We start from the raw sequence: 244584 nt of genomic DNA on the forward strand, positions 1-244584 counted from the left end.
CAAACATTTTAAACAAAAGAATAAAATCCACAAGCAAACCAGGCCTTGAAGTTGCCAATTTTGCTGATGCAATTCTGTTTTTGACTTTTGACACATTTTCACAGGGGTGGGTGTTGGCAGGGGATGCACCTGCACTGTTTATTGGTCAAGTGATTTGTAGTGACAGGTCTTCTGACACATAGCCATGCCAACTCAATAAGCCCCAATCTGCCCCAATATTGTGAAACACGTCTCACTGAGCACTGCCTTAGGTGCAACATATCATATTCCTTTAAAGCTATTGATGTAACACATGTTTAGGTTCCTCTGTCGCCCTGTATAAAGTGATATAACTGTTATTTTGGAAAAAAAAATACTTAAAATGTTGAAAGAAGATATACCACCTTTCAGGTTTGGAGCTGCTAGTACTAAGTAGCAGTGTCCTCGAGGGTAAACTAGGCCAGCCATGCAGGTAATAGGACTTAAATATTTGATGTTAGTTCACTGTATTAATGAAAAGACAGTGATTTAGAGCAGCTGAAATAGAAAGCCAGTTTTAGTTACTGGCATGAAGGGATTCTGTGGGTAAAAACTAGAAAAGCTGAAGTAATATCATTCATAACCCAAAGAACATAATGGCCAACCATGATATGCAAACTTTTGTAGTGATTAAACATGACAATTAACTATTTCACAGCAGCAGTAACTCGTAGCTGGCAGCAATCAGTGGTATTTTCAACTCTTTACTGTGTTCATGCCAGTGCTTTGTTACTTCCTTCTATCCACAGCACTGCAGATTTCCTGATCCAGTTCATCAAGTGACAATCAAACTTTGTATGAGCTGGTTTTAAGTGAAAGATTAGTTGAAACCATGCAGAGCTGTAGGTTGTCAGAAGCAGGGTTAAGAAACACTGATTCAGACAGCTGCAAAGAGTGCCTTATTGGCCCTTTACAGGACAATTCTAGCTTGCTAACTCACTTTAAAAAGAAACAAGTTGTTTCATTTGTGCAAATTGCCTGTTACATGGCCACAGCCAATCATACTAGTCAGAAGTTGGACAGTAGAGTCTCTAGCATTCCTATGCTAATTAACCCTTAATGGCTTTGAGATTCAGTGAAAATGGATTGCTGAATGAAAAAAATCTCTTTGGGGGTTAACCCCCAATGGTGAAAACCCAGAATCACCCCTGGTTTTAACCCTTTCATTAGTACAGTCTCACCAGTGGAATTTGCCATGGCCGGTCTCTAGATAGTACCATCCCACCAATAGGATTCAAACACTACGTTAGAATGTTTGATTTATACACTGACAAAACTTCTGACTTAGTTCAAACAAATCATCAAATCTGTCATCTGATTAGTTTGATACAATCTATTTAAATTGACCCTGCCTTTAGTCTTAGTCTCTTGTCTGGCTATGCATGATGCACAAAGCCTGCGTTTATAGTCCAAGTGTATTTTGAAAGCACAATCCTGTGACATTCTGGTTTAAAACAAGCTTGCCTTCATTGTGCTGTTGATATTTTATACACTGCGGTTTGCCTCAGACCCACAGCATACAACAGGCCAGCCAAGGATTAACTCAGCTTAATTCAAGCAGCCACAAGAGCCATCAAACTTAGCACTGCAATGAGTAAGTAATGTTAATGCTGCCTCAGCAGTATTATTAACAGAAAATGACTCATATTCCCCACATACTCTCAGTAGAACATTTCTGTCATCATATCTAGAATGCAGTGATTCATATCAGTGTAAACAAGTATGGATGTTTCCTGAGGTCTGTCTCACAAAGCTTTTTTCAAAATTTCTGCGTGATTCAATTATTGAGATTGAATTGAGATTTAGAGTAGTTTGATGTGAAATGGTCCATTTGAGAGAAACCTAACATTTTATATTTCTGTACAATGGTGGCGATAGGAACCAGGGGTCATGATATCTACAACATAAATATAAGCATTTTATTTGCTATCCAAAATAGTGAACCAGTGACCAGTGAATGTTAATAATGGAAAAAGTGATAAATCTTACAGTATCATGTTTCCTGCATGTACATCCCTTTTGTGTTTTTTGAAAAGTATAACATTTTTACAAATAAGGCCAAATTTTTCATAAAACAATGTACATAGCTGTAATTATTTCATAATTGTAATAACATTCTGTGAGGTAGCTTTTATAAGCAATAAACACTTTGGATGTCTGGTTCCTATCATCCTACCATGGCTGTAAAAAAAATTCTAACTCAGTAAGCTTCTCTAGAACAGAGCATTCCATATCAAAACACCTCTCCAGGACACTATTTGCATCTTAACCACTTAATTATGCAGAAATTTAGAAATTTGGTGGTATTCCCCATTAATTTTAACTAAGCCTAATTGAACTCTGGATTTTCTCATGTCTCATGAGGGTGGATAATTTTTACCAGGCTACATCACCCTAACAACTTATGCTGCAGGCCTAACTTGCTCCAGGGCATGTTAAGCTCAGGATTCTGGATCATAAACAGCTCTTGGACCAATCAGCATAGGCTTCTGACCAATCAATGGAGATGGAGGTCACTTTTTTATCCTTCATGGCATTTGTGGGGTCAATAATGTGAAGAATATTGCTTTTTAGCAAAGAAGGCAAATCAAACTCCATATTGTTAATTTTCAAAATAGAAATCAATTATTACTCCAGTAAGACTTAATGCAGTGTCAGTGGAGACAGCATTGCTTTTTTACTGTTATAAATGCTTTCTTCATTTTTATGTAGACTTACTTTTCCTTTTTTCTTTTAAAAAGCCACTCCTCATGGCTGTTCATCATAAACATCAGACTTTAATGTCCACAAACAGATGGCCTGATCACAGCCTGAGTATCTAAACCTGAGTTAACCAGAGGGAAAGTTGTTAACCATCTTCGTAAAACGAGTTACTGTGGTTCCATTTGCTAGTTTTTTTTAGGAACCCTGTCTATGTTGAACTTGTTTCACAGGCCCCTGGTGAGCTTCCAGTGAATAAATGAATCGGAAGACATAAAGTGTCAGCAAGTCATTAAAATGTGTGCAAAAAACGCTAATAAAAAATGACCAGAGGATCCAAGATCTGATCTTGTGTAATGCTGATAACATTGGAGCCAATGCTGCGTCATGACATTCTAGAACTGCAGCTATGCGGGTGCTAAAGAACTCTGGCCGACTGCTGGAGAACTTTCTTTCAAAAGAGTTATACGGAACTCCGCTAGTGACATCCTGTATAAATAAAAATAATGCATGGCCATGACTTAGTAAGGTGTGGGAACAAGATAATTAAGTTGTGGCCACAACTTAGTAAGGCATAGGAACGATATCCTAATGCATGGCCACGACTTAGTAAGGTGTGGGAACAAGATCCTATTGCGTGGCTATGACTTAGTAAGGCATGATCTCATTCTTACGCCTTACTTAGTCATGGCCATGCATTAGGATATTGTTCCTGTGCCTTACTAAGTTGTGGCCACGACTTCATTATCTTGTTCCCGTGCCTTACTAAGTCATGGCCATGCATTATTTTTTATTTATACAGGATGTCACTAGCGGGCTCTGTATAACTTTGAACTCTTTTGAAAGAAAGTTCTCCAGCAGTCGGCCAGAGTGAGCTCTTTAGCACCCGCGTAGCTGCAGTTTTAGAATGTAATGATGCGGCATTGGCACCAATGTTATCAGCAGGGGAATCAGAAGGCTAAATTACAGAAAACACAAGATCAAATCTCATTATCTCATTCCCACACATTAGGATCTTGTTCCCACGCATTAATAAAGTGTTGCCACACATTATTTTTATTTAAATGGGGTGTCACCAGCAGGGCTCCGTAAAGTTATAAAAGTTACTCAATGTGATTTTAACAGTTTAATTTTACAGAGTATGACAGTAAAACATTCCTTTAAACGTTGTTTTAAATATTGCTGCTTTCGCAACAAAACCTTCGGGGAGCTGGCATTTTCATATTCTGTAAAAATATCAATAAAAAAATAACAAAAATGAAGATTTGTTCCAACAGCAGTGATACGAACAGCAAATGGATGTAATATTTCTGAATTGTAGTATGTATTCAGTGAAATGTTTTCGTTTTGGAGCCATGGTTGTAAGCTTGTTCCATTTCTTCCTGCTGCCAATAGCTTGAAATGAATGTTCTGCTGATTGTTGCTCATGTTTCTCAGAGTGAAAACGTCATACAGATTCTCTCAAATTGGAAAGGGGAAATAGACTTAGCAGACTTAGGAACTGAGATTCGCCGTATGTCTTTTCAATTCCTTGGTGACCACCACAAAGCATTCTGGGAGCGTCAGCGAGATCATAGGTAAATGCCCTCAAAACTTCTTCACGTAATAAAGTCTTCATATTATTCCTTGGAGAATGATGTGATCTATTATTCATTCAGCTGCATTCATTATCATCCCTGCTGCTGTTAGCTTGAGGAACAGCCCAGTGCAAAGAAATGGTGCTGGCACATCACCGTTTATTACAACAGCTCATCTCTTGAAAATGACAGGAGGCTGAAGATTTAAAGTCTGTGACGGTATATAGTAACAGAATGCTCAATCATGGGATATATTGTAAACGAGTTGCCCTATATAAAGATCATTCTCCTTGAATGAGATCTTGAAGTGCAGTGCCAGGGCACGGCTCAGAGGAAACATCTGCAACCACACTGTCCTCTGGAGAGGACCATCTACAGCACACTCACATCTCTTTCCACCTATGTCTGCATAATAACAGAATAACAATAGTGTAAAAACTGTTCAGCACTGTGCACACCCTTCAATTTTAACCATGTTTATTTTGCAGATAGGAATGTGTTTCTCAAATTGCTAGTTAGCATGTTGTAGATTTTCTGGTGATTGGAAAATTCAGTATAAAGTAGGCCTATATGTTCAACAAACTCTTGCTTCAGGAGGAAAATCTCTGTAGTTAACCTGATGTAGAAGTTGCATTAAAGAAATGGTTCCCAGAAAAATTTAATTCACATAATTTTCCAATCAATCGCCAAGACATGTTTCTTGTTCCTTTGTCTTTTGGAAAATAGAAGGATGTATTTCTATTTAAAAATATTTAAAAACTTAAAAAGAGACTACAGCAAACGTTTTGATTTTGCACCAGTCCATCTCAGATGAGCTTTAATCCAGAGAAGTCGGCGGCATTTCATGATGTTGTCCATATATATGGCTTCCACTTTGCGTAGTAGAGTCTTAACTTGCATTTGCAGATGCAGTAATGAACTATGTCTACTGACAAGGGTTTTTCAAAGTATTCTCAAGCCCATGAGGTTATATTCATCACATAAGCATGTTTGTTTTGGTTCAGTGCTGTCTGAGAGGTCGAAGGTCAAAGGCATTTAGTATTGTTTTTTAGCCTTGTACTATTTTCTCTGGACTTCCTGAAGCTTTTGATGATATTCTGCACAGCAGAGAGTGAAATACCTAAAATTCCTCTAAGCACTCATTAAGAAATGTTACTATTAAACCACTGATGCATATTTTGGCAGCTGTAAGCTTCAACCCATCCATGCTCATGAGGACTAGGTTTTTGTTGGATACTCCTTTTATACTCAAGCATAACTGCAACACCTGTTTACGATGTTTTTTGGAACATTTCTCAATGCTTCTAGTCTTTAACTGCCCTTGTCCCACTTTTTTGTGGAACGTGTTGCAGGCCTCAGTTTCAGAGTTTTTACACTGTTTTCATTTAAATACACGTCAAACTGAATTTACAAACCACTACTTTCCGTTTTTATTTGCATTTACATACCTACTGTCCAACTGGCAACTTTTTTGGAATTCTGTGTTGAGAAAACTAGTGCATTTCTCTGTATATAAATGATTTGGCATTTACAGATTACAAATTTGCCCAAAAGCTCCATAGGAACCCTTTCATAGTGGATGTGCTCAGGTGCACCCTCTAGTGTCTGACAAACCTGGAAGACATTACTGAGTGGAAATTCTCTTTAGAAGAAATTCTCTGGCCTAATAGCTCCAGTGCAAAGCTAAAGAAGTAAACTCTGGATACCAAGCATATTTTGGCCAACTGACTACATTTGAGGTAAGAGGAAAATTATGTAAATCACTAAATGAACGATTCCTTTAACCTCTTCTTTAAAAACAGAGATACTAACAGCTTGGTCTGGCCTCCACTTTGGGATTCAAATAGTAAATTAACAGTAGCATTGACACCATGATATTTAGTAACTATGTAGGTCATATAAGTCTGAACCAGCATTTTGCATTGTAACTGAACCTGAGGAAAGTACATACATTTTAAATGGATTCAACATATCTTTCCTGTCTTGATTGCCTTAGCTAACCATCTGGCAGAAGTTACCATTTATAGTTAAAGGGGAATTACAATGATCTTTCAACTTGATCTTTCTGTGTAGTTAAATGATTAAGTCAGTCAGATGCTCCATTCTACAGAAACTTACAGAGTCAGAATTATTCACAGTGGTAATGATAGGAACCAGACATCTGAAGCATTTAATGCCTCTAAAAGGCTACCCCACAGAAAGTTACTACACAAAATGAGTGTGAATATGTTGTCTGACATCTGTGCTTTATAATAGCTTCAAAATACGCTGACTGGTTATTTTGGATAGTAAATAAAATGGTTTGTGCTATGTAACCAGTTCCGAACTCCTTATGAAAAGTCCTTCAATAAAGGGTAAATTATGTATTTGTTTGGGATGAGGTTTTGCAACAACGTGTGTTGTACACAGTAACTGCTCTGACATTCAGTTGCTGTAGTTAATGGTGCATATGGCCTGTATTACCTGGACTTGTTTCCACCTCATTTACAAACAATAGTGAAAATGAAGGTAAGCAAAAATACAAATTAAGATAAGCCTTTTGTTGTGGTGCTTTTTATTTATTTATTTTGTTTCTTCTAAAAGCAGACCTTAGGTAAGCATGACAGTGCTAATACGGGCTGATTTATTGTGAGTCTCTGTAGGTCACTTGCTCTTGTTCTTCTTGTTGCTGCGGTAAAGGAGCCGACAGCTGCATCTTAATAAAAGTAATGAGAAATCCCTCTTGCTGACAAATCTATTAAAGTACCAATTTACTTTCCAGAACTGCTGCAGGTTATATTTATGATGCAAAAGTACACGGGAAAGAGGGGAGGGGGTGTTGGTGGGCTCTGATGACATAGTCATTAACGGGAAATGGGGCTGCATTTGCATTTTGAGTGTCTCTGTTTAAAGACGGGTTTCGGAAACTGTAAGGTTCACCATTACCACCTTTAGCGTAACAGAAAACCCCTTAATGACAGCATCTGGACTATAGTGCTAGTGAACTTTGATTAAGGTTATATTTAAAGCTATACAGTATTCCTCTTCAGGCCTAGTAAAGAATGTCAACATACATAGTATTACATTCATCGCAACATAACACATAACCACATGAACAAAGCAAAAAACATACAGCTCTTAAGTAAAAAAGAATAATTTCATCATAGTCCCGAATAGTGAATTTCTCCATCCTAAATGACAATAAAATTAGACTAATAGCCAAAACCATGCTGCCCTGTCACCTTAATCCTGCTGACAGTTTCTAATAAAAAATAAAGAACAAAGGATCCACGTGGCCATTAGCTCCCACTCCTAAGCTCTTAGATGTATTAACATGGTCTGAACATATTCATCCATAAATAAATAATGGTGAGGCGGCTTATGAGGGCATCTGGCTCCATGGCCCTGTATTAGCGCTTGAGGAGCAATGCATCATGATAAAAGGGATCTTTGCTTTTTCCATTGTAAATGCTGTGCAATAAACCATTCTGTGTGCATAACAGTAAAGAAAGAAGGGTAAAGGTTTGGCTTTGGAGCTGGAGAAAAAGACACTGAATGGAGGCTGTGTATTATTTGTTGTTTGGTACACTAAATCAATGTATGTGGTGTAATTACCTCATTTATCACATAAGACAAAGTAAAATACATTATCTGCGCCAAACGAGGCAATCAGAAGCCCACAATATTACCTCAATGCAATGCGCTGGTTGAAACTACAGACATAACTCAAAAGTGTGGGCAATACCGCACACAGCATTAACAATGCACAAGTTTAAAGAAATACTCCACCGTTTTTCGTCCTTCCTCAACCTGTCTCATCTGTATTGTACGTCTGACTAGCACAGACAGAGCTGGCCCTTCTAACAACTTTTTGGTTATCAAACCTTTAGATTTTCATCAGTTTCTTGTTTCTATTGTATTATTATGATGGTTCTGTTATTATTCTGTTATTACTATTATTATTCTGTGTTACAGAACCTGATGCCTGCACTTTGCAGAGACTTTCTAGACTTTATTACTCAGGAATGGTTTAACTTACAGACATTGTACATAAATCAGCAACAATCAGCAGAACATATCTTCTATAACTATAGCAGTTTCACTGAGTTGTAGGAAAGTAGTGACTAATCCAGTTCCAAAAATAACAAAAAATCCACTTCTTATCCTGATATTATATCACAGTGATTTAATCTCCATAAACATCACATGCGTTGTGTTTTTAAGGGAGTATAGCTATTGATCCAGACCACTATGATTTGTCAAGTTTTCAAAAAACACAAAAAGGATCCTCTGTTTACACCTTAAAATACACATCTTCTTCTTTTCATTACTGTACTTTATTTACAGTGTCTAAAAACGTCTTATTTGATTCAGTTGTGACTTTGGCCAGTGATATGTTGAAACTGCTGATGAGCAAGGGAGAGATTATGGTTTATTTGTTTGTTTGTTTGTTTGCTATTAGTAACTTAATTGCATTTGTGACATTAAAATAGATCTTTGAATTATTTTCGCTGCTTTATTTTTAAACCGTTTACAATGTGTAGGTGTGGGGTGCCTAGGCAGATGTGGGCCCTCGAATGAAGCCTGCTTAGGGCCCCCAGAAACCTAGAGCCAGCCTGGAGCAAAAAATACAATAATTTCAACATCTCATTGCACTTTCACTGAACAGAAAACCTGCTGACTCGTCAGATGAAACGTCAGATGTGCCAGATGTGCTACAGATGTGTCATATGAAGATCAGGTTAAAAACACTGGTGTACTTCTTTATAGGGCTCATACTGTCAAAATGTGTAAGTTTTTTTCTTTAAATATGACCAGAGGTGCCCAAACTTATGCCTAAAACATCTCACCAATGCACTTAAACTGCATCCAGGTCACAATTCAGGTCACACAGACAAGTCGGTGTGGTTTACAACAGAGTAAAACTTACTTTAAACTACAAAATTCACATAGCTAAAAACAGGGGCAGTTTTTATCCCAAAAAAACATTTGGGATAACTGCAATCACTACTTTTCTGAGGACAGTTTGGTATCAAGGTGACCAAAGATGGGGTTAAGGGTATTCAGAACACAGACACACTGTAGGGTAATGCAAGTAGAGAAGCTAGGCGAGTATACTCAGATAATCAACACAGTGTCCGATTACCAACGTGAGGGCCACATTTTCTGCACAAATGAGTCTCAGCCATATGTGTTTGGACCTGAATGTACACAAGAAGAAATGCTTCAGTTGTATGCTGTACCCACCTCTGACCTACCTCTTAGCACAAAGCTGAAGTTAGTTTCTTATTTGAATCTTCTGTTCCACTTTAAATGGTGCAGCAGTTACATTACTGCACTTTATTATTTTTTTAGCACCGTTAACCTGGCAGCTCCAGTTCTAAACTAAAAAAGCAAAACTTGGACACCAACCAGTCTTGGCTGATCAACTGCTTTTGGATTAAGAAGAAAATCATGTAAATTTGATTTCTTGCCAAAGTTTTTAAAGGTGCAGTAACAAAACCGGCATGAACAGAGTCATAAAAACATGAATTACCATTGTTTTTGTTACATAAAACCAAATGTTACAAGTGAACCATGGGGGGAAAAGAATCCAAGAAACAAATAGGTTATGGCCCTTTAAGGAAAACAGAAAAGGAAAAAAAATGTAGTCATTGCTGTAGACAGAGGAGGGCATGTTTACCATTGAGGCTGAGCATCTGCTATCTTGGCATTATATTAAAGCTGTTGTCAAAATAATTGACATGTATTGAAACCCAATCACACCTAATTGGCAGGTGTGCGAGCTTTCTGCGATTTGAGCAAAGGCTTCACAACTCTCTGTCAGGCCGGCAGACGTCTACTGTCATGCTAAATGAATGCACGTCGAGTCGGCCTCCTGCAACATCCCGCATCCGTAAAAGTGAGCCAAACTGGGTTATTACACAAGGCTGATCAAAAGCAGGTCCATCTCACGTACAGAAAGAGAGAGAGTGGGTAAGAGAGAGAGAGAGATATTTGACAGGATCATCACATCCCTCTCTCCGAGCTGTTGCTGACATTTGATCTTCAGCCAACGCCGGCCTGATCTAATGAGTGAGGCTAGTCCAGCGTGGAACACAGTCTGAGTGGCGGTAAAGCACACAGCTTCATTTGATTATTGATCAAAGAGCTGCTAATACACAGATGTAGAAAAACTGCTGCCGTCTACATGCACAGCAAAGACTTGAAACGTGCACTTAGAGAAGATATGGCTTCCAAAAAAAGTAGTATCTTCAAATAAGGAGAGATCGTCTGCCTTCGCCTCTTAAAACTGGAATACAGACTTTAAGGACTAGTGGAAATCGTTAAAACAGATAATGCTATTTAGATGCAGTGAACCATTGATTGAGTAACAGTATCTTGAAATAACCCATCGGAAAAGGTGCATGATAAACCTGTGGCATTCTGCCATCTCAGTTCTGCTTAATGGTTTGCGTGAACCGCATGAACCTGCAGATCTATATTAAAATCAAGCCAGGGGTTTGGATTGCTCAGATAGAGATCACGGTCAAACAGTGTGCCTTTGTTTCTGTGCCAGTTAATCTCTGTATTTGTTCCGACAGATAGGATCTGAGCAGGGAAAACAAAAGGAAATTATACCGATGCATCTCCACAACTACAGGATTTCACAAAATGAAATGAAGAACATTATTTCTCTTTGGTGTATATTATTGTCTTTTCAAGTGTGCCCTGTCTTGGATACTAGGAACGCTCTGGAGAAGGGCTTTAAGAAATGCAATGGTACCCCACAGTGGTGATGAGCACATCTAAGCTTGGGGTCCACCCAGTCCAGCAGGGAAAGCCAACATTCTACGCTCCCAGCAGGGGGTCTTGGTTGACTGCCTCTGTTGTCCAACAGTTTTCCGCCTGGGAGACCGCAGTGAGCTGAGAAGATCACCGGCATCAATCTCGGAGCTGTCAACCCGGCTAACCCCACCACAGCCGAGGGGAGAGAGGGATCCAGACCCTCTTTATCTGCAGATGTGCTTCGGCCGGTGGGTGTCTGTTGCCATTTTGCTCAGTGTGTCTTCCTGAGAGACTCCAACCAAGCCACCCTAGGGGAGAGAGGTCAACAGGCAGCCTATTGAGGGGTGGAAGAGTTTGCCTCTTGAAAAATACATGGTATTTTAAGAAGGTGCAGAGGTTCCTGGAGGACAAATCTGCATTTTCTTCTCTCTTTTAGTGAATTCTTGTATTTAAGAGTGGAAATCGCTGCAGTTATTTCCTCATAGATTCTTACCAAATGGTCAGGTCCATATGTTAAAACTTGCCATGTGTTATAAGCTGGCTTCTTGGACATGGATCAAGCCTAAACCATCCTAAATCTTTCACTAAATCACAGATTGCCACCAGGGTACCTACATGTCTTGTGCGTTTTATAAGTAATGTTGATGACACTGGTTCAATAGTGAAACACCTGCAAAGAAATTAGTTTTCTTGGGGTACTATTTTTACCTTACAACATCCTACATGTGCCATTCCACTATGACTACACTTTAAAACAACTTTTAGGCCAAAACCTTTTCGCAAAACTATTATAAAACAGTGTCTAGAGGAACAGGCAGTGTATTCATAAAGATGTCATGTAATACATTTCTGTGAGAGAGCTTTTAAAGGCATTCAACTCTTCAGACGTCAGGTTCCTATCACCACCAATGTAAAAAATTATGAAGTTGCACCATATAGGATTCTAATCTGTATAGTTCCTTAAGTCAGAAGGTGGGCATTCTGATTATTGGCCAGGGAAGTGTAGAGTAGTTAGCTAATGTTTAATTTTGTTTTTGTTGCTACATACATTTTGACTTTGAGTGGGGAAGCATGGTTTTGTTTTCTTTGGTGCTGTCCATAGCCTGGTTTTCCCAGTGGTACTAGACAACATAGCACAGCTTACATATAAATGCATAGATTTGTAACTATTTTAAATGCCAAGTTACAGACCCCACAATGCCCTAGACAAGAAAAATCAAGCAGAAATTTTGAGAAAACACCTTTAAATGCATGGTGTCTGCAGACATTCTCAAGTTAAAGTGTTTTTAATGCTGCTTCAAATGTGATTTAGGACCAGGGTCTCATTTATCAAGAATGTGTGTGCATAGTTTCATGTGTAAACATGCACATGCACATTTTTAAACACAATGTGATTCATCATTTTGTCTTGTGCTTGAGAATGTGCATGTATTTAGAACTGCTCCAGATCATGCCTAGGCAGAAACCCTTAGTGTAATCTCAGGTGAACCAATTATGAGACACAAATTCCCATTTAGCAGTTATGTTTGAATAATTGATGGAATGATTGATGACTGTTGTGCTTATACTCTGTGAAAATGCTTTGTCAACTTAAATTTACTTAATGTGTTAACAAGCGGCGGAACAAATACTGTTCAAAACAAATCCAATACTGCTGAAAACACGGCAAAGGATAAACAAAAGCAACGAGTATATTAATCCAAATCTCGAAAACTATTCCACTTTTTACAGTTTAGATGAGGTACAAGTGTGTGACAAAGATGACAGCTGATTAAAGCACACAGTAAATGTAAAAAATGTAAAATTATATAAAAGGCCATTCTGAATTCCTTCAGAGTGGATGGCTTTGTTTACAGCTGTCTAACCAACATGGCAGGGAAGAAGACATTCAGATCTGATTTAAAATGCATTCGCTTATTAATTTCACTTTAATTAAGCTCCATTTAGCTCGGAATCACAGCTGTGCCAATGTAGATAAGCAAAATCTTACTTTATATGGCACATGCAGAGCCTACATGTCTTTTAAACCTAGAGCTCTCATTTTGCCCCCCACGTCCACATGTTGGTGACATCACCAACGTGTAGTGTAAGCTAGGGATGCATCGATACCCTATAATATATTTCTTGCCACAGTGTTCTGTGTCTACAAGATATGAAATACGCTATCTGAAGGTAAGATCTGTTAATTATCAAACATGAGTTGCCTATAATCATTTCTAATAATTGCCTACTTTTTATAGTCGAGATGATGTTGGCTAGATTCCATATGACCCAAGTCTAGTTCCAAGCTGAATAGATTAGCACTAAGCTAAGCAGGTTAGCCTTTTATACAACACCTTTTGGCAGCCATTCATTGGATGAAAAGTAGGTTGTGCCTCCTCAATAATTTCTTTTGCCCCCTTTTCTACTTGATCCTGCTACCAGGTCTGCATCAATGATGTTTCCCCACTGACAACTACTTTTTTATTGTTGGCTTAGTTCTAATCTGGGTCTGGATTTTAATGATGGCTTGTCCACATATTCAGATGATGAAACAGCTGTAATAGCTTAGGCACCCTACGCAAATTTTTGCTGCCCTCAGATTTCAAGTGATTGTGTTACGTTTTGCTTGATTCATAAAGGTTAATTGCTGGATGGTGGTGTGATAGGACCAATGTGGTCTAGATCAACCAAAAGAAAAGAGCATAAAACATGCTCATCACACAGAGCCAAAGCTGCCTTATCAAAGCAGCCCCTCTGTCTTCACAAGGCTGTAAACAGACACTTGCACTGACTGATAATCTGCTGAAAAATGCAGCACGTTGGTAACCTTTCACAGGCTTCGCAACAAGCATATTAAGCTCAAAGTTCTTTCAGTCTTTCAGTCTCTCTCTCTTTCTCAACAGCTCTCGCGCGCTGAACAGTGGCCTCTCTAACTCTAGCCTTGGAAAGAAGAATCAATTACTATCGATTTTCTTACGAAGTTCCCTTGCACTCTCCGGGGCAGAGTCAAAGGAGGTGTGTGTGTATGTGTGTGTGTGTGTGTGTGTGGAGGAGGGGAAGGAGTGGGGACAAAAGGAGATAAATAAAAAAAAACACACAGGTGAATTACAAAAGTAACCCCCGCTTTACCATGGGTGAACAGCGAAATGAAAGAGTGTAAAAGAGGCAGAGAAGACACATATACACAAAAAATGGACAAAAATAGAGATACAAGGTTTTGTTCTGACGGTGACATTATACAGGGTTGGGATGTAATGGAATACAAGTATTGGGAACATGTTTTCAGAATATAGAATTTAAGTATCTGTATTCAGTTCAAGCCACACAAAAAAGGCAGTATTCAGAATACAGTTTTATTTTACAGTTTTAAGAGAATACTTTTAGAATACATACCCAATAAATAAATTAAAAAAAAAATTCAAAAGAAACACCATCAATGCTTGTTTATTAACTTTTCAGAATCAGTGCATGGCGTGTAGCAAACATGCTCGTTAGTCAAATTCTAAAAATATCCTCAATTAACAGCTTCTTTACAAACTCTAAAGTTCCTACTTAAGCCTGAGTAGACTGATAAATCTGTGTGAACAGTCATTAATCTCAGGGTTACTGAGCTCATTTGAGATCTAATTTATAATCTCCTCAGTAGTGGATATCTCTGTGAGTGAAAAGTTTAGCATCAGTGTTGTACTGATTGGAGATGAGCAGCAGTGAACGGAATAATTAGATTAAAAAAAACTAACAGCAAGAAACTGTTTTTTAAAAAAAGATTTAAAAGATTTTCCCATGTGCCTTAACAAAATATATTCTAAATGTATTCAGAACACATTATTTGTATGTATTGTAATAGAATACGTCACTGAATACATTTAGGACAGAGTATTGAGTTTTCAGCCATCACTATTTTTTCAAAGTATTTTGCCCAATCCTGTATATATATACATGAAATAAACAGTTCTCAGTGATTTTGACCGTGACATGATTGTTGTTACTAGATGGGCTTTTTCAAGTATTTCTATAACCTTCTATGCTGATCTCCTGGGATTTTCATGCACAGCAGTCTATAGTGTTTCTGGAGTGGTGCAATAAAGAACAGAAAGCTGTGGCTGCAGTGGAAACAGGCTCACAAAAACTGGACAGCTGAAGACTGGAAAAAGGTAGCTTCGTCTGATGAATCTTAATTTCTACTGAGGCACACGGATGGTAGGTTCAGAATTTGGCACTAACATTATGAATCCATGGACCCAACTTGTCTTGTGTCAACTGTCCAGGCTGGTGGAGGTGGTGCAATGGTATGGAGAAAGTTTTCTTGGCACACTTTGGGCCTGTTAATCCAATCAATCATCACTTACATGCCACAGCCTATTTAAGTATTGTAGTTGACCATGTGCATTCTTTCATGGCCACAATTTGTCCATCTTATAATGGCTACTTCCAGCATGATAATTAACCAAGTCACAAAGCAAAAGTCATCTCAAACTGGTTTCCTGAACACAAGACAATGAGCTCACTGTTCTTTAGTGGCCTTCCCAGTCCAGTAGAAAATAAAACACCTTTGGGATGTAGTGGAACAGGAGATTCGCAGCATGAAAATACAGCTGAAAAATCTGCAGGAATTGCATGATGCATCATGTCAACATGGACCAGAATATTAAAGGACTGTTTCCAACATCTTGTGGAATCCATGCCATGAAGGAAATTTCATGATGAATGGGAGAATAGCAATGGTCCAAAACATTGAAATTTAAGGACGTTTTTCCTTCTTCTGAAAAGTTTCCATTTTGGAGATATAAGGTCCGATAGACACTATATAAGTTATATGCTTCAAACACTTGGAGGCCCCACTCTGTAAGTTTGCATGGTCTACCGCTTCATGGTTGAGCTGCTGTTGCTTACAGTTGACCGGGGCAGAACTAACAAGGCAGAAATTTCACCAACTAACTATGTATGACAGTGCCACATTTCAAGTATGACCCATTCTACTGCCAGTGTATGTCTGTGAAAATCACTTGGCTATGTGCTTGATTTTCTACAATTTTCTGTTAGCAGTGTGTACGGCTCCTTCAGTAAAATTCAGAGTAAGACTTGAAATTGAAATATTGTGTGAAGGATTCACTGAAACACTGCAAAGCAAAGAATATGTGACACATATGTCTTACCAGCTTCAAATGCCCTTGTTTATGCAGAGCTGTCACAAGTAATACTTAAGCCTGCATGGAGAAGTGAAAACACAACGTAATATAGTTATTCCCATAGAGACACTAAGAAAATGAGCAGTACTGTAATGATAAAAATCATATAAAACAAATGTTTCAAAAGACCAGATGTTGAACTGTGCTGAAAACAAAAATACATTTGATTCTGGTGCAATTCTTCAAGAAAAAGACAGAATCAATGCTCTTTAAACACTCTAGATATATATACACATGTGGAAGGACAGGCATAAAACGACGTCCAGGTGCTTGTGGCCTCGAGAGGCTATCACACACCCACAGTGGCATGTTTATACAGGAGACCCAGAGGCACAGGACTGGTTAGAAGGCAGAACACACACATACAAACACACCCAAGAAGAAGAGCACTACACGAATAGATAGCAAGTGGCTGGTTAATAACAAAAAGCCCGAGCTGTAGCGTTTTCCAAGGCTCCTTACCATGTTTTTTTCCCACACAATTATGGAGACAATGTTATCTGCTTGTGTTGCTTTTCCCCCTCGCTAATGAGAGCCGCGCGCTGTCTTTCCCTCTTTTCCCGCAGTCCGAGCTCGAGGGCAACACACTCACGAGGGACGAACTCGGCTGATCAGTATTCTGCACGCTATTTTTATTTTTTTTTCATTGTTTCAGTGTTCTCGCGCCCTTGACTACAGGGCCGGAGTAACTGACGAAAATTTGCACCTCAAAGGTAAATAAGCATAATTTGATGGGTCTTGTTTATTTTCTAAGCCTTTATTCACATGAGATGGAAAACAATGAAGGGTATTTTACTGCTTTTGATTCTGAAAGTTACCCCCTCCCCAGACACAGATACACACATGTATAGCTGGGTATAAACACTGGTTTTGACCTTCTGAAAGCCTGAAAGCCAACAGCTAAGCCACTAAAGCCAGCTAAGACCATCATCTCCACTTTAATATGTTGGCTGAAACTAGACAAGAAGAACATATGCCGCACAGTAGACTGGTCTTCAGTTCTGGTCCTGCAGGGTTGTTGTCCAGCACAGTTTGATGATTTCCCTGGTCAAACATACCTACTAAACCTGGGGATTAGCATATGAGCTGGATCAGGTTGAACAATGTGCAGAACACCAACCCTCCAAGGCCAGATCATGCCGACCAGACATGGATAAACGTGAACAACCAAAACATCTAGTTGGTGTGCCATACCTATGTTTTATTTCAGAATCTACAACCCTATTTCCAAAAAAGTTTGGACGCTGTGAAAAATGTAAATAAAAACAAAATGCAATGACGTGCAAATAATTTAAACCCTATATTTCATTGAAAAAAGACAACATATCAAATGTTGAAACTGAGAAATTCTATTGTTTTTTGAAAAATATATGCCCATTTTGAATTTGATGCCAACAGCACGTACCAAAAAACAAACAGCAACAAAAGGCTGGTAAAGTTGTGCAATGCTAAAAAAACCGCCTGGTGGTTAATTGGCAAGAGGTCAGTAACATGCTTGGGTATTAAAAAGAGCATCCCAGAGAGGCTGAGTCTTTCAGAAGTAAAGATGAGGATGGGTTTGGACTGTTGTAATTCTCTTCAGGGAGCTCTGCTGCTCGTCTTTTGACTCATACTCGCTCTCACAACCACATTACACCTGTTCTCCATGATCTCCACTGGTTTTCTGTAAAGTACCGTGTTCACTTAAAAATTCTGCTCACTTACAAAGCTCTTAACAACTTCTCCTTCCTTACAAACCCACCCACACTCTCCGCTCATCTTCAGCTGATTTGCTAACGCTTCTTCCATCTAACCTTCGTAGTTTTGGTGATTTTCTAGATTTGCTCCTCGTCTCTGGAACTCTTATACCCACATGTACGGCAGTCGAATTCTTTTTCCATACTCAAATCAAATCTCCACCTCTTCCCTTCTTCCCCAATGTTCCTGAAACATGTAAGATCACCACCATGTTGAAATGTGGGATATATGCTAACCCCAACAGTGTTTCGATGCATTGCAGGGGAAAGGGTGTGTCTTGCACAATGCACTTTTGCATATATTAAAAATATGACACGCTTAGACATTTGCCCTGAAAGCACAAACATATACACAAGTACACGAAACTGCAACTGTGAACTTTGGGCAAGGGGAATCACCACCCACTACCTTTACACCAGACATGCCCAACTCCTGTCTTGGAGACCCACCTGTACTGCAGTTTTGTCTTTTCCTGCTCTAACATGTCCGTTTCAAGTACCCTCAAGTTCAGCTTAAACGACGCAGACCAAAGAAAAACTGGAAACAGTGTAGCTGGCGTACATGAGCTGGGAGACGCTAATTATGCAGAAAAAATGAAATTGGGGCAATGTCGTCTTTGTCTGGTCTGTGGAGAAGAGAGGAAGGTGGAGGAAGGACTTACCTCAGCCTGGGAGGTTCAGGGGAAGGAATTTTAAACAGGCAGCCTGAATTCAGTTTGTTTGTGTGTAAGATTGCTTTTATGTAGTGTACCCTTCTCAAAATCCAGCATAGAGCAACATAGCTGGTCACCGGTAAAACCACTGCTGGTATGGTGGTCAGCAGCAATGGAAGTTGATATGCTGATCGCCACCAAATACAGCATCCCAGATAACAAAGATAGCGGGCCACTGCAGACCCACTGGCTTTTTGTTCAGTGTTTGTTCAGGCAGCCCATTGGTGGTTAAGAAGAACATTAGACAAAATTTAATTTTCCATTCAGTCCAATTTACTCATTTTTTCTTCTTTCTTCTGTTCTCCTTCGTAAATTAGTTTTGTAAATGATTTTAACAGCAGTATTATAAATAAAGCCGGTTATACAACTGTAACAAATCTAGCATCAGTGTCAACATTTTCAACCAAACAATTTTACATTAGGCATAGCCATATTTTTTTTTTCCTCTCCATTGTTACTGATGTTTATCTTGGTTTATTTTTTCCAAAATAAAAGGCTGTGTGCATTTAAAAGCAATTTGAGGAGGAAAAAATAGTTAGACCTTGTATGAAGGCAATCACCTTGGTGGTCGCAGGGTGGCCAAGCAATCATAATGCTGATCACCAGCAAAACAAGTATATGTTGTGTTTTGGACGCTGGTATGCTGGTCAACCAGCCTGTGCATGCTGGGTCACTAGCTAAACCATAGATATACATACCTAGATGCCGCGTTGTCTGTTGTTCTCTATCTGAGGCGATACGTTCCATGTTGTGAACAAATTCACTTGTATTGAGAGATGATGAGTTCTCAGGATTAAATCAGCCACAACTTCCTTATTACTCAACAGATTTTCACCAAATGTCTTTTGTTATAATCCTCAGACATAGATTAATCTAGGTTGCACAGATCGCTCTTGGTAGCTTTTTTTTCTTTAACAACGGATCGTGCTAATTAGCTGTCCGGACCAGCAGAAAAATATTCAGTCTGCACCTGATGTTAAAAACTGACTTTAGCGCAAGCTAAACACAATCTCTCACACATCAGCAAATCCATCATTGTGTGGATCACTTCTAATCTTAATACACACAGAAATAAAAAAGATCCCCCAAAACACAGTAAGAAGAATGAAGCTAATGCTGGCTTCCTATTCGCCAGCTTCTTGTTCGAGTTTTCCCGGCCCACCTTAAATGGTGCAGCAGTTACTTTCTGGTGCCTGAAGCCGCACCATTTAAGGTGGAACAGGAAAATTCAAACAAGAAGCTGGCTGATGCACCATTTAAGGTGGAATGGGAAAAATCGAACAAGATGCTGGCTGATGCATCATTTAAGGTGGAATGGGAAAATTCAAACAAGAAGCTGGCAAATAACTTCAGGTTCATGTAAGAAGGTGCTAACGTTAATCTATTAAGAATATCTACACAGATTTAGGAATGCTATAACTTACCTAGCTACAAAGCATTAACCATCATCGTAAATAAATAACTAGTACATAAAGTTAAGATCCCATGAATAGACTATTAAATGAAATAAGCTTAATATAAAATCAGAGGAAAAACACTTGCATCAAGTCCTTTGTGCTTCACCAACTACACGGCCATATCTATACATTAACATCACACAAACAATACGCATCACACAAACATGAGCGTGGATCGCTGCGTTCCCTCCATTATATAATCCTATCCCACTTTTTGACTGCAGTATCCTTAAAATAATATAATTTTGGACAGCGATGTTGACCGCTCCAAAATGGCGGCGCCGCTGACGTACCTGGCTGGACACGGCATTTAGAAATGTATATTTATGAGCTAAACCAGCACCAGACCAGCACGGAATTTATGCTGGTCTATGCTGTCCTTTTCAGCAGGGTAAACAGCAGAAAAAGAAGAAAGAAAGAAAACATATTTTAATTTTGAAGATGCGGTGTGAAAGTGTGAATGTTTAGAACGAATTTCAAACGTTAACCACATCCTGCCGGGAAAAGCGTTATTAGGCAGTGCGGCCAATGCTACAGCAACCAGCGTAGCCATGTCATAAAAAAAAACACACATCCATGAAGAAATGAACAGATTACAGATGAAATTGGAGGGAGCAACTGCAGAAGAGGAAAAAACGTCTTCACGTTACTCTGTAAGTATGAAGGCCATCATATAAGAGTCATATCCGTCACACTGTTTCCCAGCAGGCTAACATTAGCACCACTTAGCCAAGAACAGCCGTTCCTTCCAGCCTGTGAACTCATATTAGAAATGCAAAATATGCAGGAATGCATTTGCACTCTCCACCACTAGGACACTTCTCGGCCATTAAAAAAGCTGCTAATGATAACTCCCAGACGTCTCACAAACACACACGAGCTGCTGTCAGAAATCTATAAAGGCGAGGGAAAGGAGCCGGCCCTTATATCTTTAAAAAAAGCGAAAGAAAGAGAGAGAATTTGAAATGCTGCTCATGGAGGTCCGCTGGCGGTCGGCCTGCGCCACTGCTGAGCTACGTGAAAACCGAGTGAAGTTTAAGCTAAAAACAGGCGATAAATATTCCAGTCGTCTCTTAAGGTTTAAGACGCCACAGAAGCAAAAGCCCTTGGAAAATGCTTGTAAAGTCGGCGTTGCAGTGCTATTTAGTAGCCAAATGAAAATTAAGCTTTCTGCTTGTTGTCAGCGCTTCAAATCGTGTTTCAGGAGGAATCTCTATTACTTCAACTTAGAGTTAATTTGTAACAAACGATTAAGGCCATCATTTAAAAAGCGAGCTGATTAAGGAGAGTTATTTTTAACACACAGCGCATTCTGACCCCTAAATACATTTTGTCACAAAGTCCCTTATTGTCCACTGTCAAGTTCGCATTTTACAGCGCAAAAATGTCAAGCGCCAGCCCTGTTATCGAGCAGAACCCGAGAAATCCGGTCAGCCAATCAGCGCGCAGTGTTCAGGTCAGACGACTGCATCTAACAGTCCACTGTGTGTCTAACGCAGATCCACTCTGGATTCAGCCGTGTGTACACAACTCCATACTGGACATAAAGCGCAATATTTGTTAAAGCCAACATTTCATAACTCACACAGCACACTATATAGGAGCAGTGAGTCATTTGAGGATTTTCCGAGGTCTGATCTTAAAGATGTTTAACATTGACCACTAATGGCCTGTTCTTGTTGCATTTTCAGCACTTTACATATTTGTTTTACGCTGAAGAATGTTAAACGTTGCACTTAAAAAAACTTGTATCTACTAAATGGCTTTAACTCAAACATATATGACCATTGGAGTTATCTGCTTACCAAAAAAAAAGAATAACTGTAAATTATCTGTATTTTGTTATTTCTTCTTAATCAAAACCCAGCTGCAGTTTGTTTGATATTACCTGAAATGCACAATAAAAAAGATTTATGAAAATTCATTAAAAATGGAGATGATGTCTGAGCCCCACATCAGTTTTTAGATAGACAGATAGATAACATGTTGACGAAGCAAACACTTTCATACTGTGAGGGGTCTGAAATAAAACGGGCAAGACGCGCCACCTAGTGGTCAACATTAGCTAATACAGTTTGCTTCTTATTCCAAGTGTGCGGTGGAAGTCACTGGTAAAGTAACACTTAACCATCCACTTTATTAGAAACATCTACCTTGTAATTCCACTCATAAGCTACTTTTTTACGTCTACCCAACAATTTGTTAATATACCCCCTACTCTATTCATCAGTGGCCAGTTTCTGACCACACATCTGCTGACTAGATATTATTAGGGTTATTCTGAACGTAGCAGTGACATTGAAATTGTAGTAACACAGTACTGTATGTGGCGCTAGTATAACAGGCACAGCAGAGTTGTATTTATTTTTTTTTTTAAGTCAGTGTCACAGCTAGGTTAAGAGTTGTCCACCACCCAAAAATATCCAACCAAGCACAGCTTTGTGGTCAGAAACTGACCACTGAAGAAGGGTTAGAAGGAGGCCAACACAAACTGTGCATGGCAACAGATGGGCTTTAGGGTCGACTGTGAAGTGAAAATATGTTAACGTTCATTTAAATAGGGCATATGGGAAATCAACAGAGCATGTCATCTGGGCAGGGGTTCCCAAACCTTTGCATACAACTATATCTGAGCATGTGTACACCCTGCAGAGCAAAATTAAGATGAAAAGCCAGTAAGTCTCCAGGCACAGACAAATCTGAGCTCAGACCTCTAATGCAGGTCTATCTTTTAATTACATCTCAACTTCTGTCTTACATTGGTGAACCAATGTCATGAATATAAATGGTTCTCTCAAAGAAATGCATTCTTTAAAAAAAATAAAATAAAAACAAGTTTATGAAAAGTGCATACACATTTAACAAAACGTACAAATAAATTAACAAAGCCATTGATGCAGTCTCATGCAACAAAACATTAACATGGTATGTTTCCAAATATTATAATATTTTGGTCAATATTTAAGACTACTGTACACGCTCTATTTGGAAAAGAAAAGCCCAAGTTACTCACAGCCAAATGAGCACCAGCTTAAGTAGTGTAAAGTACGTGAGGACGGTGCTTGGGGCTTTTTCCTGTGGTAAAATCATTCAAGTCCAGTGTGTAAACCAGGAGTAGGAACTTCATACAATAATATTCATAAGACTTAGAGCAATTAATGAATCTGTTCAAACCTAAGGCTTACAACCCTGTTATTTGCACTTGAGATATTTCAAATGTCCCATATACATACAATCTGAAATTTTCAAGACTTCTTGAAGTACAAAGGCCCAAAGCACTCTCCTGAAGTGGAACAACCACCACGTGTGGCTTTCTCGATATGCTGCCATATGCTGAATATTGGAAATAACTTATGACATGGGGCTTTGTAATTAGCACAACAAAAATAATGGTGTGGCTGACGAGACAAAATGACTGATGGAAGTCGTCATGACTTTTAGAGTGAAGGAATGAAGTTAGAATGCTCCTGCTCCTGTATTTAATGTGTGAGCATGACAAGAGAACAAGATCCCAACCAAAAGGTGAAGTCAACAGGACTTCAGGTTATAAACCTATGAAATAAAAAGTCCTTACGGAATAAAGGGAGAAAATTCCCTTTAAAAGCTTATGAGTCAAAAAGTACTGGAAAAGAACAAAAAGATACAGCATAGCCATTCGTCATGAGGCTTTTCAGGTATCCAATGGGCTAATATCTAATGCTCTTCCATTACAATCTTTTAAGAAACAAAAGAAAGCTACAACACAAGTGTGCAAAAAAAGCAACAAGAGGAAACAATCCATGCTTTCCACTGCTGACGTTCAGAAATACAGAAATATTGGCAACCAGACTTAATTTTTCTCAGCAACATTCGCTTGCATAGATACGTGCATGCATCAGTGTCATCATGCAATACTGCTTGCCGTAATTCTTCAAACTGTAGTTTCTGGGCGCACATAAAAATGGTCCCCTTGCAAAACAAAGCTACACACACAGTTAGACTATTCTCTTAATATTCAGGGAAGTGCACCAATAGTACCACTTGGTACATCATATTGGCATCAGGCCTTTGTGGCACAATAATACTCATATTAGGTATTCATTTTATTTTTTAGAGTGAGAGAAGGAACTAAATTTCCCATCAAAAGCATGAAACTAAAGTTGCAGACTAAAATCACAGTACCAAAGCTTTGACTTTTAGGGTACCAAGAAGAAAAGTAAAATGCAGGGGAGGCGTTTTAAAATGTGCATGCTGGCAACCTGAGAAAATTAGTCATCTAACTATTAGTCAGTCTTATTCTGCTTTGGCCAGCTCTGTTAATAAAGTAACTGGTACTGATAGGACTTTTCCAAAAGGGTAGGTGTCAGTACCTATTTTGGGGAAAAGAAAAGGAAGAAAAAAAAAGTACTGATAGATGAGGGTGAAATTTACAAGAACTTTCAAAGCTCTTGTGAAGACCACTTGACTTGTCAGTGGTTCTTTTGGAAAAACCTATATTTGCACTGCTTGTCTATGTATAGACAGCAGTTCTTTTTATGTGATCAAGCGCCCAATTCCCAAAAGCATCATAGTGGTACAATCACCTGATTCTCTGTACTCTCTTAGAATAATCTGTGTGCTACAATGCTTTTGGAAAAATCAAGTCCATCAGCACAGAATATGCTGAAAATCCTGCATTAATATAATATGGATGCGGCCCAAATTAAACTGATCTGTATAGACATGACTTGTTTTTATTTAAAAGAATCAGACTCGGCTGCCTGAGAGCAAATAAGTCTCAATTCTGTGGCAAGCCTATTAGGTATGGTGAGCATACTGACAGCACTATCCAAGGCAATATCATCTTTAAAAACATTTGCTCATCTTTAAAATGTCTTTAAATAAACCATCTGAATTAGACCAGCTATCAAGGCTTTGGGGGGTCTGGGGGGAGAAATAGGTCCCATAATTTGTTGGATGGCACAGCATTCTAAAAGATTATTTCATTATATATTTCGATTAAATGATTCTCTTTTCTATTGCATACATACAGTATTCATCTTTAATCCACTGGAGAAAAACGCTAAAGCATTTCAAAATGTTATACACCGAGTTCAACGTGTTCTATTTCTTGAATACAGAAGTAAATATTTTGTCCCATCTACAAAGATCTGAAAACTATTGCACTGATAATCCACAGATTAATATGGAGATACAAACTGACACAAAGGGGCTCAACCCTGGTTCAATGCACGCTAAGCTAAAGCTAATGAAAGCTGTTGCCATTGGATTTGGCAGGCATGGAAAGAAATGGAAAAAAAATGGTTCAAGTACAACTGTGCATTCTCATTACAAAAACAAAAATTCATGCAGAGTTATGCTGCTTTTACCTCTGTCTACAGATGGATAGCAAAGCGCACAGCTTCTCACACAGCATTTCACGATTAAAAAAAAAAAAAAAGATTTAGGATTGTCTAATTTCAATTCAAAAGAGCTCTCATTCACACAATTCAGCTGTTGGTCTACAGTTGGCAATGCTGCGTACACTAAGGGCAGTTATGCTACTGGAACACTTACTATTCCATAGTATAAAGGGAAAACTGACAGGGTACCTCAGCAGGTTCTGATAGGTGCCTAGGAGAACTTACACTGCTGACCTCTTGTATGATGGATGACAATGTAGGTTGGAATCCTATTCTCCCTGTTACAATGCCAGAGAAACATTGCCCTTTGAATAGCACCAAGTGGAGCAATTTAGTTGGGAGTACTCCAAGGAATATTAAGACCAAGCCAACTCCTCAAAAGAAAGCAAAACAGTAACAGAGTTAAAAACATACATTACATACAGTCTCTTGATGGTTGAGCATTGTTTGAAACAGAAAACAATATATACAAAGTGCTAAGTTAAAACATTCCTATTCAGAGTTGTGAACAGTAGTATATTCGTATACCACACCTTGCCAGAGGCAACGATTTTGGTTCCATGGCAGGATAGAAAGGCGCTTCAGATCATGTACATATTTTCTTTGAGAAAAGTATATCCTAAAGGTATATCCTATATCATTTATATATACTTTATATACTTATATATATATATATATATATATATATATATATATATATATATATATATATATTCATCTTAGGCACATCAAAAAATAGCTGCATTACAGAAAATAATGAAACTGCTATTCAAATATCATTGAGGCGTCTGTGTTGGGTGTGCAGAAGATTGCATGCTGGAAGAAAGCTTTCTAGAAGAGGGCAACTTTTCAAGAGGCCTCTTCCCATTGACAGGAGACTGAAGACTCATCTCAGAATTGGAAGACTTAGACTTGCCTACAGGTAACAGAGAACGTTTGACAGGGGTGGTGGCTTTAGACGACTCCTTGTCTTCACTGGCAGCCTTACTGGACAGCGAGGCGGGAGAGGCCTGCTGGGAGGCGTTCCCTTCACCCTCGTCCGTGCTCAGTTTAGTCTGGCTGCTGGACCTAGCTGTCCTCTCGCCCACTTTCTTAGAGAGGATGGTGGTCTTGCCCAGGTCGGCCGAGCGGCGGGTCTCCTTTTGTCTCAGGGCGCTCTTGAAGAAAGAGTGGCCCTTGTCCTCAGACTTGCTGCTGCGACGCAGGTCCCTAGAGGACACACTGGGGGAGCGCAGACTGGTGACTGACGAGCTGCTGCTGGAGCTCCTTACAGGCCTTCTCTCTATTCGGCCTCCCTCAGCACCCTTGGCCTGGGAACTCCGAGGCGCGGCGTTAACCCTAGGCTTGTCTGCAAGGGGGCTAGAATGAGGGGAGTCACGGCTTGAGCTCTTGTCTGTCGGCTTCTTCCTGCTGGAGGCGGAGCTTTTATCCGCCACTGAGGAATTTTTCTTTGCGGTCGGTGATGGGGAGGCTGAGGACTGCGGAGTGGAGGTCAGGCGCTGCTTTGCCTTGCCGGCTCCGGATGATGGTGAGGTCTCCTGAGCCTGAGAGGACTCCTTTTTCTTGGAGGGTGTTCCCAAAGAAACCCCTTTGGTGGTCTTAGTGGAGTCACTTTTCTCTTTCAAATTTGTTACTTTGGCACCCTTGCCTTGAGGGCTGGAAGACGCTTGAGAAGAAGGAGCTTTCTGTGCAGATGACGAAGTGCTCTGGCGTTTCTTAGAGGGCTTCTCTTGATCCCCCTTTGTCTTGGTCGAGCTCTTTTTAGTCCCAGACCCCTCCGCCTTGGTCACAGATGGTCCTGAGCTCTTGTGCCTCTGCTCTTTTGTAGGAGTGCCATGCAAGTTCTGGTCAACAGCAGAGATTTGGTTGTTGTTGTCTAGGGGCTCTCCTTTGGAGCTTTTCCTGTCAGCCGGCGTAGGAGCCCTGCAGTAGACCTCATCTACAATCCTTTTACCCCCACCATCATCGCTGCCATTGCCCTCCATCATGGCCAGTGGAGCCTTGTTGCCAGGGTGGCGCTCATGCCTGCTGTAGCTGCCAAAGCACGATGTGGACACCTTGTCGTCACTGGCCTCTCCGATCCTTTCCAGGGGTGGTGAGGAGCGGGAGTCTAAGGAGAAGCGGGAGGGCGAATTGGATCTCATCTGGAGCTTGGCAGACAGTGGCCAAGAGGGCTTTGTCCCATTTTCACTGAAGGCCAGTGGACTGGCTATGGAGGATCTGGAAGACAAGCTCTGACGTTGAATGCTCCTCACAAAGGGTCGGGTGGAGAATCCTCCTTAACGAAAAGGACAGAGATTTAAACTAATGCGCTGATACTAGACTGAATGGAAAGAGCAGCAGCATGCATTTTTGGCTTAACTGAACAAGGCGACAGATCCTGTGTTAGTGCTAGAGAGGGAAAGTAAAGAGAGTCATCAAGAGGCAACTGTTGAATGCCCAAGAACACACAAGATCAAGGTTGCATTTAGAGTTAGAAATGAAAAGATTTACAATTTTCATGCACATTTGACAGTTTCCACAGTGCTTCCACATACAATTTCACCAGTTTTTAAAAAATAAACCAGCATGGGACCAAAGGGACTTCAGCTTAATCACAGTTAACTGCTTAATTCCCTTTAAAACTGCACTTTGTAACTTTGGCAAATTTGGGGAATTAGCGACCTCTCTGGGGGAAACATGTAACAAAATAACATTTTGTAATGAGGGCTGTGCTGTAGTCCCCTTTCCAGAGCGGATCAGTCTGATGATTGCAGATTGGCTTTCTAGGGGTGGACACGAACTGCTCTTTTTCACAACTGAGGGGAAAAGTATAGACATGTTACCTGCTTCACCACAGATAACTGATAGCTAACTAACATTACTATCAACAGCTGAGTAGCACACGTCCATTAATTTCGTAAACCTCCATTCAGTCGGATATCTATTTTGGCAATGTGAGCCAAGTATATTTTATATAGGTTGTGTTTATGAAAGGAGACAGGTGGTAGAACAAACTCTAAAGCAAAACTTTGCAAAGTAATCAGCTAATATTAGTGAATTAGCGAGGTAATGTTAGCTATACAGCCAACAACTTCATTACTTTGGTAACAGTAAATGGGTAAAGTGTAACAGTAAATTCCACAACAGTGGCTGGTTACTGGCTGGCTGTTTCTGTGTGTGACGTCAATACGTAAAAGAGGTCTGACATGGTCTGAAAAACTTCCCCCAAATGCGACCTGACAGCTCACACTTTTGAATGAATATTCCAGGCTTTATAGGGAGACTCGCAGCAGTGCAACAACACTATATGAACACTATATTTTAGCAATTTTTTTTTCCTCTTGACTCAGTAATGCAAATTATTTCAATATTAACAAACACATCCTACATAGTGCAGCTTTAATATTTTTCCTGAATATCATCAACTACAAATATAATATTTACATTACTACTTGTAACCACAAAACAAACCACAGAAACATTGTGGAAAAAGTCTGACATGTGCAGAAATTACACAATATCTATGTAATATACAAGAAATAGAATAAGCAAACATGCAGATAAGAGCGCAAACATGCTCCTCACCGTCGTCTTCACTGCGATCTCCCGGGAACTCCACAGACTCAGCCAAAGAAGCCAGGGATGTGCGTCGGGAGGAGGCCCCTGAGGCCAAGCTGGGCGGCTTGCTGCCAGTGAGGCGGGTAACCCAGTGCTCACACAAAGAAGAACTGGTAGAGCCTGACCCAAACAAAGTAACAGGCAACCACAGTCAGAAGCAAAAAAGGCAGATACATTTGGTGAAACCATATACTTTGCACTAATTAGGAAATCATGACATTGCTCAGAAGGCAAAGGCCCAGAATTAAAGTCTATCACTATCATGTCATCAGCTGGAAAATATTTGTTTTTGTGCCACAGCCAGGCTAGAGAGTGTTACACTCAGATTAAGTGTTATCCCTGAGTTGGTTCGCCAAACAAGTCAGCTACACGTCAGAGCCACTCAGCTCATATGCTATTCGTCCAGCTCAGGAGAACAGAGTGAGGTGACTCACCCGCCACAGAGCTGTTGGCAGACCACGAGGGAATAGTTGTCCTCCTCTGGTAGAAGAGAATGTACGCTGTCTGCTGGCATACATCCTCATCAGGTATGGGCTGGACCTCACTGTCATCAAAGCAGTACCACTGTCCATCAATGGAGTTCTTACAGTATGCTGTGAGAGGAAGAAAAACAGAACCACACTCAGTTTTGGAAACCCTCCAGGCTGTTTATTCAGATGTGTCTAATAATGGTTAATGTGTCTAATAATGATAATGATATCATACTAACTGGCAATGTATGTGTCACTCTTTTTTTTAATGTATTAAGCACTGAGTGACTGGAATTACACTTTACAGGTCCATTAGTTAAGTGGTTGCACCATCTGCACACCGGAGTGCATGTTTAGACTTACAATCCAAAAGCCAGCACAGCAACCTCTGTCTCCCTGCATAATTTTACCTGTGTAGTGCCCTCCATGCATGTTGCCATGGTGATTGCATACAGCATAAAGGTCATAAAGATAGTCTTCCGGATTACGGCCAAGGCCGTAAGGTCGTCGCCAAGGGGACCAGTGAGAGGGGAGGCTCCAGCTGCTCTGGCTCCTCTTCACCATGTGAGGGGCCATGTCCATGCCAACCAGTGGGAACCGCACCATGTTCTGCATCTTCACCCTCCTGTCTCCTTCCTACAGAATAATAACATTGCTAATATTACTAGCAAAAATAAAGGTCTGCTAACACCACAAAATCATGCTAACCAATCCGCCAAATACCATTAGACATCAATCCTCTCTGAATGACTGAACAATTAAAGTGTGCAGGAAATTTTAAAAGTAACATTATAGAAAGCCTGTACCTGTCTGAACCTCTTGAGGTGCAGGATGAGAACATCAGGCAGGGTCCACAGGCTTAGCTTGATGCGGCCCTGCTGCAGCTGCTTGCAATGGGGACAGCGCCAGGCATCATCTGGGGCCAGCTGGAGCACCACACAGCACAGGAAGCAGCCATGAACAACTGAATGCACACGCTTCTCTATCAGCCTCAAGGGATGTGATTTGCAGTGCTTAGTCTCACTCTCAACTATGCCCTCGTTCCTCTTTAAGACCAAACAGCTTCAAACCACGCTACCAATGGCAACTGCCAGCTCGGGCTTACCACAGGGCATATTTATACTGCACGTGGCACAGATCCAGGCTTAAAGACATGCTTGGAGAACATAGCAATTTACAAAACAGCACGGACAGCAGAAATCTGGTTAACCCACCATTTAATGTCTGTTTGGGCAGATCTGGCCTTAAGGAAATGGAAGAAAAGGCATCAGTTTTTCTGCTTTCCCAGGAACAATGAAGGACGTTCAGGAGGTGTATTAGGCCTATTCGTTACCTGTTCCTCTTTGGTGTACAGCTGGAAGCACTGAGCGAGGGTACAGGCCTGGGGCTGATGGTGCTGCTCGCGGTGCAGGTACACGCTCTCAGCATCAGGGATGTACTCTTCCTCAGTGTGGCCAAACAGACTGTGGGGAAAGGCATAACACAACATCTTCGAACACTACAAACATATCAATAGCTCACAAGCATTTCCCTGCAAATGAGTTTATTTGGACTTCCAGTTATATTTTAAATAGCTTTCTTTTTAGACAAAAGGAACTTCATTCCATATTTTGCAGTTTTGGGATATAATTTATGAACCTATTCCTCCAAAGACTGCATTTCAGTACATATTAGAAGCATACAGTACATCAAAGAGCAGCAAGCTCAAATGATTGCTATTCAGGCTGCACTCACTAATCCTTAGTCTCTTTGTCCCACTCCACCACAATCTTGACATGAGGAGGGCCCCCTTGCCCGCAGGATTTGTACGCTCTGAAAAAGACAGATTAGCTTGAACAACTAAAATACAGCTCTTTTAAAATCCTGCCCAACTGTGTTGAATGTGTCCACTGTGAACAATAGAAAAATGCACAGAGAGAATTTCAACAAGTTTATGCATGTGCTCTAAATCAGTCTGACAGATGCATGCAGTGTTAGGTAGATAACTGAGAAAGCAGGGTCAGAAGGTAGGCTATAATTTGCTCAGACAAAGACCAACCTTTCCACAGTGGGGTGACACAGCGGATGTTCCTCCTGAGGCAACAAGTACGTGATGCCAACTACTCCAACCACTCGTAGACTGAAAGGTCCCACCTGAAATAAATCAGTCAGATTTAATCTAAGCATATGTCTTTAATAATGAAAACGCACAGAAAATATTCCAACACATGCTCACGCAAGTAAATCAAGGGCTGTATTTTACAGACTGCGGCCTACAGGCACCATGCACTGACCTGAATGTAAACCCCTTGTCTCAGCAGGTGATGCATCTTCTCCAGAATTGCCTTCTGAAGCACATCCCAGGTCACAGTGCGCTCCATATACAATACAAACGGAAGGCCAAACCTTAGACAAAGGAAAGAAGAATTCTGACTTTTCAATCGTATTTGATGTTTCTATACATATTCCCTCAAACAATATCACTGCCACATTTCTTCTGTTATTTTCCCTTTTCATTTTCATGCAAAATATCCATTGGAGACATCCCAGTCATATCCATCTCATACTTCAGAGGGCAATGAAACCTCCAAACAATAACATGGGAATAGCACAGATCAGTGACTTGTGACTGGACTGCAAAGTTTCGTGTTCGAGTAGTTACCTCCGTCCTTGGTGGCCAGTGCAGGCTCTATTACAGATCAGCAGGATCATCTTATCGGCTCCTGTATTTTTGTTGGGTGATGCTGGATTCACTGCTCCTTGCATGAAAGACGGTGTACGAGTGCTCTCATTGCCGTACTTCAAATTGTTCTGATTAAGGTTGGCAAGAAGGCTCCCTGCAAATTGTAACAGTGCTTTAATAACGCGGCTAGATATTTTCCAAGTCTTGGTCTGAACTGATGACTTGGTGAGTATTTTAGTGTCTTCTACGAAATTTGTACAGAGTTATGGTCATTAATTTCTTAAAGGAATTGGCTACACCTAGCTAGCCTGTTGTCTCTGTCTCCATTTCTCAGTGGTAGCTGAACAAGTGACTAAAGACATGCTTAGTTTCCACACTTGTCATTTAACAGCCAAACAAATGAACTTCTATTAGGCTATTTATTTGTTTAAACATTCTTTGCCATTGTAACATGGCAATCTTTTAAAGAAAAGGTGAAATCGCAGGGGAGAATGCATCTATATTCAGGCTTTAGCTAACTTTTTTTCATTATAACCTAATATTACATTCATCATTAAGTAACCACCATTTTCTCCTTGTTTATGATTAAATGTTTTATATAAAACAGTGATAAATAAGCCTCTAACATACATAATGAAAAGTGACCGTGTTCTACAATTCTATTGCAGTCTAAAGGGTTAATAAAAGACAAAGCTTCAGAACTCTAAATGACAAATCAAATATCAACATAAACAAATATTCAAGTTCTGGAATTATTCAGGCCAGCATTAGTTGGTTCACTTGCCAAACAGGGATATTTGTGTATCAATAATAATTCATCACAACCTTTCAAGGTATGAAGTGCAACTAAATCAAAATCTCAGAACTTTTCAATAAACAAATGCAAAACAGGAGGAAGAAATACCTCTTTTGGAGCGAATGTTTTCTAATCTGAAAGTCTCAGGTGTTTCAAATGCAAAAATCGAGTCGCTTTCTTGAATGATATCAAGATCGTCATCGTCGTCACAGAAGGAGCGATGGAAACCGTCATAATACATTTCCGTCAGGACAAACTACAGAAACAACAAAGGCGGAACTGGTCAGAAGTGCTTTACATATCGGCATGATAAGGAACAGTAAAGCAAGTTCTGATGGTGTTTAACAGCCACTAAACGCACTCACTAATACACAAGCAATTATTCTACCAGCAATAATATTCCCAGGACTACTGCGAAACATTCTCTCTGATTTTATTTGTGGCTTCAACTTACTTGCCCTCACCACTTCAAACACAAGGTACAATTTAGGCAGGAAGAGAACAGAAGTACTTTCTATTCTGGACACACTGAAAATAGATATTTAAAAAAATAAATAAATAACATAAATAACAAATAAATAAACAAACACTAGAGTGTAAAAAAATAAATAAATAAAAAATACACCAGGTTATCAGACCGTTCCTCTCTCTGCCATTATTATTTCTTACTGTCTCGTGTACTTGGATAAGCAGTGGGTATTTTACTGAGTATCAGATAATGATGCTCCACACTCTGCTGAGAATAAGACTCACAAAGCTCTCTTTCCTTTCTTTAAATTTTTATAAAGCATATAAGAATGAGAGCAGGTTGAGTGAATCTGGTTTAACTGTACCTACATTTAATGAAATGTAGACCATCTTCACTAATAGAATACAATTTATACTAGAAGACATCCAGTAGAATGCAAGCCAAAAGACTGCGCTCTAAAATATGACCTCAGAATTTCACTGTTGCATCCTGAGTGGTACAATAGTGACATTTCAAAATTAAAAAAACTGTCATTACCAATCAGCAAAAATAAGGGGAAAATAAACAAGATTCTTGTCAGAAGTAAGACCTCAGAATATTTCAGGGGAAATATAAAGGCTGTTTTGGAGCCAGGTTGTAAAGACTCCAGTGTGGCTCTTTTCTAGACAACTAGCAAGTTTTACCATCATCTGATGGATGTTCATTTCGGATTGTAAACTCTGCTGAACACTGAAGCTGCTTAGACATTAACATACTGTAAATACAAGGCAGAACACGTTATAATACTTAAAAGGATAGCAAATCTGTGATTATCTGCATATTTATGTTTCAGGGCTGCGTACGTTTTTACTGCAACAAACTGCAGTCTACCTTACATTGCATAATAATAAACGGTGAAATCAACTGGCCCTCATCCATTGTTCGGCATGACAGTGCAGCTAGGTGTACAGTAAGAGACAGTGTAAATTTACAATTGATCAGTTTTAGGTTCAACAAAGAGTATAGTCACTCTACACTCAAATTCAAATAATGAGACTGAAAAATGGCTCAAATTTCTTTCTTTGGTTCAACTGACATAGGTCTGTAGTGTACTTTACTCCTGACTACAGTAGTCTCTAAATGTTTCCTTAAAGCTACAGTATGTAAGTTTGGGGGTTTTGGACTGCTTTAAACTGTAAACCAGCTTCCAAAACAGAAAACACTTAACTCTCTTGCCAAAGCCATTGCTAGTTAATAGGTTTGGACTTGGCCTGACTACAAAATGAGAGTGTCAAAACTTAAAAGAATTGAAGCAGATACAGGATATATAAGCAGGGTTTTTGTTCACGGAAGTGTTTCACGAATATTCACTTAATTCAGTACAGTAGCTACAGGAATAGAGGCCTTTGACAAAATGCATCACCTGTCATTTTCCATTCCCTATCTGTACCCAGCTTAAACGCACAGGATAGTGCTGTTCAAAGGTTTCTAAAAGGGCACCTGGTCTGGTGGGATCTTGGTTTCTCGCGACACAGCTTCTCTCAGTCTGGAGACAGTGCTGTTGAGGGGCACAGCCACCCCGATCCTCATGCAGTGGGAGTACTTGCCCTGGTAGACCACTGTCACATACAGGGGCCTGAAGGACACAGAGCAACAGTCATTAAGAGCAGTCCTTATAGATGCCCTCTGGTAAAAATCAAGCTCTTACACTTGTTAGCATGTCCATGTAGTGTCACATCATGAGTGAAATAGGTAGTCAACACCATGGCTGAGTATTTCCACTATGAAATTGCAGTGCAACAGTGGCAGTCTCAAAAAGGCAGATTCAGACAGCCAGAGTATCATACTTCACAAACCTAAGGAACCCCTGACGGGGTGAAGCTTTACATATCATTAGCATAATAATATGCTAATAATATGTGCAATGAAGTGTATCAGAGTCAGGTGTAGCTAGCTACATGTCATTTTTTACAAGCTTATACCAAAAGGATGGAAGAGACATGTTTTCAGATGCAAAAAAAGGAGAAATTGTGAGCCTCATATGTTAACAAAAAAATCTGAGGAAAAAAAAGAGGAAAAAAAAAAAGTAGCCAGTAGCCATTTTCCAGGGGACTGTTTTGTAAATTTTACTAAAAAAAGTAAAATAAATAAAATTTTTGTATTTTTGTATGAGCCAACCGGTAAGTTTATTTTTCTTGTGTTTTATCCATTGACTGTGTACAACAAACCTACGGAGCTGAAGTCAGCTTCTTATTCGGAAGCTTCTTGTTCAAATTTTCCCATTCCGCCTTAAATGGTGCGGCAGTTACAGTAAAATTCTAACAAGAAGGCCTGAGGCTCTGAATGTAACTGCTGCACCATTTAAGGTGGAATGGGAAAATTTGAACAAGAAGTTGACGAATAAGAAGCTGACATTAGCCTTATAACAAATATGCAATGTGCTAGATAACGTTAGACAACGTTAGCCTTATAAGATACATGATGATTCATGTAAAATGCTGACAAGACACTTTATACTGCTTCAGGATGTTGACGAAGAAAGTTGTGGCAAATGTTACTCTAAAACTTTGTCAGATAGCTAAGCTTGCAGAATTAGATGATGACTATATTCATTAAGATGATTGACAAAAACTACTTTGGGGGTGTTCACAAAAAAAGTGTGTCATGATAAGGTTATCTAATTCAAGTACATATGGAACATGGAGAAAGCCCTGAAGGCAAACATCTGTTTGCATGTTCACAGATCAGCACATACTGAATGAAGACAAAGGTGTAGACTTCTGAACAACTTAAGGCATGAGGGTTTTTTTTTTTCTTGGAAAAACTTAAAAATATGTAATTCTGATTAACAGAGATATTTTTTAAGGGTTTTATTTATGTCTGGAGAGGGTCTTCAACACAGCCACGAGTTAAAGAGCTAATCTACAGCAACCATGACTAGGGTAGGGTATCTAAACTCTATACTTTTACTGTATAGACTGAATTTCTTCACCATACTATCAAACATTCTGCATTATTTAATACCAAATTTCAATACCTAAGTAGTCAGTCTTATCAGCATCAGTGAACTACTATGCAAGCTTTTTGCAAAATCTAGACCAGCGACTGGCTATCTAAATTATGTGCCATATATGTCAGTGCTTCTTAAATCCTATGCAGTGCTTCTTTGCTATCCAAAGTCAAAACTTTCTGCTATCCAAAAATTTCAACTTAAGACTTTTACAAAAATAGTTTTTTGTGAAACTAAATTCTTACTATAGATATAGAAAACAAACTGAACAAAAATCAGTCCTATCTGTGACAACATGGACACATTTCAAATGTTACATTTATCAATATCTTATCAAAATACACATTTATCAAAGTATGCACCAAAAGCCTCCCGCATATATACAGTAAGAGAAATCCACAGATCAAGTGCTGCTCTTCACTAATAGGACTCATACCACCCAACCAGCACAGCACTGGAACTGACAGACAGTACATAATCTTTTCATAAAATCCAGTCTACATTAACAAAAAGCAGTTTTATCATCTCTTATAATATCAGGAGGGGCAAGGGATTAAGTCATTGAGCACCTGAAGACCTGCTTGGCATACACAGCATAAACAAACAGGAGTGACAGAGAACAGCTCTAGAAAAATACACTCCTTCATAATACAGCTACAAATTCAGTAGATTTGTGTAATGATTCTGTCACACCTCTGAGCTCCCACAGCTCCTCTCCCCTCAGACCTCTCTTAAAGTAACTGAACATAAGCCCCACATTACCTCTCTCAGCCCACCAACACATGCCAGGAAAGACAGACTCTGTGAATACAAAAAGACCACTGTGGGAGGGAGTCTTAGAACTTCACACCCTATAAGCTAGATGCATGACTGAGAACTAATAATTAATATGAATGTCCTGTGTAATTTAAACAGGGGCCTGATGTCCGCTATACTAGCCATTCTTTTCATGTACTGATCATTTAGACTTATTGTATCATCCCTGATGTATGAGATGAGGGTTTGGGGAGTGTGCAGTAAATCATCTCTGTCATTCTGCTAATACATAGAATATGACATCTTTAATCATTAATGTGCGGTAATAAATTGAGGGTGCTTAAAAAAAGAATGTGCATTGAACAGAGTCTTCTCTCTGATCAGTCACTACAGTGGAAGCTTAAAATAGTGTCTCTATGCCTCTGGAGACATAAACTCACTAAAGCCAGTAGCACAAGAAGACAGCGACACTGCTCAGAACAGAAAGGAAAGGGGGCACCATTTAGCATCTTATTTGGACAGAAAAATACTATTTTTTTCCTCCATAAGACTCTCAAAAGATGTAATAAACCCAGGCTTCACTCACATCTACTTTGTTTTCAATAGGCGTGTTTAGCAAAAAACATGCTAATTTGCAAGTGGAGATTACAGTGATCCACCCAACATGTGCAGCACAAGACGATAAGACCTTAGGCTACAGATGAGCGGTTTATCGTGAAAGATACAGTCCTATGCTACAATTAAACAATGACTCATGTGTTTTCAACTAAAACCTGTTAGTCCACAGCACTTACAATCAAAACTGTCAACTGATCTGTTTACAGCATAACTGGTCTGTACACATCCTAACTCTTCTCAGAGCATGTAAGAGAGGAATTCTGCATTCTATGCCAACTCTGCACCAACCCAAGGTGTTAATCTGAGTCACACAACCAGTGCAGAAGAAATGAAAGGAAAACAAGGTTAGCTTTAAGACCTCCAGCCCATGCAGTGCTTTATTACACCACAGAACACAGTACAAAGCGAGCGCGCCTCAAGGGCAGGCCTTCTCATATTGCACACGAGTCTCCTGAAGAGCAATAAGTCCTAACTGCCCCGCATAACTATACAGGAACAACGTGAAGGTGCTTACTTACCGAGTGTGAGGCAACGGAATGGGGAGAGAGATGCAGAGGAAGGGATCAAAAGTGTTGCTCTGCTTTTGACAGTGAGGGCAGGTAAGCGAGGATCTGTATGTGAGAGAGAGAGAGAGAGAGAGAGAGAGAGAGAGAGAGAGAGAGAGAGAGAGAGATACTAAATACAGAAAAACTTAATTTTATGATGCATATCATGTATTGTGAAAACGTCCTAAAATATTGTCCACCCCTACAGGACAAGGAAACACTGCTATACCTGTACTGCGCCTGAAAAAGCTCTTGGACAAAGGAGCCAGCTGACAATGGGAGTGAGGGTCCCTCAAGTGCTCCATCATCTTCCTCTATGGGTGGCTATGGCAATGTGAACAGGAGAAAAGTCATACATTATTAAAATTAAAAATTCAAACTCACAACTTAAAGGAGAACTTTGACAGATTTGTTACAAATTCTGCATAATTAAATGGTTAAGGTGTAAACAAAGTCAGAGTGATTGGATGTCAAATGCCCCGTTATAGAGAAACTTACCAAGTCAGAATTGTTTACCACAGTGGTGATAGGAACCAAACATCCGAAGAGTCTAATGCCTCTAAAAGCTACAACGCATACAACTATTACATTAAATAGGTATAAAAATGTTGTAAAAATTGTTTTATGCTAGTTTTGGGCCTAATTTATTTTTAAATACACTCATGGTGGAAAGATACCTGCAAGCTAAAATAGTACCCAAAGACATTATATTTACCACTATTTCACCTTTATCAACATTACATATAAACACTCAGAAGACTCATGTAGGTTCACTGATCTTTTGGATAGTAAATTAAGTGGCTATACTTGGGTTGTACACATCGCAACCCCTGGTTCCTATCACAACAACTGTAAAGAAATCAGAGTTTGTAACTTTCTACACATCAAATCACTCTGGATGACTGTTTATTTGAAAACAATTATGCAGAAAGTCCCCCTTTAAAAGAATAACTCTGGTTGAAGTTTGTAATATTTCACACTGTGTTTAACTGCACCAAAAATATGTATTAAAATGTGCATCACAACATAAAATCTTTACCACCTCTGCAGTACACATACAGTGGGAACTAGCCATTAGCAATCATCAAACCAGGCATGTCACAAATCAGTCACTGCTGAAAACTTCTGAAGCACATTAGATATAAAGGTAAAGCTTTTTCATAAGTATCCTAGTTGTATGACACATTTGTTTCTGGAACCATTACCTATATCCAACAGTTCTTGGTTTTGAAATGATATTACCAATATGATCTGTTTTGCTACCAATTAGATGAAGAATGCTTTTAATAAACAGACAGATCAAGAAATGATTTTTTCCTCAGCACATCAGTGACATGCAATCAAGGCAGACAGGACTTTTAGAAGAAATGTCTCATTAAGGCCAGAAAAGTTCCTGGCACTCCAGCATGGCAGCCTAGTGTTTCCCTGGCACAAACAGCAGGGAAGCAGAGCATCTGCCTGGATGAATCATGCAGCCTGAGTGACCTCACACGAGTGTCTCTTAGGTGCCTGACCCCGATCAGGACATCACGGACAACTGAGCGCACGGGGCTGATAAATACACCAGTACTCTTGCAACAGCTAGCAGGACATGAATCAAACAAAGCAAAACCAGAACAAGTTATCTACGGTGAGGCCCTCTGTCCTGGGTGCACTCAGATTGATGGCAGATAAGAAGCTCTGTTTTATGGGTGTTGTTCCACAGCAGTCTAGACCTTAAATCAGCCTGACTTGCAGGCAGGCTCTTTTGCCAGCTACTCAGCTGATTGAGATCTCAATGTAAATTCAAATCCATGCCATTTTTACACAATACAAACAAAATGTCTTTGGTCCAACAGCGTTGAGGATGGCTGGTCTCCAAATCCAGGACAGTTAGCCACCTACCACCTATCTGATTTTTTAACTCGATCACTATGCATCATTGCAATTCTTCCTATTACATTATGTTAGACTAACACAATCAGCATTTGGCCTAAACAGTCCAGTACATTTCACCACCTCTAAAAGTAAAAGCAATACTGCAACACATCACTTTTCACAGAAGCCTGAGGTCACCTTTTCAGGCACCACAATTAAACGTAACAGCATACCTTTATAGAAGGCCTGCTATGGCCTACGGTATTAAGGTCTTCATGCACACGGTCCAGAAGCCAGAGAAGAAATTCTTGAGCATCGTGCTGAGCATTTCCCCTGTACTGCATAGCACGCTTTGACACTGCACTCTACAAATAAACAACAAAATACATCAAATGTAGCCATGCAGAACAACTCCACATATTTTGAACATAAGATTAAAAATATATTCCTTCATTATATTCAAAGCAAAGCATGGAAGATATTTGATCCAGCTGTGAACTTTTGTAGTTTGTTGTTTGCCAGTTTGTTGTCTCTTTTTAAAAGCAATTCAAGTTTTAACTGCACAGTAACAACACAGAGAAAACTGAACATTCTATAGCTGAAAACTTTGAAAACCCATGTGGAGATCAGAGACCACCTGCCTACTTTTCAGAGCTGAAATGCAGGCCACCTGTGAAGGTTTCTAGTCATCCAGGTCAATTAATCATCAAATAATAATAAGTCATGACCACTCAGCTTGTGGTGTCACCTTGACATATTCCTGTAGTATCCAACAGAGATGTGGACTCGAGTCATGTGACTTGGACTCAAGTCAGACTCAAGTGACAAATCTGATGACTTAAAACTTGACTCGACAAAATCGAGAAAGATTTGTGACTTGACTCTGACTTGAATGCTAACGTCTAGGACTTTGACTGGGACTTGAGCCTGATGACTTAGAAAAACTCGAGACCCAAAGTGGAAGAAATGTGGAGAGAGTCTGACTGCAGATGGGACTCTACACAGTCGCTTACTTTTCACGTGAATGGATTCGTTTCCTGCTGTAATTCTGATGTACAGTAACGTCGTCAAATGTCTATTACTGTGCTTATGCTCAGCTTATTTTATTTCAAAAGACAAGTGAAGCACTTAGAATTCAAGTTCACCTCTATAAGCTAGAAACAAGCGAAGCATCAACAGCATCAGTAAGCGCAGCTCAGCACTTAAACTCCAGTCTTACTGCAGAAACTTACCAGGTGAACTGACCATTTTCCTTAAAGTAGCAAAACAAAAGAAACACAGCTCTCTCTATTTGACTGATTTTAACAGCTTCTAACGTTAAAGCAAGCACAGCATTCACCGCAAGGCTGAATTTGACTTTTTATTCACCAGCTTCATATAGGAATTTGCCAATTTGGAACAGAAAATTCGCAAAAGGCAACTTCACTTTAGTCATTCATCGTCATTTTGCTGTTTTTTTCCAGTTCACTTTGTTCAGCTTGGTCATTTTTGTTTCTGTTCTCTATATCTATATTCAACCAGCAGCTGCTTTTAGATCGCTGAGCTAGTTTTAGTGCTAAGCTAGTTTTTATTTTAATCATGTGTTCCCAATATTGAAGATCTCAGAAAATTATCTTCAAATATAATTTAATTATTTTTGATAGTACTTTGAAGATTCTTTTCATGTGTAGTTGCACTACTCTTTGTGTACCATTAGGTCTGTCATGGTTATCCATGTAAAATGTACTTTGTGTTTTATTTGGAACAGTAAGTAAAAAACTTAATATACAGCCATACACTACTAACATGCTGTCATTAAAAGGCTGTATTACTGTTACCATCATTTTTGGTGTTCAGTGTTGAAATGACCCTAAATTAGCTGCAGAATGCAAACTAACTTGTTTAGGACTCATGACTTAAGACTTGCTTGTATTGACTTGAGACTTGACTCTGAACTCGAGTGTCAAAACCTGAGACTTACTAGCTGCAAGCCAACTTAGTGAGTTGTTCCCACCTCTGGTATTCAATCCTGGTTTTGGAGTTTCTTTCCAACACACTTGGCTCTAATATTCATATACTCTTAAAGGTCTTCATTAACTAGATCACGTGGGCAAGACTGGGGTTGAAACCAAACTCACCAAGGTGGGAGACCACCTATGGCCTATCGTTAGACCACAAGTCCTATCGCCTTGACTAACTTGTGAAAAGCAGATCGCTGACTTGCAGAACCTAACTGGGCAATACATACAATGCTGCCAACTCCTCGAAGCATACTTGCAAACAAGCATGGATCAGACTCACTTTGAACTCTCTGCTGTGCTGCGGGGTGTATTCAAATGTCCACAGGGCTCTAACTAGTCTAGACAGCTGCTCGGTCACTTCCCCCCGGCTCTGCGCGCCTTTCCTCTGCAGGTGAACCCCGTTCGTCTTGGGCTTCTCCTCCTCGGTCGTCGAGTCTCCCCTGAACTGCTCCAGTGCCAGGTACTCGGCGAAAAGGTCCGTGTTGCTCAGGCACTGCAGGATAGCGTTCATGAAACAGGTGTTGCCGTGATTCTTCAAGCCGGCCACGCCGGGTATTTTGTCCCGCGAGAGAAAGCCGCCGCAGTCGCTCTCGTCCGAGGTCACGGAGCCCTTGCCGTCGCTCTTGAACGACGTGAAGCCTCCGTCGTCCTTGTCGCCCTCCGCCGCATGTAGCTCCGAGCCGAAGTGGGAGAGGGTGGAGAGAGTCTTCAAGACTCTGCTCATAAAACTCCCCACCGAGCGCACGGAGCCTCTTCGGAAGAGCTTCTTGCTCAGGCCCGACTTCTTCTCCTTGCTCGATGATTTGCTCGACATGACGGCTTCTTTTGGGGCTTTTAGGGCATCCCCCAGCACGTCAAGGACAAGAAACGGTTGATGCCAGTTTATGGCACCAGACAACGCTAATCCTACACTTCAGCACTGCCTCCAGCAACTGTAAACAACCGTCAAACAAGGTCTAATAAATGTAACAAGTCTGACAGTGCCATGCTAACGTTACCTTTCAGTGCCAGTTAGCTGCCTAGCCTAGCCGTGCCGAGCCGTGGATGTGGCTGGCTGGCTATTCTGAAGCAAACAGCTTAGGAACTTGCTCCTCTTCAGGGTGACTAACATCAGTGACACAACATCTGAATATGTGAGAAGCCGCATTGTGGTACAAGCATATGCAAACAACCAAGCTAGCTAGGCGACCTCTGATTCTGATTTGCTCCAAACACAAAAAGCGGGTTGCAAGTTAAGCTAACCACCAGCCCGAAACGCTAGACCTGTATTCGCCAGCGAGCCCCATTTCTACATCTAAACAACGGCCTTCTGGCCCCAAAACATGTTTAGCGAGCTAAAATGATAACCCAGGTTACAAGCACAGCTCTTTTATAAGAAGCAGCTACCATGGTAGCATAACTAGTTAGCCAGCTAACTAAACTCAGACCTAGTTAACGTTCTCTGGTGGCCTAGGCCCAACTTGGCTTGCCCTCAGAAATTGTAGAATGAAGTTAATGAGCTCTCCAGCCAGCTGCCTTGTTAAATTAAACGCTTCCCAAATGAAGCCCGACTGAAGCAGCACTGTCCCGTGTGTCTGCACAGACATCCGCCGCGACAAGAGACAATACAGCCAAACAGGAGCGGGCTTAAACCGTCACTTCACATTTTAATACAGCGGACTGTAACGTTAAAGCATGCAGTATCGGACAGAAACGCGATGAAATACATGTTAATCAGAGAGCCTTGTCGGTCCAGTTATCCATCAGCGCTAGCTAGCCACTGCATGTATAATTGAACTGCAACTCCACCCCGGCGACCAACCAAGCGCCTCTTCCTAACGTCAGTTTCTGAATTAACGAGCCCAAAACCCTACAACCACAACCGGAGAAAAGAAGTGTGGCCGTGCTGAGTTAGTGTTTCTTTGCGAGACCAGCTGAGTGAGTCCCACCAGAGGTTGCTGGCTGGCCGTGAGCTAAACGCTAGCGTTAGCCACTAGCAGCAGCACTCAGCCAGTCAGGGGAGACCCATGTTGGCGATTTCCCACAGCCGCAAAGGTAGCCGCGCATCCGAACATAACCCCGCCATGTTTCTGCCGTTGTTTCAGCAGCCACACAAACCGGAGTTCACGTTTTAGACGTGTTGTGGCTTCCGAAAGAAACGTTTCGACCAAAATCCGAAAGAGGGTGAGTTTTTCGGGGCAGTTGTGCTCCGAGCGCTCCGTCTAAAATCACTGACACTGCAGGGCGTTGGGGCAGCTGACGTCACAGCGCAGCACATTCGAGCAGGTAGTAGAGTTTCTGAGGTCTAAGTGGAGGTCTCTCGATCGGTCTCTCTCTCTCTCTCTCCGTTATTATATTCATATATAAATACACAAACTGTGTATATACAGTTCACGTCGTCTGAGATTTTTGTCACTGGGCTGGTGATGTTTTTGTAGTTGCTCAGGAAAAGCAAGATGCAACATCATAACAAATACAAAATACAGTTTTGGTGGACCAAAATGTTAGGATAGCTACTGTTTATGAATTGTCTTGCTGCTGGCAACATTTTGTCTTTCACCGTCTGAACTGACACAGTTTTCGTTGTTTTGACCTTTGTTCTCCATAGATCCAGTCCATGAGATTAACATTCCAATGGAAAATACTAATTTGAACATTTTTTATGTCAAGAAATCAAATTTTGTCCTCCATTATAGTATTGATTTCTTTTTTTTTTAATCACATTGCTTTCATAACAACAACAAAAAAAGATTTTCCCACATCAGTAAGCATTTATTTATTTATTTGTTTGTTTGTTTGTTTGTTTATTGTTGGTGCCAAAAACACAGAGAAGTACAACCTCATCACTTTATGAAGCTGTGACGGAGGGATAGGAAAGTGAAAAGTGGACTATTTCAGGCTAAACTGGCTGCCACAATCCCTGTTATCAGAGTAAGTCCTTGAAACATCAGTGTTTGTACTGTAAGTTACATAATGTTTCTGTAAATATTGAAAAAAAGCTGTTTTTTTGGATATTTTATGTGATAGTGTGGACAGATGGCAAGAACAAAATACCAATGTTGAATAAAAGAAACAAATTTTGAATTTGGCTGCTCTGAAGGCTTAAATGACATCACTTACACATCATGTGGATTAAGGTGACACTATAGGGTCATACCAAAGAGCTCAGGGACATAAACTGTCGTAGGATGCCACCTTTCCTGCAGTGTTCTGCTAGATCTGCCCATGTCAACTGTAGGTGCTGTTAGTGTGAAATGGAAGTGTCTAGGAGCGAAAACAGCTCAGCCATGAAGCGGTAGAACACGCAAACTCACAGAGTGATGCCACTGAGAGGTTTGGTGTTGAATCACTCACTACAGAGTTCCAAACTCCCTCTGGAAGCAACATCAGCACAAGAACTGTGCGTTGGGAGCTTGCACACAAGCCTAAGATCAAAATGCACAGTGTCAAGCGTCAGCTGGAGTGGTGTAAAGCACGCTGCCCCTGAAGTAGTGGAAATGTGTTCTCTGGAGTGATGAATCATGCTTCACTATATGGCAGTCTGATGGACGAATCCGGGTCTGGCAGATGCCAAGAGAATGCTACCTATCATTGTGCATAGTAAAGTTTGATGGTGGAGGGATAATGGTCTGAGACTGTTTCTCAGGGTTTAGGTTAGGCCCTTAGTACCAATGAAGAGTAATGTTAATGCTACAACATACAAAGACATTTTAGACAATTATATGCTTCCAACTTTGTGACAACAGTTTGGAGAAGGCCCTTTTCTGTTCCAGCACGACTGTGCTCCTGTGCACATAGCAAGGCATAAACACATGGTTTAATGAGTTTGGTTTGGAGGAACTCCAGTGGCCTGCACAGAGCAAAGACCTCATCCCTACTGAACACCTTTGGGACGAACTGGAACATTGATTGTGAGCCAGATCTTCTCATCCAACATCAGTGCCTGACCTCACAAATGCTCTTTTAACTGAATGGACACGAAGTCCCACAGACGCACTCCAGAATGTTGCAGAAAGCCTTACCAGATGAGTGGAGACTGTTCAACAAGCTCATATGTGTGCAATATATAGGTGTCCACATACTTTTGGCCATATGGTGTATATATAATAGCAGATTTTCATTAGCTAATTTTTGACTCTTATTTATGACATCAGATGTTGTGGCACTGTTAGCATGTTATTAATTTAATGACTCTATCCAGCGCACTGAAATGAAACAACCACGTCTCTGAGGTAGAAGTGCAGAATCAGCTTTAATTTGATACATGTGCATGTTGAGTGGGTAAGAACTAGAGTGTTTTTATATGTAATCTTCTCATGTTAGGAGACCATAACTGGATAGCTGGCTGCTCAGTTGTTTCTCTGCCGTGTGTCATTGCGACATTATTTCACATACAAGAGTGCTAACAAAAGGTCTAGAATTGGTAGAAAATGAACATGTCAGTAAAGCAGGCTATCCAGAGGCTGAAACATGAGAATAAATCAACCTCACACCAAAACATTAGGTCTGTTAAAATTAACTGGTTGCAACCAAATCAATTTTTAAGAAGAAGAAGAATCAAGATTGTTCTCAAGAATTGCTTTAGCAAATAACAAATGCTCATGGACCATGGAGGACTGAAATGGTGGATGAGCAAAGAGTCTGTCTAATAATGAAGAGACACTCTTGAACAGAAAATACAAAATTAACACTACCCAGGATGTAGGCATAGATATGTTGAGGAGAAAACACCCAGCATGACGTCAGCAGGTTTACCACAAGATGCAAGTAACTGGTAAGCCTCAGGAAGAGAAGTCAGGTTACAGTTTTCTAAGAAGTTCATAAAGAGGCTTGCAGAGTTTTTCTATAATTGATGGGATGCAGATGAAGATTAACCTGCACTGTAGAACTCAATATCCAAAGCACACCATCTCATCTGTGAAAGCCCGGTAGGATGTATGGCTGCCAGTGGAACTGACTCACTTGTCTTTATGGATGGTTTGACTGCCGACAACAGCAGCAGGGAGAAATCTGAAGTGTACACAAGGACCTTAACAGCTCAGATCCAACTAAATGTCTCAAAACCTCCAAAAAACTTTTGGATCATCTTGCAGGAGGACAATGACCCAAAACTTACTACTGAGCATATATAGCGACTGGCTAAATCACCCAACCAGGGAGAAGTTTGAAGGCAAAAAGAGTCCAAAACAAAGAAGAACTGAAAACCACTGAATCCTGGCAATGCATCATCAGAGGTGATTTGGTGAGGTCTGTGGGCTACAAGCTTCAGACAGCCAACAGCTGCAAAGGATCCCATTTGGAAATCTAATATATGGCCTAATATATGCATGCATATCATTAAGGGTCAGGAATATATTTCAAAATATATGGTCATATATGTAGTGTACAGATATGTAAGGATCAAATATTGGACATATATGCATAAAACATGTACGGTATGTCTGATATATGTCTGATACAAACACCGAAAGATTTTTTAAAGCAAAAAATCAAAATGAAATGCAAAAAAACTAACATGCAGCTAGCATATATGAGTAACATATTCCATCCATATATAAATAATGTTTTCTATCATATGTTTGTAAACATACCTGTTACACAAATGTTTGTAACTGCTGAAATACAGCTGAAATATATATTTGAAAACAGCCAATTTCACATGACATATGTCACATATATGACAAAATCTAACCTGTATATGAGGGATGTTCATATATGCAAATATACATCATATATTGGAAATCAATATGTTGCTATATATCAGATTTTTGTATGATTTGCAACCAAATACGAAATATGGCAATTTCATTTACTGTTATGTTAATTTATTCAAGGCTGTGTTATCAGAACCCCACCGCAACCCAGAAGGATAAGCGGTTTAGATGATGTATGTATGTATGTATGTATGTATGTGTTATCAGAAAGGCTGTAGTTCTATCGTAGTTCACCAAATGCACTCTTAAAAATACAGGTGCTCACTTTTTTGAATGAGTTTAATACAGTATGTAAACATTGTTAAAGTTTCAAAAGGTACCTTTCACTCTCCAGTCCATTTAGTCCATATATAGAAACTAAGCTACAAAAACAGCCTGTTTTGATTTCACTGTTTTCATGACATCACAAAACCAGTGCATTTACATTTACCCACCTATTCAGGCTACAGCAGTTTAGCTCCGCCCATTCATACTGCAGTTATAAGGAGTGTTTCAAACCAGAAGGCATTTTGAATGAGGCGCAATACAGGGCAGCCAGTCAGAACAGAGTGCATTTACATCTATCAGTCTTAAAGGCACAGTAACAAAAAACAGCCTGTTTAATAAATAATGAATAATTCATAAAAATGTATCATGACTATTTTGCCTACACAAACCCACACAAATGTAACAAATGGACCCAGAGAAAAGACAAAATACAAGAAAAATATAGCACGTAGGCCCATTAAATGTCATTTTTTAAAAATATGGCATTTCTTTTTTTTTGCTGAGTGTAACATATTGAAAAACATACATGTTAACATGTTTTCACTTAGAAAATCAACAAAATGTATCATTTGACCAGGGGTGCTAAAACTTTTGCATACAACTGTATGAACTAAATGGTTGGTGAATGAGACCCATTGATTATAATCGAATGTTTAGTAAAATGTTCCAATTTCAGTGACCATGTTCTCATTACTGCAACACGGTAAGGTTGAAAGATAAATCCAAAAATACTGTTTTTCCCCACCTTTCACAATTTGTATACTGTTGTCGGACTAAGTATTTTAGAGCTAATTAGTTCAATATCATTCCTGTCGGACCAAAAACTCACATCTCCAAAAAATTAACTCTAAAAAAACCACTTTACTCTTAATGTAGGTTCATGTAAAGAGACTTTATTCCAAGCAATTTTGAAGCATTTCTATTGGTCCATTTGTCATTAAATCTTAGCACAATGTAAACAGCAGCTGCTGTTTTGAAATTATGTCAAAAAATTAAAGATGGTAAAACAGAGAGGTTTTTTTTCCAACAGTGAAGATATATTTTGCAACACACAGCATTGCAATTTTATCTCTACCAGAAGGCATTGAAAGCTATTGAGATTTTTCTTTTTTCTTGTGCCACAGAACATTTTATTGTTTTGGTTCTCATTGTTACAGTTTACAAGGAAAACACTGAAGTAAAGAGATTTAGTTAAAAGTAATACTAAGTCAATTTTTCTAATTAAAAAAAGCAAAAACATAATTAAATATCAGTAATAAGAAACACATATGTGGACACATTGTGGTAATGAAAATTAGGGTTGAACATGGAAAAAAAAAACTTTAAAATAGAAGAATGAACCAACTGATCTACTAAATTATATAAGTAATTTTTATCACCATGATGCTTATGAAACTCAAATCTTTATCCTCAAGTTTCAAAGTAGTTTCTTGAGAATGACCCATATCGATATAAATCCCCTCAAATGAAAGGTGACATCATGCAATTTGACCTCAAAGTCATGGTGTCATTTCAAATCCATTGTGTTGGATTATGCAGAGCAAAACAAAAAGTCGCTGTCCAATTACTTGTGGACTTCATCATACATTCATTTCAAAGCCAACTGCAGTGGCATACACATGAGAAAAAACTGGCAAAATCGAGTGTGGCTTGGCATCACAGACAACAGGATCAATTAGACAGCCAAGGTCACTCGCCCAGGCATAGTGTAATATGAGCAGAGGCAGTAGAGCTGTATTCCTGTGGGTTTCATTCCCTCTGCAACCCCCTCAAGTCTGCAGCATGGCACAAACTCTTCCCCCTTCTCCCAGTCTGTCACACACAAAAGCTGGCTTTCAAATAGTCACCAGCATGGTCAAATTAAAGCAGGGCCTAATGTGCATTAGTGTTTTGGGCTGAAATGCTAGTCTGGAGTTCCTAGCAAATTAAATTGGCAGCTTTTATGCAAATTGCCAAGAGCTCGCTGGAGGAACATAATGTTCCCCAAAGCCAGACTTGTGTACATGGAGAAATAAGGGTTCTTATATTAGAACTCCCTCCGTGATTTGTGCACATATAAATCATACAATGTATCCCAGACAAGATTAACTAACTGTCAAAATACTAATAAGTATTTATTCAACATATTATTGCATTAAATCTGCTTTCTTCAACTAAAGTACAGGTAACCCAGTGCTTAGAGACTTGAAATAAGAGACACTCAGTTATGAATGATAGAAGATGTTATATGGATACATATTTGGACACTATTTGTCCAAAACTAGATACCTGCTTATCTAAATTCAGGGCTACGAACAAGGAGTTCTCCCTGCTTTGCTGCAGTAATAGCCTCTACTCTTCTGTAAAAGCTTTACACTAGATTTCGGGACATTGTTGTGAGAACCTGATTGCATTTGGCCACAAAAGCATTAGTGAGGTAAGGCACTGATGGTACAGGATTACAAACTCCACTTCAACTCACCCCAAAGGTACTGGATGGAGCTCTTTCACTCTAGAGAACACAGTCCCACTGCTCTACAGCCCTCTAACCAATGCTAGGCATTTGGCATGGTGGCCTTAGGCTCATGCTCATGTCCCACTCTAATAACAGTGCTTTTCTGTGGAGATTGTACAAGCTGTGTGCCCAATTTCACACCTGTGTTAGCAATGGGTGCACCTTACAGTAGCTGAGTTCACTAATTAGACGAGGTGTCTGGATACTTTTGGAGAAGTATGCTTGAAATGTTTGAGTCTGCGTCATTCTCCTTTCATATTTGGTCAGGATGCTCAGTAGTTTTTTTTTTTCTTTTTTTGCACCATTGGATGTCACCAGCTGCCTTTTACATTATGTGAACATTCATGAAGAAGGATCAAGTTATCATTTTAGAGATATGAGGTTTTGTTTTGACAGAGTTGATATTCATTTTAATGAATATCAAGTTAGTAAGACATATTCCATTCCAGAATACTTGAAAAGCCCAATTAGGAAACAACAACTTAAAACACCTTAACAACCACCATGGCAATGGGTTAGCAACACCTTGGCAACCTCCTGAGTCTCAGCCATGACAGTGTTAAAATCTTTATACTAGCGTATTAGTTTACCAAACTTTATATTAGCATCTTTCAGAATGTATAGTATCTTTTTTATCAGGCATAGTAATCAATGCACATCAACACCTGCAAGAAAACAGCAGCAAGCAGGGAACATTATCAGTCACTACAGTCAAACAACTTTCCAGTTTTCCATCTTTCCTGCTTCACATGGGTCATTGTTTGTTGGAGTGTCACTGCTGTTACTGCAGGTTTGCTGGGCTCTTATTCATTTCACTGACTTTGGGGGAGCCCTTATCAGCATCCGGATCAGAAAGTGTGGTAGCAGCCAAGTAAGATATCACTTAGAAGGAATTTGTCATGGCAGTAGCTCCTGTTAAGACAGACATGATAACATGAAATAAATTAAATAGAGTAAAGAAAAAAGAGAAGATAGAAAAAGAAAAAAAGAATAAAATAAAAAAAAAACAGAATAAAATAGAAAATAGTGCATGTCTACCCTGATAGAAAGTATTAAAGTCAAATTAAATTAAAACAGTAAACAAAAGAAAGAAAAAAATAACATAATAAAATAAAATACAAAGCAGAGAATGTAGTGGAGATACCTACTCTGATATATAAAATTATGAAACAGAGTGTAACATAACAGATTAAAAATAACAGTAGGCCTATGAATAACTGGCCTGCTTGTGAAACCATGTATTGATAGAACAGAGACATTACGTTTCTTGTTATAACACCACGTATCATCCTCAGCTTTCTCCTCTGTAAGATCGGCAGCACTTGCACAAAGGCATAATCTGTGTCTCTCTCAGGCACCTGGCATTTGATCGGGCCAAGATGCTGTGGGGGTCTCTTGTTTGGGGAACTTCCTGTCAGAGTGCTGACTCGCTGTATCCCTGCCAAGCGCTCAGCTCTGGTGAATTCAGACAGAAACTCCTCATAGCCAATAGAATATTGAGGTCCTCGTAGAGTGCCTGGAGGGATTGGCTGGTTTGTTGCTATGGCCCAGAAGCCAAAAGTGCAGAAACTCATTGGAAGTGCGAGGGCATTCCCTCACTGCTGAATAGTGCAGGTACTTCTGCACGCAGCATGGGGAAGTACAAAGGGGACTGAGCGTGTCTGAGCTTGTGTAAGGCTTATGGGAGTGGAGCACCTGCAGGAGGTTCCCATATTCTTCATGAGTGCTGACTGTGTGGCTAACCAGACCGCAGGAACAATATTTACATTTTCTAGATTTTTTTGTACAAGTTGTCTTCTATAAAGGCACGTTTGGTCCCTCTGGTGCTATGGTCAGTCTTTGAGTAGTCATGGTAAACGAATTGTAGGTAAGGACTTTCATTGTCCTGATTGGAGGAGTATGGTTGAACATAGTTTAATGTTTTATAATGTTTTAACACAATTTCTGGTTATAACAATGTAATTAGAGTATAATAAAATTTCAAATTCTATACTTTTTAAATCCGCATTTGCTATCGTAAATACAATCCATATATGGACCATTCCAGTACCAAATTAGTTCAAACTGTAGTCCGACAGAATGAATAAATAAATAAATAAATACAATTAAGCATTAAGATCTTAGATATTTACAAGAATCATGATCTATTTCAGGGGTTCTTAACCTTTTTCACAGTGCGACCCTTTTTTGGAGTTAAAAATATTTAGTGATCCCTCTTTGCCCACCCAACCCCCTTCCCACCCCCCTCCAACCAACCTCCCCCCAATTAAAAGATTGTTTGATTTCTTTTAAAGTGAAGTTGAAAGATTTAAAATTATATATTTAAACAGAAGAAAATGATTCAAAAAAATTCTGTCCAATGTTTTCATGGAGAGTTTTAGTCCACAGGCGGAGCCTTATTTTAGCCACACCCCTGCATTTTACAGCATGAAGTGAAACTGCATCCCCGTCCCTCATGGCCACATCAGATCTCATTGTTTTGAAGTAAATGTGTCCCAAAGTCTGAAAATCAGTGTATAACATTAAAATTTGTCTCTATTGAAACACATATTATCTACAATGAAATAAACTTTTCTTGTGTTGTCATGAAACATATTGTGATTTTATGTGTGTACAACTGTTCAAGGCTGTGTTTGTTCGTCATGTTTCTCTTTTTGATAAAATAATCATGAACATAATGAACGTATAAGTTCACTCCAAGTGAAAGGATTTCAGTCTAAAGTCCAAGTCAGTCAAATACTGAAATGTATTTTGAGCTCTAAATTTAAACCAGTTCAGTACAAATGTATAATACTGACTGTGGACAATCAGGCAATATGAAAATGTGTTATTCTTATCATGTTAAATTACTTAACATTACACTTTCCTGATTATATGACAGGTATTGTCTGTGCCTCAGAACAACTGAATGCATCATTAAAAAATTAGACCATTTAACCATTTGCAAAATTCCCTTAGTCTCTATTGCTTTGTCCGACAAGCGTTCAGTTCAGGGTACCTGACACAATGGAAAAAACAGGGATTCTTTTAGCTATTAAAGCATCAGGCTTACAGGTTGAATGAGGAGGACTGACAAATCTGCCCCTTCACATGATCTAACACTGGGTCTAACTGGAGCAACTTATACACAAGCAAACTTTAGCAACAATAGAAATGATACCATCAGTTTGAGTGCATTAATCTTTACACAGAATGTTTTCATTAGAGCTAGGCCTTCAGCTTAGAACATAAATGTCAAAACTCAGTCAATAAAAATTGAAAATTAAACATCTGTAAAATAGTGCTAATTTCTGCTAGCGTCCCTATGTTATTCTGGTTGTATGTTAGCACCTAGCTAATGGCGAGTCACATGAATATTTTTGCCTGTTTTAGATTAAACATGGACATTTGAAGCTTTTTAAAGACATTCCATATGCTTTATTTGAAGCACGCAACAGGTATATAATAATATATTTTAATTGTATGTGCCGGCTTTAGAGTGACTCCTTCAGTAAAGTGTCCTTGCATAGATCAGCCACTGCTGTTTTCCATTTTTAAGAACTGATTGAATGGCTTGTACTCACAGTCAGTGATGTATCTAGGACTTTCAGAAGTCCTAGAGTGATTTTGTTTATCAAAACTGGTCTCTCCCAGTGGAAATCAAAACGTTTGTTGATTCCACTGTCAGTTCCTTATTAATTTAGAGGTTAATCTGAGGCCTTCTGTTCAGTTCTTGAAGGCCTAAACATTAGAAGAGCTTGCTTGGCTGCATCTCCAGATACTGCAGGAAAAATACTGATTGGATCATTTCAGTTTCAAGAATTTCACCATTTTGTTTCTACAATACTTAACAATAAAATGAGAATAGTACCACAGTACGTACAGAGTTTAAATCCATTAAATCATGATAATTCTATCAAAGAAAAAAATAACTAAAAACACATATGTATTTATTTAATTTAATCTAATTTAACATTAGGCCTTCTCTAAAGGCCAAGAAGCCCCTAAGAGTTCCCCTCTGAATGTTTTTGATCATTGAAATGAGTGCTGTACAATCCTGTTCAATCTGACTAATTTATCAAACTAACAGCCGACAGCTAAATAAAGCTAAGAAGCCAGGCTAACTTAATTAACCAACCGGTATCAGAGTCACTCTATAATGACATGTTTATTAGCAAATATAATAATCCAGACAAAGTTTATCTTAGAGCCACCAGTAAGAATGATAGTGGATAATAAATTAGTCTGTTTTAATATTGCTTTAAATTGGTCTACAAGCATATTTTGTCAGTTCTCAAACATGTACTCCACATGTGCTTCTAAATTTTCCTTTATACTACTGAACTTTTAGCACAGGTGCTAGCCTGAGCTGAAAGTTTGAAATAGATCGATAGAAAAACATCTTCAGCTTTAGAAACGAAATAAAACATCAGTGCCCTTCAGATGATTATGATAGCATGTGTAAGGCATTATATGTTTCTCAGTAACACCTTTCCACCCTTTTTTAGCCTGATAATTCAGAATAATTTACCGCTGCTCTTACTGCACGTTTTTCCATTGCTTGGCCCAGGAAGTAGCGTTTAGAGACAATGATCGGCAGAGAGGTGTGTAAATCATTATTTTGCAAACGGTCTCTCAGAGACAGCCTGGAAACAAAAACAATCAGTGTGTAGTAACTGCATAAGCTGCATAGTAACAAGTAGCTCATTGCATGCTATCTTATTTTATTAATTAATTTATGTATATATTAGCATTAGTATTAGCATATATACAGTGCCCTCCACAAATATTAGCCTGGTAAACAATAAGCAAAACAGGCTGAAAAACATTCTTTACTGGTTATACTTTTTATCTTTCACTCAAAATATTAACAAACATTTATTGAAAGTTACAATTCATCAGAAAGTCCAGAGAATGCTGCAATAATGTGCAACAAAACATTGTTGAGCTGCACAAATCAGGAAATGACTAAGAATATATCTAAACAGTTGAAATTGCTGATTTCCACTCCCACAGCAATAATTAATAAGTTCAAAGCAACTGGGGATGTTAAGAATCTGGTAGAAGAGGACGTATGTCTATAATAACCCCACACAGTCAGCAGATTTAATGATTCTGGGGCTCTAGGCAAAAGACAAGGCAAGTGAAATCATTTTTAATATAGTGGGTTCATCTAATATTCCTCAATTTGAGATTAATGTTAAAATATTACAATATTATGTATTATTTCAAGACATTTTCAACATGTTCTTCCAACAGTATTTTATTAAGTGAAATTATCACTTTATGTTGGTAGATCGTTTTGATTGTTTTAGAAATAATGCTTGAAACAAAATTTTCTGCCTATATATAGAGATAATTAGGTACAGAGTAGAATTAAAGTAATGACTAGAGAGATTACTTTTTCCTGAGAAGTGATAAGTAATGTAATCCCATTATTATCTTGTAATGGATTACTTCCCTACACTGGAACTCTCTATTCTAACATGAACACTAGCATTTACCCTCTCAACACCCAGAATGCAGGTATGGAGTTGTGTCATCACATACAACATGGATTAGTACATTTTAACCATGAATGGGGGCTTGGGCCAACATTTCCATCCTTAAAAATAATCACTACAGTCACAAATAACAGTTATATTCAAAATGTAGGTATTTTGGTATAGGTTATTTAACATCAACACATATATCTAATTTGTATTTTCATGGGGCCATTGGCTCATGAGGGCCTTAGGCAGCTGCCTACCTTTGCCTAGTGCAAAGACCACTCCTGCACACAATGAGCAGGTTAGTTTGAGTGGCCAAAGAATCTCCAAGGATCACAGATAAGGAACTGGAGACATTAGGTAGGTCTTGGGCTCAGAACGTCTCCCAAGCTACAATCCCAAGTCACCTTCATAACCACAAGTTGTTTGGGGGGTTGCCAGAAGAAAGATTCTGCTGTCAAGAACCAACAAACTCAAGGGCCTACAGTTTGCCAGATGTTGATGTGCAACCTAACAGTCTCAACCAGGAAGCTTAAATTGGGCCATGGTTGGATCTTCCAGCAGGACAATGATCCAAAGCACACCTCAAATCATCACAAACAATTTTCACTGAACACAGAACTAAGGTCTTGCCATGGCCACCCCAGTCGCCTGACCTAAACCCCACAGAAATCCTTAGGGATTGAGCCGAAGAGCCGAAGAGTCCACAGTGTGGACCTTGGAATCTGAAGGATTTGGAGAGATTCTGTATGGAGGAATGGTCTCAGATCTCTTTCCATGTGTTTTCCAGTCTCATTAAGCGTTATAGGAGAAAACTCAGAGCTGTTACCTTTGCTAAAGAAGGCTGCACAAAGTATTAAATAAAGGGGTGCCAACAATTGTGTCACACATAGATTTGGGAAAATTTTTTATTTCATGATTATAAGTTTTTCTTTTAATCTTTGTCTTTCAAATAAAAGTTTAATTTATAGTTTATATAGACTATAATTTTTCATATCCATGCTTTAACATAGCCCTGATGTTTTGCTGCAGCATTATATTAGGCAAGTTTAGGAAAAAAACTAAATATAGTGATACATATTGTGTATCGTGAACATGTCAAGTATCATGATGTGTACTTTAGTATTCTCTCTGCTTTAACTCGCTTAACTCACTTCCACTTTAACTCAGGAAACATGCATCATTAACTGGGGCCTCATTCACAAACTGTTTTTAAGACTAAATTTGTTCTTAAAATCCACCTACGCAGTTTTTACTAAGATTCTGAAATTCACTGATGTTTTCTTATTTGGGATTTGTTCTTAGGTAAGAACATAATCTGCACAAACTCAAGAAAACAAAGGTGCTGGAACTGATGACCCTGGTGTTAGGAGAACAATAGCCATTCAAATACATCACAGGCAAATTACAGCCTGTTGGTGTCTTTTTTTCACCAAAATAACAAAATGCCAGTCAGTTTGTCATTAAACAATTATAACATTAGTTATGAGCTCTCAGAGCTAGAATGTAAAAATCCCATTCCCTGCTACTTTCATAATTAAGAGGTATGAAAAAACAGCCCAAGCATGCCCTCTGCTGTTCAGACTGGATCAATGCACCACCTCGTCTTTGACAGAATTCTAGGCAAAATAGCTTTGGTAGGCATAATGGACTAATCCCTTCTGCTGCCTCCTCTTGCAAATGAACACTGAATATTAGGATAGGCTGCATTACATTAAATGGGCCATTTCTTGCTATAAAGCGGTATGAGCAGTTACGTAGGTCCCTAAAGCTACCAAAGAGTATGCACTTTATTTAAAGAGTATGAAATGTATTTAAAGGTGAATTCCACAAATGTTTACAATTGCCATATAATTCAATTACTAAACATTATTCAGAGTGGTTTGATGTGAAGTGTTTAATTGTAGAGAAACTTAACTACCGATATAATTACAGTTGTGGTGATAGGAACTGACTGACCAGAATGACCAGTGGCTTTTGAGGTTTTATGTGTAATGTTGATTATGGTAAAATATTGGTAAATCCGAAAAAATTGTTTTCTTTTTGCCTCACAACACCCTGCATGTACCACTCCACCATGCCTGGGGCAAAAACATCTCAAAACTATCATGAAACAATGTCTCGTTTTATTCTTGCCTGCGAAAGAATACAGGGTGATTAAAAAAAGATTCATCCGATTTCAAAAAGATTTATTTCACTTGTAAATCATTACAGAATAATGCAATAAATTGTAAATGGTTTAAGTGAGCATAAGGTTTATGTAATTTTACAAGCGCTCAATATGACGTCCTCCATTTGTACGGACAACATCAACGCCATAGTCAAACTCATCCCATACTCGATTGAGCGTGTTGGGTGTCACTGTACTCACGGCTCTTTCAGTGTGATTTCGGAGATCATCCAGTGTTGTGGAACCAGCGACGAATGCCATGAGCTGTTGGAGGTTCACTGCCGACGAAAATCATGTTGCACAGTTATGACAGATTCACTCTTATTGAAGTGGAGAACGCAAAATGTTTTCTGCTCAGGTATCGCCGTCTCCTCGCAGACTGAAGAGAGACATCTTCCAGTGACAGTCAGAAACTCTATGACCCGCTCTTTTAATTGGTATGTGATTGGTTCCTAGGCGTTTAAAAGTTGTAAAAATATGGCGGTTTGAAATCAGATGAATCTTTTTGAATCACCCTGTATTATAGGGGTGTGGGCCTCCTCCCAAACAGAACATCACCTAGGGCTCCCAAATGCTCAGAAATGGATCTGATTAAATGTCTGAAAGTAATCTTTTGCATTTCATTTAAAACTGTTTGAGTCACACTGAACAGTTCAAACTCAATGTTAAAACCATTTAGAAACACACAAACACAATGTTTGAATTCAACGTTTTATTTAAGTTGACGTGGTTCTAGCATTACCGTCATATACTTTTCCCCCCCAGTTGTTAACTTGCAATTACATATATAGTAATATACTATGTGTATACACAAATTTGAAGCATAAAAAAATACAAATACAAAAACATTTTATAGGATAGTAGTATAGGAACAGCAGTGACAAAGTGGAGCAGAAGGCATTTCAGTCTGCTTCTGCTCTTTTTTTTTTTTCTTTCAAATTTTAAATATGTTTTGCAGATTGCACGCTCAAATTAAAGAAAAAAAAAATTCTACATATGTATCTTAGACTGAGACGACAGTCCACAGCAGCCTCAGTAAAAACATACTTGTGCCCATAAAGTGTTAGCTCTGTATTCCTCCCCACAAAAACCAAAAAAGAAGAATAAAAAAGGGGCACCAACTGAAATGTTACTGTGGACTGAACTAGTGTCCTTCAGTGGAAGAGGTGGATCAGTGCGCACATGCTAGGACAGCCGCACCTGCTTTGCGTTCGGTAGACGGAAAGTGTTTTCTAAAAAAAAAAAAATAAATAAATAAATTACAGCGCTGCGATGCCCGACGCTGTCCAGCGTCTCCTCCGTTGGTCAGCGTGGCCTGGACGTCATGCAACGTGGAGGCACGTCTCACAAGACACTGACTCAGTGAGCAAGCAAACTCATCACTCCACTGGGAAGGATTTCAAAAAACCGCTCAGATCAGCTAAGACACAAGGGTTGACAGTAACTAGCTAGGTTATAAAGAGGATAATGTAAACATACAGGTATTCAAAACCAGCCAAACTACACGGTGGTGCCACATAGTCAAGGTAAGTAAACGTGAAAGGTTATTGTTTAGAAAAAACACTAGCCATGTAAACGTCGCCTTATTCAGGCAATATAGAGAGAGGGCCGGGTGGACCTCTGTAAGAGTTATAGCTTGTATTCCACTATTAAAAGCCCTTTGTGTGTGAAATAGAGACTTAGGGAAAAAATAGCATGCACTGATAATGTCTGAATAGTACGCTCTTTAGTTTATGTACAATGTCGAACAAGATATGCTTGTAGCCCGGCAAAGTGAATCGCTTTATTTTTTTTCTTGTTGTTATTTTCCCTGACTGCAATTCAAAATGAAATTTTTGACATTTTGTTGGTCATTAATTAAAGGCAACATTGTCAAAAAATATGCTTTATAAACAAACAATATGTATATTCCGTAAGAACATTCAACTACAAAAGAGTTGAATTGAAGCAAAATGATTGTGTATCTTATAGAAAAAAAGTTGTTGCAAATCATAAGCTTAGAGCTTTATATCTATTGGATTGCATACTGCTACAGTCTGAAGTCACCATACGCTCTGTAGTCATATGGTACATAGATTGTGTGTCTATCTACACTCGATAATAAACTGTGCGTGGGTGTGAATTAGGGGCGTATGGATACCATTTTGAAGCCGATTCCAATACCAAACACCTTAATAACAGTATCGGTTTATACATACTGATTCTTTAAATTGACCAAACTGCTCAAGTTAGTGTCTTTAGAACAATAGAACAATGAGCTCTCGAAATCTTTAGCACATACTGCAAAAATGATAATTATTGGTGCCTTGTCAGGCCAGAATTAACACCAGCCAGTGATATCGATGCACCCCTAGTGTGAATGTGCCTTATATACACTGACAGATAAACTTTTTTGTTTACTCAATCATTCAATAAACTTAAACTTAGAAAAAAAAAAAGTCAAGACTACCTAATAACAGTCACTGTCATATAACTAATAAAGCAATTTTATGACGGCAGAGCCATAAAGTAATATATAAAAAAAGGACCTGATTCAGTCATCTTAAACGAAAGGCTTGCCATGATTTTGCAGTTACAAAAAAGACTAACTTCTCTCAAATCTTAGTCCGTCACTAAAAATGTCAGAATTGTTTCCCTCTCTCCAAAAACTATATATATGAAAAACTGTTCCAGTTTAACTGCAAGTCATTTGGAATGAACCCAACGATGGAAGACAAAGTTCAGCACAGCCTTTCGAGATCTCTTTCTGTCACTGCAGCAAGAACACCACCTCAAAAATACAGAGAAAAAAAATGAAAAATAAAAAAAATATCAGTACTGTAACCTTGAGTCGATATGGATGTTTCTCTCCTCCCTGATACGAAAACTGACTAACACTATGCAGGCTGACGAGAAATTTGATCACCTCTAGTCCTACGTACATTCTAAAAATACAAGATCCTTGTTAGTTTGTTTGTTTAAGAAGCAAAAAACAAAAACAAAAACAAAACGCCTTCACTGGTAAACACCACTGGTCAACACCATTTATCAGACACCTTGGTAGCTTTTGTAAGTTGTCAAAAAGACCAAAAGAAAACAAAACAAAACCAAGTCTGTTCTACTCCCTTCTCGGTTATGGTTTTGACCACTGAGGTTCAACTTTGACATAATATACATATCTCGATATTAAAACTGCTCATTGGACCGCAAGTTTCATTATTAAAATATTTTCAGTAAGTCAACGAGACCCTGAGTTAACTGTGGGCCAGATATGAACGAGGCCCTTTTAGCTCAGCTTACAACTCACGACATGCATATTCGTGCCTTCCTTATGGCCAAATGAAATCACTTTCCTTCCATAAACATGAAACAAAAAAAAAAAAAGTCCAGTTTTGCTGCGCAGGCACAAACAAGTGTCATTTACCCCAAAATCAACAACGTCCATTCCAAATACGCCAAATTTCTCTCTCATTGTGATGTCACACATGTCATTTCACTTAAGCGCCGGCAGGACCAAGCCATCTAAACGCACAGCTGTTTCACATTCGAGAGCCTTGTTCTTGAAGGATCTGTTAAAACAAAAAAGCAGCAACTGTTAAGTGGGCAGCAGGGTGAAGCAAATGAATAAATAAATAATTGGAAAGAGCAGCTCATCAGTCATCTTGAGCATTAAATATTTATTTTTCTGATTAGAATGCCTTCGCACTATGCCGTGAAGAACTACCAACAAGCCTAACCTCTAATATTACTCTGCCTACAGCATTAAACGACAATGATATTAAACATTAATAATGCATTAAATGAGCCAAAACGCTGAATTGAATATGAGAGAGGAGCGATGTAAGGACATTTTCAGGAGAGAGATGTTCTTGCAATGTGCAAGCTGCTGATGGGGGTGGGGGTGGGGTCGTTAAATATTGAGGAGGTTTTCCATCATTAACTCATCCTTGTGTCAGATAACGAGAGGGAGAAGATTGGACAAGCTGAGGGTAATTCTAGTTTGACTGGGGCTAATGAGCATGAGCAAAAAGCAAAAGGCAAGCGTGAAACAAATGAGGAAAAATCTATAGAAACCTAAAGAGCTAATGCGCAAATGAGACCTCACCGTTTTACTGTGGCATTTTTAAAGGGTTAACATACATCACCATTAACCCTCTCCTTATCTTCTGGATGTAGCATGGAAGAATGAAAATGCACTATAGAATAAGCACACTATTCAAACTCAGGAACATCTGTATGGTTTGACAATAGATCTGAGGTCTCTGGGCATGGATTAACTATGCTAACATAGATCTTCAATGGCATCTCGTCATACACCGGTCTTTTAGTCTTAGGCCCTATTCGGATAGGATTAGTCTTACATGGGGAGGTGGGATAATGTCATTTCACCACCATTCCTCTGTGATTTTAGTCTCGTCACTTTTATCGTCAACCCCACATCAGTAAAGATTCTGGCTCCTTTTACCTTCAGTAAAACGAGCAATATAAACAACCCCCGTTATATTAATCCTGAGTAAATCGACATGTCAGTATAAACACTATCAAATTCTGTGGAAATGCATTCTCTGTAGCTAAAATCAAGCCAATATGTATGTTACTGTCCTACATCAGGTGCACTCAGAACAGAAATTACAGAAAATTTTATCGATTTTATTCGGTGATGTTGACTGGTGGTCTTGAATTCCCAAGCTAATGGCAATGCTAAAGACACTGCATTCACTTAAGACAGCAAGGTAAAATACTAGGGTAAACGAAACGGCTAAATGAAATGTTTAAACATGTTTTCTACTCTTTTCTTGAGTAAAGTGTGTAAATCGAGTAACCACTCCGATCGCTATCATTTATACTATGATTTCTGAATCGTGCTAATTAGTCATAAACATTACAGACATTCTGTGGTAAACTGGCAAAACCCCACATCCTCATGTAAAACTAATCCCTTCCAAATAGGCTTTTAGTTAGAATTAAGGAAAAGTGGCATTAGCTACCACAAACAATACCAAATATAGAAGTAATGTCTGCTTTCTGTGCTTGTACTCCCTGCTGTGTACAAAAGATGAAGCAGAGCGGTGCGCAGATGCTCACCTTGGCCTTTTCACTCGGCTCACTGCTCGTGCCATACGACTGATTATGCAGCTCCTTGGAAACAACGCAGAGGAACTCTGCCTGGTCTTCATTTCCATAGTTATATGATGAGCCGATACTGACCAGCTGGAAGGAGGAGCAGAAGAGGACAAATGAGCTCAGGACTTTCCACAACTAATTTTCATTTGTGAAGAGCAGAGTTAGAAAATGCTGGCCACTTAATTCATTAAGTGATTCTGGTGATGTACAGCACTTAAGGCACACAAGAGAGAGGCACTATGTGACTATGAATAAACAAAGCACTGATAAAGAAAAGAATCAGTGTGGATACATCTGTAGCTGAGTTCTAAAAAGATAAAATGTGCCAACAAGGCACTAAGAGTATGAATAAATCTTGTACAATCACTAGAATTATGTGGATCACAATGAACTGTTAACCAAATCTTGTACTGACCAACACATTTTTGTGCAAAATTACTTGAAGATCTGCACAGGACAATGCTTTACATTGGAATGTAACAAGCGAGAACATCTACAGATAAAAGGCATTATTTTCAGTCTACCCACAGGCAGGTGAAAGTGCACACACATCTCAGTGGTGATCCCAGAGGAAGAGCTTAATGCACAAAACAGCCCAGACATGCCCGCCCAACCTTTCCACTCCAAACAACCACTTCCTTTCTCTCTTGCTACCGTCCCTCTCATGCATTTCACACTTCCAGCAGAAATACCACACCCAAAGGAAAAAAGCAATATAGAAACTATGTTTTCCTGCCGGGGGAAGAGTTTAATCAAAGACACTTTTTAAAACGGCCTACAGAGCCTACAGAATGAACACAAATTACTCACAGGCTGCTATTTCAGTACATCTATCACAGTAACCAAGTCAACTGTTTTCGGAGAACCATTTGAGGGTCAACTGATACACACAACCATGCAGTTCACAAAAAAGTACAATTTACAGAAAAAACTTGCCTTCCAATTGCAGCTATTCTTGATTTCTTGCAATGCAAAATTTGGCAAATTCTTATGAACTATAACCAACCACCATTAGACAACAACTAATAATTAACCGGCAAGCCTTAAATCAAAGATGCCACCAATCAAAATATCAATCATAAAATAGTTAGCTCCAGTTCAGAAATCATACATTGTAATATACAAAATATAACACTTAGGAGCACAAACATAAACTCAGTAACGATGGCTCTGGAAAGCCGTCCACCATGTCTATAATTTGCACACCCATGGACAAAATAGTTGTTTGTCTTACTGCTTCATCCTCTCAAAAAGTAGTCTCGAATACCACTATTTTTGGCCAAGCCCTTAATTTTTTAGTAGTCCTGTCTAACAGAACTAACTGCCTATTGTGCCCTCATGGCCTATTTAAAAACATCCCTCAACTTGAATGATAAACCTGCTAATAAAAGAAATGAAAATAATTGGAAACGTGATGAAAAAGTAAGTTATTTTTTTTAACTGATTGGAGCATTAGCCCAACAATTGTTTATTTGACAGTTTATGATAAATCATTTACATCCCTACTTCATAATTCATCTACTTTTTGTATGCAAGCTTTTCTGGCTTTTTGTACACTGCATAGTCACTTAACAATACTGCGACTCCCTTTGACACATCAGCACCACCTATTAACTGAGCACAGTTAATTGGTTTTGCTTTGTGGTTCAAATGTGCATGCAGCACTCAGATCCTTTTATGTCAACATCACTCTTCAGCAGCTTAAAGCTCTTCCTTTCAAGTCAATCACAGGTTCTTTTCAACTTCAGACACTCACCTGTTCAAACTTCCAGCCATCAGACATGGTGGAGACCATCTGAGTTAGTTCCTCCTCTTGGCACTGCAAGACTCTGTAGACATGTTTCATGGGAAGCTGGGAAGAGATGAAAGAGATAAATTCAGCAAAGACATAAATTTACTAAACCATCTTCTAAATGGCCTCAATTCTTTGCATGCTGTTAGAACTCTATCAAATACAGTCCACTCTACAGACATTCCCCATTGTAAAGCTTTTCAATGAGAGCAACACAAAAAAATGACGTTTGCAGTCCAAAAACACTGCTTTGTTACTTATTAGAGGTCGTGTTGAATTCATGAGTGGTCAGGCCCTGAGAAACAGTTCCCTCCAGCACAAATGCATTACACATTCCATGCTACTCCTATAGGATGCTAAATTTAGTGGCCAGACTGCGCTAATCACTGACCTCAAAAGATGAATTTATCTTCTGAAGAAACCAGCTAAGGAACGTGATAAGAGTTTGGGGTTCTAACAGCCTTCGAAGAATCAATGGCGTGGTCAACCCACACTTTATACAATGACACTTAAGGGAAGAAATTGTTGGCTCTCACCAACAAGCAATTCAAGGTCAAATCATCCAGACTACTCACCTGAGCTGTTTTGCAGTCCCTCTCCCTGATTTTGTCTTTGACCAGTTTTATCAATGATGTAATGTTGTAGAACTCTGCCTCTTCGAGAACACCTGGCGGGCGATAACACAGTTAAGTAACAATGAACATTCACATTTGGATCATACCTGCTAGGAATAATGAAACTACTATGAGGTAACTTGCATATCCAAAGAACAAATACAAAAATTAGTGGCCAACCCTTTTTGGCATGTCCAGACATGACAGCATTGTTATCATACCTTCTTCTGCAAGGCCTCTGTTGAGCACCAGCTTTCCATGCCTCAGATAATTGAGTACTGGACCGAAGTAAGTTGGGTCTCGGTCTATCAAATAAGCACCTGTTTCATCCTAGTTGGGAGAAATTGAAAGCACAAATAAAAAGTCTGGCTGGTAAACATGTTTAACAATGCATTACAACTATGTCTCTCTCAACAGCACATCACTTGACTTAAGAAAAGCCATACAAATACTTGCTTAACAGATTTGCTTACTGTACAAACAAATCACTTCACCAAAATGGCACATATGCAAAAGAGCTGTCATCTGGGGTCAAAACACTTCTCTTAAGGAGCTTAGCATGATTAAACCTGCCGATTCAAACAGGAACTGCTGTTTACTGGAAATGAAAATTAAATTAACCTTTTAATCAACTGGAGCTGAACACCTGTTTATTTGTCGGTTTACGATAAATCATTTACATCCCTATTTCATAATGCATTACTTTTTGTATGCAACCATTGCTGTTTCTTTTTTTTAAGGAGCTTGAGACAGTCTTATCAGCGACAAAGTTTTTACCATGTTTACAAGCACCACTGAACCCTACTTAACATCATTTGCAGTAGCCAAAATATTCACTAAAAGCCAGTTCAGTCAGTTGTGCGTTTTTTTCTTTTTTTTTTTTTACAGAATTAGCCTTTATGGTGAGGTGAGCAATCAACAAAGTTGCAGCCAGTTAGAGGGTCTAATCTGTTTACCAATTTATGCATTTTTTCTAGACTTCAAATATTATTACACTTAAATTATGCTTATTGTACACTCTTAAGTTGAGTTAACTAATGTCAAAATAAAAAAAATCTACTGCTACTTGTCAAGCAGCAGCATGTCAGGCTACTTAGAACAGTACTGCTTTAAAGGGGAACACCACCGAGTGTTGGCTGAGATGTAAACAAAGTCATTCAGAGTGGTTTGGTGTGAGATGCTCTGTTCTAGAGAAATTTACAGAGTCAGAATTATTCACAGTGGTGGTGATAGGAACCAGATGTCCACCTCTAAAAGCTCCCTCACAGAAACTTATTACATGATATGGTTAGATATATACTGCCCGATGTCTGACATATTGTTTTATGAAGTTTTGTGATAAAGTTTTGGCTTAAAGTGTATCTTAATAAATTCATGGCTGAGGGGTACATGCAGGATTTTGTATGGCAAAACAGTCCCCAAAGAAGACAAACAATAGTCCCCTTACTTTTTCAGATGATTATGCCTATTCAACCATCAACGTTACAATAAAAACTGTGTAGGTTCACTGGTGGTTTCGGACAGTAAACAAAATGTCTCAATTTGTGTTGTACACATTGAGATCCCTGGTTCCCATCACCACCACTGTAAAGAAATCTGAGTCTATAAGTTTCACTACACATGAACCATGTCACATCAAACCACTCTGAACGACTTTGTTCACATCTCAGGGACTTAATTACTGAGAAATTTTAGAAAATGAGTGGAATCCCCCCCTTAAAAATAATGTATACAAAAACGGTTTCGAATAGGAAAAGATGACCAGTACACAGCTGTAGCTATGTTTAAGAGACGACAAACAAAAGGCAACAACGCAACGTCCTGATCACGCTCAAGAGTGACGAAACGTTCAGCACATGCCTCAGGAGACAAACTAACTAAACAACATCCTTAAACAGCCATGGGTAGGCTATACGAACAAATAATACTTCAAAACCACGAGAATTAGCCAACATTACCTGTAACAGATAGCTTTACATAAGTTAGCTAGCTAGCTTGCTAGCTAACGCGGAACTTTTTGAATGCCTAAACGGACCGCTAGAGTTGTAAACAGACTAAAACTGTATTTTAACGTTGTAGCTTTATGTCAATACGTTATTTAACAAGTTACTTTGGCATGTGATAATTCCATTGGCAATTAACGTTAGCTACATTTGTGTGTGTGTGTTTGTGAAGCTAACGTCTACAGTTAGCTGGCTATCTAGCTAACTAACCTAAGCTAGCTAACTGTCGGTTCTCATTCACTCCAACGATAACCGGTGCTAACTCACTCGCTCTTAAACACAGTCAGCAAGTGTTTTGTTACTAGCTTTTGTCTCAATAACTGGCTATCAGAAGACCATCAATAACCAAATAAACAGAGGATGATTTGTTTAGTCATCGTAATTTGACGTGTGAATTTACTAGCCTGTAACCATTTAGCCCGTCCGATACCCGATAACATTAGCTGCTGCCGCTAAAGTCAGCTAGCCTGCCCCGCGCTGCCGCTTTTCCTAGGAAATCGGTAGACATGTGAGTTTTTCAACTTAAACAGACTAACAGAGGACGAGCTAACCCCGTTTCGGTTAGCCATCATCTCTGGTTAAAATAATGAGCAAATAAATAATGACAAATAAAGGAAGCCCAGTCAGTCGAGTGAATCAGCTCCTGCATGCTAGCTAACGAGCTTGCTAGCTAGCTATCTCCACTTACCTTATCGGAGTCGAGGTCGGGGTCGGCCTGGCACAGTCGGTAAAGAAAAGACTTGGGGTCTCTGCACAGCGTTTGTCTCGTCGTGAGGAAGTACGTGCCGCCGACGTTGAGGCGAACCCACTTTGACGAGCCGCTTCCAGACGACTGCATTCTCTCTCCCGGAGACAGGGCGGGACACCTCCGACCAACAGAGCCGCTCGGGTCAGGGCTCTTCTCCGCCATCCCTCCTTCCTCTCTCCTCTCCAGCAGCCTGACTGAACGCAAAGCAGGAAACGATCAGCAGCACACCGCCTGTGGCCCACCCACCCGGAGCCGCCTTGCCTCAGCTCACTGACTGAAGCGAGTTAGTGAGCGGTGTGTGACAGGACGGGGGATGAACTGAAGATGTGGACCATCGCTGGAGAATTCGTAGACATTTGTAGCCTAATAGACTAAAGAGACTTTGCTTTTACAACTGATATATAACAATACACTCACTGAATACTTTATTCTTGTACACCTACCTTGTATTTACATTTACTGTCCATTTTATCAGCTCCACTTACCGTATAGGTGCACTTTGTAGTTTTACACTTACAGACTGTAGTACATCTGCTTGTTTTTAACCTGTTCATCAACAATCAGGACCCCCACAGGACCACCACAGAGCAGGTATTATTTGGGTGGCGGATCACTCTCAGCACTGCAGTGACACTGACGTGGTGGTGGTGTGCTAGTATGTGTTGTGCTGATATGAGTGGATCAGACACAGCAGTGCTGCTGGAGTTTTAAAACACCTCAGTGTCACTGCTAGACTGAGAATAGTCCACCAACCAGATATATCCATCCAACAGCGTCCTGTGACCAGTGATGAAAGACTAGAAGATGACCGACAACAAACTGCGCAGCAACATTTGAGACACTATCTAATAGAGTGGACACAGTGTTTAAAAACTCCAGCAGCACTGCAGTGTCTGATCCACTCATACCAGCACAACACACACTAACACAACAAAACACCAGTATCACTGCAATACTGACTTTATTAAAAGTCATGTTATTTTCGTTATGGAAATTTGTTATCATGATATTACCATGTTATTATCCGCTTATTACTGTAACGTTACCTGTTGTATCTCTAAAGTAAAGTGCCTTTTACCCTTTAATCCTTTACTGCATGTTGTTGCCATATGGCAACAATGATCATTTATTTTTTGTTGGACTGCAATAGTCATAACTGACAAAAGTTTTTTTTTCTTTTCTCTGGGGAAGCTGAAGGCTTTCTGAGTGGTATACTTTTATCTGATCAGATGCTTTCCTGCTGTAGTCTGTACTTTTTTCACTCACACATCACATGGTGAGATCCGACCTCTGAAGCTCTCAAAGTTTGTGTATCAATCAATATTCATACACAAAATGAAACCTAAAAAATGAAACACAATACATTGAAGGCTAACATTCTTTGGTCATGAATAAAATCAGATTGTTTTTTATAGGTTTTTCATAAAGTGATAACGTAATTGTTGCCATAAGGCAACAGCATGTGACAGTGGAACTGCAATCTGCGATGCAGACAATGACAGTAAATGAACTTTAATTAAACACATGGAACATAATTTTTAGACACTGATGAAACTGATTATTAATATAATAATTTTCATAGTTCTTTATTCTTAAAACATTTATGCTTTGACAATGAATGTACGTACAGCCCATGTCTGTGTATTGGGTTACTTCCACTGAAGTAACTGAATTACAGTTATGTTGTCAAATCTTTTTGTGAATTCTTTTCTTCTTTAGTATTTAATTAAATTGTTTTGCATGGAACTGAAACTCCTAATAAAGCTTATTTTTTAACCCCTTAAATGGCCAGAGCCCACCAGTGGGCCCAAAGTTTTATTACACACTTCTATAACCTAAGAAGAGCTCAAACAGTTTGCACTGAAGTCCCTGTAGTTACTGAATAATAGGTCTCGGATTTTAAGGGGTTAAAAAGCAAACTATTTTGTAAGTGTGAAGCACTAAACAAAAACACGTTACACAGCTGGGGTGCTCAATGAACGCTGCTAACGGACTGTAGTATCTCACAACTCCAGCCTTGAGGACCCCACTTTCTGCACAGTTTGCGATTTTTTTGTGCTGTAGCCCAACTCCACACACAATTATCAAGTCCATTTTGAGCTGAGCGTGTATTAGATTAAGCAGAACATAAAAATGTGCAGCATACAGGGCACTCACCCACTTTGGCCTACTTTTGCCTGTTTGTCTACACTAGTCTTTACTGTTATTATACTAGAACTCATTATAGCGCAGTCTTACAGCACACCACAGTGTTGTGACTGGAGGCCATCACAAGGTACGGTGCTATGGTGGTTTTCAGATGAATTTATTCCCTCGTTCCACAGTGGGATGACATAAAGGCGAGGAACACTCCATCAGCCCAGGCAAAGCCAGATATCAAACTGTTAGAAATGCTAATGCTGGCTGTCTACAATGAAGTGGATTGGCCATAAGGGGGACCTTTAGTGAGGTCCATATTACAGAAATGCGGCCTAATTTATACACTTTCAAAGATATTTACTATAAAAAGTGCTTTTGTGTTTTTCAGCACATTAATTTTTTACCTATGTTGTTTACATTCATATTTCATTTGTTCATTTTGGAAAAATGGAGGGGAATGTCCAGTTAATCAAATCAAATAAAATCCATTGAAATATTTTTTTTTTGTCCAAGTAAATGAAGTTACTTTATTTATCAGTAGAATTATACAGAACTCTTATTAAGATAGCAGTAGTATTTAGGCTTGAATAAAGTGACTACCCGCCAAATGCAGATTTACATGCTGATGTAGCCTATCGCCTTGTAAACACTCACGGTTATGTCTTATATTCTCAGTAAACTCTCACATTTATTTCAGAGCTGTAGCCTAAAGTGTGAAACATATGCATAGTGGGCAATAAGGCTATGGGCAAACCACAGCGGCTCTGAAGTCAGTGAAGAATCAGTTGTGTCACTTCCGACTGGGTAATTTTGGAATTTAAGCCTTACTTCATAATTAGAAATGAAAAAAACAAACCTTCAAAACTACCGAGGTCCAGGCCCCGATATCCTCATAGCTAATCATGGCCATGTTTGCCCTGTAGACATTTTACCTTTTAAAAATAGCACGGAGGAAATAATTAGCCTTTTGTCAGTTATGTAAATGTCTTGCCCCATGCCCCAAAATAAACACAGCACACTGCTCTCATCTTCTCTGTCATAGAAGTGTTGTTTTTAACCACAAGTCCTCTTAGGCCTATGTGGGTCACAGCACAAAACAGGTTTATTTTGCGCATTTGGTAACATGCAGACGTCCTGAAGAGGCTGAAATACAGCGTTATTAGTTTACAAAAGACATCTCACCAAGAGAGCTGTACAAAATGTGGGATTGCATGCAGGCCATGCCACAACATGCCTTCTGCCTCCAAGCCATGAATGTGAAAGACTGGAGTTGCCATGTTTCTGTATTTTGTGAGTCAACTAATTACAAAATCATTTGGTCTCATTTCAATGCTTTGTTAAACATACCTACGCCTCCATTACAAAAGTCGCTATTCACCCCAGAAGGGGAGGAATAAGCAATGATGATCGGATTTTTCAAAAGGAACACACTCGCCCTTTGGCAGGCTAGCGTCAGTGAGCTAATCAGCTATCTATGCCAAATGTTTGTTTATGAAAATTTTGAACAAAATGTACATACAATTTTATTAATAATGGCTTCGGCTGGTTATAAACTTGGTATAGAACAGTACTGTGGTGCGTTTACTTTTGTCATTAGCAAGGTATCCATTAGTATGCTAACTAGCCGCCTAGCCAAGTAAAGTGATGAAGTTGTATCAGCTGTCATGTATAAGAGATATAAGAGCCCAGCAAATCAAATGTTACCATTTAAAAACATTAAGCATTTCGTGTTTGAAAAGGGAAATGCATCTGGTTGCAGTGATTTCTGGGGAAGTTCTGCTGCTGAAGAAACAAAAGCAACGGAACGTCCCTTAAGATGTCATCAGGGATTCCCCTGAAGGGAATTAGCGAGGCTGAGTGGATGAGAGCTTGTTAAAACTGATTTGAAACGGGAGGATTTCTATAATTATAGGATTATTTCTTCGACAATGTACTACCCATAATGTCTATTTACTTATTTAGAAAATAAATCCACTGCACATTTGTGTCTTCTTCCTGCTAGAAAAACCAGCATAGACCAGCATGGCTGGTCACCAGCAAAACCAGGATTATGTTGTGTTCTGGATGCTGATATGCTGGCCAGCAGCAATGTAAGTTGACATGCTGATCACCACCAAAACCAGCATGTGTTTTGTTTTGATGCTGGTATACTGGTCAATCAGCATGACCAGGCTGGGGTGACCAGGTAAACCAGTACCAGACCAGCATAAATCCCCATTTTTAGTAGGGCTGTTAACCAACTGGAAAAAAAAAAATAATAATTTTTTCATAACACTGATACTTTAACTAGATCAATCTACAATAGTTCTCTTTGTCTTTTTGGTGATGGACTCTTGGAGATTCTCTCTTGTAGTGTGTTGTGTCCGGCCTGTACTGTGTGCATATTTTGTCACTCTAAATAAGAGCATTTAGTATATGAAGACATAGACATGTAAAATGATGTTTATAAAAGGCCCAAAACACTCGAATCCCAGATTACACTTACTGATAAAAACAGTTCCTTAGACTAAAATTTCTGTGGGGTCCCCAGGTTTAGTCACTTACAGGCCTTAACATCAACCTAAATTCAAAACGTTTTTACATTGTTAGTTCACATCCCTGCTCACATTAAGCATGATTCACTATACCGTACCATATAAAAGACAAACCTCTTGTCTTCCCATAATCTTAGATTGAAATGTAGTGACTTTTGTCCACCCCTAAAATGTCTTATGAGTTTAGTTGCATCACAGTGCACCAGCAGACAGAGAAAACTAATATGATTAATAATCAGTACTATCATGATTCTCCTCTCCTTTCCAACAGCCCCACCTATCATTGAGCAAAATGCTCAGCTAGCTGAGATACCCTCCCTGATTCTCCAAAATACATGGACAAAAGTATGTGGACACTGCTCCTAATTATTTAGTTCAGGTGTTTCAGCCAACTATTGTTGCTAATAGGTGTATAAAGTCAAGCACACAGCCATGCAGTCTTCATAGATACATAATGACAGTAAAATAGGTAAAACTGAAGAGTTCAGTGACTTTAAATGTGACATTCTCATAGGATGGCAACTTTGCCACAAATCAGTTTGCGAATTTCTGCCCTGCTAGATGTGCCTCGGTCAACTGTAAGTGCTATTACTATGAAATAGAAGTCTCTACAAGTGCTGAGTGCTGAAATGCATAATGTGTAAAAACTGCCTATCCTCTGTTGTATCACTCACTACAAAGTTCCAGGGTGCCTCTGAAGGCAACATCAGCACAAAAATTGTGCATCAGGAGCTTCATGAAATGGTTTCTTTGGCCGAGCAGCTGCAAACAAGCCTAAGATCACTATGCAGAATGCCAAGCATCAGCTGAAGTGGTGTGAAGGACACTGCCACTGGACTCGAGTAGTTGAAATGTGTTCTCAGAAGTAAGGAAGATGGATGAATCTGGGTATAGCAGATGACAGGAGAACGCTACCTACTGGAATGCACTGTGCCAACAGTAAAGTTTGGTGGAGGAGGAATAATGGTCTAGGACTGTTTTTCAGGGTTTAGTTCCAGTGAAGGGTAATGTTAATGCTAAAGCATACAAAGACATTTTAGACAATTATGTGCTTCCAACAGTTTGGGGAAGGCCCTGTTCCAGCATGACTGTGCTCCTGCGCACAAAGTGAATTCCATAAAGACATGGGTCAACAATTTTAGTATTAGACTCCAATGGTCTGCTCAGAGCCCTGACATCAACCCCACTTAAAACCTTTGGGGTGAATTATAATGTCGATTGCGAGACAAGACTTCTCGTTCAACATTAGTGTCTCACAAATGCTCTCTTGACTGAATGGGCAAAAACTTCCACAGACACACTACTAAATCTTGTGGAAAGCCACCAGAAGAGTGGCGGTTGTTACTGCCATAAAGCGGGGGGCAACTCCATATTAATGCCCATGGTTTTGGAATGGGTTTTCTAGCAATCTCAGATAATAGTGATGGTCAGGTGTCCACATATTTTAGGCCATATAGTGTATGTTATGGCAAAAAAAAGAAGATGTGTCATTCAACAGAGTACAGAAGTGAATAATATAGGGCTGATTTTCAGCATTTTCCTTGTTGTCCATTCCAAGTAGATTTAGCTCCCTCTCGTCTGTAGAGTTAGGTAAGAAATAAGTATATCCCCCTTACAGCGTATAAAAAACCCCAAGATCACCCAATGGGACTGCTTATCATACACACACGGAAACAATCAGCGATGTACCACTCTTAAATAATAATAGCCTACATGCTTTTATTATAGGAGTTCATGTGGGACATTCTTTCATCTAATTATAATAAGCACGCAAAACCCAAATAAACATGTTCCTTAAAATTTGACATAATTAATTCAGTGACCAAATATGAAATGTATAATGAAAAAGGAAAGGCTGCAAAAGAACATCGTTTACAGTGATAATTCACATTCAAAGGCTTAACATCTCAGTACATATACAATGGCCCCCGAACACGAGCGCTTAAAACATGGTTCATATATTAGATTTTAAATAACACAAGGAACAGCACGCTGAGCCACCCTCAGCAAATAACTTTATATAAGAATAAAAATATAAAAGGTGTGTATCCTTAGAACATTGCATTACTTTCTGTACATCACAGTCATATTCGGCCGCAAAACCAGGTAGAATTTCAAATACACAAAGTAACTGCAAAAATAAAGAGAGAGAAAAAAAAAACACATTGGAGGAGGAGAAACACATCTGTACTACACATCTGTTCTATGGTTAATTTAGACAGATCCAGCATTTCTATGTGTTTTTTTGGAACTGAGTAGCCGTTTCCATATTCAGATTGCACTTAGATTTATTTACAGGCAAGAATGGCAAATTTCACCGATGGACAAAAAAAGATCAACCATGCCATTTTCCAGAATGTTAACCTCCAGAAAAGAAAGGGGAAAAAAAACAGGTACCCAAGGTAGATTTTGCACTTTCAGAATTAATGCAAAAAACAAACTAAAATATTCATACAGCAGTTCTGTAAACCTAGTAGTAAAACAAAAATGATACCCAAAAAAAAGCCATGTCTATTCTCGGTGCAACACCGTTTCCTGTACACGGCACTGAATTATTTCATCTTTTATCTGACAATAATTTTTTTCTTTTTTTTTGTAGCTGATCTAAATGTATCACACACTAATAAAGTCTACAGAATCTAGGACACTGCAAGATGAACTGCTGTAGTTAGTTTTTTTGTCTTGTGGCAACAAAGAAAAAAGAACACATAGCTAGCACGTCTCGGAGATGAAACGTTTGTAAGGTTCACCAGTGGTTACACACATCATCACACTCCCACCGTCACTGATGCAGCACACCCTTTATAAAGCAAACAAAGAGAACTCTGAATATTAATGATAACTCAGAGGACTGAAATGCAGGGGGTAGACACGTTGATGGAAAAACCTAGAGTCAAATCTCAACCACATCTTGCATTTAGGCCTGCACATAAACACATTCTGCTGAAGATGAAACTTGATCTTTTACTTGCTTACACGGAACGGAACTGCCACTGATTTTCACATACACTACAGGCCAAAAGTACAGAAGCAAGCAAACATATTTTACCAACAACTAATCCAATATGTTTACTGAAACCTATTTTAACCAAAGTTCCCTTGGTTTTAACTGGGGTTATTACTCCAACCCATTAAGAAAAGCCTTCATAGTCTTTCTTGATGACAGTCCCTTAAGTTAAACAGTTTTTAATTATTTGCAAACTCCTGATTTATAATACCTGATTCAATAACATTCAGCAGGAAAGTCACCAGGAGCAAAACAAATTATGAATTAGATAGTTATACACTATTGCTGCAGACATTTTAATCTGCATTAGTAAATGTATTACCATCTGTTATTTCTCAAAACATACAATTTTGCAAGAGACAAAATGTTAGTGTTACTTCCACTAACTTTACAACTTTTGGCCTGCGGCATATCATGTACCTGCGGTGTTGAAAAAGCCCCAGACTGGGAAATGCAATGGAGAGAGACCCTCGATATTAAAGTAATATTTAAGGCCCATGTACTACATTTTTCTCGTATTTCCTTTTTTCCCCCACTTATATCATTTGCATGGTTTTATTTATAATTGATTTTTTTTTTTTTTGATTCCAACTGTAAACAGGTTGTTTTTGTTACTCTAAGACTATCATAAGTAAATAACCTCTGTTCTGATTGGCTCCCCTGCATTGTGCCTCATTCAGAAAGCAGTGTAGGTTCCCGTTTCAATACTGTTTTTAATATGTCCTCGCCAACTTCAACCCACTACTCGGAAAAGTTTCCTACTTATGTTGAAAAAGTGGTCGCCGCAGTGAGGAGCGGATTTTTCAGTCAGAGCACACGAGCCCTCTGCTAGGTTAGCATCAGTGAACTAATTAGCTAGCCATGCAAAGCTTTTTTGCAAAGTTTGAACATAACATATACGAAACTTGCGAATAATTGCTTTGTCTGGCTGTAAGATTTTGCTTTAGAACTGTAGTGTATCACCTTTAATTTTGGTCTTGCTAGCTGTGTAAATTTTAGCTTGCTAACTAGCAAAATGGTGGAGTAAATCAAGTTGTATTAGCAGTCGTTTATAGGAGATGGGTGTAGTTTGCTACTTTGAACCCAGTGTGAACACAACAAATCGAATGTTATAGTTCTGAAATATTAAGAATTTGAAAGTAGTTTCCTGCTATGACTTACAAAAAGCTTACTCTGCCATTATTTTCAGGTTTGAAAAGGGATATGCCTCAAATCGCAATGATTTCTGGGCAAGTTTTGCTGCTGATATTAATCCTTGTGTTCACTCATTTCTAGGCCTGGGTGATATCTAAGAATTCATTAGCATGATATTTTTAGTTTAAAAACGCGATTATTGATTGTATCAGGTGAAACAGGCAGATATGTAAATGTGTCGGTCACTAAAACGATGAATTCACAATCTTACAATTTGCCTGTGCAGCTTAGTTTCCACCATATGATTCAAAGCGTCTTCTACAGCAGATGCACATTGCTCAATATGTCTGCTTTTAACTCTGATTCACCCACAGCCATGTGCAACCCGCTTTTAGTCTGGTGTCTCCGTTTTGTCTACCCCCACTGACCAGTAAAAATATTTGAGTACCTCTGTATGTCTTGTCAAGCATATTGTATGCAAAGCCACTCTTACACACTAAGGAAGCAGCAGAATTCACAACACAGCAATGATAAATTATTTGGAGCACTTAAAAAGGCAACATGAATTAGCGCAGTGTGCAAAGTCTTACCCATCCAGTGGGGCTATTAGCTATATAAATTTACACACACGCGCACACACATACAAACAGTGCATTCGCTCGTAGCCTAATAAATCAGCTGAATGGTTGAGTGATCTTCACCCACTGAACAAGGTGCGACCACGTAAGAGCACAGAGAACAGGCAAAGCGTCTATGGATTGCTTCCAAGAAAGTACATGATGTTTAACTTAATGTTGAAATGCTATCCTTGTAAATGAATGTTCAAGTGAACAGCTTAAGGGAGTCTTAAAGGAGCTTAACCAGTGAAAGGCTCAGTTCATAAAGACGTGCCTTGACTTGAGAAAAGGATTCTTGCTCCACTTCTCTACATGTCTGTAGTCTGATGGTTGTGGTAAATCTTTCCCCACACTTCTTGGATCTTCTTGCACCACTTGTCTGCATTGCCATTGGGGTCCATTAAATAATAGGTTCTGTTTGGCTGCATGGGGGGAGGATTCACAAATTATGATTGGACTGTGTTTTCATTTCATCATGACTAAGCAAGTATCTAACACATAAAGTTTAAAACATGAAATCCACCTGTACGCTTAAAAAATTACAGCTTCTTAAATGGGTCCTGGCTTGGACATAGAGATCTAAGGTAAAACACAGAACCTTTAAATTAATGTGGAGCTTCTTTAAACTTCTTCATGCTTACACATGACATGCACTATAATGGTTTATTAAAAGAACCCTCAACTGAAAGGAACCAAACATGGTTCTTCTATGGCTTTACTGCAAAGAACCCTTTTTGGCACCCTTTATTTTGAAATGTGCTTTTGCATCCAGTCACATGCAAAGGTTTGGGCACCCCTGGTCAAATGACATGTTTTGTTCATTTTCTAGGTGAAAATAAGCAAACGTCCTCTGCACAATTACTCTTAACATAAAATGTGGCCTGTGCAAGCGTTATAGCCCATTTTATAATTTGTTTTATTATTTTTCAAGTACGTTAAACTTAGCAAATTAACAGAAATTGTGCACTAAAATTTGCAAAAAATGCCATTTTTAAGTTCTCTGTAGAGGATTTGTTAACTTCACCAGAGATTTTCAAACTTTTGCATATGACTGTGAGTGCTGGATACATTCTGAAGTGAAAAGTGGTTAAATCTGTACCGTGTGGACGAAGAACGTCTTGAAGTTCTTGGCCTCTGGTCGCAACTCTGGAGACCATGGAATCTCCCCCTTGAGGACTTTATTTACAGGATCCACATAGTAGAGGTGTGGCCCCTCAGTTAGTAGCAGCTGCCTCCGACGAGCAAATAACCCCTGTGAGGATACAGCAAAACAAACAATAAGTTCATACTGCTGCCTTGGGCCAAAAGGCTACTGTCAATTGCAAGCCACAGACTACAGAGGGCGCTCTCTCTAAGGATAAAGTCAAAACAAGACTACATTCTACACAAATAACAAACAACTGTTAGTCATATGTACCTACTGCATGTGCACTACACACTTAAAAATGATGGTTCTTCAAGGGTTCTTTAGTAAAGAAAATGGTTCTATATAGAATCATGAAGTCTCAAAGAACCCTTTGCATGATTAAAGGGTTATTTGCTTTGTGAAATGGTTCTTCAGATCGATGGAGAATGTGCTGTAGATAGCTCTATATAGAACCTTTTTTGAAAAGGGTTCTATATAGCACCAAAAAGAGTAATTCTCTTCTACTGTAAAAAGCTTGACATGGTAACAATAGAAGAACCCTTTTTGGTGCTATATACAACCCTTTTTAAAAAGGTTCTATCTAGAACCATTTTCTTTACTGAAGAACTTTACTTTAAAGAATGATCCTTTTTAAGAGTGCAGATAATGGGAAAATGCTCACCTTTCTTTTGTCAACTGGTCCCATTTTAAGTATCAAATTATTTTCGACAAATTGGTGCCTTAAAACAGAAAGAAACACAAATGATAAAGAACATAATGCTAAGTTATTACAATGTTCTTGACTGGTCTGAGTCAAGGAGGATCAGTTTAAATGCTATAATTTCATCCATTCAGAAGAAATTAATATCTGAACAACTACAAGGTGAATTTCGGGTCATCAGCTGAACTGAAATTGATCCTAGTAAACTGAAAGAACATCAACCCTGAAGCATACTCCCTTTTTTGCCTGTAAAAAATGCAAATACATATAGCAAGAACATATAAATATGCAGACAGCAGAGCTAACTCTCACCCTTAAAATTTGCTGACCAAACTGCTAAAGCAATGTTCTACCTAAGGCAACCATGTTGCTGAAATATGCTGGCACCTACCAAGGGTTCCCGCTAGTCTGTTTCTGCAGTAGAAGTTGCTTCTCCTCACTGGAGAACTGCAGGTCCAGCTCGAAGGAATTGTTGTCCAGGCCATGGATATATTGCTCAATGTTGCTGCTGGACCTCAGTGGGAGCAAAATGCCTGGTACTGAGAGAGCCTGAGAGGAGCTGGACTGCACCACTTCCATGTTACTAAACTGGCTCAAGAGGTCATCATACTGGCCAAAAAGAAATTCCATACAGCTTATGAGCACAGAGCTAATATGCTTACCAAAAAACAAACAAAATATATATATATATATATATATATATATATATATATTTCTGACAATGACATGTTCAGGCCTTTATACAAAAAGATCAGATTTCTTTTTGACTCCTATCCTAAGTTCGTGTTCAGATGACTCTCAGGTGCATCTGATCATCTGATCTACTCATCAGAGGCTTGTTTAGTTCAATCAGCTTATAGCCATTTTTCAATGGTCACACTGTTAGTAAAGATAAAGAGCAACAAACCAAGTAGTAAAAAAATTCAGAAATTCATAAAGTAATATACACACAAACACAAACACACACACACACACACACACACACACACACACACACACACACACACACTTCCTAAACTTCTTATCCTTCTGGGTTGGGGGGGGGCAGCTGGAGGCTATCCTAGCGGTCACTGGGTGGAAGGCAGGATACACCCTGGACAGGTCGCCAGTCCATTGCAGGGCAGACAGACAGACATAGCGCTGCTGTCGGAAGAAAACCTCGTATCTCCATATTTGTCGTTTTTCAGTTTTTGACATTATGTGAAAATGCCTGTTGACCTTTATATTGTGTGTAAATGGAATGGACCAAAAGAAATGGCCCAAAATTACTTGGAAAAAAAGTCTGGTTCCACTGACGTACATTAGAAGTAATGTAGGTTTTTCCTTCTCCTGTAAAGCTACCATTTTGGAGATACAAGGTTTTGTTCCGACAACAGCGATATACATTCACACACACATTCACACTCAGGGGCAATTTAGCATTTCCAATTGACCTGACCGCATGTCTTAGGACTGTGGGGGGAAACCGGAGCACCCGGAGGAAACCCACGCAGACACAGGGAGAGCTTGCAAACTCCACACAGAAAGGACCCTGGTCGCCCAGCCAGGGAATAAAGTAATATAATATCTCAAAACTGTTCAAATCTTTATGCTGATAATATAATTTGTAATGAAAAAAATACTTAATTAGAAAAGAACACAAAATAGAAGCAATTTCATTATGCTCTTAAACATAAAATTGCCATAAAGGGTTCTTTGAAATGATATCATGGAAGAACTATTTTTCACTGGATGCTTTTTGTTAAAAAACATTTTGTATACATTTGTGCACATGAGATGTAAGAGTGTGAGAAATCTTTTTCAATTTCACAAATGTAAAGGTTCTTTAAGACTGTACTTGAGATGATTATGTATGAAAACACTAAAAACTGGCAAAAGATTGTGCATATACACCACTCATCAGTATTTGGGGCCACCTGGTTTATCAAAATGTTTTTTGAAACATTTAGCTTTTCAAATCAGCATGTATATTTTTTATTATATTACATTTCAGGCTGTTTAGATATCGCCATCTTTACTGCCAAGAACACAAACCAGAAAGAACAAATGTACTTAAGACTAAAGCCATAGCTCATGTCTGTGTGTGTCTAGTGTCATGTGTCAGGTATAAGACCACAGTGTTCATTTTGGGGTGTTGGGTTTTTGTTCGTTTGCTTTGTACTGTTTGTGGTATGTTTGTGATTTGGTTTCTTTTCAACTTTCTTTGCTGGCCCAGGAGTTTTTCCACCATCCAATGAGAATCAAGAAACTTTGCATGTGGCAGTGATGTTTGACCGGGCCGCCAGGGGTGTTTCATTGCGGTGTCTGACTGGGCTGCTAGCTAGGAGGCTCTTCACTGCATTAGAGTAGAGTTTGACTGGGCCGTGAGCTGGGACACTTTTCACTGTGGTAGTGGAGTTTGACTGGGCCATGAGCTGGGACACTTTTCACTGTGGTAGTGGAATTTGACTGAGCCACGAGCCTTTCACCACGGTGGTTGAGTTTGACTGGAATTCAGGTGACTATATATATTGCGGTCAAGAGTTTTCCCCTTGCCAGCTGAAGAATTGTGACCAATTACTCTTTGAGGATTACTAAAGTTCTACTGAACTGAACTCATGAGCGTTGCTGGGTTTAAGAACGCTTTATATAAACTATTTCTATCAAAAACCTACGTTTCATTCCACTTTGTGCCAAATAAAATGAAACTGAATGTTAAAAAAATCCAGCCAAAGAAAACAGCTGTTTAACAGTGAAACTCAAGCACTGTTCAGAAAATTTCAAAAGGAAAGTTTAAAAAGACCTGTACACACTGTCACTATCTGATATTGTTTATGTGACATTAGTTATGCTCACGTTGCCATAGTACTCCTCATCATCCTCAGCCATGGCAGGCAGGTAGGGGGTTAGTTTTGGAGGTGTCCGCAGGTGGAGGTTCTCCCATGCAGCTCCCTCAAAGAACGGATGGACCTTCAGTGGATTGTAACCACCCATCTCCTCACAGCCTAGCCGCCTGGTGGGGTCCAAGCACTTTGAAAGTGAAAACACACACAGTAAAACCACTAGAGCTGACTTATTTATGATTAATTTATGGCTGCTTTCCCAGACCCAGATTAAGGTTTAAACTGGATTAAATAGGTTTTTTCAAATGGTGAAACACCACTGGCATCACAGTTTAGGACAAGACTGGCATCAATCCACATTCAAGAAAACGGCCCCTATAATGCTCATTTAAAGGAATGGTTCACTGAAAAAAACAGATGTAGACAATTTTCCATTTATCCCAGATGTGTTTAATCAGCCAAGATGTGTTTGGTATCTGAAATTTGCTTCTCTAGTTTTGCAGTGGGGCTTTGTAGTTTTGTAGTTCCACTACAAAACTGAAGTAGCCAAATTTGAATAACAGCATTTGGGGTAAGGAGAAAACTGTGTAAAGTTTATTTTTTGTCAAACCTTTCCTTTAAACTTCTAAGTCTGTATCATGTATAAATGACATTAGAAAAGAGACAGTTATAAAATAAAAAATAAAAAACTTCCACTAATTGCTTTCATTTTCATATAGACACACTGACTTACGTTTTGTTATCTAAGTGAATTCTCTGGTTAGAATTACAACATGTACAAGCACTGCTAGCTTCTGCAACACATGATCAAAGGCTAGCATATTTTAAACATATTTTAACATATTTTAAAGTATTTATCTATCACAGTCAATTAAAAAAGTAGGTTGTGTCTCTGTAAGATGTTTTCAAAGAAATAGATGTTTTTGAAGAAAAAAGTTCAGCAAAAAAATCTAATTTACACCATTTTTCAATTTTAACTCACACCAGATGGATCCAATCAGACGTGTTTAGTGTTTGTTTACAACCGGAGCAATGAGGCTAACATAGCTAACGAACACTAGATGTCAATAGTCACCTAAATCTTTTCTGTAAATTAACCCCCAAAACTTCTCTTGCCTCACTCAGTCCAGGTCTTCATTAAGATCGCACAGACGTGCTGATGTGGTTTAACACACAGCACAACTTACTGTGAACTATACAAATGAACAAAACTTCATGAACAAAACATTTTAGACAATGCATGTTGTGCTGAATTCCGACTTCCCTGCACAATCAGACCTCAGATTCAAGTACGTCACACAGACATATGGACTTGAGATTACACTTGTTTCTATTTATAAACCTATATCTTCACTTCAAGATTAAAAGTTAATAAAAATAAACAACAGAAACAGAATGTAGTCTTTGGCATCCATATGCCTACACAAGTGCTTGTTCATCTTTATAGTTCCCCGTAAGTTTCACTGTGTCCTAGACCACATCAACACATCTCTGCCACCTTATTGAAAACCTGGGTGCGGTTTGAGCGGGTTGAGAGATGTTTTGGTAAAAATTTGGGTGACTATTGACTTCTAGTGTGTGTTAGCAATGTTAGCGTCAGGAGTTACAATAGATAAGCAAAATTTGGACACCTACATATCTTGGCTGATCGATTAAATCTGGGATAAGATGAAAGGTGTATAATATTTTTGGCTTCCAAAATAATTAGAATATCATGTATCAGTGCATGATCAAATTGGGCAGTACACAGCTCCAGTCATGGGAACTCACTGTCCTGCATAGTTTTCACTATTCCCTACCTCAACATACCTGATCCAGTTCATAAAGGGCTCGAAAAAAACCTGATGAGCTGGATCAGGTGTGCTGGGAGCAGGGAACAGGTGAATAGCTGAATGAGCCATGCTCTAAATCTCTAAGACAGGAGCTGAGAACCACTGCTGTAGGTTTAATGTACAGAATTGTTGAGCTTGTTTCATAATGTGGTCCATAGAAGGTTAAGTCTAAGACACAATTCAACACTGGTGATTTTCCTATGTACTTTCGATCAGAACCCAAATTTATTAACGTCAACAGACGCAAACAGAACAAACTCACTAATAGTTTCTCCACCAGGTCCTTAGCTTTGGGAAAGAATTTCTCGGGAAATTCATACTCCAGTTTTATTATCTTCTGGAATATCAAGTACTCATTCCTGTTAAAAGACAAACAGAAAGAAGGCAACATAACGGAACAGAGACAATAAAGCATCTAGCTTTCAAACACTGGGGCCCTACTGAGATCTCTTTAAAGAGATGGCTCCAATGAACAGGGTGAATGTACAGTCACATGGCTACGAGTGTTATGTTTTTAACGGCCATCCAAGACAATCTGCTGGTTGTAGTGTAACCATGAGGCAAGTGGGCCACGTGACGTGGTGGTTGGGGTTTTCTCAGAGCCTTCAGACTCTCTACACAAACAAGTCATAAACACCAAAGCCATTACTTCCTGTTATTTCACACCACGTTTCTTATTAAGAAAAAAAAAGAAGAAGAAGGAAAAAAACAGCAATTACAACAATGGTCCCTCTACAGCAAAACAGTCAAAGTGCAAAGTCATATTTGCTTGGTGTAACAGAGATGCAGGAATAGAGAAAATAGGGAAGGCAAGATAAAGGGGCTTACGCTGCTCTGAAGGGGGGCAATCCGGCCACCAACTGGTAAACTATACAGCCTAACGCCCAGAGGTCCGAACTGAAAGCAAACAAGAGAGAAAATGAGCATGCTGGTGCATTTTTAAATGACAACATTTTTAAAATATGTGTTTAAAAAAAAACAGAATAGAATTACACATGTGCAGCTTCAGGTCTCTCACTTAATATTTAAAAGAGTATTTTGGTCAATTATGGTTAACTATGCATTTTTTTCTACCAATTGTGTTCACAGTTAAAAGCACAAATAAGAAGACAATGGGTGAAATAAATAAAATAAATAAGATAAACGGAATATGAGCAAGAACATTTTGGCATGATGGAGAGATCTGTTATGGAAGACTACCTTTTACATGCAGATTTTTCTGTCAGCAGCTCAGGAGAAACATATTGCGCAGTCCCGACGAAAGAGTTTGCTCTTGCTGGAAAGCCAGAAAAAAAAAACAATTACACACAACATACGTGACAAATCCACCAAAGCAAAGACTGTATCTCCAGCATGCACAACAGCAATGAGCATAAACAGAGTGAGGGCTTTGACTCATCATGTGTTTTCCTTCTTCGTTTAAAATGTTTGCATACAGTATATCCCATATTTATGATGTTTTGGTTTTGGAGCACTGGGGGGGGTGGGGGGCGGTTGGTGAATGTATCTATAAATAACAAAGGCCAGCTTATCTCTGACCTACAGCAGGGTTAAGGTAAGTTAACTACAACAGTGGAGTAAACATTGCCTGGAGAAGAGGGAAGTAGAAGTGAACAAAAACAGCCCTCCTTCATAGATTCCACCTTACTTTGAGGACCATCAGAGGAAAACTGTTTTGCAGTTCCGAAATCTGTGATCTGAATGTGCATCTCCTCATTTAGTAAAATATTCTCCGGCTTCAGGTCCCTAGGAAGGGGAAATGGACAGAAAATAGTCAAGAATGGCCAAAACAAATAAAGAAAAACTCCAAAAAACATCCACAAAAATCCCTCAGCAGCAGCTTACCTGTGAATAATTCCTACTGAATGCAGATACTCAAGAGCACACACTATTTCTGCAGTGTAGAACCTTGTGCAAGTCTCATCAAAAGAGCCTATTTTGCGAATGTATCGAAGCAACTCGCCATTCTTTGCATAACTAAGTCCAAAATCTTGACACAGCATTGTTAAGGAGGAAAATAATAATGATAGCAAATCCAAACACAGCTAAGCGCAGCAGTTATTCGCACTCACAATGCCAAAAAGGATACATAATTTTTCAGGGTCTTGAAATGTGAAGTAGAGCTTTACGAAAAAGGGATGATCTAAACTCGACAATATGTCCCTCTCCCTCTTCACATAGTGCGTTTTATTCTCTTTTCTGATGTGCATCTTCTCCAGAATCTTAACTGAAGACAAATAACAAATAAACAACATTTTAATTACATAAATTGGCCAAACGTAAGAACGAATACACAAGCGAAAACAAAGGTTATTGAGTGTTTACATATGAAGAGTTTCATTCCAAAATGCTGTATATGCATAGGAAAAGTTTTGGATATAAAGAGGTCTGAAAAGAATAACAACTGGCATTTAAAACAAGTTTATTTCACTAATAAAGGTGGTGTTAGTCATAATATAGTATTGATATGTGTTGTATGTGTAAAGCCCACTCCCAATAATGGACATCATGGGTAAAAAAAAAAACAAAAACATTCATAAAAGTGGTGCTCAGTGCACTTTGGAACAAAACCACTCATATGTGTATATAGAAAGTTAAACAGACATTACTTGCATATTCCTTTCCTGTAGACAACTCTTTCGCTAGAACAACCTGGAAATTTGGAAACAAAAAAAGGCATTCAAAAACAAATGTAATCAATAGGACTAGAAAGAAAATCGGTATAAAATGATTGTGAACATTTTCTGAAATACTGCTAGTGGAATACAGGCTTATGTTAAGACGCCTATATGCTGAGCAACTGGAGTCATGTTCTGTCCCCTTCTACACTGTATTGGGCCAGTTCAAGCCTAAGCCGACTCTATAAACATTTGAAATGGTACTTTACATACTAACAAACTTAACTGCAAAATCAATATTGAAGATTTCATGATGAAAATGCTCCAAAATTGCTTTGAATAAAACTTTTACATTAACTTACATTAAATGTAAAGAACATTTTTGCCTTCTCCTGTAAATTCACCATTTTTTGAACAGCGAAGATATGAAACACTGGCCCAATATGTTATGGAAGGGGGGAGAAAAAGCATAATTGGATAAAAAAGAACACCAGTGATATTGCAATTCAGTCCAACAGTAAGGATAAACTGTAACACCAAAAGTGATTTAGCATTAAAATGATGTTTAATCCATGTCCACAGATCAAATGCAGTGTCATGACATTGCAAAATAAAATGACTCACGGTTGAAAATGACCCCTCCCCGAGGATCTTGCCAAACTTGAAGTCCTCAGGCCGTTTCTTGCGCTGAGGCTGCGGGCTCTGTGTAGTGGGCTCAGTGGGACCCTCCATGCCGACGGGCTGCGGGCAGCTGGGGCTCTGCCGGACCCTCAGCGAGCAGAGAGGAGCCTGGGAGCACAGCGGGGCCGTGCTGGGCTGAGTGAGAGCAGCATCGTACTGGCAGGGCAGAGGAGAGAGCCGTTTCACACACAGACACATAAACACACAAAAACACGCACAAACGCGCACACCAAGAGGAACAAGTGCGCCTTCAAGTGCCGAGGCAGCAGCTGATAAAGCAGAGGCTGCTTCCGCACGGGGCAGGGCTGGGTTTGTTTATGTGCACGGTTAGGCTACAGGTGCAGCTCCAAGTCAGACATTTCCTTCAGCCCTTTAAGAAGCAGGGATAGGCCGGCTGAACCATGCTTGGAAAATAAGGGCTATTCAAGGGCTCTTTTTCTTTTTTCTTTCATCTTTTTTCTGCCTCACAACATGCCAAAGCATTCATAACGCTCAATGTTTATGCCCATCTGTGTAATATGATGGGATATAGAACACAGAAAATGAGCTCTTGTTTTATTTTGATTAACACCTAAAAAAATTTGTGTCTTTTTCAATTTCTCACTTAACTTACATGTTAGTTTCCTACTATATAGCGACTAATCAGAAAAGTTACTGAATAGTAAGTCTCATTAACTGAATAGCCTGCAGTTTAAGGAATTATTATAACCTTGATAATGTGTGCTGTATCTAATTACATGGATCATCAGATATGGAAAACATACAGATAAACTGTGCTTAAGTGAGTACTGTGTCAAAATCTTATGTAATTAAAAAAAATAAAACCAACAATATACTTAAGCGAAAGTCAAAAAACTGTCAACATTTAAACATACTCAAGTAACTAAAAGCAAGAAGTAAGTGGTTTACCAGATAAGTTTAAGAGTGAAAGCATGTTTTCTTAGGTGGTGGGTGGTGTGGTGATTAACGGGCGTTACTGATTACTGATCTTTACGCAAAGATGAATTGGCATAGTCGCAGTTTCATTTTACAATGATATGAATTTGTTTGGATGCTTTATTACAAGAGGTTATTAAAGTGCACTCTGGAACGCGACTGAAAAAATATAGAAAAAGAGCCTGACCGATGAGATTTGAATCCAGTACTTCGAAAGTCTAAATGAAAACTTTTTTTTTTTCTCTTGGAAATGTAACTGAGAAAGAATACAAGTATTTGGCTTCAATAACACTTGAGTGAAGTACAGATCTATGGTATACTTTCAGAACCTTTAGGGCAGGAATGCTGTCACTGGGGTCAGACTCTCAATGGTACATCTTCAGTACCTAAGGAAACATAATTGTACCGTCTTCGATTGCAGTAATTACTTATTTATAATTTATTTATTTTTTATTTATAATTTTACTCTATGCAGAGTCTAACACATAAACAAAGTTACGATAAAGTACAAATATAAACCTAGCCCTCAGGAAAGTGAACCTTTAATAGTTATTTCGGATACACAATTGGGCCTTAAAAGAATGGTTTGCCAAAATTACACAAATTTTCCCCTCACCTCAGATGTAGTCAATCAGCCAAGGCATGTTTGGCATCCAAATTTTGCTTCTTTAGTTTACCACTGCAGCTGCAAGGCTAACGTTGCCAAAAACACTATCTTTTCCATAAACACATTTCCAAAATACATTATAAACACACCCCTCAGTGCTCTCAAACTGCACCCAGGTCTTCCTTAAGGTTGCACAAACTTGTAAATTTGGGGTTAAGGTACAATATGGCACTGTCAGCAATAAACAACAGTTACGTCTAGCTATGTTTTGTTCATTTTTATATTTAAAGTAATGCATATTGAGCTCTAAACCACATCAACAAGTCTGCGCAACCTTAGTGAAGACCTGGACGAGGGTTGAGAGATGTTTTGGGGATGTATTTACGGGGAAAAAATTGGTTGGTTAATGACTCCTGTGTTTGTTAGCAACATTAGCCTCGTAGCTCCAGCTACCAAAGCTTCATTTTGGACAACAAACTTGTCTGATCAACTTCTTACGGGTAAGTGGAAATTGGAGTCGCTTTTTCCCTCATCACAACATTACTTTAAAGTCACAGGGGACACAGAGGAAAATACTGAAAATGTTTGTATGACATTCAATTAAATGTTATATTAAACATCTAACAAAGCTTGAATGAAAAATATAAGATAAGTTAAACATATGACGAAACACAGCTTAAAAACTGCTGATCAGACCCATCTGAGAACTAGGTGGGCGTGGCTAATGAGCAGTTTGATTGACAGCTCTCTGTCCAGCACTCCCAGCCTGCTCGACCAAACATACAGACCTAAAACCATCATTCAGCTTTTATGTGACGCTAACTGAACGAAAAAAGTCACAAATGAACAGACAGACGAAGCAACGTGCGACGGAACGGACGAACAGACGTGCAGATGGACAGACAGGCGAACAAACGGAAGAAGCAACACATGAAAGAAGGAACGCACGAAAGACGCGTTCGTGTACGGGTAAACAAATGAACGGATGACAGGCAGCTACAGCCTGGTGGTCTAGCTCGCTAGCTTTGGTTTATCCTGTGTTAGCTTTAGCTCGCTAAGTTTCTCTGACTCTAAAACTGTTTTGTGGGGGCGGAGCAAGAGACATCAGGCCTGTGATTGGTAGGAAATGCTTACGGAAGTGTTACCCATGATTTGGACCGCCCAGTTTACATTGAGAGGAGAGAAATACAGTGGAAAATATAAAGGTCATTATTTGGTCATTGGAACAATATTTAAAGGGTTCACTTAGTACATGTCTACTGTTTTGCCAGCAAGAACAAAATGAACCTAATTAGATAGAAAATACAAATTTAGGCTCCCTGGCTTATTACTGACCATGTACATTTACACTGTACCTCGGGGGAACAATTTTTTCCAGGCAGTACTCTTTTTTCTGATAGTGTATTAAAGTACAATTACTTGAGTGTACAGAGACTACAAGCTAAAATCTCTTATAAGACACTTAGAAATTAGCCCGGAGGTGAATTAGGGCATTTCAAAAGAGGAATCCGACGACAAGAAACAAGGCAGCATGTGACTTTTCCACTCCATTCACAAAAATACATCAATAAAATGCTGGCGGTCAACCCGTTAAACAAAAACCCCTCTCAGGGAAAGAAAACTGCAGTACCAGCTTCAAAAATAAACATAGTTTATTTAAAAAAAAGTCTCTGACCTGGTGGCCATGCAAATTACAGAAGGGCCACTTCCCTGCTTCAAGTCAATCAGTCCTCATTTGTTTGTGAGAGTAGCAAAACAAGCCACGTTCTGTGAGGGTTCTGTTATTAGTGTGTACAGGCTGGTACTTTCCAGACACCTGCCACAGAGAGCACCACTCTACAACAATAATTTGTCAAACACACTCAACCACAGAAACCAAAGGGGCTTTTCCCACCCTAGCTTGTAACTCCCAAACACAGGCAGCTTCTCTCAGAACTGAAGGAGTTACTGTATACAGAACTGGATTTAGGCTCAATAACAAGACAATCTGGGTCGGGTCAGGTCAGCATAGGTTCAAGATGTTCACAGTATTCTGAACAAAATATTATAAACAAAAAAATGAAATGGTAATAAGAAGTATGAAGTAAGACTGAGCGAAATTGCAAAAATATATATATATCATGATACACAAAGGCATTTTCACAATATGTGATATATATTATGATATTTTGTTTTAGATATTTAGTAAGGTTTGTGAAGAAGTTGCAACAGACAAGATGCACTAGCAAAACATAAGAGCAACATTTTAAAAATGACACAATGTTTTTTTTAATTCAATGCTTGCAAAGAAAGAAACTATTGAAGAAGGAACAGGATGAAAAATAAACAAACAATTGGTAAAAATATTAACATAAGACAATGGCACAATGACATGACGTCCAACTGGCTACTTGTTGCTGTGCAGTTGTTGTACACTGGCTGTACAGACTGTCTCCACAGTCTTATGCAAATTTTGAAAACCTCCAGTCAAATTACATGTTTTGTTGATTGCTGAAGTAAATATTTGTTAACACAAACATTACAGAGAACAAACTTATATATAACATTTATCTGCAAATTTTAGTGCACACTTTTTATTATTTGCTGAATTTAACATAAAAATAAAACATACAGAATAAAATGTGTCATAAGTTTTGCACAGAGCACATTTTATATTTGTTTTTATTATTTTTTTCCATGTTCCCATGTTAAATTCAGCAAATATACAGGAATTGTGTATTAAATTGTGCAGAAATGGTGTTGTCTGTAGAGGACGTTTTTTTATTAAGTTTCACTTATTTTACAAACTTTTGCATACAACTGTAATCTGTAAATCAGTTTTTTTTTAATATTATATGAAATTGCCTGACACAAAATAATGATTGATTGACATGCCTTTCACAGCCTTTTCTAAGCATAGTTTTCTCAGTCAAGCAAGGGAAAAACTCTGACTAAAAACGCTTGCAACAACTCTGTGGCGAGAAGAGCGTTAGTGAAATTTACTCAGAATTATTAGTCTATCAGATGGGAAAAAACTGGTACTGATGGATGTGTAATTCAAAACCTTTTATCCTGATCATCTGTAGATTGTGTTGTTTTTTTTTGATTCAGTCCTAAAGCTGAAAAAAAAGTTTTGGTTTCCGGTCAAATTACATGTTTTGTTGGTTTTCAAATGAGCACATCCACTACAGGGAACTCACTTAAATATGGCTTTTTTGGCAAATTTGAGTGCACGCCAAGTTTAATATATTGAAAGAAGAAAAAACATACAGAATATAATATGCCATGACTTTTACACAAGCCACATGTTAGGTTTTGTTTTTTTTCCAATATGTTAAATTCAGCAAATGAACAGTGACTGTGTACTGAATTGTGCAGACGTGTGTTCTCTGTTGAAGATGTTAACCTAAGTTTCACTTATTTCACGAACTTTTGCATATGGCTAAAACTGCAATTTTTTTTTTTATAACAATATATGAAATTGACTGGTCACAAAATAATGATTGACATGCCTCTTACAGTCATTCTAGGCCTTTCTCAATCAAGCGAGGGAAAAACTCTGACTAAAACTCCTCACAACAACTCTGTGAGAAGAGCATTAGTAATATTAGTCTAATAGATGATAAAGTAATTTGTAATTATTTGAGTATTCCAGATGCCCGCTATCTTGATTTAGTTCAGTCTTAAAGCTGAAAATAAGTGGATTAAACTCTGTCGAAGAGTCACAGATTGCTGTTAAAGCCAATAACAGACTCTAAAGTACTATTTGAACGGGATTAGTTTCACATAGGGAAGTCGGGCAATGACAATTTACCACAAGAGGTCTGTAATGTTTATGACCAATTTGTACAGAATAAGAAATCTTGTTATAAATGACAAAGATGATTTACACACTGCCTTTACTCGAGAAAAGAGTAAAAAACATATTAAAACATTTAATTTAGCTGTTTTTATCATTTACCCAGACCATATCTTGCTGTCTAAAGTCAATGCACTTTGTCATTAGCATTGCCATTAGCTTGGGAATTCACAGTCACCAGTCACCATTTATTTAAGACTTGCTCGCGGGCGCCCCCTGGTGTTCTGCAGTCATGTTTTTGACATAGTGGGAGAAATAGGAAGTGGCCAGGCTGCTACAAATGTGTATCATAAGGTCATTTGCCATGATGAGTTCTTATAATTATTTCTCATTTATTATTATATTTTTGTCTTTTATCCTTGCAATGCACTGTAACTTTTGTAAATATTTTTGCAATTGCCTTTCTGAGGTTCTAGACCTCAGGACATCATCAGCTTTATTATGTAATGCCTTGATTTTGTGTGAAGCTCTTTTAATTGCTGCTGTGTATGAAAGGTGCTATACAAATAAACTCCTGCCTTGATAAAGATTAGCCTGCATATATAGTCATATTTCCCAACTCAAATATGTAAATAGCCCCTTTAAATATATACAGCTTGAATAACTGAGACTCTGACAAGCCCAGTAACCCCATGTGTGCTGTGTTTTTGCATACTGTGTTTTTGCAAAGTAAAACACAGCACAAACATGTATGAGTCATTCCACATCAAATCACTGGGGATAAGCAGCACCCATCACAGATTTCAGAGCCACCGCACAAGAGGGTACATATTATGTTAACCTGTGTCCAAAAAACACTGCTGCTATTCTCACTCTCAGTAGAAAAATATCTAAAAAAACATTATGAAGAGTATTTTTTAGAAGACTCTAAGAAACCATCCACAATTCCAACATGCCAAACAGCATAATTGCTGAATGTTGTCTCCAATGGAGAAAGTTGATGTATGGCCACATATGCGCATATATCATAAAAGGGTCAGGCATAGATTTCTAAATGTATGTACATTTATGTTGTGTATGTATATGTTAGTATCAAATGTATATATAACATAACAAATCTGCCTTTATTCATTTTTCTCCACTTAAATCTAATGTTTGAAGAGTTACCAAAAGGTAAAAATGAACTTGTATTACATTATCATAGTACATATCATGGTTGTTGAATAGGACAAGCAAAGACAAGTCCAATATGTTGACTTCACTGGATTTGCTTTTACATACATATTACATAATGTTTTATTAATCATTTTTTATTTAAATTAATCAATGATACTGGCGTTGACCATTAATCTATCCACTCTTCACTCAGACTCAGCTTTTTACCAATGTTTGGGAAGAAAAGAGGACAAAACAAAAGTCCTTCAAACATGTTTTTCCTCAACAAATGACATCATGTGGTGGAGGTCATGTGACAATGAGACAAACTTAAGTAGGCAACAAATATAATGTTAACAATGTGTACAAAAAATAGCCATTTGATTGGGTTTTCTCCTTGACTGTTAAAGGAAACTACAAAATAAGTTATGTTCAGGTTCATTTTGAATGTTTGTATTTATTTAGTAAAATAGAAGTCAGGACTGCACAAAATAGGTCAGCTGAAAATCAAGATTTTAGGGGATATTCTTATTCTTAGGGTATAAATTAATTTTGCACAGAAAGTATGGTTCTACAAATGTAGCAGTGTCATTTGATAAAATAATTACTTAACAATATGTACTGATGAAAATGCATCAAAAAAATAACCCACAGATATAAAAATGCACCCACAACTACAGCATAGCTCAGCAGCAGACTGCAGTGCTGGAGTTATCCAACTGAAGTGCTGGAGGGCCACATCTCTGCAGAGATTTAACGGTTGAATTGAACCAGGTGTATTAAGAGGTGCAGTGTGTAAGATTTAGTGACATCTAGAGGTGAGGTCACAGACTGCAACCAACTGAATACCTCCCTCTCCCCCCTTTCTTTCCAAGCATGTAGTAGAACCTAGTAAAAGCTATCACAGGTGGATTCCACGCGATTCAGATGTGGATTTTTTTTTTTTGCAGAATTTGCTCCACCGTCTGAACGCAGCCTGTGGCATAGCTTTTGTTCAGTATTTGTTTACTGCTAAGAAAGAGGTCTGAATAAAACTCACACACACACACACATTTTCTAAAACATTTATGCTCCTGGGTTGCGGGGGGACCTGGAGCCTATCCCAGCTGTTGAATAAAACTCAACTGTGCCATTATAAAGTCTCAAATATTGTACTTTAATAATGTTGAATGCTTTAATAAACTGAAGACAGAAACATTCGTTAAATAACATTTTTACAGTGTTTTCATCCACATTTTTACAAGGCACATTTTCAGGCACTTTTTTCTATTTTAATATTGAATAGATATACCATCATATCTTATCAACAGATATACCGTATAGATATAATAGATATACCATCATCTCTTATCAAATTGAATTATGAATTTAGAGGACTGTTACACCCCTGGTAAACACTGTACGGCTGTGGCCCTCCAGCACTGCAGTGTGGCACTCTGTTCAACATGAAGGGATTATGTTTGCTCCTTTCTCAAGACTGTTTTTAAGGGGATTCCCCTTCAAGATCACACGACCATCAAGAAGGGAGTTCCAGTTCATTTTTGCATGGAGCAAGGCTGACACTAACTTGCTCCACCCTAAATTTTACCCCCTCTAGCAGAAACTATTCAGGTGCAAATGATAGCCTTCTCACTGTAATGAACAACTACAACGGAAAACATGTAAGGCTTTTCCACATGCTCCTCACTCATATTACATTAATAAAACATCATATAGAGTCAGCTTCTCATGGTATAGGGGAATATTGGCTTCTTTATGGATTTTTCATTTAGAATAAATGAGTTGATTCTTACAAAAAATCATTTAATAAAACAAGTATGTTATTTAAAGAAAAGCCTGGCTGCTCAATAAGGCTTACATGTCCAAAGCTATTAAAATATGTTGTATAAACTAAGCAAAATACTTTATTTATTGTTAAAAATAGACTAAATCCCTGTACTGATAGGCTGTTAGTTTTGTCGTGGCATCAATGGTTGCTCTCTATCATCTAATATCTAATTTAAATCAAATATATCATTCAGCCTTTCTGACTTTAGCTAGACTGTGACAATACCCAAGAGAAAAACTCTTTTGATTGTCTTATTTTACGTAGGACTAACTCCAGTGCAACCATATAACATTACCTTAGTGCAACAATAGCGACTGACTGGTAGAGGGATTTTGCCTATTTATGATATTTTTTTATAATAAACAAAACATTTCCACTTGGTTTACCCATCAAATTTAATAGTGCTGGACATGTACACTATTATAAAGCACACAAGTCTCAACAGACAGGGTTCCCTTCAACAAAGTTTAATGAAATTAAATGTTTAGTTGATGCTGTGAAAAGTTATTTTCCTCAGCCTCTCAAACACAGTTATTGTCCAGATTTATAGTCATAGGCCTAATATCCAGCTATTGTAACACCTGTTGTTAAACTGAATGGAATAGCAATTATTTACTGAGGTGTACAATTTTACAATAATGGGATTGAGGAACGCACATATATAGACGTAGATTGGTATGTTTAGCTTATACTAATGCAAAGACTATCAATATATTTTATTGCATTTACCATTTTCACTGTAGATATAACAAAGTTTCCCCTTTTTATATACAAACAAGTTCTAAAATTATCAGTATTGGTATTGGGATAGCAACCTCCATATTACACAGTATCACTGCCATCACCCATCCCTACTACCCAACATCTACTATAAATTGTAGCACAGGCTGGTGTGTGAACTGTATTTGCTTAGAATGATTAGAATGCTTAGAATTAGCTTAGATCCCTTCATATCTACATATGGAGCAGATGCTCTTCCAACAGGGGCTTCCATGTTTCTGTAGTAGCCCAGAACAGACAAACCAAACACTGGCTCTAGAGAGTGCCTTGTGTGTATTTACGCCGAAGTCTAAGACTTTAGTGGCGCCCGAGCACCGGTTGGAAGACGTAAAAAGAAGAAGAATCAGTGGGTGCCGCCAGTGATGGACATATGGAAGATCATACTTATTATTTAGCACAAGAAAAAGCAAGGGAGGGGGAATCCTTGTCGTCAAAGAAATGACGGTCACCGTAGTTCTACTACATGCTTGGAAGGGCAGGAGTAAGGGAGGGGCATTCAGTTGGGTGCAGTCTGCAACCTCACCACTAGATGCCACTAAATCTTACACACTGCATCTTTAAACAACATTGACCAACTGCATGTTTCAGTACAATGACAGCATAATTAGTCCAGCTTAATTAGATTTAGTGCAATGCGGTATGCGACATACTGAATAAAAAACAGATGGCAGCTTTTAAATGCAGCACTAGGAGTACTTTATGTATGCTGAAATATTGTGATGAAGGGAAATTCCATCGATGTTTCAAAATTTCATGTAAGTCAGTCACTGAGATATATACATTCATTCACAGTGGTTTGATGTGAAATGATTAATTGTAGAGAAACCTGCCAACTTAGACTGCTTTATAGTGGTGGTGATAGAAACCAGGGGTCACATTGTCTGCAACACAAATACAGCCATTTTACTTACTATCTAAAACCACCAGTGAACCTACGCATGTCGCATCTTCTGATGTTGTTAATGGTAAAATAGTGGTAAATCTGGGGTCTGTTTTGGTCTACAATGCCCTGCATGAACCCCTCCATCATGAATAGCTTTTTAAAAATATATTGTTTTTATATGTCATATAGTTAATGTAGTAACTTTCTGCGAGGCAGCTTTTAAATGCATTAAACTCTTTGGACGTCTGGTTCCTATCACTACCACTATGAACAATTCGGACTCGCTAAGTTTCTCTAGAAAGGAGCATTTCACACTAAACCTCTCTGAATGACTTTGTCTACATCTTACTCTTTTAATTACGTTCAGATTTCGAAAAATACCTCTAAGCTAAAGTCCACAGTACCTCAAAAACGAGCTGAGCTGAGCTGAACAGAACGCTGTTTCAGGTGGTGAGTAACTGCCCACAATGCCTCGCTCTGTTTACAAAATGTGAAAACCCCTTTACCCCCCTTCTCAGCTCTCCACCAGCAAAGCAGCCACTTTTACATGCTACTTCGACTAACTTCACTTCTTGAGGTGATAAGCAAACAAACAGCAAATGAAAACAGCTGGAACCTAAACGAAATGTGACCCATTTCGGTGTATAATGAATTGGTGATGTTACTCTAGCTTAGCTAACCTTAGCTGCGCTAACACATTTGCCCATGCAGGTTCTACACAGCCAGTTAGCTTGTTCGGATGTGAACCACAGCTAGCTAACCTAGCTTACTCACACGTTAAACTACACGGTTTCGGGTTTCGAAGGGAGTTTAAAGGTCAAATGAATGACCACTACATCCGTTTTTGCTTAAAAGCTGTTACTTTAATAACACACAACAAGCCCAGCCGGCCAAGTTAAGTGTATGCCTACACCATATTGTTTGTTGTTAACCTGTGAGCTAGCTTCAAAGTTAACGCCGACAACAAGCGCTTTCCTTCTGTTACTGTTACAAGAATAAAGTACACCATCAAGAGTTTGAGACACTGCCACAAACATTTAACTACAGACATGTTCCATGTGTTTCACACGAACATGCCGGGTGCAAAATGTGCGAATTGGCGCAAATAGTAGTCAACAACCACTCCCCAAAACACTACTCACCCAGCTGATTAGCTGATCAAGCTTAGCGAGCTAGCCGACCTTACTAGTTTGACACTGCAATGAAATGAGACGGCTGTTCAGTCCCCGGAGAGGAAAGCTAAGCTAAGCGCTGCGCTGACGCTATTTTATTTGATCAGAGATGGAATGATTCTCGTTATACTCACTATTTGACTACTGGTCTTTGCCATGGAAGTTTTCAGGCAGATTTGTTAGAAATGTGGACATTAGAGAGCCCTGGCTGATGGCTGCCTCAACGCCCTCATCTTCCAAGTGTGACGTCACTACACAACAACACAGGGGCTTATAATAATAATAACAATGATAATAATAATAATAATAATAATAGCTGGAAAAAGCATGGCTTTTACCCTACTCATTTTGCATCCCCAGTAAATCTAGAGAAGTGCATTTGAAGATCCTTTACAGTATATACCTACAAATGAGACAGTAGCTAAATTCCAAAACAACAATATTAGCTGCACCTTCTGTCAAGTCATGTGAGCCCATACCTCATCTTTTTGTTGACTGTCCTTTTGTTTCTGCGTTTTGAATAGACTTCTCAATTTTCTTTGTGAGGTAAACAAATACTACCTTTAAATTAAAGTTATGTGATGTAATAAGCTAGTTCTTATATACAGATTTAGATGTGGAGTACACTGAAAATATTTTAATAAGTAAATACAAAGTACACAAATGCAGATTTTCCACAGCAATACTCAAGTTTGATATCTTCTTAACAGACTTTGCCTCACTATTGAAGACTTTTCGATTGGTAAATAACAAGAAAAGTTTCAGAAAAGTATTAGAATGTATGATGATATAATGAATAACTTTCTTTCTGTTTTATATCGTCTGTAAGTTGTTTACAGAATGTATTCCTGTCATCCATATTTATTCTGTCTTTGTCATGTTACATATTTTGTGAACTGAAAGTTGTTGCAATAATAAGAAATAGTAATGATAATACACTTTATTACCATCTAATGTCCTGTATAAACCAGAAGAGTGGCAAAATATATCACAGACGAACTGCTTCATTATGTATGTATGTATTATTTTCTCTCCAAATAAGTAAACTAAAAAGAACATACATTTATGACATTAACCACAAGAAAGAGGAAATTGAGATTGAGCAACTGTTCATAAGTAAAAAGAAAGAAACATAGCCTACACAATAGTAAAGCCACTTAAAGCTGACATAAAATGTGCCTTTAAAAGAGCTTTAAAGCAAAGAACAGATTGAGCCATTTCCCATAGCTGGGAGGAGAACACTCCCAAAGTCTGTTAAGATCTCATTTTGTTCTCAGTATCATTTTAGGGATATTTAAAGTGTTTTCACACCTGAACACTAGACAGAGTCATTACTGTATAAAGGTCCCAAAAGCTTTACTGTATAAGATAAAGGGGTGAAGGATTATAAAGAGTTTTGTAAGTCAGTAATAAACTAAAAAAAACAACAACAAAAACAGGAAATCAATGGAGCAAAACTAAAACTACTGTAAGAGTACATACCTTATTAAAACCTATGTCTATTATTATGCAAAAATAAAAACTTAGCCAAGTGTTGTATTATTTTAGCCAGTAGAGGGCAGCACATCACTTGATAAAAGCCTTTTCAACAATACATTTGCAAATGAAATAGACGGGCGGCATATGGTTGTAAATGGCCAGAATCCTAATTGTCTTGGGTGAGAGCTCAAAGTGGATTATTAACACATGATTATTGGGTAAATGTTTTTGTAATGGTTTGGTGAGATTTAAGTCCAAGGGACCAATTCATTGAGACAATATGAGCATATGCTCAATCTTCCATAGACAGTTGCAAACTGTCAAGAGTCACTGTAACCAGTTCTGATGAATTCTCTTCTGTCTGCTCATATAACGGCTCTTTTGAAGCATTAGCAGCTGGCACCAGTTCAGGATTACAAGGCCCCGTGGTAAACGTGGGAATAAGACCAATGGGGGTGTTAGTCAAGGTGCAATAATTTTGAGTGAAACCATTTTGAGTAAAACATACAGGTTTTGGAGTGACGGTCAACGTTTCCGTAGGCTCCAGGTCCTCATGACCGAGCTCCAGGTCGTCCATGCACAAAAAACCCTCAACAGCAATTGGTTCAAACATGGTCAAACAAAGCATGGGCTCTTCAACTGCAGACTCTTCAGGTAGGAAGTCGAGATCTTTACAAGATATACTAGCAACACTGTGTGTGTCAGACTTTTGTAAGGGGGCCCAGACTTCTGCTGAGGGGCCAACGTAAGGGGTCTGATACTGGGGTGTGACATACATGCTTGAGATCTTTTCTTGATCCCGCTCTACAGCTGTGATCTCTGTTATCGCGTCAATTGTCGAAATTTCTTCACTGTAGATTTGTTGCACTTGACTTTTGGGCACCCAATCCTACGAATCAAAAAGGTAATTAATATATGTGATATACACTCTCATAAATGCAGTAACAGCTTCTACTCTTCTAGGAAGGATGTTGGAACATTGCTGATTGCATTCAGCCACAAGAGCATTAGTGAGGTCAGGTACTGATGGGTGATTTGTTATGGATTACGAATGCTATTCCAACTCATCCCAAGTCAGAAATAAAGGTACAAAACTGTCACTGGGGCAGTACCCCTCTTGTCACTGGGATGTACCTCAAGGGTACATCTCAGTACATTTAGTTAGGGAACATAATTGTACCATAATCCATTGAAATCATATTTTCTAAGTTGTATTGACTCCACACACCCCATCTCATCTATTTTATTGCTCTGTATTAAAACATGAGGTTATGAAAAGGTAGAAATATGTACTTCTCACCTAGAAAAAAACTTATTTAAGGTAAACAATTGGACCATAAAACCATTGTGAGGGTACATTTACACTGTTTGTACCTTGATGAACCTGCACAGCACCTCTATTTCTTACAATGTAGCGGACGCTTGGCATCAGGCATGGTGACCCAAGGCTCATGTGCGGATGCTTCACAGTGTCTCATTCCGGCAGATCTTTGTTATAGAGATTATACAAGCTCTGTGTGTGCAACTGAATGCATGTGTCAACAATGGGTGCACATTAAATTAACCAAATTCACTAAGTAGAAGGGGTGTCGGGAAACATTTGGACATGTAGTGTTTATAATTTCCATGCTGATGCAAATTTTGCGTTGAAAGTCAGTTTAAAGAGCGGCATCCTACCTTGATATTGCTCTGATGATTTTGCAAAAGTGATTGGAAGTTTGGAGATGGCGTTGCCACCCAAATGATATCTTTGATCTTCATTCTGTGTTGACAGAAATGGTAGTTAAGTTTGTGTGTGGTAACTTAATGTAGCAGATGTTTAATTAACTACTTTTCCGTAGTTACCTTGCAACAGGGTATAACAGCAGAAAGGTTACTGCCACCGCCAAACAAATCAGAATAACCATCACGGCTGTAGATGGAAGCAAGGCTAGATTGTGCTCTGTGAGTGAAGATTGAGCAGTATGTGTGAATGCTGTTGGATAAATTGTCATATTGTTAGATTTTGAGGTTCTGCAACAGGCAAAACAAATTCTGTTTTAGTGGTAGTGGAGGGGTCCAACTGGGTAAAGGCCAAGACACAAGAAAGCAGAGGGGCATGTCTCCCATTGGCGCATTATAAGGCATAAAATATGACATGAAGTTTTCCCTGGCTGGAAACTTGTATAACTGAAGAATGACAAAAACTTAAGCTCTGCAACCGTATGAGACCTAAGTTGCCATATTTTGCGCCTTATAATCCAAGTGTTGTTAAAAGGAAAAGTGATGGCAAACTTGCTCCTGCCATAACTGTTTTGGAACAAGTTGTAGGCATCAAATTTGGAAGAAGCATATAAAGCTCATAAGATAAGTCAGAGTCAAACAAGTCACTGCTGTTTTCATTAATATTTTACATACTTTCCCAACTTTTTGGATATAGATTAGATTACATTACATTACATTGCCCTTATAGCTCCAGTGCAGAACTAAAGAAGCAAACTTCACACATCAAACATGTCTTGGCTGATGGACTATATTATATATTATGTAAGCTGATAATTGTGAAAATCTGATTTTAAACTGAACCACTTAATAAACCTCAACACTCAACCTGTCAGATACTGAATTCACTCAACTAATTCCCCTCCATGAACTAGTGTTAAACTACATAAGAGCAGTATCAGTCTAACAAATGTCATGAAGCAACATCAGACAGATCCCTTATCAGATATTAATTCACACCACTGAAATTGTACTGAACCATACCACTCCATTTTTTCCCACTCACTCCATATTTACCTTTGTGTGAGGTGTTCCATTTGACGGCAGAGCTCCAGTGACTGCTTGTCCCATCATAGACACTATTAGGATAGATTTCATTGCGTACCTTAGCAGTGTACTGAGTACCTGGTTCGAATTCTGCTTCTGAAATATTGAACTCTGTTCCTTTTACATGCACAGATAATGCCTTAAAAGAACAAAAGTTTAAAAGGATGTTAGTTTTTAAAGCAGCCATTACTTTGCAAATGTAAATTTGACTTCAGGTTATGAACAGAGATTATAAGAAAGTACTTGTTGAGACTTACACTGTCAGGATATCCCTCTTTGTGGTATGATAATTTGTATTCAAAGGGCAAAACGTAATTAAGTGTGTGTTTCTCGTATCCACTCGTCCACTTAAAGGTATAGTTTCTGTCTGCTTTACTCACTGTTAAATTATTTGGTGTAAGTGGTTTGACTGTGAATGAAATATGTTTAAAAATTAAAACATCTGTTGTTTTGAAAGGCAGTAAAAATAACTATTCAATATAAATGACAATGTAAATATTACATACATACATATATACATATATACACACACACACATATATGTATATGTGTATATATATATATGTGTATATATATATATATATATATATATATATATATATATATATATACTGTAAATGTAATCAAAAGTTAATATCCAAAGGCCTATCACCTTATCCATTGCTTGGTTGCTACAGTATGGCAGATTGTGTATCACATGATGTCACACATGTATTCCATTTGCCACTTACTATGTTTTGATGGGTAATATTTAGAATCCAGTACTGACTTTTTAAGGCCATTCTCCCAATAACAAAGTGATACAACAAAATAATGGTAATCTGCAAATGAATTCCGATATGGAATTTTGCTTGCTTTGAACATGCAATTGTAATCATCCTCTCTTAGTGTAAGTGAACAGTTATAGACCCTGTGTGTGAGAGAAAAGCAAAAAAAAGATGAGATTTGTGAATGAATACAGAAGATAATGATGCTGTACATTATATTCATTTGCGAATCATTACAATTGTTTGTTCTGTAAAACGAATTCCAGCCAGTATGAGGTTGTTTCACTTCTGTTGGGAATGGCTGTGGGTTTTAAAAAGCAATCGATGGTGAGCCAGTAATTCGTCACACAGGTGAGCGCATTCGCCTGAGCTGAAACATCAAACAGGAAAATTCACCATGACCACCACTTAAGGACAAGAAAAGATACAAGCAAGCATCAAAACAAAGAAGGCCGTCAGACAGAGCTCAGGATTTTCCATGCTTTAAAGTAACAGTCTGGGATTTGGAAAGCCATTTTTACTAAACACACGTATGATGTTTTACTGTTCATGCTCAAAAATAGCTTGTAGTACTTCATTTCTGAATACAAATATTCTCTATACTTATGGGACATTTGCAAACAATGTGAATCAAACAAAACATTTTTGCCTGCTAAGTTTTTTGTTATACCACTCTATGCACTCTTGCTTCTTGCTTTCAGAACATGCCCACAACCACTTCCTTAACACTCAAATCAAATCATTAGGTGATTATAAAATATCGGATGAGTACAATTTTCCGTAAATATGACTTGACATGTTACCTTGTGATCTGGCTTTGGATAATTGTGTAAGGGTCAGAACTGTACAGAGAATTCCAAGTAGTAGCATCTTTCTCACATTTTCTTGCACTTAGTCTCTAGGCTGAGTAGGTAGACTCCACACTACAGTGTCAATCTGTACATAAGACAGCAAAACACTACATTTTTACCAACATCTGTTATAAAATAAATGAACCATTTCATCAATTGTTCACAGGATTAAGATCCAAATGGGCAACCAAGCTAGCATAAGCTTTTTATTCTATTCTTTATCATCCAGCTCTCTTTGGAGAGCCCTTGATCACTTACAGTAGAAATCTCAGTTCATAGACATGGCGAAAACAATGATATACAAGACTAATTGGCACCATTAAGTGTCTGCTGATCCAAGTATGTTACTCACTCAAGTTAAAATATGAGAAATCAGAAAATCAAAGTCAAAAAAGCAGTTGTAAAACATTTAATTTTTTTGTACTGTTCATGGCTGACATTTTCTTATAACAAGCAAGACAGCTGCATGGCAAAACATGGCAATTAACCAAAGGAGCTACTGACACAGTCCAGCATAAAAGGTTCAATGTAAAACATGAAGGATGACAGAAATATGAACGTTACCTCGTGTGGTAAAGCTTTGGCAGATGAATGAGAGCTAAGCATGTGATAATCGAGACCGGGTTTATATACACACAGCAGTTCCTGTTTTTGTCTGAAGTCTAAAACCTCTATCAGTAAATCTACGATCAGTTAATGAAGCAAGCATCTCGAAGATTGCTCATTTTAAAGATTACTTTGGAGGGTATTTACAGTCATTCTGTGCCCTTCTCACCAACACTCAGAAAGTGTGATTCACACTCCATAGCAGACCACACTACTGACATAATAAATTACTGTCACAGGTATCCCACAGTGGGCAGGTGGTGGTCGCTGACTATGTGTAGCATGTGAAATTTGCAAAGATCTTCAGCACTTACCACCTAATGTCGCAAGGCTTTTAAGGGAGAAACACAACAGCTGCTTAAATCCTCTGATTTTAGCCACAGAGGCACGAATTTTAATGCACCTGTTACTTGGAATTTGAAAGGGATTCACAAAATCTGGGATATCTGATCTAATTAAATAAATTGATTTTGTTTGAATTGTTTGGCATAGTCTGTATTTTACTTGATAATACAATAATACATTTAGTCTCTTAGTCTCTGCAAGGTTTCCCTTCTATAAATATGATTTTAAAACCAAAATAGTTTTATTTATTTAATACATTTTTGCAGTATGGCATCATTTGATGGTAGGTTAAAAGAACAGATTACAAGAAATTATTTCAGATTTCTTACTAAGCATTATCACTTTGTAAACTAAGGTTGGTTTTGCAAACATTAGGTACTTTAGGTCATCTTAACTGGCACTTCCATCATAATGTGAATCAAGTGCTTGTGGACATTTACAGTATGGTTGGATAAGAGTTCCAACCATTATTTGGTAATCTAACAGCTCTGTCTAAACCCTTCAGGACAGGTCGGTGCACATAGAGTGGGTTGAGTGAATAAAGCCATAAATCAACTCTAGCTGCCAAAAGTGCTACAGCTATTGCAGCAAGCTTTTCCTGAGCACACACTTAGACGACACTTGTGCAAACAAAGACGAGAAAGGTCAGTAGCTGATCTCAGCAACTCTATTTGTGCGTATATAAGATCTGATAGGTTGACATGCCAGCGGCATTATCAGATTGAAGGCACTTCATAAGAATGTCTGAGCTGGCTTATCTCCCTGAGTTTAAACATGCTCATCAGATCCCTGTCAGTTCTCTCATACCCACTAGAACATGATAGCAAGCATTAGAGCTGTGCAAATAATCTTAGAAAAATACAATGTAGAGATAATTCTATGTACCATGTATTCCCTAGTCTACCTCAAATAAGAGAAAATGCATAGCCTTTCAAAAGCTCAGAAATATCTAATGCAGTTTTGCATTTTATCATAAAACACCATGTCACAAGGTGATAGAATCAGCTCTCTCACTTCCCTCAAGGCTTAATTAGAAGCAAAACAAGTCTATTGTTCCCTACTGTGGCTGCCACAGTGCCACTGTAGACGGTGATGTAAGTGCTTATGTCTGCAGTTATGCAGAGTTAAACATGTAACAAGTCCAGCTGATTCAGTAACTGTTTTTGACAGTTCCAAAACCCACAGTCCAAAACCTAGAGTCCAAGAGTTAGTAAAGAAGAGGAAAAAAAAAAAAGTGTATTGTTGAGTTCAGAGACTCTACTGCTCAGAGTTGCTTTGGTCTTCTGACAGTGGTGTGATGGCCACCCACTGCTTGACATAGTTCGAATGGACACCCACCCCACCACCTAGCAAAGCAGCATCCATGTGCTCGCCTCCGTCACATTCAGAGTTCATAGGGCTCGAGCAGTCTGATTCCAAGAAGCCACTGTCAATGGTGTCCAAGTCCAGGCCCATTTGAGGGTAACCATCATCCGAATGCTCGTTAGAACCGTACGAGTCCAAAGAGATCTCTTCGATGTTGTCCATATCATTGCCCTGCAGCTGCCAATCGTCGAAACCTCGTTCTTCCAAGCCTTCCCTTCCATCCAGCCCCGGGACGTCGTCCTCGTCTGAAACCCCGGGTGCCCTCTGACCAGCCCCGTGGAAGCCGGGGTCTGGTCTGTTTCTGCTACTTCCTCCGGTCCAATCTGACATGGTGCCCTCTTGACCAGACACAGTCACGGTGTCCATGGAAATGTGGCCGCTGGAGTGTGCGGTGCCCAGGCTGCTGCCTCCAAGGAAGTAGCGCTTGGAGGAGCCGGCGTTGACCAGGCTGAGCAGGCTCCAGTCCCCTAGGCCAGTCCCGCCACTGCCTGGCTCCTGGAGAAACTCCCTCTGCAGCGGCACAGAGGCCAGCTGCTTCTCAGTGAGCACCTGCAGAGGAACGCTCTTCTCCAGTATGTCAAAGCTGTTGAAGGTGAGCACAGGACCGACCCATTTCTGCAACAGAAGAGGAAACATCATGAGAGAGCTGCACAATATGGACAAAATGCTTTCTGTTGTGATAATATTGTGCTAAATATTGCAATTGTGATACAGCTTGCATTCCCTTACAAGAAAACACTTGTGAATAAACATGTAAAATGCGAAAGAAACGCATGAACAAACATGTGATCACATGCCACATTATATTAAATATGCACTGGAGAGTCTATAATGTGGCACTTTTGCTGTATTACATTAATAAAAAATAACTTATTTGGGTCAAAATAATGCAGGCTAATCTTTATGTCACATTATTGGTAAATCAGTAATGAGACACAATTAAAAATTGTCCTGTATTTTTTTGACCAAAATGAGGTACTTCATTGGATTACTTGACTAGTAGAAGTACTCACAGAAATGAGTTACTCTTTTCTGCAACTCTGATTGGTTATGGTTCTCATACCACACAGTTAAAAACACTGCGACTAGTTAGAGGGTTTATTGCATATCATATACTTCCGTAATGTAAGTATTCCAAAGACATGATATCCAATATCGTGACTGCATTTAACAAGCAATATATTTTGAAGTGCTACTTCATCACTCATCATAGATAAAAGGACTAAAAGAATAAGGGACACCTAATCCTAGGTCAGTATGCTAACTATAAGAAATCTGACAGCTGTGTGGCTGCGAGGCCTGCGGCTGAGGTAGGAGGAACTTTGCTTGCACTGGATTTAAAAAGGCTCCTGTCGGCGCTTCTGCACATTCAAGACAGCCTGAGCAGGCTGCGACGACACGTCACGTATTCCTGACGTAAACAGTGCAACACATTTGATTCTTATGTTTAAAAACACGAAATGAATTTTCATAACAAACTCTGGAGCTACACCATCTCTCCACTCGCAGCAGAGTTTTCCTCTGTGCATGAATGATTGTGGGTGACTGAAGATCTGGAAAGATACATCAGTGAAGTCAATTTCTTAGAAGCGAACAGTCAGTTTTTCGGGTGCACATTACAGAGCGATGCAAAGAAATTTGTTCATGCATTTGTTACACACAGAGTTGATCACTGTAATGCTCTTTTTAGTGGGCTTCCTTAAGCCAGTATCTGCAGATCTAAGATCACATATTGGAACAGAGACAGACAGACACACCCTTTACAGCTCGTACAATATGCAGCAGCACAGAGCCTAAGAAAAACAAGAGGGCCGCCTGTATATTTTAGGATAGATTTCAAAATTCTCTTACTAGATTTTAAGGCTATAAAAGCACATGCGTACCTCACAGAATCTCTGTCTGTTTATATTCCAATATGTGTTCTTAGATCTGCAGATACTGGCCTTATGCGAAAACCTTCTATAAAATGTGGAGAGGCCTCTTTCAGTTCTTCTGCTTATAAACTGTGGAACTCAATTCCACATTCTTTTCACATCCTTTTATTAGACAGTTAAGCCTTGTATACACTTTTAAGGAAAATTTGAAAGCGTTTAATTAATATTCTACTTCTCTTTTGATATTTATCATGTCATTGCTTTATATGATTTTAATTTACTACTTGTAATTTCTTCTATTACTATTATGCTTTACCACCTGTCTGTAAAGTACTCTGAGCTGCCACCATTATGAAAAGTGCTCTATAAATAAAGTTATTATTATTATTCAAAGGATCCTACAAAACAGGACAGCCTTCAGTGATGTTATGGCCAATAAATGCAACTTACCTCAGCTGCATCCTTAGCTTTGAGACATAGCTACTATTTTCCCTCCAAATTTATTCATACTTGCCTTGGCTAATCAGTCTCTGAAGTTACAAGGGCTCTGCAGCTAACAGGTAATGGAAGCTTGTGCCCTACCAAAATAGCACTGTATGAACTGCATGCCTAAATCATCAGGCACTTGCTTTAAACCATTTTGAGCGGCTAAGCAAACTCAAAACAGACTCATGTTTTCTACATTTGGGGGAAGTGGAAACTTGTGTAACTTTAACATTTCTACCATCTTAATGTCAATATAGATTCTGATGATATGAACAATATGATTTTATCTTTTGTGGAAAAAAGAAACGTGTTTACAAGGCCAATGGAAAAGGGCATGATATTTTTTGCAAATTTTGTGCAAAGTGCGTGAGTTATTTTAAGCAACACCCCGAATCGAAAAAGCTTGGGGGCTCTTCAAAACCACAGACTGCAGAGTCGAACAAAACACATGTTTTAGAATAGAGAGGTACATGTTACTAGTTGGAGAACAGGGTAAACTATTTTCAAGTCGAATACTTGAAAATGTTTCACTCTTAAGCTGAAATCTTGAGTCATATCAGGTAAGATGTCTTAAATGTCACATTCTCATAAGTCATAAGAGCACCATCACTGACTCATTCTGAAAATAAGCAGTAGTCTGGTAGAGATGGAGATGAACTCATGTTTCAAAAGAACTAATCGTGAATATAAGTCAAAGAAGATAAGAGATTATGGCATTAGATTCATTCGTTCCTGTCAGCAAGTTCTCAGTGAATGGCTCTGAGGTCTAAGAGAGAATTTGGCAAATTCTCAGTGTTTGCAAATTTTCTGTGTTTGTTCAACAGTGTTGGCCAATATTGTCTCATAGTAACTGCCTGAGGTTAATTGTAGTTAATCTTAGTAAATTTAGGTGACTAATAATTTTGAGAAAATGTATCTTTGGAAACCTCTAGTGATTGCCTGAAATAGTAAATCTCCTCTTAGTAAATTCAGTAAATTTTTTAAAAGTGTGAGGTAGTTAATATTCTTACTGCCACTTTACTTATATATATCACTGTCCTCTACTGGGCATGTTTTGTCTCTGCACGTCAAATTATTTTCTTGGCCTTGTGCCAGCCTTTAGTCGTCACCACTTCCTCTGGAATTATTTCATGCTCAAGATGATTTGATGAGGGTGGTGACATGGTAGAAAAAGCGTCATTGTAACTAAACACTTCGGTTCACAGCCAAGAAAAATTTTCTTCACAGCCGCAGCCACAAACCACCAAGACATACCACCAAGACAAAAAAGGGAAACTCTGATTTTCAAAGCTTTGAGACGAGGAACCCAGCGCTGAAGGTTCCTTTGCTTTAACTTGCCTGACCCAGTGGAATCTTCATGAAATTTCCCCTTGAGATGAAAACATCTATATATAACTACCCACCTAATCTGAGTTTGGGTTTGAGCTCACAGTACTTTCCATCTAAGGGGGGGAACTGCTACTTTCATTTTGCACATATAACACAAGTCCACCCAGATGTCATCTCCACAGCCCTCCCTGCACCTTTTGAAGCCCCTTCAGACTGACTCATTCGCTAAATGTCATAGTCCCTTCTTGCTTGTGGTGAGTGACGAGGCTTGTGTTAGGCTTAACACGAAAATCCCTCCGAGCACACAGTCCCTCTTGTGAACAACACCTGCTGCTAAAGAATGATATAGCTGAAGATGCAAAAAAAGCAAATCAAAAGCAAAAGCTGCCCTACAGGGATAGACAAAGACATTTCCGCTGAAATGAAAAAAGCATCACCCCAACTTCTTGGTACCACAGCTACGTTTTCCTTACCTTAAAGTCCCCTTGATATGTGTGGTACAAGGGTTTGAAGAAGTCTTGGGGGTTTGGGATGTACTGAAACAGACCCAGCTTCTTATGCCACCCCCTATAGATGAGGGAACACAAACAGTATAGTTTGAGCTTAAAAAAAATGCCATAGATTACAAAAACATTTTGCACCTCTTCAGTGGCTGGTTCTTTATCTTGCAAATGTGATGTGAGAGTGTGATGAACTTTCAAGCCAAGAACCATTTAGAAACCTTTTATTTTTAAAAGTGCAGGGTTTCTTAAACAAATGAGCGCTGCAAGACTATGTGATGGTGTCTGCAGCCAGAGAACAAACAGTAGCCACTTTCAAAAGAAATGATGTCAACTGAAATTCAGGGCCATTTCAATTTAGATGAGAATTTAGTGCACTGAAAGGTTAGAACGTTTGATGCACCAGAAGTGCATGCACGTCTGACTTCCTCCACCTTCTTGCCTACATGAACCGAAGGCTGACTGCAAGCGGTACTTTGCTGCCGTTGTGGTTTTTGTGAACGTGGGAGGCTTGAAGGGATGATGCGCATACGGTAAAAAGAAGTGATATCAATTACTGGAAAAGGTGGAGGCATTATCAAGGTTTCAAATCAGCTAAATTGCCTAATTCTCCTCTATCCTTTAGGCCAAGTAATTAGAAGAGAGCCAAGTGTGATCTCAGGTAGGCAGAAGAAAGATGGGGGGGTGCCTTGCAGAGAAGGATGAGATGATGTGGATCAGTGTCATTTGAAGAGCTGGATTATTGGATTATAAGATCCTATGATTCTCTATAACTATGTAAACTTATATATGAATATAGAAACTTTTAAAAGACTTTATATAGGAATTATACAAAATTCTTACATAGAATTATATAAATAAGTTATGTAACGAGATAATGATTTTGTATGGAAAGTGCATAAAAGAATGAAAAAATTGAACTCACTGCTTTCCAAAGAAGAACAAGAGTACAAACAGGAGCAGTACCGACAGCAAGAGCAAGAGAAGGTATCGGTTTGGACCCATGAGAGCAGAAGAATCTGTAATAATGAAAGCAGTTCATATCAGATGTTTCAAAATCACCTTTACAATGAATCATTCAGGATTAGAGATTATCATCCCAATCAAAAAACAGACGCTGAGTGTGGTTTCACTGGGCATGTTTTCTCAAGACATGGAACAAGTTATTAAAAACATTAAAAACATTTACGGTGATCTGAACCAACAAAGGCTTCCTCTGCATAAACACAAATACACTCCATACTGGCTGTGCTGACCTTTTGCAAGTTGCAAATAACTTTCACAACCTAAAACTTCCATGAACTGAAATTGAAATGAAGCAGGGCTTCGATTTACTGAACTCTTAACACAAGATTCCAGGAACACCACATGTATACTTGATGTTTTTTTGACCACTGCTTTATAGCAAATAAGGGTTTTGAGGGAGAACTAGCATTTTGAACATGTACTAGCCTTCAGTAAGTCAGAGTCTGTGAAGATACTACAGTTGATCTTGTTGCTTTACCAGTGTGGGGGCAGCTCCACTCAGAGCTGGTGCTCCACTCGCTCCATTGACTTGAAGGAAAACTTTCGGAATTGACCGTGGCCTGGACAGAGGCCACATACGCCCTACCCGGCAAGAGCAGCTCACACCGGATTTCCTGGTACCTGCGGTCATCTCTGACATAGAATTCCTTTCTGTGTTTCTGCGGAGTAAATTTCACATGAAAGATCAGCTGCATATTTTGAGTGAAAGATCAGTAACAAGTCATGTTTGCCTTTCATATACAACGCTTAACTGTTCAGTTCACACCTATGAAAAAGCAGTCCGAACATCTTACCTCATTCAGATCATCTGCTGGCCTTAAACGCACCATGTACATCAAAAGACCATCCAGGCCACCATCTGAGACATAAGCCATTTCCCAGGAAAGGTTGAAATCCCCATTACTCTTCGTAAGAGTTAGATTGAAGGGCTGCTGTGGCTTAACTTTAAGAACATGAAGAAAAAAAGAGCAGAGAAGTTAAACGTGCATTTGTATAAAGAGATTTGAGAGAAATGAAAAGATGAATTATGACCAGACACAAACTAGTAGATACATACCGATAGCACTTAAACACACTTTCTTTGAAGTATACTTCGTCTCCTGTTGCTGGTTTGACTGTTTTACTTTTAGTGTACATATTGTATCAAGGGCAGCCATCTGGTAAAAACCCTCCGGTTCGATTATGCACCACTGTTGTGGCGACCTTATGACACAGCTCCCATCCAGAGAGTCAATCTCATCTCTGAAAAACACAAATACAACTATGTGGTGAGCAAATCAGGTAAAAGTAAGTAAAAGTCTTTGTCCATATTGCAAACTTTGTCTATATTCTGGCTGACAAGCTTTTACAAGAGATGTTGAATTAAGCAGTGCCCTTGAAAACAAACTGTAAAATGTGCTAAGGCAACCAAAAGACTATATAAGACAAAAAACAAATAAAAAAACAATACTTTGTCCACTTCATACACTGGCTGACACTTCATACACTAGCTGAAAGGCTTTTGGGCAGACATTAAATAAAAGAACACCTTTGATAACTAAGTTCACTACAGGCTTAGAAAGGAAGAAGATGAAAACAAAGTGAACTGTAACCTGCACTCTGCCTCGACATCACAAGACACCGGACCTTCCGAGGCTGAAGTGGAACAATTGAGTCTCGAGAGGTAGTCTGTGGTGCAAGTTACATTGCACGCACAGTCAACTGCAAAAACAAAAATGGTCATTGCAGGGGTCACCTTTTAACCGAGGCACTGCTGACTTTCACAGCTAGTGGATTTTATGCTGACATAAATCAACACAAGAACAGCACTCTTGAGGAAAGTGAAGGAAATTAGACTTACTCTGCTGGACGAGTCCACAGACCACAAGGAGGAAAATGGCTTGGCATACAGCAGCCATTATGATGAACCACAGGCAAACTCAGCGCCCAGCTCAGCTCAGTTGCTCTTTACACAGCACTAAGGCTAAATCTGTAATTTGAAATAAAAAGAAAGAAAAAAAAAAACCTAATTACATCTTATTTTTCCAAACTTCTAAACAATACATAAAATCTAAGTGGATTCGTTTCTTACTCAGTGGAGCTCAGAAAACAAGGCAGCACCAGGCACAAAAAAACAAATAATGAAACACTGGCACATAAAATAAACAAGAAATGAAATCATTTTCACTTCCACTGATTTCACTTCTAATGAGGAAGAGGAAAAGAGGAGGTGAAAGAAGGAGCAAGAACCGAGTAATCTTTGGATCTAGCCTGCGCGCCTGCTGAGGGGAAAACAATGAGAATGAAGAATTATTGACTTACCTGGATAAGCTCCCAGAGAATGATCTGTACCACACATATTCAAATCCCAATGAAAGACATCCTCACCGATGACTGAAAGCCCGCTGAATTGATCCTAGCAAACATTATTTTTTAACAATGCGTGCTGAAATACTGTAACTCTGCTATCGATCTACAGGTTCAGTCATTCAACAGATGACGTCTGGGGCCAGCGTTCACCAAGGATGTGGTTTTGTGGTGACCTGCAAACGAGTCGAACAGTGAAGCACCGCCTCTTGTACTGTCTGTATTTTTCATGCTCTCAAAAATGCAGTATCATCAGTAACAGACAACAGGATAAACATGAAGATGCATTTTCATAAAACAACCCGTTTCATTAGACTAAAATATTAGCAGACATACAATTCACAGTTGCTCAGATTAAAATGAGCAACAAAACCAGTGCTGACCTGGTCAGCGCTTGGACGAAGGACCGAAGAAAAAAAAAGTTTTCAAAAGTAGCTGTGGTCGTAAGAAAATGCTCAACGTTCACTGTAATGTTAACTACTGTATCAACTACACATCACTCATCCGTGTGTTGCGCGCGCGATCCTGTTGGTCACTCTGGTATTTGTAGTTCTTCTAGTGCTGCGTCTTTAAAAACAGCTGCCCAGCACATCGCCTGTCAGAGAAGACAGACACTCGAATTGCATCCACGGTTGATAGTTTCACATGTTAAACATTGTATTGAGTCTACATTGCTCGTCTATTCTTGCTTTTACTTGATTTCTCCCAAACTATACTTTTTTTTTTTTCTCGTGCTCTCTGAGGGTCATGTTTACCTTGTTTTCTTAAAGGGGAATTCCACCACTTTTTCTAATTCAGTCACTACAGTCTGCATAATGCAGTCATTGAGATGTAAACAATCATCCAGAGTGGACTGATATGAAATTGTTCATTTGTAGATTCACTTGCCGACTCTGATATATTTACAGTGGTGGTGATAGGAACCAGGGGTCGTGACGTCTACAACACAAATACAGCCTTTTTATTTGCTATCCAAAACCACCAGTGAACCTACACATGCCATCTGAGTTTTTTATGCATTGTTGATTATGGTAAAATAGAGGTAGATCTTTAAAAAATAAGTTTTCTTTGGGGACTATTTTGCCGTAGAACACCCTTCATGTATCCATCCACCATTAATATATTAAAATACAGTGATTTTAATACGTTTTGGGCCATTTTTTTATTCTCAAAACTATCGTTCAACAATGTCTCAGGCATCAGGCTGAGTATTCATAACCATTTCAGCTTTCCGTCAGCAAGCTTTTAGAGTCATTATACTCTTCAGATGTCCGGTTCCTGTCACCACCACTGCGAACAAATCTTGAAAGGAGCCTTTTACGTAAAATCACTCTGAATGACTGTTTTCATCTCAAATTTAATTATGCAGAACATTTGAAAAATCGAAGGAGTTCCCTTTTAGGTGGTTCCATTTTTTGTGTTATCCAAAAATGACTTTTACTGCTGATTTCTAGCAGCTGTTCTCAATGAAAACATAAAGAAATCAAATCCACGCTGAGACGCGGCCTGTAATTAACGATGGTTTTTTAATCAGGCACTCGGCGCTCTCCTCAGCGGTCCTATTTATTCACTGTTTTTAGAGGAGGGAAACTTCGCCGTCCGGCTGCTTAGCGAGGAAATTTGTTTGAAGTTTGAGCCACGTTAGTCTTCATAACAGTCATATATTATCGGAAAAAACTGCAACGTGTTTTATTTAATCAAGGGTGAGTGTGGAAATGAAGCTAAACACGAAAACCAGTCCCCGTTCGGCGGAGATGTGCGGTGCTGTTTTTGTTCGCTTTGCAGTGCCGCTAGCTCGCTTGTTAGCAGTGGCTAATGTTAGCCGTGTGGCTTTATGAGCTCGTCTGTGATAAAACATGATAAATATTGTCTTTCTTGAGCAAACACTGGTCTTATTAAGCCACTCTTAGCTTCAGGTTAGGATGTGAAGCGGTATTTCAGTCACTTCCCATCGAAAAGAGTAGAAGTGCGCAGTGAGATTCCTTGCCTTCGTTTTTTGCGCCAGATGATGGTGATGGCTTCAGCTTGCTTTGGTTTTTGCGCCAGTATGAACAAAGTAAATGAAATGGCTCAAAGTTGTGCACATTTTTAACGACTCTAAAGTGTTTCGTTATCGTATGAACGAAGCATTTGTGCAACTTTAGATTTTTCATTTATTCAACTTTTTATTTGTATGTTACTTCATGTGCTGTTAGGCTAATTCTATACAGATTTACTCTCCAGTCATTGATGTTAACTGATAAATAACTATTCGCTTACGGGTTACTGGTCCTGTGGAGCCGTTTTAAATATGTATTTTCTAGTTACTTTAATTAGTTTTATGTTCTGCTATTAAGTTTTTGGTAGTTGAGTGTTTGAGTTTGAGTTGTTCTCCTGTGCAGTTTCCATCCCTCTCACTCACACGTTCTTCCCAGGTTTGCCTCCATCATTTTAAGGAACCATAAGTCATGTCTGGTATAGCGTTAAGTCGTCTCGCACAAGAACGAAAGGCTTGGCGGAAAGATCATCCATTTGTAAGTATGAGGGGCTTTTAAATCTGTTACCGTGACTTTTCTCATGGAACGTTGCAGTGTACCAAATATTCGTTTTCCAGGCACAGTGTTACTCCATATAGAGTATAGCATAGACGTGTGTATAATCCCATCTGCTGATATTAGTCTGGTTATCTGGATATCTGGTTCATTCAGTGTTAACTTAAAGGACATTTTCACCGAATTTTCAGAACTTAAGCGTAATTAAGTGTAAAGTCATTCAGAATGATTTAATGTGGAATGCTTAATTCCAGAGAAAATTAGAGGTTAAATTATTCACAGGGGTGGTGATGGGAACCAGACATAAGAGTTTAATGGCTCTTAAAGCCCTCATAAAAAGTTATAAATTAAATTTACTCAAAAGTTACTGTCTGCCAGATACGTTGTTTTATGATAATTTTGTGAAGGTTATGGCCTAAAACATTTTAATCATTTAAAGGACAGACACACATGCAGAGTGGTGAAGCAAAATAGTCCCCAAAGAAGCCTTATTTTTGAGATTTATCATTATTTTACCCATTGCATTACATATCTCGGATACAAGAATGTTTACTGGTGGCTTTGGACTGTGTTTATATTGTCATTTTGACTTCTGGTTCCTATCACCACCGCTGTAAAGAAATCAGTACATTTGTCTAGAACTTGCTTACTTCTAGTGTTTTGCATTAACTCACTTTAAATGACTACATTTATGCCACTGAATTATGTAAATTTTTTTTAAAAAAATCAATGGAGTTCCCATTTAAGGTCTGTCCTGTGAAATTAAAGGTCCAATGTCATGGAAATTCACATTTTTGTCCCTCTCTAAATTTATCTTAATGTAATATTAAAGGTTGAGGATATGGCAAAAAATTGAACATAACAATACTAAGTTTTTGCAGTACAGTGTCCCATTATGACAGCTGATAAGTTGGAACAGACAAAATAGTCAGGTTTTCAAAAATATTGTCAAACTATGAACTGAATGATTTGTATATAACTTTTCACATCCAGAGCTGCATTAAATCAAATAAAAATAAACGTTTAAAACTTGCCCTTCACTCGCTAGTCCATGCCACAACTAAGCCACAAAAATTGCCTGTTTTGAATTTGTCAGAAAAACCAGCTCATTTACACAACATCCTGCCTCTTCAGCCTACTGCAGTTTAACCCACCCATACATATCGAAGTAATGAAGTGTGTTTCAGCCTGGACTGCTTTTTGAATAAGGCACAACACAGAGCCGTCAATCAGAACTGAGATCACTTGCATATTTCACTCTCAAAGGCACAATAACAGTCGGCCTGTTAAAACCTATTGGATTAAGAGTTTTCACAATAGTGTGAAAATGAAGCATAGCTGTCATAAGTGGACCTCAAAAGTAAAATATAAGAAATGGCTCTTTAAAACATTCTGTGTCTGCAGGTGGCCTCAAGATGGTGGTGGCCTCTGCTGTTGGTACAGCAGTCAGGTGTATTATGTATTAGTAGTACCAACAGCAGTCATAATACACTTACATGATTCTTTTACATCCTTGCTGTCAAATCAAACGGCCTGTTTTTGTTACTGTGCTTTATTGTTGCTGTCCAAACAAAAAGATCTGATTTTTAGTTTTCTGCGTAATTTGAGCTCAGCGACTGCCTTTCTAGTCTGTGAAAATTTCAGGATGACCAGACCAATAGAGATGCTCCACAATTCCTGGGCATAAAAGCTCTTTTCATTTTCTTACATTAAACAAAAAGAATATTTTTGCCTTCCCTTTTAAAGATACTGTCTTTTTTTTCCCCTCCTTTGGACAACAATGGTAAGATCTGAACAGAGCTTGTTTACATTCATTGTGCATTCAGCAGAGTGGGCGGAGCTAATCTGCTAAAGACTGAATAGGCATATGTAGGTATAAGTATATGTAAATGTGATGGTTTGTGTGACATCACAAAAACAGAATTCAGAGTGGGCTGTCTTTACAGTTTGGTTTCCATGTGTGGATTTTATAAACTTACTGGTGTTTATACATACATCAAAGTCAGGTTTTCATGGTATGAGCCTAATAATAATAATAATAATAATAATAATAATAATAATAAAAAATATAGCCGCAAGCGGCAATGAGCAGGTCCAAGCACGCGTAAGCCCAAGAAGCTCTCATGCACTAATAAGGCCTAGTGCAGTTTGGGCCTCCGAGGCAGAGAGGCTGAAAAAAGGTCTGAGTTCATCAGCAGGCCTTCATTTGTCATGAACAATGAGCAGGGGGTTTTAAACCTAATATATGTTTATATTTCAATTTACTGATCTACAAAGGTTTGAAGAAATACATGAGTAATGGTAAAATTTCTGTCTTTGTTGTGTTTGCAAAGTATGTTTCTCCATGTTAAAGGCTTAGATAAGCATGACATAATGAGACACAGTGCACTCATAAGGTTCCTTTTAGCAAAAAGGACCTCAGTGAAAGTGGGTCAGAATTGGTCCAAAGGTCTCCAGATGTTATGAAAATTGATCAGGGACATTCATCAAAGATGTTCACCAAGTTTTGTTCAGATTGACCTTTTGACCTTGGTATAATAAGCTGTAGTATTTAAATGAATAATTTCAAAATACCAGAGAAGGAGTCAAACTTATGACATAACATGTAATTACAAAGTTATTCAGATCAGTGAACTGAATCAAGACATGTTATTTGTCTGTAGACTTTGTAGTATTGTTGTAATAACAGTTTTAACAATTTTAGGTGTTTAAGTGCTAAAGCGCCCCCTATGGACCAATCAGGATCAAATTTTGCAAGCCATGTGAGTCTCAATTTATAGATATCTTTACAATTTTGAGATGATCGGACCGATGACTGATGAGCTATAGCAATTAAAGCTAGCAATGCTATGGCCGCAATGATTTAGTGATGGAGGGAGACCACAATGAGCAAAAAAATTGAAAATGTGCTGGATAATTATTTACCTAGAGAGGCTACAGAGTATTTCTAGACCAGGTTTGAGAAGGTAGCTTAAAATTCCACGGACTAGTTCGAAAAGTTCTATTTTCAAACAGTTAACGATTGAGAAAAAATGATGCACTTTTTTAATAGACTTATAATGATTGTTTGGGAAACTGTACTGCATGAGGGCATTTAAGTTATATGACCAAAAATGAAAATCTGTAGAAGATATACTCAATAGCGCCAAATATTTTGAAATTTTACAGGATGTTAGAAGGTGGTGAGATATAGATGTCAAGTATCATGAGGATTGGCCAAGGCTAAGCCTGTCAAATGTCTGCTGAAAGCTTATTGGCCAATGACGACCATAAATTTAAATATTTCGAAGTGTCCTGAAAGATTCACTTATAGTCTTTGTGATAAATGGTACTTGCAAAGTTTCAGCTTGATCGGATGTACGGATGCTGAGAAACAGCTATGGAGCATTTAGTGCCCCCTAATGACCTATGCGCACAAAAATTGATAAGCTACCTCAATGTCTCATTAGGAATAAGCCTGTCAAGTTTCAGATTTTTTAGGTGAAGGATTCTTGAGGTACAGATTTTTTGATTAAATAAGAATTATTTTGATTTTTCCAGAAGGATTAATTTGCATATGGCAGCCATACTGTTTACAAAATTAAAAATGTGCTGGATAATTATTGAGGTTTAGGCTATGCTGAATTGTTTGACACCAAAAACATGAGGATAGGATGAAAACTGTAGGACTAGTTTGCAAAAGTAGGTTTTGCATATTATGCAAATTAGCTCAATCTAAGTAGGCGGAGCTTAATGGTCCAAATTACAAAGTTGTTTTGTTGGACCCTAGGAATCAGTAAAAAAATGTGTCTTGTCTGTCAAAAATCTGGGGAGGGAATTATAGAGCCAAACGCGTTGTTGCACAATAGCGCCACCTTTAGGCCGATCGGGCTCATGTCGCGCGCCTGAGTAGCGGGAGGGACTACTACCTATTGACCAAGTTTCATGTCTCTTGGACTTGCGGTTTGGTGATTCATTTTATCGGAGAAAAAGAAGAAGAAGAATAAGAAAAACTCTAACAATAGGTTATTAATACACCTTATTTGAGGCATATGTAAAACAGAGCAACCTTAGTTGTCAGTACTGTTTTGTAAAATAATTCAAAATGAAAGTTAGGGTAATATGCATCTGTAGCAACATGGCATGGCCAGGGGTGGGCAATGATGTTTTATAGTTAAGGAGATAAATTGTAAATGATTTTTAATGACTTGCCCACTAATAACATGTTTAATTATAAAGTGAGCATAATTAGTCTTGCTTGATTATTGATTATTTTGACACATTTGGAGTGCAGTTTGTAAAACATTTATAGGTGCACTATAGGTTTTATTTTTATTAAATCCCAGGAAGGCTAAATATTGTGACGCATGTTGTGTTCTTGTAAAAATGTCTTGAAGTATGATGTAGTTTTGCCATGTCGCACACCCTGAGAATTAACAGCATTTAATTTTTCTGAGGTTTGATGAGACAAGAAATTCTACAAAAAATCAAACCATAAATACAAGGATTTTATTCAGTGTTTCACAAACTGTACTGCACTAAATCAAGTTAAATAAGCCTAATTTTAATGAAACTTGCAGTGCTAATATCCATGATCCATGCTCATAAGTGTATTGACAATTTATCATAAACTGCCATTGCCCAGCTCTACGCTTATCCAAAAGCACCAGGCTTTTTTTTTTTGTATGAGTCAAATGACATTTTTTCCATGAATCCCCTTTTTGCAGAGTGATATCAAAGTTCCAGTAACTGTCCACACTAGCTAGTATAGAGCTCACTGCTGCTTTCTTACTTTATCGTGACCTGAAATGACTGCTGCTGACTCAGTTTATAGCAATAATAGAATCAAAGCTTAAGAACTGTACTTTATTATTATAAATTTAAAGGCAACATACCTTAATCATATTTCCACCTAGAAGTAAATGGAGTTGCAGGACCAGTATTTAGTTGTCAGTCATAAAGACTGTATGCCCCAATATATGCAGGCTGAGTGTTAATACCCCCACCCACATTGTTTCCACTGTATTGTGCAAACACATTTTTTTTTTAATAAGGCACTGACTGAAGCTCTGGGGGTGAGCATTTAGGTTTTAGTGAATGCAGTGAAAACACTCCAGCTGAAATGTGAACAATTTAAACTGAGTTTGAGTGTCTGGGTTTGAGATGGACCAGTTCAAAATAGTGTTTTTTCTTTCTCAAGCAAAAGAATTGCGTTCGGATTTGCACACAATTGTACATTTACGTTTTGTACACCCCTTGTTTTTGTCTTGACTTGGGTTTTTTTGAAGAACATTTGAATTTTTATAATTGCACTAGTTTCTTCAGTCTTTGTTACTACATGCCTTCATGTGTGATGCTCCCAACCAGACAGGGTAGTAAGTTCTGGCAAGTGTTTCCTCCCCTTTATATGTGGCCTAGCCATCTCAGCATGTTGAGGTTAACACGTTTTCTTTGGCAGGGTTTCGTAGCTGTGCCGACCAAAAACCCTGATGGAACAATGAACCTGATGAATTGGGAGTGTGCTATCCCTGGAAAAAAAGGGGTGAGAATCTCTCTCACTGACACAGCTGAGTGTTTAACTTATGCATATTCATCAGGTTATTTGTATAAATTGAACTGTTTTGACATCTGGTTGATGTTGAATAAAGTATCCAACTATGTTTGCGCTGTATCTTTCTCTTTCAGACGCCTTGGGAGGGAGGCTTGTTTAAACTGCGGATGCTCTTTAAGGATGACTACCCTTCTTCCCCGCCAAAGTGTGAGTTATGACTTGATGTTCTAATGTTACCACTTTATATTCATTGTTGTACAGTAAAGCAATTACTTCTGAATGTTGCATTTGTCTAAAAAAGCCATTGCTTTCATCAGGTAAATTTGAGCCTCCCCTATTCCATCCCAATGTATATCCGTCTGGCACTGTGTGCCTATCGATTTTAGAGGAAGACAAAGACTGGAGGCCGGCTATTACAATCAAGCAAGTAAGCAGAAAAGAACTGATGACTTCCCTCTTATTTTACCCGTAATGTATTATTAGCTGCTGCAGATGCAGCTTGCTGCTTGTTGAAGGAAGTAAACACTGATCCAAAAATAGATGCCTTAGTAACTTTACAGTTTCACTGGTGCATAAACATCCCTTATCTTTATTAACTAACTTTGCAGGGACCTTTAAAACTGTTGGGGCAGTTAAGTCAAAAATGTTCACCAGGCTTCTGTCATAGTTGTCTGTCTTAAGTTGAATTGGGAGCTGCCCATGAAAAGTAAGCAATGTGCAGGGTGATGTGAATATCGAAAACAAGACTAGGCCTAGTTTTGCTTAGTCGCAGTTGAGTGCATGACATTTAGCATACAGTAGACAAGTGTACAAAGTGCAGAAGTGCCATGTTTTTTCCCTGTAGAGGATGTTGGTTAATTTTCCACTTAAGTCAACAGTGTGTAATTTGACCAAGGATGTTTAAACTTGTGTATATCTATACTGTAAACAGCACAATGGGTTTGTATTATGTTGGCGCATTAATACAGAATGCATGCACATGTTTGTATATGTCAGGTATTTTGCAACAGCTCAGACTGCAGTTTAGGCACTCAGATTTTTGAGCCAGAACATTTTAAAGACAGTCTTTTGTTGCATCTCTGTGTGAACAATATAGAAAAATTGGTTTTAACTTGTATGTAGTTCCCAGTAGGTACTGACTTAGTTTAACAGTAGAGTGGATAACACATTTCCCCACATGGCAGACTGGAGTTGTTTTCCTGTTCTGGCGCACTGCTATAGCAAAGTACTTTTGTATGACTCTTACACTGTAGTAAATTGTAATGGACTAGTGTGTGCTAAAAATGAATGTTTACTTTTGTATTTTGTAAAACCTTTTTTTTGTTTGGAAAATTGGATCCAAACCTCATTTGGAGGTGGTTTGAAATGCAATTCCAGTCAGATTTTTACAGATGTCTCAGTCTGGATTTTCTGTCTTTTACATCTCTCACAATGTGACAAACAACGGCAAGGTCAAATCCACAGTGACGGGAATGCTGAAATTCACGGAGAGCGCCGAAGATTCATGTTTATGCCAGACAACTTTGAAGAGTTTTGAGTGTGAGATGGTGCAGCTCCATCTGTCCTGTATCTGTGTTTTGAAATCCACTTGGCTATGTAGTTACTGATGCCCAAGTTGTTAGCACAGCAATGACATGCAAATCCAGTCTGATCACTTGCAAATAACAGTGCGGACGATAATCATAAAAAGATCTGGTTTGAGAAACAAATCTGATTTGCCTGCAGTCTGAACATAGCATTGTTGCTATAGCATGGAGTTTGCTTACAGCAGTGGTCACCAACCCTCCTCCTGGAGATCTGGTTTCCTGCAGAGTTGAACATAATTAAAATTGGGCTTCTGAATGCTGCTGATTTGGTGCTGGATGAGCAGGTGCTGCGAAGTGAAGGAAAAAAGCTATATGAGAACTGGAGAGAAAATGTGATGTCTGTAGATAAAACCAGGTGGTGTTACTTTGGTTTCCTAATGTCATGTAGACCAGCCAGTGGTTGTGGCAATTAGTGTTCAGAAATGCTTGAGTTTAGGTGGCTTTTACATGGCTAACGCTGAGGTAATTTAAGCATGGTCATGGTGCTTAGCTTACATAGGAACACAGTAAAATGTTTAACTTTTTGATGGCTGTCCCCTCAAACTGTACAGCACACATTCTCCTTATGTGATCATGTAGTTAGACAAATGCATGCATCATTGGCTGTGACTAAAATGCACTGTTGCATACTTCGGTCATTTTTCCTCTGTGTCGGTCATAAAATTGAACTCCAGAGTGATTTTTGAGGGTGGTAGTTTCCTCACAATGCACTCAATTTTAGGAAAGTAGTGAATACCGTAGAACACTACATCAGCTGAATGTGTACCAAAATGCATTTGTCTCTTGTTACTAAGCAACAGACCAAAGAATGTTAGCTACTGAAAATGAAACAAAAGTTGGACTCTTGACTCTCTGGCCAAACCCTGAGTTTTTGTTTTAAAAAAAAAAAAGGGAGAATATGCAAGTCATTACAGCTGAACAAGAACCTAAGTGGTTGTTTGCTGGGCTACTGTTTTCAAATATCTGCATTTCATTCGTTTTGCTGCGTTCTTAAGTTTAGGCAAATGTTATTTCTCTGTAATACTAATCGAGGAGGATCTACTTCTTGTTTCTTTCAGTTCTGTGTTTGTGTCAACATCAGCAAATATGTACATGACACACCTCTGCATCAGCCCACAATTCTCATATTGGTGCTAAATTTAGAATATGTAGAAGACAACAGCCAGGTCAGCTTGGGAAGGTTACTGAGACTGTACTGTAAGTACAAACTGGATTGCAGTACCAACCAAGTTCAGGTGAACCTACAGGCTCCTGAAATTGGCTTAAATGATCAGAAGAAATGAGACCTTGTGAAAGTCACAGTGGCAGGACCAAGATGCCTCAGGCAGTATCAATCTCCTTACCTCCTGTGCTTTTATTAAAAAGAAAAAGGGAGTATATATTTATGCAAATATGGCATGCATGAATTGACTCACTGATCGTTACTGTTGAACTAGAGATGGCCAGTTAGGGATCCGATTCAAGCCGATCTGCAGCTAACGGTAACTTTAGAGCTGTTAATTTATAAAATTAAATGTTAAAGTTAAATGTGGATTTAATATTGTCTTTCTCTGTTGCCATTGGTGGACCCTAGCTGTTTGAGTGATTAGAATCAAATTAGAGCTGTTATGGGCAACATCAGTGGTTAAGGAATCTTCCTGTTATTGTAATCAGTACCTTAGGACAAAGACTAATCAGTAAAATATTAATTGAACAACGTAAGCCTAGTCTTTCAGAGATTCCAAAATTCTTTACCTTTTTTAAAAAGCCGTAATTTAAAAGGAAAAAAAAATTGTGGCAAACATGTAAGAGTATCGGTCAGGCACCGAGAGATCAGTAGAAGAAGGTATTATGCTTTATTATACAACTTACCAAATAACCATTCACATCAAATCATGACTAATTCAACTTAAGATTAATCATAAGGATGAAATGGAAGAATATTGTTGCATGTTAGGCTGTAAGTTGTGATCTAACATTTGAGTTGACACATTGCAAAATGTATGACTTATTGCAGTTTCCTTAGTTGTTTGGGGTTAATCTTTTTTGTGATGGCTTTAAATTACTGTAGGACAATGCCATGTGCTTTTCAAAATTTGAAGAATTCTTTCAAGAGAAACTTGCTGACATCTTTACAATGGTAACACAATTTCTAATTAAAAATTGAGATTACCCCCCCCCAAAATGTTCAGTTATGAACTGTTTTAATGAAAAATCTTTAACTTGCATTAAATATTGCTGAGTAAACCAGCTTCTTTTGAGAACTACTTCATCTGTCGTTTTAAACGTTACTGCAAACGTGCGTTTTTTTGTTTTTTTTTTTCTCCTCAGGTTAGTTAACTTGGCTGCTCTACGTTAACTTTGTCACTTTAGCCTTTTTTTATTTCTTTTTTTTTTTATAACTGCAGCGAATCACTTTTGAGGCAAGCTGAAGTTCCAAAAGATGTTGAAATTCATTTTGATTTTGTGTGAAACTAACTACCTGACTGCTCGTGTGCAAGCCCGCACACTTCTTAAACGTGACCCACAGTTTCCCAGTGTATTTTTCGAGCTGTTTTAATGGTAAATTAGTCCTCTCTAATCCTCTTTTAGTTCTTTTGCCAAAACAGCGATTATCACTTTTTACACTTTGCCATTGGGTTACTTGTCCATTGTTGACAATATCCAGTTACATCACCCTATTGCCCAGGCCTACAGATGGTGGTAAGAAATGACCAGAAAACCTACATGTATAGCTAAGGTCTTTTGGGGGTTTAAGTAACAATGCCTTGCATGTAACTCCATGATAAATGACCACCATAAAAAACCTTCTCAAAACTGTCAATGACATCAGGGCATGTATTTGTAACCATTTTGTGTAATATCTTGCTCTGAGGTAGCTTTTCTTCGGATGTCTCATTCTCATCATGAACACTGACCAATCTTGACCACTCTGCCTTTGTTTGTCTTAACCATAAAACCAAATTTGAAATCTGTGGAATTCCCCTTTCCTATCTGCTGTTATTGTGTTTTTGATTTATCTTCATTGAGGTTCTGATCTTGCACAACTTTGAAATAATTTGTTGCAAATCATATGCAAGAATCCAAGGTGTAGGTTTATCAGGAAGGCAAAATGTAAATCATGTGGCACTCGTAGGTTACTTACTAAGGGAGTTAGCTTGCTAGTATGATTTGAGCTAGCTGACTTTTCAGCTTGTGTGGATGACTGATGCATACTGAAAATTATAAAAGCAGTCTGTATTATAGTGTCATTGTAAGCCTGTGTGCAACAGAAGCAATGCATTAGATTGTTTACTGCCCCAAATATGTTCAGTATGCTTCCTTCATTTCCATAACAAACACCTACCTGCAGAGAGTAGAGATCCAGCTGAGGGGGAAAAAGTGCGGGTGGTGCTTATGGGTTCATAGGATTCTCTGATAAGGTGGATCTAATTTACCTCTTGCTCTGCCACTGCAAGACCATAGGAGTTTTAAAGCCAGAAGCCCCTTTGCAGACTAGATGGGAGAATGGTTGAATAGTTAGATTAGATTTGGGTGTACTAAATGAGACACACATTCATAGTGTAGGGTGACCTGGACTGTGATTGAGAACCTGTTACATTTTAATGATTCTGTATTAGGCTTAATGGTTTTGCCTTCTCTGCCCCAATACACAATATTGAATGACTTCAGTGTGATTGCATTTGATTACCAAACATGTTTTCCAACTAATGGGTGTCAGCAAAAAGTAACATCTTAATTGTTCTTTAGGCTGCATCCCTGAAGGGGGCAGCATGATCTCATGAAACAAGACTGGTTCCTTTTGTCTGAGATTCTTCTTGTTTTTCTAGATCTTGCTAGGAATCCAAGAACTCCTAAATGAGCCAAATATTCAGGACCCTGCACAAGCTGAGGCATATACAATTTACTGGTAAGCACGTCAAAGTCTGTTGTAACCTGAAATTACAAGTGCGATCTTTGTGTAAGCAATCACGATTTTCCAAATTTGATTTCCAGTTAATTATGGGTGTTCGCTGATTAGCTCAGTTTTAATTGCATGTTGCCTTTTTTTCCCCCCTTTGCAGCCAAAACAGAGTGGAATACGAAAAAAGGGTCCGAGCACAAGCCAAAAAGTTTTCTTCGTAAGCCTCAAGATTTTGTCGTGATGGAAAGAATGAGTTTTGAAAAGATCCCTGCAGTCCTCCTTAGCTCTCCCCTCCTTAACCCTTTTACATTTCACACTAATTTCCACCTGGGTTTAAAGAAAACTGAATGTTGTGCCATTGTCAGTCCAGTGACACTCATCTAACAAAGCACTGTTGGCTCTATTTTCTTTCGAAAGAGGTAAGAGTCACCTTTTTGCCCCCAGTTGAAGCTAATTCATGGCACAAGCACTCCAATCCCGGGTAGTCACAAGTGCGCACGGTTCAGCGTCTTCCCTGCTCTAGCCTGCCTGACTCATGAGCGGCTTGTTGATAAGCTGATGAAGTGAATTGGGTGTGTTTGAGCAGGGAACACAGTACTGTAGCTCTTCTGTTCTGGACAGTTTGGGGATACTTTGTTACAAAACTTCATATTTGCAAAAAGTCACTGAAAAATAATCCACATGCAGCATAATGAAATTATATTCCAAACAAAGATATGAACGTTTAACTTTTTTTTTTTTGTTTGCTTTTATTTTCATTCTTTCAGACTGGCCTCCTTTAGACTCTTCCATGGTTTTAATGATGTGTAAGACTCTATTACTTAAATGTCAGTATTTCAACTGCTGTAAAATGATACTTTTATACTTTCTTGATTTTGAATTAGTGTCTCGATAGAACTTTCCATTCCTGGTTCGGGCAGTGTAGACAGCATGTTGTAATATACAGTATGATAGCATTGTGCTGCCTTGGCCAACTAAGTATGTTCTGCAGAAAAAAAGATTAAAAAAAAAAGGCCTCTGAATCAAAACCGGAAGGCGGGTTAGTGTGTCGCTGCATCAATCTTTGTGTTTATATGGTGTTTTTGTTCATGTAAGTGTTTAGAGTAAATAAAATGTTTATACAAAGCCAGTTTTAGTGTTGTGAATATACATGCTGCAAAATCCTTTCCTTCTTATACAAATTTATTCACTCTGTATTTCTTCCTTTTTAAAGGAAAGAACAGCGAGTTCATTTGTCATTGAACTCCTTTTACTGTACTCATTTCAGTGAACTTCTAATGAACAAGTTATGTTCCCAGTTTCATCAGTCAGCTACAATGAAAGTCAATGGAAAATGCTTGGAGTAATTGCTTATCAATACTGAGTAATGGCATTTGTTGCAGCTGCAATGTAGTAGTAATGGGTAATATCTCTGGGTGGCTGTATTGCACTGGGAGCTTGACAGTTTTGAGACTTGTGTGGAATCTTCTCATTAACTTCCTCCTGCATACCTGGAGTGTAGGGGAAGTTGTTAATTGGTTTCATCTGGATTACCATGTTTTGCAATAAGAATAATAATCCATATGGCCAGGTTTCCTAGTGCAAATTAACCTGGTTTGAAACTAAAGTATTTGAAAATCAAGATTCCACTATTAGACTTGACTGCTCACAATTTTGCTGGTAAATAATGCCTTAGTGCATGATCACATTTGAAAAAGTAAAATTTAAAGCATATTTATGGTCTCTTTATATATAAATGTTATTTTTTATATATGTGTGTGTATATGTACATGTGTATGTGTGTGCGCCACCTTTTATTAGAACCTTTTATTAATAGAAATTGTGTGCGAGTAACTGTGTGTGTGTATATACACGTGTGTATATATATAAAAGTGTGTGTGTGTGTGTGTGTGTATGTATGTATATTATATAAAATGAGAGCTTTCATTTGTTTAGTTATTGTGAGCATGAACAGGTTTACATGGACTGATAGTTTTGGTCACTTGTTACTGAAAATGCCACTTTTTCTGTTGAAACAAGACTGCAAAAAGACAACACAGCTCCTTCTTTACTTTTTTCAAAACATTGCCAATGAACCAATCTGTGCCAGTCTGGAAGAAAAGGGCACAAAACCGGCACTTCCTGACTGCAATTTGGTGCAGCTTGTAATAAGGCTGATGAAATCTTTTGCCATAGTTAAATGCCTGGATCAGTATTATGCTACATGTGGGAACTATAAAAGGCAGCCGGCATGATTACCTTCAACAAAATGCTGCTCATCTTTGAATAACACAAGCGACAGTATTTGTACTCCTCTGTATGTACCATGGAATAGAACATTTACAAAGTGCTTATATTTGGCTGCTGCAGTGTTTCCATGTTCCATTTAGAGGCATTCATGCAGCGTGCCGAGGGAATCCTCACTGTAAGCTCAAGGGCCTGGCTGATTGCTGTCTTTGAGCAGCAGGTTAAACAAAATTAACGCACAATGCAAATTACGGCTCTGCAATGCAAATTAAATCATTAGTGCTGCCACGAGTGCCCTGCACACTGGAGTGATACAGCTTGTTTAATCTCTCGAGTCTTTAAAAAAAGTGCTGGTATGCTAAGGGCAAATTCTGCATTTTCATTTGAGGACTACAGCAGATAGTTTTCCTTAGGCATTCCCATTTCATTTGACCACTTAATGTATAATTTACAACTCGTGCAGCTCATGACAAAGCCAATTAGCAACAAGTTCAAAGCGCAATCAGTCATAGATATTAGCTGATGACAAGTTTACTTACAGAACAGCATAGATTTCACCCCCATTGTACTGTGGGAGAAAGCCTAATGCTGTCTGTCAAGCCAGAATTCTCCCACATCCATGAAGCTTTAGGCTTAACCAGCACATAAGCAAACAAGATTTTAATAAATAAACCCAGTGAAAGTCTATGATCAAGACAAATTTTCTGCTCTGTGTCTGTGCCCCCACCAATTCCCCTCTTTAGAATCTGGCTGGTAACTAGAGGAATAGTTATTTTAAAGATGCTGTGAGGCAGCCACTTCAAACAGTCTGTACCGGCTGGGGCGGTGCACTAATGATGTGCCCATGGAAACAGCAGAGGGCCATTGTGAGCCTTTCCTCAGATCAAAAAATCAACCAGCATCCTTCTACGGCCGTTCACCAAACTGCTACAGCATGGACAATGCTGACTTAGAATGTGCGTCACTCTGAGATGTTAATTCTCTGGTCTTTTTTTCGACATATCTTCCACATGGAGGTCATTTTCGGCCCTACGAAGGCTCACAGGTTATATAACCTCTTCGTTGAATCCACCAGACACTTGATGTTCTCTCTGAGTACCTAATTAACTAGAAAAGCACAGACTATTACTTGCCGTTAACCCCCTCTCCCCATTCGAATAGAAGTAATTTGCCAGCGTTTGTGCTGTGTCGAAACAGTACATTTTCCAATACTGAAAATGTTGCGGCTCGGCCCTAACTAATAAAAATATCATCAAAGAAAAAAATCTGAATGCCTAATGCTTTCTTTTTACATATGAATGCCTCAAGGGTCATCAAGCAGAAAGATCTGAAAACAAATATTTTCATTTGATCTTTTCAAGCAAGCTCTGCAGATTTGAATGTGAAAACAGTATAAAGGCTCACTGGTGGGCTGTGAAGCTTGAAGAGCCTGCTATGAACCACACGGCAATCCCAAATATTCATGAAGGAATCCTCAGCCAAAATAAATACATTAACATGGCTAAACAATAAATGAAAGCCAGTGGCACCAGTCACCCCGGTCCATCTCCATAATGCTAACTGGCCGCTCATAGCTTTCATCATTTATTAGCATGTTGAGGTTGAAGTAGCCTGTTCCATTAAAGCATGAGCTGCCTGTTTTCATCATTCATCGTTTGAAAGACTAAGCACTCGAGGTTCACCAACAGAGGGAGTTCCAGTCAAATTCGGGTCATCGAGTCCAGTTACTCAGTAGGTCCTTGAGACAAGAGGCACCTGCCTGGTGTGTCTAGTGGAGCACTCAGTCACAGGTCATGGTCCAAGAGCTAATGGTGATTGAGACTTGATAAACTGGCCCAAAATGGGACATACTTTATTGTTGTTTAGGGGCTCAAGTTGAATGCATTGGACCATCACAGTTTGTTTTGATTGGCCCTCATAGCTTATCTTAAATAGCCCAAATTGTCTGATGATTATGAACTCGAGCTGCATTCCATTCCAAAAGGTCCCTACACAGCATTCCCTACACACTATGACCTGGGATGTTGGTCAAGGGAGCTGCAGTTGATAAATACCTGCGGCATCATAATCAAACACAAAGCAGCTTTCTGTGATAAACCATTGTTCACTACTCCCTATTCAGTTTGAAGTTCCATCATCCTTAAAATGTCTCATTACCCTGTGCAGTCCACTTTACAGGGAGCTGCTTGGGCAACTGGAATGCACCTCAAGCCCTGTTCACACTTGGCCTTAACATGCATTCTGGGTGATCCAATCATAAGTGCACAGCTCTAAGGGTAAGTGTGAATGGTACAATGCGTGAACGGGGCCTAGAGTTAGAGGTGGGTTTGGAACCAGACCTAGGTTTAGGTTCATGGTGAATTTAATAGATATTTAAAAATATACATGGAACATAAGGTGAACATCTAAAGCAGGGGTCTCAAACTTTTTCATGCTTGGACCCACATTTCACAACTCACCAAATATTTTGTAAAGTGAAATAAAACAACCGTCAAAGATCCTTAGCTTTTCAGTCCACTTTTACTCAACATGCTGTTCTCTCCATCAACATGTGCAATAATACACCATGATAAACGTGAACATACATAAACCTACATCGTCACATACTTGGCGGGATTGTGGAATAGAAAAACTTATTTGTTCTGTAATTAAATTCAGCTCTTACCTTCAGAATGAATCCATTAATACATTTCATTAATATTTAACTGGATATTACAAGTCTTACATTTGCTCTGATCCTTCTTGTCAGCTTGCATAGTATGATTTTCAGCTCTGAGCTCTGATCGCCATTGATCAGAACATCAGCTGCCAATTTGACTGGAAATTACACAATGAAAGAGTGTTTTCTGACTGTTTTTGTTGATTTTCTAAGTGAAAATAAGTTGACACATCCTCTACAGAGAACACACGTCTGTACATTTTACTGCACCATTACTGTTTATTTGCTGAAGTTAACATATTGAAAAATAACACATTAAATGACCTATGCAAAAGTTATGCCACATTTTATATTTTGCTGTATTCTTTTCCAACATGTTCAACCATATTTAGGTTGGTTTCTTGTAGAGGATGTGTTAACTTATTTTTACTTAGAGAATCAAGGAAATGCAATTTGACAAGAACTTTTGTGCATGACTGTATATTTCATCACTGTCTGAACCTTATATCTTCATTTTTGTCTATTTTTTACTTAATTTGAAAACAACAGCTACCCGCATCATTGTGTGAAAATGACAGGAAATGGTCCATATTTACTTGGAATAAAATCTTTACGTTAACATGCATTAAAACTGTTTTTTTTCATCTTCTGTAAAGTTACAATATGGGAGATGAGGTTTTCCTGTGATTTACCTCAGAGCTAAATCAGCTGTCAGAGGCAAGACAAACTAACATGTCAAGTTCAAGGATTCTGCAGGATCACAACTGATAAACATTACACTACAGCAGGAGGTGTCAGGCACACCTTGTTGATTAGCAAAGCACTGGAAAAGGCCATGGCTCTACCTCAGCAGATAACAACAGAAAACTATTTCTTACTGAACTTACTTTACATGATCATTTCGTGTCTTTTTATCTATGACTGTCCCTCATGTTCCCTCTGCTGTATTTCTGAATCGTTCAACGCACCAACATTCACATAATTAACTTGCAAATCAGTGAGTGTCATACCCCTGCAAAACTGCCAGTGCCATTAGCACTGTTGAGTTCGCACTCAAAGCACACACTGATCCGAACACATCAATTGAGTCAGGAGAGCAAGCAGCTGTAAGTTGGGTCCCCGGTGCCCATGAATTCCCCCAGCATCCTCTCATGCTCAGTTGAAGCCGTTTAAGAGTTTTTCACTGGCCATTTGGCAACCCTTCTGCCTTTGTTTTACTGCCTGTGTGTCGGATAATTTCAGAGCCGTGAGAGGCACCTCACCCCAGCAGCCACGTAATTAATGTGTCTGAATCTATTTATAGCAGCGAGAGAGAGAGAGAGCTGGTGTGGATGGGTGGGTGGTTACTGGTGGTGGTGGTGGTGGTGGTGATGGGAATTGATCTAGTAAGGGTTGTGCTGCATTCTCCCAGAAGGAAACTCTGGATGCCACATGCAGGTGGAAGATAAATGTAAATAGGTCATGTAAACGTTTGGAAGTCACTGCTGAATAAAACATTAAGTTGTCTCTATTTTCACCTTCTCAACTGAATGACTGAATTGGTCCATTCAGCCATATATATATATATATATATATATATATATATACATACATGTACAGGGTGTCCCAAAAAAATTGACATCATTTCGTAGTCTAATTACACAGCCAGTTCTCCCTCAAATTATCTCAAATTTTAACAAACTGTGTAAAAACTAATCAAGTTTAATTTCTAATGTTTTTTTTTTCTGGTTGAAGAATGGCGTTCACTAGAAACGAAAAGGCATTTTGTGTGTTAGAATATGCTCGAACACAGTCAAACAAGAGTGTGCAGTGTGCATTTGGAAAGCAGATTTGGACATGGTGCAAAAAATTCAAAGAGGAAGGCTGTCTGTGTAGGGCCAGGGATCTGGACGACCACCAGTATCAGAAGATAATACATTTGTGAAGCTTTGTAAAATCGGTTATAAAATCTACATCCCTCTGAATCTTTTGTTCGAATTTTGGTAAATAAATCTTGTATTGTTCAACATGAAGCGTATTTAATTATGTTTGCCTAGGACATGCAGTTACTCAGATATTCACATCTCAAATGATGTCAATTTTTTTGGGATACCCTGTACAATATTTAATGTGTCCCCTTTTTTTCTTCTTATGATCCAAGTAATCACAAACACATTCAGTGATGCTGAGTTCTGGGCTTTGTGGTAGTCAGTCCATTGTTCTGAGAACACCAGCTGCTTCTTTGTTTGATCTGACAAATTTTCTTTTTTTTGTTGTTGTTGATTTTCTTTTCTTAGTAATGGGTTCTTGACAGGTACACATCCTTTCAGACTCATAACATTGAGCTGCCTTTTCACAGTGGAAGGATGAACTGAAACACCTGTGGATTTTTTTCAGATCTGAAGTAAGTGGAGCTTGATTTTCTCCTCTTTCTCAAGGATGAAAGCTTTAAGTACTGTTCATCTTTATCTGATGCTGACAGTTATGGTGGTCTACTAGTTCATGTGTGGTTGTTAGCAGCCCCATTTTCTGTGCTTCTTTTAATACATTTGTGAACTCCAGTTTTAAAAAGTCCTATTTACTGATACTTATTTTCCTTAGACCTCCCCCTTGCTTAATCCCCTTGCATGTGGATTATCTTATGTCTAATCTGCTCAGAAATATCCCCTGAAAATTAACTTACTTAATGGCCATTGTAACTGGAAATCAATGAAGGGTGGTCTCTGATTTTTGCGCAGTATGATATATATATATATATATATATATATATATATATATATATATATATATATATATATATATATATATTTGCTATCTGTGGTTGCAGATTACAGATCTAATCAAATACAGCATGATGTCTGGATGACTTTAAATGATACACAGTGTGGTGCTTCATGGTGCATTAATGTTTTAGCCAAAAAGCAGATCCCTCCTTTATTAAGTCCATCTGCAGAGAGTGAAACTGACTGGCAAGACTGCTATGTTGACATTCAGTTACGTAATCCTGCTTCACTAACTGACAGATAATCAATAACCACAGATCAATGATAAGAACTGCTTATGAAGAGCAACTGGCCTTTTTTAGACAGTAAACCCACATTTACTCTGTTCTACTTAAACCAGTGAAGCTTCCCAAGAGTGATAATCTCGCCACAATCGTTGCCTATAATGACTGTACTTCTAACAATAAATATAATATATTTTATATATTTTTTAGGTTACATTAATGATCCCAAGACATTTTCGTTTGTTTGTATTTTTTTCTTTAATTTTCCACTAGCTGACAATGGGACAATGGAAAAAGACAGGCAGCAGAACATACAAAGATCACACAGATACTTGTACTGAAGGATCAAAACCTTTTTTCTTAAATCTACCTGTCTGGTGCATCTTCGCAATAGAGCATGGCAGGTGTGAATTCAGTGACATTTCTGGACACACAACCTTCACGTGCTTTCTCCAGGACCGTATGACTCACCGGGCTGTTCTGGGATCATGAAGCTTTACTCCTGCTAATAAACGTCTACACTTTGTCTGTCTGTCGGATGCCACCTCCTCCCACTGCCATGTCTAATTGGAACAAAACAGAATGAGCCACATACAGTAAATGCCAGGGCTTGCCTGTGGTTTGCTGTCAGGTTCTTTGGACCAGCATGCTGTGCAGAGGAGGGTTTGGCTGCCATGCCTTATACAAACCAACAAACTAACTCATCATCCTAACTTTTTGAACATTAAACTGCTTCCCTCTACCAGCATGACGAATTTGAAAATGAGTGCATACAAACAAAACAGAAGTGGGTACAATACACAACAGACCATACACAAATGCACCTGTTGCGCCTGGTTGCCTTATTGTTTTTGTAATCATTGAAAATGATTATCTTTACAATATGTCCATAATATGGACTACAGCAGGGGTGCTTAATCCTGGTCCTGGAGATCTACCACGCTGGAGAGTTCAGAGCCAACACACCTGGCTCTAGCATTCAGATGCCTCTGCAGGCCTTCATTACCTGGATCAGGTGTGCTAGATTAGGGTAGGAGCTAAACTCTACAGGGTGGTAGATCTTCAGGACTAGGACTGGGTAGCCCTGCACTAAGACTACAGCAGCTTAGGATTGGAAAACCAGAACTCCAAGACTACATACACATATGACTCTAAGACCATTCTTCTAAGACTACTGAAGTTTAGATATGGAGTCTAAGACCATTTCAAGTCTACAATAACTTAGGACTTTTATCTAAAGGTATTTAGGCTTAGATACATTTCTTCAAGTCTACCAAATCTTGGGACTCAAAGACCATTCCTCTAAGACTACTGAGGCTTAGGACTCTATGACCATTCTTCTAAGACTATTGAGGCTCCTCCAAAACTATTGAGGCTTAGGACTCTATGACCATTCCTCCAAGACTATTAAGGCTTAGGACTCTATGACCATTCCTCTAAGACTACTGTGGCTTTTGACTCTATGACCATTCCTCCAAGATTACTGAGGCTTAGGACTCTATGAACATTCTTCTAAGACTACTGAGGCTTTTGAGTCTATGACCATTCCTCTAAGACTACTGAGGCTTATGACTCTATGACCATTCTTCTAAGACTACTGAGGCTTTTGAGTCTATGACCATTCCTCCAAGACTACTGAGGCTTATGACTCTATGACCATTCTTCTAAGACTACTGAGGCTCCTCCAAGACTACTGAGGCTTAGGACTCTATGACAAGCAATCTAAGACTACAGTAGCTTATATGTGGACTTGAATGGACAGTTTCCAGGACATTAATTAAGCCTAATCCTGGACTACACTGAAGTGCCAATGGTGAATCACCCTTGAAAATTATTTTTAGTCTAGGCTTAGGCTTCATCTAAGTCTGGGAAACTGGCCCTAAGGCTATTCTATTGTACACTGAAGGGGCAACACAGCAGCCTTAGATATGGACTAATAGCTAGAGATCTCAAGGCGATTCTTCTAACACCTGTGGACTGTAGACTCCAGACTACAGCAGCCCACATGTGGCACCCAATAGTCCAAATTACTGCAGCGTGCAGGAGAAAGGAAAGATGTAAGGGCTAAAACATGTAATCACACACCTTGTGCTCTCTCGCCTGAGCCCAGAACTGAACGTCCCCACAGCAACAGCTCGCAACCCGTAAAGTCCTGCTGCACTTCCCTTGACCATATATGGCAAACGGCGTCTCGGCGCGAGCGCGGAGGAAACCAGCTCGGCTGTGGAAATAAAGCGTTTTCCTGTCAGGCGAATAAGGACAAATTAACGTGCGCGTTTTTTTTTTTGTTCTCTTTTTCTCCCTCTCTCTCTCTGAGTTGACCGTCTCCTGTCTTAAAGGGGCACCACCGAGCAGCTGCGCATATTTGCATGGAAGAAAAGTCTCAGGCGCAGAAACACGCAGCGGCGGGTAGCAGTGTATGAGGAGTCCACAGGTGAGCAGCGATTTCTCTGTGAAACATCTCACTGAACTGGGAGCCGCGGGGCAGGGGCTGGGTTCGGCTCTCGTGTCTGGGATATAAACAGCCATAAAGCTGAAGTTTGCCTCCTGTGAGATGATTCTGTGTGAGTGGGTTCGGCTCTTTAAAACTGTTATTTTTCTCGTCTCCTGCTCTGCAGTCCACTTTTACGTACCCTCATTCTTGAAGACTCACTGTCTGGATTTAGACTTCTGGTATTCCTTCTGATGAATTGAAGTCGATCCCTCTTGTGAAAGGGGAACTCCACCAAAATTTCTGCGTAACTAAATCACTGCGATGTAAACAAAGTCATTCGGAGTGGTTTGGTTTGAGATGCTCCGTCTATAGAAACTTACTGGGGAACCAGACGTCTGAAGAAGCGTTCAATGTTTTTAAAAGCTCCCTCACAGAAAGTAATGAAATTAAATATTACTATGCTTAGTGACAGAGACATTGTTTTACGATAGTTTCGAGATCAGGTTTTAGTTTGAACATTTTGTTTAATCCAATCATGGTGGAAAGGTGCATAAAGGGCGTTGCAATGCAAAACTGTCCCCAAAGAAAACTTATTTTTGCTACTGTTTTACCATCAACAACATTACATATAAAATATGAGAAGACAATTGTAGGTTCACTGGTCGTTTTGGACAGTAAATGAATCTGCGTTGTGGCTTTATTAGGCATCGCAACGCCTGGTTCCCATCACCACCACTGTAAATCTGAGCTGGTAAGTTTTCTTTAAAATGAACCATTTTACACCAAACCACTCTGAATGACTTTGTTTACACCTCAAAGACTGAACTATGTAGAAATGCCTAAAAATCGGTGGAAATCCACTTTAAGTCTAATAGGTAATCGATTATATACGCCGAGCATCGCCTTCTTCAGCTCTATTTAGTCTGTTAGTCTAGTTGTTGTGGTTCACTGCATCACCTGTAGCTGCGTCTCAACAGATGTGCGTGTTGTGGACGCTGGCTGACTGACTGAGGGCGAGGTAAGAAAGAGAGAGATAGTTTTTTTTCGTCTTGTTAGTGTTAATGACTCCTGCAAAGAATATTTTGCAAGTTTGTCTCACCGTCGTGTCTTCATGCTGCGTGGAATTGCAATGCAGGGGCTTGGGGGCTGTTTTTGTTGTGACCGGTTGGAAAGAAAACCGTGGGAGCGACCGCGGTCTGCCTGAATGTGATTGAATGTTCCGAAGGAATTTAAAGCACTTTTTCTGTCGGGTTAGCAGGAGAAAAGTGAACTAAAAAACGTTGTAGGAGAATTTTGAGGCTCTGACCAATGGACAGTGAGATGACACATTAGAAATCTCTACAAGGTTTGTTTATGTTTGTAAACAGAGTGAGGTCAATTGCTAGTTTGCTTCAGCAAAATTAAGTGAATGAATACAATGTAATAATGGAATACCTTATCTACAAAAGCAGATTTTTCTTAGTCAGTTGAAATGTACAGGTACAATTTATTGTAAACAAATATGGCTTCAAAAAATCTGTGGCTTTAAATTAAATAGAACAAAATGTATACAGTTCAGATTTGTTGGAAGATTACAGGCAGATGCCCGTAGGTGCTGAAGACAGGACCAGAGGTTTGCTCCTGTATGGGCTATTGGGGATGAAAAAGATAGCAGTACACAAGAAATTTGGCAGACGTCTTCAGTTAACCTAAAAAAGAGAAGAAAAAAAAGTTTGTAGTGCATTTTGATTTGACTCTTTTGGTGAGGTGGCGTTGATGCATGTGCAGGAGGGTCCGTTGCCAAGACAACAGCACATATAAGAGATGACACTGAGATTGACAGATACAACCAAGAAATCATACAAAATATGGACAGGCTTGGGTGAAATCTTCTGATAGGCTGAATTCAGCTGAAGGTGTCAGAACTTTTCTACAGTCTGCGTGGACAGATGGTCAGAAGGACCATCCCCTGAGAGTCTGTTTCAGTGTAGAGTTGCAGCAAAGCTCTTGGGGAATATGAGCGAATTTTCCGAGGAGAGCTGAACAGCATCCATAGGACCCAGTAAAAGCGAGTGAATGTCACGAATGAAATGGTTCTCACTAGCTCTGCCTGGATTGGTAAGTGAAAGCTTTGGAGGAAACCCACAGCCACCCCACTTCTCCCCACCCCAACCCTAACAGCTCTGATTGACAGTTCAAATGTGTGCTTGGCTTAATAGGAGCTTTGGCAGGGAAGCTCAGCGAGACTCCTGCTTCAGGTAAAAGACAGTATTTGATTCCCCGCACTTTCTTTCCATGGTTCCTAGAGCACAGAATACAAGAGCTTAAAGAAAGAAAAAGCACAGTGAACCATGTCACTTCCTTTGTTCGGCAGAATCCGTCAGTTTTTGATAGCAGAGATGAACTAAAGCAGCTTTACCCATGCTGAGACCTAGTTATGCATTTTAGCTTTCAGACATCCCATGTTCAGCAGACTAACGTGCTGCATGTTTTACTGAAATTAGTCCTGCGAGTGTCTTTCAGTTGCAACTGACTAAAGGGATTGTACTCAGTGATTCCGCAGCCAGCAATACTATTATAATACGGAATTTTTAAAAATGTGTCTCTGTGTCTTAAATAATCCACATTTTGCCTCCTGTAGAAATGTGCTCAGTCGCTCCCATGGATCTTTCTGTGATGGTAATGAGAACTAAGCACATTTTAAAAACAGTTCATTCTTGTTTATGGCATATTAGACTTTCCATCTTTACGGCTTATAGTCCTTTTAACAGTAAAGCATTTTTCTAGATTTTAACCCATCATTGCAAATGTAAGCAACTGAACCACTAATTTTTTAAACATTTCATTGTACATTATACATTTTATCAATAGTTAGCATGAAATCAGTTGACTAAGAAGTAAATCTACTGTTATCATCAGTTATTACAGCCTTGTTATCCTAAGGATAAGCAACATTAGACGCTATTAACAGCTCAAGTTCTCTTCAGCAAAGCTAGATAATATCAGTCGCCAACTGTGACATCTCCCACAAAAGATGTACCATCACAGTGGAGGCTGAGATTTCACAAGAGCTACAGGGAGAAAAACAAATGCCGCAAGTTCCACTGCCTGCGTAGAGCTAGGAAATCAATTACGTAGTACTCTCAAAGAAGACGGGCGTTGAATGCCATTCTGATTTGTTCTGTTACAGGGCTGAGAGGAAAGGCATGCACAGCTGTCCTTCAGCGTTTTTCTCCCTGTGATGGTAGTAGACACTATCCTTCACAGACACCAATCTTACTTTCCTTTCCCTCATATTTAGAGCAACAGCCCTCACTCTGTGGATCGATCTTCATTGCAAAGTGCATGGTGGTATCATGGTTGACGTTACGGCCGATCACAGTCGAAGATTGCCCCTTTGGAAATGGCCAGCCAAGACTTAAGATGGCACAAATCCCCTGATGGTGCTTCAGAACTTTTATCACAGCCTGGGGGATTATGGTTCTTATCTGCTCATAGATCCTAATGATAAGTCCTCTGGTTCCCAGTGCACAGCTTCTGCCTACATGACTGATGGAGTCTCTGTGTTTTATAGCAGAAATTGCTTTGGTCAATATATATCAACCTTTTCAGAGCAGAAGTGGCAGACTAAGACCAGTTTTTGTTCTTTCGCATCTAGATGAATAGAGTTATATCGACAGTATGGGAGCTGAGAGTAGGTCATCTTCATTATTTTCTTATAACTCAAGGACAGACTAGGGGCCAACGGATACAACAGTTTTGGGACTGATACTGACTGATATGATTATCAGTTATTAACTGTGAATAGTCAGACTGTCTGTTCTCAAATGTCAGATTTCTTCAACCCAGGTAACCAAAAGTCTTAAATAATTAAGGATGGACAATGGATGCTGGTTTTGTTGTTTATATATGGTGTTTTGAGTTCAAATATACTTATTCAGACTGTATTACTGTAGAAGTGAGCAATTGTTGACTGTCACTTTTTCAGTTTTTGAATGTAAGTGGTTTCCTCACGTCAGAGGTATCTGTTTACAATAGAAAACAAGCCACTAAATAATGTTGTTAAACTGGCAGGGTGTTTGCAGATACCAGTAAATCCTTGGGGTCTCGATATTGGCTGATGTTATCGACCAACTGATATACCATTTGGACACTTGCATAGACTTTGGCATATGGAGTTCCATTTCAGTGAGCCACATCACATACATGAGTCACCCTCCACCAACTTCATTCCCTTCCAGTCCCAGATTTGCACACTGATGTGCGTGTTTAATAAGTGCTGCTCAATGGTGGCCCTGCCTTATTCCATCACACAATGAACTCGTAAGGGGGAGAAAAACACACAGTCCGTCTCTCACACTGTGATTTCGGCCAGCTGACGGTACCAATGTGACCTCATGAGAGGTTTTGTGTAGTCTGATTTGATTGGATTACTTGGAGAGGGCCTATAAAATGAAGATGTTTGCGTGTACCATTTTTCCATTATCACATCAACATCCTGTTGCCACCATTTGGTAGCTCAGAATGAAGAGGCTACTTGACATTTCGGCAATTTTCCTAAATTCTGGAAACACTGGTTTGTACTCACCCTTGCTGCTCATTCTGACAGCCTTGAGACAGAGAGGGGAGATTTGTGATTGCCGCACAACAACAATCACAGGCCCTGCTGTCATAAATAATTGTGGAAAATGATGTGCCTGTTGAATTAGTCTGCACAGAGCTACACAAACACCAGCAGCACAGATTTAAAAGGAGGGGTGGACAGAGAGTACACAGACAGAGATACAGTGTATATGCTGTTTGCAATCACAGTTGTGGAATTGTATTGATGTAGTGTATCTGTGCTTGTGCCCGGATCAGGCAGGATCGCTGGCTCTTGTTGACGGCTTTTCGTGTCTTCAAAGACGAACGGCAAATCGGAAAGACTCATTGTGCTGAAAGGTCTTCCTCCCTTGGATGTCAAATCTTGTCAGGAAGAATTTGCTTCAGTCTGTAAACACATACAACGAGGCTGGAGAAAAATGCGCCACCAATTCCAGTGTGTCAGCCCAATGAGGGCATTATGCAGGAGCCCTGCCTGATTTCATTTGACAGAGACCAGTAGGTTAATCCATCTGGGTGAATGAGAAAAGATGCCAGCGGGACAAGTTTACCGATAAGATGGATCACTTCTATTTTGCCGATCCACGTCACGTATCAATTTTATAACCATGACGGAAGCTTTGGAAGAATAGGGACAACCAGAAGGTGGCCTATCTGACATAGTGGCTTTGACAAAAGGGACTTATAATCTATTTCATTGCTGAGCATGTACACCAGCTTTGGAGGACACAGGATGTGATGAATCCCACTCGAGATCTACCATTACTTCTTGTTTGCTTAACCAGCTATGAAATACTAATAGTGCCAAGGCTGTTCATTGTGCAGCCTTTATGGAATCCTATGTACCTGCGTCCACGGCCCCTCTCGCTCAGCCGTTACCATAGAGACCCCTCCATGCCTAGCAGACGAAGCTGGGGCTGCCTGGCTGTCTCTCACAGGAGCCACTCTGTTGAGCAACACTGCCGTTCACATGCCCAGGAGTGTGTGTGTGTGTATACGCAGAGGGGGGTGGGGGTGTTGACGGCAGTGTTCATGCTGTTGGTTTGTGCCAACGCTCCCTTGGCAGCTGGTGCCATGTGTCAGGTGGCACGGTAGCTTTCAAGGAGGCTGTCGGCTGAGACAGAGTGACACCCGGTGTGGACTGAGCGCACTTAATTGAAACCGGTTTCATCTCAGAGGCAGCTGCTCACCGCCCCTCTGCTAATTGCCGCTGGTAACAGCCGGGAGCACGGGAATCCAGGCTGCAGGTAGCCACTACTCCCGTGTGCCTCATTCCAAGGCACAGGCACATCTAGATCTAAGAGTCTCTGAAACAGAAAACACTGCTTAGTTTCCTCTGGGGACCACTGACCTTTCTTAATGCCAGTCTAGTCTTACTAAATGGGTATGGGATGCAAACAGTGGCCCCTTTGACTTGTCCCATTGGATTAATGCTGTGAGTAGAGGACGAATAGAAGTTTTATTCCTCTCTTCTGCAGTGATTTAGGGCTGCAACTAACAATTATTTTTGTAATAGATTCATTTACTCACCATTATTTGATTAATCGACAAATCAATCGTTTATGTTTTTAGCCGCTGCGTGTCATTATGGCCCTGTCACTGCGCTACCATTACTCAAAGCAATTTGTTATCATATCAGAACCTTATAATTTTGTCCTTTTTTACAAACCCTATTTCCGGAAAAGTTGGGACATTTTGTAAAATTCAATAAAAACAAATATCTGTGATTTGTTAAACTTCTCGAACCTTTATTTTAATAACAAAAGTACAAAGATATTATGTTTAATGTTTTGGCTTTGATGCCTCTAACACACTCAAAAAAAGTTGGAACCGGGGCAAAATAAGAGTGAAAAGTTTTATATAATATTGAAGTTACATCATTGAAACATTCAACAGTAAGCAGGTGAACTGGTAACAGGTGAGCATATCATAAAAAAATCATATCCTAAAAGGAGCATCAACCCAAGGCTCAGTCTTTGCAAGCAAAGATGGGTAGTGGCTCACAATTTTTTGCCAAACTTTTTGAGAGAATGGTCAAGCATAACATTTTTCAATGCAAGATTGCAAAGAATTTCTATCTTTCACCTTCTACCATACATAGTATGGTGAAAAGATTCAGGGAATCCAGGGAAATCTCAGTCTGTGTAGGGCAAGGCTGGAAACCACTACTGAGTGTGTATGACCTACGAGCTCCAGACAGCATTGCATGAGAAACTGTCATGCTGCTGTGGTAATATAGCCTCATGGCCTCGGGAGTACTTTGGAAAACCGTTGTCATTTAACACAGCCTGCTGCTGCATCAAGAAATTGAAACTCTATTACGCAAGGAGAAGGGCACCAATGCCGAAACGCCGCTGAGTTTTCTGGGCCTGAGCTCATCTCAGATGGTCCAAAAGACAAAGGAAATGTGTGCTGTGGTAAGATGAGTCCACATTTCAACTTGTTTTTGGGAAAACGAACATTGAGTTCTCCATGCCAAGGGAACATCTAGACTTTTAAAGTGAAAGCCAATATCTGTTATGGTATAGGATTAGGATGGATGGATGGATATCATTGCCCACGGCATGGGTGACTTGCATATGTGTGAAGGTACCATTGACGTGGAGGCATGACATCTTTTCCCGGGAAACACAGTGGTAAACATGCTTCTGTCCCAACATTTTTTTGAGTGTGTTGCAGCCATCAAATTCTAAATTGTTTATATTTACAAAATACAATGAATTTGGTCAGTGAAAACATTATAAGTCTTTTATTTGTGCTTTTGCCAGATAAATAAAGGTTCAAGAGGATTAACAAATCACAACAAAACAACAAAACAATTCTTGTTTTCACTGCATTTTACAAAATGTCCCAACTTTGGAGGACACAGCATGTTTGTGAAATGGGTTTTGTACGTCATTTGAAAATGTCAGCTGCCCTTTGCATTGTGTAAACATTTCTTGAAATATGATCTTGGATTGCAAGAACTTTTAACAGAAACAGAAGGTAGAGATGGTTAAAACATTCTTCCCACTATAATGTTACCTTTTTGAAGATACAATGTTTTGTTACTATAGTGACTTGTTTACTGTACAACAATACAACTAAAAGCTATATCGCTCCCAAGACTTCCTGTAATATATTGCAGCACATTAGAATAACCACGGAAAATGCGAAAGTAATCAGTGTTTCCATCAACTATCCTTGTATGCAAATTCCCAAAGATAATGGCACACGCTAGAGTCTAGACACACATGAGTCTCGCACTCGTGTGGAGTGATTTGAACCTTTAGAAACTCTCAGTAGAGTAGTTTTGACAGCCCTCTGTCAACTGTACATGGCTGTAGCATTAACAGTTTAGAGACTCTGGGCAGAGCAGGTAGTGGCCCTTTTAACAAGGTCTGAAGTCTCTCCTACTTCACTGTTGCCCACCGAACCCTTGGGCACGTCAGTCCAGAAGTAGTGTTGATAATTTTCAGATGGAGCAGAAACGCATGATTTTCGTTCCCACATCGTCATCAGGTATTCAAATATATTTGTTTCTTTACTCTTACCAACTTTTCCACCTCATCCGAGCATAAAAGGGTCAAAATTCAGTCAGAAGGCTTCAGGGCTACAAGAGTAAACTGTTGACTGAATGCCAACATGCTCAGTTTATGCATATCAATATTTCTGGCATACAAGAAAAAAACTGAATGTCAGAATTGCTAGCATCAATTGTGGCATTTCCCAGATTTGTTTAGCATAAACAAATTAAAGATGGCATCACTTCCAGTCTGCTGTGAGGAACATTAACCTGTCATGACTGTCCAGCAACCCTGTCAACCCAAAGGAGAATTGATTGCTGTAATATCCTGGTCTGGATTAGATTTATATGCTTCAAATTGGGACCAAAATAGCACCAGTGCAGCCTGACGTCTACACTGGATTAGACCAGTTTACTAATGGAGAACATGATAACAGTACACACAGCAATTATAAAATATAATAAAATGACTGTAAGCAAAAAATGTTCTGAGTCTCCTAAAAGCATACACTGAAGTAGGCTGGGGCTTGTTCTGTGGCTGTGTAAAATCCTTGCTGCGATTCCTTATTGTGGTTTAAAAGACCTGTCAGTCTGTGATTCTGTAGAATAGACTCTAAACAGACTGAATGCAGAGCTTTGTGCTAGCTGAAAAAAGAACTTGCTTTTGAACACACAGATAAAGGTTTCTCTTTTTCCCCGTTATGCAGTCTTCATATAGAAGATGAAGCATGAGTAGGCTTTGGAGCTCCTCCCCTTAGCATTTAGGAATTTGACAAAAGAGAACGTTTGCTGTCAGTGCTCTGAAAGGGGTGTTTGTGTGTCTATTTGAAACGTCTCGATCAATCAAAACCCTTCCCATCATCAGTTAGTCATCTCCCCTCCCTTCTGCTTTTTTCTGCATTTGTCTTCGGTCCTGTCTTTTTGCTCTTTCTTCACTCCTCTGTCGCCTTGGCCCGTCATGGACTGGAGGAGGCAGCGTTCCCTCACTGTCAGAGATATACGCTCATAATCATAGAGGAATTAAAAGAATAGTTCAGTAAAACATTTGATTGTAGATGTAGCCTACAGATGTAGGCAGCCTCTTTCTGCAGGCCCTCTAGTGGCCATTCAATCAGTTAATTAAATCTGTAATTAATATTCTAAAATCAAAATATGAAAATATTTTACCCCATGACTTGGTTATCAGATTAATTAGGACACTGATGGTTCTCTGTGTGTGAAATAATGTTGTGCTGATAGTGAGCAATGAGGGTGAAGGGAGAGGGGTCACTTATGAACACCAGGATGTTTCTGGTTTTGTAAATTGTACACATTTCCATCAAAATATATTCTAACAAAAGAATGTATAGTTAAACTGACTGACTCCCAAAACAGGCAGAAAATTGCATTTTATAGCTACTGTGAAAAGGAATCAATCACCGCAGACGAGTTTTCGTCTTTAGTTTTACACTGGAGCTGCAAGGCTAATATAGGTAAGAAGTAGCAGAAGACATTGTCATCTTATGTTGTGATTGGCCTATGTCTTTATATACAACAAACTACTAGATGCTTATAAGATTGTATGTAAATATTAACACCATTTATTAATTTTATTACAATTGTCTTTGGTGTATTTGAAGATACGTGCAAAATGTTTCAACCTCAGATTTCTAATCCAGCTACTTTTGTTAGCTCTGCTGCTGTTAGTTAGAATCGGGGCCAGTCGCATCCCCTTTTAAACTATTTTGTGGTTCTTGCCAAAATGCTCAGCTCTTTAATGTAGCGATCTCAAGAATACTAAGACATGTCCTACAACAACATTTAGAATGTTATAAGCTCTAATTTTTAATTTTCCACAAATTGAATAATAATAATATCTTTGTTTAAAGAGCACTTTTCATACCAGTGGAAGCTCAAAGTGCTTTACAGTCAGGTGATAATGTTTTGCAGTATTAGACAAACCTATGACAGATCAAGTTGAAAAGAAAAACCAAAGGGACGTAGCATTTTAATTGAAAGCTAAGTTAAAGAGATGTTTTTAAATGTTTCTTAAACGTGTGAACTGAGCTTTACTGTCTAATAGGCGGTGGAATTGAGTTCCACAGTTTAGAAGCATAATAACTAAATATGCCTCTCTACATTTTCTGTATTTTAGGAAAGGTTTGAACGTGTTGGAACATAAACAGACAGACATTCTTTGAGGTGATAAGAAGCAGAATTTTAAAATCTATCCTAAAAGATACAGGTAGCCGGAGCAGTTCTTTCAAAATGGGCCTGAAGTGATCTCTCTTTTTTGTTTTGGTTAGGTTCCATGCCGCTACATTTTGTATGAGTTTTTTATTGTTATGTATTGTTTTCTTAGGAAACCCAGTGAGAAAAGCATTACAGTAATCAATTCTGCTTGTAATAAACGCATTACCAATTTTCTCTTGAGAGTCTTGATCATCAGAAGGAATCAAATGTATAATTGCGTGTCATGAGCATAGCTATGAAAATGTGTATTATGTTTCCTAATATCACCTAGAAGTAACATTTACAAAAAGAAGAGCAAGGGGCCTATAACCGAACACTGTGGGACTTCACAAAAAGGTTTGCTGTTTATTTAGCAAACATTTTAAGCCCAAAGTTTGCTTAAAAGCTGTCCACCAGAATCTTAAACTGCATTTTCAAAGTACTCCAATTTTGTGGGAAAACCATAAACCTGGACATTTTAAAGGGGAGATGATTTTTGTAATTATATTTTGACTGAGGAGATGGCCACCCCCTGCATCCCCCCTCAAATCAAACCCTGGTTGTCAGATATTACTGTTCAGATTACTTAGTAACTTGAAACCAAGTCTGGCACATCAGGGATGATTTCATCTTGCATGTTGCACGATACTAATTGGTGGGGGATATAAGCATTAGTCATGTAGCTCCAGTACAAAACCAAAGAAGGAAGTTTCAGACACCAGATGAGTCTTGGATGATCTACATTTGTGATATAAGGAAAAATATGTACCTTAGATTTTTCACTGAACTGTTCCTTGAAAAGAATGTGCTGAAATGATACGCACCCTTCTATTGCTTTGCATTGTGCAATGGTTGCAGAACTCTGCAAGCATCATGAACATTGTGCGTAATTGCTGGCTTTCGATTTCACACCACTGACCACTCACGGCGGCACAGACAAATGTGCCTGGCACACACACGTCAATTAACACCGGACAGGAGCTGTGTGAGCTCAGCGCAGAACACACGCGGAACTGGATTACGGGAGGGAGGCCGTGATTACAGTAATTACTCATTACACTTTCTGTGCACCTGTCCAAAGGTTGGCCAATGAGGTGGACATCAGGTTAATTGTTTTTATTTTCCCTCTGGTTTTGGTTTGGGTGGTGGTGATGGTGGTAGGTGGGGGGGGATTAAATGCATCAGAATGAAAATGTCACGTGCGCTGTCAGCCGACACGTGCGCCACTAATACGGTACCGTCTCTGCTGCAGGTGGTGAATGAGCAATGTCGACGCTGCTGGAACTGAAGAGCAGTGTGCTGAGGCAGGTGCAGAGGAGCCAGTCTCTGAGGAGCAGAAGGGAGCCTCCCCCCACCGCTGCTGCGGGCCCACCAACCCCCACCAGGGTCCCTGACAGGGTCGCCCTAGGGTGAGTCCACACCACACACTGATGGAGATAACCCACATACACTACTGTTCAAACCTTTGGAGTCACTTGTCATATTAATAACTTTAGTTGTTTCATTCAGTAGTGGTTTATACAGTGTGGGCTGACATCAGTTTAACACAACAGTGCTTTTCAAACTGGTTTTCAGGGCCCCCATGTTTTTGCTCCAACCTAACTCATAACGCATAAGGATGGAGCAAAAATATGGACCGTTTGGGGGGTCCTGGGGACTGGTTTTTGAGACTAGTTTGAAATGTCATAAGTATTACATAGACACCAGGAGTTATTTTTAGATGGTTTATTCAGTTTGTTTTACAGCTTTATATGTAATTCTGGAATCATCTCCAGTTCTGTTCATCATTCTGGGCACATCTAAAATTTCTTACAGGTTATTTGAAACCTATGAAGCTATAGTTTATTAGTAAAATATTCAAACTATTTTTTTCTAATTCTAAGGACACTTTGATGAATATGAAGTTGAGTGTTACAAAATACACCAGAAATATTAATAGGTAATATTTTATGGTAACAAAAGCTTGCTGGTATTTTTCATATTTAATTGAAAAGTAAATTTCAATGGAAAAAAAAAGCCAAGACATTCCCAAACTTTTGATGGGCAGGCTACGCGTACACACACTAAGGCCAACGGAGAATCCCCCAGTTCCCCAGAACTGTGTTGTTGCTGGTGGTCATTGTTTGTATTGATGTATTTACTTCCCCCCAAACTATCAAAACAGATGGTAGGATGAGTGTCAGTGATAGGGCTACAGTGAGTCACGGTGCTCGCAGACGCCCACAACGGCTCTACTGTATTCATGCTTTGGAAAGTGACTCAATCTCGACATCTTGCTCTCCCACATTTCAAATTAACTGCCATTTCAAATAGTGCACAGAGACGGGCCTTTGTAAGGATTAAGAGACAATTACCTTTGCAGCTCATTAAGACAGAACTAGGTTGAGAGAGTGAGCAGAATGGGATCTTTTATTTAAGTTCAGTCTTCAGATCATTTATCATTTCAACGTGCAGCAGATGGAAGCAGTGTGGCCTGTGCTGCCTAATAACAGGAACTCAAGCCCTGGCTGATCCGTTGTAAAGAAATGTGTTTTGAGAGGCCCCAGGAGGCTGTGGTAATTTTGGGGTCCATAAATATGGCTGCCAACATGCTCCACAGTGGCTTCGGAGACTGCTGTTGTAGAAATGGGATCAGCTCCGAACAGCGCATCTAATCTAGCTTTTCCCACAAGTGCATTAACCCTGTTATACCTCACATCTCTCAGGCAATACATTTAGAAACATACATGACGATGTCCTCTTTAACCATTTGAGTCCAACACAAAAACACAATTTTTACTGCCATTTAATCTACTTGTTTCTGTTAATAATGTGATTTCTCAAGGCTACTGTGGCATTTATTTCAAATGTAAAGAATGTGACCTAATAAATCTGAAAATTCATAGATTAAAAAAAAAAAACATGAATAGGAATATTAGTCACACGTCAGTCTTGTTTTGTTATTACTCTGATTATTACTATCAAACTGAGTGTCTCAGCGGCAGTCTATTTTGTGAATATGGCGAAGGCCCATATATAGTGGAATTTCAGCCAATTTAATATCTGTATAAATAAATGGTTAAAACACAAACATTCAGAGCATTTTGATGTGAAATGCGCCATTCTAGAGAAACTTACCGAGTCCGAATTATTTACTTAATTTTTTCAGAATTACCGCTCTTTTACCGTCCTCAACATTATATATAAAAGCTTAGAAGATGTGTAGGTTCACTGGTCATTTTGGATAGTAAAATAAAATGGCTTTTTGCGTTGTAGACGTCACAACCCCTGGTTTCTATCACCACCACTGTAAAAAGTTGGCAAGTTTCTCTACAGTGATCCATTTTACACCAAATCACTCTGAATGATTTTGTTTACGTCTCACCCATTGAATTATGTAGAAATTTGGACAAACTGGTGGAATTCCCTTTTAACTTGCTTACATCTGCCACCAGATTAGTTACGGCGCGTGCATGTCCAAGTTGGCCACAGTAAAATGTGTCTGCGTGTAGAATCGGCACTTTCTACAGTGTTTTCTATCACTGTAGAATCCATTAAAATTTCTTCATGGTTGGATGCACTGTAATTTTTTTCAAAATGATCCATAAGAGATAATATAAAGACCTACAATTCAGTGAAACATCATTTTTTTTATTTTAACAGAACAATAACACATGAAAGTTTTACTTGTATTTGCGATTAAGTATATTATGTTATGCTGTGCCGCTCCAAAATGGAAAAGTAGCAATGATGCATCATTAAGGACGTGAAGGGATATAGATTGTATCCGGTAATCAAATTTGTATCCTTTTAATACTGAATATTTTTTCTTAAGAATACATTTCTTACACCTAGAAATATAGTTCTTTGGCCTTTGTGTCTCTGTAAGCTTGTGGTGTATTCCATGAGACACAAGATTAGGACTTATTTATAACCATCTTCAGTCTATCTTACCAGACGTGGTGATGGCCTATGTTACAGCAGTTGAAACTGGGTATTTCCATTATCATAGATTTGGGTGATGTTTGACTATGTGGGAACTGAGAAGGCAGAGCTAGTGCTGCTTTTACTGCTAAATAGTCTAGACTGCTGTTCGGTCCAGAAAGACGTTAAATATGTCTATGACAAACTAACATGTTGACGCATCCACTGAAGAGGAAAAACACCCATAGAAGATGACAAGCCTCCATCAGCATTTAGTGTCGTACCAGTTCGCTGTAATTTAGTAGCCATAGATAGATTGCAGTGTTTCAGTAGCAAGACCTATAATTTCACATAAACTTACATATAATATGCAGAAAATAAAAAATAGAAATAAAAATAGACATAAGTCAAACTACAAGAGAGTAGAAATAAAAGTATATCTATTTGCATATTTACTTAGCATATGAGACAGGTTTGTATTTACATGATAGCAGGCACTGAGTGGTATGAGGTAAACGAAAAGCACAATGAGTATAGACATAACTAGGAGTTGCAGCAATGTTACTCATCCGACAAAGAATCTACCCATTTCCCTCTGCTAGTTTTGAACAATAAAACATGTTTAGAAGTGTATTCCTCTGTGTGTAACACCAGTTCTGTCACCTAAAAAGGTAAGCCACAGCTCTACAGTAATTTCAGCTGAAATCAGTTTTCTTTCTTATGGCGTTGTCTGTGTCCTCCACGGTTAATCTGTTTGTGACCTCTTACGGATACTTGAATATCAAAATCAGTTGAAAAATTTATTTTGTGACACAAACTAAACAAAAATCTGTGAACTTGCAGTTTTGTTAGATCATATTCTTTACATGTCATATAAATGCAGCAGCAGCTTAAGAGTAGATTAAACTGCAGAAACTATTGCATTGCATCCAGCATCCAACACTAAAGGCAGCCTCATTCATCTTAGCACACATTTGTGTAGCACACAGAAATGCCTGATTTAAAGGAGTTAAAAAGTACAAAGCCAGAGTTTCTGATTGTATCACTGAATTTTTGTTGCAATAGGGTGCAAACTTATTAAGAGCTGTGCATTAAATGTTCTTGTGTGCCACTTTTCTATCACTATATGAAGTAAGCACAATGTTGCCTTTATTGTTGGATGTCCTGTGATGGTTCTGAGTGTGCGTGTGCACACATTCAGAACAGAATTCAGATCTCTAAGGGCTTTGCATTGATTTGTTTCATTAGAGTAGCAATAAAAGGCAACTGAACTGTGAAGTATATTCCTTTTCATAGGTTTGCTTGTTTAAAATTTGACAATAAAAATCTCCAGATTTTCCATTTTAATAGATTATGTTCTTACATGGTCCAAATAAATGCAACAACAAGGGTGAAGAGTAGATTAAAAGGCAGAAATGGCTATTTTTTTCACCTTTATTATTTTAAACCATTCAAAACACGATACACCACAATCGCTCTCCAAGCAGCTGCTTGAAAGCCCAGAGTGAAGATATTACAGACATGGCATGTCCATCACTTTGGGCTTATAAGACCATTTTTCTTCATGAAAAACGTGGTAGAAATGTGCACAAAGTGGCATTTCCTAACCAGCATAAATCATAATCTGGGTGCATGGGCAGGAACCGGTTTTGTTTGTCCAAGAACGATTCCATCAAATTGGCACAGTTGGCTGGGTGAACGCAGGTGTAGTTAAGTAAATCAGTCACTGTGTTTTTTTTTTCTCAGCTACCATCTCGGTCTCCCTTGTTTTGATTCCTTTTCAAACACGCCTGATGTCAGTGCCAAAAGTAAAGGGAACATAAACCTTGAGGTTTCTATAGCAACCAAAACATGTCTGTTTTTCCCAGCTGCTCCTAAAATATGAACGTTTTTTTTGTTTTTGATGAGCGCGTGTCATCTGTCTACCAGGGAAAATAAACATGCAGTGCTGAGGAAAAAAATAATTGTTTTGGGCTTGATTTGATATACTTTCATTCAGTCTGGCTCAGTGCTCTAAATACATGGCAGATACCTGCCGTAGATGTCTGTTCCTGTCTGTGAGTTTGTTGTCACTGCTTCTTTCTTCTGGTGCAGCACCCCCCACCCTTCCAACCCTTCCTTTTCTTTTCTGGCACACACAGTCATGTTTTTGATGCTGTTCTCCTTGAGAATTAATTTAGCTCTTTTAGTGACAGTTTTTCTGTAATATCTGACTTCTTTTAAAGTCTGCATTGAAGTCACCATTATTATCATTAATACTTAGTATTACTTAGATTAGTATTTATATTAACCCCTTAAATTATGAAGGTCTGTATGTAGGCCCATAATTTAATTCCTCACTGTGACAAGCACATAACTGACATATTAGTTTTATAGTAATTACTGAATACTTTTTAGTGGTTAATCTGCTCCATCTGTAGCATATAGTCACTTACCATTGGCAGTCATTTTGGTTTGTGCTTGTTCTTAGTAAAAGAACAAAGCACCTGTTGGCTCAATGCACAGTTATAATAATAAAGTGAACGGGTGGGTGCTTCAGACAGAACCGAATGCAAGAGAATGGGCTGAGGCTGCCGATTCACTTCTATTTGAAGTGTGTTTCAGTTTGGCTGTTTTTTTCTAAGAACACAGAAAACACAAAATTATCCAATCAGCCATTGGATACAAATATTGGCAAATTTTGGTTGATAACTGTCATTAGTCAGCTATTACTCCTTAACTGGCAAGCCTAATCACAATGACATGACCCATCAAAATATCAGTTAAGCCCCTCCATATGTGAACAATTCCATCCTTTTTAGGATCATCAATTTTGTTTTCTATTTTATTTTGCACAACCTTTTACATTGAATGCTTTATGTTTTAGTGACCCGTTTATTTGAAATATAGGGCATCAAACAATGCCATACCATGCATATATGGTTTTTACAAAAATGTCATGTATACTGTTTTTCGTTGCAAGGGCTCAGTTATAAAACATGTATGTTAGTTCCGGTTCTGAAATGTGATTGGCTGAGCCATGTTTAAAGCCATCGTATTTCAATACTTGAAATACATACATTTATAAGCGCACACAAAAACTGAATTCTGAGTGGTGTAAAGCACGCCACCACTGGACTCTGGAGCAGTGGAAATGTATTCTGTGGAGTGACAAATCACGCTTCTCTATCTGCCAGTCTGATGGTTAAGTCTGGGTTTGGCGAATGCCAGAAGAACGTTACCTGTCTGACTGCACTGTGCCAACTGTAAAGTTTGGTGGAGGAGGGATAATGCTATAGGGCTGTTTTTCAGGGGTTGTCCTAAACTCCTTAGTTCTAGAGAAGGGAAATCTTAATGCTTCATCATACCAAGACATTTTGGACAATTGTATGCTTCCAACTTTGTGGGAACAGTTTAGGGAAGACCCTTTTCTGTTTCAGCATGACTGTGCCCCACTGCACAAAGCAAGCTCCAACATCAGTGTCTGACCTCACAAATGCTCTTCTGGATGAATGGGCAGAAATTCCCACAGACACACTCCAAAATCTTGTAGAAAGCTTCCCACAAGAGTGGAAGCTGTTATAGCTGCAAAGGAGGAACTCCATATTATTGCATATGGAATTAGAATGGGATGTCATAAGACCTCCTGTGGGTATAGTAGGTAGGTGTTCAAATACTTTTGTCCATATAGTGTAGGTGGGGCTAGGCACAAGTGTATATGTAGTAAACAGCCAGAAACTGTATTAAACATACACCATACAAGATCATGGTTTTATTTAACCCCTTAAATGGCCAGGGCCCACCGGTGGGCCTGAAGTTTTATTATATGCTTCTATAACCTAAGAATAGCTCAGCCAGTTTGCATTCAAGTCCCTGTAGTTACTGAATAATAAGCCTCAGTATGTAATAAGCCTGGGGTTTTCAGGGCTTACACCAGGTGCTGAAACTATAAAATGTTCATGATTATATGACCAAAAATAAAAAGTTGATGAAATGACTGGAATATACAGTGATGGGCGACTGAAAGTGCGACTGTCATGACCAAGACTACCTTTGGCATGGTGTATCTCAGTAGCTCCTGAAAGCTGTCCACCACATCCTTTTCTATATTTTCACGAAGCAGTGTACAATTTCCTTACACCACACATATTTCCTTACACCACACTTTCTCTCAGAAAACAATGATGAAATAGTTGTCGGTCTGTCTGTTTGCTTTCGATACATCTGTATAGTTGTGCTGTCATCCTCTTAGAAAGTGATTCTGAACGCCACTTGTTTTAGCTCTGCACTTCATTTTTTAGTAGACCTATACAGTGGAACCAATTGCCTATTGCGGCCTAATGTGTACATTTCAAAAACGTTCCTCAACTTGTATGATAAACCCTCCTATTTAAATAGGAACTGTTGTTTGTTGGAAATAAAGTAAAATTAGCATTTTATCAACACACTGGTTGAGCAATTAGCTATTTTACCGGTTAATGATTCATTATGTCTGTAGTCTATGGTAATCGACTGTATGTTACAGGTGTGGCAGATGGAGAATAGGTTGAAAAATGCTGGAATATGCCTTTAATGAAATATATCTTTCTGGGCTTCTTTCATATCTCTTGAAATGCCAGTCTATTTTTTGTTTTGGCTGTCCATTATTTGGTCTACCCCTACTGTGGAGAAGACTAAACTCAGCCAGTCCCAAGTGGTCCGGTTTGTTTTGCAAATCGTCTCCTTGAGCCAACAGAGACTGTGGAGCGTGTAAGCCGCCAGGCTGCAGGCGACACACTCGCCATCATTATGCTTTGGGGAAGCTGTTTGTCTCCTTCATTAGCGCCAGCGCGAAAACTAATGCCTCTGGCCCAGACGCATGCTCATTAATATTATGCAAATAGGGGAGAGCTGGGCGGCTGCTCCTCAGCCCGCAGGCTGTATGACACAGGACGACCCTGATGACGGCTTGGGGGGGGGTGGCGTGACCCTGGTAGCCATGTTGGGAAATGATTATTTGGAGGCATGTCCCACCAGTATGGGTGGAGGGGCTGTAGTGTGAAAATAGGACAGGGGAAGGAGGAGGTATTTTTTTCATTATCTGTATATTTTTTTCTTTATCTAGTTACACAGTTTGGCTTCCTTCTCATGTAATTTTTTTTACTTTGATCATAAGGAGCTAGTTTTATTTTGAGGAGACATGCAGACAGCAAACTGCTCACCTAGAGACCCCGACAGGGCAATTTGTCATCGTTTTGACTGGTGGGATCTCATGTTATTACACTTTTAACACCAAATTAGTCATCAAAGTGCAACAAGAAGACTGTAAGAGTACAGACTGCCTCTTATACCTAACTCCTTCTCCCCTCTTCTTTAAATATTGTCATATCTTATTACAAAGCATAGCTTTGGCTTGGAAAAGTGCTAAATAAATAGGTTACTTAGATGGTTTAACATCATCTCACTTTAAAGGGAACCATTTTGGAGTGATACCATGGAAGATCCACTTTAGGTTCCCCAAAGAATCTTTCAGTAGATGGTCCTTAAAGAACCATTTCTGTAAACCACTCGTATTTGCATTTACACCTTACAGAAGGCCTAGAGTGATGTTTTTGGTCCCATTAATTGGAAATTGGTTGATTCCACTGTCAGATTAGTAGTTTATCTGACACATCAGACTAGCTCCTAAAGTCCTAACCAATGGGAGAGCTTGCTTGGCTGTGTTCGCCTAGATACCACAGAGAAAAGAAAATTGATTGGAAAATTTTCAGATTTGCATTCATAGAATTGAACCCTTTTATTTCCAACCAAATTAAATGAGAGCATTACTAAAACAGCTAGTATACTAACAAACATGATGATTATATTCAAGACAAATGAACAAAAACATGTATTTCTTCATGTACATGTCTAAAAGAAATAAGCCTATTTAATTCTAAGGGATAAAGAGAGGTTTGAATAAGGCCCAGGAATGGATTGTGTTAAAAAATGAATTACTGTTTTTGTACATAAAACCACACAAATGTTGTAAATGGTCTTCAGGGGGAAAATACAATTCCTACCATACGTCTAAAAGTGTATAATAAGCCTCGTTAGGTGTAGAAGCAACAACACTTGAACTTATATTTGTGTTCATAATGAAACAAGCCACTCCAGTACTAATGGAAATTGACTCATTGCTTCAAAGTCCAATCCTGGTGATCTGAATACATGTGTATTTTCCTCATTCCAACACAACTGATTCAGCTCATGAAAAGCTCATAATTACCTGTGTTGGAAAAAAAAGACAAACACAAAAATATGGATTGAAAACCATGGCTGTCTGTACATAGGATGTTTGATTAGGGTTCTTCTCAGGTTGCATATTTATAAAGTCATTAGAAAGACTTTGTGTCCCTGATTGCAATTTAACTAAATAGATTTTAATGACTTTGGGGCCTTTTTTATTAGTTCCTAAAATAGGGCGCCATCTTTCTTAAGTAGTACCCTCTTGATAAATTGGGGTACTCGGCTCAGTGGCTTAGCAAAACTAATTACCACATGATATTCCTGCAGCCTCTCTAGAATAAGCACCTAACTGAATAAAGGGCAGGAAATATGCTACATCAAACTCCTGTGATTATATTTAATCCGATAAGCCACACAATGTGTGTATTTGAGAAGGAATCCTTAGGGCTGGCTAATAGGGATGACCAGTTTGTTTTCCTGTGTATACACAAATTAAGCCTTTATCAGCAGGAGTAGCTGCAGGAAGACACAGCCGAAGATTTGTGACAGAACTCTAAATGTCCCGGTTAGGCTAAAGGTCACTCTTTATGATTTTAGAAAGCACTGACCATGTACAGAGAGAAGACTGAAACCCTACTGGATCCGGAGGAAATGAATTCTGTCCAAATTTTATTTCCTGACGTGTGGGCAAGCATTACTTTTATTTCCTGTAATAACCTGCCGAAATGATTTCCCTCCAAATGTCGCCCCGGCCCAGAGAATGGTTATTGCATACTTAACATTTAATATCGGAAGGTACACTTTTGACTCATAAGTGCAAAGACTAATTTTTGCCCTTCATCTGAAGCCCAGCAGTGCCTAATATATTCTTATATGTGCTAGCTCGTGTTAATTATCACATACATTTCACCTTTTAATTCTACACACTCTCCACGCTACCTTTCCAAGGTCTGAATAATCAAAATAAATAATATTGGAATAATAATAAAAAGGCTTCATGGGGAGAGTCTGTTTCCTAGCAACATGAAAGGGGGCTGCCATCCAAGCTTTGCATGTTTGTGTGTGTGTGCGTGTTGTGCATTTGTGTGCCTCTGTGTGTGTGTGTGAACAGAATAGTAGCAAAAATCCATACATTCCAAGTATAATCACTTGTAGCAGTGAAAATAGTTGTTATTTTTGATAAAAAAACAGGAAAATCACAACATTTACATATATTTAATATAGGCTGTGTTCAGCCTACAGTTTAGCTCCGCCTATTTACTCTGAAGTTGTATGTAATGTTTCAGTTTAGACTAATGTGTGGCTCTTCCAGAACATCCCATTGTATTAGCAATGCTTTACTATGGTGTTCATACAAACTGTGTGTGGGCTGAGAACGGATGTAAAGAATAAAGAAAGGCTGGAAAATGGTGATATAAAAGTGAACTATGACTGGTATTAAAACCACGCAATTTAAATACAAGAAAAAATGTAGGATGTAGGTCCTTTACTTTTCAAGGAATGTTATGTTCTTACTTACTACACACCTACAATACAACTAAGGGCCTAGTCACCTCTTTATTTAAAAGAGGCTAATCATGTCATGCATTAAAAAAAATTCTGGTCAGGTATTCACAAAAGACTGAATAAATTTGGAACCCCTGCACACTTTGCCAGGCTGTATGAATTGATGGAGTTAGTGGTGCCCTACATGGAGAAAACACAGTCTGACTACAGGAAACACAAGTCAAGCTTTTGAAAAGAAGTGAGTGGGGTTCCATTAAAAAGATGTTAAAATAGACTTTAACAGCTCTGCAGTTCAGTAGTTCCTTGTTAAAAAGGTGCAGACTGCACTCAATGTTTTCTAAACGATTCAAATAATTTCCTTATAGGTTCTGTTATTTTGTCAGTGGAAGTCCTATTTCACACAGACATAGTCTGAGTGGCTTTGGGTGATGGTCTCGTATTCTGTCCATGTGCATTTCCATGTGCATGCAGTCCACAATCATTCATTGATCAGAGTGCTAGACAAGCACTGCGCCGATGCCCCAAAAGTCATGTCAGTTGTTTTTTTTTTTCCATGCTTGTAAGTTTCTTAATTAGCTCTCGACTAACTTTTGATTGGCACAGCCTTGCACAGGTGACCTCATGAGATTTGCGAGCATGAGCAGAAGAACAAATAGACTATCGTGACCTTTTCCCGCGATCTGGGCCTCTACCCTGAGACGTCTAATTTTACTTTTTATTAATCAGCCAGAAATTCCTGCAGAAACCCAGGGCTCTGGTATGTTTGTCTGGGGTATCGATCAGTTAAGGACTGTGGATTTGATGTTACTGCAAGGAGAAGAAAAGGATGGGCCTGATAAAGCTTCAAAAGCCTTTTAGTGTCTTCAGTTGGAAAAGTGTTGGTTTCTTAGTACAAGCCTATAATGAAGCTTTTTAGAATGAAATCGCTGATGGCTAAAATGTAACATTTTAGCATGCAGTGACTAATTTGACCCTGAACCTCCATTTCCCTCTTGTGTAATAGTCAACCACATCAGTGGTGGCACTATGATTGGACCCAGTTGGCCTAGGCCCACTCACTTTTATTGGCCTACCCAATATGACAAAATGTTCGGCCCATGATTTTTCTAGATTGTATTTTGGTTGCCTGTCCAAGTGAAAAATAATTCTGCCCCTGCACACAAAATGTCTAGGGATCCAAGCAATTTTATATGTTGGTGTTTCTTCTGACGTTTAAACTGCTTCTTTCTATCCAGTCAATTCACTGGTATGCAAAGAATGGGTTTGATTATTTTAGATTACCCTCAACGTCAGGACCATAGTTTGGGAAAGGTGCACTGCTGGTGACATGTTTAGGCACTAGGCAGCACTTTAACATGATAACTGAGAAGATTTGATTCTGTAGATGAACTGACATCTGTCTACTTTGGACTACAGTAAGTAAAAGCCACTAATTGAGTGTCCAGGAATTTTACTAAGGGCTAAGCTGGCGCCTTAAAGCTCAGATTTGCTTACAATATTTAAATCTTATGAATTTATAAAGCAAAAAGGGAGAAAATATGAAAATGCACTTTAAATATATAACATATTCGAAATTCCATTTTTGGCATTGGCCAATCAAAGCACTATACATTTCATTAGATAGATAAAGGAACTACAGACAGTTATCCAACTCTGAACACAGTCAACCAACACCAAAGGCATTAATGGTATAAAATTGCCAGAATTGCCAGTTTTTCTTTTGTTTTGAGCTCTGAGGTTTATATGCTATAGTCCACTAGTAAGTCAGTGTCTTCTACTGAGGTTACTTTCCCACTGCAGTGTTCGAATGCTTAGAAAAGGGCTTGGTTGCAGTTATTCATTTTTTGTAGCCTATATCCCCCTCCACAGGAGTAAAATTTGGACCTCCCACAAATGTGTCATGCTCATGCCAAACAGCAGACCTGGCACCACTACTGTCCACAGGTAGATGCAAATAAATGACAAATGCATTTTAATAAAGGTAGCTCATATTATTTCATCCTTATTCCCCCATTTTCTTTTCTTATAGTAACATGATAAACTCACAAACAGTGATCTCTTGTACTAAGAGGGAATTTTTCTTGCATGGAATGGAGCTGTTTTCCTTTATTGTGCTAAACTATGTAGGTACACACACAGAAAGTTGTTTTGGGTGAGTTTGTATGACAGCCCACCAAACAGTGGTAGTAGTTTTTCCACTGTATTGAAGTTTGCTCCAGGAAAAAAAGACTTCTTAATATACTATCTTTTAAGTCACTTTTTTTTTTTTAATGGTCTCTAATTCAAAGAGCAGTTTGCAATTTTTTTAGCCGTTTGGAACCCAGCCAAGCACACCAAAAGGCTTCATTTCAGTCTCATAGAGTTTCTTCTGGCACCCCTTGTCCTCACCTCCCTTGAGGAGATAGCCAGAATGAACTGAGAGATAGTTAAACACATGCTGTTAAGATGTTAATAAAGGAGCACGGTCCTCCGTTGACAGTCTATGTCAGTGGTCTGCAAGTACCTCACATACATGCAGTGGTGCATGTGACACACAAATCTGGCCACGAATCTGGCCAAAAATGAATGACAGCGGTACTTGGACAATACTCCTAACACTACATTTGCCTACCTCTGTAACATGATTAAAATTGTAAGTCGCTTGGAATAAGGGCATTTTTCAAATTCTATAAATGTAGATGCACTTTGTAAGTGAACAGTTACTGACTCCTGCTGCACAGTTTATCAGCCACCCTTGACTTCACCCATCAATGGAAGGGGATCACCATAGGACCACTGCTGATCAGAGATTATTTAAGTGGTGGCGATTTGGAAGCAGCAGTGTTGCTGGAGTTTTCACATACCTCACTGTCACTGCTGGGTGAAGAATAGTCCACCAATCAAAAACATACAGGTCCTGTGGTCAGAAACCTGACCAAAGATGATGGGCTAACACAGAATGTTCATGGAAAAGGTGTACAAACATGGTGTGTCTAATGTAGTGGAATATATGTACAGAGGATTTAAAAACTGATGTTGTATGGGCCTAATATACCTAATATATTGGCAGCTGGGTGTAAACATTTGTAATGTAGGTTGTATGTGTGAAAATGCCTGGCAAATATTTATGGAAGACCACTAGAAACATTCAGATGTGATGTTAGATCAAACTAACAGATTGTGTGATATTAAAGGAAATATCAATTAATGATAAAAGGCTCTTTTCCCCACCAGATGAAAACAAGATTTGTGCCCGTTGTCAAAATATCATGTGGACCACTGGTCTGTGTGTGAATAATGAGGACGAGAGAGACAGAAGGGGAGAGAGAGAAAGAGACATTCTCATTCCTGCAGTCACTCCTGAGTCAGGAGGGTAGAGCAGGGGAAAGCAGTGGGGGTTGGATTGGGGGGAGTTGGGTCGGGGAGGGTGTTGGGTGTGCGATGGGATGGGGGGGTATTCCCAAGGTTCTCTAGGCAATTTCGACCAATCCTGCCACGAATGTGTTATCGTCACCATGACGACGGAGACTGGGAAAATTAGCAAGTGGCAGGGGTCCAGGAGTTCACCCCGCTTCGCGGGAGAAATACATCAGCTCCCTCTCCTGCGGATCTCTGCCTAATAAGATGAATTAAGTTGGATAGCGAAAGATTTCCACTGTTACAGACGTAAAACTCTACTTGTTGCATCAAGGCTGTGCTCTTCTAGCTAAGCTAGGCAGTGACAGGAATGAGAATTTGTCTATCATCCTGCCTTGTGTGATGGAGGCTGAGACTAGCCTCTGGCTGTTGTTTTTCAGGTCTTGGCAGAAAGAGAATGGGGGACCTTCTAACCTTTTATCCTCAGTAAAGCAGAGGAATTTAGCAGATAAACTAGACAAAACAACCATCCCCTGACAAAGTTCTCCAGTCAGAGAAGTTATCTCTGCCGGTGTTGTTTTTCTTTGCTTGTATGATCCTTCTGGATGATGCCGAAATACCACAGGGATTTTTAGCAGCCTCCAAAATCTGCATCCGCTATAAATCCCTGATGGCTCCAACTTAGCTTATTACTGCAGATGACTGACACCTCAGCAGTCCCAAATGGGCTGCCTGCTAGAGTCTGCTAATGATCGCACAATGCTACATCAGAGGAAAATCCTTTTCTCCTGTTGTGCTCTGTAGAGAAGCTCTTTTTTCAGAGCCATTTGAGGTAAACAAGTATGAGATGCAGTTTTTGTTTTGATAAACAAATCCGTTTATGTGTTGCAGGGTTGCCAAGGGGAACGGGGAGTTCTTTGAGCGTATGCACAAAATCGTCCAGAAGCAAGAGAGTCTGTTAGCTGCCACTCACGCTGAGGTAAGTATAGGATTCGCAGGGGATTGCACGCCCCACCGTGCTCCAGCAGCCCTCGGAGTCGTTCCGTAGGGAGGCAAGTGGGAGAAAGGCGACCTAGGGGGTATAGAAAGCTTTGTGTGCAGACAGAAGGATGAGGCTGGTTATAGAGGCTGCAGGTTCAGTCGTCACAAGCTGCTCTTGATGGCTTTTGCTCTAAGTTACACCCACACAGAGAGCAAGCGTCTGATTTAATTTTCCAGATTGAGAGGTTTATAGGGGAGCACTGCTCCCCCAGTGTTCTGGCATCAAGAAGAAAAATCAATAATGAAGGCAGACCAGCATATGTATTCATTCTTTACTAGGAATTAAAAAGAAAGCATAGTCTCTGATAATGGAACAGAATGGTGCTGATATAGGCGGCTCAAAGCAGATCCAAAATGGTTCTTAGTTCTGCATGGTGGCAGAGCTGGATATTGCTGAGCAATTTCGGGATTTTGTTCCATGCCCTGCGCTCTAAGCCTCGTCTCAGCCTCTTACTCCTCTCTCCCTCACATGTCTCAAGGAGGAGATTATCGCAGGTCCACCTCCTCCAGAGCGCACAGACCAGGCCTTCGTTCCGGAGAAAGCCACCAGAAATGAGGTGAGGCTTAGAAAAGAGTAACAAATACTGTAATACATAAAGCTCTCCACTGGTCTTTTTCCATGTAAATCAGATATTGCTCTTTAGTGATTATCGTTCCTCTTCCAACACTCTGAGGCCTTGTCCCCCTGCATCCCGATATCATCTGACAATACATTTTTTGCCCTCTGTTTTCAAAAAACATCCCGTCCACATTGACAGTGATTGCAAAAATAATTGAAGACTGTTATATAGGCGTGCTAATCCACAATGAGAACATTTTGAGCATGTGGATTGCATGAAATGTAGAGCGCGACATTGTAGAGATGACATGAGAGTGCAACACAAAGACTGTCTAAAAGTATTAAGAACACCAAGAATGACAAAAAACAAGATTCATACACAGTAAAACTGGTTCGTCAGTTCAACCTAAAAAAATGGTTTTATGTGTTAACAAGCAAATTAAGTAGTTTTATTCAACTAAACCAGTGTTTCATTCAAAGTATTTGTTTGATGTGAATTAGTTCAGTTGATTATTAACACATGAAGTAATTTTTTTAGGTTTCCATTTTATACAGTGTATGTGTGATCATAAACTAAAGCACAGTGATCAAGCTCAATATTACCGGCCACACAGAAACAACCCAGTCATCAACCATATCTGATACAGAGTCCTGGAGAGTGCTCAACACATGCAGAAAACAGTACTGACCATGCACATGTTGATGCCATGATATCAGTGTTATGTTTATATGATATGATATTACCACTCAAAAACATGGAAAACTTTTAAAGTATTTTAAAAAGTGTTAGCAAAAGCTTTGTTTTTAGTGACTAACCACCATTTTCACATGGACAGGTGGCTAAAACACAGATAAAAACATAAATCAAAAATAAATAAATAAATCAAGCTAAAGTCAAACATTGTCATTTCTTCCCACGTCAAACGTGTTGAGTGAAAATGTAATTCCCCTGATGCTACGTTTATCAAAGAACAGCAGCAGACAGGAGTACAAACAGATACAAGTAAATGAAATAAATTACACAAGATGCTACAATAAACAACAAACTGTATGACTCACAAAGGAATTGCTAATTAGCTGATTAGCTGAGTCTAATCAAATGTGTTAAGGGGTAGAATGCTAAACTCTGCAGAGGTGTGACCCTCTGGGACTAGAGTTTGAAAAACTGGGTATGTGTTCTTACAGTAACAGTTTGGAGTCGCCTGATAAATGTTTGTTCATCATTGTCTTAAAGGCATTTTGTTTCAAAGACAAATATCAATAGTGAAGTCGGTGCCCATTTATAAATTCATTTCCATAACAAAAATGAAAATGGAAAACTTTATTTTGAAATTTTCTTCCAAGAAGTAGTTTTCATTTTGAACTTTAAGACAATTGTCTCAAAAATTTAGAGTTGCTTAATGTTGAACCACAATCGTTATATTGTCCTAATCAGATTGCATACCTCTTCAAGGCAGTTAATTTGTGGAAAGTCGTTCTTGTTAATTATTTTGAGCCTATCTTTTGGTACAGTGGGTCTAAATACACCAATTTATGATTGTAGTAATTCTACATGGGCTAGGTTTGGTGTCTTTACTATCATTCTAAAATGTGCAACGAGTTAAAAATAAAGAAAAGCTCTATCCACATTTTAACTAGTACTATATCGTCACTGTCCAAAAAAAACAAGCATCCCAATTTTTTCTTATTCTTGATTTTTCTGCATCATTTGAGCTCAGCAGCTGCTTTTACATTGTGTGCAAATTTTATGATGAATGGGCCAAAAGAAACTGCTTGGAATAAAATTTCTTTACATTAAAAGTAAAGAGCTTTTTTTCCTTCTCCAGGAAAATTGCCATTTTGGAAATACTTTTGTTTTTTGGGATAGAACTCTATATGCCTTTACAACAGAACACATTGATGGTGTTTGGCAAATTTGACTATATTCCAGTAGAATTTCTACACTCAGTGTTGACTTCAAGTCACAGCACACTGACAAGTGACATTGGACCAGTATAGATCTAACCAGTCTGTCCCCAGTGGTTTAATTATTATAATTACACTTTAATCACAGATTTCACAGATCAGATCTTGCTCTTCTGTGCTGCAATGCTGTCTGGATGTCGTTCTGAATTGCATGTTTAATTGAAATTGTTCTCCTTTAGCTTGATTTATTGTATGAGGAGGCGGTTTACACCGTGGTCAATCGGGTTGGAGTGCCATCGCCCGAATATGTGACCAATGAAGGGGACCTTTTCAACTACCTGCAGAAGGTACACTCTTTTCTTTCTCCCTCTCACAAAGAGAACAGATCACTGTATGTCTCATATACTGGAATTCATTACTTTTCTGGAAGGTTTTTTTTCTACAACAAAAATAAACAAACAACCGTCGCAATCATGCTGTTTCCACTCTATGTCAAGATCCGCTGAGATAGAAACAATTAGCAGACTTTGATTACCACCAAATGTAGAATGAAGGCACACAGGTACATGACAAACACACACACTCACACATACACGTGCACACACACACATATACACGATCATTGTTGCTGTTTTTTTGACCTATCCCTCAGAGAACGAAGGGGGAAAAGGGGGTCGGTGGCTTGTTTGCTTTGGGTTGGGTTTTATGAATTGGAGCAGATGCTCTTGTCTCAGACGTGATTAAACATCAAAGCCCACGCCTGCTGGGGATTGATGTGCAGCATTGATATTACATCCGCTCAGCCGCTGTCACTCCAAAGGCCGCCTGCCTTGTATCCGTCTCCTCTTACGAGGAGGTGACATCGGGCGTGGTGTTTGAAGTGCCCGCTCAGTGATTTACCAGCAAAGAAACAGCTCAGAAAAGAGATATCTTTACCTCAACTATCACCTGTGAGTTTGAGTTACCACTTAATAAGTTAACTACTTATTACATGGAACTGAAAATAACAGCATAAATGAACCTAGAACAATAAGTACAGTGACACAAAATACATTTTTGGGATTACACTGTACTCACTCTCATAACTACAAGACTTGCATATTAAGCACTGTCAAGCTGTACCATGGGATGTTCTGTAACATAATTTGTAAGAAATTTGACTGGCCAGTTTGTACAAGATAAGGTAGCTGTGTAATTTCCTCAACATTCCCTGAATTGAAACTTCTTGAATGTACACAACATTATACTACACACCACACTCAATAACGATAACAACACGGCACACGTCTGTTACCAAACAGAGAGCGGGGTTAGCTTATAAAGCTAGATTCATACTGGATTCAAATTGTGGATTTTGACAATATGGTTTAAATAGCAAGACATGTCCAGGTAAAACTAACGAAGCTTGAATAGTTGTATGTGCCTGACGAATAACTCACAGTAGTGACCGAATAATTAGTCTTAACATGAATAACTGAAATAATCCTAGGCTAAAGGTGGATGATATAATGATACATCAAAATCATGATACTTTGCATCACAAAAGGCTTTTCTTTGCGTTTTGGTGGTATCATCACTACGACAGAACACTGATGTTTCCATAAAAAGAGGTTTAGAAGAGGCTCCCAAGCAGGGTTTTTATGGCAAACTAAAACTTATACTAAAACTAAAACTAGCACTGCTAAATGTGCTTGGTAACTGTAATAAAAATGAAAAACACAAAACATCAATCAAAACTATAATGTCCACTGCAAAACTAACTAAAACTGAATGGAATTACTTAGAAAAACAATTGTTTTTGTTTTTTTTCAGTGTGTGAATGCGAGTTTAAAAGTGGATCCCTTCTGTGTTTAGCTGTCTTTAAGGAAATCTGGAGCTGAGCTGAGCTCAGTCTACTGTTGTATTAATTTTAAAACCAAAATGAAAAACTAATGTCCATTCTACAAATAACAGTCTTCACCCTGTTGTCTCTCTACCCCAGGTGTTTGATATGGGTCAAGAAGAGCATGACATCATTCTGCAGAGAGTGAGGGAGTCCAAGGTATGGAGTCAAGCATTGTTCATCAGCAGATATCCCTGCTCTATCTCTCTGCCTCAGCCGGCTCGTGTCAGCTTCTGTTCTCTGTTCTGTCACCATAGTGTGGCCAGCTAGACCTGCCTTTAGAGATTGATTCTGTGATCCTTTTTGAATTGGCTGAGATCATTCAGGCCTCATAGGAGTTAAAATAGCACGACTGCATACACCGCCTGTCAAAGTTTTGGAGACCTAGCTTTTCAAAAAGGTATTTTTTTCTTCGTCAGTTTGCAATAGCTTAACATGCAGTGAGAAGCCAAAATATTGTGATGGGGTGAAGTTGGTTATTTTTGTGATATACTTGTTGTGTTCCACATTTTAAAAAATAGACTAAAGGCTAGAATGTCAGTTTTTTTGTCATTTGTTGTGTGAACTCAGTTTCAGCTGAACATAAACACTGAGTGTGCTCCCTTAGAAGTAGAGCTGTGAATGTGAAGCGTTGGTTGTAGTCATCAGATTTTGCATTAGGGGTCTTGTTTTGCTGTACAAAGTAGAAAATGAAATGAATACTAGAGAATTGACTGATGGAAAAGAAAGCAGTTAAAATACATGAGATGTTTTTTTATTATCTGAATTTGAAATAAAATAATTCTTTACTTTATGTCAGAATTAAAAAAAAAATCAGTATATTGTAAATGTAAATCTGTGCAGTTCACTAAGCAACTGAATATGTGATTTTGTATTTACATTTAAATAGTACTTACAAAATGATAATAGCTCTCATATTCAGGCTTTTTAGGCCAAAAAAATGTCAATATGTGCTTTTAAGAGTAGTTTGGGACAGAATACTCATTCATTCATTCATGCTTCAGCATTATTACAGGTTTTAAAATTCCCATGTTATTAAAAACACAATTAATTGACTGTTACAATGAAACATAAAGAGATTACAAAGAACAATTGTGAAACATTCCATCATTACTGTATACATCTAAATAAGTCTAAAAAAAGCAAATGCAAGAAGTTGTAGCTATTGTACTATTTAAATTTCATTCTCAAACAAGAGTCTGCATATAAAATCTCATTATTTAAGCAAAACCTGCCCTTCATAGCAAGAAAGATTATTTGATGACCTGAACATGAAGCTCAGTGTAACAGTCCATATCGCAAAAATTAGCAACCTTTGCTTGTTATTTCTTACCTAGTTAAAAAAGTAACAGTGAAAATCAAACATTGCTTTCAAAAGAAGTTCACATTCAGCTGGAACAATGTGCTCATTTGCACAATAACGTTCCTTCTGTAAACACTGATGCATGATCTTAAAAAAGAAAAAGAAGGAATGAATTCTTCATCTTCTGTGCGACTGTCATGTACTTATTGAAATGTCACAGTGAAAGAGGCCCCAGGCTCCTCAGACATATCTTTAAAAAGGTTATGAAAGGAATTGGGAAATATTGTGCTGTTTATGTGGTGCTCACAATGAGCCGAGCACTTGGCGCACTCTCTCGCAGTGGTCACTCTGAAGCTCAGTGAGACACAATGCCCTCACACTCGGGCACCTGACCGAGAGAGAGCACCTATCGATTTCTGCACTCCTGAAAGGTTCTGTTACTGCAAGACTGCATGCTCCTGAAACTCAGACAGGAGAGGGCTTGAGGCATCTAGTAGATTTTTCACTCTCAGTCAATAGATGGTTTCATGGTGAGCAGAGAACCAAACGACCATGTTTCTGTGGCTTTATGCTCCGAAACATAAAGGATCCTGCATGATTATTGGCTTGGATGTACAGTTTTAGGCAGAAAACTTTGCATCTGTTGAAAGGTTCTTTAGGGAGCCGGCAGTGGTTCTTCTGTGGCATCGCTCCAAAGAATACCTTTTCCAATCTTTATTTTTTAAGAGGATATCTAATGACTTGCTGTAGTTTGGCTTGAACACAATGCGACAGCCTTAAAGAGACGGTTCAGCCAAAAATCTAATTTACAAAGGTTTCTGACACTGTATGAGATGTTGTTATCTGGACATATAGCAACAGCCATTTTGAAGCCTACATTTTTTATCTGTAGTATTATTCATTTCTATAGCATTATGTCATACAGTGTCAGAAACCACACGAGTAACTCTGTTTAAGATTATTGAACGAGTCTACTGAGTTTAGGCAAGTATGTGATTATTTCAGCATGCAGTTTGCACAATGTAAATTGGAGGGGTATTAGCTTCCATTAGTCGTTATTTACAGTTGTATGCAAAAGTTTTGTCCCTCCTGGCCAAATTACATATTTTGTTGTTTTTTTGACGTGAAAAGAAGTGAACAGCAGCAAACTATTTTTTTAAAAAGTAGCATTTTTCTGAAAATGTTAATGCTCAGTTACTTTATATTTGACCAAATTTAAAACATAGTTGTGTCATAATAATTGTGGCAGGTCAGTACTTGGTAACATCCCCTTGAGCAGATATTATGGCTTGCGAGTACATTTTATAGCCAGCTGTAAGAGTCTTTCTGTTCTTATTTTAGGAATTTTGGCTGGCATGGTGTTCTTTGCATCAAATGCTGCTTCTTTTTTTGTCCAGACATAAAACGCAAAGTTACTGTGCATGAACATTGACAGAAAAATGTTTTTCTTTTATCTTTAAAAATCAATTTAAAAATCAGCCCCTAAACTTTTCCGTACAATTGTACTTTAATCTCTTAGCTACAGTGCAAAACTATAAAGAAGCAGTCTTTAGAAGCAGAAAATTGTGTAAATGTGATGTTTGGCACAGCCATAAGGAATCTGTGTGTGCAGAATTTTTGGGTCGTTGCTAAGAAAAGTGCTAAATTAATTTTGCCGGCTTCCTTTTTTTTCAAAAAGCTAATTATCAAAATATTATCACACTAATTGTTCACGGATATGGTTTGCTATCCTAGTGAAGCTAAAATAATATATCAAGTAGTGCAGCAGCCTTTTGTTTTCACACACCTGGTTCCTTTTTTTTAACTGTCCACCAGAGAAGCCTCTGCTGCGAAATCTTCTCACAAAGCAGAGCTACTAATAAGAGCTTTTGTCGCTGTTACGACACTTTTGTAACCTGCATGTCTGACCCTTTCTTTTTCAGAGAGCAAACTTCTCTCTAAGGGTCTCTGTCATGAAAGGCAAGAATCTCATGGCTAAAGATGCCAACGGTGAGAAGTTTTTGTTGGCTTTGTAGTCTCTGCAGTGTTCCTGCACTTTAGTAGGGTAATACCGTAGAACACGCTGTGCCATCAAGCATTATGTGAGTGTTGGCACTTTGGAGAGAAAATGGTTCCAGTTAGAAATAGATAATACCATTATGTTTCTTTTCGATCTTATACTGAAAAAAGTTTAGGCTGGAATATATTTATATAGGCAGAAAACCTATATTACCTATTATGCATTCATTCAAATATGTTGTATATAAAATATTGTATACAGTCTTTGCATTAGTATTATCAAAATTTTCCAGTCCAGCCTGTTTATTTTTACTAAACAACCCGTTAATATAATTTTATGCTTCTCAAGCAACTTTTACAGGTTTAAAATAACCTAATATTAGGGTTGTGACTAAATCTGCCTTTGTCTTATGTGACATATTCAACATATCTTTTTATTTACACATTCACTTTAATAAAAATGTATTACATTTTTGAGACACTTGGTAGCATTTAGTAAGGGTTTTTTTTATATAAGAATCAAGTCGTAAAGCGAGTTTGGTGTGAAATGGTTAACTGTAGAGAAACATAATTATTATTGTTTAAACAGTGGTGGTGAGAGGAACCAGGGTCGCGATGTCCGCAACATGGATATAGTCAATTTATTTACTTTTTTTTTCTTATATTTATTTAAAAAGGTACAGTTTTAGGCCAAAACCTTTTCTCAAAACTATCATAAGACAGTATCTCAGATATCAGGTACTGTATTCATAACCATTTCATGGAATAGCTTTGTGTCAGAGGTAGGTTGAGTAAACTAAATCAATTCTCAAGTAAAAGTATTGATACTTGGCTAACATAATGATGCAAGTGAGAGTGAAAGTACCTTCCCAAAAAAACAACTTAAGTAGAAATACAAAAGTATCAGGCCAAAAATCTACTGAGCTGAGTAACTTATAGAGCTGCAGTGGAATGTCTTAGTAGTAGCAAGAACTGAAGTGTGTACAGATCTGTTCATCTCATTGTGGGATTCTTATGGTCCAAAATAAAATGCTAAAGGGCTGAAGTCAGAGGGGTGGCCAATCTCAAAGCAGTACAGATGTTGTCATGTACAAAACTGAATTACATTAAACACAAAAAGGAATTAGTAATTAAATTTGAAGGTAACTAGGTAAAAAGCAGATTGCTTTACTCACTAATCTAATGTAATATAATTTGAAAGTACTCAGGAGAGCTCAGATTCATCAGTCTTGTAGTGAAATCCATGTACTTAATTAAATGTAACTAGTAACCTCAGCTTTCTATGATGTAGCATTTAGAGGTAATAAACACTTCATATGTCTGGCTCCTATCACCACCACTGTGATCAATTCTGACCCAGTAAGTGTCTCTAGAACAGACCATTTCACATCAGACCACTCTGAATGACTTTGTTTATATCTTAAACATTTAATTATGCAACAAACATCAGGATCAATTCAGAATCAGGGCAGCCCATCCACTGTATATTCCTTGTCAGTGTTAGTGTGGGAGGATGTTTTTTTCTGTATTATTTCTGGAAGAGTTTGACCTTATTTTGGTTCACTGGGGGCTGTGTAGGTTACAGCGACCCATACTGCATGCTAGGAATTCTCTTGGGACAAAGCCCCCGAGAGACAGAGGAAAGGAAAGAGAGGAAGTTTAGCTTCCGCAAGAGAAAGGACAAGCTAGAGAAGCGCTCCAGCGTCAAAGAAGTGCTGGCCGCAAGGGACATCCATGTGACCGAGGTGAAGCCTGAGACGCTGAACCCCGTGTGGAATGAGCACTTTGTTTTGTGAGTAGAAACAACCATGTTTCAATTTGCTTTGCTTAACAAGGCATGAGAGGCACAGTAATAGAAATGCAGTCGATCATAATTGTTTAATTTGTTTTTGTACATGCATATTTGTGAACTTTTCACACTTGGCAGCATTCGAAATGTTGTTAGTTTGCAAGTGGAAATGACCATGAAATGTAACATTTGTCTTTACCTTTTTTACTCAGTGACATTGATGATGTCCAGAATGATGTTCTGCATTTGGACATATGGTAAGATGTTTGTTAACATATAAACATATGAACACTGATATACTTAAAAAATGAATGTAAACAGTACATAGGCAATTAAGCTTTGAATGTTTATCAGTATTTTGTAGGTTCTTCTCTAGCCTTCATGACTACCTCTTATTTTTTATTAGTCAGCTGATTGCTCATGCCTGTCATCTAGAGCCAGTTTCCCAGATTAAGCTTAGGCCAATACTAAAAGGAATTTCTGGTGGTGATTCACCATTGGCTCTCCAATTTGGCCCAAGATTTGGTTTAGTCCTGGGAACCATTCCCTGGTATTGGCTTGCCCAGTTAATTTAACATAAATTAGCTAAAGTGCAGAAAAAAGAAAGAAAAATGTTACGTTTGGCACATCTATAAAGAATCTCTGTGTGTAGAGATTTTGTGTTGTTGCTAAGAAAAGTGCTAAATTAATTTTACCTGCTTTTTCAGTAAGCTAATTGTCAAAGTATTAGCACACTAATTGTTCATGGATATGGTCTAGCATTTGCTATCCCAGTTAAGCTAAAATGAAACTCTAAACAGAAACAACCACTGTGAAAACTCTTTAAAAAAGTGTGTGTGTGTAAATATGTAAATATATATATATATATATATATATATATATATATATATATATATATATATATATATATATATTTACACAAATATTTACACATATATATATTTATATGTGTGTGTAGTATATTCCCCCTTGTGGATATAACAGACAGAGAAAAAGGCCTAAAAATTGACAGAACATAATCATAGATATACTATGAAATTTTGCAAAAACAATTTTTAAACTAAGTGAAAGATCGTCCTTCAAAAACTCCTTTTGGGCATTTATTAACATGAAACCAGTTGATTTAAAGTTTCTTCTTAGTGTTGTATTCTTACCCATTTCAACTCAGTTAAGTCACTCTAAAAGCAGTTAAACTTAATATTACAGATGCAGTTTAGAACCCGATGGGGCAAACTTTAAAAATGCATGAATTGCATTGCAGTTTTTGCTTGAATTCATGACTAGGCAGGCCCTAGGGGAGTTGGCATGGAATGACCCAGTTGCTAAATATCAGTATATGACATACGTGCATCTCAGAAATTCTTTCTGACTGGCAGAGTATCTGCTCTTCTCAAACCAGTCATCCATAAGCAAATAATCCATCTCATGTACAAGGTAACCCAGAAACCCAATTTCCTTCTCTAGGGATCATGACGATGATGTCTCTGTGGCTGAGGCATGTCGAAAGCTGAATGAGATCAGTGGGCTGAGAGGAATGGGCAGGTATGTCCTGTATTGTCGTGAGAATTAGCTCACAGCTGCCCACGAACCATGGAGAAGTCTATAATGCTGCTTGCTTTTGCTTCCATTTGTTGACACTTGAACCCATTATCACATTTAGGTACTTCAAGCAAATTGCCAAATCTGTGAGGGCCAATGGGGCGGCAGCATCAGGCAGCGAGGAGAACGCTGATGACTTTCTGGGTTGCCTGAACATTCCATTAAGCGTAAGTTCAATTGAATCCTGAGTGAAACAGTCCACACTGGTGGTTCTCAAATAGGTGGAATACAGCAGTGTTTAAGGTCTATGAGAAAATGTGAGAAAAACATAAAATATTACCCATCAAGCAACCAATTAGCCTAATTTCAAATGACTGTGACTAACCACCTCAACCAGTTTATAGCCCAGAGGCAGTAGCGCAACACTCCACACAAAGCTCAGTGCAAAAAAGCGAAGGATGTTTTCAAAGAGCAATTAACTATAAGCTTATAAAATACTAAAAAAACCCTATTAAGTACAGAAAAATCTGTAGTAGGTTGTAATACGCTTTACACTATGTGGCCAAAAGTATGTGGACACCTGACCATCACATCTGTTTGATCTTGGATATCTCATTTCAAAAGCACGGGTATTAATGTGTAGTATGTTCCCCCTTGTGGATATAACAGATTCCACTTTTCTGGGAAGGATTCCCACAAGATTTTTGGAGTGTGAGAGTTTTTTTTTTTTTTCTAAATAAGGAACATCAGCATGATTTCCAACACAAGGGTCACTACCTGTCTCAACAATCTGCATTTGTTAAATTGATTGGAAACTCAGTGGTTGGCTCTCTCTCACCAGGAGATTCCAGTGGTTGGCTATGATAAGTGGTTCAAACTCGAGCCACGGTCCAGTGCGTCTAAAGTACAGGGAGAATGTCACCTGATCCTGAGGCTCTTCACCACCCAGGTAAAGCAGTTCATCTGGATTAGACCAAACTCTAAACTCTAAAACCTCCCCCACCATCTCCCTTATCTACTTCTACTTGGAATAATTAATGTTTTGGGAGTGCACAGCTTTAATTTTTAAAAGGTGTAGCTTCTTCTAATTCCACATAATGCCTTTCAAATTAAAGCTAATGTTCTCCAAAAACTCTTTAGTGGTGGGTAATTATTGAAAAAGACAAAACCATTCAGCACTGTAATTTTCAAAAACGCGTTCTAAGGCAATTTGTTATCAATGGATTTGCCAAATACAAAAGGATTAGAATCATTAGAAAATTATTAGAGGCTTATTTTTGCCTGAATTGGAATTAAGGCTGTTCTGCCTGAAGTTCTTCTTGTTTAAATACACCTTTTACTCTGTTCCACAGAGAGACACTGCTTTGACTAAAATGGTCTCCAATGTGGTCATCCATCAGAAGCTGCTGAGTCAGATTTTGGAGTATGAGCACAGTCATGCTCAGGTTGGTATTGTATTTATATCTAACATAATTTACTAATTTTTGGTACAGATATAGAATTGTCATTGTATCTTCTCTGCTTGAAATCTCCTGCAGAAGGAACCCTATAACTGGAATGGACAAGTGTGTCCAGCAGCATGGACTGTGCTTTCCCATCATGCTGTGCAGGCTGACCTGTCGCCATTGCAGCAGGCAATCATGTGTGTACTCATTTCTTGTTCATTATAAGAACAAAGTCAGCCCACCACACTGCTTTTTAGCAACATAGCATTCTGGAGACGTTCATTGGCAGCACCAGACTGCGTGCATTTCATACTCTTGTTGTCATATCAGCTCTCATCGGCACTTCAAGTGTTTCAAGTGTTTATACCACCTTTAGGACCAAAATATTCTCAGTGTGTTCTTTTAAGAATAGTAACTAAAGCCAGGATTCCATCTAGCTGTCAAATTAAATTTAGACAAATGACTGAAGTTGCAAAAACTCATACAAATTAGACTGAGTTTCCGTCTGAGTTCCGTCCTTCTACTTCACATTTGCACAAACCCTTCTGAAGAATATGAAGCAGATCTACAGAGGAATCGTTAATATTGAGGAACTATTTGTTACTGTTTTGTTTAATTTCACATATTTTCAAGTATTTTACATCGTAAAATACAGTCTGGCAAACATAAGCTGGAACATCTGTCATTTTGCTGTCTAATTTTACCTTGTTTTTTTTGATAAGATAAAGATATAAGATAAGATATTAATTTATTCAGTCCACTGGTACCTTTAGCATTCTGTCATGTTTCATAGCTGTGACTGAACACAAAAAAAGAAACACCTATCAGTCAAATTACTTTAATTGCCTTTACAGTGTTTATTTATCACATTTCTTTGTTACAGGCAAAAAGTGTTTTCACCTCAAGCGAGTACCATTCTGTTGAAATGGTTTGAGTTCAAACACATTTCAGACTTTTAACTGACTTTAGATTAAAGTGCTTTTGTTTTGAGTCACCATATACCAAATAAATAATTGAACATTCCATTATGTCACTAACAATTATAAAACTACTGAAACTGTATTAAATGTTTCAATGCTAACTGTTTTGGTAGTGACTGTTTCAGTAGGGACAATTTTAGCTAATTTTGAGCAGAACTCAAAAATGTTAAGTTTACTTAATTGCTGAAAATTTGTGTTTCATTAGTGACAGTTCTTAGTGTTACAAACAGCTTCATTACTTGATGAGTTTTTAAAGTTTGAAAACTCCAAACTAAAGCTAGCACATATGTCTTTACTGCACTTAAATTGTTATGGAATTTAGAATGTTTTTTCATTATTATTATCTATGATTATATTATATTGATATTATTTTATTATTATATTTAAATATTATGGATCTAACTGCTAACTGTGTGACCATGAGGAACAGAGATGCAGTTTCACTTTCTGCTCTACAATGCAGGAGTGTGGCTAAAATAAGACTCTGTCTGTGGGTTAAAACTCTTTGTGTTTGTAACAGAAACTTGGGACAGCAGGCTTTTTATTAAACTCATGGTAAATCTGAGTCTTTCAACGTCACTTTAAAAGAAATCAAATAGATCTTTTAAAAAAGCACTGAAAAAAAGGCCAAAACAGTGCATTATTTTCACAAGCGGAAATTTAGGTGTTAGGGTTTGAGACAGCCACCTCCCACCATAAAGTTCCCTATAAATGACTACTTTGTATAGATTTAGCTCATTACTATATCAACTAATGCCTTGAATTTAAATACATCATTTACATGTTATAAATATTTATGGTCTAAATCCTTAGTTGTTTTTTAAATTGTTGTTTTACTGTGGGACTGCAGTTCTATTAATTCGGTAGAATGGTCTATAAACATTTATGTGAATTTTGGTGATCCCATTTGATATTTCCCATTTGTATCAATACTCTAAAATCTAGTTACTGTCAAATCGTTATTTAAGCAAAACTTTTTATACCTCTTTATTACCAAGGAAGACACTTTAATAAACATGAAGCTGAGTTTTACAAAATACATCCAAAGTATTAATACATAGCTGCATTATGTTAATAAAATATTTGCACAGCAAAAACAATAATTGTTTGAGAAAAAAATCAAAAAGATGGCAATGTGTGCCCAAACTTGACAACAAACGTAAGTTTATGCTCTAAGCCAAAAAATACCATCCTAATAAGGACATCACATCTGAACTTTGTGAACAAGCAAACTTCTGGCTAGTCAACTTGCATTTTATATGCTTTTGCAGTCGCTGGCAGTGCTATAGCAGCCACCATCACTCTCAGAGGATGTGCTATTCTCTGCTGCTTCGACTGCTGAGGGCCGTGGAGGCCGAGTGGGAGGCTGGAGATGTGCAGAAGGAGCTGGTAAGACCCCTTCTTCTGAAATCTCATTGATCCAGAATGGTGGGAAATGTTCATTCCATGGTGAAATGTCTTCGAAGCTCTGCTCTCGAGGGCTCTTATGCTTAGATACTGAGAGGATGTGGAAGTCTTAGAAAAGTGCTTTGAGTTAACTGACATTCATCTAGGAAGAGCTACATGTGGAGTGTTTCTGTGTCTCTTCTTGCTCTTAATGTTGGCTGTTGCTGCATGCATGCAGGAGAGCCTCTTGGCACAAAGCTTTAAACTCTACTGTGACTACTGCCTGTCTCTGATGAAGAGCATAAGGCAGGTTTTCCCCTGCACCAGCCCTATTGCCATCACACGGTGTGAGCTAATGCTGAGGTAAGCACATACACACTGTGGTTCCTCTTCATACAAAGTCAGGATAAGGGGTCATACATACAGTGGCCTCAGGAGTATTTGGCTGCTTTAAGCATTTAACCACTGATAAACATTAATGAAGTTCTTTAGGTTACTTCATCAAACTTTAAGTAGAATGACACCAAAACATCAAACTGATGATAGACTGTTTGTGTGGAGAAAGCCTGGACTACACTAAGGCTACTGTGAAGCACAGAAGTGCAAATATCAAAGTCTGGGGCTGACATTTTGGATGCAAACCTGCAGAAGACTAAGGAGAAGCTGCTAAAACAGTAACAATCTGAAACACAGCAGCCCCCTTTTGAAAGAATACTTTGCCAAAACAGAAAATTATGGTCTTGGAATGGTCGGTTTAAAATTTGTTAGTTTAAGTTACTTTAACCCCTTAAACGGCCAGAGTCCAAAGTTTTATTGCATGCTTCTATAACCTAAGAATAGCTCAACCAGTTTGCCTTGGAGTCCCTGTAGTTACTTAGTGATAAGGCTTAGTATGTAATAAGCCTGGGCTATTTAGGGGTTAAACGTTTGGTGTCTTCACTGTTATTGTAAAATGTGAAAAATAATAAAAATAAAAACCCTTCTATGAGTAGCTGTGACCAAACATCCTAACGTTTGACTGGTAGTGCACATTAATGTAATAAGATTTTATTACAAGTTTAAAAAAAAATGTTACAAGGTCTTGACATGTCAGTGATGACAGGACTGTGCAGAAATCAACATATATTTAATAGAAGCCTCAACAAACAAATACCACTTTTTCAATATTAACTGTCCACTGTTTGCCTTTATTACAGATTTAATTTTTTTAGGAATTAAAAAAATTAAAGTTCAGTCTCAGAAGTTGTTTGCTTTCACTGCTTCTCATGGTTTGAGTAATCCCAAAGGGATTCCCAGAGGTCTGGACTCTGGGGTGGACAGTCCATTGTTCTGAGAACACCAGTGGCTTCTTTGTTTGATTAATGGCTTCTTGACAGCTACATGTTCTTTTAGACTTATAGCACAGAGTTGTCTTCATACAGTGGAAGGATGGACAGAAACATATGTATGTTTTTTTTTTAAGTACTGTTTATCTGATGGTGATAGTTTTGGTGGTCTAGCAGATCTTGCACGGTTGTTAGGTGTCCCATTTTCTCCATATCTTTTAATCATTTTTTGAACTATAGTTTTGAAAACTTGTGTTTTTTTTTTTGTTTTCCTTTGACTTTCCCCTTCAGGACCACCTTGTCGGTCTTTACATTGTAGGTTTTTCTTTGGGACATTTCAGGACATACACACGCACACACTCAGTTCTGAAAGCACCGAACTCGGCAGTCTATTCAAATTCAAATCTTTTTCGCCTGTCAATAAAGTAGCTGTGTGTGTGGAAGTCCGTGTTGCTGTGCCCTTTCTGGTTCTGTACTCTCTAGGGGGGTCTGTATCGGAAAGAGGGATTTGGAAGAATTGATATCCTGTGGGGCTTTTTCCACTGTTGCTTTTAAATATAGTGTAGTGCACTGGTCTCCAAAGAGTGAGTCAATAATACTAGTGCACACACATACACAAGCACACATATTCTGCAGTTTGATTAAATATGCTGACAGAAATGACAGATATGGTCCCAGTCTGTTTGCTCTAGCTATTGACAGTATACAGTGCACATGCAAATAGTAGTGTGCACTCAATGTGAGTCTGAGAGCAAGGTGGATTTTATTTCTATGCCTGTTCCTGTGATTTATGCTTTTTTGTCCCCATTTCAAATGTAGGACTATTGGGCAGATGCAGTCAATGCAAGCATTTAAGGCAGTTTGTCCCAACCGCAATGAACTACACCTGGAAATAGCGACTGTTATAAAGGTATGATTGACCCAAACTAACTAGGATTGCCTATTGTTGTCAATCATTGAGCACTTTCTGAGTTACTCAGGTCCTCCTCTTGCAATTTTCCCCTCTGAATACAGAAAGGCACTGTTGAGTGGTATGAGGCGACAATTTCACACTTCAAATCAGATGAAGGGGTAAGTGTCTATATTCACAAAAAAGTATGGCTCAGCAGAGTTTCTATTTATGTCATATTTCATTAATGGGCTGCTGTCTGAACAGGCAAATTGATGGTGGGGTACCGAAGCTTTTATTGACTGATCGTTCTCTTTGCTGTTCTACACTCAGACTCTGGAGGAGCAGCTGAAGAGACTGGTTTTGGTGGTGGATGCGGTGTGTGTCGATGTTCAGAGAGGGCAGAATGTCTACAACAAGCTCTTTCACAGGTAACAGCCCAAGATCCTGACCACTAGTGGCCATATTGTTTTTGGATATTTAGTTTTAACTAAATAATATGATGATATGTTGCAATATGGAATTGTTATCGGAATAAATGACATTGCAATATGGTTTTCTTAGTATATTAATGGTGTCATTAAAAGAGTAAGAGGCTGTGATTTACAGTGATTTTATTTTGGGTAGTGGTTTTTATAGGGTGTTTTTTTTTTTATATGATGGCCACAGCATAAAATATGATAACAATAAATATGATACAAACAAATTTTCAATAAATAATTTCTTGTTATTAATAAACATTTTTTTTTCCAAGAAATGTAGTTCATTTAGTGTATTCTATTATTGCCAAGCATGGGCTATTTAAGGAGGACAAGTACATTCAGTCAACCATTATCGTATATTGCAGTAATTTCACGAACTTTGTCATTTTTGTCATATAATAATGAAAATACCGTAATATTACAGTGTTTAGAAGTAGTTTTTGCTCACTTCTTTCGTCGGTTACAAGTTTAGAACTTGAAAAAAATGAAATACTGTGATACATATCATGTATCATGAAAATTTACTGTGATGTTATATTTTTGTCATATCGCCCACACTTCACTGCTTCTGATCATATTGGATTTCTGGTTTTCTGGTTTTTCTGCTGCTAGATTGGTTGGGTTGGACAGGTTGGAAGCAGTGGGGTAGGACTGTAGAAACGAAGTGCTGCTGCTATAGTCAAATTAATCCATGGAAGTCTGGAGTTACTCTCATCATTTTCCTATACAATTTTTTTAATTCATTAATTAAATTAATTGCCATTGTAATAATTAATGGCATAGAAAATTATGTAAATAATTACATTTCAATTTGATTTATATTTTGCATGTTTTAATGTCAAGAAATAACAACAAAACTCAATACTACAAAACAATACTCTATGCAAAATATGTGGTATTGATTGAGTTTAGAATCCCCAGTTCTGACAGAATTAACCTGCCTGTTCGAGCTGTGAGTGAGAAATAATTAACACTAAATTACACCATGACTCTTGTTATCGCTAGGAACCACTGAGACCTCTAAGGGTTAAACAAATTAGCAGCCTCACGAGAAAGAGGGACTGCAGTCATTCCCATCTGACAAAAAGTGAGTTTGTTATTTCTTTCAGCTCGGTGAAGGTGGACTTCTTCAGCATCTCCTTTCGGCAGTTGGAGAAGCTGGTGCGTATGTAAATGCGAATGAAACACAATTCACCTCCAGTTAATTGTTCCATTGATAAACATGAATTGGGAGAGAGGGGGACTAATGGAGAACCTTGTGTCCAGGTGGCCGATGACGTGAGCGTTGCCATGGAGCGGGTTTGTGGGACCTTGGAGCAGGAGAGCTCTCGGTTGTCCCAAACCATGGGGGAGACCCTGTTTGAGCTGTTCATGTCTCTGAAGACCCTCAAACGCTTCAGGGAGTTTCTGCCCCTTAGGTGAGTCACCACGTCCCTCGGAATCCATCTGCGAGGATCAGATGATCACTGGACCCTCAGCTGTGTCATATGAAAGAGAGTGACTCATACAGCGGGAGGGTGGCCATATGTGGCAGATAGATGAAAAAGTTATTGTAGCTATATTTGGCTCAGGCAGACTTTGCATCGATGCTGAATGTTCTGGCGAGTGCTATTTATAAATGATGAATCATAGATAGGCATCTGTTTTGTGTGCACGTTTCTTTTTAGAGACACTAAGATGCTGGCGCTGACTGGATTTCACAACTGGTTCAAAACCTCCATCCACAAATGGCTGCAGATCGTACATGAGAAATCGATGGAGAGAATCCGCAAAGCAGTGGAGCAGGACCAGGCAAGTTGGATGCGGAGCGAGGGAAAATATAGAAAGTCCTTGGCTTGATTGCACAACAAGCTTTAAGAGACGTGGAAATATGGCCCCTATTTACATAATGACCCTGGAAAGCCAGTCTGTCTGATTTCCACTTCCTCTGGTGTGAAAAATGAATAGTTTTCTTCCTGCTAGGACACAAATATCTCACATTCAAGTGTACCAGCAGGGTGTACCTTTACTCTTTATCTGCACATTTGTCTGATCGGATGTGTAGCAAGAGGTCTATTGTAAGGCTTCTTGTCACTGTAAGTGGGTCTATATATGTGTGTATATGTGTCACAGTTGGAGCCGGTCCCGCAGGCGAAACACAGCATCTCAGCAGTGGATGTCACCACATGCTTCGGCCAGGTGCGAGAATTCTGGACTCAGCTGGCCTGGCCCGACTCAGCAGGGGCTTTCATCTTCATCACTCGTCTGACCGATGTGAGCTCATGCACATTTAGACCATCTTGAAAACACATTTAAATAAATGGCCCAGATAATGGAGAAACCATAGTTTCTTTGATTTTTTAAACAAAAGAGTTTCAAGTACATTGTAAAGTTTCAAAGCATATCATTTACTGCCCAGTCCATATGTGGAAACTAATGGTCCTAATGGTTTATCCACCAGGCAGTGCAGTGTGGCAGGGTATGGTTATAAATCTGTGATCACTCATTTTGCTGTCATTTCCACTGCCAAGTGAGCTGTACTATACCTGAGTACCCGTGCTGAGTTTGGTTAGCCTTCTTGCTGGGATACCAAGCGTCCTGAGCTGGAACACATGGGTGGAGTTAGTTATGCTACAAACCACTGTTTGATTTGATGGAGTTGACAGTTTGTCTCATACATTTCAGCACAGACTCCTTTTTGAACAAGACACAATAACAGGGAGCCAATCAGAACAGAGACCATTTACATATATCTGTCTCAAAGCTGCAGTAAAAGCTTGTTTAACTCTAAGGGATAACGGGAGGCTGAAGAACAGTCACGTAAAATTAGACTACAACTATTGTTGGTACATAAAACTATGTATAAAATAGGAGTTCTTCAAATAAAAGCATAGTACCAGTGATATATCACAGGTTCCCTGCATGGTTCTGTTCTATTCTCTTTGGCACAGAATTTCTGCAGTGAGGCGGTGTCCTACTCTGAGCTCTTGAAGCGCAAGATCGAGAGGAGCCAGCTGGGTCGAGACCACCGGAGCTTTACAGTGCAGGTACGTCCCCCTGGGCAGCGGAGGTGTGTGTGGGGTGGGCAGGGAGGGGGGGGGTGGCGGTGCGCGGTAGGCTTTCATTGTGTGGCTTGGTAAATGTCAGCATGGAGGTTTTCTCCCTCACAACAATGCCATTTCAGTGGCATGCCTACACCGTGATGCTTCTGCCTTCGTTACCTCCTGGCTTTCTGTTTCCCGCCATTTATGTCCACCACCTCTGCCTTCCTCCCACCCCTTCTAGACCTCCTTATTTTCTCCCTCCTTCTCTCCCCTTTGCTCTTGTCACTTCCCTCCTGTCCTTCTCTTCCTCTTCCTCCTTCTCTTTTCTTTTCGGGCAGCTGTGTGTGGCACTGAACGACACGGAGCATGTGCGCGTGTACTTGGCCGGGTTGCCGCGGGAACTGGACTGGCGGGGGGTTGAACAGGCCATGGAGGAGTCGTGCGGGGCAGAGGGAAAGGAGCAAGTGAACAAAGCCCTGAACGGTCAGCTCTACAACGCTGACCTGGACCTGCAAAGGGAAACTAAGCGCATGATTACACACCTCACTGATAAGGTAGGGGAGACTGAGGTCCACAATTTTTGGTCAATTTCAGGAACCAAATGCTTTAAAGCACTGGCACTCTAAAGCCACATCTTGGTGTTACGTATCCATATCACCCAAATGCTTCTATCATATACCTGTCTGAATATAGTTCAAAAGTCCAAAATGTCCAAATTGCCACCTCCTACAGGGGGATGAAATACGTAGGGATGGGCATGGTTATTCAGGTACGCAGATATCTGAGTTCAATTTACTTTAGTTTTTCTGTACTTAATTGGGTATTTGAATAAAGCATGTGTTGTTTGGAACAAACAAAATAAAATAAATTGTGTATATCATCATTTTTGAGTCATTTTTGCTGAGAATGTGGCATAGAACCATAGAGAAGGTCATGACACCAGCACCTGATATTGTGCCTCACATTAAAAAGCCACGTTTATGTCATTTTACAAGGAAGCAAAATAAAGCATTATACATTACTGATAAATGACAATTATAAAATTAATCTTAAACATATACCATGTATTCTGTGCAAATCCCTTGATTATCATTCAATTTTGTAATTTTGTAACTATTCTGTAATATATTAGCTTTATGTGATGATCTGTTCTACAGCAGTCAACACAGACTGTATTTTCATGGGCCAATACACAACAGGGTGTATTTTCATGGGCCAATTTCAGAATGTTAAAAACACAAATTAATTGTCCTATGAATGTATATTGATCCTGGTTTAAATAGCTGGAGGCCGATGGGCAGACAGGCAGGTAGGCTACAGCTGAGGGAGGGAGAAAGAGGAGTAAGCAAGTGTGTGATGCATTTGATGTTATGTTATGGTACAGTGCCCCCTCCTGATTTCTTCTATTTGTGACCCTTAATTGTTTCAGATATGCAAACAAAATTTAATATAGAATAAAGACAATCTGCATAAACACAATATACAATTTTTAAATGATCATTTTATTTATTGAAAGCAAAAAGCTAGCCAACACCAGCTGGCCCTGTGTGAAAAAGTAACTGCCTTAACTGCCCCTTAGTTTCTCAATCAACATATTAACCAATGTGATTGATAATTGGGATCTATTAAACTAGACATACCCAGTCTTCATTACTGCCAGCCCTGTTAAATAAAAATATAACTTAAAAAGAACCTTTCCAGCAATGTTAGGTAGGCTAAAAGGACTCATCAAGCAGCACACTATGCCATGTTCAAAACAAATTCCAGAAAAGATGGGAAGGAAAGATACTGCAATAAATTTCCAGTCTGGAAAGGGTTCCAAAGCCATCTCTAAGGCTCTGAGACTCCAGTAAACCATTATGAAAGCCATTATCTCTTAATGGAAAAACTTGTTTAGTCTTCCCAAAAGTGTCTGGCCAACCAAAGTTCCTCCAAGAGCACAACGAAGACTCTTCCAAAAAAGTCACAAAAGAACCCAAGTGAACGTCTAAGGAACTGCAGGCCTCGCTCACCTCAGATAAGGTCAGCATTCATGACTGCAAAAATAGAAAGGGACTGTGCCAATATGGTATCAGAGTTGCAAAGTGAAAACAACTGCTTACCAAGAGGACAATAAGGCTCATCTCACTTTCGATATAAACACCTTGATGACACCCAAACATTTTGGAATGTTTACTGATTAGTCGAAAGTGGATCTTTTTGGAATACAGGAGTCCAGTTACATCTGGTGTAAAGCTGACACATATTTGACTGAACCATGTTTTGTCATCAGTCCATGATCTGAAGATCAAGCACGATTGGGTTATGCAGCAAGACAATGATCTGAAGCACAATAGCACGTTCACCTCTGAATGGCTCAGAAGATAGAGGATTAAGATTTTGGAGAGGCCTAGTCAAAGTCCTGACTTGAACCTCACTGAGATGCTGTGTCAGGACCTTAAATGGGAAGTTCATGCTCCGGAAGCCCTCCAGTTAGTTTTTCGCATATGGCTGTTGCAAAAATTTATTTCCTGCAATAAATTAAATGATCATTTAAAAACAGTGTTTCATTTTTTCTCCATTTTCTTCTTGTCTTATACTACATTTTGTTTGAGGATCTGAAACCATTAATTGTAAAATATGCAAAAAAGCAGAAATCATGAAGGATGTTTTTTTCACAGAGCTAATTATTAGCTTACATCCACGTCCTGAAAGTTGAAGGTGGAAGAACATGTATGTAATGTCAAGAAAAAGAGATCTCATTAATTTGACAATGGCAACTAAAATAATTTTTTAAAAAGGGGAGTAAGGTTATATACAAGTAACTCAAGTTAACAGAAGGGAAACCTCAGCAAGAAGAATGGGAAGGAGACACAGGGAGCGGGAGAGAGATGTGCACCCCAGGTGAAGTAAACTTTAGCTAACTAGGTAGTGTGAATAGTGACAGAGGAGAAGAATATGTAGTTTTTAGTTAGTAAAAAAAAGATTTAGTTGTTAAAAGGCAGGATTTGCAGGGGTCCATCTAATAAAAAAGTACCCTTAAGAGGTAAAACCAAAATATGCCAATGATGAAAACATTGAAAACATGATGACAGTTTTGTACAGTGTTTGTGCCATCCTGAGATAGCATTCTTGAGATCAGCTGGTAGCGTGTTAAAGGGGAATTATTTCTGCACAATTAAATGGTGTAAACAAAGTTGTTCAGGTTTGATGCTTCATTGTAGGGAAACCAGACATCAGATGTGTTTAATGCTTCTGAAAGCTACCCCACATAAAATTGTTACACAAATGAGTTATGAGTTCATTGCCTGATTCCTGAAACATTGTTTTACGATAATTTTGCAATAGATTTTTGGCCTAAAACACATTTTAGTATATGCTCGATAGAGAAATACAACCAATGTAATGTAGAGCCCTAGAAAAATATAGTTTTTCAGATTTACCACTATTTTACCATTATCAACATTACATTTTTGGTCATTTTTGACAGGGAAATAAGATGGCCATATTGTAGATATTGTAGATAAGCAGGAATTTTGAGAAATCAGTTGAATTCCCCTTTAAAACACTAAAACCTAAAATACAAAGATAAGTCGCCACATCTGCTTAAACCTTCATGGTTTTGCTTTTTTATTTTTTTAGACAATTTATTTAAAATGCGGATCTTCAAAGAGTGAAAATGACAGAAATGTCCATTCCTAGTAATCAGATATGGGACTGGTTATAACATCCCTGTTGACTGTGCCTTCAAAAGAAACAGGTGTATTTTTTTTAACATGAATTCTGTTATGCAGTAAAAGATTCAGAAGACTAGGGGGTGGTGTTTACGGGGGATGGGGTGGCTCACTGGACATTGAGTAGTACTAACCAATATTACTCATCCGCATCTTCAAAGTGAGGCCAATGAATCGTGGTCATTAGACATGGAGAGTAGTCACAGCATCTTTCACTCTTCTCCTGCAGTCTTTGCTGCTTGAGAGGACCTTTGAGGCGAACCATTATGGAGCACGTTTAATAAAGAGCTGTTCATCCTGTATTAGCTTTCACGGGTAGATGAACTCCTGCATGCTGGGCAGAGGCTTTTTTTTCAGTCGTTGTTGACGACTCTCTGTTTGGGTCATTTTGTGCAGATGCTTCCTGAGCTCAGGAGATACATTCAGCACATCAGCCTCTCTCCAGACACCATAAACAATGACGATGTGAGTACAGCGGTCTCAGTGATTTGCTTGACGGTGTGAGTTTTCTACAGTAATATATGCATCAGTGACCACTCTGTGTTGTAAACTGCTCCAGGCTGTGTCTCCGTTGATGAAATACCTAGATTCCACCTTAGTCATCCTCAATGAGTCACTGGTGAAGGAGAACCTGGCAAGGTAATTACCTCCATCATTACATATTATTACAGCACCCGAAGGGAATGGCTTGTAATAACACCCTAGCTTGTAGTAACTGTAAATATCAGCGACATGAGGAGTTGTATTTACGTGCCTACCTTTCGTGATGTGATGGAGCACAGACGATTACTGTTAGTGTGGGTAGTATTTATGTGTGTGGAGTATGTGGTTCTCCAACGCTCTTGTACGGCAGGGTTCTCCAGAGTCTTTGGGAACTGCTGCTGAGGATGATCCTGGATTCAGTGGCTGAGAACAGAGGGGTCCAGGTGGAGTTCTACACACGGTTCCAGTACACCATAGAGGTTAGTTGATCATGAGTTGGAATGGAGACTGTCACATTCGAGCCACATTCTTAGACTCCCGACCACAGATGGCTGTGGCATTGCTGAGTATCAAACTCTCAACATTTAAACAGTTAAACCCTCACTTTAATTCTAAAGACCACAGCAAGTGCTAAGTTTAATTTCCTGCTAGCTTCCATTCAATTTGAGTCACGATCACTTTTTTGACTGAAGTATTCCTTTAATACTTGCAGTTTCCACTCTCAGCATCCTGGCATCATGAGCACCCATCAGATATTCATCAGTCATCTTGGCAACCACTCGTCCGTGTATTAAGGGGAGTCCCCACAAGAATGACAATGTGCGAGTAGCACTATTCCAAGGGACAGGAACTGGCAGGAACGCAGGACAGATTTGCATGAAAAGTCATGAGTTGCTGGGTTGCGTGGGCGAACATGCTGTTCTCCATATAGTTGCTCCATTAGCATAGCAGGGATCCCATGCTGTTAGAAGAGTGTGCAGGTCTGCTAGAAAACATTGGCCAAGTGGCTTCTAATGAAAGGTGGGCTGGACGGCTGAAACAAGGCTGCAGAGAGCCCTGGAGATGTATTAGCACAGACGCTGCGAAAAACCTTGGGAACTTTGGGAAAGTGTTTTTTTATCACTGTTGGTGTCTTACATAATGTTGCTGTTGGAACAAAACCTTATATCTCAAAAACCTCATATTATATATCCTTTATAGGAGAAGAAAGAAGCATTCTTAACCTTTAAAGTAAGTTAACAGAATAAGATAATATTATATTATGTTCAGACCATTTCTTTTGGTCCATTTATTATAAAACGTTGACACAGTGTAAACAGTAGCTGGTGTTTTCAAATTATATTAAAAAAAGTCAAAAACGAAGATACAATGTTTTGTGCTGACAGCAATGATAAGTGTTCAGCCTTAAAATGACTCCAGGCAAAAAACTAATTTACAAGTTTTATCTTACTCAATCATATACTGTACATATAATGGAAACTGATGCGTCACCCATTAGCATCATGCAAACCACATGTATAATCATAGCACACTTGCTTCAAACCAAATAGTCTTAAATAGACTCGTTTATGTGGTTTTCGACATGCTGTTATGAGCAGAAGTACTGTGCGTAGGTGAAAACAGTAATAACAAGCCTGAATTTAGTCTGTAGTTTTAACAGTTTGCCTTACAGTATAAAAATTTGAGTACCAAATATGTCTTGACTGACTGACAAATATGTCTTGATTACATTTGATTTAAGAGGAAAACTGTGAGTTTGAGTTTTAGTGGAAACTTTTTTTTTAATTATAAGCCTTTTCTCTCAGACTCTTGTGCGGTTCTTCCATGCCGATGGTGAAGGGCTGCTGCTGGAGGATCTCAAAAGTGGAGACTACAAGGTAAAAATGGGCTCCTTACATTGGTCAAATAGTGACCAGTGGTAACTGACTAAATGACTTGCCTGTAAATCCATTTGCTGTTTTTCAGGCCCTGGATGAGGAGCTGCGACTGAACAAGTGTTCGTCCTTCGAGCTGATCGAGCAGTACTTCCTGGAGAAGATCTCTCAGCAGGTAGGCTGCAGCCCTGCTGGGCTCTGCCTCCAGTCCTGTAGAGAGAGGAGGTGTTGATTAGGAGCTGAGATATCACAAAGACTTCACTTCCTCTGATGATTAAAAGTTTACGCCACTCATTTCCACTTCGACCTAGACGTGTTTTGCACCATGCATGGCACTTTGGGTGCAGTCTCAGTCACTTATTTGCCACCAGAAGAAGTAATCTGGCCAAAGTAGTTAGCTGTGAGCATAATCCAGCTAAGTTTGTATGTTGACTAAGATCTAGAACTGGAGTCGTTTAGGCCGGAAATGGATGCATCGATCTAAAGATGGCGATTCAACTGCATCGATTTCAATGTTAAAATCATTTATGATTGATTATAATCATGTTTGGTTTAGTGTGAGCTCAAATTTGCAGGTCATTTCAAGAATAAAAATCCAAAAAAGCCTGATGTATTGTACATATGTCAATATTCCACTTCTGTGTAAATAGCTTCTCTAGTCACATTTGTGTATTCAGTCTTGTTTTTAAAAATAATTCTGAATCACACCAAGATAAATTGAATCCTGGTGGAATTTGAGATTTCATGATGCTTTGAATCGTGACCTACATAGCCATAATCAAACTGAACTGTTTTGAAGTCAGAGATTTACAACTTTGGTATCTGTCTTTCAGAGAATTCTGAAGCACAGTCGGTTTGGCCGCATTAGTGTGAAATGTTACTATGATGCCCCCGAGCAAAGACTCACTGTGGAAATTTTGCATGCAGCTGACCTCATTGCCCTGGATGCTAATGGTGAGCATGAAAATGACCTGAGCTACACTATTGATCTGGAGTTCTTTCTAACCTCTGACATATACTTGTTTTGATGAAACCTACATTGCTTGTAATATAAACAGTGATTTTAAATGAAGCATTTTCTAAACTGCACACCTGTAAAAGCATCTTGATTGTGACCTTTATGTCATAAATACCATCTCCTCTCTCTTGTCTTTCCATCAGGGCTGAGTGATCCATTTGTCATAGTAGAGCTCTGTCCTCACCACCTCTTCCCCAACTCCAGAAGTCAGCGCACTCAAGTGAAGCTCAAAACGCTGCACCCTGTTTTTGATGAGCTCTTCTACTTGTGAGTAGACCTGACTGGATAAATGTGCATCTCTGTTATATTTGAACTGTCATTGAGTGCTTAGAGTGCAACTACCAGGCTCATCATTTTTACCCCAGTAACAGGTCATTATCAAAATGTATCATATATACAGACGGATGACGAATGAAAAGAAAAGGCAGAATAAGTAGAGAAACATAATGAGGGCAGATGTCTCCAGACAGGTGTACTGCATGATACAATTAAGCTATTAATAACACACCATGCTCTGTGGTATGTGTGAAAAATCTGTAAAGTCTGCTCAACTGGCTAGTGTTAATAGGAAAAGTGACTAAAATGGCATCTGCATTTAGATCTATGGAAAAGACTTAAGGTTGGAATTTGTACATGCACAATCAGTGACCATGATAGCTGGGAATGACATGATCAGACTGTTGACACAAACAGTTCATTGCTACCTGTATAGAGAGGGATATTAGAGTAGTGGTTGTAGTGCATAAACCACCCATTACAAATGGGGAAAAAAATACAGTACGATGAGCCATCTTTCACCATATTCTCAACAAAGAGACACCAAGAGAACCTACAGTGAAGGAGTCCAGTGGTTCTCATGTGCTTTGGGGGGCACTTGTCCTTTTAGAGGGAACCGTTACTGCAAATCAGTACAAAGTCATTCTGACTGATCACCTTTGGGAATGGTCTCTTCCAGGATGCATGAGGGGTCACTGAATGGTTTCATGAGTATAAAAATGATGCAAGTCATATTCTATGGCTTTCACAATCACCAGATCTCAAACCAGTTGAAACCAATAGGATATTTTGCACCAGTGTGTTAGACAGTGCTCTCCACCACCATCATCAAAACATCAATTGAGAGGAACATATTTGGAAGAATGGTGTTCCATCCCCCCAGTAGAGTCCAAAAGGCACATTGAACCTGTTCTGGCAGCTTGTTGGACCCAACACCTCAATAAAACACCTCGTTGTTTTTCCTTTTTAATTTGTCATCTGTCTGTGCTATCTGTTTTATCTGTTAGTAAAACTAGGCATGAGATGGATGAAGTGTTTTCTGAAAAGTTTCCCCTTACCACAAAATAGTCACTCATCGATCAGCCACTGTTATCAATAACAATGGACAAAACTACATCCCACAACTGTAAACAGTGGGAGCAGCCAACTTCACGCCTGAATTTATATAGATAGCAGTGTCATACAGTGTGGGATATCAAGCCAGCCTATCTGAGATTACTTAACAACTCCACATGGTTTGTGGGAAGTGTGCAGTGATTTCGCACAGTGAAGTTTGCACAATGCTAATTGTAGATTATAAACTTCCAGAGGCAGATATAGGACACCAAGCATGTCTTGGCTGATTAACTACATTTGCAGTAGGGGAAAATTGTGCAAATTTAAGTTTTACACTAAACTATTTTTGCCTTTGTAAGGAACCCTTATAAGATACTATATAGCAGGGCTGAAGCACTCTTAAGGCCAGATTCTTACACAGTTTGGTAATTTTACAGGTCAAGCACACCTGATTGAACTCATCACTTCATTGCCAGGCTTTGGTGGTTTAAGCAGAGAAATCATCAAACTGCGCAGCCCTCAGTTCCCCTGGCATTTACCAAAGTGTCAAATTACTAGTGCTCTCTCAGGACTTTCTCTGCTGGTCTCTCCACAGTCACGTGAGTCCTGAGCAGTACAGGCACAGATTTGCCTGCCTCACCTTCACTGTGATGGATTATGATTGGCTGTCCACCAATGATTTCGCCGGTGAGGCAGTGGCTCCTCTGAGTGACTTCTGCTGGCCAGGCCGACCCAATGCGACCCCTGCCGGGAAGACCGTGCAGCCCTTCATCCTACACCTGTCCCGTCAGAAACCAAGCGGTATGTACCTTCTCACTCACCGTAGACATACAGAAGACATACAGCTAAAGAAGGAACCCATAAGATAGGGTCTTATGGGTTCAGAGACATGATAATTCCTGGTGGATTATCATGTCTCTGAAGAACTTTTACCTTCTTTGCTTTTGGAAAGGACTGAACTTGAGTAGAGTACAGGCCAAAAGTTAGAGAGCAGTACTAAAAAGGTCTTTTTTTCAAGAAAGCACACATTCAATACAAAATGAAAGACCAACTGTTTCTCAGGTGACTGAGAATGTCAACGCAGGAAATGATCAGACAGAGGAAGAACAGTCCGTCCACTGCTATGTAGAAAGGGATACTATAGTATTGTAGTAGAGTTGCAGTGCATTAAAGCCTCATTTTAAAGACAAATGCACACTTGAGAGTTCAGTGATGTAAAAACCACAGTCACTGGCCTACAGAGACGTGGAAAAAGTGATATATTCAGATGAGTCATCCTTCACCATATTCTCCACAAGTGGGTGAGTGCATGCGTCGCCTACACCAAGAGAATACAGTACAGGCGGTTTGTAAGTCTGAAAGCAGCACTTAAAAAAAGACAGATAAGAGATAAGTGTTTGACTCAAATGTCCTCAGCAATCGTGTACATCTAGCGGGTTCTTAATTTGCTTTGCTGCTGGTTATTCCCCTGCAGCTCTAAAAATATCCACCTGAATCATAGTTTTAGATGTTCATGAGGGTTTCGTTAACTAAATTAGGTGTGTTAAATCAGGAGTATGCAAATAATGTAAAACTGGTCAATGTAAAGGGTTGTTATCAACAGAGACAGTGAAGACTCAACCAGTGAAACATTCTGGGGAAAAAAAGCTCCTTTGGTCAGATTAGACATCAGTAGACATGTTTTGTGGTGTTGGTTGTTGGCATTAACACTGATGTTTGGTCTGTAGTGGATGTTTGTAAAAGGCTATAAATTTATAAAGATTCCATGTTACTAAAATTTCCTAAATCAAATGCATTGCAGTTTTCTCAGCACCTGTCATAGTTTGAAAACATCCATTTTTTACTTGAATGGATATCCAATTACTTTCCCAGCTAACAGGATTTCTATTAAGAGGTTATTTGTCGCACATGTCCCCCTGGATTCCCTCCTGGCTCAATCTGTTTTCCTGATCCAGAGAAACCGATCATGAAGATGCTGGAGGCAAGAACAGGAGACCGTGAGGCTCAAGAGTTTGTGCGAAGGCTGAAGGAGATCGAGAAGTCGATGGAGGAAGAGTAATTTTCAGCAGTGGTACACACTATTTCCGACCTTGTGCTTTTCTACCTGTTGTACTATGTTTGCTATTTAAAATGAATCTCTTTCAAGTGTGCAGTTTTAACTGTTGTCCTGAGAAAAAGTGAACTATATGAAGACTCTGTTTAAAGATCAGTATTTTGTCGCTGTTCAGCACTTTGCGTGCTGTGTTTTAATGTTTTGGCTCACCAAAGGAGCTTGTGAGAATTATATGAATTTAACAATAGTATATTTTGAAGTATGTTTAGTTGATTCTCTGTTGAATTAGATTTGAAACGTTATCTGAGGTACAGTTTCCTGTGACTTGAAGTCTAAGAGATGTTTAACGAGAAGATGAGCTGTACAGGTAGGTTTACTTGCTTTGAAACAGTTTACAAATACTCAAAAAGGCATTCAAAAAAGGCAAGTTTCATAGACTTTATACACACTACAGGTGTTTTGCCTTTGTAGCAAAGAGGGGGAGCAAGACACAACCTTCAAAAACAGCTTGTAAAATTTAAAGTAAAGCTTATTCACCTGTGTTTACAATATTGATTGAGATGGTCTCTGTTATGGGATGAAAACGCTTTCGTAAATCTTCTATCTAAAACTGTGAATGTTATGCATTTGTTCTTGAATCACACTGGACTGTGTTGAGAATGTTACTGTAGCATTTCTGTGAGACCTGGTCTTTCTTAAAGAATGTCTGTTTATGCTAAATGGTTGTTCAATTTGGGTTTGATGTTCATTTGGTTCTCCCTACTTTTCACACTCTACAGTTTTACTATTGGCAATGCAGCACTCAAAACAGCAGAGAGAAGTCTGTCAGAGGTCTTTTTTAAAAAAAGGGCTTCACATTTTTTACAATGCAAAGTCTGTTTTGTTTTAACCGCATTCCCATATATTGAATGCCGAACTTGTTTTTTGAAGGGAAATATATGATTGGGGCTGACTGAGCATAGTTGCAAATCATTTCTTTCTCTGAAAATGCTTCTACCTTCAGAAGTCCTGTTGTTTGTTTCTGAAGGTTTTTTTTTTTTAAAGAAGTGACTCAAAAGCACTCCCTGTTTTATTCCAAAGTCATTTATTTATTTGTTTATTATTTATTTCTGGCGGATTTATGAAAAGAACTAGACTTAATAGCACCATTTGTCTGTTATATATCCACAGCAGGGAAACATTTTTTTTTCAGCTGTTTTGTAGCTTGGTCTCCTGTTTTCAGAGCCTAACCTCTCTCCATGTTCCCTCTACACCTCTTTTCCTTTGACCTAAGCAAGATTGGCCTCCTGTAGAGAAAACTCAGACAGAAACAAGGACGGAGGAACAGCCCTGCTATCCAGCAAGGGTAAACAAATGCATTGGCACCGCTGTTTAACACTTTCTCAGCAGTATGTGAAACTGTCGGCACTTCTCCGTGCCCCCATGTGACTTGACTAATGGTGTATCGTGCGCGCGTGTGTGTACGTGTGCAGTGAACTTAATAAAGAAAAAACAAGAACAATAGACGAGACCTCATCAAGAGGAATGTGTTGTGAGTGAGAAAGCTTCATTTGCAGGGGGTCAATAAGAGCTCAGGTGGAGGCCGGACATCTGGGCCACACTGCCCTCGGGTCACACGCTGGGAAATGCAGTCTCGGGAAGCTTGGATCGGACCAGCTGAGGCCTTGTCAGCCTTATTAGCACCGTAGGCTCTCAATCCCACAGACGGTGCTTTTCTTAAAAGAGCTGCACTTAGTGCATGGAGCCCGCTGACTCTGCCAGATTGTCCATGTTTTCAAAGCCAACAGTGCAGCATACACGCTGTTTACAAGCAAAACAAGATAACACAAAAGCTTTTCTGAAAAGATTGCATAGAATAATCCAGTGGTTCTAGAGAACCCCTTCCCTGCATATTTTTTACATTACATTATTTATTTATTTACAGTACAAATTATTGAAAAATTACCCCCCCTTTTAATTTACTCTTATTACTGCCTGTTTGTCACAGTGAATGCTTTAATATCTTTAAGCAGCATGTAATATTAGACAAAGAAACATTTTTATGTCATTTATTAAAGGAGAGAAGATGTGTGAAAACGTAGTCGCCCCTTTAAAATGAATGCAACCAACATGTCCTATAATTGGATATTATATTGCATTTTGTGTGAGAGCACAAACCCTCATTTATAGTGGGGCCCTGTAAGAGTTACAATAGAATTAGAATACAAGAAAAATACAAAATAAATGAAAAAAGTAATTCATTTAAGAGTAAATCTGCATGGATTAAAAACTAAGAGAAGCAAACAAATCTCTTAATTTTTTATTAAAAAAAGTAACAGAACTAACTAACTAACTAACGAAAAGATCGTAACTGCAACCAACATTTTCAGTAATTTGATATCATATTACATTTCGTTCCAAAAAATAAAAAAGATCCAAAAGCATTCACTGTGACTCTATGCAGTAGTAGAGAAAATCAGGATGAGAGGAAATACTTTCTCACAGCCTACAGTCTACGAGTAGGTTACTGAGACCAAGCTCTCATCCATAGTGGTGCTCTGTAAGAGTTACAATCGAATTAGAATACAATAAAAATGTAAAATAAAGAAAAATTCTAATTAATTTAAGTGCAAATCTGCATCAGTAAAATCTGGTAAAAAAGTTAACTGACTAAAAGTTTAAGAAGTATGTAAATGTCATATTTTAATGTTTTCCCTCTAACATGCCAGACCCTCACAATCCTTTCATTGAGAAGTCCTTTAATCAGGTATATTACAGCAATCAAGTGTATCAAAGCTGAAAAAACTATATGTAGATTAAAGGTACTGCAAGAACCAAGGTTGGGCACCTCTGATGTAATATGGTCATCAATATTGAACATATTTGATGCAGACTATATTGTTGAATTCATATGTTAATGCGCCTCACACATGTATGTGTTACTACCTAAATCCCAGGTGCTGCTTATGTAACTTCTGTCTGTCTGCATGATGGGTGTGGTCTGGGTTGAAAATGCCAAAGCAGGAAAATCAACCACTAGGAGCCACCACTAGGTGTCCCTAAAGTTTCAGACACAACTAACATCAATTCTTCAGCTGGAAACCAGGTGGCACACTTAGAAATGAAAAACAAAGAGTAACATGAGCTTGTTCGCTTTCTAGGATTTGCAAACTATGAGCAGCTGTTGTTTCTTGTCTTCCATAATCTACTATTTAACGGCATTATGATCAGACATTTTGCTCTTCCTATCAAAGCACGGTAACCCAGAGCAACAGGGCAATTAGCCTACCGGAGGAGGTGCAGCAGCAGCTTATGTAATAGGAGCATAGCAACATCATTATTATGAACATGCATTAAAACAGGACCTAGACACCCAGTTATTATCTTCAATTTGGCCACCAAGCTGAAAGTTCCACAAATCACAACAGCAGCGAGATGAACTTGTTTATCATGCACACCATATAATTAGACCCTGCGATTTAATTCCAGCACAGACTAAGGTGTTCAGTGAAGCTTGTGTTTTCCCAGTTCAGTATCTGTTAGACAGTATATAAACTTCATATACCGACTACATCCTGTATAACGCAGTCCATAAAAAATAGTAGCACAATTTTGGAATTGGAATGAAATAATGACTGATGAGTTTTAGCGCAGGATGTCAGCTTTAATGTGAATTAAACCACATTTTGGTTGGCCAGAAGTAACAGGACAAATGAATATAACGGCAGGTTAGTTGTTCTCTCTTTTGTCAATATAACTTTCTCCCAAAGCTCTACAGGCTTTAACCTGGACTTTCTGTTATTAAAGCTTACAAGTGATTTGTATTTTGTACTAAAGACTTTCAGGTCACGCTGGTGTATTCTTCTCTCGCATCAGTGTCTGCATCCTGGAGAGCTTGATTCATCTGTTCACCATCTGAAAACCCTGATAGCAAGAGGATAATGGGTCACTGTTGGCCCACTGATGGCAAAGCCGGTGGTCCACTGGCGTTTTGCTCAGCGTTTTCCAGGTGGCCCACTAGTGGTTAAGCAGAGTAATAGACAAAATTCCACTTATCATCGCTCATATTCTACTCACAGTCCAATTTACTTATTTTTCCTTCCTCCTTTCTTTAGTTATACTTTGTAAATTAGTTTAGTAAATAATTTTAATCGAGCACAGAATCAGCAACAACATTTTCTGTAAAGTCGTTATATATCTGACCTAGTCATTTTTTTTTCTCTCAATTGTTTGTAATGTTTGTCTTAGTTTATTTTCCAAAATAAAAGTCTCTGTGTGCGTAAAATCTGTTTGACGACATTACAAATTAGTTAGAGCTTGTATGCAGGACAGTAATTTGGGTGGTCGGAGAGTGGACCAGCAGTGGCAGTCAGTCAGTGGGGGGCCAACCTTATCAAGCCAGTGGACCTGATTGAAAGTGTTCACCACTCATCCAGGTTTGTTATTGCTAAGCTCACTGTGTTCCTGCTCCTTAACAATGTCTGAAACTGTTCATTTTGACACATCCAGTGTTTTGGCTGTGTCTGTAATGAATTTATTCTGCTATTTCAGACTTTCTTTATGGACACTGACACTTCATGTTGAGAGGCTATACATAAATATGCCACATCTAAAATCAACTTAAGGCCTTTGTCCAGCTACTTTTGCTTCCGTAATAATCAGAGGACTGCGTATAAAAGGTGCCACAATTCATACATAGGTCACACTCAAGGACGTACATACTCGCAAATGAAATCTGATACAGTCAATCCAGTGTGCAGAGCCAGAACAAAAAAAAATGAAGCTGAGATGTGTTCTGGTGCTAATGTCCCACTGTCATATCTCCTGTTGTCTTGAGCTGGTTGGTCCAGTGCACTGTGTCCTGGAGCAGGCATGTGTCAGAAATAGGGCTGGTTTAGGATTTCCCCACATTTTCTGCACTGGCTGGCTGTGGCTCATAAAGCCAGCCATGGGCTGTTAAGCTCTAAGTAGCTCCTGCTGGTGGTCAGGCCCTGTTGGTCATTACACCTGGTGTGTGGGCCTTCTGGGACCCAAGAAGGCTGCTGCTCGCTTTGCTCTGTCCCACGTGGGGGTGAGAAAGAGATGGGAAGCCCAGATCTCAGGTCAGGAAACCATTACGTCCTTTGTTTTAGAATGTTATTAACAGATGTTGGTGTGGCAAGATGTTCCATCCTGGATCATAGCATTGCTCCCCACACATGACACCTGTCCAGGCCAACAAGTGCACTTTGGAATGATTCCATTAACCATTTTTGGTTCCTTAAAGAACCTTTCAGTTTGATGGTTGATACTTTTCAGCTGAAAGTTTAGTGGTTATCATATGGCATCACTCCAACTCCTTTTTTGGCATATTTATTTTCAAGAATTTACAATGACAAAAAAAAATGTTGGCAACTATGATGTAGAGGAATGTGTAGAATGAAAGGCTTTCAGAGACACTGTGGTGGGGAATGTGAAATCTTGAAGCTATAGCACCAAAAGACCTGCCAGTCATTGTGGACTGAGTAACATGACTGAGTCCAGTTTGATACCTCAGGATCTGAACAAATGAGAAGGACTGCAGGGAAGAAAGTCCATATGAAATCCAGAGGGGCAAAACAATGAAAATGTAAAACTTTGTACTGGAAAAGGATTCCAGAAGTGATTCTGATGGACGGAGCAGACGAGGTCACCTGCAGTAACACAAAGGTGATGAGGACTGAGGCCTGTTTTAACCTAAAGACACCAGAGGGTGGTAAGAAAGAGGGAGGACCTGTCTTTCTTTAAGGGAAATGAGGGACCACCCCAACTCTGTCCCCTCTTTATGTATGCATGCATGAGAAACAGCAATGAAACTCAGGCAGGCTGCTGCTCTCTATTGAATGCCCCATAGAGCCCCAAGCACAAGACACTGACTAATGCAAACCAGAGTGCAGAGGAGGTGAGAGGAGAAAAAAACAGACATATTTTGATATCCTGGAATTCCTCCTATCTCTGACGTGAATATATTCGCTAAATTACATTCAGCAGGACATCCAGTAACACCGTCCTCTAAAATCAGCGTCTCTGAAGATACTGCATGTGGTGTTATCAAGCAAATATGTCATCCTTTAATGAGAAGTGAAATATTCCAGCTTTCTCCAGAACTCCTCTGCCTTTTTCTGGAACTCCTAAGCTCGCGGGCTTTTAGCCCTTCATATTTCATCTTATCTGTTGCTTCCTTATCAAAAGAGGCATTCAAACGTTGTTTCCCGCTTGAAGGTTCTTTGTCAAACGTTCCTTGGAAAAACAAGACGAGGGCATCATGAGGATCCTGTGCCGCAATGGTGGAACGAGTGGTCTGTGGGAGGGTGGAAGAGGAGGAGGGAGAGGGTGGAATGTTGGCAGGGTGCCAGGCTCAGTGGTGACTACATCTTTGGCTCTGGCTCTGGCAGGTACATTTAACAGCGCTCTGATCCCCCAACGCCTTATCTGCTCTCATGCAGCAATAATCCTTCCAGAGACATCTAACGCTAAAAAGACTGTCTGCACCTCAGCCTAACCACTCCTCCATGGGATTACGCCAGCACAGCCCCAGTGCTGCTCTTTCTTACCTGTTCAACCCTCAAGCAGAGGATTAAGGTTATGATATTGCCGCAGATGCATTTACATCAGAGATTTATGTGCACTGGGATGTCATTAACCGCTAAGATCGCTTCGCTCTAGTCATGTTGAAACTTGCTCGGTGGAAGCAGAGACTCTTCTGACTGGGAACTTCCAGCCTCCTGGGAGAGAGCAAAGCAGCTGCCATCAAAGCCATGGAGACAGAGTATGAGCCACTCTTAAGGCAAAAAAAGAGCTTCACAAAAACCCCTTTACTTTTCAAAGCTTAGCAGAGTGCTTGAGGTAGTGAGGAGTTGAGGTTGGGAGTTGTTAGAGGGGGGAAGCGTGCTATCAACCACAAAGCAAACATAAACTTGTTTGACCAGAAGCAGTCTGAAAGAAAGTGAGCGAAGTTCTTTTGCTTTGTGCTGACAAACACGTAATTAGATTTCTAGAGATAAGAGCACAACGTAGGCACCTGTTGAAAGAGGACGTGGAAAAGGGCCGCAGGTGGGCTGCAGATTGGCTGTGGTGTCAGGGTAATTATGCTTTGCGGAGAGCCGTGGCCAAGGGTAGGCCAGCACAGCAACTCCTTTGTGGCTGTTGTCAAAAGGGAACAGAAATGATAATGGACAGTTCAACCCCCAGGAATGTAGTCAGGGCTAGCACAGTGAGGCCAGAGCTCCATCGTCTTCACTCAGCTTCTTAGGCTATGTTCACATCACATGGATGAAGTGGCTCAAATCTGATTTTTCTGCCTAAATTTTTCTAATTTTTTCAAAGCTGTGTGAACACAAAAATCTGATCTCTTCAAATCAGATTTGAGCCTCATTGGCTATGATCACATTTTCAGGTTGAAATGCCGCAAATCTGATTTTTTGCTTTAATGTGACACAGATCCAATGTTTTCAAAGATGTGTGGGCATCTGAGCTGTGTGATGTTGGAGAGAGATTGGACAGTTGTTGCGGCGATCACTAATAGCAAAACAATTCTTCTCTTAAAGGGACAAACACCCACCCCACAGCAAAGTGGAAGCCAATGACGTGGCAGAAATTTTGGGGTGGCATCATGGGTGGCCATTCAGATTAAGGGGGGGCCAAGGGATCCACAGCCACCCTGACACAATCACTGGCTCTCCCCTAACAGCCCCCCCCCACCCCCCCGGTAAGTCACATACGCATAATATCTGTCTGATATACTATATTAGGCACTAGGGCTGTCGATGAAGATTCTAAATTCACATAAAATTCAATTGTAAACCATTTGATTGTTAAAAACTGACATTTGATTGTGAAAAAAGCATACACACAGCACTGAAACATTAGAAAACAAAATGGCTGAAAAAGTCTTTTGCTTGAATTTAATAATCCAGTTGGTGGCAAAGCAAAGATTTATGTCATTCCTGAACCTTTTACACTTTGTGTAGTTGAAGTGTTTGTTGAATGCGCGCTCCTTGGGGACTTGATTCATGAAGAGGAATGTGAATATGAGGGGAAACTCATATATTTGAATGGTTCAAACCTACTTGATTTTTTAGAAGGAATAATCAACATCATCTTTGGGCAATTTAACAGCTCTAATGAACATCAGATAATTAGTAACATTAACTGTAAAATAAGAAACCAAAGTTCATCAGTATGCAATTCCTTACCCTCATAGTGACGTAGTTTTCTGCTAGTCTATATTCTACAAACGGCCTCATAGAATTCCTGGAATTCAGTTATGGCTTTTGGGTTTGGTGCGCTCAGATCGAATTTGAAAGATCAGACGTGTGTGTCCACACAGACTCTAAAAAACCTCAGATCTGTGTCACATTGAGGCAAAAAAATTTGATTTGTACCAGTTCAGCCTGGTAATGTGAACATAGCCTTTCCTAAAATCCTACATTGGATTCATATGCAGTTCTTGGCTATGCAACCCTGTCTACAGTGTGCAGTAGTGGCTCTCTTCAAGTTTGTACTAGTAAACTCTGTAGAACCTTTAATGCATCTGGCCATTTTTCACTTTCCTCCCTAATAAAGAACAGGTGAAAGCTGTTCAGAGCTAATGGTCTTTGCGATGAAGGTCTGTGCTACTGCTCACTTTATTTGTTGATGTTCATGATGCATATGGACCATTCATGTGATGTTACTGATTAGGATGTACACATTGGGAAAAGCTTGGTCACACTAAAGATAGATATGGGTCACTTACACACACAACTGTGAACCTTCAAAGCAGAAGAATTAGAATTGAGCAGTAAAACTTGTAATATGAACGTAGCCTCTCATATGTGGTCCTAGATCAGCTGCATATCCAACACGAAGCCATGTGACCATAATGAGTATGGTCAGATTGGAAGTCATATGATTTTTTGTATCACACTTGACTGTGCATGCACGTTATACTGTCATCATCCAGTGTCAACAGCAGGTCAGTAGCGATTAATGTTGATAAAATATGCACATGCGGGTTCATTCAGGACACAGGTGTATTTACACTAGTGAGAGAAATGGGTCACTCACAAACACAGTTGTGTACTGTCAGGGTAGGAAGATGGGATCTGAGCAAAAAAATATCTAAATTTGCAGACATCATTGTAGTCATAACCCACCATTGGGTGTGTGCATGAGGGTTCCTTCAAGGCCCATATGTGCTGACACTGATGATAGATATGGGTCATTTGCAAACACAGATATGAATTGTCAAAGCATAACTGAACTGGAAGTGGCGCTGTCCTTTCCTGCTCAGCTGCTTTCCGTGAAAGCGCAGAGTCACCCCTTCATCTCTGAGAGAGAGAAAGAGAGAAAAAGCCCCATTTGCAGATGAAGAATGAAAAAACCCATTATTATCTGTATAAGAACTGCACTATTCAGAGGGTGGAAAGGGAGCCAGTGTAGATCCTCTGAGATTAACCAGCAGAAAATAAACAGCCATTACTTGTATAGACTGTGGAACATATTTTTGATAGGTGGAAGCAGAAATAAGAATATAAAGTTATATACACATAAAGTTAGCTTTGTGTGTATTAGCTTCTTCAGTTGTCTTTGCTGTATGCTACATTGCCATCAAGACAACAGTGTATTTAATCTACTCTGAAAGTCCCATGACAGATTGTCATTAGTGATTGGTTAAATTTAAGCTATAGCAGAATTAAACCAATCGATCATAAAGAACAGTGTTGGAGTAGTTACACAAAAATGTAATCCATTACAAGTTACTAATTACTTCTCTCAAACTAATATTTTTTTGAAAATGTAATCCCACTACTCGTTACTTTATGATCCTGTTTCCAAAAAGTTGGGATGCTGTGCAAAATGCAAATAAAAACAGAATGCAATGATCTGCAAATCATTTAAACCCTGTATTGAATTGAACATAGTACAATCACAACAGCATAAACTTTATATTAGCACAGTTAGATGGTTTGACAAATTTCTTTTTGGGTTTTACAGCTGTGTAAAGATTCCCCCCACACTCATGCTGATTATATTCACAATTGAAGTTGTGTAACCAGCTGAGTGTAAAATACGTACAAGAACAGGCGCAGATACTGTACATAGTGTTAACGTACATCAGTTTTAAATCAGTCGCACAAAACTAATATTGTTTTTCTTCGAGACATGCTTAGCGCAAGTAACTAATTTTTTATTAAGCAAGTAGTAAGTAAAAAAAATATACAGCATTTTTTACAGACATCAGTCACAAAGTGCTTTACAAACACAAACACATAACAAAAATACACACTACACAGTAAATACATCAAATGCAGACCTAAAGTAATTACAAGAATTTAATTCTCCACTATGTACGATTTGTGGATTTGGGGACCTCTCTGGTGGAAATGTGTAATTGCACGCAATGTGCAGAAGAGCATTTCGTAATGTCGGTTGTGTTTCGGACCCCTTCCCTAAGCACATGAATCTGACGAGTATGAGTTGTTGAAAGGGTATTCAAAGAGAAGTCAGTTAAACGCTGCTGAAGGACATGAAATACCGAGGACGTAAGAGAATTATCTACTATCGTCATCATATCTCCACCAGCATAATGTTGATGTCACATTTGCGACCTAAACATCAAGCAGGACATTCATTTTTGAGACTGTTAATGTGGTCTCCAAAACTCCAAAATCCAACATGACATCTCTGACTTTTAAATTGCTATTTCAAGCTTTACAGGATGTCTCGCAGCAATGCAGCAGCCATGTTTTTAGTGTGTTTTTTTTTCTCCTGACTCCTGACTGTAATGCTACTTCTTTCAATTTAACCAAAAAATCTTACATAGTGCTGCTTCAAACTGTTATGCATTACGCTACTTTGTTACATGGAGAAAGCAACTGCATTACTGTAACATATTAATTTGTAACACATTAACCCAACACTAAAAAAAGCAGAAAAATATATTTTTAATCATGTTGATTATGATAAAGGTAACCCCAATAGGTCTAATATGTTCAGTCTCTGTTTACATACTGCAGAATGGGAAGGATAAAAAATTATACCAAGAAAATTTGTGAGATAGAGCTGCATGTTGCATACTGATTGGTTAGGAGAAGTTAGGCCCATATAAAAAACAATTTTAAAAAGTATGGGTCATGACCGGGTGGCTAACCCCCTTCTGGTGTTCATATATGGCAAGCTACAATACCATTTACATTCAACAACACATAATAACTACACAGAGCATCTGCTTGAGCTTCTGGGGCTAGAGAGAGAGACATATGATTTCTTGAATAAAAGTAGTACTGTTCGATTTAGTGGTTGACACTTCCAGCAACCTTTTTTATGAGCTATACCAAATCAGCTACACAAGTGAACATACAACTCTGCCTCTGCATTGCTTACAGGGATGATCCTTTTTTTTTAAAATGCATCCAAAGCATCACATGAGCTTCATCTGATTTCTTCCCATGCCTCTGTGCTTGCAGGGTCAGCATTGTGACCTGAAACAGGATGAAATGGTGCCACAGCTTGAGATGAACCCAAGCTGAGAGGCCTGTATGCTCTGTAAACTCACACAATCAGTTAGCCCCACACTGGCTCCTACCCTCAAGGGTAGTCAGATTGGATCAGATGGGCTGGCTTGTTTGTTACACAGGCTCTAGGCCAGGTTTTTAGCTTAAAATGCATGTAAGAAAAGGAGGCCTTGATCTGAGAGAGGGAAAACAAAGTCAAAAGAGTGAGACTATCTTGCTCTTATGGCAGTCTCGTGTTGGCATGGATTGTTTTTGAGACTGCTCAAATGCTCTACTGGGTGGGGCCCTGGGGTGGGGGGCGCATTATTGTGGTGAGTCCAGGCCACATGAATGCCGTGTTTACGCCTACAGCACAAGGCCTACAGTACAAGCGCACTCTGCTTCCCTTGTCATATATGCAGTCCTCCTGCATGTAGGCTCAGTGACTGCTAGACTGCTTCAGTTCTGCTTCAGATGGTTTGACTCTTCCACACCATATGGAAAGGAGTGCACTTTATCGTCATTGCACAAGTACGACAGAAGTTGGTTTTGCAACACCCCGAATGTGACGCTGTGTTTAGTGTTTGACTACAGCTAGATGAGCACAAATTGGGCTGCAGCTGTTTAAGCTAACAGACAGAAAAACAGCATGATTTTGAGGACCCTGAGGCCACCAGATCAAATCTGTACCTTTTTAGAAATAGTGAGGCTCAGATCTGACCGAAGCCCAAGGACTTGAAATCCAATAAACATCACCAAACCCTTCTACACCACACGTTTGTTTTTCCACCGCTCTTCTTTAGAACTGCAGCATGAAACTTCTTTTCCCGTTGTTCTTTTTTCCCTGCTCATTAAAAAACTTCTCAGTGATCTTTAGCTGTGTTCTTCCAGGCTCCGCACCAGTGTTAGTAAGGCAATAGAGCAGAGAGCCCCATAGCTCACTCAGCAGAGCAAGTTTTAATTGAAAGTGAAGGACCACCACTCTTGTATTTGTCTTTTTGCTCCCCCCACAGTCCAACCCCTGTCCTCTGAAGCACTAATACCTTGTATATGGCACTCCTCTCCCCTTCCTTTATCACCACGATGCTGTAATCTTCAGTTCATTTCCTGCCCTAGCCCTTCACAAGCAGGGCATTGGTGAGTCAAGTGGTCAGTTGCTCAGACCCCAAGTGTCCACGGCCTCTTTCCTTTGAAGTCTTGGAGGCCCAGAAAAAGCCACCAGTCTCCATGGCCACCACCACAGAAAGGAGAAGAATGGTACCGGTTGCCATGGCTGCAGCCTCCTGGTTCATTGCAAGGTCAGCAGACGTCCTCCAGCTCCTCAGTGACTCTGCTAATGCACTCCTTGGCACATCTAATTAATACAAACGAGCCAGGGGGAAGCAGACATTTACACTGCTAGGGTTTCAAAACCATCCTGCTGGGTGCTCACACTGAGTCAGACACAGAAACCTCCCTGCAGGACCAGGCCAGCTCTGACAGCACGAATTCGAAGGTGAATAAAGTAACTACGTTTGTTTGATTGGTGCACACAATTAACAGTAAGGTCTGGGCACAGTGGAGGGCTTTGTGTGGCGGACAGCTCCGAGTGCCAGCTATTCAGGAGGTTGGGCAGAGAGCCAGGAGGTGCATGTGAGGGGCAGCACGTCCCCTCCATAGCGGAGCAACATGGCAAGCAGACGGCACAGCACCAGGCAGTAAACTTGCAGGCAGCTTACCTAGCTGAGGGTGCGAGTCATCCACCCTACCGGATGCTTGAGTGGAAGAGGCAGTAAAGAAGAACACTTGCATGGTACATTTTCTAGGTGATTCATATCTTGTAATTTTCTGCAAATTCTTTCAACAAGGCCCAAGTGTTGCACTAGTAATTGGTGGGCTGGGTTTGACGGCTGTTCAGTCAAGTGAACGGTGACCTGAACAGGCCATGGCTAGGGCTCAAATACGCCTGCCAAGGAAGGCATAAGTGTCAAATATGAACAAGAAGGAAACACTCCACTGCAACTTTATTACAAAAGCTATAAACTGGGCACTGTAAGTCCCTGCGGTGAGGTAGTGGCTCAGAAAGGCCCTCTTTCTTCTCTTTCCCTGACCCCTGTGACTCCTGACAGGACCACTGTGGGAGACTGTGGGAATGCTCTCGGAGGGCTTCCCGCTTGGGACGTTCAGAGTGTGAGAACCCCAGAATTCCTCAAAGGTCGCGGGTTGCGCAGTCTTGCAGGATGCAATGCGCAGATGTCAGACACTCTCTCAGGCCCTGAGTGGCTGCGAAAAACTCAAAACCACCCTGCATGCAGAGTCTTGTTTAGGCCACCTGCTATTGCCACCACTGACCAGCTGGCAGTGTCTCCTCAAACTCCCGGCAGCCTGCAGGGGGCAGTAGTGGAGCCGGGATTTCGGCAGGAGGGAGCCAGTGGAAGGCTTTTTGATGAAGGTAGAGCAGCTGTCCAAATGTTATCTTAGCATTCTCTCAAAACATGCAGAAACACAATGTTTCAACAAAGACATGCAGCTCGTTCTCAGCTGTCCCCCCAGCCCCCCAAACCAAAACACTGCTAGAGTAGAGAACATGCTCTTCTCTGTTGAACACTCATGTTTCCGAAACCACACATCATATCAACCATGCCGGCTTTTGTTTTTGGAAGGTGAATAACTGAGGCGTGTAATCGAGTACAGTTATTTTTCCATTGTTCTCTTCTCTTGTTTTTTTTTTCTGCTCCTTACTCTTCTTGTGTCTTGTCTTCTGTTCTCTTCTTCTCTTTTTGTCTTTTCTCTTCAATTTTATTCTCTTTTTCTCTTGTCCTCTCTTGTCATTTTGCTTCTCTCATCTTTTATTTTTTTTCTAATCTCTTTGATTCTTCCCTTCCCTTTTTTATTTTCTTAGCTCTAATCTTGTATCTTCTCATCTTCTCTTGTATCATTCTCTTGTCTTCTTCTCATCTCTTCCACTTTTCTTCTCTTCCCTCTTTTCTCTCTGCTTCTCTCATTTTCTTGTATCTTCTTTGTCATTTTATTCTATTCTTTTCTCATCTCTTATCTTTTTGTCTCTTTTTTCTTCTCTTCCCTTCTTTTATTTTTCTTTTACTCATTTATTCTCTCCCTTTCTTGTGTCTTCTTGTCTATTTTCTTCTCTTTTTGTTTCTTCTCTTGTTCTACTCTTCTTGTATCTTCCCATTTGTTCTTATGTCTCTTCTCATCTCTTTCTTTCTTGTGTCAACTGTTTTCTTCTCTTTTTGTCTCTTCTTGTATCTTTATTCTTCTCTTCTTGTGGCTTCTTTCCCTCTTCTCTTCTCTTCTCTTCTCTTCTCTTCTCTTGTCTGTTCGGGTTTTCTCTACATGTACCATATGCAACACATCTGAGCACAGAAGAAACACTCCTGTAACAAAGCCCCCTTGGTAGGCCCCTCTATCCAACTCCCTGGCACTGTCTCTGGTATGATAATGCTTAGTAAAACGCACATCACCATAGGCTGTAAAGCAGAGAAAATTAGAGCTCACTCAGCTGGATCTCTCAGCCCTGCAGCATTTACCATCATTTTGTGCTTAACAGGATCCCGTTACGCTCCTGTAATGCGCTCTCGCTGACAACTACCTGTGAAAAAGGCCGCTTTATCATGTTGCTAGGTTTAATAGGTCTGTTTGCATGCTGTCATCTGTCATGGAAAAATCGTCTCTGGCAGAAGTTCACGAGTCATTTTCCAATAGCATAGGCTTCAATCAAATGTCAGGTTTTGCTTGAGCGTACTAGCCCGCATTCTCTTGCACATTCACCAGAAAAGTGCAGAACAGATTAAAGCTTTTTCTACTGCTGACTATGCTGTGTTAATGTGTGTTGAAGCTCGCTTTTCACAAGTACTGAGAGGAGTATGTGTGTTTATGAAAGTGCACATGCAGATGAGGCTTGACCCTCTGGTTGTAATCAGAGGGTAGATGTTTGTTTGGTAAGTGCCGCCTGCAGAACTCAGCCATGCAGCCGGGAGAACAACTGGATCCAGATGATTCCTGCAGGACACCATCAGTTCAGCACTGTCCCCTGCAGAGTCCTTTCATGGCCTTTCAATATCTTCTTCCTCGCTGTATTCTCCTCCTTCCTTTTCTTTTTTTCTCTCTCAGTTTCTCCATATTTGGCTCCACACAGGTGGAGTTTTCCAATCTCTCTGTTCTACTCTTTCATTCAGCATTTGCTCCCTCTTTTTTGCTTCAGTTTCGCTATGATGATCCACAGGATTTAGCTACAGGTACATCACTTGTATTATTTAAATAAATGATTTTAAACAATGCATGTACATTTTTAAATAATACACATAGATAAATATTCAAAGGATAGGTATACATGAATATGATGAGCCCTAAAATCCAAGGTTAATTACATCTTAAAGGTGAATTGCACTAACTTGTCCTCATTGAGATGTAAAAAAGTGGTTTGATGTGAAATGCTGCATTGTAGGGAAGCTTATTGGCTTGGATTTCTTTACAGAGGGGGTGACCGAAACAAGGGGTTGCAATTTCTACAGTACAAATATAACATTTTATTTACAGTCCAAACCACCACTTAATTGCCATGTGAGTCTTTATGTGTAATGTTGATAATGCTAAAATAGTGATGAATCTGAAAGTTTTTTTACGATACAATTGATCCTGCAATGATCTGCACGTACATCTCTACCATGAATGGAGTTAAAAATGTGTTTTAGGCTAAAGCTTTTACAACTATTATACCACAATGCCTCAGTAAACAATAGACAGTGAACAGTTCTGTTGTACATGCAGTAGTTTGTGTGTAAAGTACAGACAGAAGTGTAAATATGAACTGTATCTCATTCCTGATCAATAAACTAAAAAGTAATAATGATAGTGTTTAAATTGAGTGAATTGCTGGGGGTAAAGTAAGCGAGACAGGGGAGCAGAGGGAATAAGGTAGAACTTGATTGTTGACTAACTATTGCAATGGCACTGGGCACAGAACTCTTCAGGTGCCTCCTGGTTTTGACATTGTAGTGTAAGCTAAGAAGAAGGGAAACAATGTGTTTTAAAGGTGAGAGCTCTTTTAATAAATACAATTTTAATAAAATTCCATAAAATTTAACACAAATTTGTTGGAGATATAAGTGAACTCTAATATAAAGTTACTAGTGTTTAACTTCACACTTCAAATAATAAAAAAATGAAAACACTACTTTAAGTGATTAACAATAAAATTATGTAAAGTTATTCCATTTCTTAGAAATACTGTCTTTAACTATAATTCACCAGTTTCACTAGTTCAGCTAGTTATTCTGACATACAGTATTTCACCATAATAATAACAGCAACAGCTATTAAAATAAACACAAATGTCTGAAAAAAGTTGATTATTTGTTTTTGGTCTTAAAATACAGTGTACATATTTTTTTACAGGCATTTAACCTTTTTTCATGGGTATTAACCCTTACATTTTACAGAACTTTAACAGTATTTTTTTTTTTTACATTGTGTCTAGTTTATCATTCTTGAGTCTATACTGTATACAAAGTTATTGTAGAAAACAAAAATGTAGGATATGGCAAGTCATTAAAAGGTTCTACAGATTAGAATACATGCACTGAAACTGTGTGTGAAAACCATAGGTTAGGAAAGACTGGTGTTCTTTTATTTGCATCCAGGGGGCATTTTGGATGACGCACCCACAGCAGGAGTGATGAATGGTGGCCGTCTATGGCCAGCGGGAAAAGTCGTGTTAATGGGTGAATATGAGCACTTTAATTGAATCCTCCTTCCTGTGTGATCCAATTAGAGCCAGGAGACCAAGGCCTCCTTCAATCTAATAAACATCACACAATTTATTTCTAACAGCAGCACCACAGCCTGATGCAGTAAAGGCAGAAGTGGGTAGAGTATCTTACATCATACTGCACTGTACTTCTGTGAAACAACAACTCAAATGGAGGTGAAATCTCCTTTCTGAAAAACTGCTTGAGTAAAAGCACAAAAGTTACATCACAGCTACTTGAATACTGAGTAACTTAAAGAACTGCAGTGGAACTGAAGTTATGTTGTTAGGCTCTGTTCTTACCTTTTTGCTCTAAAATAAAATTGCTAAACCTCTGAAAACAGAGGCGTAACCAATCGCAAAGCAATTAAGATGGTGTCACCAACGTAACACAATCACATTTAAATAATAAACAAATTAAATAAATAAATAAAATTATTAACTAAATGTGAGGAACTAAAGAGGAACTGAGTAAAACCAGTTATTTTCCTGATAACTATACCTAAATCATAAGAGTAAAAGTATTATTCTTTTAAAATGTTACTTAAGTGCATGTAAGTGAGTAAATGTATCTAAATGTTACTACCCACCTCAGCGTAGAGGTTACCAAAAGAGAACAACAGACATTCTAGCAGTCCTGTATTACATTACAGGCACTGTAGCATTAGTATTACCAATAATTCCACTATGCAGTGTTGATCAGAGCTTCCTAGTTTCCTATTTGTAATGTGGTTCCTCTCAAGTTTTCTATCTTATGGTATTAGGGCTTTTGTTTTGCCTTAGCTGCTTGCCAAGTGGCAAAGTCTATAAAAAGCATTATCCGAATACAACTGAACCGACATATGTATACACATGGTAATTCATTTAGTAATAATATATGATGAGGAAATGATTTATAATGAGGACTGCGTAATAGGTCAGGTTATGTACTTGAAGATGTGTCACCACAGATGTGATGCATTGTGACAGTCAGTCTTACTGGAATAGGAGGATTACCGGAGAAGTGTTGACTGGGTTTCCAGAATCATTTAGTTAAAACAGTGAGTCTCATGCAGGCTTTCTTAGGAAACGAAAAGTGTCATGTGTCAAGTCTGGCATGTTTGCTTTCCTTGAAGTGGCCAAAGAGAATTTCAAAAAATGCTGTCCCACGTTTCATGTCACTACCGTAACGCAACCGTAACGCAAAGAGTTTTACTTCAAGGGCAGAGCCTTATTTTAGCCACCTCCGTAAACTGGAACTGCCACAAGGTGAGCAGTTAGATCCCTTTGTTTTTTATGTAAATGTCTGCAACATTAAGAATCGTCACTACTGAAACACATTTTCTGCACTTAAGTATTTTTTTGTTGTGTTTTAAAGAAAAATATCTTCATTACACAGCTGTTCAAAGGTGTGTTTGCTAGTCATGTACTGGATAGTGTTTTTTAGTTATGCTCAAAATTAGCTAGAATTGTCACAAAACAGTCATTACTGAGACATTTAGTAAAGTTTTATTAGTGTTGTATTAGGGATAAAATGGAATTTTCAATCATTTTAAATCATTCAAAATAAACAGAGGGTCATTTAAAGCAAAAGGATTTTAGTCTAAAGTCCAAGTCAGTTAAAAGTCAGAAATGTGTTTAAACTCTGACTTTGAACCAATTCAGTAGAATAATCCATATACAACTTTTTACAGCATGGTGCAAAAGTCAGAGACCACCCTTTAGTTTATTCAGTGTCTGGTCAAAATGGCTATTCAGTTCAAATTATTCAGAAAAAAAATGCCTCTAACACAAAATGGTAATATGAAATCTATCTTTTGTTCACCCTACTTCTGCTTTAACTCAGCTGCATCCTCCCAGCAAAGCTGTTCAACTTTTGACTTGTCATAACTTGTAGTTAATGTTCTTCTGAGTTATCACTGTACTATTACATTGTCTAAGATGCTCAAATAAGGGGAAAAACTACTGACTGATCATATCTCAAAAAAGAACATACACTTCTGGAGCTGAAAATGGAAAAGAAAACAAGAAGATGAAGAGAAAAAGCTTTTTTGGTGTAAACGTTGTGGCATTTTAGTTATTTTGGCTTGTTGTTGGACAAAAAGCAGAAGTCAGTCTGGGGTCTATCTAATGAAGCAGGTTCAACTTAAGCTCAAGGCAAGAGTTTCAGTTTCACTAAACACAGACGTGGTTATCTTGTTTCACAACAGCAGTGACAAATTTCTCTGTTACTCCGTGCATGCAAAAGCGTAATGTTTATGGCGAACAGCCAATCGCATGAAACATGAGAAGGAGTTGCCAAAGAAGGACAAAGAAATCATACTATCTACCTATGTAAAAAGTGAAGAATTTAAAGTGCATGTTCTAAAAAGTTACAATCATCAGCAGTGTGTAAATTAGCCTGTAATAAAAGGATATACATTAGACAGCTTGTGGAAGCCATTGTTATTAGTTAGCCTTTAGTTTTATAGTACATCAGCTAACAAGAAAAATCATGCTTAGGGCCCCCAAAGAGCTACAGCTGGCCCTGATTTTTCTCTGTCACAACATTTTTCCCTGAAAAATTTTAAATACAAACACACACAGTGTCCCAAAAAGAAAGCAAACACCAAATTTGTTTGACTGTGGTGTGAAGAAACAGCCCTGTCTGCTTCCGATTAATAGTGACAGAACATTGATTCATGATGAACAGCCATGGTTCACACAGCCAGTCTCACGCTTTCATGTCTGAAACTATGTCTGAAACTATGTCTCAACCAGGGGTAGAAGATTTGCACTTTCAAACTGAATACTTGTACTTTCACTCAATTACATTTCCAAGAGAAAAACATACTTTTTACTTCTTACATTTTCATTATGACCTTCAGAGTACTCATTACAAATCGCGCCTGGAGATTTCTCTCTTGCTCTTGTGTCTGTCAGTTGAGCTTCTGTGCTTTTGAATATATTGTTTTTATCAAAACATGACACAAAATTAGCTCACAACTATGCTAATTTGTTCTGGTGTGAGGACTAGTGTTGGACATTTGTTGCCACAACTCCACACCACCAAGCCACACCACCAAATAAAGAAAACATTTAATTTATTTATTGAATTTTTTTCCTTTCCATTATATGTTCGAGTATGTTTAAATTTGACTTTCACTAACGTACAGTACTGAAGGGTGTTTATCAGGGCAGTTAGAGTTTACTTGCCCAAGAGAAAACTAGAGAAAATAGAAATACACCATATATATATGTATGTGGACAGCCCCCGTAATAGATGTATAAAATCAAGCACATAGCCTTGCAATCTCTGTAGACATACATTGAGACTAGAACGGGTCATAATAAAGAGCTCAGTGATTTTAAATGTGCCACTGTCATAGGATGCCACCTTTGCCACAAGTTAGTTTGTGAAATTTCTGCCTTACTAGGTCTGCCTCGGTCAACTGTAAGTGAAATGGAAGTGTCTAGGAGCAACAACTGTTCAGCCACACAGCGGTAGACCATGCAAAGTGCCTCTGGAAGCAACATTAGCACAAGAACTGTGCACTGGGAACTTCATGAAATGGGTTTCCATGGCCAAGCAGCTGCATACAAGCCTAAGATCACTATGATCAATGCCTGCAGTCAACTGGAGTCGAGTAAAGCATGCCGCCACCAGACTCTGGAGCAGAGGAAATGTTGTCTCTGGAGTGATGAATCACACTTCTCTATCTGGCAAACTGATGGACAAATCTGAGTTTGGCAGATGTCAGGAGAACGGTGCCCATCAAAATACATAGCGGCAACATGCAAAACACTCTTATTGCCAACAGTTTTAAACAATGTGCTTAAGTGTCTAAGACTGAGAAAACTTACGTTAACTGTCAATTTACAGGTTTTGTCTGGCACCCCTGCTGCCTGACTTTTACAATTTTTTTTAAAGATTCATTTTTACAATGTAGTCTGTAAAGAATGGATGCCAATGGACCCAGAATGCCAATGATACACTACTGCATGCAAAAAATGTAACTGCTGTCACAGAAGGATGAACAAATCCACATAGCGTTAGCATACGAAATTGTTTACTTGAAACTCCAATCCTGTTCCCTATAATAGTGTTCCATATTGTGCTCTTGATGAGGGAATAATGATCAGGGGTGTCCATAACGCTCACGCAAAAGAGCTTAAATCATTTCGTACTGATTGCGTGTAATCCGGCACAAATATTTTGGGGCTGAACGTGGCCAATTTTTGTAGGGTCCAGCTCCTTTGCACTCACTGCCAAAATGTTCTGAGTCACTTGGCAAGGAAACATTTGACACAATGATTTAATATTCCTTTGGCTGGCTTTCAGCAATAACTAATATAGCTTCACACAATGCGAAGACAAAAGAAAAATAAAAAAAAAATCATTCCACAATGGAGGAAAATATTTCCACATTTTGTTGTTGATCCGGTATGATTGTGAAAGAGGGGAAAAAACAACATTCCTCTCATGAGTAAACGTTTTGAAAGTAATGAAACTGAATCAGAAATAGACTATTACGACAATGACATCAGTGACTCAAGATGTGAGGCAATTAATGTGGTCCTATAGTGCAGTGAAAAAGTATAGAGCTTGCTTATGCTTCTCATTCTACCCTTACAGAAAGACCACATATTCACATGTGCTTATATGTTTTAACAAGTAAATATGTGACATCATGCAAATGATGTGATCTCATATGACATGTTTTGCCCTGTAACTGCATGGAATCATGTTTTGCAAATGTAATGTAAGTACAGCTGTGGCATTATGTGAGTTTATTACACACACAGCTTGTAAAATATCCATAAGAAAAGTATTTCCTATACAATGGGGCACTCTGGAGCAGCCACACATGAGCCCCAGGTCACCATGCCCAATGCCAAACATTGGCTAGAGGGATATGAAGCTCATGTTCTCTGGAGTGATGGAGCTCCATCCAGTACCTTCAGGATGAGTTGAAGTGGCGTTTGTGATCCAGAACTAATAGTCCAAAATCAGTACCTGACCTCACTAACACTGTAAAGCCTCACTAGAAGAGTAAAGGGGGGACAAAATCTATATTAGTACCCTTGATTTCAGAAGAAACATTGATGAACAGTGAGAAACATTGAGAAAGTTGTTCAGAAAGTCTGCTGTAAAATCCAAGTCTCCAGGCTAGCTGTTTTCCTCGTTGATGCCATGGCGCTCACAGCGTGGCTTTTCTCCATTTACCAGGCCTGCTAACCTCTCTTAGCAGCAAGCTAAAGGCTAAAGCACAGTGCATGCATGGGTTAACCCGCAGTTCACGGCAATTATATGGTACAAGAAAATGCTGACAAAATGTATTGTGGCGTCGCCACACTGCATTGTACGTGGTTCAGTTTTTTTTCAAGAGAAGAACTGTTTATGTTGGGCTGTTTCAGGTTCATTTGTACAAAGACTTTTATGTTGAAGAGCCTAAATGTGGGTGGAGTGGTGGGCTTTCCAGAGTGGAGCAGAGGGCTGTGTTTTCTAGCTATTGAGAGGAGAGGCTATGTTTTTTTCTCGCCATGTTTGGTGCTGTTTTCAGCAAATTAAAAATATAGCTGTGTTATGGACCGTAACCTTGAGTCGTATCAGTTTCTCCCAAGAACCCCGAATATAGTAGTATTTTGTAGTTTGCCTTTATTGATAGACTACATTTAATCAAAAAAAAATTAATATATATCCGAATCCCGAATTTAAAAACTGAAGACATAGCCAACAAAGGAAGATGTGAATGAAGTCCTTGGGCAAGGCTCCTAACGCTACATTTGAAGACATCTGTAACACGTAAGTCGCTTTGGATAAGAGTGTTTGCCAAATGCTATAAATATACCTAAATTAAATTACCTGTTTAAAAATGTAATCTGTAACCTAATCCAAGGTATTAGAACATTTAAGGAATGTGCTGTGTGTATGCCCATTTGAAAATATCATGCAATACTTTATTATTTAGGTATTCAAATAAGAAGTGTAGTTTGAAATAAATAAAAAAAAGAAGAAATCTATACTTTCTTATCTTTTTTTAATAAGTGTGTAATGTTAAACCACAAAGAAAGTGAGGACTTAATAAGCTGATATATGTCTCACACAGTCATTGATTTCATTTTCAGTAGAATGGTCAGATCTAGAGCAAATGTGACAATACACACAAAAGTATCGAATACACATGAAGTATCCAAAAACGTGATTTTTTAAAAATACATTTTCCATCAATATGGAAAAATAATGACAAATTGTGCATTATGAATTCTGTGAGTCATCATTTTGCAGGTCTACTGGTAGTATGTTAAACCACATATGCCTGAAATGTTTATGTCTCTAGCTCTCTAGAAGAGTGTACTATTGTGTGCATCACTGAAAGAGAGGAAACAGGCACCATTAATAAAGGTAGGCTTTAACTTGAAATATTTACTGATTTACTGTAAAGTTGCAACATACAAATGAAAGAATACATGTGAATGCCTTACAAGCTCTGAATTTGTATTTGAACCACAGCTGCCTTAATGTATACCATAAAGCTTGCCATTAACATAAAATGATACAAATTCAATATAAATGCTAACGGAAATTAGTGTTATATTGGAACAAACAAAGGTTACTTACAAAGTGAATGTTTAGGAAAATCACCAAGAGTGCTATTTAAGAGTGCTATTAATGTAATCCTGCCAGTAATCACCCTATTTTTATAATCTTTCTGTAATCTGATTACTGTCTTTATTACTGTAACCGTAACTAAATACATTTATCTGTTTTTTTTATCCTGGTTATGAAACACTGTTCCATATAAAGCCTTTACCACCCAAATATGGTGTCTACAAACGTTTGGATGCATAATATGTAGAATATGAAAAATGAAAATGTGCATTACATATGTAAAGTTCACATGTGGAACAAATGTGTGAAAATAACATGAAGTATCTAAAAATGTGATCATTAATACATTTTTCATTATGCACATGTGAAATTCAAGTGAAATAACACTAGACACTGCACAAATGATATACTGCTGAATACTGATTCAGGTAAAATATCAGTTCTGGTTTTACTAGTTTTACATTTCAGTGCTGCATTTGACACTTTAGATCATAGAATTGGTTCAGGTCTTATTTGGAAGACAGAGTTACATTGTCATTGGCAGTTATGAATTTGATAGGGTGGCTATGACATGTGGAATCCCTGAGGGATCAGTTCTCAGACCTCTTCTGTCAAACTCCACAGGCTGCCTTTGGGCCAAATTCTACAGAACAATAACATTGCCGTAGTTCGGCAGATGATGGCAGATGATACATCTGGCTGTCTTACTGGATGACAACAGCATAATAACTGGATGAGCCAAATAGGATGATCCACTTAATTTTCTACAATTAAATAAGGTCAAAACAGGTATTATTTGGCAACAAAGAGGAGAGAATTGGTATTAGTAAACACCTCAATTCTCGGGCTCTAAAAACCTAAGACTAAGACTGAAATCTTGGCGTTCTAATAGGGCTTAGATCTCACCTTCACCAGCCATATTAAAGCCAAAACATCCTTCTACCAGTGTCAAAAATATAGCCAGAATAAAAAGTGGTGTCCCTTTTGGTGTCCCAAAAAGACCTAGATAAGCTGATCCATGCTTTTATCTCCAGTAGGGTGGACTACTGTGATGGGCTCTTAACTGGACTTCCCAAAAAGACCATTAAACAGCTGGAGCTCATTTAGAATGCTGCTGCAACAGTTCAACAAGGACTAAAAGAACAGAGCACTTTACTCCAGTTCTAAAATCTTTACGCTGACTTTAAGTTAGTTACAGGACAGATTTTAAAGTGCTGCTACTAGTCTATAAATCACTGAATGGTTTCGGCCCAGAATACATCTCTAATATATTCAGAGAACAAAAACCGAGTAGGTCTTTTAAATCCATGAACTCAGGTCAGACAGTTGAGTCCAGAGTCCAAACTAAACATGGTGAAGCAGCATTAAGCTGTAATGCTGCATACAACTGGAACAAACTGCCTGGAGATCTTAGATCTTAGCCATTTTTAAATCCAAGTTAAAAACTTTCCTCTTTTCACGTGCCTATGATTGAGCTCCATAACTTGCACTCCATTCTTACCGTACTCACCCTTAATAAACTAGATTTAATAAAAATTAAATCCTTTATTTTATGTTTTTATTCTAGTTTGTGTACTTTGGTATTATGTTTGTGAAGATTTTTATCTTATGTTTTTCATTCTTAAGCACTATGTCTTATTCTTTTGATGTTCTTTTTTGCTTTTATTTATGTAAGGCACACTTAATTGTGTAGAAAATGTGCTATATAAAAGAACTTGCCTTGCCTAGATATTATACATATTATAAATAGACATAATTACACATACTACACATATTTACACATGCGAAGACATCAGCGCAAGAACATGACATGAAATCATGGCTGGCATTAAGTGAGTGCAGATAAAGCCGTGAAGACTCAACAGCTTGTTTTGCTGCTAGCAAATGACGAGAAATGACGTAGGAGTGCTATGTTGTCATAGTTACGATAGGCTTCCGCTGTTCTCCTTTTCCCAGAATAACACTGTTAGCACTGCTGAGAGAAAAGGGAGCACATGGAAAAGGGCATCTGACATCTTTAATAGAGGTGCCAATGACAGTAAACACTGCAGTGTTTTCTAGAGAAGGTATGCACTTAAGCAAGCAAATGGCAGGGTTGCGGATTGCCAAATAACTACTCATAAAAGCTTATGGTGACAATAAACCAATTATCATATGATCAGCCACAGTCATTCCTATCAGGACACTACACCATATCAGCTTTTATTGCACTCTGATGCACTTGTGGTTCTTTAAAAAAAAGACTTTTCGTGATAAGTAAATCAAGATCAGATCATTTTACTGTTCCTGGCTTTCTTTTTTAAACCACTATCTGTTATGAATGGCCTGGCAGGCTGCGCTGAGTTTGTGAGGAGAAAGGCTGTGCCAGTGCCTGCCAGATCACTGCTGTAGTTTTTTACCACTGGGTGGTCCTTCCTGCCCCGGGGGGGAAGACTTCTATTAATGGGTGAATATATGGCTTTAATCGAATCCTCTTCCCGTGTGATCCAATTAGAGCCAGGAGACTGTGGCCTCCTTCAATCTAATAAACAGCATGCATCCTCCACTACCAGCTACACCACGACCTGATCCAGTAGAGGCCACCGAAAACGCAGAGGCACACAAAGGCCTCCTTATGTGACGACTGTGGAGGAATGCTCAGCTTACCGCGCCTTCTGTTTTCAGAGCTCGGCCTTATCTGATGCAGCAGGAGGAGGAGAAGCCAGGCTCTGGCTATTGTTCTCCTTCTGAAACAAATCTTCTGTGTCAGCCCTCTTGTACTGCAGTGACAGGTTTGCTCCAAAGCAGCGAAATGGAAGCCACGGCTTCTCTGTAAACACTCTAACTCAGTGGTCCCCACGTTTTTTTCTTTTTTATAACAAGCACAGACTCCATCTTGTCCTTGTCGGGTGGGCAAAGTGCTTTTATTATTGATATTGTCTCTACTAGTCTATCATCGCATTTTAAATATTTGTAGTGAATTTGTAGAGTCTAGCATCAGTATTTGTCAAGGATTTTTAGACATGATTGTTGAACATAGCACTTTTATGATCCTGTTTATAAGCCAGCATCATTGACCTTAATTTTTATATGATACAGAGAAAAAATGTATTGGACAAAATAGTTTTGTAGCGCTTGATTCCATTCATGGGTTTGTCCTCATTTGGACTTGGCCTTTTCTAGGTCTTGGGGTAAGGAATGTGAAATTGTTGGTGAGACCAGCTGAGTGTGACGCCTCCATCTGGGTAACCGAAAGAAAAGAAAGGAACCTTACCACTGTGGCTGGATTAATGGCATATTGAAAGTCAAACAAAACCTTCCAGTTACAATGCAACATTTAACTAAGACTATAATATAATAATAATGAATTATGTTTAGGTTATATATATTATTTATTAATTCTATATGTGTGTATATCATCTGAAAAAAATCTTAATCTGGTTTTAGTCTTTGTCTTGGCCACTGCTGGTCTTGGTCTTGACTCAGACTTGACTACTAAAAGTCTTGGTCTTGACTTATTGTATCCTGGCCTTGATCTTGACTTGGACTAGCAGTCTTGAGTACAACATTAGTACAAAATAAACCTCACTGTGGCTGGATTAATGGCATATTGCTGCTATTTACCACTCTCAATTATCAGCTGAAGTTACTTTGTCTAGCTAAACTAACTTGGCGACTGTTTTCTAGCAATGATAAAGCTTCTGCCACAAGGCTGTCAAGGACACTGTAGATAAAGTTGTGTGTCATCTTCAGTCGTATTATGTTAATCCAATAGACCTCTGAAGTTGTGTCATCAATCTGTAGTCTGCATCATGTCTATATTAGGGACTCCAGGTCTAGGTTGGTTTTCACTATGACAGAAATGAACAGCATTTTGGAAAATACAAGTTCTGCTACATGCAAGCTAACACTGCTGAACTGACAGCATAAGACTGGTAACCTCACCAAAATACCCCACACAAACAAGCAAGCTCTGTCAAATGTGGTAGTTTAGAGGCTTTGGCAGTTTTAGGCTACAGTTTGAGTAGCTGGTGTTGGTTTAATAGTAGACTTGCTTTCATGCGATGTCATTTCACAGTGCAGAAGTGTAGCTTGTTGTAGCATGTATGTAACATTATTCATATTTTGACTGCTAAACGACCTCTTAATTTAGAGGATCCAGTGACACTCGGGCATAAAATGTACACAGAACAAAACAGCTTTGGGGCATTTCAGTTTTCTAGGACGCGACAGCGGCAAAAACATCATTCATTTCTGTCCTTGAGAAAACCAGCAGACCTGGAGTTCCCAATATGGGCATAGGGCCGACCACAGAATGACACTAAATTTCAGAAGTCTATTGTATAGTTTTAGGTTTTCCATCATTGGTTTTTATTTAAAATATTAACTGAATAGTTGATCATTTAATTCATTTATTCATTGATCATTTAGTAAAAATAAATACATTTGTGAGCAGATTATGTGGGCCTGGCAAGCACATGTTATAGGCATGCAAATGCTTGCATCCACATGCAAACCCCTCTTTAATGCACTACATATACAGCAGCACACATATGTAGCCGTTTTAATGAGTTGGCGGAAATTGTGCTGAGCGCTGCTGTCTGATCTAAGTGCTATCTGGTCTCCTTAGGTGAAAAACAAAGCTCAGCAACCCATTAGCACATGCGACTGCAATCAGCGGCTGCTAGATGCTGGATGGAAAGGAAACACGAAGCAAAGGGAACGCTTATGTAACATCCAGGAGACGTCAACTGTTCAAATTTGTGCAATGCATGTTTTTGTAGTCTGTGTTGTCTCGATATTGCTGTCTGTCACGGCTGCCAAAAAAGGTCGTAGTGCGGCCATGACCAGGACTTCACTTGCGAGCCACGTTCTTTGGCAGAGAAGGGTAATGTGGGCGAGGTGTAACAACAGACTTCTAATTCATTCCAGCCCCTCTCCATATGGGCCCCACCTCAGCAAATGATCTCATCAAATAAAAGCCCCCTCCCCCTACTTCCAGTTGAGATGAACACAGGCCTAGTGGTCAGCCCATGTCTCTTCTCCTTATGGAGAATGTTTACAGGAGAAGGAAAAACATTGGTCCATTCATCATTTCATTCATCATAGAATGTTCATACAATTAAAAGAGTAGCAGGCATTTTCAATGGCTGGTGCTAATTTTGATATATGACAGAGGAGATACACACACACTTCTTAATAGGACTGTACAAAATTCAGAGACCAACTTATCAACTTATTATTTTCCAGTCAGAATGTCCAATAAGTACAAGTTATTAATTTTTCAGCGTCAGGGGAAAAAAAAAAAAAGAGTTTCAGCACCTAAATATAGCAAATGGTTGAGTATGTCGTGTGTCTGCTGTTATTGCAGCTTCCATTCTTTTCAGAAGACTTGCTTTCAGTTTTTTAAAGAAATCTGCAGAGATATTTTTCCATGCCTCCAAAGTTCAGTCTTAGAACCTGGTTGCATTTTCTGCTTCTTACGATCCGAATTATCCCAAACACATTCAGTGACGTTGAGGTCTGCACTCTGGGATGAGTCCAAAATAAATAAAAGGTGGTCTCTCATTTTTGCACAGTTTTTCTTCACAGATAGAACCTTAGACACACTGACAAATCTTATGCACACAAGCATTTAACAACACAGCCCACATGCTCAAGCTTTTAGGTGCAGCCTGAGTGAAAATCTATGCCATGAAGAGCGACTCCAGTAAAGAGAAACAGGCTGATCATCGCACTAATGCCAAATTCAACAGCCTCTCTATGCTCCAGTGACTCGAGCACCCTCATAAAACTAGTCATCCAAAAACAAGCAGCTACCTCAGCAGAGCCTCAGTGTAAAAAGCTGCCTAATGCAGGGAGACCTGTGTGGAAGGTCGAACTCCACATTGAGCAAACTCTGCACAGCTGTCTCTGCTGTAGTACAGGGCTGTAAGAGGCTGAGTCATTAATTCAGTGGTTTGTTTTTGTTTCTGTGTGAAAAGTTGGAGAAGTATCTACTGCGGCAGTTTTGAGCAAGAAACATGAGTGTGTGTTTGTTTTGAGATGGAAGTTTGTGTGTGTGTGTGTGTGTGTGTGTGTGTGTGTATGCGTGTGTGTGTGTGTGTGTGTGTGTGTGTGTTCATATGGATGGTTCTCTTCGAGAATAGCCACCAGAGGAACAATGGAGATTAGCAGGGCCTCCGAGCAGAAGAGGCCTACAGTGGGGCCTGCGTACAGAAACTCAGCCCACACACACACACACACACTCACTCACTTATACACAGAGTTTTGTCAGGACACGGGTTCATACATGTGTCCCATATCAATTCAAACAAATGTTTTTGCCCTTTCAGTTTTAAAAAATTAAATGAAAATTTTGTAAAAAGCACTTTAAGGACCATTCGGTTGTTTTTGACATTGTAGTTTAACCCTGCACCTGTTTTCTGCGGTTTCCCTAGAACATATACTGAAAAAATGTCCCCAACACACACACACACACACAACCTGCCTCCACCGGCTCCATCAATCACACTTTTATGCACTCTTCACTGCACATCTGAAACATTACTACAGTTACGGTATGAAGTAATATAATTCCTCACGGTACAGCAGCCAACAGTCAACTGACTGAAAACACAACATTAACACATACTTTAGCTCACAGTTGTTGTTTGACAGGTCAGTTTCTGATAACGTCTGTGAATTTCGACATGCTCCAGATTTCGATGACATGAAGGCACTCAAACAAGACATGAGCCCCACTCAACTTTGAGTTGAATGGTGTGTAAAGATGGATGTTAGTATTTGAAAGTTTCAGTTCATGAGGTCTGTAGGTGTCTATAGTGCTGTTTTCTTTGGCTGTGAGGGAGGAGAAGGGGTCAAGCACTGCGAGAGGAGACTATGCAGAAGAACGTGGCTAATGATTAATCTGACCTAGATCCATTGGAGAAAAGATCAGCGCACTCCACTCTCTATCAATACGTAATTTAATGTGTGCTCTCTTTCTCTCTCTCTCTCTCTGTCCTCCTTGGTCTTTATCTCCCACTCATTCACACCCACACAGTAACCTTGATGTGTATGCCATGTTTTTTTCAACTCAACAACTCATCTTCTGCGTGTTATTCTTATAAAAGAATTTGTATGATTTATGATGGCTTAATAGCTTTGACGTTTAAGTCGATGAAATGGGTCAAAAAATGTGTAGTGGACTCTATATTCAAAATGAATGGATAATAATTAGCTAAATTAAATCAAAAAATGTTGTAGAATAAGTCAATTTTATCCTCTTGGCTGTACTAGTCTAGGCTAAAAACATAACGTAAACAAAAACACAAACTTACTTTGCTCTGCTTTAAGTTTTAGCACAACTATAGCCGCTTTTCTCAAATCTCTGGCAGGAAACAAAAGTAAAATAGTTTAGTGTAAAATGTCTCTCAACGTTTGACTTTTTATGAAGCTGAAGTCAGCTTCTCAATTTTCAGCTTCTTGTTTGGATTTTCCATATATATAGGTTGGTGAATTAGCAGCTGTAAGACCATTTATTGTTAAAACTGTGTTAAAATGATCAGCAGAGCTTTATTTTACTGCAAAGGAGGATTATTTTATTTTTACCTAAAAATATAACTCTGCTGTGGAGCCGCAAAAGAGTCACATGTTGCCGACCCCTGGGCTAAGACAACATAATCTGTGATTTTTGTAAATTCCTTTGTAATTCCTTCATTACCTCAAAATTGCTTGGCAAACTGTTTTTTTTTTATTACAACAGCAAATAATTTTTAAAAGGTAGCCTACCATAAAATGCTACCATGGGTAGCACTAAAATCTCAGCTATTGGGGACCAGTTAGCATGTTCGCATAATCTCAACTGGCCCCTAGCTTTCATTCACTATTAACATTAGAATTTTGGATAAAGTTTCCATTTACTACAAACTTATTTATATCTTTTTGTTGGATATAATCCACAATCTACAATCCATAATCAGTTCTGCTGTGCTGGATCCTAGGCCTATTATTTGCCAGTGATAACAAGCTAAGAAAAGTGAGTCACCCTGCATTTACAATGATATCAAATCAGATAACTTCACAGAGAGCAAGTATGTGGGTAAACTGACCAAAGACAATCATGTCTACATGCATGTTAGTTTAGAAATACGTGCATGAAACCAAACAACTTCACAAGAAGTGTAAAATCAGTGTTCTAGTCAATAGATGATATATGGAATCTACAAAAGCTATGGAATCAGTCCCCATTTTCCATGCCAACAATCGAACAACGTCTGCTTGAGCTGCAATGGGGTTGAAGGGTTGGAGCAGTAAAAGCATCGCTGACAGCTGTAGGCATGTCAGAAACAGTTTGTCTGGTCCCAGAGTTTGTGAGGAGATGTTAGGAAATGTGCAAAAACACATTTAATGTTGTTTTTGGTGGAATTTCCCCCGAAGCACCCTGCCCTCTCGGCAGCTCACTCTGACTTTCTAAGCCAAAGAAACAAACTGATGTACTTTTCACTTTCTCCTTTCTGCTTAATTTCAAAGAGTGGTTACATAAAAGTACAGTTCTGTGTTTGTCCAAAAAGACCAAGCAGCAGTCGAGAGAAAACATCTGATGAGAAGCCAGAGGACAGGGTTATTGCAAGCCAGAGAATTTATGATGAAGTGGGGAAAACCTCTGAGACATTTTCTCCTAGAAGAGGCAGGGTAGGTGCCTGTGCTTTTTTTTTTTTCTTCTCTCTCTTAAAAAAAGAAACTGATTCCAGACAGAGCTACTGTCAGATTCTAATGGGTGTGTCAGTATATTACTCTGCCATTGCTGCTCTTGCTTTATACCACCACAGAATACATTTACTACTCAATGTTATGGTTGATTCTCCTTAAAAACAGGTTTGTCTCCTCAATGCGTGACTGATGTTGTAGCTTATATATCCATAGGCTCACTGAAACGTTCCTGTTATAGAAAACAGAATCCAATGCAAGTCGAATTGGACTGCAAATGATTTACTCCCCCACCTTCATCAACGACGTGGTCCTCTTCTGTGCCTGAGCCATTTCAAAAGCTTTGAGTGTGCGCTGTGTAAATATGACATGTGATACGACCGTGGAACCATATGGAGGTTTTCTTGCTTTCTGGTAATGTGCAAATGGGTGGTAAAATGTCGGTTGTTTTACTGCCCTCATTTTGGTGCACCACAATGTGCATGCAAGTTCATACAGGAGCAGATTCCTTGTAAAAATCACCCTGGTGGGTAGATGTAATGAGTCCCAGAGAAAAAGAAGGGCTTCACTGATAACAATCACCGTGGAAAGGCATGGATTCATATAGAGCTCTGGAACATAAAGGGAACTTTTAGATATCATTATCATTTAGATAACAAGAAGCATAACTCAGTATTTTCAATGGCTGTTTTCATAAAAGCTTACCAGAGAAAACTTTCACATCTATTGCATTCCTTCTTCTCCAAATCAGTGGGATTTTTTCGATAAACGTGTATTAAATGAATACGTATTTATCACTACTAAGTATTCCTAACTGTACAGAGTTTATTGAAGAACATTATCTACGTTCAACAGCCTGTTCTTGTACACATCTGCTTAAAAGAGCAGGGCTGTTACAGCAAATATACATACTATGAAGATGGGAAAAAATGATAGAGTTTATTCAAGAGGAATCTGATTCATTTTGACAGCAACAGGTGATGCTGGAAAAGTATGTGATAGTGTGCCAAGAGGCAACACCTTTGAATGCACGGCCAAATGGAGTGAGGCCAAGCTTGGGCAATAGCAAAGGATTCTTGGGCAGACGTTCTGCATTGAAACCAAAAACACATGTCTAGAAATAGACTTTCTTTCTGTCTGGGACATGTCATTCAGTCTTATCTGATGTCATGAGTAACTGCAGCAAACATTTCTTTTTCATAATGTTGTCTGTCTAAAATGGTTTAAAGGCAGCTTGTCAGCTGACTGACACTACATGGTTTTTGGCTTGAACATACAATTCTAGGAAAAAAACCTTTAATTGGTACAGATCTTATACCAGGTTATAGGTGATTTAAACAATGTTCTTTTTCTATGGCACTACTCTAAAGAGCTCTTTTTTGACAGCTTTTTATGAGTACCGCTAAGGGGCTGCCATACAGGCTGAGGCAGCAACTGCTGCAAAATTATCAATGTGCACGTTTGTGTATGCGTAGCCACCTTTCACTGTGTGAGTTAGGCCAGTAGACAGTACATGCTGCGTCAGTGTTGGTGTTATCTGATCAAGCGGCCCCATGGCGTCTCAAGTCCGCTGGTGCTTGAGGTGCTGGATGGGAGGAGGTGGTGGGGCCTATTTCTGCTCCATTAAGACTGCATGCAAAAAGAGGCCCTACAACACAGCTCCAGTTTAAGGAGAGATCTTTTCCCCTCAGCCTGCTGGAGCTTTTCATTTCTGACCATGCAGACCAACACAAACAACCCAAAGGCAGAGAGGGACACTTGAGCACGCACAAGCCCAGAGCTAGAAATGCAGCTTAGCTCATTGCCAAAACAAAACAGAACAGCCAGGATCAACACTATCGTTTCCAATTCTGCTGGAAGAAGACAAAAGGACGCAATGTCTTTGGGGACGAAGGTGATCCAGGCAGTGTCGGAGGCATAGACTTCATTGAGATGGGTGGTGCAAAGTTTCCGCCGTCTTTTATGCTGTGCCAGAAGAACTCCTCCATTCCTGGCGAGCGAGTTCAAGACAGCGCATTTAAAATGACAGATAAAACATGAGAGGAAAAGGTTTGCATGCGTTCTTCACACACACACACACAAACCCTACTACCGGCAAGAATGCAAGTTACATTCAAATAGATTCCTTTGGAGTGGAGGAGAGAAGTACTGAGAACAGATGAGCACACTGGTGCTTTCACAGTGTTGGTTTTCAGCTCTAAACACTCTGTGACATCAGGAAACTGCTGATCAGAGCTGTGGCCGGCACACAACAGAGGCCAATACCTCCACATTAATGCCCCTTTTATGGCCGCTACAGACAGTTGCACTTAAATGGTCTGACACTGACACCACTCATTTCCTGCATATGTAAAACACCTCACTAAAGCAATGTTTCTGTATTCTGAAATGAAAGCATGAAAAAAACACATTCATGCCGTCCCTCAGTCCTCTAACAGGAGCTCTGGTTTGGTTTAATTTTCAAGGTGCTGTACAGAAGTGCGCCGTGGGGCTATTTCAAATAAACAGGCAAAATCAATACAGAGTTGGCACATCTATTCTTGTTAAGAGCAAGGAGCTCTCGGCGAAATCTAACAATTGGCCAATTTACCAAGACATAACACAATAGGACCACAGAAGGTAATTGACTCTCATATCACGGTTCCCACTGCACTGATGGCTCTGACTTTATTTTCTCTACAAGACACACACAGGCGGTCTAAGGGTCAGTCATTATTTGAGCAGCAAGCTGTATATTCATCTAAATGGTTCATATTCCTCAGCCAGCAGTGTCTAGTTCTTATAATGGCACATGCTATAATGAGCTATAATAATTTTCTTCCCTGTCCACATTCTGCAGTTGTTTGTTCAGGAGGATGCGGTTACTCCCATGGACTTTAAATTGAAAGATGTAGATGTAAACATAAGCCAACCAGAAGAGAGCAATTTCTTCCTCCTTCTCTCTTCATCATCCTGCATAAAAATCGTTTATCCTACACACACACACACACATAACAATAGGCTTCCTTGTATTGCTCATACATCAACTGAAGCTTTCCACCACTGATGCTCTAAAACTTTGCTCTTTGGGAGGCTTTGTCCAAAAACATCAGCTCATCAAAATTGTATTTATTCAGATATCAACATTTGTGCTGGAGCAAAGGGTAGGTCTACTTCATTTAAATTGAAAAGACCTTCCAATTGTTAGAGTCAGCATGGTGAGAGATCACAGCAGGGTGAGGAGAGGACACTGTTCATATGACTCCATCAGCATAGTGCCAAAGCTGCAGAGTGACATTTAAGCTAACTTCACTAAGGGCCGCAAGCCCTCGTTAAAGTGCTATGTGGAATGTTCTGAGCTCCGGGCATCCAGACCCACTGCTGTATCCCTGCCGTTACAGGACGGTCTTGTGAGGCGTTAACAGTGCAATTATACTCTTGTACAATTGAACCACACTTCTATGGAGGGCCTCATTCCCATCTGCTGGTTATGGAGCGAAGAGTGCATGCAGCGCTACAGATATCCATCCCATCTAAAAGCCTATCTGTTTTCATAACAATAGCAAGCAATTGAAAACATTATCATTTTTTCTAAAACCGAATAGTAAAAGACTGTTCTGTTCAGATGAATTAAAACACACACATGCACACACACACATTTGGCAAGCTCTCCTATGGATGTGAGGCTACAGGGAGTAGGCAACATGCCAGAAACCCAGAGGAACCCCACAGGCCTCAATGCTCTTAATGAGAGCCAGATCTGAGCACAAAACGACAGCACACAGACTCTAAGACCCTCACTAAGGTCTTAAAGCAAGCATGCACTGCTTATGGGCCAGTGTCTCTCCAATAATCTCAGGTAAACAAATGCTGGTACATAAATAGATACATTTAATTACTTATTTAATGGAGTGGCGCTGGCACATATCTCAAGACAATTCAATTATGTTATCATTATGGGCATATTGGAAATATTCTTCACTGTTGGGTTTCACCAGCACTGTTTAAAGGTGATAGGGTTTCACACTGAGACTTGTTACAAATTATTAGCTGTATTTCCAGAGACGGTGCATGGAACACTTCCAAACACTACAGATAGAAGATGTAGCACTTTACTTGGGAATAGTCAGTGTGATTTGACACAGCATAAAAAAATTATTTCTTACTTTGCATTTGGATTTTTAAACAAAGACTAAAAGTACATTATTATACTATAGTAGTTTTACAACTTTTTACCACTGGTCACAAAAATGAAACTTTTCTGGAACTGCTTAAACTTTCAGTGGCTTAAGAGGAACCAAAGAGGACAAGTACTCTGTTACTACTGACTATAAAAAGTCTTCAACAATTGAGGCTTTGAGGTAAGAGTAATATCAACTAAGCAGAAAAAAATGACCTTTATGTACATCAGGAGGCTTCAGTGTGGCTATTAGACACAGCGGCAGGTAGAAACATCCCTCAGGGCTTTCACTGGTCAAGTCTTCAGTTCACTACCCTTTCAGTCACTATCAGGCTTTTACTCATAGGATTTTTTTTTCTCATCCAGTATATATACGTTATGTGTCCAAAAGTTTCCAGCCACCTTCTAATTAGTGAATTCAGCTACTTTAATGTGCACCCATTGCTGACATAGGCAATCCACTGTAAACACACAGCAATGCCCATAGAATCGGACACTCTGAGGCAGCCACACATGATCCTAAGTTCATCATGCTCAATGCATCCTGTTGGCTAGAATAGAGGGGTATAAAGCCCTCCAGCACTGGGCTGTGGAGCAGTGGAGCTGCATTCGCTGGAGTGATGGAGTCAAATAGATTTGTGATGTGTTGGAGCAGAGTTTGTGATCCAGAGCTTTCATCCATCATCAGTACATGCCCTCACTAATGCTCTTGTGGTTGAATGCAATCTAAAACCTTCAAAAACCACACCAGCAGATTTACTATGAAGTTAGGATCGAATAGTGTAGCGGTAACAGTTTTGTTCATTCATAAATGAAAAGTACTGGCATGTTTTACCGCTCATGCAATGTGAGCTGTGGCTGCACATTTACTTTATTTACAAATGCTGGTAGTGGTTCATAACATGACACAATGCTGCAAAAAATAATGGCTGAGCCACTTTGACAGCAGTTTTCCCTGTTAGAAGCTGATGTGATCTGTATGGATGAAGCACTATGGCAAACTTTCTAACTGCTTTTGTAGGAGAACATGAGGAGGAAGAAGACTCACTTGAGACAGATTTCAGATTGGCAAACGTGACTTGACTAAAATGGCCTCTTCTTCCTGCATCAAATTCTATGTTTCTTCGCAAATCCTTCTCCAGTGTATAGAAAGTAGGTTTAGCTTGTAATCCAAATAAGTGAAGAGTAAACTGACATGTTGACATTCTAAAACACATTTGAATTGATTTTATTGCAAGTAGTTTTAGCTTTTAATCCTGTTTTTCAATTTACAATGGATTTTTACAAAGGATTTTACATTTTACATTTTACAAAGGATTTTACCATTTACATTTTTACTAATTATTATTAAGTAAAACTGAGTAAGTAAAACTAAGTCAACTAAGTAGAAACTGAATTTTAACTAGTCAACATTTAATATTTATTTGTGGACTTTTCATTTTTTTTGTGTGCGAAATAAATTCCTGATGTTAAGTATTAAAATTTTCTAGTTGAAATTTAATTTTCAAATGTGTGAATTGACCAAGAAAAAAGCTAAAACAGCTTGCCATAGCAATTAGAATTTCTGCATGTTCATTTAATTTTTATTGTATTTTTAAAAAATAACAACTTTAAACTTTAATTCATGCTAGCAAAAATTTGTTGCTGCAATTACAATGAAAAAGGCTTGAATCATTAGCAATAAAAAATGAAATCCAACAAACTAAAATATAATTCATACAATTAAAAAGTGAATTTTAAGATGGTATTCAATTCATTTTTATACAAGTTATTGTTATAGTAAAAACAACATTTTCTCATAAAGAAATTTCATTTCTTGATTAAAAGTTAAAATTATCTTTACCAAACAACTTACTAATATTGACCAGCACTTCTTCCCTTCTTCCCTTCCCTTAGTTCTGTTTCTGAGAATTTTTGTTTCCTTTGTTTCTTTGTTCTCGTTTCTTTTGTTGTGTCCATTTAGGCTGCAAACAGAGCTTCAGTTGGTAGGTCTTATGTATTACGTAAGTATTGTTGACATGTGGATTTTGATTGGATACTGGTGAAAACATTGCAGGGTTAAAAGACTAATGCTAATCACCGCCACATAATGCACTAGAAGCACCATTTAACAATGACACTTTAATGAAACGCTGATACAATAATGTCATAACTACATAGGTCAAACAGTTGTCATTAGGGATTAGCTCTCTTGTTTGTTCGATGGGAGAATCTGCTTGTCTATGGCTTTTGTTTTCAGTAAATATGAGCTGTCATCACGAGCCACCAGCAGCACTACCGGTGAACTGAAACATGATCACACCTGCTGACATACCAAGAATAAGGCTATCTCTTGCCCTGTTTATGCCGCTGTGTACAACAAAGAGGCAGACAGTAAACTCTTCTTTCTGCTACACATTTCCTTTCTGTGTTTCTGTATTGCAACATCCTTCTTTGTACTTATGTCACGCCTATTTAAAAAAGCCACATTTGCGAATTACAAAAGCAACATTTTTTAAAGGCTTACTGCATTCCACATGTCCCTAAGGACTGTTTTGGTTCAGGGGCTTGTTGCATCATAAATTAATTAAGGACCAGACCATGAACAGATGCCAGAATTTCACTCATCTTGGATAGCTGTGCGTGTGGCTCAGAACATCTGCTTCCAGGCATTTCATTAGAGCTCTACCCTTCGGCATGGTCGGCATCACCCAGGCCACTTAAGGGAGAGTTCATGTTTCCTCGAGAGCTTTCAAGCTGTTCGGGGGGGGGGCTTTGTGAGGTCCTGCTGTGGAGCTGTTCGGAGGTAGGGGGTGTGGGGTGGGTGGAGGGAGGGTAGGCTGGCATACACTGGGCTGTTATGAAACATGCAGACAGGCAGTTGCTTCTGGACGACCTCCTGTCGCTACCCTGCTAATCCCCTTTCATAGATCTGCTCATCCAGGCCAGACAGAAAAGTCATCCAGTAGTGCTGATGCATCTGGTGGAACTGAACAGCAGAATAATCTTGGCTTACACTTATGAAGGTGTTCAGTCGTGGGCCCTCAAATGTTTTACTGCTGTGAAATCAAGGGGAAGGTGGTGTCAAGTTGAGTAGATCAATGCAGGATGAGAGGGTAGAGGAAATCAAATAGTGTTATCCACTCAATCCCAGCTGAACTGAGGCTCTGATGAAACCCAGCCACACACTGCATCCAAAGTTCTCTCACACTCCAAAAAGTGCACTGTAAAAGTCAAATACTGTTAAAAAACAGGCTATGATCTTATTTTAACACACATGAGTTATGGCAGGTCTAACAGAGGGACATTCAAATTTCACTTTGTCATAGCTGCACACAATGTGGCATCTGAGAGTATGACAAGAATGAAAAATGATTTAATATCCAAACACATGGATTTAAATGAAAGCTTTTCCAGGAGGTCTTCTTTTTTTGTATATTCTGTACATGCAAGCGTGCACAATAACACACACAACACCTTCATTCAGTGATATTTACTGCTTTTTCACTCTCACCCTCTACTTTACATGCAAATAAAACATATGGGAGCTATTTGCGTCGGGTTTCTGAGCCCTTGCTCCCTCCACTCCCCCTAAGCTTCTATTTACATTGGAGAATCTCCACAGACTTGTTTGCTAGATGCACTGTGTTTTCATAGTAGAGCCTGGGCTTTAGGCCTGCAGTCTGAGTATGGATTTCATAGCCAGAACTGTGTCTGAGTTGCAATGGAGTACATAGACTCTCTGTGCTATGCCTTGGCTGTGTCGAGGCTGCAAGGTGAGCAATCAAGTCCAAGGACCAGAAGACTCATCTCACCTCATCTTTCCATTTACTTTCTGTCTACCACGCCAAGACACTAACTTTCTGTAGAATCAGAATCTGTGATTTTCAGGACCCTGACTGTCTCAGCTTTCTAAAATATAAGAGACCATTGGTAAATTAAATCAAGGAAAAAGAAATGTGGCATAAATCTGGAGATCTTGGTATGTATTAAATTAATATACACTATAAAGAGTGGTTTGTCAGTTTAACCTAAAAAATCTACCCTTGTTTCAATCAAATCAAAATCTAGTTCAATTGCTTGTTATCACGCAAAGCAGTTTTTTAGGTTGAACTGATGAACCATTTTTACTGCGTATGCATAGGCCAGCAGGAATTCCACATTTCATGACATGAAAAAGCATAAAAGACCACTGTGGTCTAGACACTAACTGGACAATGATACATTTCTGATCAGAGAGAATCAACATGGAACCCATTACCATTTCTTACAGCTTCTTCTTGTCTTGTTCAGACAGTTCAAGCAGTTTATTGTTGCTGCCACAGATGGCTAGGCAGAGTCACAGCTTGTAGATCTCCAACCATTTACATTGAGCTATGTATTTCAAAAAAAAAAACCTCAACCAGATAAGGGCCTGACCAGGAGGCATAGCACTTTGAGGTAGGGGAAGGTATTATAGCTGCCAGTGACTTTGCTCTAATTACATCTGTTGGTCATTTTGACAGTGACCCAAAAAACCTAATAGGAAACCTTAAAGGACAACAGAAAAAAGTCTTTTGCTTACTGCACTTGAATGAATCATTCTCCTACCACAGACTAATATTAAGGAAGACAGGTGATACATTCTCAGTGGAATAGTGATCTGAAGCTATCCAAATTCTCGTTAAAAAGGCTGCAAATCAGTTTGCATCTCTATCTGCGATTTGATGCTAAAAAAGATTGAGTTGATTCATGAATTTATAAATATGACTGTATTACGCTCTTTTATAGTATATTTTTGTATAAGTGTGTTACATCTACACACACATAAAAGAGCTTGCATGAGAGGGTTCATGTGAGTGTTTGAACAGCAAGGATCAACGAAACCAGGAGGTTTTACCTCAGACAATAAAAAACGCCTTAAACCCAATAAATTCTTAACTGGATTAGGTGCGAGCAGATTACTGTAGACTCCCCTATCCAAACCAGCCCTCATAAAAACTGCAAATGCTGACCAGCTGAAAGCAGCTACTTTATGGGACTCAACCCAGGTACATCCAGAGTTATAGTAATGATGAAGATGACCATGGTGCAATGAGGCACGCACTGCCCACTGTTGCCTCAGCAGCCTGGGAGTGTAACAATGAGGCCCAATAGTGCTTGTCGAACACACTGGCTGGGTTTTTATCAGGCAGGAAGAGAAGAGAACAGAGGTGGCTGACAACAATGGAAAGCCAGGAATCCCTGCACACTCAAAAACAGGATGTTATCCTTAGCCCAAATTGAACACCTCCTATTTTGAAACGGAAGAAAATTGTCCATTGGAAACCCTCAAGAGGGGAAAAGGAAATATATAGTGTGAGCTATAAAAATATAGTTAAAGGGGGTAGCAGAGGTGGATGTTATTGAAAGGTCTGCATTATGGGGTTGTCTGCAGGTCAGTTCTCCAGGCTTTGCATTAGAAGTGGGGCTATGAGAGGGAAAAGCTTTGGAGGGAAAGAAGAGCAGTGGACACACACAGCTGCCAACCTCTGTATGTAACTTAACTCTTCTCAGCCAAAGATACCCCTAGCCTTTGGATCTGAGTTTGGATACGCGTGCCAGAAAACTATCAGCCCGGTTCACTTACATAAGGTAAGACAACCAAGGTTTGTCGACAGCCAAGTCAGATGACACATACAGGGATTCATGCCATTACGTGTGTGGAAGAGGGGCCTGTAGTGACATCAGTGTGCAGTGAATATGGGTGTGTGCCTTATGTGTGAGTGTTTGAGTATGGCTCCAATGCACTCCTCCTAGTGCAGCTGTTTTCTTTCTTTCAAAAGTAGCAGTATAAAGACACCTCTAACCTCTTTACATCATTGATATCTAATACAGAGTAACTTCCTAGCCTGCTGAAGCTTTGCTTAGCTGCTACCCAGATAAGAGACTCTTTTTATTGTGTTCTAGAGGAGAAGTTTGATCTCAACACAAATGCTTATTGGTGAGCTGCTGTCTACCCTCATTCCTCAATAGATTATGAAAAGGCACCAGTAGCGGGAATAGCAGTCTGCAATAAAGTAATCATTAAAGTCATCATTTTCCAGTGCACTTTTTCCAGGTGGATTCTCATTGTTTAAACTAGCCACCAGGGAAACCAACATGTTCCAATAAAAACAAATATTTCAGATTGGATTGATACATTGAGACCCATTTCACATCTCCAAAGCTAATTATGTGAATATCACTTTAAATCTAATCTTCCAGTTTAAGCACAGTTTTCCACACTGTTTCTGTGATTATTTGTTTTAAGGAATAAAACAATAATAATTCTGCATTAACTTTACCAAGGAAGTCTTGCATGGAATTAACATTGTCTGCATTCATTGCCCATATTTCACAGCCACCCCTCAGAAAACAAATACCATGAATCATTATCCAAGTGATGGCTGCTTTCATGACTGGCAGAAATAGAAACACATGCCCATGAGCAGCCACACACCTGCAGCCCTGGTCTAGCAGATGCCAGCTGTGTCATGAGGGTCCCTGAGGCCCACGCAGACTGGTCTGACAAGGTGGCAGGCCCCAGCATGGTGCCGACGATGTTCATAACACCATATAGAAAAATACATAGCAAACCCACAAAAGAAAAACGGTACCTTTTTAGAATAAGCCCACAATTATAAAGGGTTTATGAAAGCTTTTAAATTAGTGGTTATTAGTTATGTTATAAACACTTGAAAAATTATTTAATTAGCAGTTATAGCACACCAATACAAAGTGGGTGATTATATCTGACGAATACGAATATGTGATGAAGCTGATAGGTTTAACGCTGACTGATGGTGAAGACAAAATAAGACCAGTAAACAAAAAAATCTGAGCTTTAGCAGTATCAATGAATGTGGGTTCACTACTAGGCAAACAACAGTTCACTGTTGCCATTTTTATTTATGTATTGTAACTGCTTATTAATGATTTTAAGGTGTTTATGACCTAGTTAATAACCATTATTAAACTCATTTTGAACCATTCATAGATACATTATGAAGGTAGTAGTTGGTATGGCGTAGTGGGTAACACCACTGCCTACACTATACCAAGTACCCTACACTATACCAATGAGAGCCCTTGGGCAAGACTCTTAACACTACCTTTGCCTACCTGTGTAAAATTATTAAATTGTAAGTCGCTCTGGATAAGAGTGTCTGCCTAATGTAAATGGTAGTCTTATTCTAAAGTGGTACCAGAAAAATGAACATAAAAAGTCACACTCTTTGATTTCTGCCAGGACCGATCTACATACATTTTAATAAACACATTTCATGTGTTTACATTTGTAACCATGAGCAGGAGATTTACTTCTGAACTGTGTGGTTCACGTGTACATGCATGAGGCAATTTTGCATGTGCAACAGTCACAAAGTTAGGTTAGCCTAGATAGTTACAGTATCTTTCAATGACCTTAACAGTGCTAAATCAAAGATACAGTGTTCCAGCCACAACGGAGACGTTTTATTCTGCACCTTTTTTTATTAACAATGTAGGCCTTTAAACATTAGCTACACAGGTTCATATAAGAATACTGTGTTCAATAATTATGTCTAAAAAGACCTGGCAAATATGTGGTGCAGACTACTGCAAACTGTTTGATAAAACTAACAGATTAAAGGCTATTAAAGAAAAAGCCCTCTATTTGCCAGACAAGGACAAGGTTGCAGTTGTACCCGCTCTAAAATTACTGTGCAGACAACTGATGTAGAAGTATTACAACTCTCTAGTGAAATCTAGAGGATTGTGATTTCAGTTATCCCTGTTCTCTCTTTATCCTGTTAGAGGTTGATGAGTAGGGAAGAGTCAGGCGTGGTCTTACCCCTGGCTGCTCAGCCTGTGGGTCTAATCTATGCCACAGCACTAATGGGCTTATTGTGAGGTACAGAGTCTAAGAGCTTTGGATGCATGTGAAGAGTGATCTGCCTTTGTGTGCTGCTGGGCGACAGTGGGCGTTGGTGTCGGGGTACAGCTTATCACAGATCAGACATTGTTGAAGAGAATGTTTGATGTCCGCCATCCAGCAACCTTCGCCATTTCCCCACTCCGGTGCACAAACATAGTGTTGCAGTCAGTGAGTAGCCCATTTCTTTCCACCAAACAGGAAGCCCAGCAGAGAGCCTCAAAAGGAAAGGACTATGTCTGTGATCTTGCGTCCTTAGGAAATACCTGTGTGCTTCAAATAAAATCCAAGCTAGTAGTATGGGAAGACTTTTCCCACCAGCTGCTCTGTTGCTCTGTTTCAAATCTTAAAGAATATTTCTGGACATTTTAGTAATGTGTCTCTAAGTCCAGTTGTGTGGGTTATGTCTTTGCTCAAAGAACACTGAGAGTTTGTGCAACTGACTGGAAATGACTTCCATTAGTTGGGCCATATGGTGCTGTGTGATCTCCTGTCTTTAGAGGAAGGTAAGAGCAGGCCAGCGCCCCAATGAACTTGCAATTTCCAGGAATAGATAAGATTTCAAAGCTTGATTGGAGATGAACAGTGATTTAGTCAACAAGCCCCTCCTTCAATCTCTACAAATCCCTCCCTCTTACTTCCAACTGATGGTGGGAAAAAGGCCAAGCACAGCACTCAGAATGTGGATTCTGCTACATGTTGAGTCATTATGGACTAACTGCTCAAATCAGCCTTCAGTAAAGTTACATGAAGACATGGCAAGAAAAATTAATTTTACAGTTAACTGGCCTTTGCAGGTCATTGTCTTTAAAGTTACAACATTTATATTCAGGAAGAGTCATAACAACAGTCAGACCGGATGATAAAACCTGCATTTCTGCTGAGTGAACCTCATTCATGCTCAGTTACTGCACATATTCAGAGCAGAACAATCCTCATTTTGTCATGCAGGCTTGCGTTCTATCTACTGCCAGACTCCTTCACAGTGACCCACATATTTACCTCCCACAATGCAGGGTAGATAAGGCTTCATACCATTCATCACCCAATTTACAGTGAATACCTTAAGCAAGATATAATCCCAGTGCCTATACATGGCTTAGTTCAATATGGCATACCTGAGAGCAGATGAGATCATTTCCCATAAATGGGCACCGGTATGTCTTAGTTTCATTTACAGGAAATATAGGAGAGAAGCTCTTATAGAAAGTGGAAGAGTTGAGGGCAAGTTCTGTTAGGGAGAATGGGAGAAATAAAAAAACCTGAAAACATGAGAATTTTAAGCATTTTCAGCTGTTTTGACAGACTTAGATGACATTACTTATCCTCCTATATGTAATTTAAAGTCTTTGTTTCATTTCACAGTTAGCTCCATGAACCTACGGGAAGGGTGGAACTGAATCACTGTTGAATCATTTTTAATTTGAAAGAATATTACTCATTTAAAGCCACTCCTCTGGCTCTGGAGTAGGTGATGTCATGGGTGTGTTGTCTTCCTTTCCTCTGTTTTATGGGCGTACTATAATCATTAAATTCTTCACACTTTCCACTACAGCTGCTACAAGTTCTGCCAGATGAACAGGTATCCATTGCAGATTAAACATGCAATATCAAAAAAAGTATTCCCTCCCAAAAATTTCATCTAAGCTTGTTTTCAACTGCAGGTTGTAGGGCCTGCAACACTCAGTTTTGCTGTAATCCTGCACTACTTTGCAGCAAAATATCTCACAAGCTGCAACATAAACAGGATAACACGTATACCATGTGGATTTCAGATCACCACACTAATTCATGTCAAATCCCAGCACTCCATCCTAAACTGTTCAAACTGGATAAAAATCAAAATGCTACTTTCTATGAATCCAGTTTAGGGCCCAAATCTGATACACAGCAGGAACTTTCTCAGAACTGTCTTAGCTTTACAGAACAGACATTTCTCTCATTTGATCGCAGAGAAAGCATATAATCAGACAAATGTGGCTCTTTGAATGAGCACACTATCTATCACCACTCCTTCACAGTTCACACTGAAATCTACAGATTACTAGTCCAGTCTGACACTGAATCAGCATTGACCTAAATAATGTCAAAATTACGGGATGTATACGCTTTAGAATGAAAGATAGCAGCATACAGAAACACTGTTTCCTGAAGTTGAATAGTCATACACTTCTCATTACAACAATTTGCACTTCACGCACATTTCCCACTGGATCAGGCAACAGTAGCTGCCATCTAGAAGCTGGAAAAATCTATCAACATGTTTTTGAACACAGTTCCGTTCACCATAAGACGCTAAATACTACTGACGGTCTTTGGAGTACTTCTGAAGATGCAGTGTCTTGAAAACGATCTCTTTGTGAGACTTCCTTGAGGTTCTAACCTGCCGTATACAATTCTTGCACCCTGTAATTACTTGGCAGGATTGCTAGGTAGGGCGGCCGAGCCGGGATTTAAGGAGGCTCAACTTTAAAGTGTGTTTTGTCACATAAAGCCTGTTGTGCTGAAGCCTTTTGCACAGACACAAAGGTGTGTTTGAATCACTAAAGGTTCCTTGTGGAAATAAAAGGCAACAATAACACATCATGCATAGTGCCACAAATCAACTCTGCATAGAAGGAGCACAAATAAAATTAATTCACAGTGCTGTGGTTATACCCTCAGACCCCTTTTTTAATGTAGCAGTAACATATAGTTACATATTTGCAACTTACTGGCTGCTTTACTGACCATCCATGTTGCCATGGACATTCTAAAAAACCTATAAAGTTACTGCATTTACTGACTTCAAGTCATCGTTCCCATCAGCTTATTCTGGAGATGAAGATGCTGGTTAAAGCTGCTCCCATGTGTCCCAATATGGTCATTTATGGCAACAGGACTTTTCTAAATAGGATGCATTGTTTCAAGAAAAGGGTGATGCGAACTTCCTGTAAAAATAAATATGTTTTGCTATTCGTGTGCTATTTTGTAAGCACAACAGATGGTACTGCTTGGGGCTACAAGAAGGATGGCCTAGCCTCACAGTTTAGGAGAATGAAATGGTGGTAGCCATTAGCGGAAAGAGCTACTGTGAACAGTAGTCATCATGAAACCACAACCACTGGATAATCACCTCAAGGGAGCCCCACATTGCTGTTGAGTCAAAGCATACTTTATATCAGCCAGCATTTTTCCTTCTTCCCTGCCCAACCACACTGGAGTCATTCTTCTCCTTCTAAAGAAGAGATATTGTTTTCAATAGAAGTTTGTTAGTTCTTTCTAATGAATCAAACAACTATGAAATGGCATGTGTTTCCACTGGGAAACAGCGTTGGGTCCAGGCTCTGATACTGTATGCAGTATTAGTGCAGCATCTAAGTAGTGCATTAGTGTTGTGTAACGTGCAGCACTAGGGAAACGTATCACTATTGACAAGTATTGTTTTTTTTTTAAATAAAGCCATGGCCGTGGTCCAAATAGAACACACTCTGTGCTAATTGTAGGCCTTGCCTTGTTACAAAATGTTGCTCTAGGTCAGGGCTTCAAAATGTGGGTCATAAACAGAGAAGTATTTACAGCTGGTCCCACTTCTGTAATCCTTAATCTTCTTAGAAAACTAAACTCACTCTATAGCAGGACCCATTTCAGTTGCTACCTGACTGATGTTCGGAAGAATCCACCAGTCCAACACCATCTTTGTTTCCCCGATTGATTTAACCGTAGAGCACAAAATGCTGAGGTCTATTAAAACGCAAAAATGCAATTCATAGGAAAATCAATAAGAGATGTCATAATAACGAAAACATTTGTGCAATGGTTTAGGATGAGTCCGAAAGTGAGGCATGATTAAAAGGCAGAGTCAGAAATTCAGAAATACATTAGGCTAAACAGAATCTCCCAGCCACTCATTAGATTATAGTGTACGTCCACTCACTATGTGCCTAGGTCGGGCCTAATCCTGTTACATAATTCTCTATCATAAACTGGACTGCCAGCAGTATTTCCATAAATACATTCCCTGCTGGACTGCTATTAGTAAGAGATTAAAACAGAAAATATATATGTATTTTTTTTTTTTCAAATGTGAATCCCATATGTGCTGGACAGGCAGCCACAGGCCTAAGCCTTAGCAGCCATTTCTGTGATGCCTAGAGATGAAAGAAAAGCAGCCTACTAAACACCACAACCTCTCTACAAGCATCTGCCAGTGGTTTCACGTGCAGACGGGTCTTTTGTGCTGCAG

The 244584-nt window shown here is 39.1% G+C and overlaps 7 protein-coding genes across 12 annotated transcripts; 2 read left to right on the top strand and 5 right to left on the bottom strand.

Annotated features, from left to right (window-relative positions):
- Window positions 1-26226: 26226 nt before the first annotated feature.
- Window positions 26227-44496, bottom strand: usp31 (ubiquitin specific peptidase 31). Of its 3 annotated transcripts, none has more exons than XM_036566798.1 (16): window positions 42543-44496; window positions 40496-40627; window positions 38635-38729; window positions 38379-38471; window positions 34977-35112; window positions 33137-33284; window positions 32212-32386; window positions 31844-31955; window positions 31609-31703; window positions 31305-31382; window positions 30904-31033; window positions 30377-30496; window positions 29981-30206; window positions 29535-29693; window positions 29068-29220; window positions 26227-27775 (listed from the first exon to the last, which is right to left on the bottom strand). In XM_036566798.1, exons 1-16 carry the CDS (start codon window positions 43074-43076, stop codon window positions 26277-26279), a joined length of 3885 nt encoding a protein of 1294 aa, XP_036422691.1. In that variant the 5' UTR covers window positions 43077-44496; the 3' UTR covers window positions 26227-26276. The 3 variants fall into 3 exon arrangements, with proteins under 3 accessions (XP_036422691.1, XP_036422690.1, XP_036422692.1); XM_036566797.1 differs by having other exon boundaries at window positions 26227-27778; XM_036566799.1 differs by having other exon boundaries at window positions 26227-27778; window positions 42223-42682.
- A 14555-nt stretch (window positions 44497-59051) lies between these two features.
- Window positions 59052-68834, bottom strand: kctd5a (potassium channel tetramerization domain containing 5a). Its single transcript, XM_036566801.1, has 6 exons — window positions 68555-68834; window positions 66085-66193; window positions 65825-65916; window positions 65214-65309; window positions 63419-63544; window positions 59052-61902 (listed from the first exon to the last, which is right to left on the bottom strand). Exons 1-6 carry the CDS (start codon window positions 68774-68776, stop codon window positions 61873-61875), a joined length of 675 nt encoding a protein of 224 aa, XP_036422694.1. The 5' UTR covers window positions 68777-68834; the 3' UTR covers window positions 59052-61872.
- Window positions 68835-74979: 6145 nt separating this feature from the next.
- pdpk1a (3-phosphoinositide dependent protein kinase 1a) lies at window positions 74980-99228 on the bottom strand. The gene is made up of 14 exons (XM_036566800.1): window positions 99119-99228; window positions 87789-88001; window positions 87156-87198; window positions 86636-86773; window positions 86392-86536; window positions 86195-86292; window positions 85747-85822; window positions 85375-85443; window positions 84809-84905; window positions 82728-82901; window positions 80284-80501; window positions 79854-79911; window positions 79145-79297; window positions 74980-78467 (listed from the first exon to the last, which is right to left on the bottom strand). Exons 1-14 carry the CDS (start codon window positions 99140-99142, stop codon window positions 78354-78356), a joined length of 1620 nt encoding a protein of 539 aa, XP_036422693.1. The 5' UTR covers window positions 99143-99228; the 3' UTR covers window positions 74980-78353.
- Window positions 99229-100031: 803 nt separating this feature from the next.
- On the bottom strand, window positions 100032-105916 carry il21r.2 (interleukin 21 receptor, tandem duplicate 2). 2 transcript variants are annotated; one of them, XM_036566807.1, is made up of 9 exons: window positions 105454-105916; window positions 104842-104974; window positions 104276-104408; window positions 104003-104181; window positions 103529-103680; window positions 103242-103410; window positions 102309-102405; window positions 102141-102225; window positions 100032-101352 (listed from the first exon to the last, which is right to left on the bottom strand). In XM_036566807.1, the coding sequence occupies exons 2-9, from the start codon at window positions 104906-104908 to the stop codon at window positions 100756-100758; spliced, it is 1479 nt and encodes a 492-aa protein (XP_036422700.1). In that variant the 5' UTR covers window positions 104909-104974; window positions 105454-105916; the 3' UTR covers window positions 100032-100755. The 2 variants fall into 2 exon arrangements, with proteins under 2 accessions (XP_036422700.1, XP_036422699.1); XM_036566806.1 differs by having other exon boundaries at window positions 102309-102438.
- Window positions 105917-105927: 11 nt separating this feature from the next.
- il21r.1 (interleukin 21 receptor, tandem duplicate 1) lies at window positions 105928-122188 on the bottom strand. Of its 3 annotated transcripts, none has more exons than XM_036566804.1 (10): window positions 122172-122188; window positions 114722-114942; window positions 114261-114389; window positions 114013-114121; window positions 113478-113662; window positions 113215-113363; window positions 112899-113079; window positions 112320-112413; window positions 111368-111461; window positions 105928-107820 (listed from the first exon to the last, which is right to left on the bottom strand). In XM_036566804.1, exons 3-10 carry the CDS (start codon window positions 114316-114318, stop codon window positions 107098-107100), a joined length of 1593 nt encoding a protein of 530 aa, XP_036422697.1. In that variant the 5' UTR covers window positions 114319-114389; window positions 114722-114942; window positions 122172-122188; the 3' UTR covers window positions 105928-107097. The 3 variants fall into 3 exon arrangements, with proteins under 3 accessions (XP_036422697.1, XP_036422696.1, XP_036422695.1); XM_036566803.1 differs by lacking the exon at window positions 122172-122188 and adding an exon at window positions 115150-115294; XM_036566802.1 differs by lacking the exon at window positions 122172-122188 and having other exon boundaries at window positions 114722-115317.
- ube2ia (ubiquitin-conjugating enzyme E2Ia) lies at window positions 116326-129425 on the top strand. The gene is made up of 7 exons (XM_036566808.1): window positions 116326-116469; window positions 117181-117279; window positions 122735-122818; window positions 122962-123034; window positions 123145-123254; window positions 128223-128302; window positions 128457-129425. Exons 2-7 carry the CDS (start codon window positions 117214-117216, stop codon window positions 128515-128517), a joined length of 474 nt encoding a protein of 157 aa, XP_036422701.1. The 5' UTR covers window positions 116326-116469; window positions 117181-117213; the 3' UTR covers window positions 128518-129425.
- A 20739-nt stretch (window positions 129426-150164) lies between these two features.
- On the top strand, window positions 150165-197363 carry baiap3 (BAI1 associated protein 3). Its single transcript, XM_036565515.1, has 33 exons — window positions 150165-150307; window positions 164721-164808; window positions 165350-165427; window positions 167574-167681; window positions 169316-169375; window positions 172442-172508; window positions 174096-174309; window positions 174519-174563; window positions 175771-175848; window positions 175967-176072; window positions 176687-176794; window positions 177198-177290; window positions 177384-177487; window positions 179542-179659; window positions 179895-180019; window positions 181801-181891; window positions 181996-182052; window positions 182204-182301; window positions 183462-183513; window positions 183619-183770; window positions 184020-184143; window positions 184465-184605; window positions 185283-185378; window positions 185714-185929; window positions 189485-189553; window positions 189648-189727; window positions 189942-190050; window positions 191377-191448; window positions 191537-191620; window positions 192279-192399; window positions 192607-192730; window positions 194391-194596; window positions 195751-197363. The coding sequence occupies exons 1-33, from the start codon at window positions 150165-150167 to the stop codon at window positions 195852-195854; spliced, it is 3531 nt and encodes a 1176-aa protein (XP_036421408.1). The 3' UTR covers window positions 195855-197363.
- The last annotated feature ends 47221 nt before the right edge of the window (window positions 197364-244584 follow it).

Source organism: Colossoma macropomum, unplaced genomic scaffold (genome assembly GCF_904425465.1).
Source record: "Colossoma macropomum unplaced genomic scaffold, Colossoma_macropomum, whole genome shotgun sequence".
Lineage (NCBI taxonomy): Eukaryota > Metazoa > Chordata > Actinopteri > Characiformes > Serrasalmidae > Colossoma > Colossoma macropomum.

Bases quoted from the DNA above. Each gene is read 5' to 3' on its own strand.
- il21r.2 (XM_036566806.1), bottom strand. From the start codon at position 104,908: ATGCTACTACTTGGAATTCTCTGTACAGTTCTGACCCTTACACAATTA. The intron at 104,409-104,841 runs GTAACATGTCAA...TTGATGTTTCAG, and splicing joins ATCCAAAGCCAGATCACAAG to CTCAGGCGAATGCGCTCACC. The intron at 102,226-102,308 runs GTAACTACGGAA...CTGTCAACACAG, and splicing joins CTGTTATACCCTGTTGCAAG to AATGAAGATCAAAGATATCA.
- usp31 (XM_036566797.1), bottom strand. From the start codon at position 43,076: ATGTCGAGCAAATCATCGAGCAAGGAGAAGAAGTCGGGCCTGAGCAAG. The intron at 31,956-32,211 runs GTAACTACTCGA...CCTTTGTCTAAG, and splicing joins ACTGGCCACCAAGGACGGAG to GTTTGGCCTTCCGTTTGTAT. The intron at 30,207-30,376 runs GTACAGGCTTTC...ATTATTCTGTAG, and splicing joins ACCTCAAGAGGTTCAGACAG to GAAGGAGACAGGAGGGTGAA.
- il21r.1 (XM_036566804.1), bottom strand. From the start codon at position 114,318: ATGGCTGCTGTATGCCAAGCCATTTTCCTCCTTGTGGTCTGTGGACTC. The intron at 113,663-114,012 runs GTTACAGTTCAC...TGTGTTTTTCAG, and splicing joins GATGTCGAGGCAGAGTGCAG to AGATGAGATTGACTCTCTGG. The intron at 112,414-112,898 runs GTAAAGCAACAA...TCATTATTACAG, and splicing joins GTGGAGCTGCCCCCACACTG to ATTCTTCTGCTCTCATGGGT.
- pdpk1a (XM_036566800.1), bottom strand. From the start codon at position 99,142: ATGGCAAAGACCAGTAGTCAAATA. The intron at 84,906-85,374 runs GTAAGCCCCTTT...GTCTTTTAACAG, and splicing joins TTGCCCCCCTTCAGAGCAGC to GAATGAGTACTTGATATTCC. The intron at 82,902-84,808 runs GTGAGTTTGTTC...TCACTTTCAAAG, and splicing joins ACCTGGTGGAGAAACTATTA to TGCTTGGACCCCACCAGGCG.
- baiap3 (XM_036565515.1), top strand. From the start codon at position 150,165: ATGTCGACGCTGCTGGAACTGAAGAGCAGTGTGCTGAGGCAGGTGCAG. The intron at 176,073-176,686 runs GTAAGTTCAATT...CTCTCTCACCAG, and splicing joins GCCTGAACATTCCATTAAGC to GAGATTCCAGTGGTTGGCTA. The intron at 183,771-184,019 runs GTGAGTCACCAC...GTTTCTTTTTAG, and splicing joins AGGGAGTTTCTGCCCCTTAG to AGACACTAAGATGCTGGCGC.
- ube2ia (XM_036566808.1), top strand. From the start codon at position 117,214: ATGTCTGGTATAGCGTTAAGTCGTCTCGCACAAGAACGAAAGGCTTGG. The intron at 117,280-122,734 runs GTAAGTATGAGG...TTTCTTTGGCAG, and splicing joins GGCGGAAAGATCATCCATTT to GGTTTCGTAGCTGTGCCGAC. The intron at 123,035-123,144 runs GTGAGTTATGAC...TGCTTTCATCAG, and splicing joins CCCTTCTTCCCCGCCAAAGT to GTAAATTTGAGCCTCCCCTA.
- kctd5a (XM_036566801.1), bottom strand. From the start codon at position 68,776: ATGGCGGAGAAGAGCCCTGACCCGAGCGGCTCTGTTGGTCGGAGGTGT. The intron at 66,194-68,554 runs GTAAGTGGAGAT...TCTCCCAACTAG, and splicing joins CCGACCTCGACTCCGATAAG to GATGAAACAGGTGCTTATTT. The intron at 61,903-63,418 runs GTGAGCATCTGC...TTGTTTTAACAG, and splicing joins AGCCGAGTGAAAAGGCCAAG to ATCCTTCAAGAACAAGGCTC.